Raw genomic sequence first — 288358 nt, 5'->3', positions numbered from 1 at the left:
TTTTACAACGCTGTCGCCGCGGCGTGATGTGGTGTAGTGGTTAGCGTACGCGCTTGCTGATCGAGTGTTCGCGAGTTCGAATCCGCGAGTGTTTGTTGTGAATTTTTCTGTGGTTTACTTCTGAGTGTAATATGTGTATATGGATTATGTATATCATAAAATATGTGTCTAAGCCTCCAAATCCCCGATTAGAGCTTAAAAGGTGGCTAAAATCAATTTTTTGTTTCGCCGCTTCATATACCGCCTATAGCTAGGACGTGCCGTAGTTGGGACACACCGTAGCTAGGCTCACGCGGAACGAGGAGATCTCCATAGCCGGCCTTGTAACTAGCCGGGATTCGAGACGAAAAATCTCCGGCCTATTTGAGTCCCGCCTATGATATGAGCCGCTGAGAAAACTACTACGCCGAGGGACGGCTACGGGCGGCGCCGGCTACAGGTTGTGCCGGCTAAACAAACAGTCTACAGGCGTTAGATTTTTCGTCTCGTTTCCGGGCTATAAACTGCAACTTTAAGCAGGACATGATTAAGAGTGTACCGGAGGACCCGTCGGGCGCTACGTAAGAATACACAGACCTTCTTGTGTATATAAAGTTTCTTCGTCTTCATAGAACAAAACATCACTCTTACGCATCAATTAGGCAACTCGTAAAGGAGATTCTGCACGGATTTTTAGATGCGAAGCAGCTTTTGCGCTGGGCTGTGTCCGTAGTTCCATTGGCGACCGTCCCACCTAGCATAGCCATCTGAGCGCGCGCTCGCGCCAAGGAGAAGTCTCCTTCCTCTTCTTCTTCGACCGCCTTGATGATACGTGTAGAGCACTTTAGGGGCCCGGGCTGCCGTATGCTGTCCTAGCTTGGCGTAACGCAGACAAAACCGTGGGTGCTGGCACGCGCTAGCGCGTTCGGGCCTGTGTAAGGGGCTGGGTAAGACCACGGCCGCTACATAAAAAAACCTGTTTTTTTTTTTATGTAGCGGCCGTGGTAAGACGCTGTGGCCTCTCCCCCCTTACCCTCTCTCAGCAATCACGTGTTGGCGTCGGGGAACGAGATTCTGCAGACGCGCGATGAACCCGCGTGGCGTGCTTCAACAAGAGTTCAGGACGAGTAACAGCAACACCAACTACAGTGAATTCATGGTGTGTTCCACTTGCAAGGACGCGTTAACATCGGGCAAGGTGCCCGTGATGAACGGAACTTTAAGGCAACGAAGGCGCCACTAGAGTACTTATAGTCAAAAGATCTGAGTGACCGCCTGTAGACTGGATGTGCTCCTCCGAGTGCGCGCGTGATTCTGTCCATCCCCGTCTTTCTTCTCGCCCCTTTATGCCTTCCCCCAGTGCAGGGTAGCAAACCGGACGTGCAAACCTCCCTGCCGTTCCTTGCTTCTCTCGGCTGTATGACGCAGGGTACAGATAATTCCGTAAATCAAATAGTCTTCTGTGTGTGCAGGGCTGTTTAAATAAATAAATAAATAAATAAATAAATAAATAAATAAATAAATAAATAAATAAATAAATAAATGAGGATTGTGGCGCTGCTCTGCTAAGTGCGATCAAGGACGCGGGTTCGATTCTAGGCCATGATGGTCGCATTTAGATCGAAGCGAAAGGAAAAAAAAAGAGAAGAAAGAACGCCCATGTACTGATTTGGGTGCTCGTTAAAAAAACTCCAGGTGGTCCGAATTTTTCCGGAGCCGATCCCCACTAAGGCGCGCGCCTGATAGTCGAGTCGCAGTTTTTGCGTGTAGAACCCTTCCAAGTTATTAATGTAGACGGATTTCATTTTTCTTTTTTTTTTGTTTTGCGGCGACTTAACGGGACCAGGTGAGCGTGTTTACCTCTCGAACATGTGAAATGTCGGAGCAGGCACGCGGAGGCGGTGCGTGGAAGCAATACCGCGGGCATACGAGGCGGCGTTCCTCTCAAAGACAGGCAGCGCCCGAAAACTATCTTGTTTCAAGCTGAACGAACAAAGCTTCTACGAAGAGGGCAGCAAACGTGAGTGCTCGGTGTTCCCCGTGCACGCCACGTCCTTCGCATTATGAGAACCTTCACTGCCAGGTGCCCTCAATTTTGAGGCCCCCAGGCACAGAACCCACGCTTTTTCGAGCGAACTCGTCTTTAGAGGAAAAAAGAGAGAAAGAAAGGTGGGAAGGGAATAGGCGGGACGCAAAATAAATTGTTTTTGAAGGGGCGGTTTTGTGGTAAGGAATGGTATAGACGTATATTGCATTCTGGAAGTGATACTAGAATTCGACCTCGAGAGCTAAGCAAACCAGAAAATCGTCAGGTGGGATATCGTTTGAGAAGTATACGCTTGATTTGAGTGAAGTGCTCAGCTTAGAATGAATGGATGTACAGATGTGCGACAGGAACAAAGGGGGCCATAGAGGCTGGATAGTTTCTTAATTATGGCTATGTATTGCAAAACAAATATTACTTCACCATCAACATGATTATGATCATCAGCCTGTCAAGGCCTCTCCCATTAATCACCAACACACCCTGCCCTACGCGAGCTGATTCTATTTGATGCCTCCGTACACATATCGTATATGTACATAGTGCTTCTGATTATTTTTCTCTTTTCTATTTCTTTTATTCATTCTATAGTTGTCCTTGTTTTGATGTGTTTCTTCAATAATACTCAAGTTGATGGGATAGCCGGCTCTAAGGTAGCCTACCTTCCCATGTTATTTTTTGTCATTAAAAATTAAAAAAAAAAATCATTTCGTCGCTCCAGGATGCACATGCAAAATATGAATATATCTGAACCATATGAACGCGTTGTGCTATAGTGTTACAAAAGTAATGTAAAAGTTGAACGCTCTTTACGAAGACTTCGTTGGAATATATAGTGGTGGTGAAATAAAAACCCTCTCCAGGGCAACATGTAAAACTGACATGGAGGATTGTTAGACATCAGAAAAATCCCGACTGTGCGAACATTTATAATGACAAGCACTCGTCTCGGTGGTCGCGTGATGCGCCTTCCATTGGGCCGTTCCAGACGCTGATGAACGCTAAATAATCACCACGCCTGCGCGGAACGTGCCGCACAGTCACAGCGAAAGCTGGAAGAGCAGCCTTTCGAGAGCCCGTTCTAAACTCTCTCGGGGCAACTACTACAAGTAGACTTGCAAGGTACCCACTACGTTTTAATTCATCATAATTTTTGTGAAGTAGGGAAGCACCTACTATGCCGTTATTCGCCATTCTGCGGAGAAGCTTGGTACCCGCTACACATCTGTAAGGCACTATAAGCACATTGTGCTGTGGCTGATTACGATGAAGAATTATGGCTGAGTCCTTTGTAATGGGTTGGAAGCATTCAAAGACCCATTCGTTGTGGAAATCGCATTGTGTGACGCCTGGTTGTTATTTTACTTTTCTACCACGCCACATTACATATGTTATCGCGATTCCTTGCCGGGCATGACGTCTGTATTGGGGTTTTAGCGAAGGAGTTTCAAGCACCGGCGTAGCTCTGCGGTAGAATACTCGACTGCCACGCAAAGCGCTCGCGGGTTCAAATCACGTTCGATGCTAGAAATTTTTTTTCTCATTTGATTTTTTTCTTATTTCGCGAGATAGTGGTTATGGACACAGGCGGCGGCGGCGGACAACAATGGAACCAAAATCGGCTGCTGTTGTGATCTCACAACACATTTCGCCACAAAAGATGAACGACGCCGCGCCGATGCCATCTGAAAGCAACGTTCCTGCTGAGGGGCTGCAACTACGCAAGATTTCTACAATAACAAAGAAAGAACTATATGCTTACGTGTCACTCACACAACTCTAAAAGGAGATTCTGCGTAGAGCTCTAAATGCAGCTTTTATAACTCACAGATTTCAGTGGCGGCGTCGTACGCGCAAAACCGGACGCCGGCGAGCCTACAGAAATGCGGCCCTCGAAGGTACGCCGGTCAAGTGCGTATTTGTATGCCCAGTTTTCCAGTAGTCGTGGGCTTGTCGGCGATCGACCGTTCTGATATGGTGATCTGATCTTCTTATGGAGGTGACTTGTCATTCCATGTTGTCATGTTTCATTGTTGCCCAGATATGAACGCGTGACCGTCGTTGTTGTCTGTAGCAACTGAAGTGTTGCGCTGCTGAGCGCATGGATGAAGGTCCGATTACCGGCATGGAGGAAGGAAACATTTAGGAGGGAACATTCCGCAATGAGAAAGAAAGAAAGAAAGAAAGAAAGAAAGAAAGAAAGAAAGAAAGAAAGAAAGAAAGAAAGAAAGAAAGAAAGAAAGAAGGAAAGAAAGAAATTAGATCACGCACGCACACACCAAGCTTCGGTTGCCGCCATTTCGCTCGCTAGAGCTAGGGCTCCTGAATATTTTTTTCTTACACATGGCGTTGATGTGTATGAATATGCTTCCGAAATCGTGCGTTTTATGTGACAGTTCATTTCATGTCAACCGTGCAGTTACGTTAGTCGCTAGCAGCATGTGTAGGTGACATCCTATGGACTTTATATTTCTGTGAAAATGCGTCATCGATTGCTCATTACTTTGTATGTGTTATTGTTCTTATGGCATTGCGCCATCACTGCGCCTTAATGTTCATAGCCTCTAATATTGTTATGGGGCACTTGCACTAGAATACTGGGGTACAATCGAGGCATCTCGGAGCTACGCCTGCGAACCTACGGATTGTGCAAAGCGTACCTCGTGCACCATCTGCAAGTACCTTGTGCGTTAAGGGCACCAAAGCACTTCCTTACCTTTGCTGAGAAAAGCAAAACGCTTTCAGAAAAGAAGATGGCGGAGGAGAGGGGCTCAGGGAAGTGTTCAGAAAGCAAACAGAATCAGCATCTAAGTTCCGTAGACAGAGCTATAGTCTGTAAACGAGTAAAGTGTATAACAAGGAAGACGCAAAATACAGGAGAAAAAATTCTCTGACAGTGACTCTACAGGAGACCGTTACAAAAGCGGGCAATGGCGAACGGGCGTCCTGTGTAAGGTCGCTATTGTTAAACATCGCGCGCGCGCAGAAAAAAAAAAAGAAAAAGCAGATTCAGCGAAAACAAGACAGTAGCCTGCAATTTACGCCGAATACGTCGGGCCTTTCGGAAGCGCGAAAAAAACAAAGTTGCTGTCAATTTTCGGGGCTTTCTTCGGATAAAAAGGGACGCAGCAGGGGATATTGTGTTCTTTCAAACAATGACAAAAAGGTGCGTACTGACATGGTGTTCAGAGTTTTGAAAACAGAACCGCGACGAAAGGAGCCCGCCCCCTCATCGCGCTGTTCATGTCCCATTTTTCTTTAGCGATCGTACAAGGAATCCTACGTGGCGTTAACTTTTGAGGGAGGCGTGCTCAACTGCAGCTGTTCACTGTCAGAGCACCTATATGCATCGAAACACAATGCACGCGGCAAAGTGCGGGGTCTGCAGTAACCGTGAGAGGGATAGAGAGTGAGAGAGAGAGAGAGAGAGAAATAAACTTTATTTTGTGACCAGGCTTGAGCCATACGGTGGGTGACCTCCTCAGTCCAGGTAGCCATGGATTGCTGGTGCCGCCCGAGCACTGTTCGATAACCATAGTTGGTTTCCAAGGTCTTGCGTCAGCAGCACTGGTCTAATCTTTCCTGTTCTGGTTCTGCCCGTTAGCGCCTGGTCGTGGTAATATCGATGGTACGCACCGTAAATAAACGTAAAACAGAGTACTCAAAATTGCTGGGTGTATACAAACTTTGCGACGGTGGGTTTTAAGTATGAAGTTTTCGTTGCTGAGGCAGGATGGTTTTCATTTACAATTCGTTATGTAAGTTGTGAAAGTACGAGCCAGGTTTCCAAGTTTTTCTATTCTAACGCGAATTGTGTATTGCGTCACGCGCTCGAAATTGTGTTCGTAATATGATCCCGGGGAATTTGGACATCTCCGTATTCGATTAAAGTGGTGTAACGCGACGAAAATACGCAACGTGCTGGAACCCTTGATAAGACGAAAACAAAACAAAACAGAGAAAGACGGGACGTTGAAGCATGGCCATCAGCGTAGCCGCAAGAAAATCGCAATTTCCAGAACTTATATAAGATGGAAAAAGAAAAAAAAAGAATCGAGAATAGCAACCGATTCGAAATCACACTCGGCTCGCCAAAGTTTACAAAAGCAATGGGATCGCGCTCTGGGCGATGTATCAGGCAACATCCCATGGAAAAAAGTTCTCAGCGCAAACGGTTAAACAATCCGCAGAGGCGAGTTCTCGGTCGCTGTAACAGCAAACTAATGACCCTCGGTGATCGAGATGACGGAGAGAGCGAGCAAAGACAGATTGCAGCCCAGGTTTTGCCAGGAGTACCGTTTGCCGTCAGACGAGATTGTAAATTACAGCCCGGGGAATTCCGCGGGATCGCGTGGCGATCGATTTCTCACCGCCACTGCAGAGGCCGGAAAAAAAAAAGAAGAGAATGAGTGGGACAGGTAAACGGTACAGTTATGAAGGCTTGTTACTAACAGTGAAGGTATTGCATTCCGTTTGTTAACGCGAAGGGTGGGTGAAGAAGGAAAAAAAAAAGGGGGGGGGGGGTGCAAATGAGACAGAGAAACGCGGTGAACAGACGTGAATTGGTTACAACACTCAAGGAGGCATGTGACTTTCGTGCTTGACGCTTTTTGTTTCGGTTTGATGCCAGCTCAATACTCTCATGGAGTGCATTCGCAAAAGTTTACAGGTGTAGTGTTGGCAGTACGTTGTCGAAAAAAGCAAAAAAAAAGTAGTGCAGACATACTTTTTTGAATGTCTTACACTCATTATTCAGCTATGATTAGTGCACTCTCTTACAGCTGTAGATGTAAACTCTTTAAACTGCTGACTCACATTTCATCAAGCATCAGAATAGCGTAGTTCTTCGTTTTCCTGATGCTATCGTACCGCATCTTAAATGTGGCATCGTTGTTGAGCGTACCGACCTTTAGAGATAAAAAAAATAACCCGAGGTAATCTCCGTTTTCATTCTAAGTCACTACACAGGCTCAGCTAGTGTCAAGAGCCGGGTGGGGTCGCTTGCACCGCCACCAGTATACTTCTAAAGGTTTACATCCTTTACGTACTACCAGAGTGTCACAATAAGGTCTGTGAGCAGGCTCACGCCTTCACCCATCATCTGACGCCGTGTGACGTAATCCGAAGTCGCCGTGGAACTTAGTCCTCTGTTGTAAGAGTCATCATAATAGCACGGTCGCCAATCTTGCGGACGAGGTGAAAAAAAAAATATGACGGAGCGGTGGCACAGGGGTTATTAAGGCGAAAGCCTTAGATGCCTCATCAAACGCGAAAATTGACCGGCGTCCCGCGTCGGCGGCATCAACACGAGTGATGCAAAATATCATCATCACGTGATGACACGCGACGTCAAAGTGACGTCACGTGACGTAACGTCACATGATGACGTCGTCACATATGACATCGTAGCTAGGTCAAAAGTGGGCCGATCACGGAGGCAGTGCAAAACCACGTTAGGCGCAGAAAGCTTTCGGAGGGTGGCGGGGCAGGATCTTTACCTCGACTGGGAAGAGAAAGAAGATGGCTTTCGCTTTCGTGTCGTCTTAGGTGAGTGTATAAGGGAACCTGTGAGTTTTCTTTTTTTTTGTCCTGACGGTGCGCATTGAATGGATATATTAGATGCACTGTAGATTACTGCACTACGAATCACGAAGGTCGCCCCTCTTGGTACCTTCAATTAGCTGGCTTTTCGGCTGTCGTCAGATTGGGCTATTTGCAGTTGTTGATTGCCAACTTTCAACACACTTTTTGGTAGAAGTTCAGAGGTCAAGGGAACTGCTTTGTGGTGGCGCTTACAGGTCGAGCCCCGTTAAAAATTCTGTGCTTGGTGAGCATTGGTCCATATACCTTGGGTTTCCGAAGAGCGGTCTTCATAATGCTGCCACCGGTAAGTCACTTGATAAAATCGTTATTATTGTCAGATCTCCAGTGACAGCGCGACATGATTGTCTGAATAAGATGCCGTTTCATTCGAACTACATGTATATCAAACAGATGGATTTCACTTCGTTTATCTGCCCTATTTTGTTATTTGCGTAGTTATTAGCGCGAGATAGATTATGAACAGCGATGATGTGGTAACTATTCTAGCATCCCTAAGCTACTGACATCACAAAATGAGGTAAAGAGAAGACAAAGGAAGTAACGAACGAATAAAAAAAAGCTAGAAAAGGCAGTAACTGCTTTCAGGTTTGGCTTGTTCAATTCGACTCGCTTGCACTGGGTCGTATAAAGCGAATAAAACCCTGAAACTTCGAATACTGTCTCTGTACTTAATCCTGTGTCCAGTCTGAAGTACCGGATAACTCTCTCGAGAGTGCGATACTTACTTTCTCGCCGTGAAGTTGCAACTTTTCTGTCTCTTCAGCTGGGCTCTATGCCGGCTAAATGTACAGCTGTTTGCACAAGCTTACGATGTCCGCAGTTCACTTATATTAAAATGATCACCGCATTAAGGACGCAACAAAACGTGCGTTTACGGAGTGGAAGCGACATATATATGTGCCTTTTCGTGTGCAAATATGGTCGTCATGTTTGTTTGGGAGTTAGGTCCTCCTCCTTCCGCCTCCACCCCCTCTCGCTCTCCCTCTCACTTTTTCTTCTGTGACACGGCAATGTCTGCGCCAAAGTGTCTTTAAAAATTGTCCGCTTCACTCTTACTAGCGCAGAAGCCATTCCTGGTTCTCAGTCCGCCTCCATACATCGTTCCCGAACACCTCCGATCGTGCATCTCCAGTGTCGGCTCCGAAACATTAAGGGAGCCGGTAACGACCTCATGAACAGCGACGAGTATCGCCAGTCGTTTGCTCTCAGTGTGAGCCATTCACGTTTACTTCCCGCTCATAAAGAAAAAAAAAAGAGCGCTACGACGCAGGTGCACCGTATGCCGTACATCGTTGTTCCTCGATGTTCCTTTCGCCATTGGAAGCGCCTCATTGTGACATGTTGTTACGCAGCTACGTAGCAATATATATGATCCTACGCGAATGGTGCTGGCAAAATGCGTTTCTCGCACTCCGGTTGAAGCACCGTTCGCCGCCATCTCTTTCCTGTCACTGTAAACCTGACTGTGGGGCTGTTAGAAGTGAGCTATACTTGATCACGACTTCCTATATTGACGCAATCTTTTGTAAGGGCATGAAAGCATTTTTTTTGTAATCGGGACAATACAGCCTCACGATACAGAAACAACAAGCACATTCTTTTTCTAAACATAATCTTCGTAGATGAGCGGGAAAAATTTTTGCCCTCAACACGCAAAGTCCACAGATGAGAAAAGGTAAATCACTCGCGAGGAAAAAAAAAAAACATTACGCGTAAATGTGAAACATCGCAACAATTGCGTATAGCAAAGCAGGATAAAATATTGTGTGATCCATCGCGCACGTTGGATTATATTTGGGGAGACCTTCTTGTGAAATTGTCTTTATTTCTTTCGCGTGCCGTGCGTTATCTCACGTAGTTCAGGCGCTGCGCAGGTCACAATTTAAATGTCACGCATTAGGAATTTACGTGCATTTTACACTCGCAAACAGGGCCGAAATGCAGGCACCAGTTCAGGTGGATGTAGTACTGTGTGAGAAGTCGGCCCTGCGACATGACGCGCGGACGAGGATAATATTTGACGATTGCCGAAGGGCTTTCACATTAGGGCGATAATGAATCGGGGAAATACGAATGGTTTAAGAAAAGTTACTTGCTAGTTTGAACACACCTGGACCTAAAACGGCGGTATACAAGTAATGCCGGCCATAGAGACAACGCTTCCTGTTCTCCGTTAGTCTTAACGCATTGTTGCCACGTGAGTGTGACGTGGCCGACTTGTTTAACTTATCGCTTTGCGCCGCTTTAGCGTCATCCAACTTTTTCTGTCAATATTCACTTGTGGGTTTGAAGAAAATATGAATCGCCTGCTGTGTATTGGCTCCGAACAAAATGCCCGGCGAATGTTTTTACACAACGAGATCTACTGGATTTCACGGCATCCCCCGAATCGAAAATTCTTGGACATTGATCAATTTCGTCGATGTTCGAGAAAAATATTCGAGCGGAGGTACGCATTGTTCGTGTGCGTTCGCTAATCTTATGTCCAGAATCAGGAGTGACTGAGCTGTTATCTTATGAAGTTTGAGCGCGAGACGTTTTTACTGAATATAGACCCAAGTCATTCAAGATCACCGAAGCTGAGAAGAAACCGCGTTCTTGAGAAGATGCCGCGTGCTGATAACATCTTGCAGTGCCGCGCGCTGATGACCTCGCGCTCATAAAAAAAGATGTTATCACCCTTGTGCGAGACAGTTTCCACAACGAAGTATTGTTGACCCGTAACACACTCTCCTGTTCATTCGTCCCTCGGATCATTGCTCGCTGTATCAATTGCATCTATTCAAGACATCGTTCGTTTCCGTGCGGCATTAGCTAACATTGTCTAACTAGGAACCTTCATGTTCACTAAGAATTTAATGTTAAACATCAGCTATTGTATAACAACTAGCACCTGATTTGTATTTTTCCATGTAACCACTCCCCTCTGTAACGCCCTCGGGTTTTGAGGGCATGAATAAATGAAATGAAACACTTCCTATTTCACCCATACATACACGGTACGTATATTGAACCGATCAGTGCTATGTTAACTAACGTAGATAAGGAACCCAAGCATTTGTCAACGTATTGAATGGAAAGGTTAAAGGTTAAAAAGAAATAAAGGTATTTAAAAAAGCACGAGTACAAATAAATGAACATTCCTCAGGCATATCGCACGGTTTCGGCATCAATCCCAGCAGGATAAGAGAATCAGTGAAGGTACGGTCGCGAACGCACTAAGCGAGCCGAAAGGCTGCACAAACAAAGACGAATGCCAAGGGCACCGAGACACACGCTGCTGAGCCGAAGCTTAATAGCGGTTTCTGTGTTCACAAAGAAAGACAGACGCCCGGTCCGGTTTTTGTATACTTTTACTGCGACACCCGGACCTAGAAAGTCACGGCTCAATGGCTCTGTATACTGTGGCCTAGCGAGGTCGGAATGCCGCCGTCGCGTGGAGAAGGAGACGTCCATTCAGATCGACTTTCTATTCGTACGTTTGCGGAACAAAGAGAACGCTGATGGCACCGCTACAAAGGCACAAGACTGATGGGCGTGTCTCTGTTCGCCTTGTTTATAGTTCCGTGCACTGTGGCGAAATCCGAGTATGTGATTAGGTTTAAGGGGGCCATGACACGGTCACCCGAAAAATTCGCGGTTTAGGTGCGGAGGGATTGCAACACTGACACACGTTACATACAGGTGTACCTCGCGTCCTGTTGCGGCAAACTCCGCGCTCATAAAAACACACACATTACCACACTGGTCGTGGGAGGCGCGACTCTCGGATCAGGCCTTGGGAAGCCGACTGGCAACCCTGGACCAAGCCTGGCGAGCTGCAATAGCCAGTGGAGCACTGGACAAAGGGCCCCATCCACTTTAGTTGCTAATAAGAATAGTTAATAAACGTTTATTCTCTCTCTCTCAGCGAAAAATAGAATATTGTGCCTATAAACATATTAAAAATGCACTGTAAATTAATATTTCAGTGCAAAATGAGCCCTAGAAGTCGCCAGCTATTAACCCCGCCCACCGTCAACGACGGCCATTTTTGCCATGACGTGTGACGTCATGTGCTGCATCACGATGAGCCGTCGTTTTCTATTAGTTTCAGTCGTTGGAAATCGACCAATTTAAATGCCAAGGTGAACGAAGATGAAATAGCTCGATTGCGCGCGCAGCTGAGCAAGGAATAAAATCGTTAGCCGCAATGCAGACGCTCGCACAGCAAGCAGCTTGTTACATCACAGCTCCCGAGTGAGCCATTGTTGCCCGACTCTCAGGCCGCTCGCATGTTTATAAAAATGTTCAATCATAAATTAGGTGCTCGACCAAATGCGCTAAAATTTCGTCAGCTTGTTTGTGAACGTACAAGGATTAACCCCTATAACAAAGATTACGATAAAAATTTGGGTGCCATGGCCCCTTTATAAGCTTCTGCGCGAGTTTATTAACTTGAATTAGAATAAAAAGTGGGCGTGCTGGTAATTGTTAAACAGAACGGTGCAGAAAAGTACGGCGCCGACACTAAAGTTAAGATAATATTTTGGGGCTTTACATGCCAACACCGCGATATGATTATGAGGCGCGCCGTAGTTAAGTACTCCTGAATAATTCTCACTGCCCAGGGTTCCTTACCTTGCGTCGCCTGCAGATACAGCTTTATTACATGCAGCTCTCCCATATTATACTACGGCCGCTCGGTAAAAAATAGCCCCGAAAGCGGCGGGAACTGCTGCTATGGCGCCACAAGACGGGTCGCACCAATGTTGTTTAAAGAAAACTCGAGTCTCCTTGTGTTGCGGGCACGATGTAGGAAAAATAATTTAAATAATTCTTACACCAAGGTTGCGGGTTTTCTTGAGAAGCCTCGAACTCTTGAATTATTAGCAATCAGGTCCTCAATAATCTTCTGTATTCATTATTTTCTTCGGGAACAAAGGTCGCTTATTTCATCATTTAGACTTTCAATACCATTCAGTGTCATACGAAAATTCATGGTCGCCGACGTTGACGCCCTTTCTTGTCGTTCAGAGATGCCACTTAACGCAGCGGCTCCTCGGCATCCTCATATAAGGCTGTATACAGCATCTCGCGCAAGCCGCAACCTTTGTTTTTTGTCTCCTTTTTATTCTAAGGACGCCTGGCTGTACGTCTACTAGCGCCAACGCGGACGGAACTTTCAACACAGCGTTCACGTTTGTGCTCGTGTGTTTCTGCGCGATGCAACATGTCGCACTTTTTTTTTTTTCTTTTTTATCCAACGGCCGTGCCTCGCCTGACAGGGAATGTAGCTTGGCTGAGCTTTGTTCAGACGTGTACACTGCTTAGCGCGTCGATCACTATTCATCTGTCCATTAATAAGGTGACCTTGCGACGTCGCCAAAGACACGGTCGCTCGTAATCCTCGACCGGACCTCCCTGAGCCCGCTCTCTGTCTTCATCGGCGTCCTTGCGTCGCTGAATCTAGTTAAATCCCGTGCATGTTTGGACTTGGTCGCGCTCGTCTGTCTTCACTTGGCCTTGGCTCAGACTTGATTCGATGAGAGAGGTGGCCAACACCGTGAGCCAGACGATGCTTTCGTTTTCGTCCTCGCGATACCAAGCGCCGGAAATGAGAAAAAAAAAATCACACCATCTCCCGCTAAAGGGGACCATGAGGCGATGCGAAGCAGCGTTGCGGCTTGTAGAGCCCGCGTTTCAGAGGGGGAGTGGAGAGGGGAGGGGAGAGAGGCAAAGGTGAGAGGGGAAGTGGAGAAGGGGAGTGGAGAGCGGGAGGGAAGAGGGGTGTGGAGAGAGAGAGGGGGGTGTGTGGAGAGGGCTTGCGCATTCGCAGTAAGGGTGGTCACGGCGCACACCACCACCACCGGATTGAACTTCGCTATAAGACGCTTCACATCTAAAAGCTAAGTTGGGCATTATGGGCTCGATAGTGTTTAAGAACATTTAGTGGTTTCACTAAACTGAGCGAAAATTTTCGTCCTGCAGCTGCGCGTAGCCAGCTTGCATTTGCTTGTTCTTTTTATTCCTCGTGCGATGACACCTAAATACCTAAAAGCGTATAAATAAGTAAAGATAGGCGCTCCTTCGCAGAGTTAAGTGTTCTCACCTACATTGCCTGGAATTTTTTTTTTCAATCCTGTGATGCCTTAAATCACAAGCCTCTCCTCTCCTTATCATATCGTATTATGAAAAGGCGCTGCCATGTTAGAGCCACGTTAATTCGTTTACGTGTGACGCGACTTTTGTGCTGACTTGTGAACTACGTTATGCTTAATGGCAACATTCGGAAGAAAAAAAGAAACATTATCACGGTATGTGTTTCCGAACATTTTTTCAAATAATCGAAATTTTCTTGCATACTTCCTGCTCTTCGATTTTTTATATCTCCATATTGGAGCTCTCGAGCAGCAGCCCAGTACAGGCTTCGCAGTGAGCGAGCTGCGAACCGACGCAGATTGGTGGGAAGTTGGGGCAATGAAATGCCATTGAACGAATTTTCGTGCCGTACTATGTGACGTTGAAGGGTCGCGGAGGAATAACTGAGATGCCTGGTTGGGTCAGGTTCGCGATGTCACCCGCTATGAGGGCGTTCTCGCATATGAAGCCTGCAGCGGGTGAGCTTAAGGAGTAAGGAACGAACCACCGCTTTTCCCGACTGGCATTACCATATTCAATATTCGGCTCGGCGTCGGTGACGCGATGTATGTATATAAGGGAAAGAGAGATGAGGGCAGGGTTGAGGACTAGAAAAAGCCACCCGCATAAACGCCCGACCAAAACACGAATGCCGCCCGCGGCAAGTGTTCGTCGCTGCTGCCAGAGTGCACAACACAAGCCTGCCGGAAACGACCCGCGTGCGTGAGGACTAATTATGCCGCTTCAGCGGCTGAGGTTTATGGCGGCGCTTGCAAACCGATGTTTCCTGTAGTCACGTGGTAACCGATGCGGGTGCACAAGTGGCGGCATTATGTTACCGAGTCGCGGTTTCATTTACGGGCGGCTGCGTTCGAAACACCAGCGAAAGCGGAGGACCATCGTGTACTTTAGATGCGGGTGCTCGTCATTCACGAAGACCAAAATTGTATGTAGTTAATTTCATCTCAACAACGCCTTTAACTTGAAACAAGTGTTCAAGTTTAGCCCCAAATTCAATCAGTAATCATTGTCCATATATGTTAGAGCTGAGAAGCACAGCCAGAAATTTTTCTTCGGGAAAGGGGGGGGGGGTATTGGTGTTCAACCACCTAATGTATGTTCGTGCGTGAGTTTGTCTGTGCGCGTACATATTTACATATATACACATGCAAAATTGAAAATATTGAGGGGGGGGGGGGTTGAACTCCGCAACACCCCATGGCTACGCCAGTGGTAGAGCTTTCCACAGAAATTTGAGCGAGTTCTTGTTGTACTGATATCGCTACAATTTCTTTACACTCTTAAGAAAAAAACGTTCTTTGACTTTTCTTTTTATTAGAATGTACTGAAGCCTATAAGAGTGAACTTGAAGACCCTGACAGTTTATCACCTTCATTGACTGACATCTTATAATGGCGTCGTTTATTCGTCAATCACAAATCGAAAATGATTTTTGTGTGGCTGTCAGAGGAGGCTGCCTCCTGAAAAATAGCAGCAACAGCTGTTATTGAGGAATTTGCATTGATCGCGATCCTACATGCCTCGACCGTAGCCGCTGGCCGGTTGGCTTATTGCCGCGGTGCTGTCGTGATTACCATTAAGTTAAGTAACACTAACTTCTCAGCCGATTTGTAGCTTGGGGCGTTCTTTAAGTATACGCGCATCATAACCTGTACAAAACCAGGAGGCTTCGATGTTTGCCCAACGACTGGCATGCTTCATGATCATATCGTGGTTTTGGCTCATGAAACACTAGACTTTAATATTTATTATTTATTTATTGACCTTAAAAGTTGAATAAGATTTATGCTATACGGATAGAACCTTAATAATAGGCGAATTTACTGTTGTACTTTTCCTTACTTGCGGAGGTGGCACGAGCAAGAAAGAAGTGGCTAAAGGGCACGAGATAATTAGGAATGCGCCCATTTGTAGCGCGGTACATTTGATGTTGACCACACCGCCGCTACAATTGTGGGCTCTAACATCCCGATGTTGCATATCGGCCTATGTAGGAAGTCGTGGTGGTTGGTTCTATATTAATTTTTATCATCTGAGATTCTTTAACGGGCATCCAAAGCGTGTTTCGTGAACGTTTTTTTACATTTCACTTGTACAAAAGTACAGCCGCGGCTCCAGAGATCGACCCCGTCAACACTACAGCGCCATAGCCATGCATAGTCCACCACCGAGTCCGCAACGATGCGCGTGCTTCGTGGTCCTATTCGCTTTCGCCCGTGCTGGGAAATCACATCGGGCGTGGAAATTTTCGGTCTTTTCGCAGAATAACAGGCACATCAATGAGGGTGAGATAACAAACAGAAGTTTTCGGAGGAGCGTAACCCTACTTTTGTTTTATCTAATTCATCAAAGCTTCTGATTTCTGACCAGGGACATCACTTTCAAGGCATCGAAGCCAGGAGAGAAAAAAAAAAGGTATACATGGTCGTTCATCTACGAGGAGTGTCCTGCGCCTGACGTTAATGAGCTTGCATTGACTGCAGTCCGGGCGGCACGTTTGCGGTAAATGGGATTAATCGTTTCATTCACTTCGTGGCGGCGCTTGCCTGCATACCGACATTCATTCATTCATTCATTCATTCATTCATTCATTCATTCATTCATTCATTCATTCATTCATTCATTCATTCATTCATTCATTACTCCATTTTTCCAAGAGGCGTGAAGGCGATAGTGAGAGAACTTTTTTACAGGCGAGGCGGCTATATATAAACCATGGATACACGACGTGGCGCTTAAACTGTCCGCGTCATATGGAACCACTACACACACCCGTTCCGGCAAGGTAGTCTATTTCACAATAAAGGCGCTCCTCGGGAGAAGCCCATTTTTTTTTTATTGTTTAGTGACGGCAGTCTCCACATTGCAAATATTGCAGCAGTCGCTGCAATGAGGCGATATAAAAATGCATGCGCACCATCACCGTCACCGCAGTGGCGACCTAGTAGGTCAGTTACATCGTTTGCTATTCCGAGTTTATGAAATGGTTGTTTACATGTATTGTTTCTCTTCACATTCGTAGAGGGAGACTAGAAAATAAACTGACGCAGAATAAACATTTCGTCAGAGGTACGAGTACAGCGCGTGCTTGACATATTTGGACGCTGTTGACGCAACTTTACGCAAGAGGGCTGTTTATTGGCTGGTTAAGTTGTTTACTGAAAAACTGGCGGGAGACCCGTGAATGGTGCTGAAAGAAGCGCCAAACTACGGTTGCCCAAGAAAGCCATTTTCCTCGAACTATCCATCTGAGTGAGGACACGCTCAAAGATTCATAGCGGCATTAAGGCTCCTCGTTCCCACGTGTTCTAACTTGTAAGCAATCTCGGAAATTTCGCCACGGTGTTTCTTAGACAAAAGGCTGTTCTTTGTTTGATCAGAGACGACGCATTTCGGAGGACATGGGGGCTACCGCCACGCGTTTGGGGAATGGTCACCCTATATACGAACAGGTGGAACCAAGAAAAGAAACCGAGTAAAAATTGCGTGATCTTAACAATCACGAGCCAGAGTGAAGCAAACCGTAACATGCTTTACTCTGGGTTTTTTCCTCTTTACGTGCACGAAGTGTCGCACGGCCTAAAAAATGCAGGGAAGCGGTATGGGGTAGCGGAGATATCGTCCCCACCACGCGAGCGTGGCAGGATCTCTTCCATTGTTCATGGAAAATGTGGTCAGACACATGTGAATGGCTTGTTCAAGCGAAGCTTGTTACGAGTTAGAGATTTCTGTGGCGGGGTAGTCGTACGCGAAAAAAAAAAAAAAACGCGGCGCCGGCCGGGTCGAGAAATGCGTCCCTCGAAGGTGCGCTGTTCAGGTGCGTATTTGTATGCGCCGTTTTCCAATAATTGATGCTCTCTCGATCGTGGTCTTGCCGGCGACCAGCCGTTTCTGATATGGCAATCTGGTCTTTTATCGAGTTGACTTGTCATTTCACTTTGCCATCTTTCATTGTTGCCTGAATATGAACGCATGGCCTTACGTTCCGGCGCCGGCGCCGGAACGTTAGTCATCAATAGGCACGATGCTAACTGCGTAGGTGTGCCCCCACGGGAAGCCAGCAACCAAAAAGAGCCATTTCGTTTCCGCCGGGGATAGAAAGAAAGAAAGAAAGAAAGAAAGAAAGAAAGAAAGAAAGAAAGAAAGAAAGAAAGAAAGAAAGAAAGAAAGAAAGAAAGAAAGAAAGAAAGAAAGAAAGAAAGAAAAGGAGCACGTCAGGCACGCAAAGAGTCGTTTGCCCCCATTTTGCCGGTAGGGGAGATGCTCCTGAATCTTTTGTGTTTTAGGAGTGGTGTACAAAATTTTGTTTTTTCTGTGGTCATATGTACATCGGCCAGCCAGGTCGATGTGTTAACGCGCACTTCAAAGAGCATGAAAATTCTTTTAATGGCGCGCCCGTCACCTCATCTCGCCTGACATGGCTAGTCGTGCCAGTGTAATTTCCTCCACCGAAGCACAGTCATTTCGTTCCGTCACCCTGACTAAACCACGCGCGACATCTCGGAAGTCTGTCATATCTCAAAGAGCGTCGCACTTTGCGTAATAGTATCGCACCGACAGAGGATTCAATTTCACGAATCGATGTGGAACACGTGCCTTGGATGTGTGCTTTGATGTACAGTCGCGCTCAATACGACTTGCAACACGGGAGCGCGTGGCCTCACGTCTTCAAAGACTGCCCACGGCTTCCACTAGCCCTTATTTCCATAACTAAACGCTGTTCTCGCACGCGGGAATGATTCCAAATAAGAAAATATAATTTAGTTGCTGAAATGAAAAGAGGTTTAAGCCATGCGCAATCTTTGAACTCATGAGGCCACGCGCTCCCGTGTTGCAGGTCGTATCGAGCGCGACTGTACCTCATACTAGCATGCTCAATCCGCACTTCCTGTATATATGTATTTATTTTTCAATACCTACAGTAAGAATACCTGCAGTAAGACTGGGCGACGTGTGGTGGATATGGGTTCCTTTTCTCGTGCGTCTCTCTCGGCGTTTCCGCACGCTGCGGTGATTCACTGATGTTATAAGTACATTGTATGTGTTGAAACTGACATTTTTCTGCGATGAACTATCTCGAGTTTGCCCTTTCAAACTTGTAAAAAATTATTTGACGATTCATTCCGAGAAAGAAAAAAGAAAGAACGACACACACCCATGAAAACAGATGGTTTCCCGGACACCTAAGTAAATATTCAAGTCGAAATGGCGCGCGAGTTGCAACGTAGAAAAAAAAAAAAGTCTCAATTATATCTCCTTGCTCAATGGAAAGTTGAGAGGCTCAGATGGAGAGTCGGAACAAAAATGGTCAATTCGTAAATATGTTTATCATTCTAATTTTTTTCTCGAAATATTTTTGGAGCATTTTTTTGAAACTTTTCGTCTCTACACACGTCACCTTTTGTAATACTTAAGCTATCAGTCCTCGTAACTAATACAAGCCGAAAGCATTCGCGAAGTTTATGTGTCCTCCGAATGTTCTTCTTAGAACATTCTCAAAACAAAGTTTTCTATTGATAGTCGCGGTACGTACTGACACTCTATCCACCTTTTTTGTAGTTTGTTGATATGACGGAATAACTTTGCATCATACTGTAGAGGAGATCAAATATCTCTCTCAGGTCTTTCAGCTTTTAGCCATGGCTTCTTTCTCTGTAGGAAAATAAAATAAAAACTGTTGGTGATATGAGCAGTTCTCGGCACTTGTGTGGGATTTCTATTTGCTGTCATGGCTGTTTATTCCAACGATTGTTTCTTTTTTGTTTTGTTTTAGTTTCGTACTATACACGAAGGAAACAAGTTCATTAAGACACACTTTGACTGATGATGTCCGTGTAAGGTCATATATTACGAACTTATCTGCGTCGAACGCTCCAACCACGCGCTAGTTCAACGCTCGCCAAAACTTACCACAAAAAAAAAAAAAATGAGGGGAGGGAGTAGAGGCTAACGCAGCTAATTTCATTTCTCATAGTATGGTGTCACTACTGGACAGACTTATTGGCTTAGAAAATAAAAATGAAGAACAAGATGACGTCGGCGATAAAGGTCCCCACTTTAATGAAACCAAACTATGTGGAATGTAGCAGGGTCATTTACCAACACATGTCTAGGTTATTACGAAGCAAAGTTGCTGACTAGGATTTGTGTGCATGCGGGGGAGGCTTTCTATGTGGAAACGTGGTACAAAAATTAAGGAGTGAATAAACACAGTCGTTACTTGAAACGACGAGCCTTATTTAGACTTTATTTTTTTTCTCTCAGTGTTTGCCTCCTGGCTACACTGAAGTTTTCTCGCCCACACATACCTTGTCTCCTCTCGTAGCATTGAGAGTTGCTCGAATGATATTAAAGCTGACAAGAGAGAAAAAATGTTCATCAAAGGCGCCGAGAATTTTCAAAGAAACCGGCGCTGCTCAATACGCAGTGTGGGAATCGATGTAATACGAAGCAGCCAGCAAAGAGCTGCATACATCGTCTTGTTTGTCTTTGAGGCTAATGAAGTCATTTATGTCGTGACATCTAGTTCACCATATATCGCGAGATTGTCATACATGCATGCGTGTACAATCTGGTATATGCCATGCTAATGAAACATATATTCTGCTTCATATATAGGATGCGTGACCTGGTATTTATGTTCGGCACTCATGTCATGCCATACCACTTTAGGTATAGGTCCAGTTAACAGAATGGCCGCGAGTGCACCATGAGCGTGGCGCCTAAATCATACCTACATGACATGCATGTCATGATTTTCGTGTTATGATTTCATGATTTTCATGATTTTCGCCACACAGACGTCGCGCAATACTAATTTTGGTCTATATATCAAGATAGCGAAACGGCCGCCAGCGCACCATGAGCGTGGTACGTAAGTCATGCTGTACATGACATGCGTGTCATGATTTTCATGTTATCTCCTGTTATTTGTGTTCGTCGCACAGTCACGTCGCGAGATACCAATTTTGGTGTATATCAAGCTAGCGAAACGGCCGCCGGCGCACCATGAGCGTGGCACGTAAGTCATGCTGTGCATGACATACGTGTCATGATTTTCATGTTACACCTGTTATTTGTGTTCGTCACACAGTCACGTCGCGCGATACCAATTTTGGTATATATCAAGATAGCGAAACGGCCGCCAGCGCACCATGAGCGTGGCACGTAAGTCATGCTGTACATGACATGCGTGTCGTGATTGTCATGTTAACTCCTGTTATTTGTGTTCGTCACACAGTCACGTCGCGAGATACCAATTTTGGTGTATATCAAGCTAGCGAAACGGCCGCCCGCGCACCATGAGCGTGGCACGTAAGTCATGCTGTGCATGACATGCGTGTCATGATTTTCATGTTACACCTGTTATTTGTGTTCGTCACACAGTCACGTCGCGAGATACCAATTTTGGTGTATATCAAGCTAGCGAAACGGCCGCCGGCGCACCATGAGCGTGGCACGTAAGTCATGCTGTACATGACATGCATGTCGTGATTGTCATGTTAACTCCTGTTATTTGTGTTCGTCACACAGTCACGTCGCGAGATACCAATTTTGGTGTATATCAAGCTAGCGAAACGGCCGCCGGCGCACCATGAGAGTGGCACGTAAGTCATGCTGTGCATGACATGCGTGTCATGATTTTCATGTTACACCTGTTATTTGTGTTCGTCACACAGTCACGTCGCGCGATACCAATTTTGGTATATATCAAGATAGCGAAACGGCCGCCAGCGCACCATGAGCGTGGCACGTAAGTCATGCTGTACATGACATGCATGTCGTGATTGTCATGTTAACTCCTGTTATTTGTGTTCGTCACACAGTCACGTCGCGAGATACCAATTTTGGTGTATATCAAGCTAGCGAAACGGCCGCCGGCGCACCATGAGAGTGGCACGTAAGTCATGCTGTGCATGACATGCGTGTCATGATTTTCATGTTACACCTGTTATTTGTGTTCGTCACACAGTCACGTCGCGCGATACCAATTTTGGTATATATCAAGATAGCGAAACGGCCGCCAGCGCACCATGAGCGTGGCACGTAAGTCATGCTGTACATGACATGCGTGTCGTGATTGTCATGTTAACTCCTGTTATTTGTGTTCGTCACACAGTCACGTCGCGAGATACCAATTTTGGTGTATATCAAGCTAGCGAAACGGCCGCCGGCGCACCATGAGCGTGGCACGTAAGTCATGCTGTGCATGACATGCGTGTCATGATTTTCATGTTACACCTGTTATTTGTGTTCGTCACACAGTCACGTCGCGAGATACCAATTTTGGTGTATATCAAGCTAGCGAAACGGCCGCCGGCGCACCATGAGCGTGGCACGTAAGTCATGCTGTACATAACATGCGTGTCGTGATTGTCATGTTAACTCCTGTTATTTGTGTTCGTCACACAGTCACGTCGCGAGATACCAATTTTGGTGTATATCAAGCTAGCGAAACGGCCGCCGGCGCACCATGAGCGTGGCACGTAAGTCATGCTGTGCATGACATGCGTGTCATGATTTTCATGTTACACCTGTTATTTGTGTTCGTCACACAGTCACGTCGCGAGGTACCAATTTTGGTCTATATCAAGCTAGCGAAACGGCCGCCAGCGCACCATGAGCGTGGCACGTAAGTCATGCTGTGCATGACATGCGTGTCATAATTTGCACGTTAGGACCTGTTATTTAGGTTCGTGACACAGTCACATCGCGAGATACCAATTTTGGTGTATATCAAGCTAGCGAAACGGCCGCCAGCGCACCATGAGCATGGCACATAAGTCATGCTGTGCATGACACGCGTGTCATGATTTTCATGTTACCACCTGTTATTTGTGTTCGTCACAGTCACGTCGCGCGATACCAATTTTGGCATATATCAAGATAGCGAAACGGCCGCCAGGACCTGTCACTTATGTTCGTCATACACTCTTGTCACGCCATACCAATTTTGGTATATAGAAAACTAACGAAACGGCCGCAAGAGCACCAAAACAGTGGCATGTAAATGATGTCGTTCATGACTGGATATCATGATTTTCATGTTATGACCTGTCATTTATGTTCGTCATAAAGTCATGTTTCGCCATACCAATTTTGGTGTAAATCCTATTAACAAAACGGCCAGGAGAGCACAAAGTCGTAGGCGGCTAGATAGATAGATAGATAGATAGATAGATAGATAGATAGATAGATAGATAGATAGATAGATAGATAGATAGATAGATAGATAGATAGATAGATAGATACGCTCAAAGTCGCAGAAGTTCGCTAAGAAATGCTTCGCATTTAAAAAAAATTGCCCGCGTATCTGCGTGCTTCGCTGCAAATGTCGTCGAAAGACGATAGTCTTCTGCCGGCCGTCTTACGTGAGTCCTCCTCCTCTATGTTGAATCGCAACATCTGGCTCCTAGCGTCGCATTTGCAGCGCAGCCCAAAAAAACACTAGCATTTTCAGCGCAGCGCAAGAAACACTAGGGTCTTTAGAATTAAGTATCTATGTATTTTCTAGTAAAGGAACACACCACCTAATACTTGCGTATTGATGTTGCGCCTCAGGTATGCGGAGCATTTGCTTTTTGAACGACATTGTTCACAACTATGAACAGCGATACCAGTGCAAGATGGCTGGGCGTTCAGAAAGTGTTTAAACTTTGGCCGGTTGGCTGAATCGGGTGACAGACGGACAAACAGAAAGACAGACAAACAGACAGACCAAAATTTCTGCGTCTAAGTTCCCCAAGAAAGACTATCGTCTCTAAAAAAAACAGGCTAGACGAAGCATTCACCTTAGGACATATTGCGCTAAATGGATTGCACGCCTGATTTCGGGAACACTACGGTTCTTGCTGGACGATGCATCATGAACCGCTTGCATTGTCGCCGTTGCAATTATCTGCGGCCTCGATTATGGCCTTGATTATCCAGATAAAATGTCTGGGATGAGGAAGCGATATGCGCGTCACTAAAACATATGGTCACGTTTCTAAAAAAGGTAATGACTTTTTATCAGTCGCTATTTACAGTACGCATACTTGATCGACTTATCATTGCGCATACGTCGAGTGCAATTCAAAACTCCCACATAATCAGTGGAATGAGCGTTCTTTTGTGTCATCTGTGACTTCTTTTTGTCGTTCCTTAATACGCACAGCGCTGAGTCAATTTGGCCAATCATTTGCTCTCTACCCGCCAGCGATCTTCTGAACAACTTAGTAATGCCGGCTCCGAATTACTCAGTTGCACGCCAGTGAGTTCCATCTTTTCTTAGCGTGTATGAAGAGGTTGAAGTGACGATCACGAAATCCCTTGATAACGACGACATGAACGACGAGGAGGCATTAAGGCAACAGCGTAACGGAAATCATGGACGGAAGCAGGTAAATCTAGCTATGTGATTCTAACTGTATATAGGCTCAGTAATCTACGTTAAAAAAGCATATCTGGACCGTCTGCACAGTGTTGCTCTGTAGTATAGACATTCGTGTCGCAGTGCCTTTGATACATCGAAGGGTCGCTGACAGTAGACTAGGGGTGGCCACCCTGTGGCGTTTTGTCGGGCCACTCTTCGAGCAGGAGAAGGATGAGGAAAGAAAGGAAACGCAGGGAGGTTAAACAGACGCACGTCCTGTTTGCTACCCAACACTGGGAGAAAGTGATCGTATCCAACGAAGCTAAAAAAATCACAGGGTCCCTTGTGTATTCACCTATCAGGCGACTCGAAGGCGAAAGCCTTCTTATTTTTCTTCTCATTCGATGTAATGGGGAGCCTACATGAACGGCCGGTCATGCAGGCTCCCTAGATCTATTTATCCTGCCCCGCCACCCTCCGAAAGCTCGGCGCACCTAGCGTGGTTTCGCACTGATCCTGAAGGTGAGCCACATAAAGCTTTCGCCTTAATAATACCACTAGTCGCTACATCGACTTACAATTGCCTAAGCAAGAGTTACGCACTTGTTCACTGCCATTATGGTGTTCAACAAGAGCAGTTGTTTTTTCATTGTACAACAACATTTTTAGAACATTCTTCGAGGTCTCTGCATTATGTTATTCTCCGTTTGTCGATAATTTCTGGGATTTTGGTTCCATATTTAAACGTCAATTCATTACACGTGAACAACACTGATACCAACGTGCCACATTATCACAGCGTATAACATTAGGCTAAGCATATGCTGCAGAGAGCTACTTCCACACTTCGGAACTGTTACGATCTGTGGATGATTGGCAGTTGTTATTGTCATGTATATGTCCACTGCAAAACAAAGACAGACAGGAGAAGAGGAAGGAATGGGATATCAGGATGGAGCAATTGTGTCTGTCTCCTGTACGCCTGTTTTTAAAAAAAATTATAAAGCTCTACTTGGTTGTGCAACTGAAATGGAGAACAGAAGTTTGGTAACAGGGCCTTCCCCTGCGATTGCGCCGTTTTGCATTGCACTTTCCTGGAAGACAGCTGTATACGCATAATAACCAAACAAGAAGTATTAAAAAAACGGGAGTTTTGTTTTTCGTGCAGGAAGCCAGGCTAGCGGATCTCTGCCAAGATACTCAGCATAGCGTGAACGGAGCCTGCTATAGTGTTGCTCACGAGGAACTGTTATACTGTTGCTCACCACGTATACGAATAGCAGACAAATCTAATTATTGATCGTTCTTTAGTTTGCAAAATATTTAGAGGACGCTTAAGCTTCGTCTTCAAGAGTAGAACGCGGTAGCGTAATCGGGCCCCGCGCGCATGGCCTTCAACGTGCCGCAAGGAAATGAACGTTTGTGCGCGCAACATTGGCCACTTCAAACTATCCTAGAATGTCTATTGCAAGCACATTTGCGAAGGGCCCACTACGGCATAATTCTTCCTTTTGCGAACTGGCGAAGCATCACACTATGCGTCCGAAAGTTGCAACGCGCACCTGTACACTTTGTAATGGGTGGACACCTTTAAACCACCCAATCGTTGCGCAATTCGCATGTTTTGACGCCTGGTGTGATTCTACGATTCTGCGACGTAATATTACATGCGTTGAGATCTCCCCTACTACATGACATTCTTGTAGCATTTCTTTTAAGAAGCACATTCAAGCACTGGCGTGGCTCCGTGGTAGAGCAGTTGCTTGCCACGCAGAAGGCTTCGGTTCGATTCTCACTCGGACCGAATATATTATTATTTATTTATTCGCCTCTATCTCAAATTTTCGCTCACGGACAACGCCGATCTTTCGCTCACAACCAACGGCGCAAACACTCACACCGACGCCGACACCGGAATTTCTGCGAAACGAGCTCTTTAACGCTATCGCGTTAAAACACGTTTTCTTAAAGCTCACATGATCGAAGAAAATCTCGGCTCATAAAAATTCGGCAGATCCCACATACCGTGGGAATTGATGTCATGCGAAGCATGCGCAGGATGATGACTGTGGCGTAATTTTTCACATTGAGCGAAACGTTACGGAATGATGCTAGAGAAATGTGGAAGTGGCATACGCACACTCATACGTTGAAGAGTCGCATATGTATTATATAACCAGTTGTTTACATGCAGTCGCGCAACGATGCCAACAGCAGAATGAGTGTTACCAACACCAGACGCTGTAGGCTGATATGTAGTGCTTATATGCTTCGATACTGGATAGTGCGAATCCTAACAAGATAAAGAAGGAACACAGATGCATAGGACAGGCGTTACTCGCAACTAAGCTTCATGCAGGAAGGTTTCCCTAGATATATACCCAGCCGAGTGGCGCGCGCAGGTGCACTGCACGTACGTTACAGTGACAGTTGCAGTTGTTGCAGTTGTTATATTTATACTTTTGCGTTATGACGGAGAACGCACGCATGTTTCAGGAACCCGTGTGCATGTGTGAAAGGGGTTCTTGTCAGTTCTTGAAGAAGGTCATTATCACCATGATCAGTGAGCATCAGCAGCTGGACCGGACTTGTTAATCGGATCCGTTCGTGATGGCGGCTTCGAGGGGTCTAAGTGCAGTGAAGTCCGAGGTATAGTACAGCTGGTGGAAATCCTCGATGCATCTTACGATGAAATGATCTATGATACCTCATGTCGTGGATGTGGCAGCGAGGTCTTTTGATGCCCTGTCCACATCCAAGCCGTCTTTCACGCAGTAGAAAAACCAGGCGTTGTTGGGTCTTGATAAAGCAATCTTGAAGTCACCGGTAATGATGAGAGGCCTGGTTCTCTGGGCAGATTTATTATAGGAAGCATCGATCCCGGTTTTTGCGTAATCCACGTGGTCCACGTTGCGGACCACGAGGACGAGTGGATAGTAGTTGAGCGTCTTCCAGGAGTGTTCTGTCATCAGCTTCCTCGCTTTTCTTGCGTCAGCCGCGGTGGTGTAGCGGTTACGGTGCGCGGCTGCTGACTCGAAGGTTGCGGGTTCGATCCCGGCCGTGGCCGGTCGAATTTCGATGGAGGCAAAATGCTAGATGCCCGTGTACTGTGCGATCTCGGTACGCGTTGAAGAATACCAGATGGTCAAGATTTCCGGAGCCCACCACTACGGCGTCTCTCATAATCATATCATGGTTTTGGGGGCTTAAAAACCCCCCATTTATTAATATTGTCACCTTCCCTGCCTGTCACTGTGTTTGTCTTCGCGGTTACTGTGTTGGTTGAGACTCTGATCACCTGTGGCACATACATGCATAACATGAACTTTGGTATGCGGGTATGTGCCACACGTGACTGAGAGAAAGGGTTTCATGACGTACGCGACAGGTATTTTGCGTTATTGATGTCCTCACCAGTGAATCGTGTTCGTCATACACTGGTCCCCTGCTGTGCCAATTTTGGTATATTACAAGTGATGGAGACGACCAGGAGAGCGCCCAGATGTAGGCGGCTAGATAGATAGATAGATATATAGATACGTAGACAGAAACGGCCAAAGTGCCTGAGGTTCGCTAAGAAATGCTTCGCATTTAAAAAGCACCGGGTAGGCTCTGGTTCTTGCGCATGTGTTACATAGAAGATGCAGTTACGTTATTGTATGCATTACAACTTAGAAAGAGCTATCCTCAAAGCAATGAGGAGAGCAATGTTATGTAATACAGCGATATTAGAACACGCACACACACACACGGACGGATGGACGGACGGGCACACACAAACACACACTCACACGCTTGAGCAGCAATGTGCACGTGAACTACAGAAGCGGGGTGAATCAAGGGCTTGTGTCTTTGTTAGACGCAATGTTTGTAGTCTTTAACTGTAGTGTAGTAATTATTACATAACTACCACACTATCACTTAAATATTAGAAATATTGTACCCGTACCTTTCTCGGCTTCATTGTGTGTTTGTTTCATTACGTAATGTGAACCACGGCATCACATGTCATACACAATGACAGTAAAAATAAGAAAAAAAGAAACCTCTTGTAAATAAAACTGATTTTTTTACGTACGCTGACAACGCTTATCAATCTCTGTTTCAAGAATCTTTCCAGTGCTGCTAAAGCGCACTTTTTATGGCCCTTGTCTAGTGGCCTAGCAATTTCTCTGGAATTAGGTTTCTTTTTTTTTATTTATCAAGGAGTATGTGGCTACAGGATCAGGGTGTTCCGAGAGGCAGTGTCGGCAACAACGACGTATTTAGTGCCCTCGGCGACATGCGGACGCGTGTCTGGCGCATGAAAAAAACACAACACCACTCTGATAGGGCTTCGAGTGCGCACAATGCAAGCGGCTCAGCGCTTAATTAGCCGGTGGACCATCTGGGTTTTTCCCACATATCTCGGATAGCAAAAACAAACAGCTGTTCGAGAGCGTACTGTGTCTTTCAAGGACGTGACAAAGCTGAAAACTTCTGTCCAATCAGACCGCGTACAGACCGTGTTATAACGAGCACCTTCTACCTCCTACGTCACCAACTTCGCCCCAATGCCTGACTAGCTAATGAAGAGTGCCCAAGGAGTTAAACAAGACGACGGCGTAGTAAGTAGTATGTGAACATGAGAGGGCGACCGATGAATGTAAAGATAGAAGGAAGGAAGGAAGGAAGGAAACAGAAAAAGGAGAAGGCAGGGAGGTTAACCAGAAACACTTCCGGTTTGCTACCCTACACTGGGGGGTCGGGGAAGGGGAATAGAAAGACGAGAAATAGAGAGGAGGAAAGAGAAAAAAAAGGGAGAGAGAAGAGATGCAGTGCATTCACTACAGCGTGCGGGATTGCACCACAAGTCAGAGGCGTTCGCATAAGCCCGTCGTTCTCAAAAAACACAAGAGTGCTTTCACTGCTTTGTGCGCCGCCGAGAGATGTGGACGGTGCTGTAGCAGCACCTGCACGGAAATTGGCCGATCATCCAGTCGCCGCAGTGCGTTGGACAGTACTTGTCTCTCCGAAGAAAAACGAGGGCAGTGGCACAGCAGGTGTTCGATGTCTTCTTCGGTGCCGCAAACATCACATGCCGCGCTGTCCGTCATTCCGATTAACGTTGTATATGCCTTCGTAAAAGCAACTCCCAACCAAAGGCGATAGAGAAGCGAAGCTTCGCGTCGATGAAGGCCGGATGGAGGTTGGAGTTGCAGTGAAGGGTTCAGTTGATGTAGTCTGGTATGTCTGATGCTTGGTGCGTTCCACTCCGTAAGTGTGAGACAGCAGGCCAGTTGTCGAATCGGCCTTGCAGCGTCTGTCCTTGAAAGCGGAATTGGGACAATGTTTGCTTCCTGATGTGATGCGCGAGCAGCGTGATCGGTATGCTGACATGAAGAATACTTTATTTCTTATGCGCGGGCGAGTTACATCTACCGAGTTACAGAGTTCAATATGTCTTGCTCCCGCAAAGCATCGAAAGAGAGCAAGACCACTACTTAAAAACCAGACTAATAAAAAGACGAACAACAGATTGGTCTGCTTTAAAAAAAAAATTACTGGGAATCGTGGGAGGAAACATATAGAAAAATGCAGAGGAGGCTAAGCCACGCAATGGCCGACTCTTGCGTCTATATGTTCTATTTAAAGAGTCAACTACAACAGGATGGAACATTTTTATTTTTCTTTTAATTTTGTAATCCATGTTAGAATTATTGTTTTAGCTCTTTGAATGTCAAACCTAATGTTAGCTGAAAGTTAAGTAAAAATGTTACGCCTATATAGGCGTTTCCATCATTGCCAGCATGCACAGAGATTTCATAGCAATGACGAAATACCGAAAATAGAGAAATAAATGCTGGCGGGGCAGTGGAGTTACGTAAGAGACTGTCGATCATGCTTCTCAGTGTGGGCCGCTAAAGAACACCAGGTGGTCTAAATTTCGGGAGCCCTCCGCTATATACGGTGTGCCTTGTCATCATATCGTGGTTTTGGCACGTAAGACCCCAGAAATTATTATCAGTATTCTCAGCGTGGCCGTCTGTAGAGGTGGGGAAAGAGGGGTGAAAGAAAAAAAAAGTATAGGACCTAAAAAAAGAAAATATATCCGCACGAGAAAATGAAACCGAGGTATCGATGCTAAAATTGTGAAGCCTATAAGGAATAACCATTCTGGGCTTGTACATCAGTACGTTTTGCGAAAGCCGGCACAATCTAAATACCGTATGTCTGTTCGCCTGGCCAAGGATGAATCTACAGGAAAAAAGAAATCCTCGATGCTCTCAGAAATTTCAGCCAGTCGGCCGCACGAAACACGCAAGTATGAAATACAGCACCCAATGTTGAAATAGTGGGACTTGCATCACGTGCTTCCCTAGTTAATAAAACGAGATATTTGTGCATAGTCGGATATGAGGTTTGCGCGGAAGGCGAGTAAATCATCCGCACGTGTGGCGAAACTTTTGAATTCGAACCAGGAAGGAGGAACAGCTGCATTACTCATTGAGCGGTGTGATGCAATACTGCGATAGTGAAACGGAGTGTCGCAAGCAGTTTCTGTAGCGAATGAGCAGCGCCTCGGATACGAAGTATATTGTTCAACTCAAGAACGAAATTGGAGCGTTGAAGTTAGCCTGCTCTGCCAGATGAAACAAAGCATAGCGATGTAATTGAATCGAAATGTTAGGGGAGTCTTTCGGCGTGGTAGTTCCATAATTAATCGTGTTCGCGTGAGCTGCTTCGCGTGCGGAGGTTGATTTCCAACTTTGGTGCCGAGAAAACTTACACTCGGGAATGCAGCGGCAGAGTTGATAGAAATAATGTATGCTGTGTAACCGGCTGCATTGCCTACTCCATTCATTATCTTGAAATTGTCGCAGAAAACGTCTCGGAGCAAGCCCAGAATAAATAAGTGGATTAAAAATTTCGGAACCAAAAACATTTTTAAAAATTAAGGACGTGCCACTTAATTTCAAATTTAGGATATTGTAGATTATACATTGCAACTAGGAAAAGAAGAAAATTATGGAGCGAGTAGTTCTTTTCAACTCAAACGGATAAAAGCTGGTAGGCTAAAGGTTAAACTCCCGGTATTTTCTTGAAAACCCCGCAATGTGATTATGAGCTAGGCCGTAGTGGGAACTGCGTGTAATTTTGACTACGTGAGGTTCTTTACCGTGCACCTAAATGTGACGACGCGCGCATTTTTGCGTCTCACCCCCAAAAAGAAATGTCGTCACCGAAGCTGGCAAGCGAATCTGCGTCCTAATTGTTAGCAGCTCAACATCATAGGGGCTAAATCATAACCTTATGATCCTAGTAAGGTCAACTTGTTGGCTAGTTGGTAAAGCATGATGACACGGGAAACAGCGCGGTAAACGACGACAAAGAAGGAACACACACACCACACCACACGAAGCGCTGACTGACAACTGAAGTTTATTCGGGCGAAAAGTATATAAATACACTCTTAGGCGCACCACGTCACAAACAAAATGACACAAACAAAGCATGAAAAAGCACAGAGACACAAAAAAGCTCTGAATGCTCTTTTTTTTTTTGTGTCTCTGTGCTTTTTCATGCTTTGTTTGTGTCATTTTGTTTGTGACGTGGTGCGCCTAAGAGTGTATTTATATACTTTTCGCCCGAATAAACTTCAGTTGTCAGTCAGCGCTTCGTGTGGTGTGGTGTGTGTGTTCCTTCTTTGTCGTCGTTTACCGCGCTGTTTCCCGTGTCATCATCTTATGATCCTGCTATTTGGTGTTGGGCCCACAAAGCACGTGAAAAGTTCTGTTGCAAGTTAATTTGCAGTCTACGTCTTGTAATAGCTCGCATGACGTATTAGCACTGTAGAAACAAAAAAAAAAAATTCGGCAGATCCTACGCCTTGTGGGTAGTGGTGATGGTGGTGGATGATTGTGATGATGATGATTGCTTAGATCCTGACGTGGCCGACTGCTGCCAGCAAGAACACCGCTGGTCAACTTGTTACTCAGTCTAAACAGGTATGTTACGCTACGACCTGACTGACCTGACAAGCACGAAGGATGGTCTATAAACAGCACATTTTGTGGTCGACTCAAGTCGAAAATACCTGCGTGACATGTCTGCATTGATTTAGTTGCTTTTTTTCTACTACGTGATGAGCAAAATCACGCAAGAAAGAAAGAAAGAAACAACGGATTCGATAAAGGAGAGACTGATTTCGGAAGCCGTAATCCTTACCTAACTTGACAAATCAAGCGTCTATATGCACATTTTGCACTTCTATCAAAAGTCTATAGCACATTATATGCACGTCTATAAACGGCACATTTTGTGGTCCACTCAAGTCGAAAATACCTGCGTGGCATGTTAGCACTGATTTAATTGCTCTCCTTCTACTACATGCTGAGCAAAATAACGCGAGAAAGAAAGAAACAATGGATCCGATAAAGAAGAAACTGATTTCAGAAGCCGTAATCCTTACCTAACTTGACAAATCAAGCGTACTGCACTATAAGCCGTGCGCAAGAATCACTCTCACCGTTGCACGGTTCTGATGAGACCAGACTTCGCTAAACCTGCCAATCCCTTGGTGGCGATGGACTCTCACAATGAACACGCTCGTTTCTTTCATTATGGTCTAGAATAGGCCATCGGTGCATCGGTGCCCCTTTTCGTGGGTCAGACGTAATCAGCGCGACGCGAGAAACCAGACGCGCGCGAGCTCAATCCAACGGCACCTGTCCTGCTAAGAATGGGCCGAGCGGCGACAACGGGGCTTTTACATTCAGAGCTGAGCAGCAAGAACGACAGCGGGTGAGCACATAGGCTGCTGGGTCTCTGGCAATCGTCTCGAAAAGACGGGGGTAAGTGGAAGTGAATGGGCCTGCGGTACGGGCCGTCCTTTTGTTCCGACCGGAAGCGGAGCTCAGTACTGCGCTCGAAGACAGCCACCTCGCCCTGCGGACGTTGTGTCCGAGAACGTAACTGAAGAATGGCGTACTTTTCAACGAGTAATAAAGAGCTTTTAGATTGCACGTCTTTTGAGTTAAACAAGGGCGCTTTGCTTACCCAAAGCTCCACATCCTGCTCTGTTCGTTCTGTTCAATTTCTGTTGTAAACCAATTGGGGGTTTTTTTGTAGGTCCGACAGTTTGCACTAGAAAACTTCGGGCGCCCGAGACCTCAAACACTCTCACATCAAGACCCATCCACTAGACGTAACATTGTTCGCATAGGATAAAAATAAAAACAGGAGCGCGCGTGAACGCGCATCAAATTTTTTAGTGATCCTTAGAGCCAATTAAAAGATCACGAACTTTCTTATTAAGAAAAACTAAATAATTCGTTTGCATAACATGACTCTTACGGAAGCAAATGCTGCGCGACGGTTTCTCGCCATAATACTGACCAGTGCTTTCTTTTTCTTCCATTGTCTTTAATCGTAATATTTATAGAGTATACCAAAATAGCGTAATTAGTAGTCTAATAACGCCTACATGGATTAATTTTGAGAGCAGTTATTGTCAGACGCGTCTGAATAGTGGACCTGGTTATTATAACCTTTCCTCACCGATACGATTACTTTTTCTGAGCAACCGGTTTAAAAAAAAAACGGAAGCTTTTGCGTGTCATTTTCAAGGCCTCTGGATCAGCGGCAATTTGTTGCCCCGGCGTGTCTCGGTCGCTGAGTAAATACATAGGATCCGGGCTCACGGATGTGCTGTTTGGTCGTTCCTCTTTGTGCTGCTTTTAGAACCGCGCGGTGTAAAGCAAACAGTCCAACACGCAATTTCACCCACGAAGAGCCGTTTGTTAAGACAGTCGAATGTTGATGGCGCGATAACTATTTTTTTTTCTTTCTGGCTCGGTTTCTATTTTCTAGCGCACTGTGAAGTGGGCACAGGAAGAAAGCGGTCCGATTGAATCGGATGCACTCGCGAAAGCAAGCGTCATCTTAGGTTTCCGAACGTTGCTTTTCTTCTGTTTCTAACCTTCCAAGTGGAGCAAAGAAAAACGTTGAGCAATCAGGAGACGGGAGCACCAGGTTTACAGATACGGATTTACTGGGAGGAAATGTTTTCTTAGAGATTGCGACGTCGAGGCGTTGCATCCGGAGTAAGGGTGTTTAGGTTTGACGGTAAAAAAAAATGCTAAGGCGCTCGATGTTTGCGAAAAAAAGATGAAAAGTGAGCAATGCCGAGTGTCTTGGTGTCCCCCCTACTTGAGCACGCAATGTAGGTTTAAGGAGCGAACAAAATCCGACGCGCTTTTAACGCTACTTCCGCGTTGCGTGGGAGGCCGGGGAAAGACGGCTCTGAAACATATTTCGCGGCTTTGAGTTGGGGCGAAAACTTCCAGATATTTTCCCCATTACGCGCGAAAGAGTATGATCCTGATATCGTCATTGGAGGCGTAGCCAGAAATTCTTTTATGCGGAAAGGTGGGGGGGGGGGGGGGAGGGGTCGGTCAACCGCTCTTTATGCACGTTAATGCGTGTGTTATAATGTGTGCGTATGCATACACACATGCAAAATTAAAAAAAAATCACAGCATATCCACGGAGTGAATGATGATGAGTGGGCGAAGCTGCGGAGGTTCATTGGTAAACCGTGAATCTTCCGTGAATTCTGCCCAGTACATCATCACCGACGTGAGATCGGGCGCGTTTATACTAAAGGTTCGATGAGTTATGACGACTTGCAGCTCACTTTAATTTTACATGTACGCTGTGAATTTTCATTGTTTAGAAAACCATTGCTTTAGAAAACATCTGGCGTCTTTCGTTAAGCAGTTGGCGTCTTTTCGTTTTGCTTTTAGAAAACATCTGGCGTCTTTCGTTGGTTTATTTAATCAATCAACGGCGTTTTAAACAAAATTTTTATTGTTTAATCACGCACAGGAGAAATCTCACCAGGCACTACCTTGGTGGTAAACAATGGCTGCTAATGGGAATGAGAGACAGAAGTCGGCTTTTAGCTAACACTTACACTTCTACTTCTGCTAACGTTTCCTACTGGAACATGCCAATGGCTGCTAATGGGGAATGAGAGACAGAAGAATTCGGCTTTTAGTTAACGCGCACGCTGCGAATTTTTTATTGTTCAACAACGCACAGGAAAAATCTCCCACCGACACCACCTTGGAGGTCAAGATCTGGTACTAGCGTTACGACTGGTTACGCACTACTACGACTACCAGGGACGAACGGGTGCCGCCTTAAGGAGCTTCGCCCCTAAAAAAAATTCCGGGGGGGGGGAGGATTTAAACCACTCAACCCGCCACTGACTATAAGCCAGCTATATATGTTTTGTTCTTTCAGTGCGTATAGCCTTCTGTGGTGAGTCAGTGCGAAAAATTTGTCCGTGCTTCAGTGGGGTAAAATATGTATATGTGCGAGCCGATGCCGGAGATAGCGAAGTGCTTGGCTGATCCACGTCTTTGTGTCGATACGTTCTCCAAGAGAGGTGTCGAATACACACTTCAAGCCTGTTGCGTGCACAATTGACAGAGGCCGGCAAGTGGGCTGTGCAAACGACAGAAAACTGGGCATCATACTTGAGCATCCGCAGACCCGTACTCAGCATGCTTAGTTCGCGTAAAATATTCACTGTTTATATATACTGTTGAATATTGTCGAAGATTCAAATTCAACGAACCGAAACGACATGGCGTCAGTGCTTACGCGCTCTTTCAGGAAATTTCTGGTCGATCTGTCCTTGCTATGCATCTTTACTTTATCTATACTTACTTTTTCGCTTATTGTACGCACAGGGTGTCTCTTCTGAAATACGAAGTCGAATTCATATGCGCGCGTTCCTCGGCTGGCCGCCCTAAGTAATAATACCGCCAACATTGAGTTTAGCTCTTACAAATCCGTTATACCGTAAGAAGGTTTTACAAACCATGCGTTATGCTGCTACGGAACTTCTGGAAATCCCGCGGAAATATTTTTGTGTAACATGCTTCTGATACCAATGTGTGCTATTATTCGGAGGTCAAGTATAGCCTACCGGGCTCAGCCCTGGTTAAGCTCCCTGCTATTCTTTTTTATCCAGTTATTCTCCTCTCTCCTCCAATACATGCATAGCGAGTATGTCTCCGTCAAATGTTACAAAAGGATATACGGTTTTTTGCTTCGATTTTTTTTCTCTCTCAGATGACACGATATTCGCCGCCGTGACTGAGCAGATTTGCTACACTAATGCGCTATCCAAGACCGTGACTCAAATTCCGGCAACAGCGGTTACACACAAATATGGGCAGTAGTAAGAAGAGAGGCCCACACCTTCAGATTCCCCTCTTCAAGTGAAGAAAAAGAAAATGGGGAGTATTTATTCAGAGACGAATTTCATGACGCTTGTAAGAGGTTCCGCAATACTTAAACACGTCACAAATAATGATTACGTCAAGTATATACAGACCATTCTACATAACTGTTAGTCATTAAATGCGAGCACCATCTTGCTGAGTTGATCGTTACTGAGGGCCAAATTGAAGGTATGATGGAACAAGGTAAAAAAATCACAGCATATCCACGGAGTGAATGAGGATGAGTGGGCGAAGCTGCGGAGGTTCATCGCTAAACCGTGAATCTTCCGTGAATTCTGCCCAGTACATCATCGCCGACGTGAGATCGGGCGCGTTTATACTAAAGGTTCGATGAGTTATGACGACTTGCAGCTCACTTTAATTTTACATGTACGCTGTGTATTTTCATTGTTTAGAAAATCATTGCTTTAGAAAACATCTGGCGTCTTTCGTTAAGCAGCTGGCGTCTTTTCGTTTTGCTTTAGAAACATCTGGCGTTCTTTCGTTTTGCTTTTAAAAAACATCTGGCGTCTTTCGTTGGTTTATTTCATCAATCAACGGCGTTTTGAACAAAATTTTTATTGTTTAATCACGCACAGGAGAAATCTCACCAGGCACTACCTTGGAGGCAAACAATGGCTGCTAATGGGAATGAGAGACAGAAGAAGTCGGCTTTTAGCTAACACTTACACTTCTACTTCTACTAACGTTTCCTACTGGAACATGCCAATGGCTGCTAATGGGGAATGAGAGACAGAAGAATTCGGCTTTTAGTTAACGCGCACGCTGCGAATTTTTTATTGTTCAACAACGCACAGGAAAAATCTCCCACCGGCACCACCTTGGAGGTCAAGATCTGGTACTAGCGTTACGACTGGTTACGCACTACTACGAGGGACGAACGGGTGCCGCCTTAAGGAGCTTCGCCCCTAAAATTCTCAGTCTTACCAAGGCTACGAAAATTTGCTTGCTTCCCGCACGTATTGCAAACAGGAAAGATCAGAATACGTTAACCAGAACCATTTTCCGTGACACAGCAAGCCAGATGATGAAGTTTTACTCGAAGTGTCGTTTCTTTTAGGGGCACTTATTCACTCAGTTGGATGTAAGACAAGCAAGTGAAAAGACATCACTGACAGTCAGCAATTTTTTTATTGCCTTTGCTTTTACGAGTGGCTATTAAAGTAACGCTTTGAAAGCATATCTGGAAGAAGCACGCACATGTGTGTAACAAAAAATTACGAATGAGGCGACTAGTAATGAATCGACATCTCTTTTATGACGCTGAAGGAAGGCTAGTAGCTGTTTCTACTGGTCTATCTGGCAAGATACTTCAGGATAGTTGAAGTAGCTTCCAGCAGGAACCAACAGTAACACTTACTTTTAGCTATCTCGTTTGTGTATGAGCTACGTTTACAGCGTCCAAATGTTGCAGCGAGACACAAAGCACTTGCAACAAAGTACCTTCCTTTTCATGGTTGGCGTCTCATGCCGGACAGAAGAAAAACCCATAACTGAGCCGTAACGAGAACACACGACGGCCATCGTCAGCTTTCGCTTCCAATATGACTTGTTTGCTCGCCGAGTGCTGCAAAAAGGATGGCGTAACGTTTCTTTCAGGCCTTTTTCTGACCCACTTTCTTTGGACACGTGCATCTAGAGGCTCTGGAAGATGTGTGAAGAAAGGGTACACGAAAGAATAATGAGACGATGCAGGAGTGATCATTTGCGGTCACTGCACCGCTGGCCCGGAGTGATGACAGCGCAAGTCATTCCGAAGGCCCAACCACTCCTTCCCCTCCGGTCTCCGCTTATAACCTATGATACGAAATGGCGTCTCTCGCCTCCCAGGTAAGCTGGGCCACCACTCATCTTTTATGACGTTGTGGCCGAGGCACAAAGCGTCATGAATGGTCACAAAAGCACTCTAGGTGGGTGCGTGTTTTCTTTTGTAAGTTTCACATCGTTTCGCAGGGCTTTCTTGCTTATTTAGGCACTACCAGAAAGCTTCATTTATATCCTCAAGAGCTCCCGAAAAGTGATAGCGGTGTAGATACATCGCTACTTTTCCTAGAAACGTTTGCGCTTGCGATAAATGGGAAGAAGAACCTGGTTTCAGGCTTTGAAAATGTTTGTAATGGTTTAGGTACATTTCGAAATATTTAGATTTTTTCTTCGGTGGCTTACTAGGGACAAACCCGCGAGGGCTCGTAACGTAGATTGCAGCAAAACTATACACAGGACCGACATAGCCTTGCAGTATTCTCTACGATATTGTTTTTGTAAGGGTAGCAAACGAGGGGTCGAATTCGCAAGACTTCTCTTTCTTAGATGTATTTTCGGATTGGTTAGCCGGCTTCGCTAGTGGTATGTCCCGCATCGTGATTGGCTGAAATATTCTTTTACGAACGTTTTTAGCGTAACATGTTTTTGTGAATGCGAGCCCAGATGCTTGAATTCCTTTGGACCTCCCTGCGTCTCCTTCATTTGTATCTCTCTTTTCTACATGCCTGAATACGTTACTATTTGGAAGTGTGCCTAAATACAATGCATTTAATTTGGCAATAAATTACTTAGTTATGTGCTGTTACCTGGCTTAAGCTTGTATTCAGTCCTACCTTGCATGCAGCTGCGCGTGTTATTTGGTCTTTCCAGACGTAAATAAGCAGCACTGTCTCTCGTTCGTGGGCGTTACATTACCCGAATCATCCTAGTTTAATGAAATGACCAACGAAGCAGCTGGTAATGCCTACAGTGGTTCGGAAATGAAAGGATTTCTCTCCAAACCGGTTTAAACCAGTTAGGCTGAATGCCTTCCTGTTTGACAAGTACTTGCCACAATGGCCGCACATGTAGCAGGTATCATCAGGCGGCCACGAAAGCGACGCTACGATTTCTAAATGTAAGCGGACTGAGCGTCCTTCCCTTGTATAGAGCTGAACGTTTTCATTACATCGCCCCACTACAGAGTACATAACCAGTACACTTTTTACGTCTCTGAATATTGTTATTTCCTTTCTCTTTTCTTAACTGCGGAGTACCAGTCAGGCTCAACCTGCCTCATCTCCGCTCACTTTTTCTTTCTTCGGTATATCTCCGTAGTCATTCATTCATTCATTCATTCATTCATTCATTCATTCATTCATTCATTCATTCATTCATTCATTCATTCATTCATTCATTCATTCGATTACAGAACGCTCACAGTGCGGCGGCAGTAGGGCGGAACAAAGACCTCTCCTCGATAGAGGTTTTTATTGTTTTTCGATCACTTCGTACTCTTGCTAATTCAGGCATATTCAGGATTAAAAGAAAGTGAAGATGTGCACAAAGAACGGTACGGTTGCATTGACTGATGGCGTTCGTGCACGATCATTTATTATACGGTGCTATCCGTGCCAGAGGTTCGTGGCAACGGTTAATTTAAAGGCGGGAACGATAAGCGTCGCTGAAGAAAGCAAAAGTTTACACGCTTTACGAGGCAAAGTATTGACCCAGAATATCTCTCGCGACGCTTGAAATCGTGTTCGTTCCAGACGGTTAATTTCGAGCTGAAAACGCGGTATGATCCTCTCGAAAGCTGGTGAATGAGTTGCGCATGATAAAATTGGGGCTTATCGGCTCCTAAAACGCTGCACGCTTCTGTGGACATAAACTGTCTAGACGTATAGCTTAGCGGGAGACACGCTCCTATCTTTGGAGAAAACAAGAAGTTAAATTAACTGAAGTGGCTATGAGTAAATGAATAAAAAAGAATAATTCAAAGTAAACGTACGTACCTGTACCACACGTGTGTTTCGGCTTGAAATCGTTCAATGAACATGTTATCATGTCCCAACAGAGCTTCAACATAAGGAACAGGGCCAGAAATAGAGCGCCTACATTCTACAGATTGCACCGTTTGCATTGCGGTTAGTTGTGCTTCGTGTGAAAAAAGGCGGTGTTAGATACACAGTGAAGTTGTGTGTGCTTCAGAGCAGCGATACAGCTGCCGCATATTTGTAAGACATGTAAAATAGAAAAACAGCTCCACGTACTCGGGCAAGGAACATTTAGAGAACTCAAGCTGCCTTTGAGGCTGCGGTGAACTTGCCACGTGTTATTTCAACAGACTTGGAGACAATCTCGCTGCCTTTAAAGTCGCGTTATGCATTCATTGCACTCGGCTTGCGGGACGATTGAACTTTGAGGCGCTTGTCCCAGTCGCCGGTCGTGCACGAGAAAGTCGACAGTCGGGAATCTTGTAGCTAAGGCCAAGGGAGTAAAATTTCAAGCAGCCCCTCTTTCTTAGGCAGCGATCTGTACCAGACTTTTATGCACTTAAAAAAGCATGTTTACGCATTTAAGAGCAGACAGGCATTGTGCCCCTCTCGGAGGAGACAGCCTCCATATTTCCTTTGTGTCCTGGTATATCTGGGTATGTTTGCGTTTCAAATAATGACAGTAATACAGAGGACCATGCTGATATTTGAAATACGGAGCCAGCAAAGCTTTTCACAGAGCGGAAAGAGCTTCGTCTCGGTGCCGTTGAATATTTCTGGCGAGCGGAGAGTTGTATAGCGCTTCAGCTTTGCCGCGTGCACTTTGTCATTTGTTGGCTGGAACAATTTGGTAGACGTGATATCGGTCACTCGGCGAACCACTTGGTGCGGACATTTGCGAGAAGGGAAGAGTTTCTCGCAAAGCCCAACTTTCGAAGTGAGGCCATCCAAAGCAGCATGAAGGCGTTCGGCAAAATCTCGGTGTCGCTGAGACGGACGTCAGAGCAGGACTTCTGGTTGTCTTGGGATGTTTGCGGAAAGTGCGTGCAGGTTGTCGAGTGAGGTCAGCTCAAGTAACAGCATCGCTGGCATATTCAATTGTCAAGGTCGCGATTTATAGTAAAAGGGTGTCTACCGGTGAAGTGGCTCGTGGCCATGCAAGACGTAGAACGGAGAATAATGCTGCAGTATCTAAAAAATTGTAAAATTGTAATATTGTAAAATTGTAATTAAAAAACTGTAAACGAAAGTAGCACGAACTAGAATAATGTCCCAGTCATGGTGGTTGGCTGAAACGTTGGCTGAAGCATTTATTTCTCTCTGACCTAAAGACAATCAGCTGTATACGAAGTTCACATTGGGGCTTATTAAGAAGTCTGGCAACTTATCTTCTCTAGTGAAAGTCTACTGTTGCATATGTTGTAACATATTTACAACAGACTTGTTGGCTCAGCCGCTAGAGTGTTGCGTTGCTAAGCGCGAGGACGGGAATTCGATTTCAGGCCACGGCGGCCCCATTTTGGTGAGGACGAAATGCAGGAACACCCATGTACATAGATGGACGTCAGAAAAACCCAGGTGGTCAAAATTAATCTGCACTACATCACTAACACGTGCCGCAATCAAATCGTACGTGGCTTTAATTTGGCACGTAAAACCGCGAAATATACCCAAGTAACTGAACCTTCTGACAAGAAATAAAACTCTGCAATTAACGCAATGCTTCTAAACCATCGCCAAATACGCTTGTCCGTCCAGTTTGTGTGGAAGATATGCCGTACGCTTTCGTTGCTTTTCCTGGTCGAAGAGTGACTTCACTGTCTTGTGGGGCCGACGAGAGAAAAGGACGGTGTTCTAGTAGAACCTGCACGAAAAGTGACCGATCGGCCAGTCGCCGCAGTGCGTTGGAAAGTACTTGTATCTCCGAGGTAAACAGAGGACAGTGGCCTAGCAAGTGGTCGATGCTTTTTTGAGGACGACGGGCTTGTGCGAACGCCTCCGACTTGTGGTGCAGTCCCGCACGCTTGAGTGAGCCCACTGCCTTTTTTTACTCTTTCCTCCTGAAATCAAGAGTTCGACGAAAACTCGTCTGGTCGGGAACAATCATGGTCAAAAGTAAGAAGACGCCGACCAAAAACTTAAAAAATAATAACAAAGACGTTTCGGCTCCCGTACGGGGGCCTTGTTTACAATTATTGGTCGGCGTCTTCTTACTTTTGACCACTCTTTCCTCCTCTCTCTCTCACCTTTCTAGTCACCTTCCCCAATCGCCCAGTGTACAGTAGTCAACCGGAAGCCTTCCTGGTTAACCTTCCTGCCTTTCTGTTCCTTCTTTCCTGATCGAAGAACGTCAATCCACCTTTGTTTACGAAGGAACCTCTGGGTGACCGTTAGCGGGATGGTGAACAGGTTTACGTCTGCTGTTCGATGCATGCTACGCCAGTTAACAAGCTCTTGATATTTCTTCGGCCGCTGCCGTCAACGGCAGTTCTTAGCGGGAAGTCAGTTATCCGATAAGGAATGTCGACCTATAGTGCTCGCAGTCACGTGCGGTGAGGCCTCCTCAAAACAGCAAGAACGCCTTTCGCATGAACAGCCGGGGCAGGAACCGCGAACAGGAAGCTTCTTAGACGATGGCACGGCTATAAGCAAAAGATAAAACAAACGTTCCTGCGATAGTTATCTACGTGCTCTCCTAATGAACCCGGACACCAAAAGTAGCAACTTGTATTTGCTTTCACTGTTACGAAGACTTTCCACATTTAAGTATTTTCTTTTCTTTCGTCCTCCTCGGACCTTCGAACCATACAGCAGGAAAGTGAGTGTTTTGCTTTGTTTCTGTTCCTTTACACTGAGGACGTTTAGGAATCGATGCTAGCCAAAAGTGACAAACGAAATGCGGGGCTTTCGTAACTTCTTCGTAATTTGGAATGCCCGAGAAGTGGCACACTCTCGTTGTTTTGTATTGTTGTTTTGTTGTTTTGTATTAATGGCAATAGTAATAACTACAGAAAGACGGACCGAGGAAGATTGAGAGTAAGAAAAAATATCGTAGATAAGTGAACGGGTAAATGCAGAGAGGACGTCCATGACTTGAATCCTGCCTTGGCTTTTCGTTTTCCTTCGGCTGCATGCCGTCATGCTCTCATAGTGCAAAAAAAAATAAATAAAAAGAGACAGCTTATCTTGTCTTTTTCATTCCGGCGTTACAACTTTAAGTTTTTTCCCCCTAAGTTCTGGCGCGACTTCTTCCCTCCCTCTCTTCCTATTCCCATTTTTTCCTTTCTACAGTTATCCAACAAGGCTTATGTAATGTCGGATTGTATTGTGTTTTGCACATCTTGTGTTCTGCTGTATGGCATATTTCGTGCTTTTTCCGTTTTTCTTTTGTTTCCCTTTTCTACGATTTTATATTTAGTTTGCTAAGCGAGAAGCAGTAGCCGGTGCCGCCATAAAGGCACCGATCTCTCTTATACATCAGTTCGATAAAAAAGACGCTTTCATGGGTAATGCGTTTACCGCTAATATTTATTTCCTTGCTCTTTCGCTTACCGCTGTCTGCGTTCTAGTTAACTTAATTAGAATTTAAATGAGCGTCTTCTTAACTCTGTACTCGTTTACGCGTGGAGTAGTTGGGCTTAACTGATAGAGTACACGCTTCCCTGCAGCTTTGCTCTCGGGGGAGAAGCAAAGCTGCGGACAATAAGCTACGCGGCGCGTAAACGCTGAACAAAAACTTCGAAGTGCGAGCCGATAACAGACCGCGGTTCTAACGTCGGGCCGCATGGCCGAGTGCAAAGCGGCGCCTGCGGCCGCCGGGATGAACCGCGCGCAATCACACATGCTCAGCTGCTCGTCTTCTCCGGGGATGAACACCAGGAGGGATGGCTGGGGTTAAGCGTAAGCCTTATTTATCGTGGGCATGGCGCCGAGCTTGTCAGGGCCCAGACCACCTTAACACCATAGTGGTTGCTGCGTCGGTTTTGGTGGCGCGTGGTAAAGAAGCCGATAAGCGGTTTTCCGCGTTATTGTGCATAAGCGCTCGACGAGAAGCGATCGGCTATACAGCCGGCTGATTTTGTTGTTTGTGGTGTTCTCCATGCTTTTTGTAGTTTGTATCTGCGGTGTTATTCGTGCTTTTATTTTTGTAGCGGCATTGTCCGGTTTATCCGCTCTGAAAGCCTTCCCGGTATTGGCTGGGGTGTCTCGGCGCCCACACTATTTCGGTCCTCCGTCGCTGAGCGGTAGTCTAAGAAATAATGAAAACAAAAAGCCCACGCAAGTTTATCCTATGCGCCTTGCAGGGAGGAACATCGGGAAGTTGAGGGGCTAGGATCAGATAAGGTGCGCTGTAAAAGAAATCGCAGTTTGGCCAGTGTCGTATCACAGTATCGTATTCATAGGTCGGCAAAAAAATTTGAGCTCACTCAGACTCACTCAAGAAACATATTTTGCTCTGAGGGCTCACTCAGACTCACATTCACCAAAATTTTCCTCATCTGGACTCACTCGGACTCAGACTCACTAAACTTTTTCTCAACCGGACTCACTCAGACTCGCGACTTGACCTGAGTCTGAGTGAGCCTGAGTGAGCCGACTCATGAGTCCGTTAGCGTAAAATTAGCTTTTTCGATCCTGGTGTGAATTCTCTTTAACACCAATATCGCTCATAATCGGTGCTCTACGATACACCTTTTGGTCTTCTAACACTTAAAATACGGGTTATCAGGGGATTCAATCTAGTAAGGAGATGTTTATGATATAGGCGACTCACTCGAGATATTTTTATCAAGGATTTGTCAAAGAGTTTGCGAGAGGGGGCCATGGCACCCCCCCCCCCCCAACTGCCCCCCAACTCACACCTCTGAGAAAAAATATTGAGGGGCCCGGGCGCATGAGCGCTAATGCGCTGAGATATGTGTGAATAGACTTGATTTAAACGTAAGCCGATATAAGGCTGGTAGTTATGTTGAAGATGAGTGTAGATAGGACCACAGGTCGGCAGTTAAAGGCGGAGCTCACTCAGACCCACCAATATTTTCCTCGGCCGGACTCACTCTGACTCAGACTCACTAAATGTTTCCTCACTGGACTCACTCGGACTCAAAGTAACCAAAATAATACTCACCCGGACTCACTCAGGCTCAGACTCACGGCCCCGCCTGTGTAGGAGTGAGTATGAGTGAGTCGACTCATGAGTGAGTTTGCCGACCTCTCGTATTCGTATACGATGGCAACAAATTGTAATGTTATACGAAGTAAGGGCAGCAGCTAACTCTTTTGGATGCGATCTCGCGTAGCTCTACAATTTATGCGCGGCTTTAACTGACCGAACGTCGTAAAGACCACTGTACAGCGGAGCTGAGGGGAAGCCTCAGCGATGAAATGAAAAGTGATCCAAAGCTAGGCGAAGATAGGTATGGTTTAGCACTGAAGGAACCTCCTCCCCGCTTGACCACCTGCATTTTTGATAGTTCACAGCGCTATCAAAATTGAACTATTACCAACTAGCCCAAGTTTCCCTCCTTGGCCACCTGCATATCTCTAACTTCCAACTCGCCTCCCTCCTCTACTCGCCTTCGCTATGCTGTGCGATACCCTTCCTCTCACCTTGCCCTCCTCCTCACCCTCACATCACTCATCCTCACTTCCCTTTCCCACCCCCTTGCTACACTATACTACACAAGGCTACGCAATGCTCTGCTAGCGTGCTTGGATAGCCGAGTGGTGAGGACACTCGCCTTCGGATCATGGGTACGCGGGTTCGATTCTCGCCTCGCCAAGAAAATTTCTTCGACAAGGATTTCTCTTTCTTTCTATCTCTTTCTTTCTTTCTCTTTCGCTGTACTCGTTCTCTCGCCCATCAGAGTTATTGCATCCCACACTGGGCACGTGTTCCGGGAAGGGGACGAAGATGACAAATATGAAGAGGAGGACGAAGAGAGCGCGTGCCGGTTCATGATGACGATAATTTTCTACCTGAAACACACGGCGTACCTCGACCATATCTGCTCTGCTGTAAAAAAAGACTGAGGATATTAACAATAGAGCATTAAATGCGCTGAAGTAGAAGTATCCGAACTAATTTTATCGAACGGCATCTTCGATGAGCACCCGATGCGCTGTGAACGGGCGTCATTGCACTCCGAAGCTGTGCGCAATGCGGCCACTATGGCCAGCCGGGAATCGAATCGGCGACCTCGCGCTTAGCAGCACACCGCCATAGCCATTGAGCGACAGCAGCGGCGGCTTGCTTACTTCCATCGTTTACCAGGAAGCGCGAGAGCCGACGCGCCGCGTATAATTCCGAATGCTTTCATTTACACTGAGATATACATATATACGTGACGCATATTATGAGAAACGAGCCTTATCCTTCCCGTTCGCTTTTTCTTTTGGAACCCTGAACGAACTGGATGGCAACACAATCACTTCCAAGAGCGGTGTTTAGGTTTGCGACAGGGATATTGATAGCATCGGCTTTCGTATCTGGCGGTATTCATTCATTACGTAATGGTCTTCCGTAACACTCACGACGCACCCTGCTAGCGAGAGATGCATGAATCACGTGGTATCGGCATCCTGCGTAGCTCCGAGCAGCGAACACCGGTTCGCAAGAGAACAACGTTGTTAAGGGGTATGCCGATCAATAAACGCACCTCGGTGGTGGCCTGCGAGTCCTCCGTAACGTCGTATGTGCGTTTAGCGAGCGGCCAAACAAACTAGCAGCCACCGGAAAGTTGTAAAAAAGGGTTGGAGGTGGAAGGCGGCAGATAGAGGGCAATGCAGCCTTTGTTTTTGTTCTTAATTGTCAGAGTGTGCTTTACGTCGGGAAATCGTCCTTTCTCGTTTTTAGCTTGACTCGTATCCCCGGCGATTGAACGATTTGCAGATAAGAGCGACGCTTTCTGTTTTATATTCGCTTAACGTCGGTTGTGCATGTCTGCCGTGACTAACGAACACTCACGCTGATTAAGAAATAGCGGCGGCGAACGGTGCGAGTACGTTGCTTCACGAAGTATGGCCCTGGTTACGCGAACAAAGGAGAAGTGACAGCCGGTGTTGCAGCCAGCCGCGGCTAATGAAGCTGTCCGTGCACCTGAGAGACATTTTGCTGGGTTCCCGTTTCGCAGACCTTTATGCTGAGTGGAGAACCATAAACCGTTCGAAAACAAGGCACAGGGGAATAACTACAACTAAATATGTGGAAACGCAGTCTTGTGTGCGGGCATTAACGAAATCTGAATACGATGAGACCCCACGATGTTAAGTTAAAATGCAGTAAGAAAAGTTCAGATGTGACGGAATGTCCCGTACTGAAACGGTGGGCAATGTAAAAATAGGTTGCGCGATTGATTCAGCGCTAAAACACGGAGACGTAAGAGAGAGTGCATAGGACGAGCGCTCTTTCTGCGCACTCTGTTTTACGTCTTCGTGTGTTAGCGCTGCTTCAACTATGCAAATATTCCAACTGGCCCAACTTTCCATTATAAATACTAGTTCATGTTTTGAATGTGCAACGCAGAAAAATTAAGCACGTACGCCTTGGTAGCTTGGCGGCGACCACACTTCGATGAGGTCGAAATGCGAAAGCACCCGTATGCTAGATTAAGGAGCGCGATAAGGTTTGGTTTGATTTGGTTTTGAAACCAGGTGGTCAAAATTTATCAGAAGTTCCCCAATACGGCGTGCCTCATAATTGTATGGCAGTTTCGGCATGTGAAACATCATAATTACATTACGTTAGTGCAGCAAGGCAATTTTAACCCCTACAGAGTGGTAGCTACAAACAAGTTAAGGCCAACTATTCTTGAAATGCGTTCCAACCATTATGACGCTGGCCAGTGATGAATGTTTTTCAGTACACAGAGACGAGACCAGCGTAAACTATAACCAACTTTTATTAACAGTATTCCAAGCAAGTCTGCACTCTTAATATCTTCACAAGAGTCGCTCGGCATGTAGTTCACGTTTGGTTATTTTATTTTCCCCGTACCTGCTCAAGAGCTTACGCAGAAACCATAATCAAGAGCCAAGCCGCGCTTTCGATGATATGTTCACTTACACAACAAGTGTTTCTCTTTTTCAGTACGTGACAAGTCTGAATTTCCGAAGCAAGCGAAACTTCGTTACCGTACGCAACAGAACACGCTATAACTTCTCAAGTTCGATAGAATTTTTGTGTTAACGTTGTTCAAAACGTATCAAGCACGACACTTGGCCATCCGTTTCAAGAATATTTCGCACACGTTGTCCAGCATGATGGCGTTCCCTTGTGACCTCATTAAATTTTTATGGACTTCGTTTAAGTGTAAGTCTAACTACCCAAGAGAGGTGCCATGTGGTGTACACGTTATTCCCTTCACTCGTCGTTCATGTTCGTCAAACCTTTGCCATGTATGCCAATCAGAACCGTTATTTTCTACAATACATTGAAAACACGTTCAGCTCCATTATGAGAATGCACACACACAGCACGTTAGCGGAATATAAACGTAATATACGCGGTTGTGAAAGTTTAGTTAGCTGATAATTAACCTTCACGTTCCTATTGTCTGCCTTTTCGTGACCTTTAATTAGGCAAGGCATGTCATCTGTGCCAGTTTTAATGATACGAAGACGCCTTGCGTATCGGCACATCTTATGGAGTTCGTTAAGCAAACAGAGCGTCTTGCTGTTTATACACTCAGCGGTAAAGCTTTTTAACAAAAGGTCCATTCACCTCGATGAGGAGGCGTTATTTGCGCATTCATGGTTACCCAAAATCCTTCAGATAGAGCAGTTAGTCATTTCCATTCACAGTGGCAGCATACGTTCTGCTTCTCAGAAGAAGGCGTTCTGTTGTATAATATAGTTAAGAAAGCCATCCAAGAAAGAGCTTAGGATCTCATCAATGGAATGCCCGAACACGTTGTTGGTGCGATCCATTTTAAAGATTAAAAATATATATCTCCGAAATTTCAAGTTTCATATTGCGTGCTTTCATTAAGTAGTCGCTTAGCTTATATACAGTATAGCAATTCCAGCACACCCATTCAATCAAAGAACTTTCACCCCGCGTTTCGCCGACACAACTGAGGAGAAGCAATGCATCATCGCTGCCGTACATAGGAAGCGCGAATGCTACTGGGCTAACGACGAAAACCTCCTAAGAGCCGTTGTCAGCAACGCGGGAGCGCGTCCGTGACCAACTCCAGCCGTCTCTCAACTAACCTATATCGGTACAAAAGGAAAAAGGACAGGTGACGTATTGACAACGAGGGAGATTAAGAGTCCAAGCAAGCACTTTCACATCACGTTCGTTCCGCTCAGCTTTGTACACGCATACGAACACACGCACAGGCACTCGGAATAGCGGAACTCTTGGTGAACCCTACTACCTCGACGACGGGAAAATGGCTCCGCTAAAGAGGCTCCCTTTCGTGATTCGTTGTTTCAGTCTGGGAAAGTGCCAGTTCAGCTGGGGCAGGTTGAAGCGGCCGGAGTCGGCGTGCTGCTTCTCCTTTTCGGCGGCACTAAGTTCAGCATCCTCGAGGTGTCGGAAGGAGTAACAGCTCTGAGTCCTCTTACCCGGAGGCTGCGCTTCCGAGCCTTCGGCCTCACTAAAGTTCACCGTCAGCACCTGGGAGAACATTCGCCTCATGGGACACGCCCCCTTGGCGCCAGCGTTGCCGGAGTCGTCCGTAGCGTAGTCGACGAGTGAATCCGGAGACAGGGAGTCCGAACCCGGTGGCGCGCTGCTGGTCGACGAATGGCGGCCTTTCTTGTCTCCTCTGCGAAGCATGCTGCGTAGTCCCGGGAAGAAACCGTGTGCCTCCTTGGCCGCCTTGACAACCACGGTCGGGACGCCGCACGTGGAGGCGGGGTCCCGCAGATCGCTGAACGAGAAACGAGCCAGCGAAGAGAGGCCGCTGCGAGCGCCCTTGCTGCCTTTTTGGACGAGCGGGCTTCGGAGCCGGTCGACGTCGTCCTCGTCTCCGCCCAGGCGGAACGGACACCTGGGCTTGAACTTGGCGGCGCTCCTAGGTTCGTCGTCTTCGAGGTTCTCGTTCAGGTCCTGGTTTCGCGACCCGAACGGGCAGCACTTGAGCGTCGTCACTCGCTTCGACGCTGGAGCCTTCACTTCCTTCGAAGGAGGTAGCGTGTCGTTAGGTTCGGAGCGCGGTATCTTCGAGGCGGCGTTGAGTTGGCTACTTGTCTGGGATCGCTCTTCCGTCGCTGGAAGACCGCTTGGGAAATCTTTCTGGTCGGTTTGGATTTCTTCCGGCGGAGAGTCCGTTTCGGGAACGGCTGGTGCATGGCAGCCGGCGATGTTCTTGGTCTTGCGCTCGGCGCACGGCGACGCTCCTTGGGACGAAAGAGTGTCGCTACTGAGTGACAGTTCTTGGCTGCTCGCCGACTCTACGTTGATGACGCACATCGGTTCGTCGAAAGGGTCGTCGTCGTCGCTGACGTGGCCGGTGTTTTCGCGAGCTTGTTCGGCATCGTCGAAACTCTGTAGGAACTTGCACTCGGAGCCGCTGTCCGGCGTTGAGTTCTGCCTGGTCGTGGATACCGCGGGGAACTCGAACACACGACCTCGGTGCTTGCGCTTTATGGGTGGCGTGAACTGCCCCGGGCACTCCTGTAATGGTAAACCAGGCAGAAAAGAATCATTGTAGCTGAAGTTACCCTGGATTCTGTGCAGCGGCTTAGCAGGCATGAGAACGTGTGCAAGGTGTGGTAATGCCGACGCTCAGGCGAAGCTTGCGTGAAACAAATAAATATATATGCGCGCACTAAGTGGCATATGTGTCCACGCTTTGTAATGGTATTACGGTTCGGGCGAATAGATGTAGAGTTATAAGCCACGCAGTATTTAGTCATATCGAAAGTGGTTAAATACAGTGGTTGATGCAATACGGCATCGTCCTTTAGCGGTTACACAATGGACGGCGGTGAAATGAGCTATACAAAAAGGCTTGGTCATTATGGAAATGCAGAAAACAGATGAAAGACAGTGTTAATTGTTAACCGGTTTATAATAAGCGGTATGCTAGCTACACAGGAAAAGGGAAAAGGGGAGTCTGAAAGTTATAATTTATACAGTAATTATTAGCTAGCAATTTCATCGTTAATTACTTCTCCCAAAACATATTACTATCACAACTAAATAACGAAAAAAGTTGAGCCGATCTCTGCTGTCGCTTTAGCTGTGGCATATCTCTAGCGCGAACAATTAGCAAAAAAAAAAGGGAAGAAGAGAGACAGGACAAAGTGCTTTGTCTCGTCTATGAGAACGTTCAGCTTGTGACATTGAACTGTAATTTTACATCTAGCATTCTCTCCTTTTGCTGCTACCATGTACAGAAACCACCCACGCCCTCTGACCTCCTCATTTGGTTGCGTACATGCGCAAGTAGCTCTCATGATCTACGACAGTATACAAAAGGGGGAGCAATAACCTAAGTGTTACAGATTCAAACACGCAGGTGAGGATATTATGGGATCTGATCCCTATTCGTCGCAAGTTCCTTACGATCACTTGTTTGCCGTCGATGTCGGAAAAAACGTGGTTACGGCTGTCGATGCTTACCACGTTCTTAACGGCGTCTCCGCCAGTGACGAGTGGAGATCCGCTGGGAGATGGCGTGGATGAGCTACGAGAACCCGTGTTTCTATCCGAGTGTACCGGCGACCCGGTGGGCGACCGGAAGTGACCGCCGCCTCCGTACAGGGCCGGTCCCAGCGTGGCAGGATCCGGCGCCACATTGTCTCCTGGCCGGGACACGCTGTAGCAGCGCACGGGAAGCTCGGGGCAAGGCTTCGTGGCCAGGAACAGATAGCCGTCCTTTTTAAGGTGCCTGTTTATGAAAAAAAAATCACACCATCTCTCGCTAAAGGGGACCATGAGGCGATGCGAAGCAGCGTTTCGGCATGTCGAGCCCGCGTTTCAGAGGGGGAGTGGAGAGGGGGAAAGGGAGAGAGGGGTATAGAGGGGAAATGGAGAAGGGAAAGGGAGGTAGGGGAAGTTGAGAGGGAAGAGGAAAGGGGGAGGGAAAGAGGAGAGGGGGAGGGAGAGGGGGAGTGGAGAGGGCAGAGGGGGAGCGGAGAGGGGGAGTGGGAATGGAGGTGTGTGGAGAGGGTTTGCGCGTGCGCAGTAAGGGTGGTCACGCCGCACACCATCGGTTTGAATTCCGCCTTAAGATGCTTTGCATCTAAGAAAAAACATCTGGTAAGGAAAGCAACAGGGGCCATTCGAATACCTGTTACTGGCGCTTGTTGTCACTAAATGAAAAGCGTCAACGCGTTAAGTGTATATAAGATGTCCCGCTATATAAGTGTATATAAGATGCCCGTATATAAGATGTATCTGTTACGATACAGCAAGAACAGGACCGGGTTGGTTGGCCATGGGAGAGGCCTTTGCCCTGCAGTGGGCATAGTCGGGCTGATGATGATCATGATCTGTTACGAGGCAGGTGTGCACACGCATCAGTTACCTTTAACGACGCTTAAGGGATCAAGCGTAATTAATCCCAGTCTCCTGCAGAGCAAACGTTCCTACGTATTACCATTGACAAATCTTTGTTTGTCTCAATGAAGGTAAACTAATCGGGTATGGTAAGATGAACTTTATTCGGGTCCTGAAGATCAACCCTAAGTTGACGCAAGCGGCTCCCACGTTGGGACAGTAAGGTTTAACCTTACCGCCATATCGTGGGCCTTCTGGACGGCCTGTGCTTGATCTGAGAGAGCTCCACCGTGAAGGACTCTTTGCCCCCAGTCTCTTTCCTTGTCACAGTGTGAGAAAGCCACAGGACACTGCCAAAGCATATGGTCCAGAGTAATGATGCCATTACACTTCTCGCAATTGATTTGTAACTCTCTTTCTGGATATATCTTGCTAATAAAGTTTGGATTCGGGTAAATGCCTGTCTATAACAATCTCAGAGTCACCGCTTGAGCTCTATTGAGCTTAGCGTGTGGCACTGGGAGTTCTCTTCTGTTCATATAATAATACTTCGTCACTTCATTATATGTGAGTAATCGGTCCCTGTTCTCCTCCTGCATATTATCGGGATCCTGGTCGCGTAGTGCACCGTGCGCGTAAGTCCTCGTGCAGCTGCGTTAGCCACCTCGTTTAAATTCTTCCGAGATGGATCGACAGTCCCCATATGTGCAGGAAACCAGCGGATTTCAATCTTTTCGGCATTTAGTAGGAGGCTCCAGAAAATACCCATTAACATCGCCCAACTTTACCGCACCAACAAGAATTGGGCGAGAGCCTTGGCCAGCTCCAACCTCGACGATCAGCTAAGACTGGTCACGAGGGCTCAGGACGCGGCCCAAGCTCAAGGTGTCTTGAACTATGGACGTCTCCCCTGAGCTCTCTTCTCAAATAAAGACGTTTGTTCTCTCTCTAGAAGTCTCAAAGCGCACACGTACAAGAACCAAAAAGTGCTCCCAGCGCCCCCAGTATCGTGCGGCGGAGATTTCTCTATTGCTTGCGTCAGTGTCACAAGTGAAAGCATTCACACGTCACTCGAAAACAATTGTTCCCTTCGGGCGTGCACCATAATGCCACGTTTGTGGAAGAGGGAAGCGCTAAATAAATTGTTTTGCGAAATGCAGTTATTTGCATAATGAAATCAGTGAATCTCACCTTTTCGTCTCCTCAGTGATGGTGACCTGCTTGGGCAGTCCGTGACTCTCCACCTTATTCGCTAGAGTGACCGTGTGCCCGAAGAGGCAGTAGCGAGGCATTTGAGTACCAACGACGCCGGCCATTGCAGGGCCCGAATGAATGCCAATCCGTATCTGCGGGCAAAACCAACGCGAGAATAAGCGTTGATGAAACGCTGTGCAATGCTCTCTAAGTCTTTAAAGAGGTACTGACACAATATTTCGTGGCCGAGATAGACTGCGGGATCGATTCCGGTGAACATGCGTATATCATCTGCCAAATAGCAACAATGAATATAGCTTAGAAGTTATTTTAAATGAATTTTGAAGTTTGCGTGAGCGATCGACATCCTCGCGCTACTGACACCCTCAAAGGGGACCCTTGGGGACCCCCTACTTCCCTCACGTGACCACGCTGCAACAAGTTATGATGACGTCGTAGCCGCCATGTTTTTTTGCCGCGTTTGCTCCAGCAGCTTACTTCTCGGCGGCTGCTCGCGAACCGTGCTGAAGTGCGTCACAGTTCTGTGAGCTGATGTGATCGAGCGCTGCACCCGCTATGTGGTGATAGTTACACCCGGAGGCTTGTCGTTATTGAAACCGAAACTGACACTGGTCGGTAATTAGGAGCCTGTAATTATCTGTCGCGCGCTGCAGCAAATGATGGGCCGTGTTATGACTGACAGGCCCCCAGCAACACATTGCAGCAAAAAATGCGAAGCCAATATTTTTGTGTCAGTACCCCTTTAAACTTGACTTTTAGGGCGAAGCTGTTTATGGGTAGGCGAAACGAATATTCGCCCGTCCCTTGCTTGTGGGACTTGCCCACAGAAAGTGGGCAACCGGTCCACTAAAAATGAAGGGAACACACGGGCGGCAAACACCAATTAAAATTTCTGCTCAGATGTAACCAATTATTGAGAAAGACTTCAGCGAACCGTCTGGATTAACACAGTCATAAACACTTGGGCAGCACGTGTGCATCTATACGGAGTGCTTCGCGGTTTATTTAAGCCAATAGCAGAAATTGTTTGCACGAGAAACATGTGCCTCTTCTAGCATCGACCTAAAGGCAAACTCCGAAACGCTGCTGTTCGCATATAATGTAATCACAGGCTCAATAAAGTGGGATCGGTTCGACTGCACGAATTCTGCGCGCACAGTCGAAACCACATTTAACGAGAAATTATTCTTAAACATAATGTCCACTGTTAAGCATGATGGTCTTGGAGAAAACCGCTCGATTCTTTCACGAAGAACGTCGTACAACTGTCAAAGAAGGTGTCACTTTGCTAGTAGAGTACTAGCGCAACCTATGTTGTCAAATATGTCGCTTGCATTGGTACCCAAATAATTACGCAAGGATGCCATACCACCGGTCCATTTTACTTTAGGCAGTTCATTTCTCATAACATAATGTAAACTTGTGCTGCCCGTACGTGTGAAGCTCGGTGTATGCAACTTTAAAGAAAGTAAGCAAAAAATATCTAAAAGGATCATGGACACAAACCAAATGGAAACTGCCCGTGTATGTGCAATGACAACGCGACTACGGGACAAAGAAGGGACATTCCTATTGAGTGAGTCGTAAAAGTGCCACGCAACAAGATCGGCACAACTCTGCCGGGATAGGGCCAAGTTTCCTACCAGAGTTAGCACGGTCGTCGAACTTTCGTACGAGTAAAAAAAAATACAACGGGGGAACAACTTTCTTTCGGCGTAAGCTTTCGAAGACCAAACCACGAAGTTAACTTCGTAGAGCTGCGCAAACCAACAGTCAAACTAGTACACACCCGTTCTCTACACCCAGGCTTATAAAATTCTTCGTTGTCACGCGGACGTCAAGCCAATCCGACGAGCGTGGCGTGAGTGGAATAATAATGCGGCAATAAGGGAGCGCCTGTCCTACAGTTAAAAAAAAAGAAAAAAAAACTGGAGGCTTGACGCGTTGCCCCTTTTCTCTGCCTTCGTATACGTCATCCTTTTTCATCGCTGCGCGTTTCGATTCATCCCCGAGCAGAGCCATTAATTTCGGAGCAAGAGCCGGATACGCGCATGGCGTGTCACCGGACTTTTCCGCTGGACATACGCTTCGATATTGGACCTACTCGACTGAGGGTCAAGCATGTAGTTTCTAAAGAAAAATAAAGAGAGCAACAGGGATGAGCCCTGTTTTATGGAACGGCCGGTCCTGTTGGCGTTATTTATACCACCGCGCAATTGTGCACGTCGTATAGATCCACACAAAGGACACCCTTGGTTCGGGACCAACAGCCATTCCATAGGGGACGAACTTTGCCTACGTGCAGGCAGCGAACGTTGAACAGTTTGGGAATGTGGAATGAATTCCGTTTTCAGTGTGCCCGATGCACACCTCATTTAATTGCCGAGCTTGGCGAACAACCTTGAATAATCTACGACAGCTTGCTGGTAAGCTAATTTTAACTTCATTAAAATGGGAAGAGAAAACAGCTAGTCTTTTTAAAGCTCTGGTGTTGGCATAGAGGTTCGAGAACTTGGTGGACTGCCAAAACAAACAAATATATCGCTCATAAGTGATAATCATCCCCGAATGTTCTTTCGAAGCAAATGTAATGAACCTAACAATTTTTTTTTTATTTTGGCCATATCCTTCGACGTACCAGATTAACGGAGCGTACATTAATGATGATCCGAGTGGAAGGCAAGGTACAGCCAGGTCGCCCGTTCACGAGGTGATTGCACGGTACGTATTCTTCAGGACATCAAGAAATGTCTCGACGAGCTTAAAAAAGTTGCGCTAAATAGATCTCGCTGTCTGCCATACACTCGTACAGGACCCGAAAGCGACTCCCCCCCCCCTTGCCCACAGGCTTTATGTTACCGTACGTGAAAATAATAAATGACATGGCTATGGCTGTGCATCTCGCAGCTCTGCACATCCCGAAACACACGCTACGGATGTCCGCATTATAAATTTACAAGCATTCCTTGTCATATCTGTTTTCGCCGTTCTCAAGGGCAGATTTAGCACTATTCTAAATGAACTGAAAATTGGGGCTTTGCTAAATTAAGGTCCGCGAACAGTGGTGGTGTACTATACATAGTTTTTTTCGTTGCACTCAACTTAAGTTGTTCGGTGACTGTGGCGCTACTAAAGAGCTTTTGATTTTCGCGCGGGATATAGGTCTCCGAGATTGCCTGTAATTTACACGAGGCTTGTCAGCTAGTTTTTAGGGGCGAAGCTCCTTAAAGCGGCACCCGTTCGTCCCCGTCGTAGTGCGTAACCAGTCTTAACGCTAGTACCAGATGGTTTCCTCCAAGGTGGTGCCGGTGGGAGATTTCTCCTGTGCGTTGTTGAACAATAAAAAATTCGCAGCGTGTGCGTTAACTAAAAGCCGAATTCTTCTGTGTCTCATTCCCCATTAGCAGCCATTGGCATGTTCCAGTAGGAAACGTTAGTAGAAGTAGAAGTGTAAGTGTTAGCTAAAAGCCGACTTCTTCTGTCTCTCATTCCCATTAGCAGCCATTGTTTACCTCCAAGGTAGTGCCTGGTGAGATTTCTCCTGTGCGTGATTAAACAATAAAACTTTTGTTCAAAACGCCGTTGATTGATGAAATAAACCAACGAAAGACGCCAGATGTTTTGTAAAAGCAAAACGAAAATACGCCAGATGTTTCTAAAGCAAAACGAAAAGACGCCAGCTGCTTAACGAAAGACGCCAGATGTTTTCTAAAGCAATGGTTTTCTAAACAATGAAAATTCACAGCGTACATGTAAAATTAAAGTGAGCTGCAAGTCGTCATAACTCTCATCGAACCTTTAGTATAAACGCGCCCGATCTCACGTCGGTGATGATGTACTGGGCAGAATTCACGGAAGATTCACGGTTTACCGATGAACCTCCACAGCTTCGCCCACTCATCATCATTCACTCCGTGGATATGCTGTGATTTTTAAATGTGTGTTTTGGTATATGCGTGTGTTTTACTTCTTGTATCTCACTCTCTTTCATATCTCGTCGTGCATTACGCCTGAAATAGCATACCGATAATATTGCTAGGCTAACATCTTCCACTATCAATCACACTGTTTTTATTTATCTCTATCATTCTTTTTATAAGCCTCGCTTCTTTTTCCTGAACCTCCACAGCTTCGCCCACTCATCATCATTCACTCCGTGGATATGCTGTGATTTTTAAATGTGTGTTTTGGTATATGCGTGTGTTTTACTTCTTGTATCTCACTCTCTTTCATATCTCGTCGTGCATTACGCCTCAAATAGCATACCGATAATATTGCTAGGCTAACATCTTCCACATCAATCACACTGTTTTTATTTATCTCTATCATTCTTTTTATAAGCCTCGCTTCTTTTATTGCGATAGCAATTATATGGACAGTCTCGGCTGGAAAATGTCCGTCCCCGTCGCCGTCACGCACCGTATATGTATAAGTATGTATATATATATAAAAGCCCCAAAGAAAAATAATTCAGAAAAATGCTTCCGAAGCGCGGAATCGAACCAGGGACCTCTTGCTCCGCAGCGAGTGGCGCTATCCACTACGCCACGAAACGCAGATCCTCCACGTAGCTAACGGCGAGCGTTATATACATACCCTTTACCGCTGGACGGACTCAGAGACGGCAGGCGATAATAAGCGTTTCTTCATTACCAGCGAGATGGCGCTAGCAGCACGACGGGCACATTTAAAAGTCGTCGTCGAGCTCGCTCGCTTCTTATATTTGCGCAGCGAGAACATTGCCCTTCCGTTGTCTGCTCGCGCGGTTTTCTCGCGGTGAGGGGAAGAGGGATGTTTCACGCTTTCACCGTGATGTCCGCGCTCATGTTACTGAGCCTACGAAAGTCACTCGAGCTGAAGGGACGCCGCTAAACGAACAAACAGAAGATGAGCGCGAACTATCAAGTGTCACAGCTCGACAGTTGAAGCACGCTAGTTTCCTTCGCTGCTTCGGCCGCCTTTGCAACAGGAACGCTGTTCAAACTGAGAGTATCCATTGGCGAGCCTCACTTCGTATAGCATTAATTTATTGCTATCGCATTCATTGCTTCGCCCTTGCGGCGAAACTGTGACTTTTTCCTTCATTTTTTATCTTCATGAGTGCCTCCTTTCGAAAGCTCGTTCTTCTCCTTGATTTGTTTGTTTGTTTAGTTATTTCCTTGTTTTCTGCCTGGCGTTGACAGCTAAAGGCTATTTTGCGTATGGAGCCATCTGCTCTACTACCGTGGGTCGCAATCTTTCAAGCAACTTTCGCATTCACCTTACGGAAAGTAAAGAAAAGGACGATTTGAAGGAAGTTTACACGTGCCACGAAGGAAACATTCCCGGCGACTTCACGCTTTACGATTTCACTAAATCGGTCAAAAAACAACTGTCGAACGCACCGGTCAAGTTAGAATTGACCGGCCTCTTCCATTTTATAGAGGGGGGGGGGGGGCAGACTCTTATTCGGCCACCACTTTTCCAAGTGGTCTTCCCGCATAGATTTGCATCGCGTCACGGCTGGCCTCTCGCCAAACGTTGAGCCTCGAAGACGGATGGAAAGGCGTGCCTAACCCTTCGTCGGGCGGGCGATTTTCTCCTTCTGCGCGCGCTTACCCACAAGGCGCTCAGCATTACTTGAACCGAAGAAAGTTTTCCCGGCGCCTCCTGCAGAGGTTGAACGTACTCTGCCGCTCTTTCTTGTTGCAAGATTCTGCCTATCGAGGTTGGGTAGAGCCTTGTAGCCGGTGCTGCGGGCGAGACCGCTGTTTGCATACGCCCATTTACACGTATAGGACAGGACCGCTACCGAGAGAAACTTTGATAGTAAAAAAAAAAAAATTATTTGACGGATACGCCCTCCGTTTCGCTTTATCCCGTGCGCACAGCACACGTCCACGCGCTGCGTAGATTCCCGCACTGCAAAGAAACCAGCGTCAGAGAGAGGGAGGAGAGGGTTAGAGGGAATAGCACAAAGAAAGGAAAAAAGAAGGTAGGTGTAAAGTTGATGGGCCTTCTTACTAGAAGAGCAGTTTTCGTCGAAGGAGGCCCTCAGACGAGAGAGACAGTCTGTATTGTAGACGATTTATTCGGAACCAGCGCTAGGTCCTCCCGTACCTCATTCTTTCATTTTTCTGTCTAGTGAGAAACGGTACGCGTTTATACAGAATGTGAGAAGAGCCTGCACCACTAATGCATCGCAGGTACGCGTTTATGCAGCAGATTTATGTTGAATATCCATTAAAAATTTCACTTTGTGTTGTGTTAGCGGTGCTTACAGTTAAGTCCGTCAGCATTGGCGTAGCCAGGGGTGAGGACCCCCCACCCTCCTGATTTTTAAAATTAACGTGTGTGTGTATACATATACACGCACACGTACATGCATAAAAAATGGCTGAAGCCCCCCCCCCCTCCCCCGAAAAAGATTTCTGGTTACGCCCCTGTCTGTCTGCTAATTATTGGCGCCGGTGTCACTCTGTCATCATTTTACTGTTCTTTGACCCGGTCGCCTTGTCGAGCAGCTGTTAGTTCATTCTTGACCACTGGACTTTGCCCGCCAACAACAACAACAACAACAACAACAACAACAACAACAACGTACCTCTATGGCGTGCCCTTCGACAGGTGATTGGACGGTGCGTGTGACTGCCTGCATGGCTAGCCCCATGACAACTACTCGATCAGCGTGGTCTTCTGTGAACTCGGGGATCCCAGATACGACGAGGTATGCATCGCCGATGGTCTCCACCTACGAGGGAAAAACGAACGTCGATAATCTTTTTCTATTTTTGCCACGCGCCAGCATTCGTTGAATCGGGAAAAGATATTTAGCAGGAACCGCTCGCTGCCAACTAATAACGTTTGTTCGTAAGCGCACATCCACATTCAACGCCTCAACAAGTGCATTTGTAAAATTAAAAAAAAAAGAGAGAAATCGGGACACTTGGCAAAGGCGATCGTATCAACCGGGAGCGTAGTTACTCAAGGAAACTCGAGTAACTTGGGCGTCCTTAAAAACGATGTGCATGATGGGCCAACAGCGCGGTGGAATGGTACACAGACCGTTTCCATCGTACCCTGCGTTGCAGCGACAAATTGTTGCCACTCATGAGTAGACACGTTATTCTACACACAAATGTGTGAATGCGCCAGCCAAATACTGTATAATACTATCATGTGTCACATCAGTATCTCTAAAGCGCGCAGACCTTGTTAAGTAGCGTGGGATACTCAACAGATTATTTTAAGTTGTTCTGCTAACTTGTGGGCTTCATACTCCGATAAGCTGGACTCAGCCGCTGGTATGCAAAGGGGAGCCTCTGACTTCGACTCTGACACAACAGCAACATTTTCTGGGGTTGTACGTGCGAGGGGTTGTACGTCTTGTGCTTTCCCCGCGATGTCCGCGCTGAAATCCGCTGAAATCACAGAGCGTACGAAGGTCACTTCGCTCGCTGCAGCGGTCTCGTTTGCGAAAGGAGCACGGTACTCAAAGAGAAATAAGTAACAACTGTGACAGTTCACGCTCGTCCTGTGTGTACCTGTTCGTCCGTTTCGTGCGCCCTGCTTTATGTTTGAACAGTGCGCTTCAAATGTCGAGCTGTGACGCATGATAGTTCGCGCTCGTCCTGTGTGCGTTCTTTTCGTGCGTCCTTTGGGCTCGAGCGACGTGCTGGCAATTTCTAGCTGTTTTCCGTTCTTCGCGTTACATTCCAATTTATTGCTATCGCATTCATTGCTTCGCCGTTGCGGCGAAACTGTGACTTTTTTTCTTAAGTGCGTTTTCCCATTTGTCAGCCCGCTTCGCTAACGATATGTCCCGGATCGTGATTGTCTGAAATATCTTCCGAAAATTTTTAGCGTAAGGCGTTTTTCAAAAGAACACGGGCCGTGATACGTAAAGTCATTTATCGTGTTGTTCCTGTAACACTTTGCTTGTCAACCTCTAAGTGAAGATGAGCAAACATGCGTCGACGTAGTGGTAATTACCAATAGCTTTAGTTCGTTGGCAGCAGGCAACAGTTGCACGGTTACGACCGCAGTAAACCTAGTATGCGTATATTGATTTTGGCACCGCCATGCTTTCTTTCGCTTTCTACGCTTAACCGAGTGGTCGCCGTGAGTGACTGAACAGACAGAGATTCGATGTCAAAGCTCCGCGGGTTGTTCTCTTAGATAGTGACCAGATAAATCTTTTTTATGAATAGGAAGTGTTTCGCACCTGAAATTGAAATTGAAAACCTCTTAATTAGCTTCATTTTTTTGTTTCGCTCTCTTATAATATTTCACTCTCTGTTGGGAACCATAAATCGTAGACTTATTTTGAAAGACTTTATTTTTCACATTTACACGACCGGTAATTTTATGAACACTTTACTGAACACCAGCGTGGTGTCGCTAGGGGCCTACTGAAAATGTCTTTGTCTATAAGTGATACTTTCATTCTCCATGTCAACTTGGTAACATATAGGTTTGGGCCAAATTCACAAAACGTTTTTTCGTAAACGCTCTTTGCCATTTGGCACCCAGCCCCGCCACGGTGGTCTAGTTGTTACGGCGCTCGACTGCTGACCCGAAGGTCGCGGGATCGAATCCCGGCCGCGGCGGCTGCGTTTTCGATGGAGGCGAAAATGTTTGAGGCCCGTGTACTCAGATTTAGGCGCACGTTAAAGAACCCCAGGTGGTCGAAATTTCCGGAGCCCTCCACTACGGCGCCCCTCATAATCATATCGTGGTTTTGGGACGTTAAACCCCAGATATTATTACTATTTGTCATTTGCCAGTCGCCTCTGCTGATGATATGCCTCGCGTCAGGATTGGCCGAAGTTTCGTCTTACGAACAACTGTAGCTCAAGAGCCTTTAGCTAATACAAGCTCTGGAGTCTAAGGTTTGCAGCCGTAAGGGTATGCACCCCACGGCTTTGGCGGAGCGGACATACTGGGCGCAGTGTTCGGACCTAATTCGCATTTCATGTACTCGCGTCTATAGATGCGAGTACATGAAATGCGAATTAGGTCCGAACAATGCATGCACTGCATGCAATGTATGCAAGTATACTTGCATACATCGCATATTTCATTTTACAGAAATTTCGGGCAAACAAAAGCTCCCTCAAAGTCAGAGAACGGGCCACTCGCACGAACCTGCTGCGTATTTCAATATAGTTGCAAATGAACTGCGCAACACTTTGGGAATCGAGGGAAGGGGAACACAAGATCAAGCTTAAGGACCTGTTTCCACGTTGCGCATTTCACGAAACTTCGCACGCTCTGTAACTGCGGATGGTTTTTATTTAATCAGTCCTCCGTCGGGAGCGCATTTTTTCGTCTTACGAAATATCCGACGGGGCTCGTTTTCGTCATAGCCTACTCGCAATTCGCTAGATTGCTCGGGCGCTGCTCCAGGATTTTCCCAGGGAAAACACGGAGCTCTCTAATTTCATTTGTCACGTTGTAAGAAATCTCCTATCCACTTTTCAGTTTCTTTTTCTCGCGACACACTGTTCGCATAAAGTGCACAAATACGAGCAAAGATTGATCTCTTTATTCCGGACTGCGCTCCTCGGATTGAAGCTCTTATGCCGGAGACCCTGACGAGGTCTGGAGTTTCGCGCTTTCTCGTTTTGTGCTCCTGTTAGATTAACTCTCCTACGGTATTGGTGCGCAGCTCTTTAAATTTTTTTTTTCGGCGGTTTTCTTTCGTTTTTGTTCCAAGGTCACCGCTGCTGATCACCCGTGCTCGTGACAGAAGATATTTGACTCCGAAATTAGGCTTCGCTAAGCCGACTACCCGTATGCAAGATCGCGTTTCATCTGGATTAGGTCGTCGAAGGAATTGTTTCATATTTTTTTGTCAGGAAGAATAGCGAGCACGTGGTTATTATAAGCTCCTGTTTTTTATTTCTCTCTCTGAGGCAAGGCCTTGACGTTCCCCCGTGGGTGACCTAAGCCCGGGTCGCGTTAAACCTTGCCGGACAATCAATTAAGTTGTATCCATCTATCTCTGTGTATACTTTTGTCTTTTCTTTTTTTTTTGTGACGCTGAAGCCTTAGAAGTGACCATAGGACCTGAGGAGTGCTGCAGAGCTCTAGATGCAACACCTACAGTTTACTGTCAGCACCGTGACAAATCGAATATTTGTTTTCTTTTCGCACCAAGTGTGGGCTATAGGACATCAGATTCACTGTTCGTACCGAGGAGAGAAGCTTTCTACTCGTAGGAATATTCTTTAGGTATTTACAAATGATGTTCTCTATCTGCGCATTCCGCATGTATATTTCGTACTTTATAAAATCTAGTTTTCCCGCCATTCTTCCATATTTCCTTATCTTCGGAGCCCAGTATGTTCTTACTTGTGTTTACTTAATAACCCTGGCATTTTCCCATTCACACCATACCCTTGTCACACTAGGCTTCACACCCAATGTCAAGCCGTTGATTCTTCTTTGTTACGTGAGCCGTCAGCATAAGTAAACCTCATAATCCCAGTGGCATCATATGAAGTCGCACTTAACTTCATCTGTAATCAAGAAGCTTGGTTTGCTGCCTCTTTTATGAAGAACACAACGACTGCGAGAGCGGCGTATAGCCAGGGAGTGGTTTTGGGGGTTCAAGCGGCCCCTGAGATTTTTACATTTTTTATTAGCGCGGCCTGAAGGACCTCAAGAATTTTTTTTTTCATACCACACCACAAGATATGTGCATATATACGCACGCACGTACAAACGCACACACGAGCATACATAGAAAAAGATCACCCCCCTCCCGCCCCTCTACCTCTCCCCCTTAAAAAAAAATGCTGGCTTCGCTCCTGGCATGCGCACACTTCTATGTTGATGGAACAACCACATCAAGCAATTCTGGCGGTGCTAAATCTATAAAGACAAACGGATTAACCGAACGTTTCAAGGCTTAACATTTTGCAACGTCTAAAGATGCAGAACTCGTGACTCTCCGCAGTGCACTTGAGATGATTAAAACATAGCGTGCGAGAAAGTGAACAGTCTTTTGTGACTCAATGCCGGCGTTACAATGTATATACAGATGATCGGCGAACATAGTCCTTCCAACTCAAGACCAACTGACCTAGAGAAGCTGTGATACTTAATTGCCACTTGACAGGCCACGATATTTCTTTGCAGTGGCAATCTGATTGGAAACGATCATGTGGATAAAGCTGTTTGGTTGTCACGTGAAGAAGACCGCTGCCTCCTGTTGCACTTACTACGACAGACGCTGCGAGGCGGCCGTCGTGGTGGTACAGTGGCATTCGGCTGGTGAACTGAAAGCCGCGGGTTCATTGCCGACAGGGTGGTCACATTTCGATGGAGGCGAAATGCTAGAGGCCCGTGTACTTAGACTTGGTTGCGTGTTAGAGAAGCTCGGGTGGTCGAAACATCCGGAACCCTCCACTACAGCGTTCGTCATAATCATATCGTGGTTTCGGCTCATAAAACCCCAGATAATATTGTTAGACGCTGCGAGGCAACTTCGCCTTCTGGCACCCACAACGTCGTTAGTCGAGCGGAACACCGCACACATATAGTGCACCACACTGCAAGGAATTAGCTCTTCGCGGAAACTCACACCTCAGCTCGGACAGCACCGACGCGAGGAGTCTTTCTTGTTGAAGTCCCTAGTAGCACAAAATAAAACGGTGGTGGTGGTGGTGGTGATGTTGCAGCAGGCGGGGTTAGCCTGGCCTGCATGGCCGGCAATTGTTCCGCCTGAGCATCTCCTGAATTGTAGGGGTATGCCACCAAGTGTCGAACAGCCCAGTGTCTCGCAGGAAGACCAACACAATTCGTTGCACGCTCCTCCTCGTTGCCGCGGGCCCTTCAGGAAAAATGACGTCTTCAAATGTCCGGTGCCTATGACAACCCTTTTGCAATGTGCGGACCATCGCTGCTCTTTCCACATCAAACTGCGGGCAAAGCCAAATAAAATGTTCAATGTCCCCGATGTCACCGTAGAAGGCACAAAACGGGGAAGCGTATCGCCCAGTCTTGAATGACCAAGCCGGGGTGTATGCGGAGCCGGTTCTTATGCGGTACAACAGCGTCGCTTGTTCACGAGAAAGTCCTTTGATTATACATGCTTGGTGTGGAAACTTGTAGATTGCCTTGAAATAATTGCGTATCGCATCTTTGTTGTTCTGGTAAGTTTTAGGAGTTCTTAATTTTGGAACAGATGTCCGCGCTTCGCATGCAAGTGCATCAGCCTTTTCATTGCCTTCATTGCCTTCATTGCCAACGTGGGATGGTATCCACTGAACCTTTATATTAAAGCTCTTGCCAATAAGGTGTTTAATGAGCGCCAGAGATTGACTGGTGATTTTTTCTTGAGGTAGGCCACGAACACGAGGAACAGTGCACCGGAAACCATGGATGCAACATTCCCCATTTTTTCTGGTACTGTTTTCCTGGTGTTCGTTTCACTTGCGCTGAAATGGCCTCATCAAGTATTAACCAGCTAGTCCAAGTACAAGTTATCCCAAATTACCGGGTCTCTTCTGTGTCGGTTGGGATTGGGAGCTGCTTTCAGCAGACCTGAACATTAAGCCCTAATCGGATTTGTTGACCGTCTCTCATGCGTTGTCAGTGACCACAAGTAGAATCTAGACGCTCTACTGTGTCATGGTTCTCGATTGTACCAGCATGTCTCGTACCAGTATGGCAATACGCATGAACAACCTCTAACGAAGACGGTGGGCATAGGGCTTGATTAAAAGAGAAGCGGAAGACTGCGAAGCGCGATCGCTGCCCGCGCCTATAGTTAGCCCTCGTAGTAGGCAAACCCGTGTACAGTTACAGTCCTTTACATTACACCGTTAACCCGTTTCAGTCCTTCCATTAAAACATCCCCGTTTTAAACCAACATAGCTTGATGCAGAACAGTAATTGCAGCAACTTTTAACAGAAGTACTGAGTAGTTATGATAAGAGTTTAAACACAGATGGTAGGTTGTCCGAGTGTTGTCGTGTAGAAGCAGAATAAATGTCGCTGCCAGTTACAGACGCGCGGAAATGCATACAATGAACATGAACAGAGAGGAAGAAGCAGAAATGTTACGCATGGGTGATGCCCTTAGTGATAATATCGAATTATTGCTTTACTACTTACACGTAGCTAAAGCAGAGATAACGTGAATTACGCATATATTCCCTATTATTCACAACATAGGAATACTTGCAACATAAGAAGGATTAATGGCGCATGTTAAAACCGCAGCAGGCTGATCCACGGACTTGCTCGTGAAGAAGCAACGCTTTTACGCCGCATTAGAACTGACTCCCCACACATCCTGGCTGGGTAATTAGACGCATTTAGCTGAGCGTCACTTACGCTCAGCCCCGCGGAGATGTAACGTCCCGAGACAGTGAAGGGAACTGCATAGATTTCGAGTTTTTGATGAGCGCATCTTGCTGAGACGCAGTCAGCTTGGGTGCAAAACGACAGCGAAACTAAGTGGACGCACTTTTACGCTCCGCTCAATCAACTTCACAAGCGGAGCGAGAGATGCGTTCTGCCACGGCCGCTGGATTAAAAAAAAGCCTTTTTTTATCGCGTGGCCGTGGTTCTACGTTCCGCTGTTTGGACGATCGTTCTGCGCACGCGCACTGCAGTTCCTTCTACGCGTTTGTGTATAAATCACTAGCATACGAAGGTCTAACTGGAGCCGTTCGTAAACGCTCAGTTAAAGGTGTCCATTCAAGACTGGGCGATGCACTCCCCCGCTCTGTGCCTTCTGCGGTGTTATCGGTGAGATGGAACATTTGATTTGGCTATGCTCACATATAGACACGGATGGTCCACAGCCTGCAAATGGGTCGTCTCAGGCATCAGACATTTGAAGGCGTCATTTTTCCCGGAGTGCCCGTGGTAATCAGGGGGAAAGTGCAGCGACTGCTGCTTGCCTTCTTGCGAGACACGGGACTGTTAAACATGGTGACACACACACAGCTACTATAAGCGCATGAGAGGCTCAGGCGGAACGATTCCCGTATACGTATGCCAGGCTAGGCTAACCCCGCCTGCTGCGACACCACCTGCATTCAACCCAATAGAGCAACACGGAATGCGCAGCATGCGTGAATGTATCGCGATATAGAACCAATATGAGCTGACCTTGTACACACCGTGCAGGTTGGTGAGGGAGTCGAACTGGACGTAGAGGCGGTTGAGGAGGCGCACGATGTCCATGGGCTGGACGTTCTCGCTGCCGCAGAGCGCCGTGAATCCGACGATGTCTGAGAAGAGGCACGAGACCATCTCGAACTTCTCCGCCTCGACGGGGAGGTCCAAGCACAGGTTGCGAGCCACGCGCGCCGGGAAGATGGAGCACAGAAGGTCCTCCGTGCGCCGCTTGTCCTCACGCAGTTTCGAGTCCAGGATCTGAGTCCAGGACAGAGTGATAGGGCAAACCAAGTAGATATATGGTTTTTTTTTTTTGCTATAGTGTTATTACAATGTGAAAGAAACAACGAAGTAAACGGAAGCATAGGACAAATAGATTGTTACGTTTAACAAAAATGTTGATGTAGTAAGAAGAAAGAAACTTAAATGAAATGGGATGGTTGGACGACTTACCGAAAGTACGCGGGAGACAGTCAAACAACATCCACATCAGGGGCGTAGCAAAGGGGGGGGGGGGAGGTTGGGGGGGTTCGACCCCCCCCCCCAAATTTTTCAGTTTTGCTTGCGTATATATACACCCATACATACAAACGCACGCACGAACATACATAAAGTATGGTTGAACACCCCCCCCCCTCCCGAAAAAAATTTCTGGCTACGCCCCTGTTCCACGTTGACTGCACGCGCTTTACCTTACCACTAGGCTTCCGTCATGTGCTATGTGTAACGCCTGCGATTGAAAGGAAGTTGCACACGCGTATTTAACGTCATAAGTTGACATTTAATAGAGGCTCCCAGCACTATCCTCTTACTCATGCTCGTACACAAATATACCCAAGAAAGCTGACAGAAATAGGGCCGCGAAAATAGCTTATTGGTAAAGTGGTGCGCGCGTGATGCGGAATACCTCTTTAGCCAAGTTATCTTTTCATTTATTTCTCACTTCGCTTTTTCTCTATTTTGAATACATGTTCAAATAATGATAGCGGTGAAATTTCCGTGATTTACCCGCATTATTTGTCTGTTTTCTTCATCAGTTTCATGAGGCTATGCATTTCCAAGTGTTCGCTTTCAGTCCACTCTGCACAGGTATGTACAGCACGTTTGAGTAGTTAGAGACGGTTCAATAGTTAGTTACGCCTGTAGTTGTACCTTCTACGTACACTAACCTATAATGTTCTGAAAAGCTGTGTTTGTCTATCTTGGGCAAATCAAACATTTCCTTTTGTTGTGATAGAAACAAAAACAAAACGACAACGATAATGGTGCATTCAGATGACGGACCGAATCCGGATTTCTCGTGGACGCGGACGGCTAATCCGCGGATAATCCGCCTGCAGGCGCATCCACACGACGGACGGTGTCCTAGGAGAGAACAGCCGGATTACTCTCTACCGCAGACTCTGCGCTCACCTGCGCCCGCTGGCAGCAGACCGGTTTGAGAGTATTCAATAACATGGAAGCCGACAGAACGCGAAGGTCGCCGAGCTTTTTCGATATCGTCGAGGACGGTAATTTGTTTCGGTGAAATCGGTGTTGTTGGCGGAATGGCTGAATAAAAAGAAGAATCTTCTTTACAGAGAGCTGCTGGAGACTGACCTCGCTGCTGTCACGCATGTGTCCCCGCATAAGAAGGGAGGATACACTGATACGCCGATATCGGCAGTTCTTTTTTCTTTTGCGGATAACAGGTACCGACAGTGCACATTGCACTGCTGCACATTATGTTTCCTTCTCTCGGTTCGCATCTTGACCTTAAAATCAGTGTTCAAATATGGCCCGTGTTCTGAGACAACCGCTTTCGGCGACTGCCACTTTGCCTGCCGAAGAATCCTGTGTGTGCAGTGATTAAAGCGACAACTTACCCGCTACTCTCCAACCTGCCAATCAGCGCGCATTAAAAGAGATATATATCTCCAAGGTGATCGTCTTACAATACGGCCCCTGAAATAAACTGAAATACGTGCCAGCTGAGCTGAAATCAACTGCGAGGACCATGGCGAGGACAGCAGTACGACTCGAGCAGAAGAAAAGTGTACTGGTTGCCAGCCTGTTTGTCCGCTAAAGCTGCGGCGTTCCGCCGCCAGAATCCCGATGTGAAAAACAGGTTGGGATCGTCCGTAAGCGACGGCGTCTACGACTGCGCAGTCACATATATTGTCTCCGAGCTCCATGGGCAAGAGAAAACGAGCTAGTTAAAGAGGCGAACAAACCTTGAGGTGGTTGGAGGCCTCGTCTAGCTTCTCGACGAGCTCGCGTTCCCTGCGGCGTTGGTGAGAGATGAGTATGAGGTCGCGGACGGGATCGTGGAGGGCCAGGTCGCTGAAAAACAATCCGACGCGATGCATATCTTCCAGGCTCTTCACTCGCGGCGAGCACAGAAAGAGCAGGCAGTCGGCCTCCGGTAGCGAGACCATCTGGCCCTTGAGTCTCAGCACGCCGTCCGGAGGCGGCTCCACGGTGCTGTTGAGTCGTCGAAGAAGCTTGCGCCGACTGCCTGCGGGCTGCGTGGCGCAGTGCAGAGAACGAGATGATTCCACTTGTTAAACAACGACAGTGTGAAAATTTTGCGGTCACATTTCCGAAGGGGATGTTGTAATAATGCGGGAAGCATTTAATGGAACGGTTCACTGCCATAGTAGTACACGTGCATAATCTTGCTACTTTGTTACAAGAGCGGGCAGTCAATATTTAGCCGGCACTTAGCTAACATTAGCCAGTGCCGGTATTATGCGAGTGAACATACGTAATTGCGAGTGAACTTACGTAATTTCTTTTTGTAGCGTTCTATTGTTCTTCTAGTTTTTCTAATGTTACGTGTTTTAGAGCATATTTTCGCTTGATTACAGCTTCATATGAGGGTTGTGATGTCCTACATTTCACCACTAGAGACTTCTCGCTCTAGCTCGCATAGACCAAAAACCGATGACAGTAGGAACCATTTTAGAATGTCGTCCTGAGGAGTCGTCGTGGATGAGGGCGACGAAGGCATTGCTCTAATTCTTGAAGAACAGAGACTTGCGCCAGCACTTATGTACCAATACCGATATTGTGACTTTGAGTAGTGTGAATCTGTGCTTATGTGCTACTCGTCTCCCTCCTTCTCTCTAACTTTCAAACTCCGCTATCTATTTCACCAGTGTAGGCTAACATACCAGCTCTTTTAGACTGGTAATACCCTTTCTCTCTCTCTCCTGCTTCTTCCTTCATTTCCTGATTTTAGCTCGGAAAACGCTCTTTTTTCTTTAATGCTGACCCGATAAGCGCTTCTGAAACACCAGTTTACGCTCCATGTAATGTAAACATGTACGAACTTGTTACAGTTCCAGGGAACTTCGATACAATAAGTAACGTTGTAACCTTTTCGCTTTCACCCGGTTCCTGTAATTTCTTTTGCGTTTTCTTTCTGTAAGGAGTTTGCGCGGCCACGTCGTAAAGGCCAGAGGCGAGCCATTAAATTCGCGTCATCATCGCGACGACGTCTCTCCTGCGGCGCCTCGCATTCGGTCATCCGTTTTGCATCGGAAGTGCCACTTCCGCCTTCGTAATTCGCATGGCTGCTGAATGCAAATCCGAGTGGGCGTGCTTGCGAACGAGGTGCACGACGGACCCATTGTCGTCGTGATCTCTATGCCGAGCGGCGCGCTGCCGCTCAATGCAAGACAATAAAATGGTGTGACTGTGAGCTGAAGCTACGTAACGCCCACTTACAACAAAGTGCGTCCGATTTAGTATCATTTTCGACGGCGACTATGTAGTCTTCTTTATCTGGCCGGGTAGAAGCATACCTTATGGAATCTCATTATTTCACACAACGCTCTTCTTATCTTTCTATCTCCCCTTGCCCCTGGCCCAGTGATGAGTAGAAGACTGCGTATTTATATCCCGGTTAACATCTCTGCCATTCGCTTATCATTTTCTCTTCTCTCATTAGTCAGAACAGAACATAGCTAATTTATCATTCGTCTTTACATATCGCTTATAGACAGTGATAACCTGCACCATAAAGGCGGCTCTAAGCCAAGGTTCCTGTCACCAGCAGTCAAGCAGTCACAATCATCCAGTACTCAGAGAGTGTGTGTGAGGGTGAGAGACAGAGAGAGACAAAAGGAAGAAGCTGGATAAGGCTGAGCTCCGTTGGCTGTTTTTTACTGGGAAAGAAGAAAAAGGTGCAGAAATGACTATCGAAGTATACTTCAAGAAAAAAAAAAGAGTCATCTGACTCTTTTTTGCGTGTCCTGGCTTGCACGCACATGACTCTCTTTAAAGAGACACGTGAACTCTCTTTGAAGATCACTAGACTCTCGACGGAGAGTCGCGGGTCCCAAAATGGAGTTAACGTCATCTAATAAGAGAGTTCACGTGTCTGTTTAAAGGGAGTCATATAGGTGGCAAGTATGGAATCACCGAAGAAGAGTCACACCTACTCGTTTTTTTTCTTAGACTGCAAAACCACTGACCGAGGCAGCCGGCTTGGCTTGCGGGAACTTGCGGTCCTTCTCGAGCACGCCATCCTTGGCTGTGACCACGTAGACCTGGTTGAGGAATCCCAGGATGCTCTCGAAGCTGCACTCGATGACGGGCCGGCAGATGCTGAACATGTCGGTGAAGCGGACGGGCTTACCGCGCTGCCACATGGATCGCGTCAGCCGCACGAGGCCCTGCGAGCAAGAGGCGCATCGTGTTGCACTCAACGCACCATCGGGCACTCCTGCTCTTGGCGCCTGATGACCATAGACGTGGTCGTCGTGACAATATTCTGCTCTGTTGGTTGCGCTCCCTAACGATTATTTTCATTTTCCTTTTTAATGTAATTGGAATGTTAAAGGGAAAGAAATGTATGTGTGTGATCGCGGTGCACAGGGGCGATGTATAGAAGATTTAAGGAGATACATATAAGTGAAGGTAAATGGTTTCTTTTAAAATAAGAAGAACGTTCTGACTGGCAGTAACCTGACCGGAAGTATGTTAAGACCGCAAGTACGTTAAGGACATACCGGAAAGGAGTCAACTATAACCTAAAGTGGTCAGCCAGAGGTTGTCAATACCAATGCTCGAGTTCGCTAAAAAGCAGTTGACACTAACATACTTCCAATGAGAAAAGTTTGCCCAATGTTAATGCTGGACATATCATCAGCTAGCGCGGTTGTCCAAAACAAAGAGCAGTTGCGAAAAAAAAATTCATGAATTGAGTCGCAGAAGTGGTAACCGGAAGTGTAGACCGCAAGTGAGAATCAGAAGTGGCGGGTGGATAGCTCAAACTATCCCACCCCGAAGTTTTTGCACTGTTTGTGCCAGATACGTGCCCACATACAAACACACTCACGAAGATCCATACAAGGGGGGCAGCGGGTCGAACCCCCCTCCCCTTCCAGAAGGAAATTTCTTGCTAGGCCCCTGCTTGCGTCGTCGTCATGGAGACGGCGTATGACGAGGGCATTCGTGAGGATCTGCAGCCTGACGCTGGCAGTCAGCGATGAATCGTTACCATACCGCCAGCAACGTATGCCCCTATGTCAGGACACTGGAAACGCGTAGACAGATGTCAGCATTGACGCATACAGGTAGCGAAGTGTACAGGAACATGCGATGCATTTAATAGTTATTTTCACTGCAGCAGGTTTTTTTTTTCATGTCATTATATCACTATTTCAATGAGCGGTCATCTGCAAACAACTGATTAGATTTGCAATTTGTGCTCTTGAAACAGGATCTGCACCGTTAACAAGCCATTCATTCTAAAAAGACAGGGCGTGCAAACACGGACACAAGAAAGAAGTCAGGACACCACAAACGCCGACTAGAATGAATACTTACCAACTAGCTCAGCTCTCCATTATTCTAATTAGCAAGCCAATTGGGATACCGTATACATTTAGGATGGTTTTGAAGAAGTATTCTTACTAGCCAGCGGAAAATTAGCGTTAGGAAGACTAAGCGAGTATAACACGTCAGTCACGATATGAAATTGTTGTTGTTTAAAAAAATGTTGTTAAAGAAAGACGGCTGAAGAGCTGCCTATCCAAATAACCAAAAGTACGCCTCAGCGGCTCAGAAAAAAAAAACTGTGGCAGCAACTGCTGGGCGTCTAGAAAGCGTTCTAATACTTGGGATCATTTTAGAACACGCGAAAGTAGCCCTAGAAGTCTGAACAACGCGAACAACATATGAACACATCAACGCGAGTTTAATGCTTCCTCAGTTCCATTCCTCTTTGACAGGGCCCCGACAACTCGGGCAAACGTAATTAAGGCCTGCATCTGCATTTACGCTTCAATTCTTGCGTGTACAAACGCAGGCGATAACGACTAAAAAAAAAGAAGAAAAAAAGCCTCAGATCGCAGCCTTAACGTTGTCCTTGAATCATTAATGCGAAAAATAGTGTTTTGCTTCCGGTGTGCAAGTAGCGCTTAAAATGTTCGAAAACTCTGCGCCAAAAAACTTCGTTCGATTTCTCCCAGTTATCCGTGATGCGAGGCCGCGCGTGTTGCCAGACTCGGCTTTCCATCGAAACAATTTGCCCGCTGTCTCCAGGGGTACAATAAACAGCGCAATTTGTCTTGGTTGCCACCATCCTGAATCTTTTAAACGGCACCTCTGGAAGCATCAGTTGAGTTTTCACGCTTCCACAAGCCCGCCTAAACTGATTTCCAAAGCTTCCACTGCGGCGGTTATATATTCTTAAAAAATCACTTCGTCGCAAAGTACGTCGTAAAACTACTACGACGAAAAAAGGAAAACAAAACAGGAAAACAAGAAAAAAAAAAGGCAGAAAAAACGTTGTTTATACTCAGTTGCAAAGCTTAGTTTTTCGATATCCGGGAACGAAATGTTGTTCGCGTCAACTAAGAAAGATCACACCTCTGGGATTTTAGAAGAGCACGGCACAACTGCTTCGTTGCTGCACTCTTGCTCGCGGCACGAAGCACCACGATAGACGTTGATTAGAAGCCCCTCTGGCGCCCCCGTTAGGCAAGGACAGTTTTGTTATCTCGTATATTAATCTCGCGTGGCTTTAGTGCTTTTCATAGACGGAATACCCTCTAAGAGCCTAACGAAGCGCCTTGTATTTCTTCTTCCCCCCGCAGCGCATTGTTTCTTTCGTTTACATTTTCTTTATCTTCTCAAGTTAGAAATTTTAGAATTTTTTGTTTTTATTTGACGTGATCTGTTGAGGGTGAGTGTGACGTGATCGTACTTTTGGTATCTGCCGTTTCACCTAACGTTCCTCGCTTTGATTATAGTTTCTCGCTGCGTCCCACTGAAATGTCCGAAAACTTCGCGTTGTTTTCTTGCTCGATATTGCAGCACTCCTTATACTGGGATATATTTTTTTTTCTGGGGTTTAACGTCCCGAAACCATGGTATGATTATGAGAGACGGCTCCGGAAATTTCGACCACCTGGGGTTCTTTAACGTGCACCTAAATCTAAGTACACGGACTTCGAACATTTTCACCTCCACCGAAAATGCAGCCGCCGCGGCCGTTATACTGGGATGCAGCATGTTATAACTTGCATGGGAGGTGACGGAGCTGTCAAAGATAAAGCGCTTGAACTCGACCTAAGCGTGAAAGAGATATAGGGCGACGTATTATCAACTCGACACATAATATACTCAGGGATATTTCTTTTTTTGTTTCTTTCGTTCTTGATTCATGGCTAACACACATCTCCCTAAAAGGACATATGTTAAATTGTTGATTAGGAACAAGGGAAGTTTCTTTGTTCAGTTACTTTTTTAGGAAGTAAAAGCTATGATAAGCGTTGCGGATGACGCGAAATCTGCGTTCGGTAAGCTTTATTAGTTACCGGTGTCAAACTATCAAACTCACGTGTCAGACCTTTCATTTCATTCCAGATGGTACATGATATATGACAACTTAACGACAAGCAGGCCAGTGCCCTCAGAGTTGCAAACACTTTTACTGTGTATGCCAAAGTCACTACAGTAGCGACCGACCGATTACTAAGTACGGTTATTTTTTTCCCGGCGTCACATCAAATATGAGAAGTCCGTTGCCCTGGTACAGTGGTCACGGCGCTTGGCTGCTGACCCGGAAAGTCGTGGGTTCGATGCAGGCGAAATGATAGAGGCCCGCGTACTGTGCGATGTGAGTGCACGTTAAATGAAACCGCATGGTCGAAATTTCCAGAGCCCTCCACTATACGGCATGCATTACAATCATGTCGTGGTTTTGGCGCGTAAAACCCTTCAAATTATTATTATGAAATACGAGAGTCACACGTGTCAGCTGGGCTCTGTGTTTAGTGTTTTTAATTTCGCAGTAAAGCTCGAAAGCTGCTGTTTGCTATTTGTTTGCCCGATGGTGAAGAGTCGACATCGGGACATACCCAGAAGTCCATATAAAACTGCGCCTGAGAAACGTAATGGCTTTCGTAAGGGCCCTATCGGTTGAAGCTGTCGAAACCGTCGCCTAAGCCTACGCTGCAGTCACAGCCTGAGTGGCACATTAAGGAGGACGTTAGCAGATAACGGGAAGGAGGAAATATCGGGACAATAAAAGACACCTTTAGGGCTTGATTATGCTCGATAATGCAAATATTCGTTTCCTTCCTCTTACGAATGCATTCTCCGTTTTGATAAGGTACTGCAAAGAGTGATCCAAGCTCGAGTTAGTCGCAAAGCGATGCCGTGTGAGCAGCTCACACCGAGTAAAAAAAAAGAAATTGGATTGCAATGTATTTTATCGTCTATGCTTAGAGTCGATAACGTCCGCGGCGCTTTCGCACTGCTCACATGGCGGAACTTCCGATGCCGCTGTAACGGGAATGGAATTCATCGCTATATTCGCTGGTTGCGTCATGCGTTGCTCGCAACGCACGCTACCTTTTCGTGCTTCTACATCCGTATTGCTAGCGGTAATGTTTGTGGAGGGGTTGTCTGTTGCAAAATAACATCGTAACGCAGGAAGGTTCAGGACCATGAACGACATAAGAAAACATGGCCGAAACACACACAAGCGCGCACACGCACCCACGCGCGCACACACACGCACACACGCACACACGCACACAAACGCACACGCACGTACGTCTATAGCGTCTACTCTGACACACTTATGCGCTAGTAATAGGTAAAGGAAGGCGATACAGTAATTTAACCTTGTAATGAACCAACTTCACCAAATGACTAGAACGAGAGGGTCTTTCCATTCGTTCTTTAATCAACGCATAAAAGGGAAGGTAGTTTGAAACCTTTAAACTTTAAAGTTACGAAATGACCTACCAATGCTGCAGTTTCAAATGCAAAGGTCAATATAAAAATGTACGGGCCTTAATTTTCTCTAGTAATAAATAAACGTTGTCACTATAGTGAATGAATGAATGCCTAATCTTGCGAGACTACCTAAGTTATTTAGCGCCGTTTTTTACCATGTCTTAAAGGGACACTAAAGGCAAATAAAAATTTATGTCAGAGTGAAAGCTCAATGTATGACAACGTCTAAAACGGCAATATTATCAACAGCAGTGCCCTACTTACCGAGAAATTAAGCTAAATGTATCACACGATGACCGCCACGAGCGACACATTTTCAAAGTGATCCCGATGACGTATGAGAGTCTGCCTACAATTAATCACTAGTAACTAAACTAGCAGCAATAAAAAAAGAACCTTCCGTGCATCAAGAGACGTAATAAAATGCTGTTTGTTCGTTTCTGTTTGATCCATGAAAAAAAGAACCTTTTTGGCGTTGCCATGGGGAACAGCGCGCGTGGTTCAAACGTTCCGTTTTCGCCGAACTGCGCTTCGCCCGGCGCCCTGCTTCGCTCACGCGGTCGCGTCTCAGTGGTAGTTTCGATATCGCATACTGCCGCGTGTGTTTTGCGCGCTCGTGAAAGTCGCTCTGACAAAAAGTGCGACAGAATGCCGCATGCATGTGATGTTGCCGGATGACCGAATGGTGCACGCCGCCAGTGCACGCTACCGCGCAGTAAAGGCGGGAAACGTTGGGCACGGCAGCAGTGACGTGTGAGACTGATTTCAGACGGGTAATTTGAAGTGCGCCCACGCGATGCGGATCACTAAAACGTGATTTTATTTCAAAATAAGCACTTTCTTGGCATAAAAGTAGCACTACGAGGTTTCTGGACCGCTATTTAAACACTCAACATCGACTTAATATTTGCTTTTAGTGTCCCTTTAAGTGTACACCGTGCATAAGTTATCCTGTGACTAGCGCTCCGAAGCAAACGCCGTACCTTTCCCGCCTGGTGAATGACAAAGTCTCGGTCGAAGATGACGTGGAAAGGAAAGGCCGAGCAGAAGGTCTTGGTGTCCACGGGCAGGTCTTGCGGACTCTGGCTCAGATGGTCGGTGATGTGGGCCGATGTAAAGGATGATCTCTTTTGCATCAGACCCGGAATTTCGATGGGGGCGAGCTGCGACGTGACAAGAAGAGAAAATGTGATTTTTCTGTTATACAGATTTTTAGGAACCCACAATTTCGCCCCGAGGGCGAAGCATTGAATGCGATAGCAACAGATTTGAATGTTATACGAAATATTGTCACGTGGTCGTGACGTCGATGAAGACAGCAGTCGGCGTTTGCAGGATGAAACTGTTTATTTGGCCGAACTTGTGGCCGGAAAATGAGAACTAGAACTACAGCAATACACGCTGTACAAATATAGCGGCGAACAGGGCGTCGTCCGTCGATCAACTGACAAGCGGTCAATCGCGTCGGCTTTTATACAGGCGGTATCGAACTTTCCAGCAATATCGCTGGTGGCGGCGTTATCTCTAGACAAAGCTGGAACGTTCGCGTGCGGGGCGCAATCTTAACAGAACGATCTACTATAGACGTGAAGCTTCTCGAACAATGCTTCGCGGACAGCGTCGAGCGTTGATAACCGTCCCTGCCGGTCAAACCCGAATACATCAAAACAAGACAAGAAGTGGGCGTGGCATTGCCCCCCTCTGAAAAAGCATCGTCCCGATGCTTGTGAAAGAACATAGAAGAGAGAAAAAAAACAAGTGCATACAAAAATAAATTACAATAACAAAGGAAGAAAAATAGAGTCCCCAGGTTCGCTAACGCGCAAAAAACGGCTTAAGGCGCACGACATGGACGACTTCAGGTCGTGCGCGGCGTCGCTGGGAGTTCGTAATGCCGTCCGGGATCACCTCGTAGTCAAGAGCGCCGAGGCGTCGAAGAACCTTGTATGGCCCGAAGTATCGCCGAAGGAGTTTTTCGCTAAGCCCACGTCGGCGTATCGGCGTCCAGACCCAAACACGGTCGCCGGGCTGGTATTCCGCGAAGCGTCGTCGAAGATTGTAGCGACGGCTGTCGGTGTGCTGCTGGGTCTTGATGCGCAGGCGGGCGAGCTGTCGAGCTTCTTCGGCACGTTGTAAGTAAGCGGCGGCATCGAGGTTTTCTTCGTCGGTGACGTTGGGTAGCATGGCGTCGAGCGTCGTCGCCGGGCTCCTTCCGTAGACCAACTTGTACGGAGTCATCTGCGTCGTTTCTTGGACGGCCGTGTTGTATGCGAAGGTCACATACGGAAGGATGGCATCCCACGTCTTGTGTTCGACGTCGACATACATGGCCAACATGTCGGCGATGGTCTTGTTTAGCCGCTCGGTCAGGCCATTTGTCTGTGGGTGGTACGCTGTGGTCCGGCGGTGGCTTGTTTGGCTGTATCTCAGTATTGCCTGAGTTAGGTCAGCAGTAAACGCCGTACCTCTGTCGGTGATGAGAACTTCTGGGGCGCCATGACGCAGGACGATGTTCTCAACGAAGAACTTCGCTACCTCGGCGGCACTGCCTCTAGGCAGGGCCCTCGTCTCGGCGTAGCGGGTGAGGTAGTCTGTAGCTACGACGATCCATTTGTTTCCGGTATTGGACGTCGGGAACGGACCCAGTAAGTCCATCCCGATTTGCTGGAACGGCCGTCGAGGTGGCTCGATAGGCTGCAGAAGTCCGGCTGGCCTAGTGGGCGGTGTCTTGCGTCGCTGACAGTCCCGGCAGGTCTTCACGTAACGAGTGACGTCGGCGGAAAGGCGCGGCCAGTAGTACTTCTCCTGTATTCTTGCTAGCGTGCGAGAAACACCCAGGTGTCCAGCCGTCGGGTCGTCGTGCAGGGCCTGGAGGACCTCTGGCCGCAATGTCGAGGGTACCACGAGAAGGCTATCGGCTCGAAGCGGTGAGAAGTTCTTCTTTAGGAGAACACCGTTGCGCAAGAAAAATGACGCCAGTCCCCGCGTGAATACCTTCGGAACAACGGTGGTCCTGCCCTCGAGGTATTCCACAAGGCCCCTGAGTTCTGGATCCGTTCGCTGTCGTTCGGCGAAGTCGTCGGCACTTATGATTCCCAAGAAGGAGTCGTCCTCCTTGTCGTCCTGCGGCGGTGGGTCGACGGGGGCGCGAGACAGGCAGTCAGCGTCGGAGTGTTTCCTTCCGGACTTGTAAACGACGGTAATGTCGAATTCTTGAAGTCGTAGGCTCCACCGTGCGAGGCGACCTGAAGGGTCCTTCAAGTTCGCTAGCCAACACAATGCGTGGTGGTCGCTCACAACTTTGAAGGGCCTGCCGTAGAGGTAGGGGCGAAACTTGGATGCAGCCCAGATGATCGCTAGGCACTCCTTTTCTGTTGTGGAATAGTTCGTTTCTGCCTTTGATAGCGACCGGCTAGCATAACTGATGACCCTTTCCTGCCCGTCAGTCTTCTGCACAAGGACGGCGCCGAGTCCTACGCTGCTTGCGTCGGTGTGGATTTCCGTATCGGCGTATTCGTCGAAATGTGCTAGTATAGGAGGCATCTGAAGGCGTCGTTTCAGTTCTTCAAATGCTTCGATTTGCGCCGTTTCCCACTTGAATGGCACGTCGGTCTTCGTGAGGTGAGTTAGCGGTTCGGCGATTCGTGAAAATTCCTTGACAAAGCGCCTGTAGTAGGCCCACAAGCCGAGAAAACGGCGCACGGCTTTCGTGTCGGTGGGGGGCGGGAAGGCAGCGATGGCAGCTGTTTTCCGCGGGTCTGGGCGAACACCACCCTTGCTGATCACGTGACCCAAAAACAGCAGCTCCTCGTATGCAAAGCGGCACTTTTCAGGCTTCAAGGTGAGGCCAGAAGTCTTGATTGCTTGTAGTACAGTGTCAAGGCGCCGGAGGTGTTCGTCGAAGCTTGAGGCAAACACAATGACGTCGTCCAAGTACACAAGGCAAGTCTGCCACTTCAGTCCAGCCAGCGCGGTGTCCATAACGCGCTGGAACGTCGCAGGTGCCGAGCAAAGACCAAAGGGCATAACCTTGAACTCGAAGAGGCCGTCTGGTGTTATAAAGGCAGTCTTCTCTCGGTCTCTCTCGTCGACTTCGATTTGCCAATAGCCGGTCTTGAGGTCCATCGACGAAAAGTACCTCGCGTTGTAGAGTCGATCCAGGGTGTCGTCTATCCGTGGGAGAGGGTAGACGTCCTTCTTCGTGATTTTGTTCAGGCGGCGATAATCGACGCAGAAGCGTAGGGTTCCGTCTTTATTCTTCACTAACACCACGGGTGACGCCCATGGACTCTTCGACGGCTGGATGATGTCGTCGCGTAGCATTTCGTCGACCTGTTTCTTTATGGATTCGCGTTCTCGCGTTGAAACTCTGTACGGGCTCTGCCGGAGTGGCCTGGCATTTTCCTCTGTTATGATGCGATGTTTTGCGACTGGGGTCTGGCGGATTCTTGACGATGACGAAAAGCAGTCCCTGTATTTCAAGAGCAGGGTTTTGAGCTGTTCTTGTTTATGCTTCGGAAGGCTAGGATTAACGTCGAAAACTGGTTGAGAAGCTTGGTTCGTCGGTGTTGGCTCGGAAGAATCGGCGATGGCGAAAGCCATCGACGTAGCCGTGATTTCTTCGATGTAGGCGACTGTCGTGCCTTTGTTTACGTGCTTATACTCGTTGCTAAAATTTGTGAGCATCACTGTTGCTTTGCCTCCCCGCAACTCTGCTATTCCTCTTGCGACGCAAATCTCGCGGTTAATCAACTGGTGCTGGTCGCCTTCAATGACGCCTTCCAGGTCTGCTACTTTCTGAGAGCTGACGGAAATGATGACGCTGGAGCGAGGGGGAATGGTGACTTGGTCTTCCAGCACATTCAAGGCATGCTTCCCTGGCGGCGTGTACCGCGGTAATGCTTTTTCTGTAGATAGTGTTATCGACTTCGATCTGAGGTCGATGACTGCACCATGAAGGCCTAAGAAGTCCATACCAAGGATGACATCTCGGGAGCAATGCTGAAGGACTACAAAGCTTGCGGGATAAATCCGGTTGTTGATGGAGACCCTCGCTGTGCAGATTCCTGCCGGCGTTACTAGGTGACCTCCCGCTGTGCGGATTTCGGGGCCTTCCCAGGCGGTCTTGACTTTCTTCAGCTTCGTCGCGAACGGTCCACTGATGACGGAATAGTCGGCTCCAGTATCGACGAGAGCGGTGACGTTGTGGCCGTCGATGAGAACGTCGAGGTCACTCGTTCGTCGCCTACCGTTTCGATTTGGTCGCGGCGTCGGATCACGGCTACGTCGGTTTGTCCCGCTGCTTCGTCGTTGTGTCGTCAGGTCTTCTTCGGGCCGTGAAGTTTCGACGTCAGGGCTTCGTTCGGCTTGCGGCGTGTTCTTTAGATGTCGTTGCGGCGTTGTCGTCGGCGGCGGAGGATCTTCGGTATTTCGTCGTACAGCAACCGCACCTCCATCGGTTGCTGCCCTTAGTTTTCCGGATACGGGCTAGGTGACCGGCCCCGAGTTGGGCCAGTGTATGGTCGGCGTTGGGGAGAGACGTAGCGGCCTGGCGACGGCGAACGGGAAGGTTGTCGGGGCGTCCATTGCGTTCCCGCGAGGTAGTCGGCGATGTCACGTGGTCTTTCCCCTCGCTGTGGACGCGGCGCGTCGATGGCGAATCCACGCAGTCCCATTTGTCGGTACTGGCAGCGGCGGTAAGTGTGGCCAGCTTCTCCGCAATGGTAACAGAGTGGGCGGTGGTCGGAGGCGCGCCAAACGTCGGTCTTCCTCGGCGTGTATCGTTGGCCGGCTGGCGGGCGGTGTGACGTCGGTGGCGGCGGCGGTGGTGCCTGGCGGCGGAACTGTTGAGGCGGCGCGGCGTCTTGACTTGGGCGAGGAGGGGGGGCGTTGCGTCGGGCTGCAGCAGCATAGGTCACTGCTTGCAGCTGCGGCTGCGCTGACTCGGGGGTGCCCAGAGACTGCTGGATTTCCTCTCGGACGATGTCAGCGATCGACGCAACTTCAGGCTGTGGTGAGGGTAAGAGCTTGCGTAGTTCTTCCCGCACGATCGCTCGGATCGTTTCGCGCAGGTCTTCGGAGCCGACAGCATGAACAACTGGGTTGTCTTGAATCGATCGGCGATTATACTGCCGGTTGCGCATTTCCAACGTCTTCTCAATCGTCGTCGCCTCTGAGACGAACTCTTGGACTGTCGACGGTGGGTTCCGCATTAGCCCAGCGAAGAGCTCTTGCTTTATCCCTCGCATGAGCAAGCGGACTTTCTTGTCCCCGGGCATGGCTGGGTCGGCGTGTCGGAACAGTCTGCTCATCTCTTCCGCGTACAGCACCACGTTCTCGTTTGGAAGCTGCACACGGGTTTCCAGCAGAGCTTCGGCCCTCTCCTTGCGGACGACACTCGTGAATGTGGCAAGGAATCTTGTGCGAAAAATGTCCCACGTCGTGAGGCTTCGCTCTTGGTTCTCGAACCAAGTTCGGGCAGAGTCCTCCAAGGCGAAGTAGACGTGTCTTAACTTGTCTTCATCGGTCCATTCGTTAAAAATGGCGACGCGGTCGTACTTCTCCAGCCAACTTTGCGGGTCTTCAGCAGATGATCCGTGAAAGGTCGGTGGTTCCTTTGGGCGCTGTAGCAGCACGGATGCAAGCGGCATGGTTGCTGTCATTTTCGCTGTTGTGTTGGTCATGGTCGGGGTCTTCCTGGTCTTGTCGGGTAAAGGCTGGTATTCTGGAGGTAGTCCTTGTGTCCTGCGGCTTGCTCGCTGTTCGGGGTAGGTGTCGATGTCCTCGTTGCGGCCCGGACTGGGTTCACGGCCTGACGGGGGCGACCGGAACATGAGCGAAGCAGCACCTCCACCAGATGTCACGTGGTCGTGACGTCGATGAAGACAGCAGTCGGCGTTTGCAGGATGAAACTGTTTATTTGGCCGAACTTGTGGCCGGAAAATGAGAACTAGAACTACAGCAATACACGCTGTACAAATATAGCGGCGAACAGGGCGTCGTCCGTCGATCAACTGACAAGCGGTCAATCGCGTCGGCTTTTATACAGGCGGTATCGAACTTTCCAGCAATATCGCTGGTGGCGGCGTTATCTCTAGACAAAGCTAGAACGTTCGCGTGCGGGGCGCAATCTTAACAGAACGATCTACTATAGACGTGAAGCTTCTCGAACAACGCTTCGCGGACAGCGTCGAGCGTTGATAACCGTCCCTGCCGGTCAAACCCGAATACATCAAAACAAGACAAGAAGTGGGCGTGGCAATATGGTTAGCAGCTTACTCCATTAGCATTACGACCCGGCGGAACTCCACAAAGCCCCGGCGCAAGGAAATGCGGCTGCTGCAGCCGCGTTTGCTGTCTATCGCTTCAACGCTCGGTGCTATCGCTTCAACGCTTGAACGCTCAGTGCTGTATATCGCTTCAACGCAAGCTGAGCGGTGAGAACACAGCACTTACAAAGGTATGAGCCGTCTGCTGAACCCTGTCACGATAAAGCGCGCGCGACCAAGCCTGGCGCTCTAAAAACACAGTTTCCGCCGGGGCCACGCAGCACCCCCTCCACCCCCCACCCCCCGGATACTCCATGGGCCTTTCGCTCGATGGAAGACGGCCGGCGCGTTTTCTCTCCGCTTGAGCTGCGATCATCAGTAGAGGTGTGCACGGGCTCCGGGTAACCCGAAAGCCCGAGCCCGACCCGGCCCGCGGGCCGGGCTCGGGCGGGCCGACGTATTTTCACCTCGGGCCCGGGCCGGGCTCGGGCTACTTGGCGTTTTATCGGGCCGGGCTCGGGCCCGGCGCAAAGCCCGACTCAAGCCCGAAATATAGAGATTGAGCGGGAATTGTTTTCCAGCATGCATACAGCGCCTTTTCCGCGACCGCCCTTTACCGCTTTTCCTATTCATTGCAGTTGTTCGGCGAGTGGAGCGACAGTGGTGAGAATGTAGCAGTTAAAAAAGATGAGCTCTCCGATTATCTCTCTATGGAATCGCCCTCCTGTCCATCTGAAGTTTTAGTCTTCTGGAAAAACAAGCAGCAGAGATATCCCAAGCTTGCCAGGCTGGCAAAAAAGATATTAGCAATTCCGGCGACGAGTGCAAGCAGCGAACGTAACTTCAGTTCGGCGGGCTACATAATGCAAAAGCGCCGCACTTCGTTGAAGCCGGAATCGTTAGACTGCTCTCTGTTTTTGCACGACAGTTTGTAATCTGTGTAATAGAGGCTGTTCGTCGTGTGTCGTTTGATCATATTTGATATGCTCAATAAAATGCCAAGTTACCGGAAAACAATGTTTTGTTTTCGCAGCGAACCTTCAAAAAGCCGGGCCGGGCCGGGCCGGGCCCGGAATTGTGTTTTCGTGCGTCGGGCCGGGCCGGGCGGGCTTGCAGCCCTTTGCCGTCGGGCTCGGGCGGGCCTTCGACAAAGTCAGCGGGCCCGGGCCGGGCTCGGGCTCAGAAATACGGCCCGTGCACAGCTCTAATCATCAGTTGCGCTCGTACGCTTTCACTCGCACATAGAAAACACGACTCGCGGGGCGATGTTATCGCCCTTGGAGTTTTTGCGGAACATCACGGTGACGGCAAAAATGCGCCTGGAGTGCCCATGTAATTGCTATTCCAATCAAACAGCAGAATAATGAAACATGGCGTAAACGGGCACCATTCAAGATTAAGGTGCAAAAATTGGGACAGAAGCAGTGTTGAGACATCACACAAACAAAAAAAGACCGAAAAGCGCGCCCCTGTAGATCCATGAACGCTTGTGTTAAAATATGCCCTACATCCACTGATCTTGGCCGTGAAAATCGTTGGTTGGCAGCGTCATTGGACTGATAAATCTTCGCACGCGCAATGAATTCGGAAGGTGCGGCTTCGGCGCTCATCTACGGCAAGTCGTACGCCTGCCCACTTTCATTTTCTTGTAGGGTATTATCCTTATATCTAAAATGGGTATTACGAGAAATTTCTCCTCTACATTTTGGCCTTCATTATCGTATTCTTCGTATAGTTCTGACTATACAAGTAAAACTCTAGGCCTTCCGATTTCCGAGTTTCCCGGATTTATGCCCTGCGTTTGAACATAACGCGCCCACAACTGCCGGAATACCTTTCAGGTATAACGTATTCAATAAGGGCATTATGTGCTTCTTGATCCATTCAGTTCAATTAGAATCCCCTTTTTTAACGCGCTCAGGAACAGCTAGAAGGCTTATCAATGGTGCGCTTGATCCTCACAAAGAGAAAAGAGAAGCCAAACGACGAATAGTGGAAGAACATCATTACGAAATGGTGCAAAGAACTGTATTACAAATAAAATAGAAAGCAGCCATAGTACACATGGGGAGATAAAGGTTATAAGGTTATCACGCCTCGCGGTTTGTTAGATTGAAATAATGGCGAACAGGAAATGTGATTGTGCACCAATTTATAGAAAAAAAGTTATATCACCATATTTCCTCCATTTTTCTAAGAGCTTAACGTTGAACATGCACTACACACGTTCTTAGTCGTGCTAAACGCATCTTGCGAGATATTACTACTCACACAGGATGCAAACGAAAAAAAAAAAAAAAAAGCCACGGCGAAAACGCATCATTGACGCTACGAAAATGCGCGCCATTTCGTTGCCTCATTTAGTAGGGATATGCTCGCACATTGTGTACAAGTGGGCCCACCTTGAGCATGCACTCGGACACCTCCATGATGACGGTGACGCGGTCCCCTCGGTCCGTGACCTTACACGTGTTCACGTTGACCTCCGTGTCGAAGAACTCTCGTGCCACGGCCTTCACCAGACCCTTGACAATCGGGTGCAGGCCTTTGCGTTCGCTGAAATTGAAATACTTGCGATGAAGAATAGTGTTGAATCATTGATGGCTACTGAAACAAATGCAATCAGGCGCGTCCTGGGCGTGACGCCAACGGAAGGAGAGAGAGAGAGAGAGACGATAGGAATACAGGGAGGCTAACCAGAGGAAATCTGCAGTTGTATACCTCTCATCGTCATTTTCAGGGCTAGGATTAAGACAGTTGTGAAGCACGTACGAGCAGCGCTGATTGTGAATTTATTGTTGATTGCACGAAGCGCCGAAGAACTGATGTAAATGGGTACCGAAAAAAAAAATTCCACCACCTGCAGATCTTCAGTGTGAATTTGAATGTAAGTGCATTTGAATGTAAGCACATTTCACATTTCGCGGCCATATAAATGCGGCCACCGTGGCCAGGAATCGAACTCATGACTTCCTGTTTAGCAGTGCGAAACCTTAACCGTTAACCTACCACGGCGAAAGTGCACGTGAGATAGGTGGCAGAAAACCTGAAACACCGGTTAGTAGAGTAATAACGCTATTGCTCTATATAAACTAGAAAGACGTGTTAATAAAAAAATCAGCAGCCCTTGCCCTATCGGAAAAATGGGTGCAAGCAAAGCTTGACGTGTTCGTGCCTAGTTTACTACTTTCTTTCTTTCGTTATATCCAACTATCGCATTGAGCAATGCTCCCTCCTAACTGTTTCCTTCCTCCATTCCGGGAATTTAACCTTCATCCACGTGCTTAGCGGCGCAACACTTCAGTTGCTACGGGCAACAACGACGGTCATGCGTTCCCATCCAGGCAACAATGAAATGTGCCAACGTGAAATCACGAGTGACTTCGATAAAATATCATATTGCGATGTCAGAATCGGCTGATCGCCGTCAAGCCCACGATCGAGAGAGCATCATTTATGGGAAAACGGCTTATACAAATATGCGTGTCACTAGCGCACCTTCGAGGGTCGCATTTCTGTGCGCTCGCGAGCGCCGGGTTTCCTTTCTTTTTTTTTTTGTTGCGGTCATACCTACAACGCCAACGACACTTGTGAGGCAGTGCAAGCTTCGCTTGAAATAAAAAACAATATTAGTACGCTGATAGCTCACTCGCTCGCATAGATCGGCAAAATCACTCATGAGCCGACTCACTCACACAGACTCAGATCGAGCCGCGAGTCTGAGTCTGAGTGAGTCCGAGCGAGCAATATTTTCGTGAGTCTGAGTCCGAGTGAGTACAGTTGAGAAAAATTTCAGTGACTGAATCCGAGTGAGTCCAAATTTTGGTGAGTCTGAGTCCGAGTGAGCCCTAAAAGTAAAATATATTTCATGAGTGAGTCTGAGTAAGCTCCACATTTTTTGCGGACCTATGCCCGCTCGTATAAGCAGTGCCTCGGCTATCTGGCCAAGTGAACCAGTCATAAGCGTGTTCAGTATTATTGCACGTATGTTCCCACAAATAAAGGATACTCCAAATAGTAGCCCAGCCTGACCTGCAGTAGTGAAGATGTAGGCTACCCATTGGTCCCGGTGAAACCCTGAAAGAAGGCGCACTCATCCCCGGATAAGTGGACGCCAGGTGGTCGTGTAGGTTGTCGAGGTTCGTGAGGAAGTCAGTCAGGTTGGAGCCCAGCACGCGCAGGATGTGGTCGTATCCGTGCTGCTGGCAAAAGTACAGGAAGTGGCAGCCCAGGGCTTCGAGGCAGGCGTCTGGGCTCATCTCTGAAAGTACGAGGACAGAAACACGACAACAGTACGTGGAATTATAATATAATCAACGTGTTATCCACACCGCACTGTGCTGAGTATGTTGGACGAAACTTCTTTAAGTGCGAAAACTAAATACATAGAAAATTACATGTTTTAACTGAAGTAACATTGTCTTGCTATTGTGTAAAAAATATATGATGAATACTAGGTCCTGGACAAACACATGCCTTGCAAAAAACGGGCACTGTTAGCAACAAACAAGTTTCTAGAAGCGAGTGGCATACTTGGAAATTATTGAGAAACCCTTCTAGGCTGATTTTGTGCTCATAATTTGACACTTTCTTTCTTCCAGGCAAGAGAAACAAACCTCCTTTCTAAAAAGGACAATACGTGGGAAGAAATTGATGAATAACAATTTCGTGAATGTCCAGTGCTTTTTCAAAATTACTTTGCTCGCATAAATAAGGTCCAAGTACCCTTACGCCTGCGCGGTTAGGATCGCCTTGCTTTTCATTCTGCGTTTCCGCAATTTGAAATGAGCCATTCAGCGCAGTCCGAATGAACTTGTTACCTGAAAGAGTGGAAGCAACTGCGCTGGCTGACATGGTACTTTTGGAATTGAATCGCGAATATATTCCACTGTTTCCGTTCTTGTGTGAGCATTGTCAGAAGCCTTTCCTTCCGATTTTTTTCTTTTTTAAATGATTAACCGCAGCAGTCGATCGATATCCCGAAGCGCGGACTTCCGACGGAGGGAGAGGGGGAGAAGGAGGGGCGCAATTATGCGGGAATGTTACTTTGATCGCGCGGCCTTTTTGTTACCTCGGTTGAGATTCACACAATTACATTTTGAGAGCCCTTTGTTCTGACTTGCAGTTGCAGTGGTCTTTATGCAGATACCGATGCGTTTGGTGGCAGTTGTCGACCGACAATATATTTTTTTCCTCCTCACTATGATATTTCAACGTTGTTCGCGCGAAAGGCGAGATCGTACGATGCTTCCGGGGTTTTATGTTTTCGCTGTAGCGTTGTTTCGGCACAGAACAGCGTAACCAGACTCGTTTAACGAGGTTCATGAGTGAGTAACGGTAGCAGTAAACGTGCCACGTGTATATATGGCACCGTGTTTTTATCTGTCTGCTTGACCATCCAACCTTCTGCTTAAGGCGCGCTCGTCGCGCGTTATACGCATAATCAGAATTTATTGGCGACATCATGGTGACAGCTGAAAAATTTGAGTGTCACCCATGACGTATCCCCGTCATTCCCAAGACATATCTGAACGCAGTCACAGCACTAGTGCGCTGTCGTAATCTTAGTAGAAAACTATACGCAAGGTTATAAGTAACAAGCATTATAGTATATGCACGCGTGCCTGGTGCGTGTTTCAGTAAGCTAAACCATAGATTTTCCTACAATACTTACTAGAGGGAACTATGGCGCTGAGATGTTCAGCCACCATGGTATAAATTGGTAGTACATGGATTATTTGCCTAGTCTTCGTGCTTGCGGCTTCGAACGCACTTGTGGTTTTGTTTACTGTTGTGTTTTGGCTTTTCTTCCGGATGAAAAAAATCGATTGTAAGCCTCCCGAGCTGATTTGAATAGGTGAGCCTAAAAGGGTGAAGTTGGTAAAGTGGGACTGATGAACTTCGTCTTGCGACAAAGCGGCTGCAAGCCACACGGAGCCACATGGAGCCGAAAGAACAAAGCTTGGCCAATCCATGTACTGCGCATCATTCCCATGCTGGCTGAAGCGCCATGCGTTGTAGCTCCCATAGACACCAGCGCGAGATTTACCTTTAGTTTACTATTATGAAACACTATGCGCTAAATAGCGCAACAACTGAGCTTCCGGTCGCCATCACGTGCAGGAGTGTCACGTGATATGTGTAGAAACGTTCCATAAAGAAAGTGAGAAAGGACTGCTGTTTTGTTTACCGTTACGGCACCTGAGGCAAGGGACGAGTACGCAATCGCCTTGTACATGTATACAATAAAGCGTAATTAAACGCGGAACAAATATTTATCAATTGGCACTCATCTGCGTCAGAGTTACGCCCATCACAAAACGTCGACGAGATTGCGCGCAGTAGACTGGTGCAAGTCTCACACGAGTCACTGGGCGCAAAGACCGCGGTGCCGTCGATTGCTGCGTCGAAACGGGGGTTTCGTAAAACGAGTACTCGGAGGGAGCGGACGCGCACTGCGACGGCAACAAGCCGAGAAAGAACGATGAAAAATAAAGCATGCAGTGTTCATGCGTAGTCAGTTCATGCGCAGAATAAACAGTTCCACCGTATAACAGTGGTCTGAGGCCGAAATACCGATGACCGCAATGCACGAAAATATCAAGAAACCGCTCCATGAACCCTTGCCGCCGAATCAGTCGGTACGTCGGAAGAGTGTTCATTGTAGGTCGCAACCAGCGCTGGGGTTGTCATTTCCGTTGTCCATCGTTTCGCTAACGCCGTGGTTGTCTTTTCTTTTTTTTGTCAGACATGAAGCAAGTACGAAGCAGCTCCGTCGCAGTCTACATGACAGCGCTGAGGATAGCAATGGCTGAACAAACGTATTTTTGGAGCGACGGCAAGCACGAGTGACAGCTTAGTTTTAGGCGTTCCAAACGCAGTGGTAACTATACTGGAATAATTATTGAACGCTACGTTCGCTGTGGCGTTGGACGTGCAGTGACAGCGGAAGCAAGCACACAAAGGCAGCAGCAATCAGTCGGGGCAGGTAACCGTGGCGACGCAAATATCACACGTGGGACGTCCATTCGTGCCACTCACCGGGAGAAGCTGACTTCATCCGAAGGAATTAGGTACTACAAGTACAACGGTAAGTCCGTATCTAGAATTCTTGACAGTAGCATGTTATGGTAGTACGCAGTACATGGTTCCAAGCAGCAGGGGCGTAGCCAAGGGGGGGGTTGGGGGAGTTCAAACCCCCCCCCGAAATTTTTCAGTTTTGCTTGCGTATATAGGCATGCACACATACAAACGCACGCACGAACATACATAAAGTATGGTTGAACCCCCCCCGAAAAAAATTTCTGGCTACGCCCCTGCCAAGCAGGGTAATGCCGCCGAGCAGAAGCGGGTGAACGAAAACTCTAGAGGAGGGCGGAAACTGGAGTTCACTTAATGTTAGGATGGTGATTACCTAACACAGAGTTGAAGGCGAGTGCATTACCTGTAGCTTAATTTCTTTTCTTTTTTTTCATATTTTTCGGTCTTCTGATTTTTATGGTGCTCTGTGGTATTCCTTCGATAGGAACTGTCTATAAATTTTTTGCAATAGCTGTCCTGTGGCATGCCGCTAGCAACGGGGCGTACCAATGAAGCTTCTTCGTTTCAAAAATAAGGGTCGTAGTCAAGTCAAAAGCAAGCTGCCACTCGTGAGCGGAATTGGAAAGAACAAGAAGGAAAAAAAAAAGTCGGAACTAGGTCCGGAAAGCAGACCATTTCCCCGAAATAGAAGAGCTTTATTCTGTATAGGAAGCCTACGAATGACACGCAGGAAAACAAGCGAGCATGGAAAGCAGCTTTAGCGGCATCGCATTCGCGGGTCAATCTCGCAAAAATGTGAACACTACGCAAGCAAATTCACTCTTCAGGCTACCAGAAAGCACAGCTCGAACTTGGATGCAAGAAGTAACGTGAGATATTGGAAATGGACGTCATCTCGCACATACATAGTCTTGTGCGCAAGAAAGTGGGCTTACTATATATATGTGCCTGGCGTTCACGTAAATGAATTCCTAGTGCTGTTCTAACATGATGCTCGGTTTACTCTTAGCTTACAAAATAATTCTCGTCACTATATACGTTACAAGATATTTCCCACGACGCAGCACGCTGGATTACGCAGATATGTATTTTTGAAGTTTGTCAGCTCCACTTCAACAGAAATTGAGAAAACTCAGTTTAACGTGCTACAGGGGTCAACTCGCCAAAAGCGTGACATTGTTGCAATATTTTTTTCAAAAGGCGAAGTAAAACGTAAATATAAAACGCCGCTTTTAAGAGTGACTTCAAATATTATAATAGCTTTGCTATTTTTTAAAATCTTTCTTTAAATACTGAAAAATGCCAGAACATATTGCTTGGACTATCACACCCAACTTTGTTAGTTATGGCATTGATACAATAACCGTGCCAAAAAAAAAAGAATCTAGCCCTCCACAATGAATTAAGTCAGAGTCCCAGTATGGTTCACTCAAGTGCAAGTACTTGAACAAAAAAAAAGCAATTCAATCAATGGCAAATAGGCTGCTCACCCAGCACTTCGGACGCCGACTGCACCAGCTTGAAAGTGACGTCGTCTGCGTACACACGATGCATGAGGAAGGAACCGCCATGCATACGGATCTTGCTTTTGCGCCTGCGCACAAAGAAAGAACACGTTGTGAATTGCACGTTCGCATTGAATCACTGTAGCTAGCCAAGTTAAGACGCCGCTTTGTATGCACAAGGTAGCACAACAAACACAACACCACAATGACGCGTTGAAGCCGAAGCGCCTTAAGCAAAACAGCGCCACGGCATGTATATAGAGGGGATAAAATTTTAAGTATGCGATAAAACGCCGGAGCTCGTCCGGAAATTAAATCTCCTCCAGACGTTCTTTCGGCGAGAGCTCCGTTGCCCGTTTAATCATGGCTGCGAACATTTACCTGCTCTTACTTGAAGGAGGGTGTACACTAAATCTCTCTTGCTGTATTAGTGACTGCACGCCAGATACACGCTTCCCAAAGCGCTAGCGTTTCCTATAAGGAACACGTCTCCCCCTCCATTGCTCCATTTTTTATGTTCCTCTTTTAATTACGGGACCTCTCCGCAACAAACAAAACACCCGAGCTTCTGTGGTTGATGGTGGGCTGCTCACTGGTCTGTCGCCTCGTTGACTCGCTCGTTAATGCGTAGTCAGGCACATTCTGCTATTGGCTCCAGTATTGGCTCCAGTATTCTTTCCTCCACGGAGCTTCTCGGCTCAGTCACAGCCGCGCATAAGAGGCCTAATTAGTTGGCACAGCGGTGAATAGATCACGTCCTGTCGTCGCATGATCAGATTGCAAAAGGATAAGTTGAAGCGTACAGAGCATACTCAGCTTGCTCTTTTTCTGTAGTGCCCGTTGCCGGCATCCCTCATTACGCAATATACGCCTTGAGAGGACTTCAGAAGCACGCATCGCATGTCAAAGCTAATTTGACCTCCGGAAGCTGAGGAGCTGTCGCGTTAATTCGGCGCTTTTGTTTCCAGGAAGTTGTTCATCGGAGCTTAATTAAGGCAGGCCGGAAACAATGTGAGACTGGCTCTTGAAAACCAGAGTCGCTAGACGTATGCTTTCTTTCTTAGGCTGAACGTCTTAAGGACTTTGTATGCACAACGCAGGACATCGCGACTGTCGTTCTTCTTTGGTAAATGTGGCTTTTTTGAAGTGGAAAAGCTCATGATGCATTATATTATTCTTAACCTGTGAAAGCACGGTCTTTTTGTTGTCTTAGTAGAAGAGGAGAATGTTAACACATAAAAATGGCACCGAACCCTTCTTATCTCATGAACAGGTTCTATAGCTCAACGTGTGGCTTAATACACTTCATGTGAAACAGCTACAAAACAATCAACGCACACCCAACGACATTTTAGCGCAACAGTCTCAACAACATAGCAACATTGCAAAGAAACCGTGACAACAAAAACGCGAAGAAATATGACATCACGTAACGTACAAGGTGACAGTTAGAAATGACAAATACTCGAATGAGCGACACGCTTTTTAGATGCAGCGGTAGCGCCTAAGCAGCACTGGTGTTCCGCAGAAATTTTTTTCAGTGCTGTCAAAGTTTACTTCTGCATGTTTCATTGAACTTATTGCTCTACGATCTTGTTCCATCAGTGGCAATTTAAATTGACACCTTAAAGTTTCATTATGATGGTACGCCAGGACGTGATCCATGTCTTCTTTTTCAAGGCCAGCTGGGTTGAAGAAAGTGTCGCTTTAAAGGGACAGTGGTCAAGAATATCTTTAAACATGCATTGGAACTTGTCATCCAGAATCACCATAACAAAAATACGTTTGTTTTCCTAAAGAGTCTCGATAATTCAATCGTAGTGTAACGTAAAAACTGCAAACTCAAAAAGTTCGAAGGTATTCACTGTCGTTTCGTGTGTGTGTGTGTGTGTGTGTGTGTGTGTGTGTGTGTGTGTGTGTGTGTGTGTGTGTGTGTGTGTGTGTGTGTGTGTGTGTGAATAAACAGCATTTCAAGAAGCGTCGTTCCCCTTCGGTTGTCCCCTTGTGTGGGACAGGCGACACCGGACAGTTTTCCAATTTATCCCACTGCCCAAATCTCTTCATTCTTTCTTTCTTTCCTTCTCACCTTTTTACATATCAAGTTCAGTGCGTGCGTTTGTACGTGTGTGTGTAAGAGAAGAGAAGGTGAGAGAGAGAGAGAGAAAAACACGGCTAAGTTGTTAGAGGTACGTTACCGGAAGCGCCCATTATTCATGCCGACGTTTGAGTTGTATAGAGGCCACGCTTCAATTGTCCCGGTGTCATGCGCTCACTCAGCCGAGCATGAGCAGTCGTGTAAACCGGCAGAGCGCCGTAGCGCGAAACATATTTCTCTGCAGCGTTCCAGCGTGACAGCATGACAAGGGTCTCGGGGGAAGCATTTCCCTTTAACTCTCTCGAATGGCGGGCTCTCGCGACACATTTACGGCTGCCCCTACATCTTCGATTCACCGTGTACCTCGATGACGCTGAAGTTCTTCGTCGTGCTTTCTTGGTGTACTGCGGTGTGCTGCACTATACACGCGTGAGGTAACCGTAAATTTTACACTGCCTCGGGGCGTTTCTGGAATGAAAGCATTATCAACGTTTCTTTTTTTTGTTCCCCGTCGTTCCTGCGGTCTATGCCGCGTTTGTTCCGTTGTCTATCATTTCGCAGGAACAACGGAGCAGATAAAAGAGACGCTTTCTGTCGCGGACGCGGTCTCAGTGGCGCGGTTACGTCCTTTAGCTTTTTGCTTCACAGTCACGCGTAGTGGATAATTTATCACAGTATTTCCGAAAGGTTGGTGAACCCAACGTGGCTTTCTTTTAATGTACTACAATATATTATGGACGAATTCAGCGCGACTTAGACTAAGACAGGAGACACAGATCGTCTGTGTCTGTCTGTGGCTACTGTCTTGGTCTAAATCGCGCTGAATTCGTCCAAAGTATGCACCACTCCCAAGTCAAGGTATTCCAAGATAGATTCCAAGAAGTTTCCATGTCAAGGATTCCAAGCAGAGAAGCACACCTATTTGTGGAAAAAAATTTTTTTAAGCAACTTTCACAAAAAGGTCTCGCGCATTAAGCTCCAGTATTTGGAGATGGACAGTGCGCATTGATAGGAAGACAATCACTTATTTGTGTTTAGGTACTCAAGTGGAAAAATTTGGAGAAGATATGTCATACGCAGTAGGAAAAATGATAATGCTGCACTCTAATAAAATAAAATGAGTCGTTTGACTCTTTCTTATGAGTCCTGACTAGCCACGTGTATGACTCTCTTTTTATAGAGTCATATACGTGGCAAGTCAGTACTTCCCGAAAAAAGCAACACGTACACTTTTTTTTTTCTCTTAGAGTGCATACATGGGAGGGTCCAGCAGGCATGGTGCCATATAGACGCGTAATACGCGGGGGGACAGCAAATAAGGGGCAACGATGCGCTCTCGTTTTCAGGCAGCCACAATTCTAGACTTCTCTCTTTACGTACCTCCAACCGTCTGGTTCGACGAGCGTGACAATATACAATTATCACGTGACAATATATAATGTCGAGCAAACCCCGCCTGCTTAACAATCGAAGTAGCATTTCATGCATGCAGTATCCATTCATGCAAGGCACGTACGAAGGCCGTTTTTTTGTTCACTCAGTCACACAAAAATTGATTGTAAAATACGCAATGGTACGCGGGCCTCCGGTTCAGTGACGCGTAGCATTTAATTTCGACGTGCAAAAATAGAAAGGTATAACCTGGTAGAAATGCGGCACTGTAGATGTATCAGAAGCCAATGAAGCAGGCGCGAGGAAACAGTACGTTTGTTTCGCCTGGCAAACTCTTTTAAATGTGCAACCAAGCAGTTAGGGCACATCGAGGACCTATGTTTACGAAGAGAAAACTGCAATTTAGCTAATGTTGGTGTTCGGACTCGCCGTACGCTTTGGTACGTCGAAGACTGAGGCACAGACACCTTAGAACTACGCAGCGAATAAAGCCTTTGTTAGGCAGCGCGTATACAGATATAGCATGTCACGTAAGGTTGCCGTTGCAGCATGGTTTTCATTTTGCACTGACACAGCTTGGTGCGTTTATTACCGCGATGTTATCTCATTTGTTTATTGTACTCATTTATCTATAAATGTTTCGCAGTAGAACACAGAGGAAACGAGCAGCTGAGTAGCTCTTTGGAGTGGCTCTATGTCAGCTCCTCTCAGGCACGTAGCCAGGATTTTTTTTCGGGGGGGGGGGGGGGGGGGCTAAGGCCTAAATATTCGAAAGAAAGTCTTTTCATGGCAAAAAGAAAAAAAATTGCCCGGGAACATAAAAGGCTGGACGAATTTCGGGGGGGGGGGGGGGGGCGGGCCCCCCGGGCCCTCCCCCCTTGCCTACGTGCCTGGCTCCTCTGCAGCAATTGCTTCAGACGATTGTCTCGAAAGTGGCTAGTATTGGCCAGTATCAGCAAGTTCTGGCATCTTCGAGTGAATGCGGTCTTCTTCACACGGCAAGCTTAGGAAAGCTCACACTTGCAATCTTTTACAGTTTGTATTCCGTCTTGATAATAGCGTTAAATGACAGTTCTCATGTTCTGCATTACATCACTAGAGTTTATAAGATTTTGCTCGAAAACTGGTGCTTCTGACGCCGGCCGCAAAATTGTATTCAATAAGTATACCGATTCAGCTCACGAGAAATACGTCGCCTTAACAAAAGTTCAGGAGAGCCAACAAATGTGCTCACTCGCAGGCCATTCAATCTCGGTGTCAATGGGGCAGATCGCGTTTCAATCAAAACTCGAACCGCGACCGCGGTGCTACGAGTACCTCGATCGCAGCTCCGGGGCACGCGTGAGGTCATTAGCGACGGGATTTTCTCCGGGAGGCAGGGAGCTCTGGCGTTGGCGTTTCAGTTACAGCGCTGCAGCGTTTGTCCGCGCGTTCTCCGTGCACGCAGCGGGGCCCGCGAGCGCCGCCTCTCTTCCTACGTCGAGTTATAGCAGCAACTGGGCACATATTGAATATGGTAATGCTGGCGCAGAAAATACGTTAGCCTCGACCTTAGAGCCTTTTCGTAGACGCCTTCATATGTGGCGCCCCAGGAGAATAACCCTCTCTGGCCTCGAATTCCATAAGCGAGCTCTCTCCTTCGCATTAGGACCCCCTTTCTCTTAGGAAAAATTGAAAGTCCTTGCTTTTCACCATACACAATACCCTACTTCACCTACATTTTTTAAATTGAGTTATTATAGGCATTCTTTGAAAAGGTGGTTGCATTTGTACTAACCAGCTTCCACAATACAGGCCGCTATGGTCGGCACGGTAATTTCATGGCAAAAACGTTTTTTTTTCATGGACATGAGAGAAGATGGAGATGTTGGCGCACACATGCAGTGCCGGATGCTCCGTGCCCCATGAGCAATTGCACACCTGCCTGCTATTTTGCGCATATGCACATCGTTTTTAGAGTAGAACGAAAACCGGAACACTGTTGCCTAATGTGTCCGTCTCGGTGGTATACAGTAGCTACGGTGCTCGGCTTCTGACCCGAAAGTCGCGGGTTCGATCCCGGCCGCGGTGGTCGCATTTCGATGGAGGCGAAATACTAGAGGCCCGCGTACTGAGCGATGTGAGTGCACGTTAAAGAACACCAGATGGTCGACATTTCCGGAGCCCTCCACCACGGTCATAGGCGTGCGCACGGGGGGGGGGGGGGCGGCCGCCGCCCCCCCTATTCACTTAAGAGGGGGGCGCAAAGTCAGCCTTACACACTGTCATAATAGGGAGGGGTGCGCTGCGAATCGGGAGGAGGGGCGCAGTGTCAGCGCCATACACTGACATAATAGGGAGGGGGGGGGGCTGCGACGAACGTTCACCGCCCCCCCCCCCCCTGAAGGGGAGCCCTGCGCACGCCTATGACCACGGTGAACCTCATAATCATATCAGGGTTCTGGTGCGTAAAACCCCAGGTACTATTATCATGTTGCCTATATGCGGACTCAGTGGCATTGCAACGAAACAGCTGAAACAACACTCAGTCATTACACACAAGATCTCGAAGCAACAAGGAGAAAAATAAAAGTTCGATGACTCAATATTTGGATTCAGGATGAATGAATATAATTTCGATGTTATAGGAACGGATAACCACGATTAGTTGACAATAGTGATAACTTTACCATACTCAGCTAACATTGCCGGACATTAGCCATAATTTGGTCATAATTTGTCATACAAGAAATGAAAATTAAAATGCCGATAATTTTATTTCGTTGGTAATAATGTTACGCGTAGAGTTGCAGTATTTACAATATATTTACAATACGTAAGAAGTGTAGCGTTGACGCACTATGACAAGTGCAACACCATCGATCCAAGCCCGAGACACTACAACTTCGTCTTCGGCCAGTAGTGTCCTCTAGTCCAATGTGGCACAAGCACCTATGTGACATTAACTCGCGGCGGCAGAAGCACCGTCTCGGTGCATCGGGTCCGTGTACGTGACGTAGGGCTTCAGTCGGGAAACATGCACAGTCTCAGTAGCTGGTGAGGGGGACAAAGGCTAGGGGGTCAGTGGCGAGATCTCGTATGTGACTTCGGTTACTTGGCGAAGAAACCGGTAAGGCTATAATATTTTGACCGAAATATTGGTTATTTTCACTCTCCCTTTGCTGAATACCGAATTTCGCGTTATAATGAAATCTACATACAACTCACTGCGTCGAATTTTGCATGTTTTCGTTTTCTGTTCTAACTGGCTAGCAGAGGAGAAGTTAAGGTTTACATCACATCGGCTATTCCATTTCTATAACTTCTGCAGCGCGAAAAAAAAGAGGTGCTTACCCCCCCCCCCCCACCCCATAAAAAATGAACAAGTAAAAAAAAACCATAGCAAACTGAAACAAATGAATAAGATAACACGGTAACAGACAGTTCGCTTGCAGGAGTTGACTTTGCAAAAAGAACTTTCACACGCACAAATGACACTGACGCAGGCTTGCCGCGAGATGTTCCACAGTTTAAAAAGGGTCTCCATATACTACAGACAGTATCACAAGGATGTTGCGTGCACTCCCATTTAGCGTACGCCAGCGTCACCGCAGCGATACAGTTCGCTAGCCCGATACACAGCTGTCAGAACAAGTCGGCTTCAACGTTCCCGGGTCTCCCTGACAGGGTCATCCTCTGAGGCTTGCGCGAATGTCAGTCAAGTGAATAACCTTCTGCGCATACAGTGTCTGGAGATGCGGATATCGATCAAGATGGGAAAGACAGGGGAGGCAACGCATCTTTATGCCACGCTGTTGTTTTTCAACCTACGACGATGGTTGCAAGACCTGACAACGGCACACCAGGCTGAACTACGCTATGGATGCACCCTTTTTTTCCCCGGCTGTGTTTGGTGAAGTACCATTCGCGTGTGATGTCACTCTCTTACAGTTGTATTTGCTGATATTCTACGCGCCTGCGCATTTTCTTGTCTTATTAGCGCTTAAAAGCTTCGGTTTCTCAATGGGAGCTTGTGGATCGTGATTTCCAGCGCAAAAAAAAGTAAAAGAAAGGTGTAGCCCGGTGTTCAAGGCCCGAAAAATCAGAGTAGCTACAAATGAGGTACAATTAACAGCTAGCCATTAATTCATCTATTTGTTTTTTATAGGTTTCGCATAAATCTAAGCAAGAAAACGATTTTGCATTTCGCCTTCGTAATAGTCTACTGCCGCAACGATCTTCTAAGAGGTAAACAAATGCTCCGCTTTTGTAAATATTTCACTTTCGTCCGTAGTGGTTGCGCTACGGATTTTGCTCTTCGCCACCAGCTAGCTCAAACTAAGATCCAGCTCTAGAAAGGCCTTAAGGTTTATCAGAATATATGGTGTTGCCGCATACTTGTTGCGAGATGGAGACGCAGTTCTAAATGGTGATAGTCCCTGTCATATGTATATCGACAACAAAAGTAACGAGCACATATTGTGTTGGTGTTATTCGCATTATATTTTTGTGCATGTTGTCTTCACAAGCGCACACATGCGTGCGCACACACACAAACGCACGCACACACAAACACGCACTCACTCACTCACTCACTCACTCACTCCAGAGAGCGAAACTACGCATGGTAAAATCGATGAACGATTAATCGATTAAAGGTCCACAATTATTCGAATAATCGATTAATCGTTCATCGATTTCCGCCTTTCGATTAATCGAGTTAATCGATTAAAGCTGTTCGATTAATCGATTACGGCACCCCCCACTCCCGCTGCCAACCTCCCACCTTGGCCGGATCGCATGACTTCGAGGCGCGCTATCATGAGACGCAGATGCCGTGCACGTCGCCTCTATTTCACTGCTTTCACTACAGCGCATATTTCTGCGCTAACAGAACGAGCCCGGAGCTGGCGGCGGCCATACTCCATAGAGAAAGATATGAACTCGCCCTGAACGAACTCCAAGCACTCCCCAATGCTTCAAGCCCGGACAGGAGGCGGCTCCACCCCATCGAGGCAGAAATGAACTTGCCCGCCTCGCTCCGGCTCACAGTCTACCGCTGCTACGCTGCTACTACTTTCACCTCCTCTCCCTTAAGCTGGTTGAGCGTCGCCTGAGTATTGGCGGCGAGGAGTTACGGAGTCGCCCTCTATCGGACGCGCCTCAATTGCGTGCTAGGCAGGATGCCGCCGGCGCGCGCCCCATATGTTTTGCTGTCAGCGCTCTACAAAATCACCTCGCAGAGGCCCTCCGGGACATTTCTGCAGGTACTTTCGAAAAGAAATATGTTCTTTCCTGTCAAAAGAATAATTTTCCACGAACAGAAAGCACAAGATAGTCTACAGTCGCTGTCTGTCTGCAGAAAACCGAGCACTCGCTTCACGCGGTCACCGCGTTGGAGACCCTGAAATGGCTTCTTGCGTGAAAGGTGGTCACTCGCTGAGTGCAAAATATGTGAAATATCTCGTTAGAGTAGACTGCCTGTATAACCAAACGGAGCATAACAGAAAGAAGCCTCAAGCCAGCGATCGCACGGGTTCGCGACGACTGACGGTGCCTCTGCATGTATGAGCGTCTGCATGTATGCTCGTACTGATGGTTTCACTTTTGCTACGAGCGCGTTTTGGCACCGCGCCGTGAACTTTAGGCCGCAAAATATGAGAATTTGTGAGTACACAAACAACTACTGTTGCGCGGACGTTATCAGAGCAGTTCAGAAACAATTTCGTTACAACTACGGCTTCGGTGCGCATGTCAACTTTGTAATGTGCCGTCCCGACAATTCAGTTTTTTTTTTTCGGTCTAAATTCGTGTACGTTTCAATGTCGTTTGACAAGTTGTCTCGCACTGCGTATTGATCGGCCTTTTCAGCGAGCAAATGCCGCTGCTTCTGTTTCTTTATTCAGTGCATTCGTTTCGTTTGGTGCTCACACAAAACGTGAGCAAATGCGACGCCTTTTTTTAATGCTCCTTAACTATCGTTCCATTTGCATTCCAGTGAACTTGCCGCTCTCTGTTATCAACAAATTCATAGACCAAAACTTCACCACTTTGAGATTGCTGGTGGAAGGAGAAGTAGTCTACGAGACTGAGCATGGTAGTAGCATGCAACGTCAAGGAAAAGAAAGAAAATACAGTAACGTTCGCCGGACTTGTTCTGCAAACGTCGGCTGTGAACTAGGACCATAAGCGTGCGCAGGGTTCCCCTTCAGGGGGGGCGAAGGTTCGTCGCAGCGCCCCCCTCCCTATTATGTCAATGTATGCGGCTGCCTTTGCGCCCCTCTTCTCGCCCCACCCTACAATGTATAGGGCTGACTTTGCGCCCCCCCTTCTCGCCCCCTTGGCCCCCCCCCCCCCTGCGCACGCCTATGACTAGGACCCATGTGAACTTGAAATAGCGGTCAATAAAATAGAAGTTATTGCAGCAACCAGCAGCCGCAAAACAAGATAGTAAATATTTGACGAGTACTCCAGCAATTTTGGCAGCAGTGTCGTGTTTAACGCCAACAGGGTGGCATTTTTCCCACGTAAGTAAATGAGGCTCCAAGGAAATACATGGGGTTGGAGAGGGCCAACGTCAGTTTGAGAGTGACACGAATAAATTTGGGACATAGTGTTTGCGTCAGGGGGACGCAAGCTTGACCGAAAAAATGTTATTGCCAACATAAATGCAGCACACAGCCGCAGCATTTGACTCTCTCGCTATTTACGTACATCAGATGCCTCTTCAAACGAGAAGATTGACCGTGGCGGCGTCAAGACGAGTAACGCAAAAAATAATCGTCACGTGATGAGGTCAACATATGACGTCATCATGACGTCACAGACCTCCTAAATTTGTAACTTCATTATGACATCACCATGGCGTGACATAACGTGATGTCACATGATGACGTATTCACACGACATGGTCCCTTTGCATTGCTTCCGTGATCGGCGATGACGTTATCATATGACCTCATCATGACGTCACAGATCGCCAAAATATGTAGCGTCATTATGACGTCACATAACGTGACGTCACGTGATGACGTATTCAACGTCATGGTCGCTTTGCATTGCCTCCGTGATCGGTCACGGAGGCCGTGCGAAACCACGTTAGGTACAGAACGCTTTTGGAGGGGGGCGCGGGAGAATCAATACATCGACTGACAAGAAGAAGATGGCTTTCGCCTTCTAGTCATCTTTGTCGAATGCATAAGGGACCCTTTGAGTTTTTTTAATTCAACGTATATTAAGAATGACTTGCGCATCTGCAGCCGATTTTGTGGATGCCGAGCACGGGGCCGACGATCAAGAGGTCGCAAGGGAGGGTTCTCAGATGGTATCGCACGTGGTAAAAGGTAGTGCCTTTTCCATCCTGTGGCAGATAAGCATCATTTGCCGGCGGGAAGCGCGCGCGAGCCATCGTCTCAGTGCGCGCTGTCTGCTACTCACCGAACATCGCAGGCCCGACGCAGTAACGAAAGTCTTTATCGCGGAAGTGCTTGTTGCACACAAGACTCGTAGGCGATGGCTACTTGCCGGTTCTTAGCTTTACAACCCATGCTTCACGCAGTTTCTTGTCCCGCGGTTACCGGTGCAGGCTGACACTGGACTCCGTTGCGTAAGCCCGGCACTACGGCACCGAGCGGTAGAGACCCATGTTCGTCGCCTTCGGAGGCAGCCACTCTATTAAAATGGTTTCAATTGAGCAGAAAATGCGAGAAAACTTCCGTATTTGAACAGACCGCAGCGCATGTGGTACTTGAAACTCGTTTTCAAAGCACGCGGCAGCGCTCCACAAGCAGCCGACGCGGCCGCTGAGACCACGTGATCCTGCCAAGCACGTCACGCCGACGGTGGCGCCGGCATTTCCAGTGGTGGGCCTCGAGGCCAATACGTGGGGCTTGCGTCTTGCGTTGCTTGCGTGCTGTAATGTATAATTATTACACATTGGTGGTTATACTGCTACCTTTGGGATGTCATAATGCCGGGCAATCGGAAGAGGACCGCAGTGTGGTCGTTGTTCGCTGAAGATGAGAAAGCGAAGACTGCAAGGAGTAATAAACGTGGCAAGCACTTCTCGAAGCCAGCGACGGAGACTAAGATATCACCAGCTGCACGCCCACTCTATTCACGTGCCAAAGAGCCATCTCCCAAAGAAAGGTGGTAACGACGAAGCTGAAAGTGTTGAAAAACCCTATCCTGACGACACCAATCCGCCTCTTCAGGTAAGTTATCAGTATCTTGCTATTTAGCCAACAGCCATCTCCCGACGACAGGCCCCTTGTGTCCAGTGTGTGAAAGTGGGAATTTTCGCACACTGGACACAAGAGGCCCGTCGTCGACACTTTCGAAAGCGGGAATTTTCGATCGTCAGCGCGTCTGATAAAAAGATTTGGGTCCATATCAAGCACGAACGATGCCTATGCCTCTCAAACAAAGAGATATCAGTTTTAAAGCACCCATAAAAAATGTCGATTAATCGATTAATCGAATAAAACTTTCCACAGAAAGCAATTAATCGATTAAGGGCTAAATCGATTAACGCTTAGCGATTAATCGATTAAAAATTTTAATCGACCATCCCTAAGCGAAACATATAAACGTGTTATCAAGTGCCTTTGCTCAAACGACATAGAGTCTGAACGAACGCAGCCAAAATTCGAATTAAGCATCCTTCGCCAATGCGCCTTCGCGCACGATGGTTATGGGCGAGTGTATTCGGTACAGTAGTTTTTTACCCCCACAGGGCCGACAATTCTCGTACGCGTCCCAACGAAGAGCGCAATGATCCCGTGTTCCGTCGACCGGAAAATGGAGACACCAGTGAGCATGCCCACCAGGGCTTCCTGGTCCGATACACACCCGCAAAATGTCGAGTCGCCGTAATCATGCCATTCCTTCGCCAGCCTCACCAGCAAATGGGCTCCGATTTGGGCGGGTGCACGGTTTGTGAACAGAGATAAGCGGCTCTCTGCTCCCCTTCTCCGGGATCTGTGCCGAACCTTTCGAAGAGCGTGCGGGATATTCGTGGGTTTGCCGACACGACGGGCGATCTATCCGACTCGCTCAGCCACGTCTCTTTCTGTATTATCTTTCTTCGCAAGTTTTACCTCCCGAATATTCAGGACCCCGAGCCCTATCGGGAAAACGACGGCAAGCGAAGCTAGGCGAGTGCGTGGCAGACGTACTTCCTTCCTTCCTTATTTATTTATTTATTTATTTATTTATTTCACATTGCGCGAAGCTCCCTCCTCAACATTTCCTTCCTCCATGCCGGGAACTGGGCATTCATCCACGTGCTTAGCAGCGCAACGCTTCATTTGCTACAGGCAACAACGACGGTCATCCGTTCATATATCCAGGCAACAATGAAATATGGCAACGTGAAATGACAAATCACCTCGATAACAGATCATATTGGCATTTCAGAAACTTGCTGATCGCCGATAAGACCACGTTTGCGAGAGATGAATTATTGAAAAACGGCGCATACAAATACGCGTGTCACCGGTGAATCTTCGAGGGCCGCATTTCTGAGCGCTCGCCGGCGCCTGGTTTTTACAGCGAAAGCTGTTATGAGATCATTTCACCGGCCGTTTTTGGTGCCGTAGTTGTCCGCCGCCGCCGCCGCCGCCGCCGCCGCCGCTGCCGCTGCCGCCGCCGCCGCCGCCGCCGCCGCCGCCGCTGCCGCCGCCGCCGGTGTCCGTAACCAGTATCGCTCGAAATAAGAAAAAAACTAAATAAGAAAAAAGTTCCAGGATGGAACGAGGTTCGAACCTGGGCCCTCTGCGTGGGAGCCCAGTATTCAACCTCTGAGCCATGCCGGTGCTTGAAACTGCTTTGCAAAAAGGTGCTATACAGCCTTCATGTCGGGAAGGAACCACATTAGCATATGCAATATGGCGTGGTAGAAGAGTAAAATAAGCACCAAGCGTCGCACAACGCGATTTCTGTAACCAGGCGTCAAACAATGCGAATTGCGCAACGAGTAGGTTGTTGAATGCTTCTAACCCATTACAAAGAGCTCTGCCATAATTCTTCATCGTCATCAGGCACAGCATCAACAAAGTGCGCATAATGCCTTACATGCGTTTAGCAGGTACCACGGCTCTCTGTAGAATGACGAAAAATGGCACAGTGCCTGGTGCCCTACTTCTAAAAAATTACAATGATTTATAGCGTAGTGGGTTCCTCGCAAGTGCACTTGTATTGGTTGCCAAGGAAGCCCATAAGCGCATGATCCATTTCCTCGGGGTCTCAGTAAAATTGCAATGATTTATAGCGTAGTGGGTTCTTCGCAAGTGCACTTGTATTGGTTGCCAAGGAAGCCCATAAGCGCATGATCCATTTCCTCGGGGTCTCAGTAAAGTTCTTCCCCCCCCTCCGTCTCTCTTCCACGTCAACGTATGTTATACAGCATGACGGGCGAGGGAAATAGCGACCGGGCGTCACCGAATGCAAATTACATAACTGGTGGGCCGTTTAAACCTTCCAACCCATTACACAGGGCTGAGCCATAATTCTTCATCGTCGTCAGTCGTCGCGTCAACAAAGTGCACATAATGCCTTACAGACCTGTAGCTGGTGCCTCGCTGCTCCGCCGGATGACGAATAATGGCTTAGTAGGTGCTTCCCATCTTCACAAAAATTGTGATTTATGGCGTAGTGGGTACCGTTCTAGTGTACTTGTATTGTAGCCCCAAGAGAGCCTACAACGGGCACTAGAAACGCCGCTCTTCCAGCTTTCGCTGTGACTGTGCTGCGGTATTTTTGCGTGCGACGCCACCACAGAAATCTTAAACTCATAACAAACTTCGATTCGAAATATTCGGTATCTCATAGAGCCAAGGAAAGTTTGGAGCTTTCGTCAGGACAGGTGCGGTTTAGAGAAAAATGTTTTTTTTTTTCTCTCGGGGACGATAGAAGAACGCAAAAATTACACATCTTGAGAATGTTCCGTGGAACTCAAGTGCTCGTTCGGAGATGTAGCTGCTAACAGTTACGCTGCTCTTACTGACCGAAATACTTCTGTGTAAAGCGTTCTCTTTTTGTCGTTGCATGAATGACGTGGTTATACTATCAAATAAAATGAAAAACTGGCTCCGCTGTCAATTGCCCCTTTTTCATGGCATCACTATGGCTATCTGATGATTACACAAAAAAACAAGACCGCTGGTATTCTCATCGGAGGAGGAGGAGGAGGAGGAGGAGAAGTAGGAAGAGTGAAGAAAGGCAGGAAGGTTAACCAAACGCGTGCCCGGTTTGCTATCCTACGCTGGGTGAAGGGGATTGAGGGATGAAAAGATAGGGAGATAGAAAGAAGTGAGCTTACGAAAATTCGTGTGAGCTTAACACTACTGCGTTCCACAGTCATAGAGTTAATATACTGACTCTAGAGGAAAAGCTCCCCATAGGGCCCATGCATTGAAACCTATAACCGCATGGGTTCCGCCATGATGGAACAAAACAATCGTTGCCAGCGTTGCCAGACCCTGAGACGCTCGCTATATTTGACGTTAGTAATCAGTTTTAATCTACCAACCTAAGCCAGCTACGCGCTGTTCAGAGAACATCAGCTGTGTTTTCATGCGTGGAGCCGTGTGTTAGTGTACCGTTGTATGTACAGCTGGTCCGGTTGCTAACAGTTAAAATTTCCACCTGTTTGTGCTTGGTTTTTACTAGGCACTCCCTACCAAAGTTTCTCCGTTCGCTGGCACAAAGGTCACTCGACAGATTCGCAGCTCGAAGCAAAGTCCGTAAGCCGTGGTCGCGCGCTGATTCGACTTGCAATGGCGAGACACCTTTATCCACGTTCTTTTTCAGCTCATTGCTGCCGTACTTCAGCGCAGAGAGCCGTAAAGAAGAAAAATGTCGATTGCAGCATGCAGCGGCGAATGTGAGTGAGACATCTCCCGAAAGCTTCAATCGAATTTAAAGTTACACGGCCCGCGAAGCTTTATCGCCGTTAAAAAGTCTAAAAAAATCGGTTGCGACTAGTTCGTACATAACTTTAAGGGCTTGTCTCATCTCTTCTTTGCCGTCCGTCCTGGTTTGCACTGAAGTTTTCAGCTTGAAAGAAAAAAGGGCTGTCACATGAAGTCGAGTGGTATGCGGCGACAGAAAACGCACACAACGGGACACTATGACAACTACGAGATACACGACGCGAACGAAGTTTCAGGGGCTTTAACATGACGCGCAAACCGGCGCAATCGGCCGCAAGCACGCACTCGCGTACTCGCGAGTGTTGATATGGTGGTGCCATCTAGTTAACCAGCCTGCAAACGCTCCTTTCCGCGCGCAGTAAATTGCATAAATAGCCGTCGTATCATTTCGTAGAAGTATTCAAAATAAACACAAAACAATATCTGCAAGTTTTTAATTGTGCAGATGCTTCTTTAGGATTGATATGTGATGGCAAGAATGACAACGTTCCAAGATGTCAGCGTTCTTGTGGTTATAGGTCTCGCGGCCCAGCTTTTCCTCTAGAGTCAGTATATTAACTCTATGTCCACAGTACTGGACGCAGGGTCTCAGGCGTATCACGTTCCACTGTAGATAGTCGAGTCATGGTCCCTGCTGAAGGCTTGCAAGTACTGCACGTAGAACATCCGGTACCTGTTGTACGGACTGAGCGTATGATGATTTCAGCTTGCCGACGAACACGCGAAGTGTGTCTAACAGTGACTGAAGCACTATGATGATTGGTTTGTCTTCTTCAGGCAAGTGGTTAGTCGGAGATTCAGTGTTCACTGTTGGCGATGTGCACTGTGAATCTGCATGTCGCTTCGACTTCGGCAACGTAAGGCCAAGCTGCGTCAGCTGTGTCCATGCCTTCCTTTCTGTTCTGGAATGTATACAATGATTATATACGTGGGACTCCATATAGCCTGAAGAACAGCGTACATATACGTGTTACTGCGCCGCATAAACCGTCGTTATGACTTCTCAAGTTTATTAATCGTAACTGTATGGGTACGTGTATCTTTGTAAGATTCGATAAGGGGATATATGAGCAGTTCGTCTACATGAAAAATATCACTTGTTGATGTAAACTTTACGAATCGCAACCCAAGTGAGAAACTTTTCTAACGTTATGCATATTTTTAAATACATCTTTGGACATAAATTTTAGACCGTTGCTTGTTAAAATCAAGGTGACTATTGTGCATTTCGTACTTGAAGAAAGAAGTTTTTCAAATGTTACGCGACATGAAAAGGCGAGACAAGGATGGTACCGGCCGCGCGTTTGAACTCTTCAAAACAACGCTTGTGTCATACCTTGCATTGCCTTCTCAATCATTATACATCAACTAATCTTGATCTGTTTTCTTGTGCATCAAGAAAATTACGCTTGCAATTCGTAAACGCGAGAGACAAAGTTACTAATGAGTACATATTCCTTCTTTTTTTTTCTGTTGCTTGTTGCTCTTCTATTGTCAAGATCTACTTATGTTTACAAGTGATGTACATTTTACAATGATGTCCCTGTTTTCAATTTGCATGTAAAAAGTAACTGTCTTTGTGCTGCCGTGAATCCTTGCAATGGGGGCGGCGGGCTCGTCAAGCTGTCGAAAGACAGCTTTTATTCGCCGCTCCTCTATCTGTTTTTGAAATAGACAAAATACAGCTGATTGATTGATTGATAGTAATTTTGACCGCCTGACTGCGGTTTCAGAAGTACGAGAAGAAACTGTCGAAATACGTCATATTTTGATGTCGCCTTGAGGTGCTGTCGTTATTGGCGACCGTGGCTTTCGCAAGATGTAGTGTCCTGATGAGGTCCATTATCGCCGTGACGCTGTTTATTGACGAATCGGCCATCCAACCCTCGAGGAGCCGGGGTTGCATCATGATCTCAGGCGCAAAGTGCTCTCGCCTTATAGTTGCTATCCCGTAAAAGACTAAGTGCTGCGACCCCCCCCCCCCTGCCTCCGCTATTGTTGCGGAGGTGGCGGCCCATAGTGCACGTGCACATATACCGGTGTTTCACAATTTTGTGTCGCGCGTAACTCTTCGACGTTACGCGCGGTGTAAAACGTACACGACATCACTCATTGAGGTGTTGCAAGATTGTCTGAGCAGTGAATACAAAAAAGAACGAAACAAAAGAAAGAAAGGTTCAATGCAAAGTCGACGCCCAAGTTTTATAATCTACTCATATGTTGTCATATTATCGGCGTGGTTTTATAAATCATATTCGGTGAATGACGGCGAGAAATCATATGGAAATAACGGCGAACTTGACGCTGTTTTCCCGTCCTTAAAAGACCACAAAGAAGAAAAGAGCATTTCTAGCTTGCAATAATAATCTGACAGTAATCAACATATAATAAAACTATATAGACGTTCTTACTTTCCTGTCTTACTAGATGTGTGATTGGCTTGATTTTTTTGTTTTCGGTTACAAGAAACTTCAAACATGACATGACAAGAACTTAGAGTCCTGAAAAAAAAAAACAGATTTTTTTTCTCCTGCATAATGTTCAAATAGCCAGCTCTCCACTATTCACATTTCCCATGCTGTCGTGTAGGTAGCTGATAACTAGAGGCCGGATTTTTAGGCACTGAAAAAGCTGCTTTTAGGCGCCAAAAATAGGCCGGTAAAACAATGTTTTAGGCTTCCAAAATCGTATATATAGGCACAATAAATTTTCACAAAAATGCAGATAATTTCAAACGAATACGTGCGCGACCTCTATCTACGACAGGAAAACAAAAATGTTATTGCTCAAGATGGCACAAAGGCGCCAACATTTGAAAATAGCCTGCTTTGTCCCGCACGGTTCGCACTCCCGTGTTCTGCAGAGTGAGTCAAGTGTCCACTGTCGAATCAACACACTGCTGAGTGTCTTTCCGGCATGACTGAGAAGTGCAGAGCAGGGGCAGACAGCGAGATTGCTAAAAGACCAGAAGGGAGAGATTCCTCCTATTGACCGGGTCGAATTGCGTAGAGCCAATTTCTCCCCTGGCTGTGAACCACTGGCGTAGACAGGCGGAGGGGGGGGGGGGGGGGGAGGAGGCTCATCCTTCCCCCTCCCCTAAACTATTCAGTTTTGCGTGTGTGTAATACACGCACAAAAACAAACGCATGCACGAATATATATAAAGTATGGTTGTCGCCCAGTCCCCCCCCCCCCTGCAAAAGATATCTGTCTACGCTACTGCAGTGAACACCTTAAAAGTACATTACAAACAAAACAAAAGCTGCGTGCACATCAGATTTTTCTTTCTTTTTTTGCTCTTCACTCTTCTTTCCGCTGAAGGCTCTCCGCGGTTTCGCATTCGCCAACCGCTCGGGCCATGTCAGCGCGGCGGCGAATGCTGGCCGGCGTGTCCCGCTTCACTGCTGCTAGCTGTTGTTGGTTGGTTGAACTAGATGACTAGGTTGAACCCCATAATTCTCAACAGTCAATCTTACGCGGTAACATGAATAAGTCTCAAACAGCACCCGGGAGCGAAACTTGAGGCTAAATAGCGTTTATATAAGCGCCAATTTTGAAAATAGGCATTTGTAAGCATTTGTAAGCATTTATGCACGAACGCCAAAAATAGGCATTTATAGGCACTATAAGAACACTATAAAAGCCCTTCTTAACCTCTAATTCATGCTCATATATCAAAACGGCGCGATAGGAGCGCAAGGAACAAAATAGGCATTTGCCTAAAATCCGGTCTCTACTGATAACAACATGAAGAGCAAATATTTTGTTTGCCTATGAGCGAAGGTTCCGCCGACATTAATTATGGTGCAGTTTCAAATGCTTACATTCACTAAAAAAAAAAGAACATGTTTTTACTTCACTTCGGGGGTCTATTAAACTTCGTGCCGGTTAAACCCAGGTGACTCGGATTAGTCCGCGATACAAGGTAACACCTCTCAAGTGATTGTCGTGCTTCTGTGCGCTGAACTGGCTCACTCAAGCAATAGTGTGTTGGCAACTTGGAACTTCAATGGTAAGTAAACATCTTACGCAACTACGCATTTTATTGCGGTGACAATTATTACGGACACTTTAGGCGGGTTTTCGCCGACGGCGTCGCCGTCACGTTCTGTATAAAGTACAAATCGATAATATGGCCCCCGCCCTTCCCTCGCATCTCGACAGACACGAGTAGACGGCATCATTGTACATGCTGTGCTCTCACCGCTTACTTCGCGTTGAGACGATCAGACAGCACGAAAACCGCTTCGCTCCCTTGAGCAGTCGTATTCCCTTACACCAGCGTTTTGTAGAGTTACGGGAGATCGGATCCAAAAAAGTTAGCTGCTGGCCTTACTTCGTATACCATTACAATTTGTTCCTATCGCATTCGTTGGTTCGCTCGTGAGGCGAAACTAATTTTTTATGAAGAACGTTTACACGCCATTGACTTTGCACTCCGAGTACAATCGCATGCATTGCCTTTTTTATGCAGTCGCAGGGAAAAGAACCAGTTTAGCTAGAACACTTTATATATACAGTGTAACCATACTCATTTGTCTCACTCTGTATACGCTACGTGGAAGCGGTCAGTTATACTGCATACAAGCTCTATATGCAGTCGGCGGCAGTTATAAGTATTTTGAATTGAGAAGCTACATTCATGCCAGAACCAATGTATAGTATTTTGGCGCAAGCTAATTCGCACGCACGCATACGCACGCGCGCACGCACACGCACGCGCGCGCGCACACACACACATACATACACACACACGCAAAAAAAAAGGAAGACAGATAGCTAGACAACAGCACCGGCGGCTGCGTGTCTTCTGTTTGTGAGCCCGTTGACTTGCGGTAAATAGAAGACCAAAAGACAGTTCCGCTGAAATCTATTAGTGGTATGTTTAAAAAAGCGCACGTGCAGGTCTCAAACTTACATATTTATATAGCTCCTTAATCCTTAATTACGCTTCTACGGCCAATTTATGTTCAAAGCTCGGAGTGTCTTGCCTCGTGCTACATTGCCTGGCACGTCGATATCTGTCAGCGCTTCACGAACATCAATATATAGATACTCGAGTATGATGTGGGTATCCGTCATCTACATTATTACGCAAACGCACGTGCATGCGGTTGGTGCCACCGTCATGCATCCCTCCCGCGCTTGTGTCGCAGCGATAACAGGCCGAGCTTTCCATTGTCACACGACATGCGAACAAAGCTCCCGCGCATTCATTTGCATCGATCGCCTATGTGTTGCAAGGCTGGGACGGACAGCCGCAGAAAGTCTATAGGGCCATTGCGAGCCGAGCCGATCACAGCAAGCTGTATGCACACGGCCTTGGTCCTTCAGCGAGATATGCAGTTCGGACCGCGCCACTATACATAACAATGTCGCGAAGACCTTGAGATGCATAAACTAGAGCTTACGCCACGTCATGGTTAGGTTATCTAAATCAGAAAGATGAGTTCACGTCACCTATATTTCCACTGCTAGAATTACGGCTCAGTATTTCAGCTGTCGTGTGGTTACAACAGGTCCCGGTGAGCTAGGAAATCGGCGCGGCTCAAATGTTTTTTAGTTAATCACGATCAAAGAATACTCTGCGTCCGCGATTCTGCCTAACCATCACTCCATGACGCTGCGGTTATGTTTTAGGTCATTACTGATTGAGACAGACGGAAAGCGAATCTGTCGGTACAGCCAAAACGTGGTTGTTTGGGCGAGATATTGGGATATGGTGTGTATTTCAAATATTTTACTTTCGCATTACCGGTGTATGATTTTGTTGTTCTTACACTGTAATTACATGCAACTAAAGTGAATGCTTGGGCGTTTTGGTACTGCATAGCGGAAAGAAAACAGCGTGAAAAAACGCAGCACCAGAAGAAGGAAGACACAAACAATAGCCCCAACTTAAAACTTTTCGCACTGTTTTCTTTCCGCTATGTAATGACGTGTGTGCCGGAATGTATGAGACCTACCGAGTTTCTTTGCGAGTGTATTTTTTTTTTCATTCTGTTATGCAAGTTTGCCAGTCTCCTATGGGTTCGTTCCCATGTACGTGTTATTGTTATTTTTAGTATGTAATTTTGGTATAGCCTGCCCCGGTTGTGAACAAACACCCAGCTTTTTGTTTCACTTATAACGAAGAATTTAGTATAATCTACCAGTGTGCATAGAGAAGACGAAAGAACAGCAAAGAGAGAGAGAGAGAAATAGATGAAAAGGAAGAGGCAGGGAGGTTAACCTGGTGCGAGCGACCGGTTTGCTACCCTGCACAGGGGTGGGGATATAGGGGTCGGAAAGAGGACAGAGAGAAAGGGAGATAAAATAAAAACAAAACAAAACATGCACACATGCACATACATGCAGGATGTCCTATCACAGCCGTTCTGATAGCCCAGTTGAACGCAGAAAGCGCATTAGCGCCTGCACAGCCTTCTTCTGAGACGTAAAGTCCTGTCGGTGGCGCAGGATTCTTTCTTCTGAAAGAGTTCGGTTGTCCAATTTGTCAAGCGCGTTGCAAAGTGACTGTCTCTGCGAACAGTACTGTGGACAGTCGCACAGAATATGCTTAATTGTTTCATCACTTCCGCAGTGGTCACAAGCTGCGGTGTCGGCCATTCCTATGCGGAACGCGTACGCACAGGTAAATGCGACACCCAACCATAACCTGCACAGAAGGGTAGCGTCACCTCGACGAAGTCCTGGGGGAATTCGAAGGCTGAGTGTTGGGTCTAGGCCATATAGTCGTGCGTGCTGGAAGTGTGGCTCGTTCCACTGCGACATGGTGAGTTGGCGAGCAAGCACGCTGAGCTTCCGTGCAGCGTCAGTTCTGGAGAGCGGTATTAAGAGTTGATTGTTTTCAGTATGGGCGGAACGGGCAGCTTGATCGGCCCGTTCATTGCCGATAATTCCACAGTGACTTGGAAGCCACTGAAAAGTTATTTCGTGCCCTTTCTCAGTTAAATGGTGCGTCTCTTCTGCAATCTCAAATACAAGTTGTTCGTGCGGGCCGCGTCGTAAAGGTGACAGAAGAGACTGCAGTGCCGCCTTGGAGTCGCTGAACATAGTCCATTTTTGTGCCCGTTCATCACTTATGAAATGTAATGCGACACGAAGCGCTGCGAGCTCTGCTGCCGTCGATGTCGTAAGGTGGGCGGTCTTGAATTTGAGTGTTGTGGCTTTGATCGGTATCACAACTGCTGCAGTTGAGCTGTTTGGCAAAACGGAGCCGTCAGTGTATACGTGTACATAGCCTTGGTACTTCTCATATAGCAGAAGTAAAGCGAGCTGTTTAAGGGCAGGTGACGACATATCCGCTTTTTTCCGGATGCCAGGTATTGTTAGGCTGATGTTGGGCTGAGTCAGGCACCACGGAGGAATCGAAGGTCTCGCGGCGGGCATGAAACATGTTGGTAAAGACTCGCGGTAAGCGGTTACCGTTTGGCAAAAAGATGCGCATGGTCTGTCTGCTGGTAAGGAGGCTAGGTGGTGGCGGGGAGTCCGAGCCAGATGCCTTATATGTGTCCTGAGTGTTTCAACGTCAATGTGTGTCTTGATGAGATGGTCTCCGGCGATCGCTATAGAAGCCGCCGTCGATGCACTAAGAGGCAAGCCTAGACAAATCCGGAGTGCCTGGGCCTGAACACTTTGTAACGTTCGTAGGCTTGTTTTGCTTGCGTTGGTTAATGCAGGCAAGCTGTACCGCAGGAAGCCGAGAAAAAGTACCCTGTACAGCTGTAGCATGGCACTTGGGGACATTCCCCAAGTCTTCCCAGCGAAAAACTTCAACAGATGACAGACGCCAATCAACCGCTTTTTTAGGTACGATACGTGATGGCTCCATGACATGTCTCTGTCAATTATAACACCCAGAAACTTGTGTGATCGAATATACGGTATAGCTTGACCGTTGATTATTACGCTGTAGTTATTCATAGGCTTGCGCGTAAACGCCACGAGAGCGCACTTCTCGGAAGAAATTTCCAAGCCTCTGTTACGGAGGTAATGGGCAGTTTGAGTGGCAGCTCTTTGAATTCTCGCTCGCAACTGTAGGCGTGTTACGGCGGACGTCCAAATGCAGAGATCATCCGCGTACATTGATAGCCTAACTGTGCTTGGCAGGTGCTCAAGGAGGGCAATCAGCGTAAGATTGAACAGCACAGGACTGAGTACGCCGCCCTGAGGGACGCCACGGTAGCTATAATGTGGAGATGTTTGGCCGTCCTCGGTGCTCACAAAAAAGGATCGCATTGAGAGATAGCTACGTATCCAACGTAACATCCGACCGCCTATTCCTACCTCTTCGAGAGCGGTGAGGATGGCTTCATGCGTAACGTTGTCATACGCCCCTTTGACGTCGAGGAACAAAGAAGCGCAGAGACGCTTTCGGCCTTTCTCGTGTTGAACGTAGGTGACCAGGTCGACTACGTTGTCAATTGATGATCGACCACGTCGAAATCCTGCCATGGCATCTGGGTAGGTATTGTTGCACTCCAAGTACCACTCCAGGCGTCCGAGGATCATCCTCTCCATAACTTTGCCTACACAACTGGCCAATGCGATGGGGCGGTAGGATGAGAGCTCCAACGGTGACTTGCCCGGCTTCAGCAGTGGAACCAGGCGACTAGTCTTCCAGCTTGTCGGGAGCGTGCCATCCTGCCAGGATTTGTTGTACAACTCCAGGAGACAAGTTCTCGCGCGTTCGCCCAGATGACACAGGGCTCTGTACGAAATTCAAAAGAACAGCAAATAACACACGAGCCAATGCGCCTACTCCAAACGTCGTTTTGATCGGCTAGCGTCGTTTTGGTGGGCTTTCTACAAGAAGTATTCCTCCCACTTCCTCGGTGTGTATAGATTCAGAAAGATATAACACTTCATTCGCGTTTATTTGTCTTCTTTGCTATCCGCTCTACCTATCTTTCGGTACGCCTGTTGGGCACTTCCCCTCACAACGACGCCCTTGAAATTACCATATATATCCAATTAAAGTTCGCAGTATGAAACCTTCCGGGTATGCATGGTGAACGCTGGTATGCCTGCGAGCGTTTTAGTTGTACCTATCTTTCCTTCTTTCTTTCTCCATCCTTCTCGCCCTTCTCCCCGTACAGGGTAGCAAACCGGGCGACCTGGTCTTTTCTTTGCCGTTCTCTCTCTCTCTCTCTCTCTCGCTTCTTTGCTTGCTTGCTTGCTTCTTGCTTGCTTGCTCCTAAGTAAATTGCGCCTACCCACTGCGGAGGATTGGCCATGAAGCCGAAGGTTAATATAACGCGGAAATTTTTTGAAAGAAAGGCAGGGTGTTAAAAAAAATAAAATAAAATTAATAATAAAGTTTTAGAAGACACAACATACGACTTTCCTACAGCTGCGTTCGCGCATCGCTCACCCTTTTTTCTTTTCCTCCTTCTATTTACATTTTTCTTTACCCCGTGTGTTGCGTAGAAAAGTGGACGTTCGTCAGGTTGATCTTCTCACGTATCCTCTTGATTCTTTCTCTCTCTCTTCGCACGCATTGTGGAGACACCAAGTTTGCGACCACTTTTAATCGAAGCAATCACGATCCCCGCATTAAGCCGTCGTGTTTCGCCGTCCCACCGTCGTGAATAGTTTAGCTCGCTATGTAGGTCCACCGCACCGGCGTGCACAAGCCTTCGCGTTGCGGAATGTGGTTCAGCGGGATCTCTGCTTGGCGTGACTTCATTAGCGCCTTGCCTGATCGAATCGTGTCGGCGCTGACACCGAGCGAAGACAGATGGCGGCGCTCTGCGGACACGATTATATTGACCCTGGCACGCGAGGGATTATGAGAGTCTCTATAGACGCCAATGAAGAAAGCAGATAGGAGATGGGACAAGTGGTCCCGCTTGCGGGTTACGATCGGCTGTCCCGTTCCCGACAGCGGGAGAACGGCTGCCCAACGGACAGATCAATAACGGTTTATGGAAGCGAGGCACCATTGTGCAGCCGCGCTTATCCGTCACGCGGCGAAGTGGCTTATGCCGCGGGCTTCGGTGATGAGGCGCGTGTGCATCGACGGTTGTCTATATCGCTGTGAGCACAGCGTTGGCTGCCGTGATATGCCGATGTCTTAGCAATCTGAGGGCCTTCTTAGTTCTAATATGACTCGCACTGCGCGTCAAGTAACCGCTGCGAAGTTTGGGTGGTTCGACAAGCGTCAAATGTGAAGTGAAAGGTAATTTTAAGCGCAGTAATTGCAAGATTACAAAGAGTTCGTCTGATGACCTTATTCGAGCTACTCTGGCGGTTGAATTGCGGAAGGAGGGTTACCTTTAGCTGGAGCAAAACCTTGTTTTTTTTATATCGCGTAATGTTCTTGTTTGAACCGGTGTACGGGACAACGTACGACTTTGAATGAATTAAGCGAGAACCGAAAAAAAAAAAGCATTACAGGTAACTGAAAAAAAGGGAAAGGAGGGGGGTGAAGGCAGGTGCGCAAAGTCGAAAATTTTTTGCCTGAGCTTCTTGCCAAGTATAAAAATTCATGTAAGCTGCTTCCAATACTTGTCAGTGAATGAATGCCGTGCTCCTCTTAGCACATTCGAGGTACGAGAATCGTTAGTATCCAGACATAACCAAACCTTCACCTAAGGATGCTTGGTAACTGGCCAGAACACTTAAGAATGTTTCCTAGCCGAAACCATTTAGGAACACCGCCATGCCTGATTTGAACGCATGTTGCCACCGTTTCCGTTATCAGTGGTAATCCTGGTAAAATTATTATCTCCGAGGCGGATAGTCGAGGTGAATGTACTCGATAGTTGAATGTAATAGATTGTCGTATGAAATGCAACAGTATGTCAATAGAAGCGTGAGAGTATTTCCACAGCTACTACTGTGAATTTTGCATGCGTAACGAGCAGAAATAGCTCAATTTTCTCATGCGTATCCACCTGCGACGAACATCCCCCTCCTTCTCAAGAAAGGAAAAAAAAAAAATTCGCGCGACGGCGGTGCGCCTTCGTGATGCGCTGACTTTGTATTGCTCTCTTTCGGAAATCGCGGGGATGGAAAATTTCTTTTTCCTACGCCTTTTTCTAAATTTTCATTCACTTTTTGAGGTCGTCGAACTGCTTGGCGCGAACGTCTATTAACACCCACGCGAGCTCTCGGTCGAAACCTATTATTTTCTGCCGGCGCCGTCATTCGCTTGGATCAATGAGAGCGACGGCAACGACTCTTGGTTCTCAAGACTAGAGATAAGGCCACGCAAAAAGAAAAAAAAGAGAGAGAAAAAGAAAACAAAGGAAGAAAGTTGTGACGCGCTGTCTCCTGGTCTTCCCGGCAAGAGCGTCCATGTGCCTACTCTTTATTTTTTTCACATACCTTTCTTGACATTCGCTTACTTTGAGAAAAAGACCTGTTCAACGGAGATTGTGAAGCGTGTTTCTCGCGTTCCGTAGGCTTTAATGACATGAGATCAATAGCGAAGCATCACGATTCTTTCTTTCTTTCTTTCTTTCTTTCTTTCTTTCTTTCTTTCTTTCTTTCTTTCTTTCTTTCTTTCTTTCTTTCTTTCTTTCTTTCTTTCTTTCTTTCTTTCTTTCTTTCTTTCGTTCTTTCGCATTGCGCCACGCTCTCTCCTAAACTTTTCCTTCCTCCATGCCGGGAACTGGACCTTCACCCACGTGCTTAGCAACGCAACACTTCGGTTGCTACAGGCAACAACGACGGTCATGCGTTCATGTCCTGGCAACAATGAAGTGTGACAACGTGAAATGACAAGTCACCTCGATAAAATATCTGATTACAATATCAGAAACAGCTGATCGATGACAAGCCCTCGATCGAGAGAGCACCAATTATTGCAAAAAAAAAAGCCACATACAAATACGAATGCGATCGGCGCAACTTCGAAGGCCACATTTCTGCACGCTCGCAGGCATCGGCTTTTTCGCGTACGACGACGCCACCGAAATGTATGAGTTATAACAAGATTCGTTTGAAAAAAAAATCAAGTGACGCTTGCCTTGCACTAAGCCGCGCAAGGCTTGAAGCAGCTAAACTAGACGATTCCAAAGATTGATCTGGCTGCTTCTGGGTTGTTTCTAGGCCTTAGCTAGGTGATGCACGTTGTTTCTAGGTTGCTTCCAGGTTGTAGCTAGGCTTTAGCTAGGGGATACTACGTTGTTTCTACGTTGATTCTTAGCGCAGAGAGGTTAGAGTTAAACCACCGACAGTCACAGGCACGACACGGATGTCGAATCTCCAGAGACAGAACCTCGTGATGAAGCCAGGCGTTCACACCTCTCATAAATATACGGGAACGTCGCCGTTGGCGTAGGCCTTCCATCGCTTCGGGGGTCTTCTCGCAGCCGCGTTTCCTTTCCCGTTCCCTAATATTCTCTCCTTGTACACACTCGGGGTCTTCGGCTCGCCGCCGTCGCTTCGCGGCCATTTGTTGAGCTGTTGCCTTTTCCTTCTTAGTGGAAGTTGTGTGCAGTGGGATTTACCCAATTTCAGTGCAAATACCCGTTTATGATAATCATAGTTTTCTGATAGGCCGCACAGTGGCACGTACCTGTTTGATGACGATAGTTTTCTTCGTTTTTAGTGGACCAGTGGTGAGTAGTGGGATTTACCCAATTTGTGTGGCGCATACCCGTTTATGATGATGATAGTTTTTTGGTACGGGGTGAACAAGGAACGATTTGCTGAACAGCTTGGCCGTTAAAAGTGCATCATAACCAGATTATAGTCCTAGCACAAAAGCTGGAAAATATTTCCGGGTGACATGGCATGACGAGCACTTTATTTGAGTCCTGAGGCCCCCCAAATCAAGTAGGTGGCTCCGCCCACGATGGGACCGGAAGTTAAAGTCCTGCCGCGGTGTCGTGGGCCCTCTGTACGGCCTGGAGTTTAGTGTGAAGATTGCTGCTCTTAAGGGATACCTTCCATCGCTGCTTCATGATGGGTGCAGAGGCGTTTTGGGGCGGGTATCTACAATATTTACGCTATATGTTGTACGTGGGGCTGCTGTTGTTGGCATTTATTTTTGTAGTGCATAGAACACTACTCGAAGAAGTCGTGGCTGGGATTGTTTCCCTACTGCTATAAACGATAGCGGAAGCGAGACGCAGGGAAACCAATAAACGGCGCTTGCGCACTTTCTGTCTATCGTGTGCGCATAATTTATACTGCGCCTGTTTTGTTGGCTCTGTGTACCACGTTAGAGGCACTAATAAAGGACCGGCCATCTCGCGAACAAGGGATGCTGTGGGATAATGGCCTCAGCGGACAAAGTCCGCTAGAGGTTGCCAGAGTGCTAGTTTGCGTCATGCGGACTGCAGGCTTGCGATACAATGCACTGGAAAGTATATTCTAGTACAATGTGCCTGCGATATAAATGGTCATGGTTGCGTCTGCTACATCTGCTGTTCTTAGCTGAAAGCCCAATAAGTGATGTGGCGTCTGCCGCCTTAGGATTTCGGGACCCGGTTTCGTTCCGCGAACTACGTTGCCCATTCCTCTTCTTAAAAACAAATTTTCTTGCCGTGTAATGCAGACTGCCGGAATTCTTTGCATGACTAACCATCCAGCTTCCGTTTACATCCGAAACCTCGTTCTTGATGGTGCTTGCAACAATATCATTTTCAGTACTCATTTGCATCTCGCGCATGTTTGTAGAGAACGCGCCCAATATGCGCACGAATTCACCTAAATGTAGAGACTTCGCTGGTAGTAGTTCAAACTGAACTTTTGTTAGCGTAGCTGCGTTGGTCTCGTACATGGCCCTCCCGTGTGTGTTCAATCATTTGCATATTCTTTACCATATATGGCAATGTAGCCAAAAGAAGGAAAAATGTGCATCTTACAAAATACGCAATCCTGTACCTTTACATAAACAAAACGAAACCAAGAATGAATAAACGTCAATAAAGTCCAGCTACTATGCGAGAAAGGGGGGATCGACACTCCACGTATTCACTCTTTCCCTCCAGTTTTCGGAGCACACAAAAGCTGTATACTGTGCACACAGTCTTACTAACCCAGGCACCCATTTCAATGAACCTCACTACGCGACAGAACAAAGCACCCTATTTGTTTCTTCCATCGCAGCCAGTTTTCGTTCACAGTAACGCTCCTCGGCTCGTCGTTCACCGTCCTGTCTCGCCGACTGTATACGCTGTATGCAGCAAACGCTCGGCGCACCAGAACAATGGCTCTCGTCCCCGCTGTCGCCGAAACCGAACTGCATTTCCAGCAGCTGCAACACCGGCCGGCTCCTACGTTCGCGCGAACCCAAGCTCAGTGTTTTAGGCAACGAGTTTCCATGTCGAGCCTTAGAACCCAATTCCGCTTCGGTTCCTCCTTTTTTTTGTTTTTTGTATCTTTCTATAGCCGCTGCATGGTGTTCGCGATCTTCTGTACGGCAGAGACTACTGTTGGCAGTATAGGCCATGACAGTCCACGGTCTTTTTGCCGTGGCCATCGCTCCGCCAGTTTGCGTCGCTCATTTATATTCCTCCAAGCGTGGTGTCTCTGTCTCTCTTTTTTTTTTGTGCCGATGCTTTCGTTTGCTGTTTCTGTCTGTCACTCGTTGCCAGAATGCTGTCGTTCCCCTCGTCGGCTTATTTTTTTTAGACCTGAATCTCTAGCCGTCTTTTTTTTTTCTTTTTGCAAGAACTTCTTCGGAGAAATCCGGCACGCAGCTTTTCTTGTTGTTGTTGTCTCGCCGCAGTGGCATTCTGTAGTATAGCAGAGTGCGATGCCGATTCGTTTGCCTGTTCTTCGAGACGAATGCAAAACGATGTGGAGTTCGCACGTACTGCCTCTTCTTTTTTTCCGCGACACCCTGTGCGCGTTGGCTATCCGCTGTAACAGAACATCCACCCAGGGCATCTTTATTTCGTTCCACACTGACGAGTGCCCGGTATCTTGCCCTATCCTTCTACGTCGGGCGGCGTTTCCATTGATTCCATTCGCTTCTTTTTCTGTTCTCAGTGAGCGTCCATCCGCGCGCCTGCGTGTCGTTCTACGTTAATCTCGAGAAAAGGTTGTGTGGTCGGTCGAACGCCTCGGCACGCTATACCAGTTGCCGCGGCAATGTACGAATAGCAGCGCCGACGCATGTGTCACGGGTAATGCACCCTCGCGAAGCGTAGACGTATATGCGCGGGTGTCAGCCATTCGGGGGGAAGGCACCACAACACCACGGCCGCTACATAGCGGCCGTGACAAAACGAACCCCGTCGCTCCGCGAGAGGCACAGAGCGACGATAATGGGCTGCGGTTAACCAGCGTCTTGTCTTCGGGGTTATACGCTGATTTCTTGCCCTGGTTGCGACAGGGTCGATGCCTGCCTTCGTAACCTTCGAGCGAGGCTGCCATGCCGCTGCTTGTGTACTGCTGCTAGTCTTTCGTACGGCTCTGCGATATCGAATGTTTCTCAATATCTCGTCCATGTCTGAGGACGATCGTTATTGTAGCGTCGCACTTTAGTCATCTTCTGACCGATTGTGCTGAGGTGTCGGTGCCCTCCGTTCCCCCCTCTCTTTCCCCACTTTAGTATCTTTAAACCTTCCCCTCCCCTTTATAGTGTGGTATAGCGTACTAGAATTCCTTTTTTAGAGCGGAAGCTCTACTACGCCATGTCTTGCAAGGTCATTCATCGCGTCGCAATGACATTACGCCGGCGGAGCGCAAGCGACGCCACACCACGCGATCCACTGCGGAGAGGCGTCGCAGCTTCGGCAACACGTGACTAGGCGAAGGTTTGGCGGCTGCTTCGCCGGCGCTTGGTCACTCAGTCTCGCCATGGATGTCGCAGCCGCTGGGTAGTCTGTGCTTGCGCTTCAGCGCAAGCGACAGGCGGAATCCAACTATCCAGTTGATACAGCTACACGGCACGCTGCGAAACCTCAAGCAAAGGCAAAGTTGCCTGCTGAAACACCGGGGCCAAGGAAGGCCACAGCGCGTTATAGAAAAGCCGAAGTTGCCGCCATTGCTAAAGAGACACACACAAGGTTTGAAATAAGGCCTAACTTTAATGAAACACTGAGTGCATATTATTTGCAAAAACAAGCCAAACGTACCACTTTTCGCTCGTGATAACTATGTTTGCAAATGTTAAATCTCAGCCACTTCTCTTTTCTGCGCATTAACCTCCGTGCATTTTTCCCTCATCTCTGATTTTCGCTTTAGTCAGGCCCTTAGCGCGAGGTTTTTCTGCATGGGAGGGATAACCGAGGCTATAGCCTCCACTATTGACCTCCACTTTGGGTAATCATTCATGTCGACGTACACTGTCGGTGGGACAAAAACAACGTTCGGCCCGCGGCACTCTTCGAATTATTTCGTTTGGCTTCTCGTAATAGAATCATAATATTGATTCAGGGCCATAAGTTCGCACGAAATGCATCAACTTTGAAGAAATAATGATTATTATTTTTTTTGCGTTTATCTTTTTGTTGCGTGTATATTACGCTATGTTTGTGGCCGTTTGTTATGTTGCTACTAGAAAGTGAATGCTCCTGCAGGTCACTCTTTATAAGGAAACTTCTATCTCTATGAATGATTCTGAGGATTATTTCGCGTTAGTGTTTCTACACAATTTTCTTCCTTTCTTGCTTTTTTTTGCTGATTTCATATAGAATGCCACATTCTACACATGGCAAAGCACGTCACTTCCGTAGATGGCCTAACACCTCGAGCTAACATCAAACACTTCACCGTTCTCCGATAGCGAATGGTGCACCAGGGCCCTTCGGCAGGCATCTCCCCAAACGACGGGAACCGCTTCAGGAAGATGCGGGAGACAGTGTTCCCAAAATAGTTCCTACAGTGCGACGCCCAGTTTCCCATTTCACTGGCTCGGCGACAAGAACTAGCACTCAAACCTCTCCGCCGCCTTTTGGCAATTTTCGATAAAAGACCACTCGGTTTGCGTTGCGTAATACACATTTTTCTCTTTGCGGTACTGGTAAAGTCGAGACTGTCGGTAGCGCCGAAAATCTCTCTGCTTCTCCCCTTTCTCCTTATCGCCTCTCCTCGACCCCTCTTCCGGCCGTATTAGTTTTCCCGCCGAACTCAGCCGAGCAGAGCGATTCGCCGCTGCAGTTTTGTGTACTTGCTTTATGTTGGGGTTCTGAGCCAGCTGTTTTTCTCTGCGCCAGTCCGTTCTGTTTAGCTCGGTATTCGTTTTTCGTTTCTTCAGTTTAAGTATGTGCCTTTGAGTTCTGCTAGCTCTTTCCTTTGTCCTCGTTGCCAGCCCTTTTCGTAAGTGTCTATCGCACGCACCTTTAGCGCGAAGAGAGATCAGTAGTACGCTAACGCACTACGTCGTATTGCGAAATAGCGAAGTGCTCTGCCGTTAGCAACTCGTTCCGGTGCTCCTTTTCCGTTGTTGTCATGGCGCAGTCACGTAGGAAGTCGTGCTTTACGAAGTGGCCGCGCCGAATAACGTAGCTACGGCGTTAGGTTTCCGGAGTTTATTAACACAACAGTGTGCTATAGGAAATCCGCACGCGTAACAATAACGAAGTATATTGCGCAGCCTGCGCGGATTTAAATGAACACACTGGTTTACTTGTTTGGAACGGTCCACAAATCGAATATCGTAAGAGTTTCTTACACTCGAGTGACATTAAGAAAACTCGCTGTCTTTCTGCATGTCGAAAGGCTTGTAGGATATTCTTAAACCGAACAATGTAAGGACGCCCACACATTCAACTTGTATATCCCGGACTCCCTACCTAAGGTTCTCTATATGTGTATGGCTCCATTACCAATAAATAAATAATCCCTCACCATGAGAAAGCCGTCCGAACATGTTCCCAAATGTTACAATCTTTGACTCCGTGTCTCCCTTGCTTGCTAGCAAAGAAAGCAGCGGCTAATGTATAACCTTTTTAGTTAACTTCGTTTGTTGAAGCGCGCTAACCTGTATGTCACTTTGTATAGTCTGGTTGACTAATACGATGCTTCTAGTGGCTTCAGCCGCAATAAAGATTCTGTACTGCAGACATCTTGCTTCGTCTAAAGTAAGTTAGCATGGCTGGATCATAATATATATGTTCAGTTACACTTCACACTAATAACTGAAAGGCATAAGAATAATCAAATCCTTTGGATCAAGGCACACATTTTACAATGCAGTGTTAGATCGCCCTTATTATTTTAGCACGTAGCGTAATCTTGTCGTGCTTGTTCAAAGAAAATTGCTCACGACGAGCTGATTACTTGCCCTCGTATACGAGCGGCTTGTCTTTCAAGAAACCTCTTTCCAATTACTGTTCAATTTAAACTCGAGCCTATCTCTTTCATCACGTCCATCTTCTTCTTCGTGTCTCTAAGCCAGTTAAAAAAGAAGCTGTAGCAATATCTACTTCTCTAGTATCTGGTATTTACGTGGTTTCAGGACGTGTCGACATCGAGTGGAAAAAAAAGGAAAACGTTTTGATCGCCTCGCTACGAAGAATGATTAGGTCCCCATTCGCGCGCCTGTCCCAAACACTGCTTCCTTATAATATGCCGAATGATCTTGTCTTCAGCGGAAGCCTTGTTTCTCGTTTCTTATTTTTGAGAACGAAAACAACTTTAGTGCTAATTGTCTTCGTTCGTGCCCACGTTTCAATTACGCGGAGAAAAGCAAGCGACACCAGGAAGCTTCCGTCTCTAGGAGAATAGAATTATAGTGCCCGGTACTTTAAAAAGCCAATAAAAACGCACGACTGTAATGTGCCTGCGTTCGCTTTAGTATTAGTAATACGGAGCAGGGATGTTTAGTTAACGCTTATAATACCAATGGTTTGGAATAACAATGGTTCGCTGGTGTCATAAATCTGGAAAAATTTAGCTGTAGAAAATACGAAACGTTAGGAATGTTAATCAAAATTGCAGCTAACACACGTTAATTGCATTTATGTTGTATCACATTCATTTGCCCGCTCCTGCAGATTTGGCCGCTTAAGTGCGGCTTATCTACCTGCGCACAAGTCGGCGTAGCAAGCTGTCATTCGCAGGTGGACATAGCGTGTGCGGGCGCATCTTTCCGAAATTCTGAACGTGGCGCTCTTGTACGTTTGCTTGTTTTTTTAATTTAATGTGTTTAAAGAGAGTCTATTGCCTCGGTGTGGCTCCGGCTATTCATAGTCTATTACATGATAGTTTGCATGTGACGTCGTCAGTAACCGTAAAACAGTACAAAATTTAAACATGAACGAACATGCACACGTAGTACTAGAATGTAACTGTCAGCGCAACAGCATTTCTCGCACGTCATAAATGTTCACACACCCAAAACGTCCACGCTTTGCAGAAAAGTTCATCAAGGGGATCGCACAACTGTCACTGGACACTTGCTCGCACTTTGAAGGCAACTGTCATGAAAGAAATTCTGATAGAAGAGAAAAAAAAAAACGAGAAACACACGAAAACACGGGAAACATGTGACCGGAAGTATCTGTTAATAATTAACAACGGGAACAATAATTCTGCAGCGAACCCACGCACCGTAAGTACAGTGCAAATATGCAGTAAAAAAAAAAAAACTTATTACAAGCTCATCGGGAGCACCTCACATGTACACGCGAAGCCGATACACGGTCATTGCATTGCCTCCGGTGCAGATTACCAGGATATTCTATTTATAGATCGCATCCAATCAGCAGCTCTTTGCAAATTTACCAGCTTGTCCGTGCGTATCAAGTGTTTGGCTTCAAGAGAGTGCGTTTGCGAAGTCGGAATATTTATAGAAGTAATCGAGTGTTTATCTCGGATGGAAGCTTGTATTCGTTTATAGTTAATTCTGATAGCGAAAACTTTGTAAGTGCACCATGACAAAGCTTGAGGGCACAATCACAACATACTTTTGCGGTCGCGAAGCAGCAAGATAGCATACAGCAACACTGCTTCAAGCTGAATACAAAACGAGTAGGTACCTTCATTTCCTTTATTGAAATACATAACAATAATGTAACAGTTGTCACCACTTCTTGGTATTGGCTACTCCTTTTCACTTAGCATAAAAATAAAAAGTAAAAAAACAAAGAGATAAAGTCTCGCGCTCGGTTAATTGCAAAAGTTCTCTTTCTAAAAGCGCTCGCTGATGTTTGGCAAACACAAGCACCATGCACGCATGCAGTGTAGTTTTGTCAGTATTTTCCCTAAATAGAAATGTCTTCGAAGAAGCGTTGAAGGACTTTCATTACTTCGTGATTTACCTTTGTTGGCCAAGGACATAATATGCGAGAAAAAAAAAAGTTGCTGGGAATCAGACGGAGCTCCTTTTCAGTAGCTGTCTATGTGTGATGGTGCTTGGTACGTTCGATCGACAAATGACACAAATACATTCTGCTTCTATCGCTATGAATAGCATTGGCCCAAAAGTTCAGCGAATGTCTGTGAGGCGCAGAAAGGTTCGTGAAAGAGAATACTTGTCCTTCACCCATTTGTCCAGCACGAAACTACAGAAAATATCCTTACTGATTTCACAAAAACAAGGCTTGCTAGTACACGAAGAAATTCGTCAAAATAATGCAAGAGGAAAGGCAAGAATATCCGTAGACTTACATCTATGGTGCACGTTAAGGAAGTTCAGGGGGGTCAGAATTAATTCGGAGACCCGCACTATGACGCGCCAAATGCACCATATCCGGGCTTTGGCAAGCAACGAGTTAAGTGGTTAATTCTTTAAACCGATTTTTCATGTTCATTACGTAAGTGCACAGCTACTGCAAGATATGCGTTGAACGTTTCTCTGCAATGTTATCAATATTGTCAATAGGTGACTCAACAGTTTTTCATTATTTCGGTGATTTCAGAAAATCTGTACTCACAATATCTTTTCCCAGGCGTCTATTCCATGCTTCGTGCGTACCATGTCTTCCAGGGCACAGTGAACGAATCCATACTGAAACGAGAGAATACGGACATTTATTGTTGTTGCTTTGCATTGGGGCGAACAGTTAATTGTAGACTGACAAAGCTACCTATCAAATAGATACTCACTAAACGTACAGGTAGACTGAAAGCATCTAGCGCTACTATAATCAAAACACGTACACGCTGAAATTCACTCAACAAGAACAGACAGCCTAGCGGACAGAAGAAGCAAAATCGAGCTGTGTCTAGACAAGATGCCAACGTGGCGCGAGCGTCTTCTCCCCTCTCTTCCTCCTCCCCATGAACGGGTGGACTATAGTCGCATAGCCGTTCTCCGAAGAGGACACGTGTGGGCGTCTTATTTTGTTCTAGCCAGTAGTTAGCCACCACTACCAAGCTCTAGCCAAGACTAGCCGACATTATTAGCCACCAGTTTGCCACTACTAGTCAGTATTAGCGCACACAACAGAGGTTCTAAGAGCATGCTGCAGACTACTATGGCAGGACGGTGAGCTGTCAGTAAAAAAAAAATTATAATGAAGAAGCTACGGCTCCGAAGCAAGGTATTTGAAAAAAAATCTGGACACAATCACCTTAATCTTTGACTTAGGTGTCCGTTAGTGGCACTCGCACCTAGGCGTTCATGTGCCCTGGTCTACTCCTTGGGTGTATTCCTTCAGTGTATTCCTTCGATGTATTGCTTGGGTGTATTCCTAGTGTATTTCGTCGCGCGCTGCCAAAGCGGATCTCGGAGGCCACGTAGAAAGAAGCACGTGGTTGAGATCTGTGCCACTAGGTGGCACAACTCCAGATACCATAACGATCTCAGCTGCTCGCGAGAAAAGCGCGTGCTTTCTTCATTGAAACCTTTAATTATTTTCATTAATTATCCTGACAGTTAATTGACCCTTAGCTTAAGCAGCCTTATGCTTTGATATGATATGTATCCAATATAATTCTTGAACCAGGACTATCGATTTTGTACCATTTTATATTGTTATAAAACCATATTTCTGAATATTCGGAAAAACGGAAGTGAGTGCTCGATCGGAAGTGCTCGGAAGAGAAACAAGAGTGCCACTCGTCGCACAGGCCACTAAAAATGGGTACGTTTTAAGAGTACTATGCACTCTCCATTGGGACGGTGGCAAAGGTTGCGGCTCCGAAGCAGAGTACTTAATAAAGGGAGGGTGATAATGGCTGTTCATCAAGGGGCGCTCATTTCTGCAGCCCATGACCGAGCACGGCGCAGCGGGCGATGTTTCGAGTGTACTGCGCGCTCTACTATGGACTCTACTATGCTATTCAGAAAGGTGTGTTTACGTGTGTTTCGAAGAAATAGAGACAATAAAGAGCACTAGTTGCTGCACTATGGGAGAGCGGTAAGCTGTCTCTAAAGTGTTTTAGGAGGATCTGACCTATTTTGGCTGATGTAAAAGGTGTTTAGAATGGATGACAATTAAGGTAATTTGTACTATACTGTGGGAGTGGTGCGCTGTCGCTCGGACTTTTAAATTTGTTCACAAAAAAACGATTGACAATTTACAGTGCCGGAGAGGTTGCTTGAAGATAGCATTATTAAAGTGGCCCAACCTCTGCACGCAAGCCGCATATGCTACTTAGTAAGTGAACTTCGCTGTATTCTCAGTAAACTGTGAGACTATTTACTAAATATTTACTCCAGTTTGAAAATTGATGTGGCGTAAGGGAAGATACTCGAGAAGTTCTTTTCATGAAACGTTTATCCTTTACTCCATTAATTTGCAATCAACTGATCTGCGGAGATGAGCAGAGGGAAAGAACGGAGAATAGCTATGACACTAGCGCGGAAATGTCTTAAGGGGAATCAGTTGAGTGTAGTAGACACCGCGCACGCTGTTGGTAAACTTTATTATCTACGAATTTTATGTAAACTCAAAACTTGTTCCTTTATAAAAAATTATTTTTTGCCTCTTTCATCTGCATTGTGTTAACGGCTACGATGTGCAAGTCTGATTTCTGACCAAAATCGCGAACTGAACGAAAAAAAAAATTCAAAAAAGTAAAGGCTAAGCTAGGTCTTATGTTTACATTCAGTGTCTACTCCCGGTCTCCTAACTTACTTTCAGTTTCGGCTTCCGGTCTCTTAGTTGACATTGCTTCCACTTCCGGCGTCATAGTTCGAAATAAGACGCGACTGCTTCAAAAAGACTATAAAAATGTTAAATGTCCTCATTTCCTCATAGTCTAATGATTGAGTTTTATGACAATTTTTCTATGCTTCCTCCACTCTATGGAAGCAAGTCTGACTCGCGTCTGGTTAAGCCCCCTGCCTTTCCTTCTTCCCGATTCTTAGTATGACTCTCAATTTTATCGTTAAACGTTTTGTGCAGAAGGTGTAGGCAAGGGTGATGTAAGAGCATTAAACTTAAAGCGTTATGCTTAGTTCTTCTCTCTTCACTCATCACTACTTGCAGTTACACTGTGTCCATAAAGACAACAGCGTTCCATGTATTGAATGTGGTACAGCAGCATGAAGCTTTTAAAAGAATCTTTATCCTCGCATAGAAGCCACCTAGAAGCTTTGTGTCGACCGATTTTAACACTCTATGATAAGAATATTTTCGCTCTCTTTAATTCTCTTCGTTTCATTGTTTGCCTTCCTTTTCTTGGGGGGGGGGGGGGGTAAGGCGGTTGCGTTCTATGCGATATTCAACAGGGCTGTTGCCAGAGAAGCGTGACATAATATAGGTTAACCCAGCTACAACCACATCGCTCACTTTCGTACGCGGGCACGTTTTCGGAAAGTGTGTTTGCGAAATGTGAATGGGCTATCGGCTTATGCTTATACCGATTGTCACACATAAAAGCTGTGTGACCTCGGCGTAATATCACTTGTTTACGTATTACGATTGTTGACGAAGTTACTCTGGAGTCGAAAAGCAACGGCTTTCAGCTATTCCTTCTGCTATGAACACCGTAACATACAGCAGACTTCCCTCCCTGTCGACGCTGCCATCTTTTTTTTGCAGGCTTGCTTTTTTTATTGCAATATAAACTTGCCCTTAAGGCTTAATACTTTGTGTGTATAAAATGGCGTTAGATGTATTCTGTAAGAACAGCGTTTCATATGCATTGACGCAGTGTCTTGTGGAATCAGTTATCGCGTATCCAGCGGTCATAGCTTGTCGTTTGCTCATTGGATTTCTCTCAACGCGGCATTAGTAGAGATTCCAGCGGTTAAGAGCTCGCTCGTGAGGTGGGGGCTAAGTTTACGGCGCAAAATAAGATTTTTTTTGATGAATTATACTGTGGCTTCCACTAAAAATTTATGATAATGAAATTGTTAATGTTTGAACAAGAAACTTCGCGCTACCTCCGGCAGCTCTTAAGGGAGAGCGGCTCTGTTACACAAACTGCGCCGTAGGGGAATAAATGAATACAATTAGAATGCAATACAATTAAATTCTATTTACCGGCATAGAATAGAAAAATATTCTGGATGGGCTCCTAGACTAAAAGCGGCGAGAAGCAGCTTGACCGGGCCCTGCAGGAGACCATTTACATGGTAACATGTGACAGCATATAAATGTTTATAAAAAGAGTCATATTTAAACACACGTTCGTAAAGATATACACGTCATTACACAGGTAGAATAAAACATTCGTTACATTGGTAACCAACGACAATGGCATTCGTAATTTCATCTAACGTGCGGAGCGGACATCCGTTCAGAAGCGACGAAGGCCGCGAAGGCCGCGTCCGCTCGTGATGGCTACGATGGAGGGATTGCCGAACGTCACGTTCGCACACGCACGGTCTAAGCCTTACGATAGGCAGTGATGAAAAGACAGCCAAGCCGACCAAATAAAGGTTGTCTCTTCTTTTTCCTCGTTGCTGTGTATCAGTGTAAGAATGAGAGACTAACTTGCCCAATCCTCAACACTTACGATACGCGCTTCATTGTCAATCATCGTCAGTGATTTCTGTACAAGTCTCTCATCTCGCTATGGCTGTGCTGATTGTAAAGAGGCGATATGATGACCGCACAATATCGTCGATAATAACGATGGTCTCTGTCAGCGCAACGCAACAGATGGACTGACCTAAACAAAACAAAAAAATCAGGAGCTCTTTCCTTATCAGGAAAGGGGCGGCGTGTGCATGCCAAGCTTACCGATTACTTTTCTTTCTTTCTGTCGCCTTACGCAATGCTCCCTCCTAACTGTTTCCTTTCTCCATGCCGGGAATTAGACCTTCATCCACGTGCTTGGCAGCGCAACACTTCAGTTGCTACAGACAACAAAGGCGGTGATGCGTTCATATCCGGGCAACAATGAAGTGTGGCAACGTGAAATGACGAGTAACCTCGATAAAAGACCAGATTGCCGTATCATAAACGGTTGATCACCGACAAGCCCGCGATCGTGAGAGCACCAATTGTAGGAAAACGGCGCACTCGCAGATGCACACGCGACTGGCGCGCCTTCGAGGGCCGCATCTGTACGCTCGCCGGCGCCATGTTTTTTGTTCTTCGCGAACGACACCGCCACCGAAATCCGCGAGTCTTAACAAGCTTCGCTTTACAAAGGAAACCCAATGGCGAGCTTTCAATCTCCATCGAAGTAATGCACACCATCGTGCGCGCTTTCTCGCGGCAGTCACCCGCGTCCCCCGTAAAAACGCGCACGAGCTAGACGCGCGTCCGGTATTAGCGGACTTGCCGAGAGGTGGACACGCGATGTCTCTTCCGCAGCGCACGTGCATCGTACATCACTGGCAATGACAGATGCGGTGACCTATTTTGCTGGCGCTGGTGACCGGTACCCTTACAAAAATATGTTTAGATAGTCCATATAAAGTTTGTAGACATCTGTCTATAAAATCAATCGACGTTCTATAGCTGAGTTCTTTAGACTGGTCTATAGACAGTCTATGGAATAGTGGCCGCACTCGTTTTTATAGACCAGTCTACAAGAAAGTCTAAGTCTATAGACTGGCTATAGAAGGTCTGTAGATTGATAAAAATTCATGCGTTTAAACCAATGTCTGCAGAATGTCTATAAACAAAAGTCTATAGGCTCATATAAATCTACTTTGGTTTACTTTTGTCTATAATATATCCACAGACAAATGTCTGTAGATTATCCATAGGCTATTCCTATGACCCAGTATATAGAGTGTCTACGGACTTATTACCTCACAAATATACTGTGGTATACAGATTGCCTAGAGGCAGTTCCTGTAGATTAGTGATGTATAAATTTATCCCAATAAATTCTGGAAAAGAAAACGAGGCAAAGCACACAGAAAAGAATGACAAGCACAAGCGCTGACTTACAACAGAGCTTTAATCAGAAAAAGATACAAAAATATAAAAACTTACGACAAAGCATGCGCGAAAAACAAATGCAGACCCATTTTTGCATACAATGTAACGAAGCTACTTCTCCGTTAATAGAACTTTTACTAGACAGACAATTTATGGTTCATCAAACAAAGAAAATATGGAGTGGCAGGACCAATATTTGCCCCAATTTTTCTCACACAGATACAGCAACAAGGAGAGCGTGCACTCGCTTAACAAGTTTAATTGAACTGAAGCTCACATCGACCAACGATAATTTACATATACGTGGTGTGCTAGTTTGAGTGAATTAAGTTTGTAGTTGTATGTGTGTACTTACTGTTACTACCAGTTCGAAACGTGTTTCAGACAAATGAATTGCCTTACAGTGAGCCTCGTGTGCAAACCTAATGAACGAGCGAATGGGAATTTTTTCGAGGGCCTCGTTTCTTTGTTAGACACAACCAAATTAATCGAACAGACAATTAAGCCAGGGAAAGCACAGCGGACATTAATTGTCGTCTTTAAAGGGGCACTGAAGAGCAAAACGATTTTTCTCATATTAGTAAATTACTCTTTCACGATACCAAAACCACCACGCTTGCTGCGAGAAGATGCTTAGTAAGCACGAAAATACGCAAAAACAAAATGTGGGTGGCGACGCCACCTTGAAGTTTCCACACCATTGGCCGTGACGTTACATGTTTTGACGGCGCCTACTAGGGACTAGGTAGTTGCTAATCGGTAAAAATGAAGTACAATGTCCTCTGAGGGGGCCAGAGACTTGACATACCAAGTTTGGGGTAATATTATTGAGCAAATGGCGCCAAAATAAGATAAATACACTTTGAAATCAGCGACGTCACGCGGGAAGATTTCGGCGCGAAATTTAAAAATGAAACTTTGACGTTGGTTTTCTCCTCTATTAATAAACCTATGGTGGCGAAATCAACGACATTAGAGTACTCAGAGCCCAATTTATCGATCTAAACCGATTCATTGTTTGTCTTTAGTGTCCCTTTAATTGTAGTGTAGTAATAATGGCGTACGTTGAAATTGATTACAGTGGACGAAAACTCACCCTTTCCGTCCGTGGGATCTGAATCCACAACCTTCTAGTTACACGTCTGGCGCTTCCCCGTTTACTTCGTTGGGTACTTATGTATTTGTTATCCCTAGGAGTATCAGCCAGCACCGCACGTAGCCCAGGTGGCGAGTTTGGAACATTCATTTATGACAGAGGGCATCACGTGGCACTTGATCTTAGCACCACGTAATAATAATAATAATAATATCTGGGGTTTAACGTCCCAAAACCACGATATGATTATGAGAGGCGCCGTACTGGAGGGCTCCGGAAATTGGGCCACCTGGGATTCTTTAACGTGCACCTAAATCTAAGTACACGGGCCTCAAACATTTTCGCCTCCATGGAAAATGCAGCCGCCGCGGCCGAGATTCGATCCCGCGACCTTCGGATCAGCAGTCGAGCGCCATAACCACTAGACCACCGCGGCGGGGTCTTAGCACCACATACAGCTGACCAATAAACCCTCGCATGCTAACTTGATGCTTTAAGTCTACTGGGGCGACGCCCTCGCTGAATCTACGAAAGAAGGGGATCTTTTCGATCGTTTTGGTTGTGTATAAAAAAGAAACGAGGCCCTCCAAAAATCCCCTTTTTTTCTTTCATTCACCGCGAAGTCCTTGCCCCGGCTGACTTATGCCTCAAGTTCGCATGCGACGTTTTATCGGTCAGCTGCCGCCTCATGGAAAGATCGCGTGCCACATGACAAACTCTGGCAAAGAAAAGTGTTCCACACTCACCGCCTTGAGTACGAGTGGCACTGGCTAACACTCCAAGGGACTACACGTACATAAATGCCCAGCAAAGCGTACGGCGAAGCCCTTTCCGTCGTAGCTCAATCGGCTGAGCATCGGGCGTTTAGATACCATCAACGCAAAGGGCGATTTTCCGTTCACTTTATTCCATTTCAATTTAGGCCATTATTACTACACTACAGTTAAAGCCAACAATTAAACTCCGCTATGCTTTCCCTTGGCTAATCGATTCATTTGGTTGTGTCTGTACACACCCAAGAGCTACGATCCGTGACAGACAGACTAAAATCTTTAATATAGAACAACTACGTCCATTCTTTGCAAAAACGAGCGCGGCACCGTAGACGGCGACGCAGCAGCATGGCGTATGCATGACCGCGCCGTGTGTGTACATGTGTCTCTCTATCTGCACACCCGTCTACTTTTATAAAGTTGATTTGCACGTTAGTTAACTATAACCATGCTTATAACAATAATTGATGGGGTTTAACATCCAAAAACCACGATTATGAGCGACGCCGTAGTGGAGGGCTCCAGAAATTTTGACCACCCGGGGTTCTTTATACGTGCACCTAAATCTAAGAACACGGGCCTCAAGCACTTCGCGAGCCCTCAAGCAAAGCGACCGCCGCGGCCGGGATCCGATCTCCGCGACCTGTGGGTCAGCAGTCGAGCACCTTAACAACTATATATTTAGACCACCGTGGCGGGTAACTATGCTTACTGAACGATAACGTCTGTTGCATTTCCACCACAGAAAGGGTACGGGGCGACCAGTAATGTTTAAAAGCAGACTCAATTTTATAGTGACAAGGCATGTGCACGTCATTTCATGCAAGGATGCCGCATTGCATACAGTCAAGGAAGAAGGGCGAAACAACACAAGGCCTGCATAACGCAAGCATAGCATCGCGCAATGCAACGCGTATTCTTCAGGCTGTTTTTAGCTCTAATCGACGCACACGGCAACGGCTCCGCGGAAGCGTATAACGAACACCACAGAAGGCAGAGACACTAGTACAAGGCATACTTTCGTATCAAACACTTCCTCTTGCACACCATCTCTGTTATGGCAGCTCGCCGCTCGGACAATCTTACCTACACAAAGTCGTCATGCTCAGTCACGCGATTTGGCAACGTTCTTGAACTCACCGAAGAGCGATATTCGCTGTGGCGACAGTCTCGTCAAAAGACGCGCGCTTGTGATCTTGTTCAAAGCTTTGCGCTCGTTGGGGCTACGACAACACATGGCCGTCAACGATTCCATGTCAAACAACGATGCGTCCGTCCCGACACGCGGTGTAAGTACGTGTCCATTCCACGACTTCCAGCGACGATACCGGCACGTAATATTAATCAACGTGGTAAAAATACATGCGCGCAACAAACTTATTTCGGTATTACACAATGCGCTGCAAGAACTTCTTTTACAGCGACCCTCAAATGCGTCAACTGCCTGAACCAGCCTGAACGGCTTAAACGTCAGTGCGCCTGCGCGCCCCCTGCTTTGAACTGATTGGCTCTCGCTCAGCGAGCGATTTGAAACTGAGTTGCAGCTGCGCGCCCTCTTCCGTTCGTTTGCCGCACCGGTTCTCGCTTTTCTCCCCTTCCTTATCGTGTTCGCTCGCGCGCCTTCACGATTCAAGGCGAAACCCCATATGCGCAAAAATTCACGCGACAGCGACGAGCGATGCTATGAGCGACGAAACGAGCCGTTCGCGCGACGTGTTGCGTGGTCAATTTCGCGCGATCGCTCGGTTTTTCAGATTTGGAATCCGTCGCATGTCCGTCGCTCGTCGCCCGGAAGTGCTGTGCTCAAGCAGCCAATAGCAAAACACCGGAATAAGATGCATCAGTGACGTATTGCTGATTGCCGCCACTTTCTTATCGACGCACATCAACAACAACGTTCATCAACATGACCAACGGCGACGAGCGCAATGTTGACGTTGTTGAACGCGAACGCTGGGACCCGCGCCGTCTGTGACGCGGCTTGGCAGCACGTAGCAGCAGTGATGGGATCGAAAAAAATGCTGCAAGACAATGATAAACATTGTATGTACCATTATGCAACAAAACATCGTATTTTACATTGCATACCGCTGAGAACGGGCCACTTTTGGTACGAGTGAACGCCCTCATGCCAGCAACAGTGGAGATCGCTCGCCGAGGGCGTCGCGTGAATGGGGTTTGCACATCCAAGCGACCGCTTGCGCGAAGACGATCTACGTCGCGTCGCTCGTCGCTGTCGCGTGCATTTTCGCGTATATGGGGTTTGGCCTTCACGGCAGTGCCTCAACGAAAAAGCAACTTCTTAGTGGGGAGGCCGCTTCTGAGCGATTCTTCAATTGTATTTCCAGTGCTTGCTGTTTAAACATACCGTTCGTGGACCATTCGTGTACAGGATATGTAACGAACGGTCCGTTTTTGCTACTATCTGTAACAGCTGTTGCCCTCACGGCCGTGTCTGTGTGTATGATCACAAGCATGTGGAAAACTTGAGCCTTTGACAGCAAGTGTCCGCAGTGCCGAGTGATATCTCTGAAATTTGCACCGAGCCAGTGTCACCATCGATGCCTCGCCCTTAGGGCGATTCAGTTGCAAGTTCTTTCTTATTGATGTTCCCTGTTAATTTAAATTAATATATTCTAAGCGGGAGATGTAAGCAAGTGCATACACACATTATCAATTTGAAATCGCTTACTGAAACACGATTTAATATTACATTGCACGTCGTCGTAATGAAAACAGAAAAATGCATATTTGTTGAAGAACATCTTAATTAACATATTACCTTCTGAAAATGTCGTGAAAATGAACAAATATAATGAGCTAACGAAAGGGCCACAGCTAATTCGCAAAATAGTTTTAACAAAATTGGTTTCTGGGCACAGTGCTTCGTATATGAAAAGAATGGCGAAATAATGTATATTGAATAGTAACAAAAATGAAAGCACTGCAGTGGGCCCTGCTATTTGTGTCTTGAAAAAGAGCTGTTGTACTCTGTTCACTGTTTGCCCATCGTCCCGCTTCAAAGCTGCGATTTCCAGTGTTCCACGAAATACATTGCCCTTTGCATTGTAGCAGCGAAGGCGGAAAGAACCACACAGTCCTTGCAGTACATCCAGTCGGTGAGCCATAGAGTGAGACATACTTACTGGAAATTACATCTTTAGTTCTAATGTGAGCATGCGAGTTACGAGGGGAAAGATATATGTGCCATGTGCGCCAGAATGTGTTAATGAGATATACAAAAACGCATTCCCGCTCAATTTCACATTGCGGTTCAATTAATTAATGAGCCCCCTTAGTTCTTTTTAACATACCTTACAGCTAATTAGGCCCAATGGGGCAATAAGGAGTGCATGCTTAGATGTTATATAAACAAAAAGGTAGAAAAATTGCATAAAGTACACACGTCTGATAAAATTTCAATGAAAAACCTTATTTTCAGCAAAAAATTAAATAACTCCACTTTAGCTTCTGTCTTTAGACAGTCTATAGACTGGGATTTGACAATAGGAAATAACACCAATTTATCAACCTTTGTATATAGACAATCTATACACTGGGATTAGACAAAACACAAACTTCATCAACTTAACTTTTGTCTTTAGATTGTATATAGACTAACAATAGAAAAAAAAGAACCATACGCTTTTTAAAACTTTTGTTTATAGAAAATCTATAGAACGCAATTAGACAAAAGATGACACGCATTTATAAACTTTTGTCTATAGATTGTCAAAAGATTTTCTTTAGGCAAAATACTAAATCTACATAAAGGCGAACTCGACTACAAGAAGTCTACAGACACTCTATAGACTGTCTAAATCCATTTTTGTAAGGGTAGTGCGATGACGTGCTACGTATAGCGTGCCCTTCGGAGTGAACGGCCGGCAAGCGAGGAAAACAAAACAATGTAAGCCGCTTATACCTGGAGGCGTTGGAGGAGACGGCGAGTTGTAACGGACGCCGCTTTCCATAAGCTCATAGTGTATCGTAGCGAGCTTGGAGGTTTTGTATAAAAGGATCAGTGCAGCTATTCAACTGTGCGGTCCTTCCTTAGACAGCCCTTACACTGACAAAAAAAGTCTGATGGTCCGTCTGCCCTCAAATCCTTTTCGCTGCTGGCATGAGCGTTTTGTTCACTCCCTACTATGAACACACTATAATCCCTCTTGAGCTGCTATGTGTTTGCACTTCTCTGAGCGAAGTGCCCTGTAAATATGTAGCTAACATTTCCTATAAAATTGCGCTGCGCGCTTACTTACGCCGCTTAAAACTACTTGTGGGCTAGTTGGTTGGTCATATTCACGATAAACGGCAGCGCACGCTGGGTTAAGACAGAAACACAAAACACGAAAAAAAGGACGACACAAGCGCTGAACTTCAACTGATCTTTATTGACCACTACAGTTGCTTAAATAGCATCTTGTTGCGCATGCGTGTAGCATCTGGCAGAGCAAGTTCAATAGACAATCCCATGAGCAACAAAACCCAGAAGCCGCGATCAAATCACAAAGCAAAAGCGAAAGATTACAAAAAAACCGATAAACCCAACACCAAAAACCAAACCACATCACGTGTTAATACCTAAAAGCTTCCGCTCTTTTGAAGATAGAGCAACCGATGGGCAGCTAATGCAGTCTTCCCTCCTTTCCAAAATTTCTGCCGCTTCTAAAATTTCACGTGCAATTTTGCCTTTTTCCCTACACACCACCTTCGTGTTGCCCAACATGGGTGCGCAACATGGGTGCCATTCACTGCAGGGACTGCGGCTGCGCACCCATGTTGGGCAACACGAGGGTGGTGTGTAGGGAAAAAGGCAAAATTGCACGTGAAATTTTAGAAGCGGCAGAAATTTTGGAAAGGAGGGAAGACTGCATTAGCTGCCCATCGGTTGCTCTATCTTCAAAAGAGCGGAAGTTTTTAGGTATTAACACGTGATGTGGTTTGGTTTTTGGTGTTGGTTTTATCGGTTTTTTTGTAATCTTTCGCTTTTGCTTTGTGATTTGATCGCGGCTTCTGGGTTTTGTTGCTCATGGGATTGTCTATTGAACTTGCTCTGCCAGATGCTACACGCATGCGCAACAAGATGCTATTTAAGCAACTGTGGTGGTCAATAAAGATCAGTTGAAGTTCAGCGCTTGTGTCGTCCTTTTTTTCGTGTTTTGTGTTTCTGTCTTAACCCAGCGTGCGCTGCCGTTTATCGTGAATACTTACGCCGACCGTTTCGCGTCGATCTCATCTTGTTCACCAATCGAGGCGAGACGCGGTCGTTCTCGCCAGATTTGTAACACGCCTGGTGGCTGCCAGAGCGCTGTTCCAACGCCTCCTGGCTGTTCCTTTTGGCCAGCGAAGTATCGTAATGGCGATGCTGCGTCGTGCGTCTATCAACACTGTTCGAGGAGCCCAAGCGCCAAGCTAAGCCTCGTTCCTGCTGCTAATAATACAACTTTGAAATGTTTACGGCATGTGTAATAGATTTCTGCCACAGCCCTTGTAGAGCACATCAACAATGTGGAATGAATGAATGAATGAATGAATGAATGAATGAATGAATGAATGAATGAATGAATGTTTCGCACATGCTTATTCAAGCTAATGACATGCTTACGCACTTCGTCACAGCGCTACGTTGGGTCTCATGGACCTTAGTTTTACCTAATTCGCCTGCGCCGTTGCTTCCTTGTTCTTCGCTTCAAAGCTGGGCCACTGGTGCGCATTTGTTTCGTGCGTTCGCATAGCAACGACCATTTGCCGTGGGTCACCAACGCACCCTTTCTTCCTCCTCGTGGTCGATTAGGATCCGACCTGCAGCGGTCGCTGTGTTCTCCAAGGGAAGCGGTCAACAAATCGAGCAGCACTCACTGGTTCATATCGACCAAGATTAAAATAATAAGATAATGGAACGCCAACGGTAATTGCAGCTGGTATTTGATGTGCATCTCTCAAGTGATGAGATCAGCTAAATGCATGGCAATGCTTTTTGCAGAATTTGTAGCGTAGCGCATCGCCGGATAACTGCATTCTATTTATACGGCTCATCAGCTCGAGTGTAAACTTGACATCTTTCGGCAAAAATACTTTTTTTCCCCGCATGGCTGTGTATTTTCGGGACGCCATAGGCAGACCGAGCGTTTCGATCTTCAGGGAACAACTTCAACAAGAAAAACAACGACAACAACAGCAAAATAAACAACAAAACAGCGGCGAAACAACGACGGCGACTAGAAGCAGCTTATGTGCGTATATTCACGTAACAGCAGATAAAATACAATATTTTCGTGGTTTCATATTCACTATGCCTTTGCGATCATACAAGGCGAACGGACGCAGATCATGCTTACAGGAAAAGCGACCCCCGAAGCGCAGCGACGTCAGTTCCATGTACTTAATAAAGATGTACGGTCGTTATATGAAAAAAGTGGCCATTGTCACTCCTTCTGAATGCAGGTTAGGGTTTCGTCGCTCTAACGGGCACTACATATAAAATCACTTAGATGCGTCGGCATCTATACACCTCATGTTTGAAAGTGTTATATGATCACACAACCGAGGTATCGAATACTGCTTTGTAAAGTGGCCAAGCCTACACAGACAAAGAATTCTACTCCGGTGACACGCAATGACCATAGTAACCAACGCGCTCCTGACATATTATGGCTCCAGCAGTAACATTGTTATTATGTGACATCGTAACGCCTTGGTTGTCCAGACGCTGGAAGTATCGCTGAGAAGGAATCCATAGGACGAACAAAGCCGTATAATGGTTTGGCGATATGATTACGAGACTACGCGAGCTTGCATGAGCAGTCTTTTCGTCATCAGCCTCGAGGTTGCCCTGTGAGCACGCAGTTTCGACGACATATAGACCTCGCAAGGGTAAAAGAAATATGACGGCAGCCTGTAAGCGCACTGCTGCCTGTGTGAGCAAAGTTCTTTTTAGTAACGCTCAACAAAGAAGACATGTTTGGGTTGCGGCAGAAAAGACCGCAGTAAACGAAGTACGCCTAAGCCACCTGAATCCGAACATCACATTGTATTAAAGTACATGATTATGAGAAACATAATACGCGTAGCTCAGCCCACCGTGGTGGAGTTTCGATTATATAAAAGTTCCACCCACGCTCCCGTGAACCTTGAGGTTGACAAGAAAGTAAGAAGAAAATAATAAAGCGGAGTTGAAACACATTGCTGTCACAAAAAAAAACAAGGGAAACTGGTAGGAAACGGTACAAAATAGTGCGCGTCTGCTTGGTGATGGCGTGCAACGTAAAGGGGTGAAGAGTAGAAAGATGTGGTTTGGTTGCAGGGGATTCTAGGAAGGCCACGATGCATTGTTACTATAGTATAGGCGGTTGACAAAAACAAAAAAAAAAACGCTTTAATAAATATGATAGAGCCGCCGATGACGTCTACGTCGCCTGCAGGTGGCTGACTTAGTGCGGGATGCCATATGCCATGGTAAGCAGGCTTTCCTGCAGGTTAGAGTATTCCAAGTTATGTAAGGTCTTTGTTGAATTATTAATGGCTACCCGACAGGTTAAACCAAATGTGATACTGATTATGTATGAGGCGACGCGCGATGTCCATATTAACTGAGCTTGCGGGCGAAGGAACCACACAACACTCACTAGATTAATTTTAAGCATTCCACGCGCTGTGGGAATCGATGGAAATGGGCTATCTATGGTCGTCTATAGGATTCTTCCAAGCGGTGCCAACTTGTTTGCGTAAATCGTGTTTAGTTGAGTGCACGGCGCAAACGCGATAGTTTGCACTGTGGCAGTTCGGCGCAAATCGATACGTCATGGAGATTGTTACCTATCGTGAAGACATTTAACGGGTTTGAGTGAGAGGAACGTGAGTTACGAGGTGATCTGCGAATAAGTTTCATGCAATATCCCGCACTCAGACTTGCATGATATCGCAAGTATTGTAGAATCGTATGCTTTCATCATGCGGTTGTATGTTAAGGTAATGATTGTATTTAAACTCTGGCGAAGCAACGGTGCAGCGGGATCAAGCTGGTGCAACGACGATTTTGCGTAGCGTCAGCTGTGCTAGAAATGCACTGAACAAATACAGATTTCTCCCAAAGATGATGCAGTATATACGCAATGCACAAGCTTAATGCGCACGCTGCAACGAGGGAAGAGTGCTGGAGTCTTACACGTAATGCCTACTACACATCTCAAGCGCGACCTCGATACAATATGACATGCACGTGGTAGTGGCTTAATCTGTACAACGCTACGTTTTGAGCCACGATTCGCACGCATACTCCGCTCATTAACAATAGTTTGCTGCCAGTTGAAAATGAAATGAGTGCACTGTTTGATATAATCTAGGCCACTGGGCCTGCACACTATATGGGCGTCTAGGATAACATTTTGGTATTCTGATACTGAAGCACACCTGGTTCGAGAGTATTTATTTTAATGCTTACGTCCGTTCGCACAAGCACACAGGGTCCAATAAGATGTACCTAAATGGCTGCACAAGCGCACCACATCCACCTCAATACAAGAGAGGTCAAGCTTTACCGAATAGCAAAACAAAGCGTTTCAGTTTTCGTCTAGATCGTCAATGATGTTCCAGACGCATCACACACTGAGGCTTATGTGACGCAAGCCCCAGTATGCGACGCTCTTTATCACCGTAAATTGAGACTGCGCCACTGCACTGCATTATAATGGCCCGAGAATCGCGTAAAGTTACGACGGGAGCGTTCCTGCGGCATCGTTACAAAATCACAAGGAAGAAAAGCACCTTGGGTCGTGTAGGATTAAAAGAAAAAGATTCCGGTTACCTGTAAAGAAAAAGAGCTATAGAGAGAGAGAGAGAGACAGAGACTTGTTTTAAAGTACACGACACTCTCCAAAGGGTGAAAGCTTGCGAGCGTCCTGGGCCATTCAGAGGGACGCCTTATGGCGTAGCTGCAAAAGGTCGTGAAAGGTGAGCGGTGGCCCTGTTTACCTGGGACATGAGAACGGCCATCGTATCCTCGTGTGTTTGGAGGAAATGCATCAGCAAGAAACTGAAAGGCTGAGGCGAGCCTGTACGGACATGTCGTCCGGCTTTCACTTAATGACACGAAGAAAGACAGAAGGAAACAAAGAAAGAAAGAGGGAAAAAAGAGTCTGTGCAAGTCAAGAGCTGACGACAACCTTCCTCGTTTCCCTTTAACGCACCATTACGGGCTCTTCTTTTTCCTTTTTTATTTTGTCTGACAAGGAAGATAAATGGTATAACGTATGTGGAAAGGAGCTTCGGCGACGTGGGGAACTGACTATGCTGTGCTCTCTCATGAGCCCTTCTGGAAGTCGTAAAAAATACCCCTGTAAAAAATGTGAATCTTTCCTTGCTTGTCAACCTGTCTATCTCTTTACTTTATCATTATAATATTTTGGGCCAGGTAATTTCTTCATGCAGTCCTCAAGTTACTGCGCCGTATTTTAGACCACCGACGTGGCTGCAACGATTTTCTTTAAAAGCTCAGGAAGGCGGGTGCTTTTGGCTTACAAGTCTATTTCCCTCGTGTCCTTTCTTCTTTTTTTTATATGACGCATACAGTCATGCGTGCTTCGACACGAGGTATTACTGAAGATACCCTTTTGACGACTCGCCGGTAAGTACACGTACTTAAGTCAAAGATGGCCATAATTCATGCCCCGCAATTTCTATTGCCCCACTCGTTAAGGAAATGGCTGCACATATTGACTGTGCTTTGTGCGCCAAACTACATGACAAGCCTTGCGCGGCGTGAGACATGCGGCATGCGAAAGTGATAGCCTAGCCATATGGCCCCTTATTCACAAAGATTATGGGTAGGCAGCAGTTTTTAACGATATCCCCGTAGATGTTAGCCTAGCTTATCGCCTGGCTTACGACCCAGGTGTCGGGTGATGACTATGGTATATACAATGGCAACATGTACACACAAATAATAAGTACAGGCACCACAGGCGTATGCACACGAAAGAGTAAGTCATGTTTCGTTCAGGTGCGTACTCCTTGAAAACACCAGCAACGCTTTAGCGCTGCGTATCGCAGAGGCGGTGCTTAGCCATGGGCCGAGGAGGTACGTACCGCAGCTCCAAGCTTAAGCCGCGCGGAAAATTTGTGGCTGTCCGCAGAATCTTTCGCTCTGAGTTATACTGGGAACATTCCCTCGGGGCGTGTTTTTAGTCCTGCCGAGTATTAAAGGTAATGTGTCGAAGTTTGTCTCTGTTACTCTGTTGGTTGTTGAGTGGACAGTGCAATGGAACAGAAACAGAACCAGGTATTATTGTTAAATACTGGTGGTAGTGTCTATACCCCACCGTTCAGGTTGCCAAGCTACAAAAGAAACTTTTATATGGAGCATGTTGAATACTCACAGGGTCCCCAATACATTCGCCTAAGACGACTCGAATGCGCAAGCCATCTTCTTTTCCTTCTCAGTGGATGTATTGATCTTCCCCCGCCCCCCTCCGAAAGCTATCTGCACCTAAAGTGGTTTTAATTGCCGCCAGGATCGGAGGCGTTGCAAGCTTTCCGCATCTCACTTGGTTTTGCACGACCTCCGCGATCGGCCCACCTTTGACCAAGCGACAATGTCACGTGACTTAATGACGACGTCACAAATTTTAGCGATCCGTGACGTGATGGTGACGTCGTACGGTGACGTCATTACGTGGTGATAATTTTTCACATCACTTGTGTTGAAGCCGACGCCGTGGGACGCCGACGGCCAATTTTCGCGTTTGATGGGACATTTAAGGCTTTCGCCTTAAAACATCAACGAAACGAGAATTCTTTCAAGCATAGCGCCATTATGGGCTTATTAGCGCGCTTTCGCGCTTGAAGCTATGAGTCTGTTAGACGTATTTCACATTTATCTCAGTTTGTTCGATCACCATGCACGCCACAACTACAAAATTCGCCGTTTTCTCGTACAGCATGACTGCTTTGTAAAATGCTGATAAGCTACGACTAACGTTCTTAAATGAGTTAGTTTCAGCAGACACGTACCTAGTGACAAAAAAAATGCCTTCATTGTTAGCTATATCTCAATAATATGTAGCTTCGCATTCGGTTGTAGCGTTGATTGTAAACAAGCATTTTGATTACGGCAGTTAATTGGAACATCCACAGTTTAGCGGGTGTAACACTTAGTGTATTCGGTGCTCGATTATAGAGAATCGCTCATGGCGGACGTGCGCCTCTGTAGGTGGCAGTTTTCAGCTTGCTTACTCCCTATTGTCCTCTTTTTTAATATACTTGTTTTTATAACAAATTATCGCAGCGCTAAACACACACTGGAATGGCGTTACTGGGAAATGCGCTTGGCTATGGAATGTAAGTTGTTGCTCCAAGTTCCTTCCTTCTCAACTATTTTGGTCCATGCTACCAGTGTACCACACACCTGCAAATAGATCGCCACCCTGATAAGCCGCCTCAAGCCTGTTCGTTTTACAAGCGAAGCTTGTTTGAGTTTCAGATTTCGGAGGCAGCGGCGGCGTTGTACGTCATTGAAGGTGCGCCTGTCCCATGCGTATTTGCATGCGCCGTTTTCCAATAATTGTTGCTCTCTCAATCGTGTGCTTATCGGCGAGCAGCCGTCTCTGATACGGGAATCTGAGTTTTTATCGCGGTGACTTCTCGTTCCATGTTGCCACATTTCATTGTTGCGTTGACGTGAACGCATGATCGTCGTTGTTGGCGATGGAGCCTCGAGCAATGCGAAAGAAAGAAAGAAGGAAAGAAGGAAAGAAGGGGAAAAGGAAAGAAGGAAAGAAAGAGAATACGCTGTGATTGTATGCTGTCGTCGTATATATATATATATATATATAGCTTGGCGCAACGCAGGCGAAACCACATATAGCATAGCCATCTGAGCGCGCGCTCGCGCCAAAAAGAAGTCTTTTTCCTCTTGTTCTTCGAGCGGCTTGATGATGATATTAATGCAGAAAAAAACCACATATATGTCACAAACGAGCGCATTGTAAAGCGCGCGCGCGTCCGCTTTCAAACGGCAGCGGGAAAAAAACGGCGCGAGCCGTTCGCCCAAGAAGCGCGAACGACGAAGAAGAAGAAGAAGAAGAAACATTTATTTATGTCATGCCTTGCAGTGGTTAGGGTGGGTGGTGCCCCTCTTCCAGGGCCCCACTGGCTACAGCGGCTCGCCGGGCCTGGTCAAGGGTCGCCAGTTGGCTTCCCATTTCCAGTTCCGCGAGCCGCGCCTCCCACGACCAATTCAGGGAATCGTTACACAGAGGCGAGATGGCAACCTCCGGACGTTGTGTACACTGATATGTTATGTGTTCCAATGTCGGTGTTGCATCGCACCACGGGCATTTGTTGCTGTATCTGTGAGGGTACATTCTGTGTAATCTGTGTAAATGTGGGTACGTGTGTGTTTGGAGGCGACGCCAGTCCCGTGCTTGTCTCCTGTTTAGGTTAGGATGAGGTGGAGCTTTAGTTCGCCTACCTAGTCTTTGAAATTCGAGGATTTCTCTTGGTGCGCCAGGTGTCGAAGTGTCCTCCCGGGTGATGTGGTCCGCGGCTCGGCCTGTCATGCCTCGAGCCAAACGGTCCACCCGTTCGTTCCCCTCAACTCCTGAGTGCGCCGGGCACCAAGTCACACCATGATCCATTGTGAGAGCCGTCCCCAGTATGCGTAATACGCAGTCCGGTAAGACCCCGCCAAGGAAAAGACGGCAGGCGTCCTGTGAGTCCGTCAGAACAAATGCCGATTCGCCCCTGGCCTCCGCTGCGCGTATGGCCAAAGCTATGGCCGCGGCTTCGGCCGTTGCAATTGATCTCGTGCGAATGGACACTGCAGTGGTTGTTCGCCCTTGGTTAGTCACAACTGCAGCGAAAGCAGGGACCATATTTGCGCTTCGATGGTAAGGACTCGTGTCTGTAAAGTACGTATTAGGATCGTCCCGCCGCTTTTGTAAGGTGACCGCCCGGGCGCGTCTCCTTGTAGCGTGATGGATTGGGTGCATGTGACGGGGGATCGGGGCCACGTGGATCCTCTCTCGGAGTTCAGATGGCAGTAGCGTGGTTTCATCACCGCAGAACTGTGGCGAGAGTGGGTAGTGTAATTTATGTAAGAGCGAACGGCCCTGAGGTGTCCTGTTAAGTCGTTCACGCTGAGCCATTAGCGTGGCCGCTGCATATTCCTCGTACGTATTTGCCATGCCCAATTCATGCAGTCGGGCCGTGCTTGTGTTCTCAGGCAGGTCGAGTGCCGCTTTACAGGCGATCCTGATTAGTTTGTCTACTTGTTCGATTTCGTGACGCCGCGTAGTTTGGAAAGGCAGGGCATATGTAATGCGACTAATAACAAATGCGTGTACTAATTGCATAGTGTCTGCTTCAGTCATACCCTCTCGGCTACGGGCAACTCTGCGAATAAGTCCCGTTACGCTCCAGACCGTGCGTCTGAGATTAGAGAGCGCTATGCTTACGCTGCCTGTTTCTTGTATGCGCATTCCAAGTACGCGTAGGTGGGATACCCGCTTGAACGGCTCTCCCTCCAAGATGAGCTGCAGCTCAGGAGCCCTGGTTGCGCGAGTATGCCTTGGTCTTATGTGGATGTACGCCGATTTGGCTGGAGCGCACTTCATGCCAGCACGGCTCATGTAAGTTTCAATGGTGTTGATGGCCCGTTGAAGTTTATCTTCTCGGTTGCCGTATGAGCCTTTGGATGCCCAGAGCGTAATATCGTCCGCATAGATGGCGCAGCCAAGGTCTTGGTCTTTCTGCAAGTCTAGGGCCATTTTGCGTAGTCCGATGTTGAAGAGCATTGGTGACAATATGGATCCCTGAGGTGTGCCTTTATCCGGTAGGCGATACGGTGCAGAGCGTGGTGAGCCGAGTCCTATTTGCGCCGTGCGGTTGGTCAGGAAATCTTGAACATAGTGAAAGACCCTCTCCCCACAACCAACGTCGCGTAATCCCTCTAGTATTGTGGTGTGGGAGATGTTATCAAAGGCCTTTTGGACGTCGAGTGCAAGTACGATTCTATCCAAAGTGCCTGGCGGAGGGTCGAGAACCTCGTCTCTCAGCAGAAGGAATACGTCCTGTGCAGAGATTCCCCTGCGGAAGCCGAACATAGAGTCAGGAAGGCGGTTGTTTTCTTCTAAGTAAGCTTCAAGACGGGTTAGAATAACGCGCTCGAATAGCTTGCCCATGCACGACGTGAGCGATATGGGCCTCAGATGATTGAGCTCACGCGTCTTTCCTGGTTTTGGTATGAGCACAATATTCGCCGCCTTCCATTCAGATGGTAGTTTCCCACCAGCTTTCCATACCGTATCATTGAAAAAGTCGACTAACTGTTTCAGGGCTGCGTCACTGAGGTTGCGTAGCATAGCGTTCGTGACTTGGTCCGGTCCGGCTGCCGTGTTTCTCTTGAAAGTCTGGGCTGTTGCGTAGAGTTCGGAGAATGTGATCGGGGTATCCAAGCGCGAGTTCTCCTCTCCTTGATATTCTCTCGCAACGGGCGGGGTTGCCTGTTCCTCCCCGGTGTACATGTTTTTGATGTGTTCGATGAGTTCCTCCTCCGAGCCTTGGTATTCCCCGATTATTCGTCGCATGACATTTGCTGTCTCGGTGCGTGTGCTAGTTGGATCTAACATGCAGCGAAGAATGGCCCAAGTTTTCTTTGTACTTAGGTTTCCTCTGAGGGAGTCGCAGAAACTGCGCCAGTTGTGGTTATTTAGCTCTTTCGCATATGTGTTAGCCTTTTCTGCCAGCAGGGCTATTCGGTGTCTAAGTTTGCGATTGTGCCGCTGCCGTTTCCAGCGCTTGGTGAGGCTTCTGCGAGCTTCCCAGAAGTGAGAAAGATGACTGTCTATTGCCGGTGTTTTCGGTGTGGTCTGGATCTCCCTTGTGGTGGCAGCGTAGATTTCCCGGAGGAACGTTATCCAACACTGTGCGGTGGCTGGTGGTGAGAAGGCACCTAGTTGTTGGCGCTCTCTGTACTTCTGCCAATCTGTGAGCCTGGCTACCCCTAGAGGTTGTCGAACCTTGGCAGTGTTTATAGAGATACATAAGAGGTAGTGATCACTGCCTAGTGTCTCCTCCAGGTTACACCAAGTTACACCCCTCTCATTGTTGACAAAAGTAAGGTCAGGCGTGGTGTCCCGCGCAACGCTGTTTCCCATTCTAGTAGGGATGCCTGGCTGTGTGATCAGCAAGAGTTCATGGGACTGAGTCGCGTTGAGTAGATTAGACCCCTTGGTCGTGTCTCGTTTATATCCCCATTGAGAGTGCCAGGCGTTGAAGTCCCCGAGGAATATTAGACGATCTTTCGTTGAGATCAAGGCGGATATTTGACTTAGAATTGCAGAGAAATCGGCCGTACGATCTCTAGGGGGGCTATATACATTAGTTATTAGGCATTTAGGGCGCCCCTTTTTGACTGGCCAGATTGTAACTATTTGATGGTGGATTTCTACCCCAGGTGCTTCGGTGACAGTGATAGCCAGGTCTTTGCGCGCCAATGTTGCGACTTCTGGGCAGTCCGGATCGCTGTAAAAGCGGTAACCCTGAATAGGCATTCTATATTTCCCCACCTCCTGAAGACAAATAAGGTCAGGCGGGACAAGCGCCGCCTTGATGCATTGTGTTAGTGCAGCATGTTTGTTGTGCAGTGATCGACAGTTCCACTGCCAAACTATGAGATTCTCTTGCGAACGACGAAAAAACGAGTATCAAAAGACGCCGACGCGCCGCATCCTCCTCGCCCACTCGAGCCAGACGCAGACAACGCGATCAAACGTCCGGCAAAGCCTCGATGTTTCTAGAGGGAGGGGGTGACGCATCGCCGATGACGCCGCCGCGATTCGAACCTACGAGAAAGCTCTCGCCCTTTCCGTAGCCTTAGCTGTGCTGCTGTGCCTGGCTGTGCTACGCGCCGGAGAACGCTCCCGACGCTTCTAGGAACCGGGAGAAATAGAGTGCGACGACGACCAGTCAGTCAGTGAAGGAGACAGTGAAGGAGTGAGTGAGTCAGTCGGCCCGGTGACGGTGAAGCTATGCTAAGTGTGGCTCCGTTAGCCAAAGAAGACGTGTTTATGATGGTGTGCGGCCAGTCGATCGTCGATCTGGAAGAATTGGATGACGACGCCGTGTGGGCCGTGACAAGTTACGACGACGGCTGAGCTACGACGATCAACGCTGGAGCTGGCATGAGTGTTTCCTAGAAGGGAATTATTCGATTACCGTCCAAGAATTGTGGACTGGATACGTCATTGTATATTCGGGACTTTAACTGTCGGTGAATAGTTGTAATGCATGCGATTGCATTTGTAGCGTGCGATCTGTTTGTTTAGCTCCCGTTGTGTAAACACCATCTGAGTTATACCGTGAAGTTGCAACTGGTACCAGCCGAGTGTGCATGTGTTTGTGATATTTGTATTTCCTTAACTGAGAATATATTTCGTTTTCGTTTGTGTTATCGACTCTCGGCTCTGACTTGGTCTTTGGACCACAACCGGCGTTCGCTGGCGCACTAAAAGGACCAACTCTAAATTGTCCGCGCATTTGTGGTGCGTTTTCGGGGGGCCGAGACGCCAGCCCTTGGAATCCGCCCGGCGATTGCGATCCCCATTAACGGGATCAGTGACAATATAGCATAGCCAACTGCAGCATATTGAGCGCGCGCTCGCGCCAGAGAGAAGTCTTCTTCTTCGAGCACAGGCAAAGCCACGCATAAAAATTGAACAAGAGGAAGCGAGCGAGAAAGAGAAGCAAAGAGAAAGAAATGAAAAAAAAAGAAAGAAAATAGAAATAAATAGAAATAAAGAAAAAAGCAACAGTTTCGCCGCAAGGGCGAAGCAACGAATGCGATAGCAAGAAACTAATGCTATGCGAAGTGAGGCTCGCCAATGGATACTCTCAGTTTGAACAGCGCTCCTGTTGCAAAGGCGGCCGAAGCAGCGAAGGAAACTAGCGTGCTTCAAGTGTCGATCTGTGACATTTGATAGTTCGTGCTCATCTTCTGTTTGTTCGTTTAGCGGCGTCCCTTGAGCTCGAGTGACTTTCGTACGCTCCGTAACATGAGCGCGGACATCACGGCGAAAGCTCGAAACATCTCTCTTCCCCTCACCACGAGAAAACCGCGCGAGCCGACAGCGGAAGGGCAAGGTTCTCCCTGCGTAAATACAAGAAGCGAGCGAGCTCGCCGACGACTTTTAAGTCCGCCCGTCTACGCCCGTCGCGCTCCTCGCGCCATCTCGCTGGTAATGAAGAAACGCTTATAAGGGCCGTCCGTCTCCAAGTCCTGCCAGCGGTAAAGGGTGTATATATAACGCTCGCCGTTAGCTACCTGAGGATCTGCGCTTTCTGGCGTAGTGGTTAGCGCAACGCGCTGCGGAACGAAAGGTCGCTGGTTCGATTCCGCACTTCGGAAGCATTTTTCTCAATTATTGTTCTTTGAGACTTTGATATATATATATATATATATATATATATATATATATATATATATATATATATATATGTATATATATATATATATATATATATATATATGTATATAATATATATATATATATATATATATATATATATATATATATATATATACGTACTTATACATACACGGTTCATGACGGCGGCGACGGCAAAATCCAGCCGAGACTGTCCATATACACCAAAGCACGCCTGTCTCGCACCCAGGCTGCTGGCGAGCCGAGCAGATACTCTCGCACGCAGACGTCGGGCTGCCAAGGCGCGCGCGGCGCGCGCGGGCTGCATCAAGTAAACAGGGCAAGCTGCAGTTGTGAGGCTTGAAAGTGCGAAAAAGTACCCGTTCACGCCGCTTCAGCGTATAAGAGCTCGTCTGGGCACTACTGCGTCGTCTTTGGATGCCAAAACAAGCAGCGCGCAACAAGAGGATATTAGCGTTGTCTGCGACGTTTACGACGCGCCACGGAAATAGTGCCGGTGCGGTGTTTTCAGCTTCGCCGCAAGTGGATAACTGTGATTCAAGCAAAAAAACTAAGAGCCGAGTAAAAATGCGCGAGTAAGTACACTAACTGCGTGTATTCTGCAGTGTGATGCCCACCTATTTCATTTTGCGAACCTAATTTGCGTGACAGACACGCAGCTGGGTTGAAGGCAGGCGCGAGCTTTGTGTGGGGGTGCACTTCATACCTTTGAGCGTTTCCTTTGACGAAAATCTAGTGCAAGGTAGCGCTTTCAAGCACAAGCAATCAGCACGATTTGCCACTTTCAACGTAGTATTAAGCTTTAGTGCTTTTGATGGCATCCACGCCTTCGAGATTTCGTCTTCAGGAGTTAATAAATGGCACGGTGCTCCTCAACAGCTGGCCAGAATTTGGTGCTTTCATTTCAGTGTTTGATGTCCCCAAATTTATTTGGACACGAGGCCTCCAGCTGCACATAATACATATATTGGCACGTAAGTAAACAGTACTCGCACCAGTGTCCTTTACGTCGCAGGCGTAGCTAACCGGCTTAACTAAGAGTAGCACAGTTTTGCTTGTAAAGCACCATCGTTACAAGAATAAAATCGCGAAGGTAGCTTCCAAAAGGGATCGCTGAACGATACTGCAGGCTATACTCTCTGATAACACGCTTTTGTGAGCACGACGCATTATTGTAAGAGCGCTCGTGAAAAAAAATTACGTTCCGCGAAACTACCCGTAAAGCGTACTCTAATTATTACGCGATGAATGCTGAAATATGGTGTAATATGGCTTGTAATATGGCGCAACAAAACATCGTTTCACTTTTTCGCGAGCTGCACTGCAATTACGATTCACGCGTACTACAGCGAGAACGTTTTTTTTTTACAAATGTAACACCGTACGGATTTGACGAGGTTGCTTCCGCAGCCCACTCAGCACGTACTGTATACATTGTGGACCTGCACGAACAAGATGTTCTTGACGTTCCAATAAAATCAGCGAAAATCTCCAGGCTAGAAAAGACGCGAAACACGCTCTACGACGGGCTGAGTTTCGGGAGTTTCACGTTTGCTCTGTGTAGAGTCTGCTGGCGTGGGAGCCCGCGCATGTTGTTTCGTCGCGTGTGCGATAGATGGCGCGACGCGCGATGCAAATATGGCGATGCGCATGGAATTCGCTGTGTTCTGGTCTATAATTGCTATCGCAATAAAACAAGGCAGAAAAAAAAACTGGAAGGGGAACAAGAAAGAAAGAGAGGAGAAAACCAAAGAGAAAGAAAGAAGGCTGCCCAGCTCCGCACTTCCTTCAGGCTTTGCCCCTCTAGTGCAAATCTGCCTTAATTATTTTAATAATAAACTTCGTTACATCGTCACGGAATCTGCTTTTTCTTGTAAACTCACCAGCGACGTTTAATTTTGAAAAGGAAGTGCGCTCACCGAGTGACTGATGGGAACAGACGGCGAGAAACAGCGTACACTGTACCTATTACATTTGCTGCGAAAAGAGAGTGCTCGTCGGGAGCGCTTTCTGGCTGAAAAAAAGAAAAGAAAGCAAGCAAGCCTGTCCGCGATCGATTGCGTGGAAGCTCTTCAATTCCCCTGGTCGTAATTTGTAATCTTGCTTGACAGGCGTCATCGTTCCCACGAGATGGCGCCAAATTTTTGACAGCTCCACCTCTGACGAGCGTCTCGCTCACGTCGGGTCATTAGTTGGCCGATAAGCTCTATAAAAGTGAAGCGCAGATTTCGCGCGCGAACTTTTTGCTGCAAAATTTTACGTGAGGTGTCGGCGACGCGGCGTGACGTATATCTTAAAAAACTCCGGGGTATATGTTCGCGAGCACGGACAGTTTTTCAGTGTGTCATGCTTTTGTTTCCACACATCGTGTTTCCTAGCTTTGCAGACAGACGGACGGACGGATGAATAGATAAAGATAGATATAGATAGATCTAGATAGATATAGATAGATGTTACTGAGAAGACAACCTTCTGATTTGCTAGCCTATATAGGTCGACTTTTCTGGTTGTTAATGCACTTCCTTACGATCGTTGCGTACCTCTAAAGCCCCCTCTTGTTTTCTGATGTAATCTCTTCTGCCGCGACACACTCTGTAGAGCCCCTGCTTTATCAATCCATAGTTGCGGAATATTTCGCGCGTTTTGCTGTCGTTAGGTCAGAGCGTGTATACGATGTACAATATTCTAGGGAAGCGCACACTGAGTCCCTGGCAGGAGCCCACCCTAAGAAGACTTAGCATAAAGTAAAACTATGTGCTTATGCTTTTACAGGCATCAAAAGCATCGCACCGGCTTACTCTGCCCCTCAAACTGCCGCTTTTGTGAAGCAACTTTTTTCGCATTTTTTTGTTAGGGTTCTGTTAACCACGTGCATACATACGCAGGTTAATGCGGTAGTGCCACTTGTACTTGACGCAGGCGTTATCACGAGTAATGATCGACGGCTTGCTATTAAGACGTCGACGCCTTTTTGGGTTTTTTGAGTCTCAAGCGCTACATTCAAAGCACTGTAGCGTTGCGAAATGAACGCCGCAGCTTTCACCTTCACAAAGCGGTGCAGTGAAATTCCGTACCAGGCGCACTCCAGTGCACCCTAACCCTGCCTTACATTACGCCATTAAGCAGGCTGTAATAGAAATCAGAAATGCTTCATTTTAGCTCTCGCTGGCTGTCAGCAAAGTTAATTTGCTCTCTTGCGGCACCTGAATGTTGAATTCTTAGAGCGCTCTGAATCCACTTGTGACGTCGCACCCGTATCCTACCTTACAGATGCATACAGGCGATAGATATGTGCGCGAATTGCTGATCGTCAAAGCAATCTGAAAGATGTGCCACAATTGTTTCACGGTAGTATGTTAAGATTAAGTTTCATACTCTTCCCCAAGATGGTCCATATACTGCCTTTTAAAGAGTATATCTATAGACCAGATTATTTACACTCTCGCACTCACGTTTAGAGCAAGCACACATAATCATGACCCCAGCTATCATCAGTCGGCGCGGCCAGCGCTAGGGGCTGCTGGCTTCGTTACGTCATAACTGATGGCGAACCAACACTCGCGACCAGCACATCCAGCATGCGATAAGGACTGGCCGGGCATTATCGTGGTCGTCCGTTCCTTGTTATATGGTGTGCTAGAAGAGGGAGGTGCCCGGAACGGCCGCAGCACCAATGTACAGAAAGTAAAGCCCAAAAAAGGTCAATCCGCTTGTGGCGCTGCGGTCAGTAGTCTGCATGGTGTCGTCGTTTAAGAGTTGAGCGCGGCTCCGCCGAAGTGGTGCAGGGGTAGAAAGGTCGTTTCCCACTCAAAAGGCGCGGGTTCGAATCGCAGCTATAGATGGTGGGCTTTCATTCTTAGTGTCACCTTTTATAGCTGTACTGGTTTTCCTTTGTTTCTTAAAACTAGCTTCAGTTGCTACGTTTTGTTACAAAAAGTAACGTAAAATGGGAAATCTTGTTTCAAGTCTGGTATTCGCAAAAATATCGGAGGCTATACTTTACGTTTTTGCTATATCCTGGGTAGTGGCGCTGCAAATAACTACGCTCATTCTCAAATTTCTTCCATTTTACTTCATATTTTGCGTTACTTTTTGAAGCACTACGTAGCAACTGAAGCTAGTTTTAAGAAACAAAGGAAAACAAATGCAGCTATAAAACGTGACACTAACAAAAAAAAAACCCACCATCTACAGCTGCGATTCGAACCCGGGCCTTTTGAGTGGGAAACGTCCTTTCTACCACTGCACCACTTCGGCGGAGCCGCGCGCAACACTTAAACGACGACACATTGCAGACTACCAACCGCAACGCCACAAGCGGATTGGCCTTTTTTGGGCTTCACTTTTCAAAGCTCGTTCCGAGCACTCCCCTGTTCTAGTGCACTCTACTTGTGATCAGCAGCCCCCCAGCAAAGATGGCTGCCCCCTGCAAGCGATTAAAATTGTGGTCTCTAGGCGTAATAGAAACCGCGCGGGTTGGAAACCAGTATAGCTAAACACGTTTAGCCAAAGGCGTGCCACTTCCAAATTCTTCAGTTTTGGCAAGTCAACACCGCACTTTTCTACGCAAGGTATAGGTAGTCGTAACTCTCAGCCGGTGCCCACCGCAGGGCGTTGGCTTTATCCGTTTCAGAGGCTCGTAAATATTTAATAAACATCCATATAACATTGACCTTGAGCGGCCACATTATGAAAGTCGGATGTGGAAAGACATTCGCCAGACGTGTGATTCATTGCTTTCCCTATTGCTCACATTATTAAGGTACAGGCATGGAAACCAGTGCACGAAATTAGACCTGGCCGGTGCCTTCAAGGAACTTCGCAGCATGGCCATCCAAGGACGCATAGCCAATCGCGCTCGGCGCGCTTCCGAAGACAAGCGAAAACATGCAAAAAGAGCAGGGAAGAACGGCATATCCATTTACTTAATGAGCACCATGGCTGGCCCATACGCGCAGATAACTTTAATCTCCCCAAACGACATTTCTTCTCGCTAGCCGCTTTCACCTTTCGGGGGCCTCCAGTTTGTCTGCATTTTCTAAAATGTTCATGCAACACGCACAAGTTATAAAGAAACATCGTGCGTTTCTTTTACGCGAAGTGCGGCTTGTATCTGTCCCGACGCCGTTCGTAAACGCCAACGTAACGAAACCGAGGATAAAAAAAAGTGCCGCGAAGTTCACAACTGATTAGAATTTCAAATGTTTTTCTAAGAGCACGCGCACTACGCAAAATGTGTGAGCTACGGAGAGTATAAAACTCTGCCCAGGCCTGTTTCCCGCTTTCACGAACGACTTTTACTGAGTGCTACATTAAGGTTCGCCCGCCTTGTCCGTTGCGTCACGAACTCTTTCTTTCGAGAAAAAAAAAATGCTCTCATCTCCTCGCAGACGCGGGATCGTAAAAGCTGGAATAAAAGAGAACATAGCCCGACATTCGCCGGCGCTTCCTCGCGATGGTTGTTCTCTTTGGACGGCTTTAATGTGTGACGGTACACCACTTCGAGCCCCGAAGATCAGTATTCGACACTGCAAGTGCATCTGTGCCTGCGCTAGGAATGTGCGTCATGTGTACTCTTCCTGATGCAGAATGCATTACACCAGAGGAATCACTAAAACGAAATGGCCGTAAACAGAAGATGACGACAGTTCCCTTCCTATTGTCTGATGTAAAATAGCACCGTACCAACAAAATGCACTCCGGATGGGCTTCAGCGAGTTTCGTTGAAAAGAGCAAGATGGCTGACGAAGAACGCAAAGAAAAAAAATAAACACGTGGGGAAATGGAAAAAAAGGGAACGAATGTTACAATAGTGTACTTAAACTAACGTTGTAGCGCAGTACAGGACCGGAAGAAACGTAACCAAGTAAAGGCTGATAATAAAAAAAACCAAAAAAAAAAAACCAGCGTGGTTCTTGATAATGGAAACGCGCACGCTTCCAAGTTAGGATAGTAGAGAGACTTCTCGTTGTGCGTTTTCGTTAGTTTTTTTTTAATTCTTTTCCTTGTAGGAACTATGCATTCGCATCTGCCCTTTGTCAGGAATTCGCCTCAAGTCTTCCTAAATGTTATCCTTCTTTTTTTCTTCTGCACGCTCTTGAGCGGATCGCGTCAACGATGCGGGTGTACGCACAGTATCTCAAAAGCATTCTGCAGGACAGGGGCTGTTGCAGTTTGGTACCGTAAAAATCAGGCATCCTAGTCAGCTGCTCGCTGAGCACTTTAAAGATGGTACGCGCAGCGTACTGGGGTGACCGCACAAAAGTAGGGAAGATGCAGTGCCCGATGACCGGGTGAAAGCATGTTGAAGAAGTTCAAATTCAGCTATACAAGAACATAAAATATCGAGACAAAGAGGAGCAAAACATACACTCAGCAGGAGAAGAAAGCTAAAGAACAGTATATAGAACTACAAGGATGACATCTTAACATCATATCTAGGCAAATAATCACCGTGGTGCTGTCGTGCAAGTCTTATCGAAATTTCTGTCTTCTATTCGCCATTTCTCTTTGCCTATTTGTTTAGCAGATTCGCGTTTCTCAGCTGTATAGCTAATGGTGTTTCGATGTGAGAGCGAACTGTCGTTACGGTGCTCACTTATTCACTACAGCAGCGGGCACTTTCGAAGTCATAGCTGGTGGCCTGCACGAAAAGTCGTTCTTGGAAAGACGTGAATTCATAGAACGTGCAGACTTCTTCCAGTGGCAATGCTTGTATAGGGACCTCCCACTCAAGTTTGCGCGCCGACGCCAGCGCTTGCCATTCCCCTGCCAGAAAAAGCGTACAACTGTAGAGCGGTACAACCCTTCCGCTCCCTTTGGCTCCTACGCATTTGCGAAGAGCGCGCTGCACGTGAAACGCCCCTCGTACCGCGATGTCACCCCGACGGAAAGGGGGTAACTATTGCTGCGTCTTCAACTGTCACAATGGCCATGCAAACACGAAGGGGTCGGCTCCACCAGTGAAATTCTACCGATTCCCAAACAGATGGCACGAAAAAAGCAGACGACAGGCATGGATGCGAAGCTCACGCTTGAGTGGGCACGACCACAACTACGAAAAAAGAAAAAGAAAGCATTAGCCATTGTTGCACGTCCATTGGTTTTTTTTTTTTTTTTTGGCAGAGACAGTGAACTAGTTGTTACTGAGTGTGCAGGTACAGTCCGTACAACACGGTGTACTTTGTATAGTGACCAAGATAAAATGCCTTGACAGTAATTGGCTCTTCTCCCGTAGATTGCACAAAAAAGTTTTTCTGAAAGCGCGGCGCTCGTCATGTTCCTATTAACAATGCTATGTCAAGTTGATAGTACGCACGCTGTTCGTGAACTCGGAGTACCGGCTATGAGAACGGCGATAATGCAAGGAAGAACACGCGAGGTAGATGTCAATTTTTGTTCCGGGAAAGACAGGAGCCCAAAATAGACCATTTATTTTTGGACTGTTGCGTACCGCACGATAACTCGAATGGTTGCTAGTAAATTAAGGTATCCCAACTAATAGCAGTCACAGCGCCAGGGCCGCTTAACATAAAGCACGAGAAGCGGCCTTACCCATGCATCGAGTAACAAACATAGGGAGTGCGTAGTACACACAACAAACCAAATAAAACGGGTATATAATACAGCGTCGTCCTTTACTTGCGAAATGCACTTCGCTCTGACGAGGACGGCGTCGTCTGCTATCACTTGCTCCGCATTTGCTACACGGCTGAGCAGACGCTGACCTTGCACCAAATTGCTGCCACGTGGACAGAAGGGTGTACATAGGAGGCTTTGGTACATCCTAACCACGCGCGACGCGAAATTCTCAAAAACACGTGCAGAACGCGTGCAGCGTGCGAGCAAAGCAACGCGTTTTCAAGGCAGCTTGAAGGGGACAGCGGAGGGGTCAACACTCGAGTAACCCGTTCTCTCCCTACATTGACTGACAGCGCCCGGCGCCGCAGCGCCTCCCACGGCGTGGGTCTCCCCTATGCTCAGCATTCGCGTGGTGTCCTCACGGACAAATGGAAGAGGCAATGCTCACAGCGAAACATAACGTTTTTAACGTCTCAGGATTATTTTGAAAGCATTTCTCTTTGTGTAGTAAACCAAAACAAAATGAAAGCGAGATTAGATAGATAGATAGATAGATAGATAGATAGATAGATAGATAGATAGATAGATAGATAGATAGATAGATAGATAGATAGATAGATAGATAGATAGATAGATAGATAGATAGATAGATAGATAGATAGATAGATAGATAGATAGATAGATAGATAAGTCGAATGGCGAAAATGTCGATTATACGACCGCCCGGTTTTGCTACCACACACTATGGGCAAGCAATGTGAAATAGGCGAAAACAGGGAAGTAGTGAGCATTGGGCGCTCACAGTAGAATCCATAGCAGGGCTACTATTGCTGACTGAAAGTGGTGGTCCACAATATCTGCAGTAGCTCAAAGGCAGATTTCTGTGCCATAGACGGATGCGGCCAGGGTCCACGAATTTTCGTTTCTGAGCAAGCCGTACTCTCCTACATTGCATTAACCTTTCTCGCTCTCCTACCTGCGTTGTCCCCGCATCCGAACGATTAAAAAAAAAAAAAAGAGGAGTGACAGAAAAAATGCTTGACTGTGATTTCAGCGCGCGTTTTAACATGACGGCGCTATTCCAGGCAAGCCGGCTGCTAGCAAGACCTCGCCGTGATTCTCCTTTCGCTGTTTCGTATTATGGTGAAGTCGCACCGACCGCAGTTTCTTAATTGTAGCTTAATATGGCACTGTCACAAGCTGCGGATATGTGCGTCACTCCGCCTTTCTTGGAGACGGTTCAGGCATTTCGCATTTGCCCCTGTATCGCCCTCGGGATATTGAGCTGGACGAGCCAGCGTACACGTGACTGTGCCTGCCGAAAGGCAAGGGTCGTGTTTTTAGGACAAGCCTCTCTTGAGCTTTTTTCAGCACGTTTTCGGTAACGGCGTATGATGATGTGCTATAATGATCATTAATGGCCGAATCCAGCTATCGTATTTAATGCATACAGCAATGGCTAATCTTGTGGGACTGCTGGCTAGTGAAATATAATCGCGGCTGTTGTTGGCTAGCACTGACTTAAACTAGTTAGTGTTGACTATATGCTGGATCATCATCATCATCGTCGTCATCAGCCTGACTACGCCCACTGCAAGGCGATGCAGTGATGATTAGCGTTGGCTAATGCTGGCTGGTATAGGCAAGTTCTGGTGGCCTGCTGTTATAGCAGCAACAATATCTTCACTCAATTTTAATGTAATGATTGCGTTGTCTACCAAAAGCTTGTGTTTAAGAAAAGCTATACACCGGATTTTTTTAGCAGCGAAGCTGTTTAAGCCGGCCATAAAAACTTTGATGTGTACAAGTGTGTACAGAAAATTATCATTATCATGAACGAGTATGTGCCACAGATATTGGGCAAATCCCACTACTCACCGCTGGTCCACTAATAATGAAGAGGGCAACACAGGGTGGCAAACGTCAATTAAGATTTCTAGACAGATGTAACCAGTAATTGAGAAAAGCTTTAATAAACCGTCGGGATTAACCCAGTGATGAGCACCCGCTTCAGCTTCGCTGAAGCATCTATCTGTACGGGTCGATTGTTTCAGCGGTACGTACAACGAGAGAATACTAGGGAACGGGAAAGGCTGCGATAAGACCCCGTAGCGATGGAAGACCTACGCGAACGACGACGTGCCCGTAGATCTACGGGAGGTGCGAACGCTCGGTTTCAGCGCGAGTTCATGCCTCTGGAGTTTGGACATCCGTGTCGTGTCTGTGACTGTCTGTGGTTTAACTCGAACCTCTCTGTGCTGAAAAGCAACCTAGAAAAAGCTAGCAACACCAGGGCTGGGCAGTATCGCGATACAAGAGTATCGCGATAGTATTTCAAAGATACTTTTGAGTATCTGTATTTCTGTATCGAGATACATTTGAAAAATGTATTTGTATCTCAGTAGTGAAATACTTTTACGATGTATCGCTTGTATCGCGATACAATGCAGGACACGGGTATCTCGTTACATTTTCGTTTTGTCGGAATGAGTTTACGCGTGTTTCCAAGGGGGTATGACGTTTTTTTTAGATGCGAAGTATCTTAAGGCGGACCTCAATCCGGTGCTGGTGGTGGTGGTGGTGTGCGGCGTGACCACCCTTACTGCGCATGCGCATACCCTCTCCACACACCTCCTCTCCACTCACCCTCTGAGCGGTCAGAACAACCCACGTGAGAAAGGAAGTGTTTTGGTATCTAGATGGCCCGAGAAGAGATGTCGCCGCGCTCCAGGGCTATTCGGCTATGAAGGCGGTATTTATAGACGGTTTCGCTGTTTGTAAACAAACTGGCGTGCACCGAACGGCCTGCCCAAGAAGACTTCCGGTGCGCCACTTCCGGTAATACTTTTCCAATGGTCCCGGCCGTATTTCCTGGTGTGTTTGAGTTTGTTGCTCTATTATTTCTGGCGCATTCCTTCAGATGTGTTTAGAGCGATGTCTAGCGTCTCCATGAAGGGGCTCGACGACGTCGCACGGGAGAGGTACAAGCAGAAACTGCAGCCGCGAGGAGAATTGCCTGATCCGCTGGATAGAGAAGTCGTGCAATTCGGCTTTTCGACAGGAGCCAAAAACCTGCCTTTTATCACAGCCGCGGACACATTTATGTATATTCGTCTAGGCACACAACCTCATGATGGATGGATGGATGGATGAACAACTTTATTTTAGTCCTTCCGTACGCGCGATTAGCGCGCAGCGGGCCGCTCCCAACGCTTATTACTGCGCCTGTGTCACACCGGGCACCCTTGATAGAGATCGGCGCCGATCGGAATCGCACGCAATCCGACGTTTTCGGTGTGACTGAGATAATATAGATGAATGTACTCATGCGATGATGTCAGGTGCGGCTGAGTCACGCGAACTACTATGGTTTATTCACGAGTACAGTATTCATGAATCCAACTTTCAAGTTAACCCGCCTACATCACTGCCCACACTCACACCGGAAGATGATTTAGATAGAGTGGGGCGATGTCCATTGGCGGCAACAAGACAGGTGATGAGTCATTTGCTCATTTGCTCTCACTGATGCGAACCCATTCGCAGGCGTCGCTCTCATAAAATGCAAACTCAACGGCAACAAAACACGGGCACCGCGACTTACACTGTGCGGGAATTCATGTTGAGCGCGGCTGCTTTGGTGCTCCGCGTGTTGCTTCGAACAGTACACATCACTGATGAGGTTCCAACTACAGGAAACACCTTTACGGTGAATTTTCTGCGTTGGCCAGCTTTCACCTCTTGCTATCCACTTCAGGCGTCAGCGTACTTATCTGCCACGGGTGGAAGACGACGGCGTCCGACGTGTTCTTTTTCATTGGGGACCTTCGACTAACGTCTCAGCATCGCCTCTGTGCAATTAGAGTATGCTTTGAACTTTACTTGCCTTTGATAAAGTGAGCAGAACAAATCTACGCGCTTTTCATGGGAATCCAGTTTTCTCGCCTGATCGCTGCAATCCAGGCGCTCTTTCTGCCTTCACCTCTCGGGAAACAGAAAGTTTTGACTTGCGATAGCAAATTAGCTCCGTATCGCAGACTGCATCCTGGCACTACAGGACAGTGCCCGAGTCGCGCGCGCTTCATCGGGATAATTCTATCAGCAGAAAACATCGAAACACAAGCAGCCGCGGCCAGCAACGCAGGCTAAAACCACGCTAAAACAAGGTAAACAGGAAGTTTTCTAGGGCCAGTTTCCGGTCAACGCACAATGTTGCCAGAGAACGGCAAGCGCTGGCGAAACCGTCTATTCACTCTAACACGAATTTGTGCCCGTCTGCAGCGCTAGATAGACTTTTTTCTTTCGCGAGTCTTATGCTGAGGTCGAATCGACGCTGTCTAGAAGACAGCCTGCTTGAGAAGCTCACACAGCAACCTACTCAGTAAAGCAGATCTTATGTGCAAAGTAAATCATACTTTTTCTCAATTCACTGGTGTTCATTAGTGATTAGAGTGATTTGTTTAAACTATGCTATTTCTAGCATAGCTCATTTAGTTGTCACCAAGCATGTCGATTTCGGTGCCCAATGCTTGTTACTGTTGCTGTGAAATAGTGTACTTTTTTATTGCGATTGATATGTATAATTATGTCATTATTACTAATTATGTACTTGGTAAGCCGCCCCCCCCCCCTCTGTGATATCTTAATGGCGCTGAGGGTACTGTAATAAATAAATAAACCGAAAGTTTCAATGCACTGAAACTTTATTTACACCATTATGCTGCACTTATAAATGTCCTTTGCGGAGTACGAGCATCCGTGAAATAAAAAAATAAGTATTATAGTATCTGTATTGCTGTATCTGTATTCCGGAATACTTTTTTCGTCATATTGCGAAAGTATCTCCGAAATATCCCGTTACGCTGAAGGCAAATGTATCTCAGTATCTGTATTTTAGTCTTCCGGTCCACGTATTTCAATATCTGTATTCCGGAATACTTTGCCGAGTATCTCTGCCCAGCCCTGAGCAACACCTAGCCAAAGCCTAGCAACAACCTAGAAGCAACCTAAAAACACCCTAGCGCCAGGCCCGTAGCCAGGGGGGGGAGGAGGGGGGGCCGGGCCCCTCCTCGAAATTTTTATGATACATGGTGTTTTACCGAAAATAAATAATGAAAATAGATGTTTTTCTCAAATAGTCGAAGCTTTCAGCAAGTGCCCCCCCCCCGAAAAAAAATTCCTGGCTACGGGCCTGCCTAGCGCGACCTAGCGAAAGCCTAGAAACAACCTAAAAGCAACCAGATTAGACTTGAGAATCGTCCAGCTTCGATGTTTAGAGCTTTTCGCGACTTAGTGCAAGCTTCGCCGCATTTTTTTTTTTTTGATAAAATTGGTCTTCCTCGCTGGGCGGAACACCATTCTGAAAGGTTAGGCGAGAATTGCTTCTCTAATTGAAAGTATGCGGTTCAACGGGTTATAGGTCCTCCGTCTTAATTGTTTTTCTTTCTGCTAAGTCTCGATTCCTGAGCCAACGGACAAAAAGTAAAAATAGAAAAATGAAAGCAGGAGCTATTGATGAGTCAGGCGGCCGGGCTCTTCCGGGCGCCACCGATTCGGTAATACGTGTACATCGGATGTCCTTCCCACACGTCGTGAAAGGAGACAAGCTCGCGAAGAAGATTCGCCGCCGGCCATGCGGAATCTCTATCAGCGTCGACAAAAGAAGAAACTCTACGCTGCCTTTATTGGTTGTCACCAAATTACCCGCAAACGGGTGCGTAAGGGAATGGGGTGGGGAAGCAAAGCCAGCCGCGTTTTTTCTATACACACACCACTACCACGACGCGCCAAACAATAAATTCCGTCATCAGTCACAGACTCGCTAAGCACTTCAACTGTATTTAGCTGTCGCGACATATTTCAATCGCAACTCTTTGGTTGTTATTACAAAAACCGTGGTAGCGAGGAGACATTCCTGACATTACGTAACCGGTAATTCTTAGCTAAAGTGGGCCACTGGCGCGGGCGAAATCAGTGGTGTTTGTTTTAGACCGCATTAAAGCTTTACCATGTTAACCTTCAATTGTCCTCGAAACAGGTATTCCCTCTCTCTATGCTCCTTTCCTTCTCTCTTTTAGACCGTTTGTGTCCTCCTCACAGTGAAGGGTCGAAAACCTGATGTCTGTCTGGTTAGCCTATACCTGCCTTCACGTGCATCTGTTTTAGGGGCGAAGCTCCTTAAGGCGGCACCCGTTCGTCCCTCGTAGTCGTAGTAGTAGTCGTAGTGCGTAACCAGTCTTACGCTTTGACCTCCACGGTGGTGCCGGTGGAAGGCTTTTCCTGTGCGTTGTTGAACAATAAAAAATTCGCAGCGTGCGCGTTAACTAAAAGCCGAATTCTTCTGTCTCTCATTCCCCATTAGCAGCCATTGGCATGTGCCAGTAGGAAACGTTAGTAGAAGTAGAAGTGTAAGTGTTAGCTAAAAGCCGACTTCTTCTGTCTCTCATTCCCATTAGCAGCCATTGTTTACCTCCAAGGTAGTGCCTGGTGAGCTTTCTCCTGTGCGTGATTAAACAATAAAAATTTTGTTCAAAACGCCGTTGATTGATGAAATAAACCAACGAAAGACGCCAGATGTTTTGCAAAACAAAAGAACGCCAGATGTTTCTAAAGCAAAACGAAAAGACGCCAGCTGCTTAACGAAAGACGCCAGATGTTTTCTAAAGCAATGGTTTTCTAAACAATGAAAATTCACAGCGTACATGTAATATTAAAGTGAGCTGCAAGTCGTCATGACTCATCGAACCTTTAGTATAAACGCGCCCGATTTCACGTCGGTGATGATGTACTGGGCAGAATTCACGGAAGATTCACGGTTTACCGATGAACCTCCGCAGCTTCGCCCACTCGTCATCATTCACTCCGTGGATATGCTGTGATTTTTTGCACTACATTGCCATTCCCGAGACAAATGCCTAACTGACAGTGATGACGTCAGTTGCGCCACGATACGCTCATGTAAAGTTGTCTCTAGACAACTTTACATTACCATGTAGCAGAGAAAAATGAATGTCGCCGATGTTAGAGTTAGGGAATTTAAGGGGAAACTGGTGTTCCTCGTTTTAAGGTGTTACGTAGAAAAGACAATTTATGGTAAAAGAAGACGGAAATGGAATAAACTGAAAAAAAAGATATCTCGTTGTATTTTGTCTCATGTTTTGCCTGTTACAGTCGCACTGCGTGCATTTATACGCAGACTCCACGAGTAACAAAATTGGTTAATGCCTAGTTTCTGTTCTCCTTTTTAAAGCCAGTTTGGTCGCAACGATTTCAAATCGACTACATATTAAGAGAGAGTTCGCACAAAAATAAATTAAAACACTTTTATTAAGTCGCAGGAATGGTTATCAAAATCAAAAGACAACGTGGGCTTCAACGCATCTACTGCCGCTGCGGTAGCGAATACCGCATTGCAGTGTGTAATTACAAACTGCTATGTGTCGTATGAACTATTCACGTTCTGTGTTGCTCGTACGGGCCTAATAAATATGCGAGAGCCACCTGATTTTATCATTGCCTCAAGTACCAAATCTTGTGCCCTCGTTAACGTTCGGTGTCTTAGGCTTCGACTAGTCCTAATACAAGTATAACATTTAAAAGAGCCCCCGTACTACGAGCAACGCGAAAAGTAGTAGGATATTCTAGACGCTTAATTAATGTAAAGCTAATAGGCTGTTTCTAAAGAAAAGAAGAAGAATACGCTAACGTTTTCTTACCATCACAGGACGCTGTTTTCAATTGCTTAATAAGGGGTTAGTAAACGGCGCTCTACTTTAAAGAGATTGTTTGAATGTTAACTTTGGCCACGATTCTCTCCAGGAAGACGCATGCGAAGCAGATTTCTGACAGTTAATTATGCCTTACAGATACTTGCGTTTTTCGAACCGAAGCACGGTAACAAGCCCTGTCGTACACCTAAGCCGATCCTTAAGTGGATTTCTGCTCCGACGCCGCTACTTGTACGTAGGCGAATATTCTGAGAATTGAAGTACTGTTTATCGCGTCGTCAATTTTACAGAAAAGGTTAGTGCTTCATGCATACTTTCTTCTTTCGCGGCATGCGGTTACTGGTTTTTAAAGTTGGTTATTAATAAAGCGGTTGTCCTCGACTCACATCTACTGTTCTTTAGACAGCGCTGAGTAGCAGATATAGTTGCAGCAAAGAAAGTAACCATAACAAAAAAAATTGGGGGACGCTTAAGGTTGGCCCTCAAGAGTTGAACGCGATAGCGATATCCGGCCCCATCCTCATCGTGCTCCGTTTCGCTTGTCATTATGGTCAGTCGCCCGGTCTCACAAACACGCTCACATGCACAAACACTCGACATACCTATAGTAAAGGTAAATGTTTCCGACCTCTTCAAAAGCACTTTTATGACAACAGTGTACCCACTACGTGTGTGTAAGAAAATGCTCGCACTAATGTGTATGCCTTTTACAATGGGTGGCGTGCTTTAAACCAGCAGCAATTACGCGCGTGATACTTTTTCGAAGTTGCTGTGCACCCACTACGTGTTCGTAAGGGAATACGCGCCGTAATGTGTGTGCCTTTGTAATGGGTGGCCGGCTTTAAACCACCAACTCGTTATGCAATTCGCATGGTGTGACGTCCTATGGCAATGTGCGCTTATGCCACGTTTTACTGCGATATTACATGCCGTAATGCGACGCCTGTACACAGGACGCGTACGTTTGTGAGGCATCAAAGTTAATTTCAGTGCAGTTCCGAGCAATGACGTAGCTCTGTGGTAGACCACCTGCTTGTCACGCAGACGGCCTGGGCTCATTCTCACTCGAACCGAAGATTATTTTATTTGATTTGCATCTTTCTCGATTTTTGGTCACGGACAAGATGATGATTTTTCGCTCACAACCAACGACACCGACGCCGACGCCGACACCAGGATTTCTGTGAAACGAGTTCTTCAAAAAAAAAAAGAGTGGAAAGGTGAACTCGAGCTTTGCGATCTAACCTATTCTCTAAGATTGGTTGGGGCAAAAGTAAAACGTATAAAAGGTTGATAGACTTATAATAATAATAATAATAATAATAATAATAATAATAATAATAATAATAATAATAATAATAATAATAATAATAATAATAATAATAATAATAATAATAATTATTATTATTATTATTATTGTTGTTGTTGCTATTATTGTTGTGGGAATAGCGGTGCGGCGATGCTATTTGCCATCAAGGCCACACATCTAACGTTTGACCACGCATTTTTGCGTCGTGTAAATATCGTAGCATGTGGAGTATTGTAGCATACCTTCGAAGAGTAATGCTCAATATGAGATTTTCATTACAGCTACGAATGTCGCCGTAGCACGGTACTGGTCGGTGGTTTACTTTCGCGCAGCATTTGGGAATCCTTCTTAACGACGCGACGTCTTGCCCTTTTTCTCGCAAGTTAAAAAGAAAAGGCGACGCGAGCGTTCGTTTCGTCTTCTCACCAGTTTCATCGTCAAGCATGAAGCAAAAAAAAAAAAAAGCAGTCCAGCAGCTGTCGTTCATAGCTGTTGCAAGATGGTGCAAGATGGCCATAAAAACGGTACCGGGGGATGCGGAAACGACACTGGGACATAAGTAGTTATCTTGTTTTTTTTTCTCTGTGTTTTCTTCGGTACAGAAGAAGATAACGCGCTGGTTAGTTTTCATTACGACCTGCTCAACACTCGTCACAGCACAAGAAAGAGCAACGGAAGCGCAGTTGGAAGAGAGATGGGTGAAACGTAATAAAATGAGACGTTAGCTACGCAACCAATCGCTACCGCTACCATGCCAACTTTTATTGGTGATAGGACCCAGGTAATTCTGCAAACGTCTGACGTGTAAACAACGGGAAGTGGAAGGTGAACCGAAGGAGGAAAGCCTTAGTAAGGATAATATGAAGTAATCTCCATGCTTCACGAGCCCCTCTAGATATGGAAAAAAAACTGGCTGCGGATATGGCTGGGTATGCCGATATTTTAGCTGAGAAATATACTGATAACGGGAAATACGAGTAAAATTAGCTCTACGATGATATAACACTTGGAAACCGTTCGCGGTTTCGACCTCGGCCGTGGCGGTTGCTTTTTGATGGAGGTGAAATGCTAGAGACCTACGTTAGCTGGCCCTTTGTTCAATCTACCTACCGCTTCCACCCCTTCTCTATCCTTCTTCAGTGTACCGGCCCTTGCGGGATTATATTCCGTGGCTGCGGCCCGCTAACTGAGGTGAGTTTGAGACCTCTGATGTAAAGGAGTCGAAATGATTATGATAAAAACCGACAAAGGCATGGAAGATAATAAGAATATAATATAACGTGAGCTGTGCGTACCACTAAACGTCTCTGCTATTGTCGCGTCTTTTAACTACGTCCCTGTTAATGTTTTTTGTTCGTGTGTTTGAGAATCACAGCAAGTTCAAAGTCAGTGCATTTCCTTTTCCATCCTCCTACTGTGAGCGCTGCGCGAAAATTTCAACGTGTAGACGAATAAGTTGTTTGAGCAGCATGAATTCGTTCGGTTGACTAAGAGGAAAATATATTGCAATAAAGAAAAAGGGAAGCTCAGTGAATCAGACTGAAGGCACGAAATATTTCTGAGCTGTTCTCGAGTGAGGAACACGATCGCTCAAGCTTCTGTTCTTTATAACATGCGCATCTCTCGGTGCCGGCTTAGTAGGAGGAACAGTCAGAATTCGCAGCACTTTCTTCCTAGTATACCATTACGAGAGGAAACTTGCTATGCTGCACAAGTCTAAACTCCAGCATTTATAGTTTTTGAACGAACGAACCTTTTTCCATGCACCACGAAGCGTTCAGGTCGTTTTTTAAAGATATGACTTTCAATCTGCCTGAAGGAATGCTGCTCTTCGCCGCTTATGAAAATTTATAAAAAAATGTAAGGAAAGCACATCTAGGTCACTTTTTCAGGTATGGTTTTCAACTGACCTTAGAGAACGCGAGCCAGCGTTGTTTTCTAAAAATTACAAAAAGAGTAAATATGATTAAGAAATAGAGTCACAGATATAACCCAAATTCTCGATAGCGGTGTATGGCCATTTTCCTAATCACATCAGAGCATGGGTCTCTCAGAACAGGCAGAAGACCACAACAACAGCAACAACGTCAAACAAAGAACAAAGAAACATTGAAATAAAGAGGAAGCAGCCCATAAAGGCAAGGCGCAGAAACTTCATATCGAAAGCTTCGGTTGCTATGAGAAAGTGAGACAAAAGAGGACTCTTGCTGCCTGTAAGTGATACGTGCCTGCAGAAAAGGTAACTGCTGCGACCGCCATCCAATAAAACATACATTAACCCCGCACTGCGAGAGAAGTAAATAAACGAACCAACGAACGCAGTAAAGTTTGATTGCAAAAAGATCGGGGGAAAGAAGAGATGAACGCAGTTTATTTGTCTGCCTGAAAGCAACCTCCATCAGCGCAGCTGCATGACCAGTCAGCATTGACAAAAGAAAGGTCACCTCTCTCTAGACAGTACATATAAAGCTATTCAATAAAATGTAAAAAAAAAGAAGCGTTCATGCCCTTACAAAAGGGACAATTGTCCTTTACCCGAATGGTACAATGTTGCTAGAGCAGACAGTACGGAAGAAAATCTCTAGGAACACGAACCCGCATTCACAAAGAAATGTTCTTACACAACAATTAGCAGTTCCTCATAGCATATGACAGCCACTCATGATGTTGGACATTTTATTAACGATGGCGGCCCGCGAATGATTAATGGCATTTACGAACAAAAACACGCGAGGAATGTGGCCTTCGTTCTGATTTATCTTGTCACTCCATGCCACATTCAGTCATGCGGACAATTTCCTCTCTCGTATCAACCACATGAGGAAACTAAAGTAAAAAGATCTCATTTGTTTGAGGATGCGGAGAAAAAGAGCATTGTTTGAGCTTACGGCAAGATTGCCACATATAAAGCTGTCAGTGTGGTTGATGTTGTTGGGTCACACGCTGCCTTCGCTTATATTCGAATCCCGCAGAAAAGAATGGAGGCATTCCGTAGATCTTAAAAGCTTCTCTTAACGGGCGAAACGCTTGACGTTGATTCGCAGGAGGCGACGTGATGAGGTAATATAAATTCAAGAAGTGCTCGCGGCATCACGTTCGCTATATCGTGGTGCAACGCACTTTTCTCTAACGACCTCCGGAAGGCTTGATGTGCTGGTCAGTGTGGGTTTCACAGCAGTGATGACTATTCTACTCAACTGTACTAAAGGAAGCATCATTAGTGAAGTGGCTGTTGCGAACAATCTTTGCGAATGGCGTGCAACTTTCGTTAAATTATCGTGAAGTACCGTTACTTTAGGAGTCGTCGGGAGACACCACAGAAAGGCTTCGCGGACCCTGTGAATTTGGACGACGACGCCATCTCCGGAGCAGAGTTCGTGTCCGCCGAGAAGCCTGGCTGAATGAACAATGAGAACAAGGTGTGGTTATCTCCGTGGCATGAACGGTACGGGTCACGTTCAAGTGAGCAGCCCGAAGACCTAACTATAATACAGTTTTTTGTTGTCTTTGTAAATTAATCTGGCTTTGTCTAACCGCACAACTACGAGCTACAGCTTGCAAGGAAGTTGGGTGACTCGGAAAAACGAAGCAATCGTTCTAGAAAGATGTCCATTCCCCTGATGACTACACCGAAACTGGCGCTTGGTTTAGACGAGCACTAAACTATACAGCCTGAGAGAAGCCCTTACGAAACGCTTTTGGTGGAGAAAAAAGGCTCACTGCATGTCCCACGTTAGTTGGATTGACTGCTAAATCTACAGTGCTGCAGAGGGGAAGCAGTTCTCGCCCAGTGGTACCTGTGCATTTATTCTTCGAATATTGTCTTACCTATGAGCGAAGTTCTTGTGCGTGTTATATATTTAAAGAAACAAGAAAAACGTTCTCTAATCTGCCCATGACGGCCATGTGGGTTTCTCTGAACGATTGCAATGATCATTTCTTAAAAAAAAAGTCACAGTTTCGCCGCAAAGGCGAAGCAAGGAATGCGATAGGAGAAAAGCGGCCCGTGATGGACGCGCTGCTACACTGCAGAAACATCTACCCCCGGCAGCAACTACCGCGCGAGCAGTCAGCGGAAGGGCAAGGTTATTCCTGCGCAAATATTAGAAGACGCGAGCGAGCGAGCGAGCTGGCCGACGACTATTAAATGCGCCCGTTGCGCTCCTCGCGCCATCGCGCTGGTAATGAAGAAATGCTTATAAGCGCCTGCCGTCTCAGAGTCCTGCCAGCGGTAAATGTGTGTATATAACGCTCGCCGTTAGCTACCTGAAGGATCTGCGCTTTGTGGCGTAGTGGTTAGAGCCACGCGCTGCGGAGCGAGTGGTCGCTGGTTCGATTCTGCGCTTCGGAAGCATTTTTCTGAATTATTTTTTCTTCGAGACGTTTATATATATATATATATATATATATATATATATATATATATATATATATATATATATATATATAAACATACTTATACATATGCGGTGCATGACGGCGCCGACGGCGACGGCAAAAACCAGCCGAGACTGTCCATATAATTGCTCTCGCAATAAAATGAAACGAACACACTCTGTATGTAAACGCTAAATGTTGGGTGGTACAAGAAAATGGTAAATCAAAACATTATTTATGTGTTTATGTATTTATTTGATATGGAAATACACTGACGAGAGCCATAATAAATTGTCGGGTAAAAAAAGATTTTTTTACATCGCCTCACCTTCCCGTTCTGCCATATCTCAGTCGATCTCTGATACCTTATTCTATATGTTACTGGATATGCTGGGACCGGTGGCCCGGTGGTTAGAGGGCTCGACTGCTATCCCGAAAAACGCGGATTCGATCCAGGCCTTTGCGGTCGAATTTCGATAGAGGCGAAGTGATAGAGCCCCGTGTACTGTGCGATGTCAGCGCTCGTCAGTGAACACCACGTGGCCGAAATTACCGGAAGCCCTGCACTATACGGCTTCTCTCATAGCCTGAGTGGCTCTGGGGACGTTAAGCCCCATAAACCAAGCAACACCAAACAATTATTAATGCGGATAGTTCAACACTTCTAAATTTGCAGTGAACGTCTGCGTCAGTTTAATCATTTGACTACCATTTTATTTTAGAATCAAGCAAATAGATGGTTCCGCCGTGTCTTTCTAGCCGCTGCTAGCTCAGGTTCTTTAGCGGCGAACATTAGCCTCGAGTGATCAAATTCAAAGAATGATAAAAGAATGACTGGTGTGCTGTGGAAGTAGCAATACTTCCTTCGACCTGAGCTTTTCATTCTTGCTGCGGTGTACGCGAATCGACCGGGAGCAATGAAAATCAATGCCTTGCTGTGGGGTCCTGCTTCCACCCCCCCTTTTTTCAGTATGTTTCGTATGTTTGTTGTTCACCTCCGTATGTCACTGAAGCTGTCACGCGAGCTCAAATCTGCTTTAATTATTTATGGGTTCTCCTATAGACGACCTCCTCTCTTACACACTAGTGAATGACAGCATTTTCCATTCACCAAGAATGCCACACCAACTCTTCCACGCAATCTTCAACGTCTGCCGTTCGACGATGGAAGACCAATAAAAAGAGCGACAGATAAGTCAGACGGTTGGACAGGGTAAGCTTTTCGCGTGACATCACGCAGTAACGCATAAAGAGCTAAATGCAGAGTACATGCGGCCTATAAAAAAAGGTCGCATTGCTGTGAGACGGATCGAGAAAGGCTGAATCGTCGAGTCTCTATTGCTTTGCCGAAGTTCTCAGCTCTTGGAAAAAGACACGCGTACCTGTAGTCCGCACGCAATATCGTTTCCCAAATAAATGTACTGAAAGTATTACTTCATTCTTTTTTCTTTCTTTGAAACTGCCGTCTCATGGGTAGTGCGATGGCGGGGAAAATAGAAACGTCTACAAAAAAAAAAGAGAGAAAGAAATACAGGTGTCGAAAAAAATGTGAAATTTACCGCGAGGAACGCGGCTCAAGGATGGGAAATCTCGAGGTATGTGATATTAGTGCGCGATATTTCTCTGTAACCATGGTGAGTTTCTTTAGTTGTAGGCCGCGGCTTGAAGTATGCAAAATAGATCACCGCCTTTACCTACAGTTTGTTGAGATGGTTTTCACCAGCGAGGTTCATTACACTTTGTGAAGGCGAATGACCAAGCGAAGCTGTTAGCCCACGGCCCCGAGGTGACACTGAATTTTGGTGAAGGGCACGTAATTTTCACGGAAGGTAAAGAAAGTTCCTTTTCAATGTAGCGTACGCTGCTTTAAAGTTCTACATTGAGCAGCAAACGTCTTTTTCACGCGACATGCGTTTTCTTCACTGGCTTGCCGCGTGCGCTTAGCGTTCCTGCATTTAAGCAGCACGGGCATTTTTGCCGCATTCACCGTTTCGCGCCACTTTAGCGGACCACAGGTGGGGTTCGCCCAATTTCTGTAGCACGAACGTCTTTGCCAGCGGACACTTCTCCATTTTTAGTGGAGAAGAGGTTTCTGTGGCACATGGCTACGCTAGGAACAGCCTGACCTACGCACATTCGTTACGCTTCAGCATGTACAGCTTTGGTGTCAAACTCCGGGCGAACAACGTTAAACTGTTTTCTGTTTTCAGCGTATATATACGCTCACTTAAGTGACCTACCGTTTGTCTCGCCACAAATTATAGATGCTCTGCCGAGCGGCGCGTGCCGCTCGCGTCGAGCCATTTGCACCACGAATGGCTCCCTGGTGACTATCGTCTGGGACTCGCTTCTTCTTGTAAAAAAGCGTTATGAATATTCACCGACTAGCTCGTCATTGCGTTTTGCTGAACCTTGTACTCCCATCGCCGTGGAATATTTTCGCGTCTTGAAAAGCAGAAGTAAATTTCCACGATTTCACTGAATTTTCCGAGGAAATTCTTTCCGCTCCCATTTTGGTGACGTCGCCAATGGAATTCAGTTTTTATTAAATATTGCTACCTTATGCTTACAACATTTCTTCATATTTTCAAGAACACCATCAATGCCTATTTGCCTCTTTTATGTGCGAATGCTTCACTGACCTAGGTATATCCGCTGCATATTTCAAACAGTGCTATACCTTCTATTTACACCGTTTCTTCATGTTTCAAGAAACCATCAATACCTATTTGCCTCGTTTATGTGCAAACACTTCACTTACCTGCGTATAACAGCTTCATAATTCAAACATTACTATGGTCTATGTACTACGTTTGCACTCGGGGAGTCAGGAACGAGAATTCAATGTTGATGCGTCCGTGCAGGTAAAGCACGTTTATGCTGACGACCTGCACAGGCTTTGCTTCATTTATGTTACTTCCATTTCACGAACCACCAATATTCACGTGGGGGATATATGCAATAAAGAAAAAGTTGGGCCAGGGAGCGTTACGATGTGTGCCGCCTATATTCGTTGTCAGCGTGCACGACGCAGCCGTGACATGTGTCGTCGACCTTGTACGGTCGATGTGAGCCGTCTAACGGCAGCCGCAAGTCATCAACGAAAGAACACGCATGGCGTACGAGACTGACTTCTTTGGTTTCTTCATCAGTACATGCTTCGCAGTGGTACGCCGGCATTCCATTAGAGAGATTGTTCAGGCAAACGATGCCACTTTTCGTTGCCGTCACCGATAATCGCACAACGCGTTTTTTTTTATAGGTTGATGTCCTTCATGCCGCCTCTTGATGCTCCTGACACCTAATTAAGCGATTGCCCTGCAATTCGTTCACAACGTACGCAGCGCAGTCTGGCATTCTTTCTTACTTCTTAGAACCGTTTCAGATTAGAAATACAGAAGTTAGAAGGTCCATGCGAAGAAAATGAATAAAGAAATCAAATAAAATGTTATTTCCTGCGTAGCAGTGCCCACAAGGGCTGGAACAATAACTGGCTTGAAACATCAGGCACATGGTCATGTCAGTATTTTTGAATAGTGAACATTAATTTCTTGTTCATAATATCCTTTATTTATTTATTTATTTATTTATTTATTTATTTATTTATTTATTTATTTATTTTGCTGTCCAAGCTTCTTGCGCGACCACTTTGTGGCATTTATATATTGGTCAATCTTATTTTCATGACTACAAAACCCCTGTCACAAACACATATTTTTCAGAGGCAGTTCTCGGCGCCCTTCGATGCTTAACAAGGTGGTCATCACAGTGATACGTATAAAACTAGGAAACATTGTTCAGAACGAAATTTTTGTACCACAGAAAAAAATAAGCTTAGTTAACTTTGAAATACAGCTCGTGTTTTCTGTTCTTTTTTTCCCTTTTAGGGACGGGTGTCCGAGATTACAAACTTTAGCTCAATAAATTCGGCAATAACAACGGCGCGGCACACTTTCTTTCCTTCACAGCTTTTATGACACTGAGATACTTTTCACTACCACCATCTTTCTTGGGAGAACATTTTTGGGATCCGGCTTCCATAAATAAGTTATATGGAACTTTATATACCAGGGATATCATTTTCCGGGCACCAGGCGGGCGCACGTCGCTGTAAAGTTTTACCACCCTTTGCCGTCGCGGAGCAAATCTCAGTCATGCGTGCCGCTCGTCTCTACTTGTCGCACTTTATACCTTCCTAAGTCTCGCCTGATTGGCTCCGTGAAACGAGGTTACAACCTCGACAAAGTCTCCACCGTCGTTCCAAGGAACCGGGCTGCTAGTCGGCTTGCTAACAAGACTGCGGCGCTGCCGGAAACCCCGGACGCCAAAGTGCTTCGTTACTGGCAACGCCGCGGTGTTATTACCACGGGCAATATTGGGGAAAGGTTTCGGGATATTGTCTCCCGCGCCTGTTTTCATTTTTCTATTCCCGAGAGACGTTGGGAAACGGAACTGCTCAGTATGATCGACGCGCCGGGGATTCACAAGCATACGGCGTCGCCGTTGCGTTTTATACGGAGCTGCTCGGCCGGGGCACGTGACTGGAGTTTTCGCGCAGCGCTGGCGTTGCGGGAGTCGAGAAATTTGCACGAGGAATACCGTGGGGAGGCATGTAATATAAAGGCATGTGTGGCAATATAGAAAAAATACACGTGGGAGCGGTGTGCGTTGTGACTGGATTTGTCTATAGTGTCCCTGCCCTGTTCTGAGGATGTGTTTGCGGCTAATATAATTGGCCTGACAACTTTGATTATAATGTATCATTTCGTTGTTGTATGACAATCATTATTACTCTTCAACTTCTGAGTACTGCATGCGAACTCTACCGAAATAATTTAGGAAAACGATGCTAGGGTATGAGGGGAACGTAAGCAAGAACGAGTGTCTATTGCTTCTTGAGAGCATTGCACTGATGTCCCCTAGAATTTCATAAACTTTGGCGACATCGACATGGGTGTGACGCACCGAAGTAAAGCGAATCATACGGGAACATTAAATACATAAATGATGCAACGAAATGCTATATGATGAACGTACGAAACGGCAATAGCTCTAACAAAGATGACGAATGTTGCGTATAGCACACAATTCGAAGCTTAGTCGAGTGACGTAGCACCAGGCAGTGTTCCAGCAACTCTACATAAATCTGCAGGTGTTACAATTACCTGTCTGGAATGTCACATCAGCGAGCACAGACATGGAACCGGTCGCTGTTCATGCAAAATTCATTCTCTTTCAGAAAGCTCAAAAGCCCGCAATATGCTTTACTACGAAAAAGTTTCGAACTTCGCAGAGAAGGTGGCCTCTCATTGCTGTAGCACTTCAAGACGTCACAGAGAGTGAGTACAATATTGGTGTGCTCTCTTCATGACCGTAAATAGTCAGAAACGTCCATTTTAATCGTCCATCAAAAGCTTACCAAAGGGAGATACTTGACCTCATTTCTATGAGACCGAATGATAGGGTCGCCGCCGCTCTACAGTGCCTTGGGATGGCAATAAAAAAATACTGCTCTTTGTCACTGGCAGGATACCGATCGCCGGCTCATCTAGACGAACAATGTCTATAGAATATCTATAGAGCATCGTTTATAGTAGTATAGTATAGTGAGTATGCAAAATGCATGCTTCTTGAACACCGGTCATAGTCCGCGCACTGCGCTATAAGCATGAACACCATTCTCCACTCCTAGTCGACATATAGTAGAAGGCAGCAGACATTCTCCACTGAAACCGCCCAGCCCTTACCACACCAATGAGCTTTGGGATAGAGTCGTGGCCAACTCCAAGCTCGAGGATCAGCTATGGCATGTCGCGAGGGCTCAGAACGCGGCCTGAGCTCAAGTCATTCTGGACTGTGAACGCCTCTCCGAAGGTACAGCACATTCTCTAAATGCATATGTTTACTCTCTCTGTCTCGCTATCGCTATCTCTCCGCTATAGACCCCAGATACGAGAGTGGAAGGATGCGCTGTGAAACATGATGCGTAAGGGTTATCCCAGCTAAAACATCAGAAAGAGGCTAGCGCTGACAGCTACGAGCAAGTAGCAGCAACCATCATTATCATAGCGGGGGAGGTGGAAATGCTATTTCATTGCGTACACACACGGAATGCCAATGAACAACGAAAACCGCGTTATCGCGGTCGACGTGTTGATCTCCAAGTCACGGAAACCACCACACTCATTTGGTCTGGCGACGAGGTGGTGGGGCCCTAACCTAACGAGCCACAAGTCTCGATATGACAACCCCACCGATCGCTGCTGGCAGTCTTAAATCATGCCCTGCTATGGACGCGCATGGTGATCTGCTTTGTGCTGACGGGCGAATATCCGTGACTCAAAGCTCCATCTGGGACTGGGGCTGTTTTCATGCACGACGACGATGCTCGTGTTGATATTGTTATACAGTAGGCGCGTAGCTCGCCCCGCATGTGGCCTTTGAAAGTGTTGTTTGCCTATTTACTAGAGTGATTACGCACTACGAACCGATTTATATTTGCTGGCAGAATTACCATTGGATGAGTTGGTTAGCTTGAATGGCCGAGTGACCGACACCTGACGTTAAATGGCTGCATCTAGCTACGGGAAACGCCGTAGTGTGAATCAGTTTGTGTTGTTTATCGTGTTCCTAACTTATTGAGCAGAGGAACAGCGAGAGAGAGTGAGAGAAAAAAGAAGATATGTAGTTCAGACAAGCGCACTCGGGGTGATGAAAAGGAGTAGGCGACTTAATGAAGACTTAATAATGACTCGTCGCGCTTCGCAGTCAACTTTGCCGGGCCTTTCATTGTCAATAATGTTGCGGTGTACGGGTAGGCAACCAAGCACAACGCACTCAAGCATTGAAGATATGCGGGTATGTTTTCTTGTACGTTCGGCTTTTTCGCCGATCCCCGCGGTTCATAAACTTTCGTACTTGACTTCGCTACGGTGACACCACCAGATATAACCTCTGAACACACGATAACAGATTCTGCAAGGCACTGCTTCACTTCATACACAACACCGGTCTTACGGCACACATCTAATACACATATACATGCAAGTATCATGCCTTAAGGGTAAGTCTATATCGCCATAGAAAAAAACTCGTGTATGCGTGATTTTGTACTTCAGCTGCACTGTGGTAAAGGCTGCCACGCTCAGATATCGAACCCGTAACCTCGCGCTCCATAAGCGAATGTCGGAGCCGGTAAGATACGATGGTAGATACCCGACCATTTGGAAAGACTGGTGTTAAACGTATCAGTGTTGTAGAACACGTGCGTGGTTATGTCTTTTTATTTCGGGTATGAAATAACTGCGAGCACTACTAAGAAAAGAAAGTTGCTAAAGCAGGGTTATGCGAAGTGGTGCTGAACTTGCGCGTGCTTCTCTCACTCTATGTCTCTCTCTCTCTCCCTTTATCTCCCTTTCTCTTTTTCGTTTCAACGCGCCACGTTTTGCGTTATTGCCATAAAAGCCCGCCACGTCGTTTTGTTAAAGCACTCTTTACGCTATTCCAAAACCTGTTGCGGTCATAACGCTACTCTCGTATGTGGTTGCACGTATGCCTCCTCCTTTTAACGCGATGGGGTGTTTCCGTTGCGAAACCCTGGCCGCATGCTGCGCCTACTAAACGCAGTCGCTTTTCTATACCAGCACCGCGTAAAAAAAGAAAAGAAAAAAAAAATGAGAGAGAAAGCGCGCAAAGCGGCACATTACGCCTGACTGCGGCCGCGACACGCGCTTGTGCACGATTTTTCAAATGACACTCGCGAATTATACTTTAATCTCATCTTCCCGTGTGTTTAACCTTTTCGCGAGCCTGGCATGAGGCGCACACAAAGGGTTTTATTCAGTGCTCGAACTCCGGCAAAGCGAACCGCGCGAGGAAAAATAAAAGAAGAAAGGGCAGCGGGAGTGTCAAGAACCTTATTCGTTTTCGTGTTTTGTTTTGCGGCCGAGAATGGCGATATTTGCGGCGTTCTGTCTGCCGCTACGTTCCCTTTCATTGTGTAGCTTGCGTCGAAAGCCACGTATACGAGCGGGCACGCCGCGGCTGTCGTACGTGATTTCGTGAGGCGGTAAACACGTCGCTTCCACTCGCCTGTTTCGCACGGCGGCACTCAATTGGCCACATTCAGGGGATGCGCCGCAACAGAGAGGCTCAGCACAATGTTGTTCCCTTTCCTTTTCGCAATTTTGTAAAGCGGCTCGAGAAAATAAAGCAATGAGATTGAAAAATAATAGTGAAAACCAGGGTGTCGGAACGGAACGAAAACCGAAAACGAAAAACGAAAAAAAAAACCCCGATATTTTTGACCGGAACGAAAACGTAACCGAAACTTTATCTATTATTTCGTTCCGGAGTGAAACCGAAATTTTTTCAATCGTTTTTCGGTTCACGAGAAAACTTCGCAAACCGGAACAACTGAGTTCATGCAATGTGAGCAGCTATGCATATCTCAGGGTACAGCAATACCGCGTACCTCAGGAAGGAATTCCAAAGCAAAGATATGTTGAAATTGTGCGAAAAAGGAAAACAGTGGCAGCCAGAGATGTTTATATTAACACAAGTGGACTTTCGCGCGCCTGTCACGCAGGCCAAAGTAGAGAGGGCATTGTCGGCGCTGAAGTTTGTTACAGCGAAAGCTGTTCTGAGATCACAACAGCTGACTTTGGCACCATAGTTGGCCGCCGCCGCCGGTGTCCGTGACCGCTATCGCGTGATATAAGAAAAAAATTAAATGAGAAAGAAATTTCTAGGATCGGATGGGATTTTAACCCGCGCCCTCTGTGTGGCGGTCGGGTCTTCCACCAGAGTGCCACGCTGGTGCTTGTAACTTCTTCACAAAAACACAATTTACCGGCGTCATGTCGGGCAAGGAATTGCGTTAACATATGTAACATATGTAACATATGTAACATATGCGTGGCAGAAGAGGAAAATAACATCCAGTCATGATACAATGCTAATAGCGCAAAGAGTGTATGCTTTAATGCTTCCCACCAGCGTTGCGGAGTTGCCACTCCTGAATTGGAATGACTACGGAATCATTCCACATTTTCGCGACCCCGAAATGGAATGGGGACAACGCTTGGAGGAATGGAATAAGAATGGAATTAAGCGCCTTTTGCAAGGAATGGAATGGGAATAGAATTACGTCTTTTTTTGAAAATAGAGCACGTTTTCGTCTACGTCCTGTTTTTGAAACTTCAAACATTAGTAAGTCAGAGCCTCGAAATTAACAATAAAGCAGTATTTTTAAAATGGCTTGGCTAATTACAAGCATGGTACATTTTTAAGCAACGCGCCACTACAAAGCGAGACATAAGCTAGTGTACAAACAAATGCATTATCCCAGCAGATACAGGGGGCAGAAAACTAATTATTTCTGCACGTTGGTTCCCGTTGATACCCCTACACGAAAGTGACGAATACTCTATGCACAGCCTGATCTTTATCTCACGGGCAGTTTAGTACCTGACACACGTAAATAACCTTTGCGGCAAGGAAGACATTGCATACCTGCGCACAGGCGAACACAGAAAATTCTCCTCACCCCATCCATGCTTGCGAGGAGCGCTTGACAAGCGTGAGTGAGCAGTGCGGCCCAGCGTTCCGTATTCGATGCAAAGGCACAAGGCGCCCGAGCGGTGCACTGTTACAACTAATACCAGCAGATCTAGAGGGTCTAATTCCCCATTAACCGAATCTTAGTTTTCTCCATATTCCCGACCGCTCGAGACGCGTGGCAAAACTGCTTAGACTTTTTGAATACTACTTTTGTCAGCAAAAAAATACGCTATGTCGTCATTTTAGCATTAACACATTTAAGCTTAAACAATATTAAAACACCGTAAGTCGTTCAATCACGCTGTCCATGCAAATACTATAGGTAGCGGGAGAACTGCCCGTATGGGAATTAGTAGGCAGGTCGTACTGCACGAGATACGTGACCAAGCTACTATCCCTCGACCTTGGTAACGTGTTTTGCGTACTTTTACAGTTCTTAATGGATCTGATGACATCAGATTTATGGGGCGTTTATTCTTATCTCGATAAAACTATCAAGATGCCTTTCCTACGCTGAGGAATTACAGGAATAGAGTCGAACTGCCAGGCCATTCCGAGAGTGCGAATGGGCTAAGTTTTTTTTGATTCCGAGGAATTAAAAGAAATGGAACTGCGGCAAGTTCTAATTCCCCGGAATGGAAGTGGAATGGAATAGAGGCGCCCATTCCGCAACACTGCTTCCCACTGACTGCAAAGTGCTAAGCCATAATACTTCATCATCATCAGCCACAGCACAAAGTACACATAATGCCTTATAGATGTGTAGCGGGTACCACGATTCTCCGAAGAATGACGAAAAATGGCATAGTGGGAACTTCGCTACTTCAGAAAAATTGCGATGATTTATGGCGCAGTGGGTACCTTGCATGTGTACTTGTATTACTTGCCCAAAGAGACTCTACAATGGGCTCTACAAAGTCCGCTCTTCCAGCTTTCGCTGTGACTGTGCCGCGTATTCGGCGCAGGCCTGGCTATCTTTCTATCAGAACAGCGGTCTCACACTTCAGAGAGTACACTCAATGACGTGCTTCTTCTGAGATCGTGCTCATTCCCTTGACACAAAGCATTGAGCCCACTAAAAAAATTCGTATTTGTCTTTTGAGAAAATAAATACTATGACTTTGAAATTAATACTGGTTTGAGCTAGTTGGTAGGAACTCGTGGTACAGTTACTTTCACTCCTCTGAAGAATGTGTTTTACCCTTGTCCCACTTTCTTAAGAGGAGGGCACGTAGCTACATCACAAATCCAATGCGTTTTATGATTACCTTTACTTCAAATTATTGCATAAAAAAAAACGTTACGTTACGAACCGTTACGGAACATTTTTTTTTCGATCCGGAACAGAAACGGAACGGAACTTTTTGCGGTGGAACGAAACTAAAACCGAAACGAAAAACATTTTGTTCCGACACCCTGGTGAAAACAGAAGACTCGAAAGGCAATGTGAGCGTTAGGAGCGCTAGCTTGCTACTCCGCGCATTTAGTGCAACTTTCAAAACAAAACGAATCGAATTATCAGCAGGCACCCAAATTTTTTTTACATACTCTGCACAAAAAACCTTAAAGGGTCTCTTAGGCGTTCGCCTAGGAGGATTCGAAGGCGAAAGCCACCTTCTTCTTTTTCTTGTCAGTCGATGTATTGATCATCCCCTCTGTGACGTCATGATGACATCGTATGGTGGCGCCATCACGTGATGATGATTTTTTGCATCACTCGATCATGTTGACGCCGCCGACGCAGGACGCCAACGCCGACGGTCAATTTTCGCGCTTGATAAGACATCTAAAGCTTTCGCTTTAAAAGAAGCGAAAAGAAAGAAAACCATCGAATTTTGCGTGCAAGAACCGCAACCTGATTCGCACTAATTTTTTACTTGGGTCTGCTATTTTAGCCGACACCTAAATTCAAGTACGCGAGCGTTCTTGCATTCCGTCGCCATCGGAATGTGGCCACCAAGGTTGAGATCTAACTCACTACCTCGTGCTAAAAAACATTGAGCTGCCATTGTAGCATTCCAGCTTTTCTGTAAGTACAGTAGACGAAACCCGAGTCTGGTTTCACAGTTATTTGTGTGGAAGCGGACGCTAAGTGACGGATACCGTCTGCACCACGTTGTGCTGCGTTTGTTTTTGTAGCAGTGCTTTCATCGTTACTCAGTGAGCGAGAGAGAGAGAGAGAGAGAGAGAGAGAGAGAGAGAGAGAGAGAGAGAGAGAGAGAGAGAGAGAGAGGTTTGTTATGAGAGAAAAGCTGGAAAGTCGGCCTGAATCAATTTTCTGACCTGCTACTCAGCGTTAGGAAATGGAGAAGAGAAGAAAAAAGGTGTTGATCATGAGGATGAAGGTGGTGATGAAAGGAAACCTGGAGTGTGCAGAAACTATTTACAGTCTTTTGTCAGGTACTGTCTCGCGCAAAAACGTGTTCAGAGCTTTGAAAATATTGCGTTGATGACGACGTGTAGGTACCAAAAGAACTTTTTCCCGACACTTGTTGCTTGACAGAATACAACAAAAAGGCGGCCATCGATTTTTCTTTGTATGCTATGTCGCGGCCAGACGCACAAGATGTGTTCAGTAGTCTCTGGAGTGCCACATACCTCGCAATTGGGACAGTCTGCACGGCCGAGCGTTCCTATACGCAACTGATGCCATTAGCCCTTATTACCTACTAACAATATTGTGGTTCTCACTGTTTTTTTAGTCTATCTTCTTTTTTGTAAAGTCAGAATAAGGACATTGCGTTTATCATAGGTCTTCCTTCCATTGTTTAATAGGGCACTATGGCTGGCTAGCCCGACAAAATCTTATCTGTTAAAAGACCGTGAGCAGCAGAGTGAATATAAGTACTCAGTTTAGCCATGCATATCGTGAAGGCTGATTCAGTTAAAGAAAAAGTGTCAAGTAGACATGATGTCAGATTACGTCATCATGACGAAGATGCGGCGGCGCGGTCACGGATTCCATGCAATGCAAGAAATGAGAGGTTATACGTGGAAAAACTAGTATTCTCGCAAACGTTCCCGATAGCAATTCGCAAAAAAGTTTTGTTCGTTCCGATGAAGAGTAAAACAAAAGAACCCGAAATAACTATATACATAATCATCTGCCTTTGTTTTTTGGCCCGCCCCCTTTCTTTATCGCTTCTTTATACGTGCTTACGTGCTTGTTTTGCGAACATGCAGCTTTCTTATTCAACCTCCAGGTGAACAGTGAGCCTCCAAAAGGCAGCGAAACTGAACACAATGGGGTACATTAGGGATAAAGACCTACTCTGACGGCCTTTTCACATGCAAGAAACGTGGAAGCTCGTAGAAAAAGGCCCCTTTTTTTCCTTCCAGGAGTGGAAGATATTTCGGTTTCTGGCGTGCTCAAGTATGCCTCCGCTGTTCAAAAAAAAAAAAAAGAAAGAAAACTTTGTTGCGGTTGCTTTCAGTAAGCTCGTTTCGGAACACGGAATGACAGGCCTATTCTTCGATCCCGCGTGCAGCGAGTGGGTAGGCTGTTTATAGTGTTTTCAAACTAGTTCGTTCTAACGTCTTTCTTCCGCTATAAAAGCAGCGTATTGATGGGTGAGGGTCACGTCAGCTGAGCTTCATCTAAACAGGGGCCCACTGAGAGCACTTTCGAATACGCATGCGGCGAAGGCAGACCACGCCGTAAATACGGCGACATGCTCTCGGATCGTATCTCAACTGCCGTGTTTCTAGTCTTGGTTTTAGGCTGAAATGGGTGGGTAGCACTATTTGTACTCATTCTGTACATACGCTGTGACGTTTAAAAACCACAAGAGTTTTTGAAGTTACGGCAGTATTACGGGAACACACGCCAGGAAGAAATCAGGAAAAGAAAGGAACAGAGTAGAATAGCACAACCCCCCCCCCCCCCCCAGTTAACAATTTATGTAGAGATACTTTCCTTTTGAACGATATCGTGAATCCGATGACCAAATATATCGGTTAATGATCGAGGCCTGGGCTCTCAAAAGGACTCATCGCGAAAAAGGCTGTACTTCCTGATGTCTTTGGGCCCTGCATGATGCACGTCGAGAACGCTGCTTTCTACATCTTCATATTGCAATGCTTGTTTTACTTTATTCGAGCTCTTTGCTCTTTCTCTCCAACTAGGTTCTTTTATCTTTGCGCAGATGCGTGGAACAAGGTTCGAATTTAATTTCATTTTCCTTTTCTGTACTATCCTCCAAAATATCTTAACCCACCTCTCACAGCCTACGCAGAGTCTTCGGTTGTATGCATGCCGGTACAACACTTCTGCCTTACAACAGGTCCTCTCGCTCTCCCCTCTAGGCTAAAAGCATTTCTACGTTCATTTCTGCGTTTCTACGTTCCACAATTCTTTCTACGTTTGATCGCGTCTAAAAGAGTATGCCCTTCAATGTCCTTTCGGCGTCCTGTTCTGGCTGCTGCGTATGCGCTGCCCCGAAAAAGTGGATTACCGCTATAACTGCCGCCATCGCAGAAAACACGCCCAACACAAATCGTGCACGCACGCCCCCGCGAGCCCGTGTGACCTTGGCACTACTGCCGACCGCAACGAAGGGAAAGTAAGGAACCCGGCGCCCGCCAACTTCTTTTCTCTGTTCCCCGAATTTCGTCTTTCGAGGTTCCCAGCGCTCGGGGTCCCTCGGCGCCACGCTACGGGTTCTGAACGCTCTCTGAATGGCGAGTGAATTACGCCGCATTCACAGCCGGGAGCGCATCACACGGACCAGGTGGCTCTGCATGCTGTCGTCAGCGTCTGGTCTCCCGCGGGAGGCGATGATTGCGTGCGAGGCGCGAACGTGAGGCCCGAGGACGCCGCTCCCTCGATAAATATGGCATAGAAACCACGCTGGTGTATAGTTGGCTCGCTCACGGACGAAGCCCGCCCATGCGAGAGAATTGTCGCATTATATTACGCGCAATCCCGGTAAGCAGAGTTTCGCTGGTAGATACAACTGGCACGAAATCTTTTGAAACTTGTTACGAAAGGTGTTCTCACGGAGGCCTCGTAAAGACCAATCAGTGCAGAAACCCAGAAGAGTCGCTGTATGGCCGGGTGTCGAAAGCGTTATCACTGCAGCGATTGGTCTTAAAGGCATGAACCATAAAGAGATCGGAGAAGGCCTATTTAGGGTGACATATAGACACGCTAGAAACATTACGTAAGATTACAATATAAATTACACAGTGTCCTACCTTGTTGATGCCCTTATAATGAAAGAAAAGATAGTGATTGTTTAACTTAAAATTAGGGCTTTTACCTCGAAGCAACATATGGGCTTTGGGAGACGTCATACCATAGGGTCTCAGGCTTAACGTCTGAAACCTCTGCTTTTAGATGCGAAGCATTTATGACGGAGTTCAAACCGGTGGTGTTGGTGGGGGTGGCGTGCGGCGTGACCATCCTTACTGCGCATGCGTGAACCCTTTCCACACACCTCCTCTCCACACAAACTCTCTCCACTTTCCCTATCCCCTTCTCCACTCGCCCTCTGTCCTTCCCCCTCTCCCCTCCCCTCTCCACTTCTCCTCTCCCCCTCACCATCTTCCCCTCTCCATTTCTGCTCTCCGCTCACCCTTTGAAACGCGGGCTCGACATGCCGAAACGCTGCTTCGCATCGCCTCATGGTCCCCTTTACCGGGAGAAGGTGTGATTTTTACTCTTGTGCGCCTGCATATATTGAATACACGAGCATTTCTTCAGACTACATCACTGAAGTTAGTCTGCAGCTGCCGGCAATTGAACCTGCAACCTCGAGCTTCCAAGTAGAACTCCTCACCCACCTTGGTGGCTTAGCGGCTACAACGTTACGCTACTCTGCAGGAGGGCGTGGGTTCGATTTTCAGCCAAGGCGGTAAACTTGTATTACGTCTAAATTTAAGAACGCAGTGTACAGTACACTGAGTGCACGTTAAAGAAGCCCAGATGCTAAACATATTAATTCTTTGTTTCCCACTACATGGCGCGCCTCAATGTGAGATCGTTGTTTAGGCGCATAGAAGCCTATAATCACGTTACATTGTAGTGCTTGAAACAAAACTTATTCCTGTAGAATCTCAGAAGAACAAAGAAAACTGAAAAATGTGAGGCCCTTGTCGCGCATTTTAAGTTTTATTTTTCAGTTCTGTTTTGTCTGACCGTAGGAGGCTGGAAATGCAGGACGCACGCGTACTATTTCTGTTCTCGTATACTTAATCTGACATTAACTTCTCCACAGCAGTCCAGTTATAACAGAACAGAATAGAACGGAACTTCTAGTTAACACTCTACAAATTCCGCAACTATGAACAAACGTTACTGAAACATTGCGGAAAAGTTGGCGTGAAAGCAACAACGGGTCATATAGTAGGTTTCTTGGGTAATCTCGCCCATCTGCGTCTTCTCAGCAGTTTGCAGAAACCCGGCTGCAATGAAACAGTGAACTTCCAGATGCACGCGGCCCTAACGGAGTTCTCACATCAGGCGTTATTCTATCTCAACATGCGAGTGGTGCTTCGTTCCCGTGTTGCATATATCAATTCGTTTTGCTTACGAACTTCAAGCATCAGCACTCGGGTGGCGAACACTTTCATTACCGCTGAGTCAACTGAACTTCTCCGGCTTTCCCGTCCGCTCGTACTACAAGCATAAATTCAAGCGATTCACAAGACTGCGAAGAAATGGAACGCGTTTCTCGGTTTGCAAGTTCGCCGGTATGTTGAAGATCTGTTGCCATGAGGCTCCAAAACTGCACTTCGAGTCTTAAGCTTGCTTAGAAACCAGCAGATGTGCTCGCGCAGTAGCGAACAAAAGCTTAGATACCAACTGCGTCCAGAAATGATTTTTTCTCCGCAGCCCGAGTATGTTGGTTCACATCGAATGGTTCAGCCTACAAGTAAACACGTTTTGCCAATGCAACACATTAAAAGCAGTCCTATAGCTAAATACCACCATTCTAATTGGGACCACGCTAATTAATATTTCACTAATCAGGACCATGCTAACAAATACCTCGCTAATTAACATCTTGCGTCAGCCACAGGCTCCGCTGTTACGCTGTGGAGAAATGCTAGGAGTATTTTTTATTCTTTGCTGATGCCATGGTCTCGAAACTTTCTAGAAAAGGAAATAGACAACTGCCCGTTTGTAGCCCGAAGGCACAAGAAAGTCTATGCGGATTTTTCAAAAAGAAAGGGAAATGCTCACGGATTTCCTGGTGGCTTTGTGCTACGCGGGTGGCTGTCGTTTTCTCTTTCTCGACTCTTCCGCCGACTTGCGGGATTTCTGAGATCCGATTTGCAGTATTCCCTAAAGTTTTGCTCACGACTGTCCGTAATTACGCGTACGATAGGTACTGACTGGTCGCCTCCTGTGAATGCTCCCGCTTATTCATGTAGCACGCCGACACGATCCGCCGATCAATACGCGTTAGCATAGTTATTGCATTCATTCCTTCTCACCTCCGTCATCTGCACGTGTTATTAAATAATTTCATTCTGAAAGCGCGATTAGGCATATTACGTAACTCGTATAACGATGGCAGGAAACCGCTGAATGCACTTGCAACTATATGGGAATGGAACTGAGCGCTGTAAGTGCCTTCACATAATTCGAGTGCGAGAATCGTGTACGGTTTTATAGGCGGCAGTGAGTGTTATAGCGGTATTGAGCAACCGTACTGCGTTGCGTAGCTGTTGCTTTTTACACGATATAGAGATCGCTGCTCTTTACTCTCGCATTTCACATTTTGCAGCGTCTGCAGAATATCTCCATTCCATATAAAGATTGCAGCACCACGTATTTAAACCGCATAAACGCAGCGGTTTCGACCTCTCAATTCAACGCGACGCTATATTGCAATGTCAGTTTGTAGTAGGCGTCGAGTTGTGTTCTTTTTTTGTCCTTTTTTTTTGAAGTCGTCAAATAAAGTCTGAACACGATCAGCGTTATCCAAATAGCCGGCTATTTCAGCATCAGCGTATCGTCGAAGTCGTTCCCTCTGTCTTCTCCTTCCCCTGTGCCTCATTTCCCCATACTTTCACCGACCCCATGTTACCTAAAGGCTCCCCCAAAAACAGGTGAACAGTCGGGGGGGGGGGGGGGTATTGAGAAGTGAGGAATAGCGCAAATATCGCTGTTCTACTGCCTTAAAGGAAGAGAGAGAGAGAGAGAGAAATAAAGAGGCAAGGAAATGCATGGAGGTCAACCAGACGCCCGACCTGTTTGCTACCCTGCAATGGGGGGAAGAGATGAAGGGGCGAAAAGAGAGACAGAATAACAGAAATGGACAGAATCACGCGAATAGTTGGGGGAGCAAAACAAGTGTACTGGCGGTAGCACAGACCTGTTGAATTTAAGTACACCTGTAGCGTTTTCATTGCCTTCTCTGCTTTGGAGACACATGTCCGTCGTCCTAAAATCTTGGCTGCAGAAAGCGGTCTTGAGCTTTAGAAGCAAACAAAACCTATGATGACGTTAATGCCTAGGTAAACAAAATAGCTGCATCAAGTCAGAAATTGCCTAGTGCTTGAGCGAAGTCTCTTCGGGAAATGATTTCAATAAATATAAAAGCTTTCGCACTTGCAACGCAAGCAAGCAACCTATGATTGCACGTTCTTATTTCAAAATTTTCATTGTATAATGCGAACACATCAGCTAAGAATCCAAAATGTCATCCTGTTTTTCTTGTCTTCCAGTAACCAAAATTTTTAATGAAGTTTCGGCTCCGACAGTAGTTACACCCAATTTTTACACGCACTAAATGTGGGCTACGCAACCTTTCGTTTGCGGTGGTTCTTACGCGTCCCGACACGCAAACGCGAAACGAACCGGGGGCTTGAGCAGTAATTCGTATTCGCCTACTTTTGTCATACACATATACGTTGAATAATTGCAAATAATCGCATGTATGAAGATAACGTAAAATGCGATAGCAATCAACTGTTGAGAAACTGAGCTAGATCCTGCTGATTAAATAATATCATTGTCACTAAAAAAATTCAGTTAAAGCGTTTTCAGGAGAACTCTTTATTCTGTCGATATATGCAAGAGAGAGAGAATGAAAAAAGGAAGGCCGGGAGGTTAACCAGATATTAGCATCTGGTTTGCTACCCAGCACTGGGGAGGGGAAATAGGGGCAAGAAAGAGGGTTTTAGAGAGAGAGAGGGGAAAAAAGAGGAGGAAAAAAAAAAACGCACGTACACACACAAGATAAAAAACAACACACACAGGGACGAAGTTCTTCTTACAATCGTTCAAAAAGGCCGGTCGATCGCCTGTGACCACTGTGGAAACGCAGAAACAATTAGACATATTTTTTGCGACTGCCCACTGTACAGTGCACGGCGACAATCTCTTTGCAACGCGCTGAACAAGTTGGACGACCGACCTTTGTCGGAGGAAAGAATTCTATGCCGTCGACAAGACGCAACGTCACAGAAGAAGGCCATGCAAGCGCTACTGCGCTTCTTGCGATCGATATATGCAAAAGTGAATCTTAGTGTTGAAGGTCTCGCTTACAAAATTTCTGCGCTACGTAAGGCATAGCAGCCCTTCTTCAAATGCTGCAGCTCTCAGTATGGTGTTTTTGCAGTTACCTGTAGGACCGAGGGTTGCCTTTGGGTGGACCTAAAAAGGGGCCAGAACTCAAGCCAAAAGTAGCCAAAGTAGCCATGCCATTTAATATTATCGCCAAATTTGTAGCCAAATAGAACAGATGCGGTATTATGAGTACAGTATTCAGTATTGATCAATAAATAATACCATTTTGAAGAAACAATGCCATAGAAATAAGAGCACAATTTTACCCCTTGTCTTCGAGCCGCAGATTCATAAAAAAAGAAGCTGGCGAACAAAGAGTTAAATTCTGTCTCCGAGTGAAATATTCGCGATGAAAAGTCGCAAACAAATGAACAAATTGCAATAAATTCATTGCGCGTCCGTATAGTTTATGTAGAAAGATAGAGTTCTTGGCGGATCAACCATAATATTAAAACATTCCAGCCAGCAAGTCAGTAAGAACATTAAATTTTGAAACAGTTCTTCCTTGAAGCTGCAGACCGAATTTGATTAGTAGAGCTTACATAATACATGTCCAGCTTCAGATAGTGAAATCTATTTAAAGATGAACACACCAAGTTAATTTTGTTGCGGATCTCTGTTTTTGTCGAGTTGCCGCGAGAACACGCGCTGCGCATCAGAATTGAAACGTGGGCTTAGCATCGGCATAGATGGCGGGCAGCATGAGCTACGTTGCTAGCCACGCGTTTGCCAACATGCACGAAACTTCTTCACTCAACGAAACTTCGTACTTGCAAGCGCGTCGAGCATTGAGCAAGGGTGCCTCGATGCGTACCAGTCTGCTAGTGGGTGAAAGACGCGCGCGTATGGGCTGAAATGACAGAAAACCTTAAAAACGGTGTATTTTATCTGCAAATAATGAGAAAAATGGCTACTTAATGCACCAAATCAGAAGTTTAAGAGTAGCCAGAAAGTAGTCATGAAGCCAACGGGAAATTTTCACCCTCAAACGGGGTCGAAAAGTAGCCTCCAACGACAGGCCAGATAGGACCTGTCCATTCATCTTTGCGTGACGACGAGACCCACGATTTGGTGTAAAAATATCCCGCGCGAAGCACTCAAGTGCGAATAGAAATGTAAGAAGGGATTGACTTATAGAATTATAGACAAGAGAATGACAAACACGAGTCTTTCCTCCGTCCTTCCATACCTTTATTTTCACACTTCACGCAGCGCAGTTTAAAGCACTAACTTAAACCGAATCGCCCACATCGCTATTTCTACCCTCGACTCGTCCCAATTGTTTTTGAATTACGATATCTGGAAGCTAACATTGAAAGCAACCGACACGTGTTTCACCGGTCAAAGAAAAAAAATGGTGTTTCGGAATTCATTACCGCGGAATTTAACGAGTCTCTCATTCGTCTGTCTTGGAATTTCTGTGTTTTCACTGCACAGTGCCATTAGGCGTCGCGTTGTTTTATGATTTCTTTTTTTCGGTTCCAGTTTCAGATTTCAGGCGATGATAATGTGACACATGACTCACTCGGACATGTATGTAGAAAGAGTGCGTTTGTGAACGATGTGCTAGGAACCTACCAGAGCACGCGCGCGCCTTTTCGTTAATATTAAGAGCGTGTCGTTAAACTGTCAGTCTGGCTACTGAAACTTCGCTGAAACTTCGCTACTGAAAGTGTCATGTATTGAAAGACGAGTCAAATTAAACGCCATCCTTGGTTCAACTCGGTTCTCGCACCTTTTTTTTTCTACAACCTAACATTCGATTTTACCGGCGTGATGTATTTTAAGCTGGTTGATTGTTTTAAACCATTGCATATTACGTGAATTCGTCTGCGATTTAAAGGAGCGCCGTTGGAATTTCGAAAGGAATCTTCGCGTATAATATCACTGCTTTTTTTTTCTTTTACAACCCGTTCTCGAGGTATTTGCACCTGATGTACTTGTGCTTCAAAGCTTTGTGGATCGGCAGAGATAGGAATTCGGATAATAACAGTCGCAGGAGGGCTGAGATTGTAGACATCGCCTTATGAACTTCTGTGTTGGACGCGTTCATGGGAAACTCGTTCTCCTTACAAACTACACAAAACAGCGGAGAGAAAACTGGCCGGCTGTCTTCCGCAGTGTGAACGGCTCCTACACCTCCCCCCCCCCATTTCCTTCCTCCCCGTGGGCCTTTCATGGTAAGGAAGATGGCCGACGCGCTTCCTCTCCGCTTGAGCCACGATCGTCGGCTGCCGTCGCACACTTTCACTCGCACAACGAACACACGGCGCGCGGAGCGATCTCATTGCTCTTAAACTTTATACGGAACATCACGGCGACGGCAGAAATGTGCCTGGAGTGTCCGTATAATTGCTATTGCGATGAAAATAACTACTTTCGATATGAAAAGGGAGACAAGTTGACCTTTTGTAGCGCTATTGGTATTGGGAATGCCGGCTTACCTAAGTAAGAAAAGCAAGTGACGTAACCAAGCTTTATACACTTCACTTCCCCAGCTCGAGTATTTTAAGCCATTTCCAAGATCTGTTAGTCAGCACAATCAGGCCGATGTTCTTTGCAACACCCGTGAATTCACTGCCTCTCTCCTTTTTTCCTTCTTCTTTTTCTGGTTAACCTCCCTGCCTTCTCCCTTTCTGTGTCTCTCCCCCCCCCCCCCACCCGTGCTATCATCCTGTTAATAATACATTCAGTAATACTTCCTGTATTAATAGGAGGTATGAAAGCTACGAAATTTGTTGGAGAGTGTTCTTGTTGAAAACTTGTTAATACGACTGCACAAATGATTTGAACGCCTAGTCTATAACGTTAAAGCGGCGTCTTTAGAAGAGAACAGCGCGTTGAAAATAGTCTCCGAAGCTCCTTGGAAGCTTCGTTTTGTCTTGCAGAGCAGACTTGTTTATACTGGAAGTTCGCGAAGTGTTTGCAACTGGCTTCTGAGAACGCTTTCGATGACGACACAACAGTAGAGAACGAGCGTAAACTGACCCGAGCGAAACATTTAAATAAGGGTGCATTGCTCGCTACCTGATTGATGCATTGGTCTGTCTCTTGTTAAGTTTTTTTTTCACTATTGTCGAGCCGCTTTCTTCGTCCGGCTAATTGAAGCAGATCGAGCTCGCACGGAAGCACTACAAAAAGCAACACACCTCGGCTCTTATCTCAATTCTTTTCTGCAGCACTCTATCTCGCATGACCGAGTTTTTAAGTGCCGTGCGAGCGCATTTATCCACCGCGAGCTCTTGTAACATGTCTAGTGCTGAAGCCCGTTTGACATTTGGCGCGGCGTGATTTTTATTTAGTCGAGCACGTATTGGTGTTTCCGGGCACGTACTCCGATCCACCCATGCGCCTCGGCGGTCGAGTGCTTATTTAATGGATCACGACTACGTCATTAAGGCAAGCCGTTCGAAGGCACCGACCCTTTTTTGTTTGCTGTGTTGGCGATTGACCCTTTAAAGGCGCATGGATAGCAATGTGACTGGCGCTTTACCAATAAAAGTCTGCCATCTTTTTGCCTTGAATCTAACAAATGGTGCTACATGGTTTTCAAGCGCTATCTCCGGTGTGTGAGATTGGTAACGCAGATTTATGTGGTTTCTTTCGCGGTGGGGTCCGAGTGTAACCTTCCGTTTCCGTTTTACATTGGTAACAATGATAATAACACCTCCTGATGACCCTGGAGTAAAGCCTTATTGTGCAACAGACGATCACGCGTTGTAAGCCTCATCAAGGAGTGAAATTTTATTCCAGGGCGTCTTGTGACACTTGAACACACTGATGTTGCGTGTCACTGTGATTGATGAACAAAATGAAATACCGAAAGTGAATCGTGGAGTGCTCTGTTGGCTGAAATTCATCCTGAGAAAGAAGATAAAATGACAGATATAAATAGAAAGTAGCCTGTGTAACATTAATTAGCCGCAGAAGTTACCCTCTGAGTGAGAAGTTACGTCTCGCGTGCTCATTACCCAAAATTTAGCTAAACACTTCGCACTATTAATAAAATGCTTTTATTCCGGTATCTTTCCCGCCATTGTTAGTTTCTTCACTCCATATTGCTTTTTGAGCACATTGTTGCACGCACAGCCAACTCTCTAAGTGTTTGAATTTCTGTGTGTGTGTGTGTGTGTGTGTGTGTGGTGTGTGTGTGTGTGTGTGTGTGTGTGTGTGTGTGTGTGTGTGTGTGTGTGTGCGTGTTTTGCTTCGCACATGCATGATCATAAATGTTAGTTGCACTGATTGCTCACCGGGTTTGGCGTTCTTGCACACATACATAACTTAGGAGTACTAGCAGTGTTTTATAACAAGCACTGCATACTGATAAAGAGTGCTATGTTTGTAGACGTTAGCAAAAATTATTCCAACGTTACACAAGAGCAAGTCGGCGCGCACTAGGCGTATAACGCCTAGTGCGCGCCGACGGAAGCGCCATAGGCGGCGAACTCGGTCATTACTCTTGGGAAAGCAACCAGACGGCCGCCGTGGTTTCCTACGTCGTTGTACGTGTGTTTCCGCTTTGTTCGCGTTTGCGTAGTGAAATAAGCAACGTTCGTCGTATGTGTGGTGGCCGAAACTTCAAGGGATGTCGAATAACAATTGCTGTGGAGTGGAGTGCTCAAACACCCACAAAAACGCGCCCGGAACACGGTTTTACTCACTTACCGCAAGGCCTCCTGAGCAAGAGCGACAGAAGCAATGGATCGCCGCTCTTCGATGGCAAAGGCGAGCCGCTTCGTCACTGTGGGAGTTAACACGTCGCTTCTTGTTCTAATGCTTTCGTTCTGCCATATCGGTGCTCGCTGGATGCACTCGATCATGTTGACACTGGTAGACGACCAAAGTTGTCAGCCTGAGCATGTGTTGGTTCGGTTGGACCGCCGTGCCCCCCAAGGGCACTTCGCTCAAACGTTCTATATTTCAGTAGTGTTGTAGTTCGGGCGAGTTGGTCATCCATGAACTTAGCTTGTACTAGCGCGGTACATGTACCGCGCTATTACAAGCTAAGTTCTGTATTTATTATTTACAGAAACGGAAATGCAGCAATGGTTGACTTCAGAAAGAACAAGAAGTAGAAGTGATTGAGACGTCACCTTTGTAAACAAAACAAAGCGGATGTTCACCACGAGCTCATAGTTCACCTCATAGCTGGGTCTTGTTACGCTGGTCTGCGCGACGCATCTTTCATATTCACCGACATGACGATTCACTCCCGCGGACGTTCGTTCTCCTCCGCAGTAGATCATCACACGTCTCCTCGGCGACCCTCTTCAAAACTTGTCACTGCTCCCGCGGCGTCATCTCTTGATACTTTACTCACAGCACTAGATCACCAAATAACACGTCTTCTGCGGTCGAGCGAACGATGCTATCACTAGAACGACATAACTTCTTCGCTGACTGACTCTCCGTCGCCGCGCGCTTGCATTGTATCGGCTCGCGCCTGGGTTCGGGAAAGTACGTATGATTCGTCTGTGCATAGCACAGCGAAAGCTAGGGAAAGGGCTAGATCCTCTCACCGATTCGTCTGCGGAATCAGACGGCACCGCTGGCGCTGCTTTGCTTTCTCGAATATCCCGATCTTTCGCGTGCGTTGGCTGTGCCGGTGGCGTCTTCTGCGGAGAGGGTAAGGAGCGGGCTTTCGGCGCCTTTTTATACTTGTTTTTTTTTATGCGCGAACCGGCGCATGAACCGTCGGCGTCAGGCTTTCATGACGTCGTTCGAAATCGGCGACGTGCGCTTAGTGACAAACATCGTGCACAAGTCCACTTTCGTAGAGGGCCGCACCTTTCCTGCAGCTGCCAGCGCAGAATTAGTCTGGCATCCGCACGAATCGCGAACTTCATCCATCTCCTCACAGCAAAGCTGTGCAAAGCGCTGTCGTCTGCTCGGCTTCCCGCACGTACTGTCGGCGGCGCCCGCTAGGTGGCTATCAGTGGCGCCTCTCTAGGCGGTGCACAAGGCGTATATGCTGGCTACCGCGCGCTGATAGATTGGCGTACTTTAACTTCGCCATTTATCCGGTATTACCGAAATATAACTTAGGATTGTTCGTGAGCGGTTATAGGACTCCCGATTTCCACTCGCCTTTCTCAGATCTCTAGCCTTCCAGAGGAGTACAAGCCATCACTTTGAATTCCTCGTTTGAATAACGACATTTTTCGGCAACGGTACAGTTTCAATTGTTTATCTTTCTTTCTTGTTGTGAGTGATGTTATATCGATTTCATATCTTGTGTCATGCTTTGCTATGCGAATAACTTTTGGAGAGATACGGGTCGCTGGAAAATACGAGGGAATAGCTGTCTCGAACATTCATCCATCTTTCTAACATGTCCTTTGCATATGTCTCATTGGTGAACGTGAGTGGCATGGTCATTCTCGTCGAACGATGCGGCAGTTGGTGTAAACGGGAGACCTTGGAGAACGCGCAGTGAAAAAAAAAAGGGAATGGATAAGCGCGCACGTTAGACAAGGTCGTTTGCATGCAACAATCTCGAGCGAAGGAAAACTATCACAGTGAGGGCATCGATTCGCTTCCATTGTAGCTCGTTTCCCGATTTCAAATACGGCATGCAGAAACGATTCCGGAGCGCTTTTGTGCAAAACGCGAACTGCGTGAGAGTGACTCCTGAGAAACATGACCCGGGCATTGCAACATCGACGCCTGCGAAACCATGGAATTGAGCGATACGAGATTATATTTTATTCTCGTAGCTGCACTGTTTGCTGAGATGAAGGTGTGTAGAAAAAGGAAGCGAAAAACAAACAATACATCATCTGTTGGAATTACACCCGTCGACTCAGCCTCGTCTCATCACCGTGTTTGATAGCTGTTAGTCGAAGTCCCTTACCGTCCACAACCTGCAATGGTTTGTTAGTAGCGAGTGTGCGCACAGGGGGGCATCGGGGAGAACCCCCCCCCCCTATTCACCTAATGGGGGGGGGGGGGGCGCAAGGTCAGCCCCACACATTGACATAATAGGGGGGGGGGCGTGGAGCGCAATGTCAGCGCCATACATTGACATAATTGGGAGGCGGGCGCTGCGACGTACCTTCGCCCCCCCTGAAGGGGAACCCTGCGCACGCCTATGGTTATACCGCCATCAAAGCGCGGTAAATCTCGTTATCTAACTATCAGCAGTATGTAGATTGCTGTGACTATGAGTTCGTGCGAGGACAGGGAGAAAAATTTGCGAGTTTATGCAACCTAAACAACAACAAAAATTGGCGAAGCTTGCACTAAGCCGCGCAAGCCTTGAAAAAGCGAAACTGTACGATTCTGAAGAATAATCTGGTTGCTTCTAGGTTGTTTCTAGGCCTTAGCTAGTTGATGCAGGCTGTTTTTCGGTTGCTTGTAGGCCGTTGCTAGGCTTTAGCTAGGTGATTCTATTGTTTCTACGTTGATTCTCAGCGCAGAGAGGTTCGAGTTAAAGCACACATAGTCACAGACACGACATGGATGTCGAAACTGCAGACAGGAACACGCGCTGAAACTAAGCGTTCGCACCTGTCAAATATCTACGGGCAGGTCGTCGTTGGCGTAAGCCTTCCATCGCTTCGGGGTCTTCTCGCAGCCGCCGTTGCCTTTCCCGTTCCCTCGTTTTGGGCTAACTGTTCCCTTCTTCCTTTTTTAGTGGAGCAGTGGTGAGAAGTGAGATTTACCCAATTTCTGTGGCACATCACATATCCGTTTACGATGGTGATAGTTTTCCGATAGGCCGCAGAAATTTTTGTGGCACACACCAGTTTGTTGGGATAATTGTTGTCTTCTTCATTTTTAGCAGACCGCTGGTGAATAGTGAGATTTACCCAATTGCCGTTGTACACACCTGATAGGCCACACACGATAGGCCACACAGGATAGGCTGTACAAATTACAGCTTCCTTACACAGCTTCGCTGTTAAGGCAGACTCACGTATGCTGCATTCTTGAAATAATAAAAAGAAATATGTAAAGGAGATAAGTGTAATCGAGAGCGGAATGAATTCACTTCACGGCTACGGCCACCAACAGAAAAGTTTAGCGGCTTCAAAGGAGTTCTTCAACCGGCATCGCTGCTTCGCAGCGCCACCGGTGTTTGAACTGCGTACCGGTTGTGACGTCACTGTGTACAGTGCCGCCGCTTGTGAAACCTTAACTGGGCTATCATACATCTTACAGCATCGTTATTGCTGTACCAGCCCCCATCGAAGCGCTTCTGATTAGTCATTCCCTATGTACACAATAGCGCATACTGACGCCGCGACATACCGCGCACCGACGTAAGAAGCTTGCCTTTCTATAACAGGACATGGCACGGTCCGTTTACTTCGGCCGAGACCGCGTGGGAAAACTGCAGGTGGCCCTGTCGCGTTATTACGCACATCGCTTCCCTCGTGAACTCGCCGCGACGGATCGTGTTCGCGCTCGGTACACGCTGGGCGCGTCTCGTCTGGCGAAGATGCGGTGGCGCCTCGCTATGCCGCAGCGTGAAGTGTGTCGCCACTTCTCGTGGAAGACCTGTCTTTCCTGATAGAAGCTAGCAGCCGGTACGACTGGGCCATCAAGCTTCTTCGAGTGGGCCTATCTGATGCAGCCGGGAACTTGACAGGAAACTAATTATAGCTATATTAATATCTGGGGTTTGACGTGCCAAAACCACGCTATGATTATGAGTCACACACTCCGAAAATTTCGACCATCTGCCAATATTTAACGTGCTCTGAGATTGCCTTCTAGCATTTCGCCTCCATCGAATGCGACCACCGCTGCCGGGATCGAACCTGCGACCTTCGGGTTAAAAGCCGAGCACCCAACCACCCTACCTAGAATAAACATGGTTGCCTGACCATTGCTTGAGCTGATCGGTTGTCTTTCATCAAAGTTACCTCAATTCGGAATAACGTTTCTTGGGCTGATGAGTCGGTGTATTCGCTGAACGATAATGCATCGTACATTATCGTCCGGATAACTTTTCCATGTGACTGCATTTGTCAAACCAATTTTTATGTGTTACAGTATTTGCAATAGAGGAATTTTTCACGGGAAGCCGGTGGGAGATTTATGAAGCGAAATGCGGTTCAAAAGCAGCAGCTGGTAGAACCCAGAGCTGGCGGAACGCAACCATGTGTTCAGCTCCATGCTATGCCACTCTTATGAGCCACGTTTGAGACCGACGGCTTTCTGATCACTTTACAACGCGGGGAGTGAACAGACCTTAAGAGTAACAAAGCATGACAAGGAATGGAATCGCAACAGAATTGTAACACTTCCTAACTCCCGATTCCTCGTATCGTGGAGCCAGGCTGCGTTTGTACGGACTTCCTTGTGTTTTTCTTGCATATCAAGTTACCAGCAGCGACTGCTCTACAGAGCGTAAAACGTTAGCCTGCCCATAGAACTCTGCTGACTTCCATGAATATAACAGATCTGGCCGCTCGTTTATAGACGTTTTTCCGCGTGTTTACTCATTGCTGTCCGAGTCTCCATCATTTTTGTTTACTTTCCTAGTTCCTTTCCTCTTTCTTTCCTTTTATCCTCATATTTTCTATCTATTCGCTGCCCAGCTTGAGAGTAGGCAGGATTTGTGCCCCTCTAGGTGTCAGGGATCAGCCTCCTCTCTCCTTATTTCTTCTTTTTGGTTGTGTGTTTGTATAAACATATCAAATAACAACAATGACAACGTTCGCATTTGCATAGTTTAGTTTACATACCAACGAAGAAAAATATCTTTATTCTCACTAACTGCTTAAGATGGCGCGACCCCTCTGGCAGGTATTTCAAAAATGTAAATGACTTAAAATCCAGAGCCTTGCAGATGATGTTTGGATTACAATGCTAAAGACAAATCTGCGAATAAGAAATACACATGATCCAATATTCTTCTGTCACGTGACGCTTTAGAGAGATCACGTCTGAATGACTGGCACTCATCTTGCCTCGTTATAAGCTCGAGAGCCCAAGGCATACCACGATTAGTTGTCGTTCAATTTATGAAGTTAGCGAAGAAGCGCTGTTCTTTTAAAATTTCTCGTCGATGCAAGAAAAGTGTAACTGGCGCAAATGTGCTAAGCAAATATTTTTTCCCGTCTGTGCAAAGCTAAGCTACGTTGCAGTGCCTCGTATGAAAACGATACTCGTTATAATAAATAAGGCTTTATTAAACCGTGGATTATTCATCGATATAGAACAGTTGATGCTTTTCAAACGCGCGTTCCTCTTGGAACTCTCACCTTACGTCAAGACAAAGTAGGGAACGCATCCGTGCGTGCGTGAGCCAAACTGAATGAATCCCCTCGAAGAAACGCAGCGCTTTTATCAACAAACCATAGATTTATCAACATATATCTCGTTGGCCCTCTATACTATTGGATAGAAGCGCGATGTCTTTTGCGTCTGTAGACGTCAGTGTTTGCAGGAACGTGGCCATTGATGCGCAAGTGTGGCTCGTACGAACAAGCGGCTGTCAATCACGGTAGGGAACGTGTTTTTAGTGAAGGTGGACGGCTAATGAAAAACTTTTCTATTAACTGAAGTTTTGCTTTTCTGTACTCGTTCTCACAATACGGCCGCCGCTTTCTGCGAAGGGATTTCTTTCCCAGGAGTACAATTTTCGGGTCCATCACTCGCACCCTCAATATTTTTTTTTGTTTGGCTTCTATATAACCCTTGACTTTCCGCGAGGCAGGTGGGTGAGCTGTTTCTTGATTCAGGGCAGCGGCCACGTCCGTGTACCGAGAGTCCGGCGTCGAAAGCCGGTATTGTGCGACGCTGGCTAGCGGACGAGACGTGAGCCGGCGCTCGGGGGGGGGGGGGGCGAGGTGCTACGCCGCGGCGGGCCCCATTAGCGGAATGGCGTTTCCCAATTCCCCCAGAGCCGAACGGAAAGAAAGGTGCCGCCGGCAGAGAGTGGAAGGGTGGGCGTGAACGGACGTGATTCTGCCCCCTCAGCGTTGTGTCTGCAGGCACACGCGTGGGCTTTCGTGTACCCGCAGTGCCATGCTTGCTTTTTTTTTGTCCGCTGCAATGGCCTCGCAGAGTGTACCGTTAATGTCCATACTTCTGTTTTTTTATGACACGGTACGGACAGACCCACCCTTTTGGCCCGGTGTACTCACTTCGTCATGAAGCGTGCAGTGCGAGGACCGTCTCTGCCTATCTCGGTTGTGGAGTCGCCCGCAGCAGCACTATACCTTAATGCACTCGACTTCCCGGTACAGTTCGACACTCGCGAATTCCGACGTATGCGGCTAAAGTTCCGGAGCTTTGTATTGGTTTGTGGGGTTTACTTCGACGCGGTAGTATTCGAGAGAACGTTGAAGCGATAATTTTAAATCCAGCGTGTTTTTCTACTATTGATGGGAGTTTGTGCGCGAGGCCCGTTTGACCGGTGGATTACGAACGTTTTGACTTCTTTTATAGTTGTTTGTTTATTTATTTATTTTATGTTTTGCACAGTTGACCCTTACCCCTGCTTAGGCCACTGAGCCATCCCTTTAATTAAATCTCATGTTCTCTATATTAGAAAAAGGACTGTGAAATAAGATATCTAGTACCTAGTACCGAAGAGTGGACGAAAAAATGAATCGCACAAAAGATAGCGTCAGAGGAGAAACCTCTGTCGTTACATTTTGATATCACGCACTTCAAGGTGTACCTTGACGTGAAAAAAAATGCATTACCCCTCACACTCGTGCACAAGCATCAAAACTCTTGATCTGTCATGACAAATGCAATTTCTACCGCGTATCTGCACAGCGATTTTCGTAAGTCTTCCGGTTGATGTCAGTGGGAACAGTAAACGGGCTCACGAATGACGACCGTAACTGCCGAGTGCGTGAGAGAGATCTGCTCGTGGAACGCTTCGTGCCTTAGTGCGCGTGCTTTTCTATGAACATTGTCTTTCGCTCCTTATATGTTCCTGTCTTGTTTCTCTCTTCCCCATAGCAGTATAGCCAACTTGTGTCAGCCTGATTCAACTCACTACCTCTCTTTAATCTCTTCCCTTCCTGCCTCTGCATTCACTTACATAGTCAATTCTAACAGTTCAGCGACCCTATCTTGGAGACACACGCATAGACACGCACACAAAAAACCCGTTGAGAACGAATAGAGGAGGACACATTAACACTCTAACGCTGTACGACATCAGGCGAGAGTGCAAGCGACTAGCACTTTTTCTAGCCCAAAGCATCATACGCTGAACGAGGGCAGGGGCAAACACGTGGCGTGCATCAACAGCGCAAATCCTGCGGCTTTCATCTCCTTTCATCGCGAGTACACTTGTTGTCATGAGGAGCCTCTATTGTTTTTTCTCGCGCGGAGACAATCCGCACTAATCTCCGAAGCGGCAGCTCGCTGCGACTGCTCTGCGAACAACAGTGAAGGTTGTTATTAAAGGCGCTTTATCTAATGCTTTGATAACTTACCGCTCGCCCACGGAAATTTTTTAAACGGCAACGCTTCGGAACAGTGCGGATTAAAAATATTTTCTGCGCCTTTAAAGGGCCCCTAACTACCCCGCGTTCAAAGACGAGGGAGTTGCTTCTTTCTGGCATTCGCTACCCTTCGTACAGGCGATGTCGCCACTTATTTCTTAAAAGCACGTGTCCGATGTAAGCACTAAGTATTGAGCCTATCATAATTTCGCGCTTGTCGGCTACACGCTCTTATCTCAGCTTGCGCAGTCGAAAATGCACGAAATGAAGTGAAATCAGTTGATCGCGCACGATAGTCATGCGAGACAAGGAAGAATTAGCAGGTGGGCGGCTGCATGGCAAAGCAGTGCAGGAGACAATTCATAGCTGATATTTCGCGTGTACAGACCAATCGAGAGTGTGTACCGTAATGACGTAACGTGAATCACCGTTGTTGCGTCACGAAGTGCGCCTGAAAGACAAGAAACGCCAGCAGAGAATAACAAGCTCGTGTTTTGTATGTTCAGAGGCTGGTTGGGGCCCTTTAAGGTATAGGTCGTGTTACGTGTAATGTTTATGTGCATCGGTGTATATGTCACGTGGTTGTGGCGGTGAAGAAGCAAAGCTCAAGCCGGTCAAGTCGGAACCGTTTATTGGGCGAACTTGCGCCCAGAAAATTATCACTCGCTGCACAAGAAACAAAGCTGATATAGGTGCGACCTCAAGCGACGAGAAGAGAGCAGATTGGAGGATGGAACACACGGGAGTTAGGGACATCTTGGTCGTAATCAAGGAGAAGAAATGGGCATGGTCAGGGCATGTAGCGCGAACGCGATGTAACCGCTGGTCATTAAGAGCAGCGGACTGGATTCCAAGAGAAGGCAAGTGCGCGAGGGGAGGCGGAAAGTTAGGTGGTCAGATGAGATTCAGACGCTTGCGGGTACAGCATGGCCGCAGCAAGCACTGGACCGGGTTGATTGGCGGAACATAGGAGAGGTCTTTGCCCAGTAATGGGTGTAGTAAGAATGATGAAGAAGAAGACGGTGATGATGATGTACAAGCGAGAAGCACTCACAACATAACGATAGCGGCGATACAGGGTCGTTGATCGTCGATAATGTGATCGTTGGTGCAACTCATCGGCTTTTCTACGAGCAGGATCAAAGATTCCAGCGTTATGCTTGGTGGCCGCGTTGTGCGCGCAATCTTATCAGCAGAGTCTAAAACACTCAGAAAGGTTCCCAGACATTCCGGTGCGGCCTACGCCGTGTGGTGCTTACGCGGGTAACAGGCAGGGTACATATAAATACGAAAATGAGCGCGCGTGGCAATATTTAGAAAAAATAAGAACAACAAAAAGAGCGATATTCTTGAAGAACACATTTCATCACAATACTTTCTAGAAACCATATTAATTGCATGCGATACGAAATAAATTAGAAAATCGCATTTCGAACGTCGTAATATCTAGGGATGACAACAGAATTAAAACCTTCGTAGCATGAAGGTTTATATTTGTAGCAGCAAGAAGCCGACTTATATGCTGTCGCTGTCGGGAACATCACCTGTGGCGACCACCATTTGGCTAAACGAATGCACAGAATGGCAGTCTTTCGAATGATCTACTGCGGCAGAGTGCAAGGCACGCTCAAGTGCAAGGAGTATATTCCCGGAAGTAACCGCTTGAGAGCACGGCCGTGAGCTACTGTCGTGTTCGCTGTAGTTGCAGGTAACATGAATTATTCTGGAATGAACACGAGAGACACACCTTGAATGATCGCTCTGAACGTTCACTTTAAAGTGAGGCACGTCGCACACGTCCTGTTTCTAGCGACTATCCATATCTATTTCTTTTTTTTTTAAAGCAGCGTGCATAAAAGAGGTCAGAGGAGAGCTGAAAGCGGTCACGTATTTCCAAACAATGCTCCCATTTGGGTCAGGCCAAGGACGTGATGGACGAACCTCCGACGGGCGTGTGCCGCTAGACTGTTGCTTATAGGCGGCTTATTCGGTTATTGTAGGCGGATGTATGACATTCGCCGGACTGTGTGGCTAAGCTCTGCGGCGTTAAAACGGTTGCGTCCAGAATTCGTCAGGATTTACGACGTGAAATTAGGATTCAAGTATTTCGGTTTAATAGAAAAAGAGCTGCCGTTGATAAGGAAGCAGTCGATTTATTGTGTTTAGCGAAATTAATTTTTTTTTGTTACGAATAAGAAGGTGGGTTGTTACTGCTTTATTCTCAATCGCGGGAACTTAATTGTGAACAGTATGTACGGTGGACGCTGCGTTTTTGTTCAATGGTAAATTCAGTATATATATCGAAAGATCTTGAGTCTACGTTTGCACTTGTATCTTCATCGAAACTGACTTATTGTCAGTGTTTTCTCGGATGACGTCATATTATCCTCCATTGCTGAGAAGGAGCTAGTAACGAAAATGATTGGCAACTCATCGAAGAATGAATGAATGAATGAATGAATGAATGAATGAATGAATGAATGAATGAATGAATGAATATTTCATCAGTTAGCGCAAGAACAAGTTTCATGTCACTTTCGGACCCACAACGATATTTCATTATAACGGCTTTGATGCAACGTCGAGTATAGTGGTTTTCAGGCACGCTTACGAAACGTGCACCCAGTTGCCATGCCAGTTTTTCATGTTATCCTGCTCTGATCACTAACCAGTCTTTCTCAGGTTCCTGTAAATTTTCCCTCTAAAAACGCGTGCGGGGGACAAAGTTTCCTATTTCCTTTGTTTCTTAGGAATATGTAATTGATTTAGGGTTCGTATAAAAGCATTTTGTTTAGAGTGATGTTCCCTTCCCTTGATAAACATTCTGCTTTGTTTATTTCTGCAAGAAAAAAAACAACAACACATTTTTGTAAAAACAGTCGTCTTTCTCTCGACATTTTAATCAATTACAGAGGCTTTCCTTCTAGAAACTGAGGCACGTGCACCGAGCAGCGCTGAGTAGATTGTCAAGCTCCAGAAAACCCTGACGCGTGGCGGGTATTTAAATTGCTTTTTTTTAGTTTAAGCTAAACTTTTGCGCGTGGAACATTTGAAGTGAGGCCGTCCCAAACATAACCTTAAGACGGCTTAGACGCCTTCCTGTTCTTTTTTTTGTTTGTTTACATTTCACATGTTTAGGCACGAGCAAATTTAGCTCAGATTAGAATGTGTTTAGTTGTTTATATATGGTCGCGTGAAATTAAACTGAACCTGCAGCTTCGTCTATTCTTATATATGGGCATATTAAATCACCGTGTACGGGCCAACCGCCATCAACTAGAGATCATGGAAACAAGCACGTTTAATTTGTCACGAAAAGAAATTAGGCAGTGTGGCAGCCGTGTTCTTGGCGTGCCAGCGAATGCTGCGTAAAGCGCGTCGTGGAGCTACGGCAGACGGTACGTTAGGACTAGTTACTTCAGACACGTGCTTTCAAACTTGTATTTCTTAACTCTTGTTGTACACGCGTTATCTTTTATTCCTTGCTCTGCTTTGGTTATTCGCATGTTATTTCCCTATTTTATATTGAAATAAAAATAAGCGGAGCAGCCTCTTTGAGGATGGAGCGAACAGCTCGCGCTAACCGCATGGCGGTGTTAGATCTTCGTTAAGTAGTGTAAGCGCACGTACTCATATGTTTCTTTTATTCCTTTAATATGTTCCTCTGCTTGTTTTTGAACAATGTTATCCTCGACGAATGGAGAAGTTAAGCCACCGTAAAGGCTAGGTATCCAAGAAATACAAGATAACGATCTCCGCCGGCTTATACTTAAAAGAAAAAAAAAACAAATAGTTAGAGAGAAACCTAGGCAAGAAAATAAATCAGGTGGAGGATTAAAGCGCGAGCGCTTGTGCGTGTGTGGGTGTGTGCGCGCGCGCGCGTGTGTATATCTATGTGTGTGTTTCTTGGCTACTGCTCGCGCCCTTTTGTATAGGAAGGTTCTCAACGTTTTGGTTCGAAAACTGTCGTAATAGTTCTGTTTGTTTTATAAATTTCGTATCGTATTTCTTGGTATGCGTTGCTGTCACGAATCAGACAAGGCAAGGATTGAAGCACAACAAAGTTTGCCCTTCAAGCAGGGTTGAAATTAAATAAGGGTTAAAAACTGCGAAGGACGAAGAGAAGCTTTGTGAACGCCGCAGGTACTTTGCGGAATCGGCGATCGATTGACGATGCAATTTCTGGACAAAAGCCACAGATGGAACTCCAGCAGCAGGGAGCGTTGCGCAGGATAACGTGTACGAAGCTATTTGTGACGTTATCCAGCTCTTTTTTTTTTTTTACTGAAACAGTTTTAGGCTACTTGTTTCGCGGTTGAAGCAGTGACATTGCGTAACGAAATGCGCGCGTGCTTTCTTCTGCGTTTCAGATTTTTAGTCTGAATCCTTTTTGTTCTCATGGTCTTTCCTTCTTCAGCACTTGAGTTTGCCCCCCCCCCCTTTTTTTTTCAGTTCCACTCGGCAGTCTTTCGGAACAAAACTCTTGGAAATCACCTTTTCGTTTCTCTCGAAAACAGCTGCTTCTCACGTTTCTTTTCTCCATTCTTTGTCAACTCTACGACACTGAAGCACTACTCTCTTTGTAAGCTTGAGTATTGTTCTGCGCTTAAAATGCCGGCTGTTGCGTTGTCTCGCTGTGCACCCCCGATATTGAGGGTTGAATTAGCCGTTACTTCATAGCTGTACTGGATTCCTACAATTCCGAAATGCTCGTCGAGTAGGTAGTGTGCTTTCTATTGTTATTTTTTCTCTCTCGATCGACAGGCTTCCAAGAATATTGGTATTCCTGTCGCAATACTGAAAATTGATAGCTCCTTTATGGTTTGTGCTGATTCTCTCGTCCTTTAGCGTATTTTTTCTCTTCATTTTTCCTTTAAGGATATTTTCTTTCGCGAACTTGACAAAACTGTAAACAAAACTAGAAGACAGAGATAGTATAAACCAGTTACGATTTCAGGCTGCGTTATTGGATGTACCTTTGAAAAAGATTCTCCTAAACGTGCCATCCATTTTTGTTTTTGTGTGCGCCCACCTGCTTCTTCCCCTTTCCCTTAGTGTAGGGTAGCAAACCAGTTGTTTAAATTCCGGTTAACCTTCCTCTGTTTTCCTTTTGTATCTCTCTCTCTCTCTGTCGAAAAAAAATATGAAAACAAAACACAGAAAACTCCTTTGGAGACGTATCGTGTGCTCGCGATACGTCTCCAAACGTTTAGTTTGTCACGCTTCTGCTTGAAATAACTTCTATTACCAGTTCACCTGTCGCGGTGTTCAAGTAGTTATGGTGCTTGATTGTTGATTCGAAGGCCGCGGAATCGAATCCCAGCCGCGGCGGCCGCATTTCGATGGAGGCAAAATGCCAGACGTCCGTGTGCTTATATTTAGGTGCATGTTAAAGAACCCCAGGTGGTCGAAATTCCCAGAGCCCTCCACTACGGTGTCTCTCATAATCATATTGTGATCTTCAGTCGTAAGACCCCCAACATTTTTTATTATTATTGTCATCACTTCCGGACCATACCACGTAGCCAGATTATTAATCAAATCTCAAGTTCTTTTTTCTTTCATAGCCTGTTGAATGGCAGCTCGAGATCAGGAAGCTTCAGAGGCCAGGTTCGAATACAATACAAGGAACAGGCACATTGCCACGATGGGCTTCGCAACGAAAGATGTCAAGACGGCAGCAGGGAGAAAATGCGTCCGACCGAAGAAGCTCCCCACCATGGAAAGACCGAACAATGGTCATTCGAAGGGTATTGTGAACGGACGACTCGAAATAGAAAGTGCGATGAGCGAGTGGTGGCTGCCTGTGATGTCGAGGCATGTGGTTTGGCCGCGATCCGTTCACCAATTTGCCTCTGCAAATTGCCTTGCCGAAAGGAGGGGTCTCCAACCTATATATAACCAAGCTATCCTATGATGGTGAAGCGTAGAAGATTGCTTCAGGGTTCTATGATGTAGCTGAACGTGGAGCTGCACTTAGGCGCCCTTGCAGCAAACCCCCACTTAGGCGCATTTGCTGACACTGCGTGAAAGTGCAGTTCTGTCACTAACGCAGTGCTCGAGATAGCTAACACCGTACACCACTTTAAACAGCGTTCAGCGCCCAAAATATTTGCCGCACACAGCACTAGTACAATATGTAACCTTAAAAATATACACAAATTTCTAACCTAACAAAATTTTTATAACCCACGAAAAGCCGGGAAAACAAAAAAAACGTATTGAACAAGAAAAAAGAACAAGGAAGAGAGAAATAAACAGAGAACATAGTATATACAGTGAAAATACGCAATAAATACAAAGTGAACGTTCATAACGTCTCAACAATCTGCACACACTGTTCTTTACAGACAAATCCCATTAATCGTGCTTACCTTCATAATACATTTACGGTTTGCCAGTGGCCTTCGGCATAGCAGCAAGCCTGTACCGAACTGTGCTTCTGACGTCTTACAACGAGTGACATTGGGACATTAGACGGGCACGCTAAGATCACCTCTAACCTTTCAAGGACTTGACACATGGTCGTTACACAAAGAAATATTTAACAAATTGAGATTTATATATTTGCGAGCAGCAGTTTCTCTCCAAGGCTGCACTATCAGTTCACCGTTCTTATAACGCTAGAGTGACTTCAACCACGGTAAAAAACTGTCCTTATTTTGTTGTCTCACTGGATACGTGAAAATGATGGCTACCAGAGCTTTGAACCACGTTCTCTTAAAGTGATCACGCAGCGCGATTGGTCTCAAAGAATAGCCACGAACGTGCGAAATATCCGAGTGGTGGAAAAGGCGAAAAGGAATGGGCAATGGCAGAGAAACGCCCGCGAGAACGCTGGCCTCGGCGTGCAACCACGGCAGGAAATGGTCTCCTCAAATAGCTCAATTTCGAACGGGCTTGCGCTGGCGATCAATGTGGTTTACTCGTCCAAGAGTAGAGAATGTAGTGGTGCCCGCGCTGTGCCGTTATCGCCGGCGACTTTTTCTTGGGTGCGCGTAATCGACACGAGAAATGACCGGCACCGGAAACGGAAGAGTGCTGGCTCCTGCGCGCTTGTCACGGTCACTGTAGGAACACCTCGCACAGAATTCAGTGGTGCTTTTCGAACACTTTGAAAGAACTCTCTTCCGAGAGTGAATTTCTTGCGACACATTTTTTTTTCTAATCTACTTCGTGATAGACCATCTGTCACGTTGAGTTGTACAGCTCCTTTCTTTATTGGTGAAGTGCAAGTGGGTGTGGTTTATTGTGCTGCGCCCTACGTACACTACTCAGGGATTGAAACGCGACATTGTCTTCGTTAGTATAACGACTGCTATGAGCAACTGCTCGTGATAATTGCGTCGTATCGCTGCAGATCTGGCCGCTTAAGGTAATGTTGGCTGTAGTGTAAGTAAGTGTTAGTCAAAATGAAACTGATATGACACAAGCTGTAGACGCTGGAATCGAAAGTGCGAGCATTACTTAGCCGTAAATTTTCGCATTTTAAGCCATAACTACATACATACATACATACATACATACATACATACATACATACATACATACATACATACATACATACATACATACATACATACATACATACATACATACATACATACATATATACATACATACATACATACATACATACATACATACATACATACATACAGACAGACAGACAGACAGACAGACAGACAGACAGACAGACAGACAGACAGACAGATAGATAGATAGATAGATAGATAGATAGATAGATAGATAGATAGATAGATAGATAGATAGATAGATAGATAGATAGATAGATAGATAGATAGATAGATAGATAGATAGATAGATAGATAGATAGATCAGTAACCCGCCGAGGCAGCGTGAAGCAAAAAATTATTTATCTCTCTATGGTACACAAACATGGCCTCACAGAAGATCCCAGAAGACCATGTGTCTGGGCAGACAGTAATTGCTGAACCACCTCATGTCTTTTACCTACAGCTTGTGCTGAGTTTCCGGACTTTCGAACAGGCGTGCGAGATTAGGAACGCGACTTGACTTCAGAAGGAGCGTAAAAATTGGAGGACACTTGAGCTTCGCCTTCAAGAGTATGGAACGCGATAGCGTAATCGGGCCCCGTGCGCATCGCCTTCTCAATTGCTAGCTTGGCTTCGCTTCTCGGTGGACACCTGAACCGTGTGGTAAGGAGAGGGACGTCTGCGGGCCTGTAAATAGCCCTTTAAAACTATCCTGTAATGCCTACTGTAAGTACAGTTTTTAAGTGCCCACTACGCCATAATTCTTCCCTTTGCGAATTAGCGAAGGGCCCACTACGCGGCCGTAAGGCAACACGCGGACCTACGCAGCTTCTGACATTGTTGATGCTTTTGCAGCTGATGATGATTAAATATGTGTGAGCGCCTTGTAATGGGTGGGCTTTTAAAACACCCACTCTCTGTGCAATTCACATGGTTTGGCGCCTGGCGTGATTCTGCGCTTCTACTATGCAATATTACATGCGTTAAGAAGGCTCCTTCCACTACATGACATTCGCATAGTGTTTTCTTTCTGAAGCAATTACAAGCAATAGCGTGGTTCTGTGGTAGATCACCTACTTGGCACGCAGACAACCTAGGTTCGCTTCTCACTCGAACCGAAGATTTTAGAGCAGAGCTCTTAGGCGCCCGTTCCTGCTTTGAGCGGCGTCGCCGTTGCCGTGGCCGTTGCAGCCGCCGTCGGCGGCGTAACCTATAGACATGAAAATGTAACCGATAGATACGAAAGGAAATTAGAAAAAAATATGCCCAGGATCGAATGGGATTCGAACACGCTGGTGGCAGTTGCTGCGCTTGGCTACGCTTGTGCTTGTAACTCATTTGCAACAAGACCCTATAGAGGCGTCACGTCGGGCAAGTAATCGCGTTAACCTGTGTAAGATAGCGGGTAACCAGTAAAATAACAATCACTCATCACACAATGCTAATTGCGCAACGAGTGTGTGGTTTAATGCCTTCCACTCACTGCGAAGTGCTCAACCATAACACTTCATCGTCATCAGCCACATGCAGTATCAACAAAGTGCACATAATACCTTAAAGATGTGTAGCGTGTACCTCGCATATCCGCAGAAAGACGAATAACGGCGTTGTGGGTGCTGTCCTACTTCGCAAAAATTATGATTTATGGCGTAGTGGATGCCTTGCATGCGTACCTGTATTAGTTGACCCAAGAGAGTTTAGAACGGGCTCTAGAACGGCCACTCTTCCAGATTTCGATGGCACTGGGCGGAGCGAAGCGCAGGCCTGGCGTCCTTTGCTGCGTTGAGCGGCGTCGCCGTTGGCATTGGCGCAACCGATAGAGCCAACGAGGTCGAAAGAGAGCGAACACGTAGCCCTCGAGCGCTGGCACGTTCTCTGGCAATATGTAACGAATGTTACATTGATACGACTGCGGAAAGCCAAAACTTCAAACACAGTTGGCGTTGCCCCAACACGAAGCTGCGCTCAGAATTCGCATTGGGCAGTATCGTAATTGTCGGTGAAACTTTTATTATTTGTTTTGTTTGCAACTTTCTCGATTTCATTGTCACGGGCAAGATGGTGATGATGAAATTCTGGTGTCGGCGTCGTTGGCTCACAGCCAACGACGCCGACACCAGAATTTTTGCGAAACGAGCTCTTTAACGCAGTCGCATTAAAATAGAATTTATGAGAAGCGTGACACGTTCCCGAGCCGCAGTCTGGCTCTAAATTAACGAATGAAGGAAATAATTCAACCGCGATCTGTCTTGGATTAACAAAGGAGACCATTAGTTTCTCCTCGTTCAGCTTACACCTGAGCACTTAAGCATCTTTCAAGCTACACACAATAGCTGAAACTTGAGCTGAATAAACGTGGACAGCAGGCAAACGCGCTCAGAAAGAGACGGATGGAGAAACAATGGAGAATAAATTTCCTCGGTTGTCGCAAAGAATAAAAAAAAAACAAAAAAGGGCCTCACCCTTAACGGAGTACACTCTATTCTCCGCCAGACGAGATCCCGATGAGGCGTGGTGGTGACATCATGAACGTCTTCGCTTGAGAAGAACCTCGTCTCTAAAGGGATCGCCCCGCGTGGCCTTCGTAGTCCGCAGAGACGATCACTCACTCGACGCAAGCTCGCGTAACAGTAAGAAAAATAAAGCATTTCCTTTGAAAAACAATAAAGTAATGAAAGAAAGGAAAGGAAGGTCTGGTACAGAATGCTAGCTGACTGCTGCGATTTCACCGAGATGGGGAACATAGGTTGTCGTTTGTTGCTGACGATGCAAGGACGGGGGACTTGTTACGAAAAAGACCATGTGACACTGTCGATAACGGAAGCCCCTTTCAGCCTGAAGCTGTCGCGTTTTTACCCGTCCTCGCCTCGTGTTTCTTGGTTCTTCTCTGTAATGCGGCTTTTATGCGGATCGGCTGTGTTTGTAGTTTTATCATCAGTTTATGGGGACCTTCGTTTTTTGGCAAGCTTTTTGACGATGAGCAGAATGCACGCTGCCCTCCTTATTTTTATTCGTCTAGTAGGAAGCAGGGAGTTCTGGGCTACCCCGATAGAGCAAGGATTCGCGAAAGACAGGAGGGTGGTCTTCATCTTTGCTTTGCTCACTAGAAGAAACTGGATTGCCAGAGGAACACTTCATGGTTCCTCGTTTTCTCTTGAACTTGCGGCTACAATTGGTAGCTTCTGTCTTTGTTTAACGTTACGCTTTCAGCTTTATCGGAGACAAATCGCAGTATTCTGGTTGGCCGGTGCCTGGCTCTCCTTGTCGCTATGACATCAGAACACAGTGTTCAAGGTGGGTTGATTCGCGGCCGAGAGTTGCATTGACCAGATTGTCATACATTTTCATGTGGGGGGGGGGGGGGTTCTTGACAATGTTTTGATCTGTGGGGTAAGGAGCGCCACTAGCGAGCGTTTTGGGCATCTATTTTCAGGTTGGTTACGTTATTTACTGAATGGAAAGCTGATGGGCCCAGCTACAAGCTTCCCGGTAAGTTCACCTGTCTCATTTAAATGCTGCCACACTTTGTGTTCATTGAAACTAACTCATGCAGCGTGAGTGTAGGCTGACAGTTTCTTTTTTTTTCTTACACAATAGGACGATAAGTATGAAAGCTTCTAAATGCGCAAATTCATCATCGAACGATGGGGTTGTGTACCGTAACATTTCTATTGCAATAATATTACATGTCTGCATTGGAAAGTTGTCAGTAGTCAGCGAGCTGCTACCGTTATCGCCGTGATCGGCTTTCCGTGAGCGGTGTATGATTGAAAAAAAAAATCAACTTAGCGCTAAGAATCCTCAATACCCCGGTTGGGATATTTCTCTCTTATGTCACACTTTGCTTGGAAAGAACGCTGGCCCTTCATACTCGTGCCTTGTAAACGTAGACGCTTGCCTAAAAATTGGTAAGGGAAGCGATTAGGGTGTGTGGCGGTAGGCTTTCGGAACGAATCCATACAATATGTGGCTTGAGTCGAAAGAAGTCCTTACCTAAACAGCTTCTTGAAGGTAAAGGTTATGAGTTCTTTGAGGGTCACAATACATCGAGGGTCACCAGTTTACGAGAGCTGCTGAACAGTCGCGAACACAGAATACTATGGCGGAACAAGTTCTATTCGTTTAGAGAAAGTTATTTCAATACGAATAACAGTGTAGTGTTCTCGAAAAATAGAGATTAAAAAAATCAGAAGAAAAAAAGTTCTTTATTTTAGTTCCTATACTCGTACGTAAAACTAAAGCTGTCTATTTAATTTGCTGAATCTCTACACCTTCTTTTCATTCTAACAGCTGCGGCAGAGCCCTAAATTCTTCTCACACGCATACCACAAAGTCTGCAAGGATCGTAACATCCCACCACGCGATGCGTGATTTGCGATTTCATTTTGTTCGAACCTAGGCTAACATTTCAAGTTCGAGAACAAGGTAATATGTGTAAGCCGCGTTCGTTCAGCCGTAAACCCAAATTAAGCACAACTGATGCTGCGACTTCAATTTAGTACCAGTGCAATTATTGAATTGAAAGTTATATGGACAACAGACTTGTACGAACGGCCGTAGGCTGATGGTGATACCATATATCGCACAAGACTGACGGACTGTGAAGTTGCGTGTGTGTTCCTCCTCTTTCTCATTTTATCTGCTCTTCTGACTTCCAATTTCCTCCATCCCTTTCCCCTGCGCGGGGTAGCATACCGATTATTCTAAACCGGTTAACGTCCCAGCCTTTCCTCTCTCTCCTGTTTTCCATGCTTTTTTTCGGTACACATCATATTTTACTGTAAGTGAGTTTGATTATAAGCCTCCAGAAAGAGCGCAGTGGAGAGTAATGACACTATTCACGAAGCCTTGTTATGAAAAGGCGTGCTGCACTGGTAACCTTCTAGTTCTGGTTAGAAGTCTGGTCGAATGTTCCCGTGCTTCGAAGACGTGACAAACGCGTTTCAGCATAAAGATCGCGCTGCGCCCTCGCCCATTTCTCGTTTTTCTCGAGGCTGATGTTGTGCATGGCTGCAGATAGTGCATAGCGCGAGAATTCCCGGTTGGGACTTCGTTCAAGTCCTTGAATCGTTCTAGGTAACTGCTTTTTTTTGTTATTTCTTATGCGAGATGGGCTTCGGGACAAACGTCGAGCAACCGACTCGCCTTTTTGTGTCTCATGCATCATGCATGAGCGTCGAAGCCAGCGAACCATTTACCTTTGGAATAGGTCTCTATTCACCAAAGGAAAACGTCGCCAGAACAATTTCCTTTGCTTTCACGAAAGCAATAGCAATCCCCTGTGAACGAGTGAACACAAGGTAAAGTACAAAAAAAAATGTTTTCACTTTTTTTTTCTCAGCTCGGTACCCGTCTTCTAATTTAGTTTTACTTGAACTCCGAAGCAACAGAACATTAAGGGAAAAAAAGGATCTAATCCACTTTCTTTTGTTCTTGCAAACTCAACGGTAGAGTAGTGCAAACAATTTCCGGAGCGTTCCTGTCTAAAATTCACATGCATCCGACCGCCACTTTTTTTTTCTTCCCGTTAATTTATTCACTATCGTCGTTGTCGTCATCAACCCACTTTACGTTCGGACCAGCACGAAAGCCTAGAACAGTGATACCCACCTGCCTTCGTTTCGCGAAGTTACGGACGCCAGCCTACGTCAGCAACTCCGTAATATCACCACTTCATGTACTGCACTACCATACTCTCGCTGCCTTTTTATTAGCACCCATGCTGCAACTCAGGCAAATAACGGGCTATTTCCCATTCTTTGAACCCGTCTGTATATTATAGAGATCTGACCAGTTGCATGTGGCTCTTTTGCTATACATAGTTCTCTAACAGAAAAGCAAGCTTTACAGGAACTAATGGTTAGGAGAAAAATGGGGCATATATCAAGAGAGAGGAACCGCGACAGAGTACGCAAGTTGAGTAGAACGTCGAAATTGAGCAATTAGGAGGCATAAAATTGAATCCTCTCACGCAGGACAGGGTGGGTTTAAGGTCATTGATAGAGGCCTTCGCTCTTCAGCGGACCCAAGGCAGGCCGACGATGATGATGACGGCTGAACAACAATAATCATCATTTGATTGCCGTCAACTGTTACTGAATTGGGACCGGTAAACTTACTGACGCTTTCATTAAACGAGAAGGGAGTGCACTTTGTCGCATTGTGTATAACTTAGGCGGCGCTCGGCTGGTGTTTATCGAAAATAAGCAAGCACATTAAGTTTTGTGATTTTAGCGAGTATTTGCAAGTATACACAAACAGGATCCATTGTCACGTTCAAAGAGTACACGGAACTTTACTCAACACCCAAGAGACCTGCGACGAGTTTGGAAGTTCTCATAGTGGCGAAGTGTCGGCGCCTAAAAGTTGTCAAGGATTGCATTCGGTGGCAAGGAATTGCTTTATATTTTTTTACTGCATTGGTTGAAATTCCTTATGTTGCGACAAAACGAGAATTATAGTTAGCGGCAATGCGCAGATGAATACTTCTTTAAATTTAATAGAAGCGCGGCCATTGAGACTGCCCATACAGTCTCAACGGACTACGACGATGACGCTTGAGGACAAGTACGTTCTTCAACGTCTGTCTTTAAAAATTTTCACGTTAAAGTCTGCAAATTATACTAGTTGATAATCGCACACTCTCAGTGCGATACAACAGCAGTATAAAGTAATAAAGTAGAGTAAAATATAACAAAAAGAAAACTACAAAAAAATGTGCGTGTTTGAGTTGGCTCTGTTGTTGCACAGAACTGTCGTACAGAAAAGCACGCTTTACAAACACCGTCATTGGAGGGCGAATATATGGTTGTGAATATTAGAAAGACTCTCCTTTAAAAACACCAAAAAACAGCCTGCATTTGTTTGATTGAATGATCCTCGTCTTTTCACGTTAAAAAGGAAATGGTATAATAAAAGAATTGGTGGACAGCCCCTTCAGTGAATGGAGTTTGAACGTAGACAGTGCTGCATTTTTTAGTCTCTAATATTGGTTGTCTTGTCGTACTCTTATTACTTTATTGTTGCGTCTGCTATTTTTTTTTTTTATTTTCAGACGTTCTTTTGCTAAGCTGGAGTTCCTTATTCTTTCGTTTTTTTTACGGCTGTTTATATCGGTGAGGTGTAACCTTCTTTTTATTATTTGTAAAGCCGACATCTCGTCTTTTAACATAATGTGAGTAGAAGAGGGCTCAAGAGGCATTATCTTCAAAATTGATTGCGCTGAATCTTATAAATGAGTGAATACCAGGCTCAAATAGGCTGTAACGGTTCTGCCGGCGTATTAATTGGATCCACTCATATTAGTTACCGCATTAGTTACCGTTCTCATGCTCGCTTTCTTTATTGCCCCGCATTTTTTTTTGTACAGTTTGATTCTTCATCGTGAATCCACAAAAGTCACGTATCGCGCGTTCTTATTAACAAGTCTGACTTAGAAACTTCAAGAAAACACGAGCGGTCGATATTTCACCACGTGACTACGAGAAGTAATCCGGTTGTGAAGGATCAAGTAACACCTGCTGCCTAATGTGTTAAGCCTTTGTTCTTGTCTTCCTCATTTCTTCAGTTGAGTGACTACCACCTAAGTATTCCTTGAACGCCGTACCAGAGCTGCGATCATCAAGAAACTGCCTCTTGATAGTGCCGTTAACGTACAATTGTACGTATGACTGGTAGGCTGATTGTATCTCCACGATAACGTAACGGACCTCACTAACAGCACATCTCACCACGCATAAAGTGACGCCAATTATTCGCTTGCGTGGCGATTCACTTCAGTCGCGTAACTCGGCTCTTATACTACAACCAAGGCAGCGAACTTGTCCACTGTATGAACGCAGATGAAGCGGCTTTGGTACGGAACGGGCAGTTTCCGAATGGCGCGCCCAATACTGAGCGCACGCATAATCGACGAGTAAGCGACGAAGTCGGCTGGTGCTTCAGCGACTCTCGATATTTCGTCAATGCGCATTAGGGAGACCCGAGCGGCAGCTGCGCTTTCGATCTCGCGCGCAGTTTTCGTAAAACGCGTGATTTTTGTCTTTCCGAATGTTCTGTGCGAGCTTCCCAGGAGCGCGTCATTAGTCAGTGGACACGCGTTACTTGGCTGTGCCGGTTTTTAGTCTAGTTCTTCGAATGACTGCTTCATTAGTGCCTCTCTTGAGCACCGCTCTGAGAAGATACGCGGCGACAGCTGGAGGCTCGGTCTTCGGCTCTCGGGAACAGTTTTTTTTATTGCCTTCTTTTTTTATGGTTCCCGCTTCGAGTGCACGTAATTAGGGCAGGGAATAAGTACGTCACTTTGATCCCACGCGAATTAGTGTTATTCTTTATGACAACGAAACACAACTTTCTCCGACATTTACTAAAATGAATTCTGGAAGCAGCGATTAAAAACAAACTAATGAAGATAAGCCTGGAACTCTGAAGAGGCAAATGAACTCTGTGCATCATCAAGAGTGGTCATTATTTCACTCAAAGTATAATTTTATTGTATTTATTATAGTTTGTGTAAGATGATAGTAAAAGAAAACGTTGTCAGTTTACGAGAGACGGAGAGAGATAAACATTTTAATCAAAAACTGGAGATGTTTGCTTGGCTGTTCGCCTGACATGCTACTCCAGGTGCTGGGTGACCATTATGTCAGTTTACGAGGCACCTGCTGAAGTAATTAAGCTTGTATTACTGATGTACATTGATGTCCATCGTTTTGATGTTCATAAAAAAACGATTATTTTCTATGTGAGTGACAGTGTGTGATAATCTGCACCAAAGTTATTGGGATTTTGGGTGGGCTTTTGCGGTTAGTAAAACAAGCAGTCAGATTACGCTGGCTCGCCAAAACTACTACGTATGACATTATGAAGGTGCGGCTGCGTTATCGTGATATTTTGTGCCCCTAAAACGAAATTGTAGACAAGCGTTAGCGATATATAATTTGACGGGAAGTGAGATTGTTTGAAATGGCCAGACGAAATCTTAGAATGTGAAAATTTTATAAAAATATTTTTTTTGTTTAATGAGACGAACATTGAGCCACTAAAGAAAATCTGAGCGTCTTCCTTTGCTTCATGCGCGTACCATGGTGATTTGCTTAGAAACATAGAGCGAATGTGCGTAGACTGAAACACAATGATGTCAGCGTTGAACGATCAAGGAAGGTGCTTCCGATGATATTGGCCTTTAATATCTCCGACGCCGCAAGCGCTCAGCCGTGATGACTACGTTTAGGTGTCCCACATGAGAAGAGGTGACATGCAGAAGCTCATGTTCTCAATGAATGGAGAATTTGCTCGGATCATCGGGCAAGCAAGTGTTTCTCTAGAGGGATACCGTTCGTCCATGGTTCTGTTACGTCGAATGGCGTAACAGAACGTCTTAATACGTCTTAATACTACTTAGCGTCTTCGTGCTTAGCGCCCTGCTAAGCCCGAAGGTGCGGCATTGGATCGCGGCTACGGCGGGCGCATTTTGATAGGAGTGGGAGGGGGGGAGGTGTAATGGAGCAACGTATATGTAGGTTAAATGCCCGGTAAAGAACCTCGGGCGGTCAAATTTAATCCGGAATCCGACAAAGTGGCGTGCCTCATGATTTTTGTTGGGTTTTTGACACGTATATCCTCACAGTTGGCTATTTTTTATGGTTATGTTTTTGAAGGTTTGTTCGAAGAGCAATATTTTCGATTCAAACAGAACACGAATGATCTGCAGTAACTAGAATCATATATCAAACAGAGTGCAGAATATTACCAACTTCTAAGCTAAGTGACGTGTAAAAGTACGGTACAGACACGCACAAGAAAACACCTCGCCTTTGGTTGTCTCTAACATGTCATGTAACAGAAATGTAAACTACATACATTACAAGTGTGAATCTATCAGATGCACCATTGGCAGTAAGAATAACAACTTCGTTGCGACACACAGCACTCTTTTTTTGCTGTCGACTCTAAAATTGATTGTTCTCTTGCAGCGTATTCGATGTATAAACGAATATGTGAAAACTAGGGATAGCCAGTTTCAGAAACCAGCATAAATTGCTTTGCGAAGGCTATTCCAAAATCCTTAACTCATATTGTCTCTTGCAATCCATGGAAAACAAAACAAAACAGAACTGTTTGCATCGTACTCGAAGTGAATGTACGCCCACATCCCTCTGTTCCTGAAGACTTCCACATTATTCTCGTGCACTTCCTTTACTCTTTGTTTTCTTGCGTGACAAGCATTGCATTTGACAAGCGGTAATAATTACGTTCCGTTGTGTACTTGACGCCTAGTTAACTCTGCGTTATTATTCTAGCAAGCACGTCGCAAGGACGTTGCTGAGAGCAGTAAGCAGCTTGATCCGAAAGCAGCTTACGCTAATCCTATTCAAACAGCGATGGCCTTGGGTCTTGCTTTGTACAGCGTCTGCCCAGGCTTCGCCCCGGTGGGTTCAAAACAAGTAGGATAAGAAGTGTTCCTGAACGTAACGCCTGAATGATTAAATGTCCAGAAGAATTACACTAGCGAACTCATCACATTAACCATTCACTGGTTTGCGTAGCGCTTACTAGTGAAAAGAAATCTAGGTAGGCAGCATTTTGCTTTGCCTGCCTTCATAGCTGCCCGAACTTTCTTAATTAACGTTCAGTAAACGCCATCACATGGACAAGACCGTTAATCCATTGGACAATGTGGCACGCTTCTGCCGTTTCTTTTTTTTGCCTGGGTAAGTGCACGCGTGCGTAGGCGTGTGGTTGTGTTTTTGTCAGTGTGCTAATCAGCAAGCGATCATTTCCGAAACTACGTTTACTTGGGTATGTGAAATATATATAAATGTCTTCTCATTTTATTGGATAACAATGTAGTTCTAATCAATCTTAACGAGAAGTTGAAAGCCTATAGAATTACCTGGAGGATTATTTTATATTTTGCTGCTTTATTTCCTTGTGGCTTCGTGCTACACGCGGGTGGTTGTCAATCATCCCTTTTATCTTTACTTCTTTATGTTCTTTAGTTCAGTACACTGAGGAGCAATACCACAGAAAAACCTAGTCGCTGTGATGTTCCGCGTTCAATAATCTTCCCGTTTCTGAGCTTACTTAAATAAGTACGTTTCATACGTTGATAAGAATTTTTTTTCTGTATGTGTGAACACGTTCAATTATAAAACAAGGGAAACGAGAGCTTCTCGCGTCTTCCCGGAAGGAAGTCAAACTGATGTACAGGGTCGGCAACATCTAAGGTGAACACATCATTAGTATTCGAGACCTCCTAGAAGCTGATGTTTGATACATAATTCGCAGAATTATGATTGTGCTTCTCGACACACCATGATTAGACGTCATGTAAGGGACATTTTCCGCGTGAAGTAGAATAAACTTTAAAGTTTTAGCGGCTTGAATACTAATGAGGTGTTCAACATAGATGTGGTCGACTCTGTACATTGATAAATTGTTTGTACATTGGGGTTTTCACCACAAACAATACACGTCAGGCTAGTGGTGGTGGTGGTGGTGGTGGTGGTGGTGGTGGAGTTGGTGTTACAGCAGTTTGGGCTAGCCTGTCTTACAAAGCCGGCAATTGTTCCTCTCATGAATTGGTAGTATAGTTGTCACCAGCTGTCAATCCTCTTTAGGCAGGCAGCTGTTCATTCGGGGCGTTACATAGAAGCGTACCGATACTCAGTTTCCCTATCTAGCGTTTATGCGACAAAGTCCATTGAGCTGGTGGGGGTAAAGGGTTTCGGTGTTAATCATTCCGGGGACGTTCCTTTTCCGCACATGCAATAACATCTATTGACCACCGCTGTCTGCTCTGTTTAGCAATAATCGATTATCCTATAAACAGTGAAAAGGAAACGTGAACGGTACAATATTTGTTTTTAGTCGTGAGGTTATATTTGAGAAAGGAGTGCGCCTTAGCATCGTTGCCATGGTTGTGTAAAGCTAATCGAAACATTCGTACTCGTGAGTCATCGCAGACAAAGTGACACACTGCAGGCGATGCACTCCGATTCGGTGTACATCGATACACCCACTGCATCAGCTGGGCCTGAAGCTCGGATGGACGGGGCACAGTGGTACGCTTTGGGCGTATCCTGTTATGGCGCTGGCGTCGCGTGCATGCGTGATATTCGATCGCATCGTGGAAATTGAGCACCGTGTTCCCTGCGAAAACATTGCGGTCCCGGTAACTTTTTTTTATTGATGGGCACAGGAGGTCTATCTGCTGATGTCGCTGCGGTGGTTGAGAGTCACAAGCCGTTGTCATCATCGCTATGTCGCTGCAGTGTGGTCTGTACTATGCTGCAGAAATGATGGGACACGTGGTTTCTGCATAATTAAGGCGTGGCGATAACGGGAACCCATCACTGCATTTGTTCATCTACCTACAAGCAAGCGCGCGATTGATTGGCCAACAATTCACGCATGCACTTTCACGAGATGACCAGCCTACATGGACTGATATATTGTTGCCTATATTATTCTTTGTTATCATATGTACTTAAGATGATTGCGCTGCAGCTCCAGTTCCACAATTGCTCTCAGGATAATGCTTGATAGCAAACAAGAATAATGTTCCGGAAGAAGCATCGTTTTATTTTGGTACATGGCGAAAAATGCATACCAAGAAACTATGCGCTACTAAAACGCTGCTGGTGTTTCGAAAATCCACAGGTCTCAACAAAAGTACGTTAATTGCTTTATTGTGTGCGAGCGCGCGTGTAAATGTACGTCCAATTTTATTTGTTTTGTGGTCGCTGCGCATACCACAGTTATCTCTCCAAACCTGGAGTAATATATGCTATGTCATTAACAAAGCTATTATAAAAAGACAGAGAGAGAAGTCAAAGACAATGCAGGGAGCTTAATATGGTTGTATACGGTTCGCTACTCTACACAGAGATTCCTCTATGTAGTGGGAAGTGTAATGTAATGGAAAGTGAGCACGATAAGAACTGAAGTGCAAGAGTGCGCGCGCATTATTTTTTTTCTTCTCTACTGTATTAATTTCACCATTAAATCCTAAGCAGCTCTCGTTATGCTTACGAGTGGTACGACTTCAGAAATGGACTGATTACGCTTTTTAGTTCTGCACGATTTGTGGCAAGGACAGCACAGCTCAAGCTGGAAGTTAACTCGGGATTTATACTGGGTCTTAAACTCGACTATTCTAACCATTACGGTATAAAAGACAATTTGCAGTATCTGAGATTTAATGTAGGAATAGGAACCCGCCACGGTGGTCTAGTGGTTATGACGCTCCACTGCTGACCCTAAGGTCGCGGGATCGAATCCCGGTGGCGGCGGCGGCCGCATCCTCGATGGAGGCGAAAATGCTTGAGGCCCCTGTACTTAGATTTAGGTGCGCCTCAAAGAACCCCAGGGGGCCGAAACTTCCGGAGCCCTCCACTACGGCGTCCCTCGTAATCATATCGTGGTTTTGGGACGTTAAACCCCAACAATTATTAGTAATGTACGAAAAGGAAACTGACAAAAGACGATTGTTCTTTTTGTAGGGATTGTCTAGTGTACCGCTGGGGCCAAAGAAGAAAAGAAGCCTCTGCTTAACATAACTAAGGGGCATGTTGAAGAGGCACGTTTAGTCAAAATGTATCCGGTGTGTTCCCCTGGGCTAGTACATATCTTACCTGGTTATTAATTTTCAATACTGCCAGTCTATATATCGACACCTAATTGTTATAGTGTGGATGTGGGATGGTGTCAAACAATTAGGTCAACCGCGATGTTATTTCGTTGGAAAGCAAAGTCACTCTTGCATGCAGAGGCACGTGCTTTGGGAAAACAAGTTACAATGAGGCGGATTGCATGTACCGTCAAGAATTTTAATCAAACAGTTACGCCAGCGAGACGTTAACAATATTGAATGTAGTGAGCCCGTTTTTATCGCGTATATATCCTTTCTTTATTGGTTTATTTAGGACAATATTGAAATTTTGCTAGCTGACACGGCTAAAGGCAAATATTCTCATAAAAAATTTGAATTTCCAGGCTAATTGGGTCTATAGCGCTCAAGTGACATGGACAAGGACGACTACACGGACAGAGAAGGTAGCGCCCCGTTTCTGTCGTCTCTTTTTGTTCATGTCACTTGGCCGATACAGTTGTCTTGTACAGGCCGCGCTTTCAGTGGACGCGTGCGTACTGAAAATGGTTGCAAGTTTCAAGTGCGATTTGTAACGCCAGAAAGTGAACGTCAGTAGAAACAATGGCAATTAAGCGAATTCATACAAGTCTCAACTTTCTATTGCGGGTCTCAAAGTTTGGTTGAGGTGTCAGTAGAAGTGCACGCGTCCTTAGTGGATGCAAGGTGAACGCCACGCCCTCCCGCCGCGGCGGCTAATTGGCTACGACATGCCCGAAGTCGCGTGCTCGATTGCCAGCTTCGGTAGCTGCATTCCGATGGAAACCACGTGCAAATGCTTGGATTTAGGAACTCGGTATAGAAGCAGATCCTAAATAATCCGCAGCCGTCTACTTAGGGCATCTTTTTTAGCCACACTCCAAACTGATTTAGCATGCGAGTAGCGTAAATGTACTAAGTACGAACATACTTTTTGAATGAGAATACAGTGCGTGTTCCGTCCTAGAAAGCAATGTGCAGCTGTTCACGTTTTCCACGATGTTTTCAATGACGGTTTCACTCTCAATACAGTTTTCACTACTTGAAGGCAATGCAACTTGTTAATTGAAGAATGTAATCACGGAGTTGATATTTTGGCATAAATTTTTTTAGTGAAAAAGACTTGTACCACCATTTCACCACTAAGGGCTGGACGTGGCAACAGGATACGTGTGAAAATTCGTTCACAAGCACGTAGTAATAATGATACGGAGGCTACAATCGTTTACGTTCCTGGTAAGGGTGAATATCGGTTAGAATTTAGTGAAAAAGTTCGCATTTTTTCGCAAGAACAATATTTGCTTATGGGTTAAACGAAAAAAACAGAAAAAGAAAACACAAGAAGCACTTTTCGTGGGAGAACATGCACATACCTGGCCAAAGTATTTATAGCCTCCGGCATATGTATACGACGCCGGTTCCAATTTTGTTTCGACAATAAAAGAATCGCATTCAGCTCGAATATTCGTCACCCATTCGTCACGTGAAACCAGATGAGAAATTTGTGTGCGTCGCTTTTTCTGAATACCTCAATGGATTGGGCTGTCATCTTACAGATAAATTAGCTGACAAAGAGCGATGCTTTCAATTACCTGTCTGAATTATTTAACAAAATAGCTTTTTAAATAAATATATGTCATGAGCACAGATTACCTGTCTGAATTATATAACAAAATAGCTTTTTAAATAGATATATGTCTTGAGCACAGATTACCTGTCTGAATTATTTAACAAAATAGCTTTTTAAATAACTATATGTCTTGAGCACAGATTACCTGTCTGAATTATTTAACAAAATAGCTTTTTAAATAAATACATGTATTGAGCACAGATTACCTGTCTGAATTATTTAACAAAATAGCTTTTTAAATAAATATATGTCTTGAGCACAGATTACCTGTCTGAAATATTTAACAAAATAGCTTTTGAAATAAATAGATGTCTTGAGCACAGATTACCTGTCTGAATTATATAATAAAATAGCTTTTTAAATAAATATATGTCTTGAGCACAGATTAACTGTCTGAATTATTTAACAAAATAGCTTTTTAAATAAATATATGTCTTGAGCACAGATTACCTGTCTGAATTATTTAACAAAATAGCTTTTTACATAAATATATGTCTTGAGCACAGATTACCTGTCTGAATTATTTACCAAAATAGCTTTTTAAATAAATATATGTCTTGAGCACAGATTACCTGTCTGAATTATTTAACAAAATAGCTTTTTAAATAAATATCTGTCTTGAGCACAGATTACCTGTCTGAATTATTTAACAAAATAGCTTTTTAAATAAATATACCTATGTATTGAGCACAAATTCGAAAAGGCAGACCAGCAACCGCGCCGCTTTAAAAATTTCCGAGTTTCTTCAAAGCCGACTACTTGCCTGGCGTGAACGCATTCTCTTACATCTTCCTAAATCTGTGGTGTAATTAAGGTTGAGGTGGGTATAAAGGCGTAATTTGTAGTCGCAGTGAGATTTTTTTCATTCGGATATCACCATTTCGAAAGAGAACGTGACCATCCACACAAATCGTGCACTTGGAGTGACAGTAAGAACTTTAATCCCTTCTCGGACATGTCTTTAGTTCCGCGATGACACTGGAAAATTGACATCAGGCTTTAATAACGTTCGTGGCGCATTTCGTTCTAAGCGTATAAGACGGACACTTATAACGCGATCATGTGGCAAGGGCTTGCGTCGATAAGAGTCCGTACTAACGAATCAATTCTTTCGGTGTAGTGGTTCACGAACGCCTGCCATTCGCAAAAAAACGCGCATAACATTATTGGAGACGACCTGCCAACGGCTGACTATTCTTATGCAGGAAAAAGTTTTTGAATTTATCATTCGCGCCTCTCCTTGGTTAGCTGTAAACACAAATGGAGCTTCGTCGATGTCTCCTGTTCTCGCTCGCCATTCCACACGTAGAAATTGACGCAAACTGATCGCTACAGCGCATACTACAACACCAAGACCTTAAGAATAAAGAGCCGTATCCATAAAAAAAAGCTCTTTTGATAAAACTTTGAAAATTATGGCTAATCTCCAGGCTGGATAAGCTAAAGGGGGCGAGAGAAAACAGAACTTGAGAACCAAAATATTTGTGAATGTGCCCTCAAATGTTTTGTGAATTATAAAATTGCATCTTCCGTCCCGCTTAACATAAAACCTAGAGTAGCGTCATCTATCCTTTCTTTTTCTGTTTCGCCCACCGGACCAAAACAAAGTCACGTTAGGGCACACTGTCACGGCGTGTCATAAGCATTCACCCGCTGGGATGTTGCCTAAGTAACCCCCGTGGAGCAAGGTTTCAGGAAGAGCATCGACACGATAGCGTGGCACTTACCATGCTGAAGCGGTGTCGGGCCGATAAGCGGACGCCCTATTCCTCCCCTGCGAAGGCGTGCGGCGGTGACTGAAACAACGGCAAAGGCTGTCTCGGCGTCGTCAGCGGCAGCGGCGTCACGAGCGGCGCGGCGAGTGGACCACCAGTCCTCCATGCGGCCGCTGTCAGCGCAGCCGGGACACACTGTGCGCGCGACCGCGTAAAGCCCGCCGCCGCGCCTCTCCCCAAGCGGGAGACGGAAAGAAGGGCGCGTGAGGAAGAATCGCGGGAAGATAGGGAGAGAGAGAGAAAGAAAGGTGGGGGCGCGGCCGGCGCGCCCGGTGCACGGGCCGCTCTCCCGCCGCGGGACGATCAGTGTTTGCGCGCTAGCGGCTCGAAAGGAATGCGCGCTCAAACTATGGGAGCGCGCCCGTGCGCGCTTCTCCCGACGCCTACTCGAGTGAGCGGTTCTCGGCCGACGGGGAAACGTTTACCGCGGTCGACCAGTTTGCGTGCCGCGGTGTATCGCTATGAAATCTATTTTTAGAAACAAAAGAAAATGAAAAATAAAACGCCATAGATCTGGTTGTCCCATGCCGCCAATCTCGTACAGGATGGTTTATCCTCTCAAGCGACTAGGAACTCCGTTTTCCGAGCACAGGGCCGGAAGCGTGCTAGTATCTATTTTACCAATATGTCCCCGGTGGAAGCAATTATGTGCCTCCCACAGCAGCCGTGGAGTTTGCCATTCTTCCAACCGGCTTAACTGGAGACACATGGAAGAGCCCTCTGTCATGCAGTGGGCGTAATCAGGATGATGATGACGATAATATTGAGGTAATTTTAGACAGTTATTTCTTACATCGGATTGAGCTGTCTTCTGAAACAAAGCTATCTGCACCTAGATCACAATGTGGGTTGGAAAGATAGAGAGAAAAAATAAATAACGAGAAGAAAACACATCCACACGCACACACATACACGACAGCGTTACACTCAGAGTCGTTCAGACGGGCCAGTAGATCGCAGGAAGCCTAGTAGCTTTTTTGGAAACATTTCGGCGCGCACACAAAAGACGAAAACGAAAGGCGAGTAGACAAACGGGCGCGAACTCACAACTAAGTTTATTGAAGGAAGTACACGAAATATATATAACCCAGGGTAGCTCAAGAGCGCATGTGCGTAGCTAGTAGCTCTTGCACGGCCTTCTTCTGCGACGTTAAGTCTGAACGATCGCGTGGTATTCTTTCCTCTGACAGAGGCTGGTCTTCTAATGTGTTGAGAGCATTACAAAGAGACTGCCTCTGTGCGCTGTACACGAGACAGTCGCACACAATATGCCGAATCGTTTCTTGAACGCCGCAGTGTTCACAGGCGGCGGTGTCGGCCATCCCTGTGCGGAACGCATACGCATGGGTAAACGCGACGCCCAACCATAGTCTGCCCATAACGGTAGCGTCACCCTCGGCAGAGTCTTGATGGAAATCGAAGGCTTAACGTTGGATCACGGGAGTGTAGTCGTGCATGTGTGAAACGCGGCTCATTCCAACGTGACATTCCGCATGCTCGCTCGCCATTGTAACGATGCGATAATTCCTCCTTATGTTGCTAAGCGTGCTGAAGGATAGGGCCAAAATAATTTGCCTGTAGCCGCATTCATCTTACCTAACATTGGTCATTCATCGTACCTAACACTGCATAAAGCAAACGTTTAGATTATCCCAAATGGAAACCTTTGACGCATCTGAATCGATAGCGTCCGCAGAGACTACACAATAGATGGTTATTTTCAGCCCTTAGTCAGGCGCATCTCAGGTAACTATTTATAGAGCGCAGATCAAAGTGCCTGAGATACATGATTAGTTTTGAATATCTCCAAGAACATATAAAATTAGATCGGAAAAGTTCTATTGTATAGAGTTTTCGTTTCTGGAACAGTTGGAGTGGATATTTGTAGAACAGACGAGAGAAAATGAAAATACGATCAATATCTCTCTCCAGGGGCGTAGCCAGAAATTCTTTTTCAGGGGGGGGGGGGTTCAATCATACTTTATGTATGTTCGTGAGGGTGTTTGTATGTGTGTGTGCATATGTGCACAAGCAAAATTGAAAATTTTCGGGGGAATTTGAACCCCCCTACCCCCCCCCCCCCTCTTGGCTACGCCCCTGTCCCTCTCTCCCGCAACAAAGTCCGGCTGTTGCTGAGACGAAAATCCAGTAATGTTAAACAAATGCCCTGTTTAATTTGAAATTAAAGCTCTGGAATTATTTTTACGGGCCCTTAGGTCAAGGTTTACATTCCGGAAAAGTTGAAAGACGGTAGAAAATTTTAAAACCTCTATTGCATCGCCTGCGGCTTCGCGAGACAGTATACACGTCGCTTTTCGCGCGGAATTCAAGGATTCACTCGAGCGCAGTGAACATGTGAACAGAAGACATTGACCTCGCGAAAAAAATAAAAATAAACGAAGGCCGAATAGTGGGGACACAGACAAGCGCTTGCCTGTGCACCTTCGCTTTGTCCTTCGTTTAAATGTTTTCGCGCTGTTAATGTCTTGTGCAGTGGAGTACAAGCTGGCCCAAACCTTCACGTTATCATATTAACGTGAAGGTTTGGGCTAGTTGGTAATAAGTTACACCACTTGTGAACACGTTGATGATGATCTGCGACTCCTCTTACTATAAAGAACACTTCAATTCGAGAACGTTACGTTGCCCCATTCCGAACACTGAAATAAGAAATCATTTCTTTATGAGAATACAAGAAATATTCAGTGATATTAATTGTTCAAGCTTTACGTACTAAAACCACGATATGATTATGAGCGGCGCCTTAGTGGAGGGCTCCAGAAATTTTGACCATCGGGTGTTTTTTAACGTGGACCTAAATCTAAGTACACGGGCGCCTGGCATTTCGCCTGTATCGAAATGCGGCCGCTGCGGCCAGGATTTGATCCCGCGACCTTCGGGTCAGCACTCCAGCACCATAAGCACTACACCACCGCGGCGGGTAAAATATTCAGGGAAGCAAAAAGGAAGTCCCGATTCAGCCTTATTTTCTCCTTGTATGCTTTGAAACATGATTTAAACCTACCCGTTATTATCATGCCATATCTTACAAAAAATGCCTGCAAAAGCGGTATGTGGAAGATAAAAGCATAAGAAAATAAAAACGTCGCTGTATCGAATTCTGCGTCGAAAAAAACTACGAAAAAAAATGCCAGTTTTAGACGTATAAGGGGAAAAAACTAATGAATTCTCCAACGCCTAGTAAATATTCAGCGCTCAAACATGGAACAAGACGAGCAGTAAAAATCAATCGCATTTGCGATTCGACCGAGTGGAAGGTTACTCAATGTACTGCAATGCGGCAGTAATGTTTGTCTCCAAGTCACGTACTGATGATAGGACATGCAAGAGTGAACACATCTTTTTGAACAAGAAACAGTCGAAAGTCTCGGGCGGTGTTGAAGTATGCTCCCACCCACGCTCGTTATCGCTTGCGCTCTTGGTAGAAAAAAACTTTTTGAGGGTGGTGTTCAGTCCGAAACAACTGGCACTATCGGAAGGAAGCGTGCAGCACGATTCTCCCGGAGAAAATCGACGCGCTTGGAGGAAACTCAGCGATGGCTGGATCGAAAGATATGTGACGCAGGAGCCAGCACTACTGCTCACGTGTAGGTAGGTTGTGTGTGGGCGGGAGTGGAGGGTGTGAACGGGAGAACGGCGCTGTACACGCTAGCATAGGCAACGCGTGCGCGAACTCAAGCGCCTGTTGTACACTCCGCAGGGTTCCATGGTTATGTGCCGACGCTGTGTGAGACGGTGCCCATTAACTATCCATTTGCGAGACGCCAGAAACAGGTCGCCAGCCAATTAGCGACGCGCGTTAACCGGGCGGTGGCAGCGGCCCTCTTGGTTACGGTATATACGGGAGCCGGTTTATTTTTCGCACCGTCTTCGATCGCGCTCGGCCGCCTTGGCAGGGCTCGCATGCTTGCTTACCCTCCTATAAGCACAAAGCAGTGGAGTACGAAAAGGTGCGGCAGCAGATCGGCGCATAGCTTTTGGCGCCGCCGAAGAACACGATCGAAAGGGCTGTTAAATGAGGCGTTATCCGCATGTGCATGCCGTATTTGCATTGGGCGTTTCGACCATCCGTATATACGGATGGTCGAAATAAATAAATAAATATATACTGCAAGGATATGCGGTGACCTTTCTATATGGTGTGTTTTCTTGACAAGAGTAAAAAAAAATCTGGCAGATCTCGGTACTGTGGGACTCGATGTAATGCGAGGCAGTGAGCGAGGAGCTGCATGAACCAAGCATGAGGGCGGATGAGGTAGAATAAAATCAATCAAGAATGTGTTAAGACGCAGGGAAATGGTCAATAACGTTAAACTATTCAACTCTCCTAACGTGAATGTTGCGTAATCGTCGACGCAAACACGAACGAGTACAGGTAACCTTTTTGAAACAGACCGATCAGACGTGTAAAGGACGACCCGTCTGAAATAACTTAGACGCAGCAAACAGGTCCATAACACAAAATCGTTTATTCCCGAGTCAGTGCGTTCGATCTTTGTAACCACTAGCCACAGTGACATCGCGAAGTATCGTGTGCATATCAACAGCTGGTCGGAGTTGTGCTCTTTATGGTTGCGCTACAACGCCTTCTGTTTCGTTTACCTGGAAATGGTACCGCAACAAGCAATAGGATTGCTCGCACTTATACATTTTTCTTTTCTCGTCAGCTGACGAGAATTGATGAGCGCAGAGATGTGGTGAAGAGATGTGGTGAAGCTTTTAGCACGGTCAAGCTTGCGCAGCGATAACTGCTCACCAGAAGAGGCGGGTTGAGACGTCATCTCCGATTGGTCCGCTTCATCTCGCTTATCTTCCCCGGTGCCTCGTCAATCATCGTAACGGCTTTGAAGCGAGCGTTAAAGATAACAGGTTCTCTGTGAAAAGGTGTTGGCGCAGGGATATGCCGAAATGATTGGACAGCCTTATACAGGCACGCAAAACTTTTTAGTGACAAGAATATCGTGTGGCACCAGTGCTGGGCAGTATCGAAGATACATGTATCTTAGATACTATCTTAGATGCTCTTCGGGTATCTTGTATCTGTATCGCGATACGTCTCGCAAAGCCAGTATCTGTATCTGTATTTACGATATATTCAGCAATGTATCGTGTATCTTAAGATACAAGATACTGCTATACAAACACCACCGTTCGAAACAGCAGTAAACATTGGCTGAATTGCGCTTCTTAAGCTCATACTGCTGCCAGTTAGCCACCAGAATAAAACAAAACAACTGCCACATTCTTTTATCCTTCCGCCAGAGGCCTCCAGCGAGTACATGCGATTAGGTATACGCGTCCCTATTGGTGGAGCAGAGCCACGTGAAGGCTCTCGAGCCATCTCGACAAAGGCAGGCGCATGAACGTCTACGCGCAGGCAACCTTTTGTTTTAGATGCGTAGCAGCTCTTTGACTAGCCTGTGTAACGCTGTCCGTCCGCACAAACGCGAGGCAACGCGCTTCCCTCGGCGCAGGTGTTGGAGAGGAGCCAAGTGGGCCACGCCGCAGCTGGGCGTTGACGTCACGCACCCCTCGCACGCTTCCCTCGCAGGTGCGCGCGTACGTCACTCTCTCCCTCACCCGCCGGAGCGCCGCAGCTGCCGGCTCCAACGCCCGCTCGCCTCCCGTGTCTGCGTTTCAAACAAACGTTTACACCAGTAAACGCTACACCGGGTTTCGCTTCAAACGAATCTTCCAGCGCTCACCGCAGCACCCGCGTTAGCGCCGTTCAAACCGTGACGCCACCCGTGCGCAACGCTGCTGCTAAAGCCCCTCCATCGCGTCTGCTGCCGCTTTTTTAAGTACCGCCATCTATTGTTTCGATGGCGACGCCCACTTCCGGTTCCGGAGCTTCCGGAAGGAAGTTCTTGAGCCACTTCCTTCCGCTTTTTCCTTCCATCTTTTTTCTTCGCACGCATGTGCACACGCGAGAAAGCAAATATTTCACTCTCCGTTTCGCAAGTGTTGTCGTTTTGAGGTTCGTCGTAAACTGCCTGCCGCCGAGCGAGTTTTCGCTCGGTGTTTCTGCGTCGCGAGGGCATGGGCGGGCATGGGGCGGGTGCATCAACCGGAAGAGCAGCAGAAACATCATGGCGGCATTTCGGCTTCCGCTAGGCGGGGAGCCGGTGTAAAGGGAGTGGGGGAGGACAAGTTGGCGCTACTTAACCTAGCCGGCGGAAAACGCATGGAGGGGCTTTAGCTGCTGCTTCGCATCCCATCAGCGTTCCCTTCGGGGAGATGGTCCAATTCTTTTTTTCGATGTGTTTTTTTTTTCAGTTGTGTCGGTGTGATGACATTTGTTCGTAGCGACGGCACTTTGTTGCGTACTCCGATGAGTGCAACGTCTTCCGCTCAAATTCTGATGCCGTTATAGTGCCGTTGTCGTAGTTTGTCTCGCGTGGTGCTTCGTTGCAGTTTCAAGAATGCAAGAATGGGGTTGCTTTGCGTCTCGTTACTTTCATGCATCAGCGATTTGAAAGATCTCGTGCATGTAAGCTTCACTTATGTTCGATGAGATTCACTTATATGCAAATGAGATTCTCAGAACCGCCGCACTACCGATGCCGATGCTAGATGCAACAGAAGAAGCATTTACGTAATTGAAGATATTTTGGCATACTGTATCTTAGTTCTTCCTGCTAAATTCTTGAAGAAGTTATTTTAATGATAATTTGGTTGTTAGCACAAGTGCTCTCTATCCTGTCCTCCGTCTGCAACCCACGCATTACCTGGGAATTTGTATAGGTTTTGCGCGTCTGTTTACTTTCATATGTCTTTTGTAACCTGCTCCTAAATTCCTTCTCTGCTTCTTATTTTTTGAACTGCCGGCGTCATTGGTACTATTTACATACCTACATTCGGTGTGAGTTTACTGTTATGTCAAGGAGGTGTTGAGGGCAAAAGTAAAATATTCTGAGCGTGCTTAGAGTATACCGTAACAAAAATTCTGCTTACGATTTAGTAAAATAGCAAAATTGAGTTTGCATTATAAAAATGGAAATTATAAGAAAAAGTATTAAAGATGTTAGGAAGGGGATTTGAGAAACGTAATACCAACTACTCCGTTTTTCTCATGAGCGTCCCCACGAGCCCTATTATACTATTTTTCATAGGCGCTGAGTTTTCTATTGTCTAACCTTAACATCTAAGTTGACGATACATCGTGCTATTGTCATAGCTGTTAGGGGTGCCACCTGTATCGCGTTTAGAGAGGGTGTTTCACGTAACTGGAACCAAATATTCACAAAGAAGTGGTTAACCTTAATTTAAAAAAAAAAAACAGCGACATGGTTTGCCGTCATATGAATCTCGTTACGGTATTTTTATATATGGCTTAATTTGTCAATTAGCTAAGATTAATGATGCAACATTTCTGATATTCAATTTAGGACCAAATGCATTTCGTTATGTTGTAGAAGGCATTAAAAAAAGACCAATTCCGTTTTTTGTGGAAACGTATATGCCGTTACTGCCCTCGTGCGCTACCGTCCTGCCGCGCTCTCCGCAACAACCGGCGCATGGACCGTGGCGAAATGGCGGCCGCTGCTCTAGGCATTGTCTCCACTGTGCGTCCACATGCCTTGCTGCCGCACACGGCGAATACACGCCATCGTCCCTGAGAGGCGATGGGATGACGGTCCGCATGCCGGTTGTTTCGCTCGAAGAACGTTTCTGAGCGCTGCAGTAAGGTAGCGCACGAGCGCCGTCACGTGGTTTGGTTTCATATTTCACGGCCGTCCTATATTCACCACGGGGCATGTACGTCGCCAAAAAAAAAAGAAACAAAAGAAAACTGGATCAGTCGTCTTTAAATGCGCTCTATGACGTGACGAAGCGCACTTGGCACTAATGTGAATATTAAATACGTCGCATAATTGGCCTTAGTTAATTAACCAATAAAAACACTATAACGAGCGCCACATGGCGGTAAACCATATGCCGTAGGTTTCATTCAGTCGCGGCTAACCACTTGTTTTTAAAACTATTCGGTTCTACTTACGTGACACAACCTGTATACTTTTTTCCTGTGATTGTTTAATACGAAACCGCCCTGCTGTTTCACCTAGATATAACTGTATTCCTTTTTTAGGTCACCATAAAGTTTTTTTATTGCTACAAATCAGCAGTTAAAGCAGAGCTAGAAGTGGCAATAGCGTGAATAGCAGTGATATGCGGCGACGCTTTGTGTCACTAGGATACGTCTGAGACGTTTCTGGGCGGCACAACTCGATCCTCTCGGAGAGGAAATGTGAAAAGATTGCACGTTAATGAATATGTTGCGAACGAACGCTTTACGCTATCAGATAAGTAGAGTATGAAAAATCAATGCAGTTTCATGTCCTCAATGAATTGTGAGCGCTGACTCTGTAGTTATCGTCTTCACACGATAATCACAAAAATGATTGCTACAGCATTGTTGCTGCTGTGCACCTGTCGGATGATGCCGTACCACGAAAACGGTTATACGCTTACGGACAAGGCAAGACTGCAGCGCGGCATTTGAGCCACTGTGCGGAGGCTTCTTGCAAGTAGATGACGACTTGACGACCCGCTAGTTCGTCGTCAAGTAGAGCAGCGACACCTATCAATTACAAAAGTGTCAAGTAAAAACCACTGATAGAGCAGCGTACAAAGAGCTGTCATGGCTCAGCAGCCAAACAAATCCCAATAGGTTGTTTCTGACTAGTATGATTTGAGCAAGAAAGACAGGACTTTCGGGATACAAACATATTTCATTAAAATATATTTGATTAATGTAAACGAAGTTGGTCCCAGTTAAGAAATTTTGAAGTAAACACTTTTGTACATAGGTCCTTGCTGCTTCATTATATGGATCTATAATAGCAAATTTGCCAATGTATCGAAGTATCTTAAGATACAATTGGGAAGTATCGTATCGGATACAATAATTTCAGAAGTATCTTGTATCTGTATCTCAAATATTTCTTGCCCGGGTATCTTGTATCGTATCGCGATACAATTTCAAAGTATCTTTGCCCAGCTCTTTGTGGCACTATTTGCTATCTTTAAGACCATTCTGTCAGGCGCTGGTGCGACTTGTCCGAAAACCATGAAATAAATAAATAAATAAATAAATAAATAAATAAATAAATAAATAAATAAAAGATATAAGATAAGGGTCGTATATGATAGAGTGAACATTATGGTATGTCATAAATTAAAATTGGAAGTCATATATTGAAGTTAGTATGAAGAGCGATTAACACAAATGCTTCAGCAAACTGGCATGAAAGTGATGCTTGTGGTTCAAGTGAAAAGTTATATTTTAACGCGTTAAGTGCCTCATCACACGAGAAAAGTGACCGTCGGCGTCAATCCGAACGATGCAAAAAAATCGTGTGATCTGAGATTAAGGCTTGATGGCGTCACATGATGATGCCATCATGACGTCGCACATCACCGAAATTTGTGACGTTATGACGTCATCGTGACGTCCCTCTGACGTCTTCACAGGAAGTAATTGCACGGTCAGAAGTGTGCCGATCCCCGAGGTAGGGCCATACCAGGCGAGGTGCAAAGAGCTTGCAATGCTTCCCATGCTGGAGGCATGCAACACCACGTTAGGTGGAGAACGCTTTCTGTGGGGTTAGGGGCAAGGATCAATTCATCGATTGAGAGGAAAAAGAAGATGAATCCTCAGTAAATCACAACTTTCAGTAATCACAACGTTCGTGAAGTACTTGTGTCGAACAGATCTGTGCACCCAATTAGAATACAATTCGACGACATATTTCCTAAGAAATGCAAAGACTTACCTAATAGATACATAAAGGCCATTTTGGAAGACCATTTGTCAAACTTAGATACAAACATAGTAATAGCTACTGATGCTTCAGTTTGTGAAGAAAAGGCAGGAGTGGGAATTACATCATTATCTTTGGATTGGTCTTTCTCAATTCGTTTGCCTGATTTTACACCTATTTATCAAGCGGAATTACTTGCAATCATCCTAGCTTTACGTAAATTACCCTTATCTATAACAGAAGTAGTCATTTTAACAGACTGTCTGTCTGTTTGTTCTTCATTGACGGCACCTAACATGTCATGTACCTTAGAAATATTTTATTCTCTTGTCCCAAGACATTTACGTTTTATTCGCTTGGTGTGGGTACCAGGTCACAAAGGTTTAACCCTCAATGAATGTGCGGACGCGCTTGCAGTTGCATCACGCGATGGTCCCATAATTTCTATTTTACCGACGTTGGCCTTTGTCTCTTCGGCGCGATTTGAAAAGTTTGCCACGTCGGTTGACATTGGTAAATCTCCTTTGTCAACATCCGAATTCCTTCACCTTGACCTTTCGTGGAAAAATCGATGGTGCTCCAGCAGAAGGGCAGAAATATCTATCACCAGACTACGATGCCGAGTTCCCCCACTGAACTTTTACCTGCACAGGTCTGGTCTGTCTCAGTCACATTTATGCCACCACTGCAACGAGAGTGAATCTCTGCACCACTTCTTTATAGCATGCAGATTGTACAAAAATCAAAGGAAAAGACTGCTAGAGGAACCCCTCCGAAGGATGGGATTAAATTTATCCCTTCCGATGGTTCTTTCCTTTGGGTCAATTGAATTGGGCCACAGCCACAGGAACGTTTTCGAAGCCGTATGCGATTTTCTACGGGAGACAAAGCGAATTGCTTATTAGGTTATTTAATTTCATTTTATTTTTCATTCATACTGGCTTCAAAAATATATATATATATATATATATATATATATATATATATATATATATATATATATATATATATATATATATATATATATATATATATATATATATATTTTAATGTTTTTCTAGCCTTGAATATTAGTGTGAGTTCTTCCTTACATATCCTTACTATAAACATATTTGAAATGTAAAACAAGTTTATCTCAAAAATAAGGTGCCGCCCGTTTCATGGCCGATCCCCTACAGTGGGTTGCGCCAGGTTGACAAGGTCCAACCAACCAACCAACTTTACCAACACAATAAGTGCGAGGGCCGCTCTCAAGACCCCTGAGTCTTGCATTAGGGTCGCTTTGCTTTTTCTTATGCGGAAGTAAGTCCATTATTACCGGCGGCTACGAATAGCCAACGCCAAAGTGACGAGCGGGCAGCCATCTTCTATTGTCGTATCAGGGCGCTGCACGGCCATGCAGAAAAAGAAAGATTTCTGTTTTGCACGGCGTAGCAATGCACACTGTAATGCGTACACACCACTCTGACGTGGTGAGCCATCACGGATTTGTGGCATTGCTCAGCAACCAAGCGCTCTTGGCGTCGCCAGAGAAAAAAAATTGTTTTTATCAATAGCGAAGGAATAATGGCGAAAAACGCATAATGGAAGATAATTTTTTAGTTGAGAGTGCATATGCAGTATATGATTGTCATATTGAGATCGGACGTTCTCTGGGTATTCCTTGCTTCACAAGAGTTACAGACAAGTGTGCGTGGTTCAAAATATTTTGACAGTTCACGTACGGCAAGTGGCGAACTTGAAATAGAAAATATTGAAAAAGTCAAGTAATAGCGACCCGACGTGGTATTTACATATAAAAAGATGTTCATTGTGTTACATCCAAAATGAAGTTTGGTCACCCTAACGTATGTGCCCATGCAGCATATCCTAACACGCGTGGAACGCTATACGTGCACATGCTCGCAAGTCCTGATATATCCTGGCGGTCATCGACACGGAGGGTACGTAACTCTGCCTGCAAATCACTGTCAGCCTCGGCAGCAACACCGGCTGCCCAGGACGTGAATGCGCTATTGATAACCATGCTTTAAGAGCATATGTATTGCGCAAGTGCCACGAAGCAGGCGTGAGTAAATGAAACTCATTGACTGAAGTGCATTATCTGAGAGGTGACGTATCACGCACAATACGAGCATTACAGACGAGATCCTGCTCCCATGGCCGACAAGCAATTTCATTATTTTTTTGGCCACTTCTTGTCGTTCTCTCTGATTACTGATAGTATAGTCAGGTTCACAGTTATGACTACAAACGAGAACGCAGTGTGAACCACGTGCATGAAGAAACCGTGGCGGACTTCTGAGCCCCGTATCAAGTTTAACCAAGAAGATTGGCTGAGGTTTAACGCTTGTAAACCTAATTATCACGAGCGGAGGGACGGTTTATGGGTCCTTTAAACCTTCGCCTGATCACGTGGTAAAGCAGCGGGGAAGCTCCAAAAGAGCGCAGCTGCGATGCCTCTCTGTAGCGGATCAAGTGACGTGACGTCACGCCTGCCGCACTCGCGCTACGGCGACTCAAGGTCATTGCGATGCGATGAATGACCTTGTGTGACATGGAGTAGTAGAGCTTTCGCTCTGAAACAGCAAACCAGTATGATTAGCTGCAGTGTAAGCAAGGTTAAGTTGCTGGAGCATCTGTCTTCAAGACGGTGGTCCTCATGGTTTTGGTAGGCAGGTACTGGCCCACTTCTTTTTATAATTTTATGGTGGTTACGCAAGTTTCAATGGTTAATAAATGTTGAATAGTGATGCTAAGTTGCGAGAATTGTTCGAAACTGATAAGTAAGTGTGATGAGTTTGGTATGTGAATGTTTTGAGGCATTTGGCGAAACGCGCCACTGCAAAAAAAAAAAGGCCCGCATAGCGTGCTACCCACGTGGTTTCAAAGCACACCTCCTTTCGTTCTGCCCGCTAGGCCCCCAACAATGTTTTGATGCGCCACTTTTCTTTCATTTCTTTTTTGACATAAGCTTTAAATCTGTTTTCACTGGTTCATTCTAAGAAAATAAATAGTCTTACTCATTTTGAGTACCGACTTTTCACGTATGTGACTCTCTTTAAAGAGACGCTTTAACTCTCTCTTGGGTCCGACAACTCTCTGGTGAGATTATAATGATGTCCTAAGAGACCTCACGTGCCTCTTTAAACAAAGTCACATACGTGAGAAATCAGAACTCAGAAAAACAAAGTCATTGAACTCATTTTTTCCCCTTAGAGTGTAGGAAAACAACGCCCTTTCGTAAACTTTAGTTGAGCTAAGTCATTAGTTTTTCCCTGCAGCGCCCTCGGGGCGAATACACCTACGCGCACCTTCCGAGAGAGATATAAAGGCGCATCCAGGTGTTACTACTTTTCGACCTACGCACTTCGCTAGCGCGGGCGTGTGGTGAAAGGCAATAGGGCTGCCCTCCATTTGCGGCCTTCGCATTTCTACGTCTGCGTTCCCTCGCTGGCGAAATAACAACTGTAAACGAAAAAAGGAGCATTTCCGGCCACTCCCACATGCCCACGTGGTTACAATAGAGATAGAAGAGAGTCTTCTAAAGCGGGAACACCAAAGGAAGCTGTGACCGGGTGCCCCCAACGGTCCGGAAATTGTATCTGCACCGTTGTGTTTCTGCAGGGCCACTTCGCTGTAATACTAAAGGCTGCTGCGAGCACTTCGTCTTCGCACCTCCTACAGAACTCTATACCTCATGTGCTGCAGGAGCGTGCGGGAAAGTAACGTGGTACCCGCGGCACTTCACTCGCCTCGACGTTAACTACAAAAGAATGACGTACTTCCTGCGGACTTCATTCGCAATGAAGCAGATCACTGATCCGTTGCTTTTTTCGCTGCACAGGATACATTCGCTTAATTCGTAGCTTAACAGAGTCTCCCCGCAGCTGTCGAAAATGCTCGCGCTTTTCTAGAACGACTGCATTAACGCAAATGAGGCTAATAAGCTCGAACGGCGCCGTCGTCACGTCTCACCGCCGTCGCACCTGAATGAGACGTCGCGAACACAAAAGCAAACAAAAGAGGCCCGCACACCGTCTGCGCTTCCCTGTGAAGCCGCTGAATGCGCTTCCATCCGTGCCTCGCCTTGAAATCGATTCTCAGCCGCGAGTTCTTCTATGCGACACGTTCGGAACAAGACGACGAGCGTCGCATATCAAATGCAATTTTCGGCCGCTCGCTGTCGCGCCGCACGAAGCGTTTCCGCTTCGAATTGCACCAGGAAGCACCGTCGGTTTATGCTTCGGCGAAACAGCGCAAGAAGCGCGTGTGGAGAGGGGCATTGATTCTGGCATGACGTGAGCTTATCGACCGCTGCGCCGTGAGGAAGTCGACTTGAGCAAAGCGCGAATCAGAATAACGGCAAAATATAAAATTGGGGCAGATGGCAACATTGTGAGGAGCGGGAAGAAAACAATTCGATAAAATGGCAGGAAGGACAGAAAATTAGGAGCGACAGCGTGGGAGTGTCAGGCGACACCTGCCGAAAGCGAAGTGCAGAAATCAGGAAAATAGTACAAAAAAAATTAAAATGTTCTATTCTGTTGTAACTGGTTTGCTGGGGAAAAGATTAGGTTTATACTTTCCTCCCACCCCCTGCTAATCCATTTCTGCAAGTTCTGCAGCGCGGAATAAATAAATAAATAAATAAATAAATAAATAAATAAATAAATAAATAAATAAATAAATAAATAAATAAATAAATACAAATGTTACACAAAAAGAGAAACAAACAAGTAATGAAAGAAAAACATGTAGCAAACTGAAGCAAATGATGATAGTAATGGGCCAAAGAACATTTCTCTTGCGGTAGTTCAATTTGAAATGGAACGTTCACACGTACACACTTCTGCCCAAGGTCTTACGACAGTTCTACCCACAGTATTAACACATCCCTTACAAAAATGGATTTAGACAGTCTATATGTATAAACCCATTTTAGACAGCCTATAGACTGTCTAAGCACATTTTTCTAAGGGCTGGCTGTTCATCACAAGTCTTTATCTTTCACTGATGCAAAAGGTTTATTACCTGGGCCAGATGATTCTGACCATGAAATAAAACTTAGCAACAAAGTCAATGTCCATTCAGGATTAAATGCAGCAGAAATTCGTTAGCATATCACGTTAGCACATCGCAAACACCGTCGTGATCGAGCAACACTGCCCACATAGAGGTGTGATCCCCAGTGTCACCAGTAGGAGTTCAAGCATCTGGATGTATCTGGACGCATGCACGAGCTGATACCGACAGCGAACAGTCAACGTTGCACGAACGCGCCAAAAATTTCTGCGGGATGCTTGCACCGGAGACAATTTTAAGACATTTTCTTACACCTGCTGAGGCATGTTATACTGTGGTACGAGAGGTGCGAAGCTTTAATCCAGCCGTCACAGCATCTTCATTTACGTTTATTTTCATATTTACAAACACCATTTTGCCTCCACCACCCTTTACGTCTAGGCTCCATCCGTAGCCGTGCACATGCCGCCTACTTCAACAAACGATTCTGCCCAGATGACGGTCCTATTTATAACGTAAAAAAAAGAAAGAAAAAAATGGGCCGCACTCGCACCTCGGCGTTCATATGCTCTGGTGTATTCCTTTGGTTAAATTTCTGTTTCGTCGCACTGCCGAAGCGGATGCCAGAGGCCACGTAAGCGTAAGCGCGTAGTTGTGGCCTTCCCCGCCAGGTGCCGCAGCGATCCCAGTTACTAACTAGAAGACCGTGTGCTCTTTCAGTGAACTCATTCATTTAATTTTTATTAATTATCCTGGCAGTCAGTTGGGCCTTACTTTAAGTAAACTCTGCTTTGATATCATATGCATCAAATATAACTCCTAAAGGGACTGTCTACCGCTCGGAAAAATTTTCCTGATTGTGGTGAAAGTGAGAAGATCATTCGTCACATCGGTGGCAACGAGTATGCTTTTGCCCCATAAAAAAAGAAATTATATTTTAATTTGATGTTGAAAATCATGAAAGAATGACCGCTAGCGTCACCCAACGGCGATGTGGTTCAATCTTCTGGCAGGACAAGAAATCCTCGCAGGTAGACTCATTTTGCTTAAAAACAAGCATGTATAATTTGAAATTGTATTTTACGCACTTGAGGCAGCTTTCGGTTGCGTCAGAGAGTAATTTTGTGCTTTTTCTTTTCCTCACGCATGTGAAAAGGCGCCTGGTGGCGCTGCTTGCCCCGCCGTCTTCGATTTCGTCTGCTTCAACTCATGCGCTATGCCATGCGGCTTTCCGCGCTGGTCTTACCTAGGATGTCTCACAAACGCTGCGTTGTGAAGGCGTGCATTTATCGTCTCTTCTTGATGAATCAACTTGGCTTGGATTGCGGCAGCAGTACTAAAATAAACGCATACACTGCAATTACAGTAAAACAGGTGTTCTGTAATCGTGAATAAGGCTTCATTTAACCGCTAGCGCGCTGAAAACGACTGTTACATTCATTACAGTGGTGTTCAGCGAAAATAAAGTAATCCTACAGAAATCCCATGTGCTTTCGGTTTTAATGTTTACCGGCGCTACGATCACCATCGCATCCACCAACCAGTGTTGTGGCCATGTTTCACGCCAATGGAAGAAGACCGAACGTAGATCTAAAAATTCTGTTTTAAAAATTTCTACTCACTTTACAGACAAACCGGTGCAAGGTTGGACAGTTCAGACGGTACGCGTTCTATTGCGGTGAGTGAGTGAAGAAACTTTATTTCCCTTTTTAAGAAAGGGGAGGAGCCGGAGGGGAGAGAGGGAGGTCTGTGATCCAGTCCCAGTAAGCGTCCGTCACCACTTCGTGTGGCATAACGTCAGACTACCAGTCGTGGTAGGCCTCCGCTATCTCCTCAGCCCACCTCAGGACTCTGTCCTGGAGAGTGGGATCGGAGCTGCGCAGGGCAGTCTCCCACAGCTCCTCACTACTAATTAATGGTTTGAGAGTGTGGGCGGGAGATTTCATGGGACACTGCCACATGATATGCGAGAGATCTGCTATCTGGACAGGGCAGAAGCGACATTTGGGTGACTGGTATGTGGCAGGAAAAAATAAGTGCAGAGTTCGCGGTGTAAGAAATGTGCGAGTTTGTAGTTGCCGCCACAATATTTCTCTCTGGCGCGTGCTAGGCAGGGAAAGAGGTGGATATGTTAAGCGTTGGTGTCTGTAATGTGTGCAAATTTCGTGAAATGTGATCAGCGAGTCTTTATGGGGGTCTTGTGAGGAGTTATTGGGCCCTAGAGGTTGGCGCACATTTGCGGCCACTCGGTCTGTGAATCCTCGAGCAGCTGCATGAGCCATTTCGTTTCCTCGGAGTCCTTGATGTGCTGGAGTCCAGGCTAGGGCGATGTTGTTTTGTGGTAGGTGAGCGACGAGTAAGGAATGTGCGGTATTGGTAATATAACCACTACTGAAGTTCCGGATAGCTGTCTTAGAGTCGTTAATTATGACATCGCAATCAGGTAGCCCCGATGCGAGTGCGATGGCGGCTTCTTCCGCGTCGCCTGCCGAGGTGGTCTTGATTGACGCTGAACGAACAATGTTGCCCTGGTTGTCCACGACCGCTAGGACATAGCGGTGTTTAGTGGTGTAGGCGGCGGCGTCCACATAGTATACTCCTTCTGCTTGGCCGTAACTGCGTTCTAGCTTCTTGGCTCGAAGTTTCCGGCGTTCGATATGAAATTCGGGGTGCATGTTTCTCGGTAGTGGTGGGATGTTGTACTGATCGTGCATGTTCGGAGGAATTTGATGTCGTTTGTTCTCGTTGAATGGCGGAGCGTAGCGGAGCTGTCTGAGGATGTCACGGCCAGCTTCAGTGGTGGTAAGTCTGTGATATTGGGATGATAAATGAGCCTCAGTTAATTCTTCAAGGGTATTGATTGTGCCTGTGGCCATAATTCTTTGTGTGGACGCTCTAATTGGAACACCAAGAGTGACTTTGTATATCTTGCGGATCAAACAGTTTACAGTTTCCTCTTCCTTCCTAGAGAGCGACAGATATGGTAGCGTAAAGGTGATTTTGCTTAAGACAAAAGCCTGGATGAGCTGAATCAGCTCCTTCTCTCGAAGCCCTCCGTGTTTGTTGGAGATTTGCCCTATGAGGCGGAGCGTATTATCCACTGTTGTTTGTAGTGTTTGTAGGGTATGGTGATTTGCTCGGTTGCGTTGAAGGTACAGCCCTAGGACCCTAATTATATCTACCTGGGGTATAGGGTGCCCTTCAACTGTGAGTTGAACATTCGGGGGCGACGTCTTGAAGCGTCTAGTAGGAGGTAGAAGGAGAAGCTCTGATTTCGTAGGGGAGCACCTGAGATTCAACTCGTGGCCTACTTGCTCGATCTCGTGAATTGCCGTTTGCAAGGTGTCTTGAATGTGCCCATCAGACCCACCAGTCATCCACAGCGTAATATCATCCGCGTACAATGCAAATCTGAGGTCCGGGATCTTCTTTAATGTAAGAACTAAAGGGCGCATAGCCAAATTGAAGAGGATAGGCGACAGCACTGCACCCTGGGGTGTATCAGTGTTTCCTAAGCTTATTTGGGCAGACTGTTCGCTGCCTAACTGGAGCGTCGCAGTGCGATTCGTGAGGAAGCTGCGTATATAGCGGTAGAATTTCTCTCCGCAGTTTATACTGTTAAGTTCGCGCAGAATGGCTAAGTGGGACACATTGTTGAAAGCTCCCTTGAGGTCTAGGCCGAGCAATGCTTGTGTGTCACGTGCGTCGCTCGGGTCTATAATATCTTGTTTGATTCTTAGCATGACATCCTGACACGAAAGAGAATTGCGAAAGCCAGTCATCTCCGAAGGAAAGAAGTGATTATATTCGATGTATTTGGTGAGGCGTAAGTGGATGACGTGCTCCATGATCTTCCCTATGCATGAAGTGAGCGAAATCGGACGGAAGTTATCGATATGAATAGGTTTATTTGGCTTGGGAATGAAGATTACCTTGGCTACTTTCCATTGTTGGGGTATCTCGCCCTTCTCGAGACAGTGGTTGTAATATTCAGTGAGTTTGCTGATTGACTAGTCATCGAGATTACGAAGCGTCTTGTTCGTCACCGAGTCTGGACCGGGCGCTGTGGTAGTTCGCACTTTGTTGAGGGCATGTCGAACCTCCGCTTCTGTGATGGGCCTGCCAAGTTCTTCGTTTGGTGCACCAACATGATCGGGCATGGGGATTTGCGTAGGAGGGGGCATGTGTTTGGAGGCCAGGTTGCTGAACATGCTCGAGAGGTCCGCTGCGTGGTCATGTAGTAGCTTATTGATGTGGTTGTTGCTATGGGTCCTAGTCGTAGTGGGGTCGAGTAGATGCCGAAGCAATTGCCAGGTTTTCTTAGTGCTAAGATGACCATGTGTCCCCTCACATACCTGCGTCCATTGTTGTGCCGCCAATTTGGTAGCGTATTGCTGGATATGACAGTCCAATTTAGCGATTCTGATTCTGAGTTTGTAGTTGTAACGGGCTGTTAACCATTTCTTGAGCAATGCTTGCTTCGCTTCCCACATGTGTAGCAGCTTCGAATCAATTTGAGCTAAAGCGGTGTCTTGCGGCAGAGTGGTGGTATAGGCCTCTACGTCTGCTTGTAAGGTGTTTGCCCATTGCTCTATGTCAGTGATGTCTTCTTCGTTAAGGCTGCTGCGAGATTTCCTAAATTCCGTCCAATTAGTCAGACGTAATGGTTTCGTGGCTAGCGGTCGGTGCATGAAATCTAGGCTGAGTTCCAGGATGTAATGGTCGCTTCCCAAGTTGTTTTGTAAGTTGCGCCATGTCGCCTGAGTGATGCGGAGAGTTAAGGTGAGGTCGGGGGATGTATCCCTACTGACGCTATTTCCTAGCCGGGTATGGAGGGTAAAATCGTTATGGATGGTCAAACCCTGATTCTGTATGTGCTGCCACAGCGCTCTTCCTTTAGGAGTGGATGTGGAGTGGCCCCACATTTGGTGGGGGGCATTGAAGTCGCCCATGAGGACTAGCGGTTGTTTGTTGGCGTTAGCTTTGGCTTGTGCTAACATCTGCTCAAAGCGGTGTTGTCGAGCATTGGGGGAGCTATAAACATTCAACACGTATAGGGTGGGTTGTTTGAGCTTTTGAGGAATAATTTCTATAAAATCGTGGGGAATGTCAGTACTACTAAACGTATCCCATTTAACTGTGAGATGTCGTACGAGTATGGCAGTGTTGGGCTTTTCTATGTGAGGGTCTTGAAAAGTGCTGTATACAGGTAGAGTGGCCTTCCCGTGTGTTTCCTGCAAGACTATATGTCAGGGAGTTCGTTAAGACTCTGTAGAAAAAGTAGTAGACTGGCTCGCTTGTTGCGGAACCCCCTGCAGTTCCACTGCCAGATTTTCAGGCTACGTGCTGGCTTCATTATTATTGTCGTTGTGGGAGAGGGGGGCTTGTGACGTCGCGTGCGGTCGACCACGAGTGTCAGTTGGCTCTTGTAACCTCGAGAACTGCGTAGATACCTCACAGATAAAGGCATCAATCTTGCTTTCTAGCCGGTTTTCAAGGGCAGCAAATCTGTTTTCTAGGGCGTTCATGCGGTCATTGAGGACAAACAGGGTGTTTTCAATGGTGCTATCGGTGTCTGTTATTTCGGTATTCTTCCTTTTAGCCGGTGGAGGATGCATGGTTGCGGAACGTGGTCTTGGTGTCGCTGCTTCAGTCGTAGCAGAGGGTGCAGGTGCAGCAGTGTCCATTTGTTCTGTCGGAGGATATGTAGGTGTGGGAGCAAGTTGTTGTGGCAGAGGGTTGGCAGGGGCGGCAGGAGTTTCACTGACATCAACGCGGGGTTGGAGCATTGCCTTGAGCTGCTTAATTTCGTTTTTAAGCGTTTCATTCTGATTAAGCAAGTATTTAATGAGAGAGGTATTAACGTCTTGTGAGGAGCTACAATTCTGGGAGACTGCCCCTGCCCAGCTCACCGTTGTTGGGTCGACGGGTGGTCTCTCCTGGTTGCGTGGAGTCAGCGGAGGCCCAGCTTGCTTTGATGAGGGAGGCTGGGCTGCTGTTGCAGGGTTCTTGTGACCAGGGCTGCTCTGCGGCATCTCGTGTCCAGGGCGTTGGCCGGTGGCTTGGGTAGTGCTCTTGGCCGGAAGTGCCAGTTTAGTTTCTGGGGGTGTCGGGGGTGGTGTCCGTGGTGGTTTGTAACGAAGTCTGCACTCGGAGGAGCCAGTTTCATGCGCTCCGTTACAGATGATGCAGGTGGGGGTGCAGCTGTGGTCCTCGGGAGGATCTGGTGTTCCGCATTTGGGGCAGAGAGCTGTGGTCGCGTTGGGACACACGTCTTGACGGTGGCCAAGCTGTCGGCACTTAGTACACGCTTCCACTTTTTGCCGATATGGCCGGCAGCGGAGATCTGTGCGGAGGTATTCAATGTAGAAGGGGACCCTCAATCCCTCGAAAGTGACCAGGATGAAATCAGTGGTGCCCATTCGCCGAGCAGTTAAGATGTTGATTGCTGGATTGGACTCTCGAAGGTTAGCCAGCACGTTCCCTTCGACAAGAGAGGCCGGAAGCTTGATGATGCCCTTGCACGAATTTTTGGGGTCTGCCACGTGCGTGGAGACCTCGTAGCTCTTGCCCATGATAGTGAGGGTGGCAATCTTCAAATAGCGATCAGCTCTGTCCATGCAGGGGGTGCTGATGATGATTGTGTTGTTAATCTCATTGGCCCGGAGTCCATCTAGCGATGCTGCAGCCGCGGAGAGGCCAGTGGACTTGATCACGATGTCTTGGAGAGAGACTGGATGTATGCTGGCACAGTTGACGCCGCCACGCACACGAAGAATGACCTTGTATTCAGCGGCCGGGAGTGGAGGAGGACGAGGTAGAATGTGGCTTACTTGCGGACGCGATGTCAGGGTGCTTGGTGAGGTGGGCAAAGGCTTCTTGGCACCGGAGTGAACAAACTTCTCGCGCCAATCGATGATTTCTTCTGGAGTCATATCGACGCTGTCGGCGACGCCGATTTGGCTCATGGCTGCAGCCGCTACAACCACCGACGCACACTGCCGGCGTGGCGCGGCAGAGACGCGGAGGTTCGAATGTTGCGAAAGTCGATGATAAATTGAGATGGCGAGTCCAATTTCCGCTGAAAAGGTGTCCGTCGAGAGCAGAGTAGCCTGCAGTAGCAGTGGTCCAAAAACTACGGATGTCGAGGCGATCTCTATTGCGGTACAAAACAGAAAAGCGAACTTGAACCAAAACCATATATTTCGTAATAGTTTTTGTTTTAGAACACATTTTCTGAGTATTCGAAAAACCGGAAGTAAGTCCGTGACCGGAAGTGCTTGGAAGAGAAACGAGAGTGTCACTCGTTTCTCGTGCCACTATTAAATAAATAAAAACGGTAATAAAACTGACCTAAGGATACCGCTTCTTGCAACGATGTAACGGATTATCGAATAAATAACTTTAAGGCGTTACCCGACGATCTGTTATAAACATAAGGCGTTTTACATTTCTTAGAAAAAGATTTGCCAACAAAACAAATGATTTTATCCAAACTTGTTCACTCTGATGGCATTATGGCATACCCAACAGCCAGGCAAACTCGCGAGCAGCTCGTAAACGCGAGCATAGACTTCAAACACCGTGGTCATTTCCCGCAGGCGCTTCTCTGGCGTGAACTAAAGGCTCGCATTGAACGCGCGCTTGCGTCTACGAGTAAAAATGGCAGAAGGATAACGGAATCCCCGTCTTCCCTTTCTGACAGCTCTTCACCCTCCTTTCCCGGGGATGACAGCGACGCCGGCAGGCTATGTTGAATATGGTAATGTCAGCCCGTACAGTCACGGCGCACGCCTCGCGATAAGCTGGTTCGCCCGTCGAAGGCTTGAAGCGAGATGACGCTTTAGAACGGGTGACGTCCTAGCCGCATCGCGTCAGACACACCATACAGCGGCTTCGCTGCCTCCCTATTTCTACGTCAAGTTCGAGCGTTTTATCACTTATAGCAAAGCATCCTTCTTGAGCCGATGCATGCTGCTGACTACAGTAAAATTCTAGTTTTCCACGAACGGCGATTAGCAACTCAGACAACATCCGAAGCCTGCAAAGGCTAGAGCGTACTAGCTCAGGCCGACCTCTCTGCATTCTAGTAAGTTCTCTCTCTCTCTGAAAACTCTTGAAAGATTAACAGAATAAAAGAAACTGGGAAAGGATGATTGGGAAGTACTTTATTTGTATGGAGATTATAGGGGACGACGAGTCATTATACATTTACTCGTTACGGTTAAGTCCAATGAAAATATTTAGATTCCCCTGTCTTGCGTCGAGCGGCGCGCTGCGTGCCTGCCAATTTGCTCCCTAATTTCATACTGACCTTCCTTTTCTTATTATCCCGACACCTATCTAGGTTGTATTACTTACTGTGGGCCTTGTGATTCGTCAGCTTTCTTCGTTATTCTGTAATTTGCGGTTCCATATGTAACTTAATGCTGGCAGAACGCAGTATTTAGGTAAGATTAAGTCATGGCATTTCTATGTGGCTGGCTATTCACAACAGCAGTACAGACAAAACATAGGAATCTACGGGTTGAATATAACAGATATAGATTAATACTGACGGCCACTGGCGTAGTGGTCGGGTTGGCGTATTCAAACCACCCCCACCCCCACCACCCGAAAATTGTCAATTTTGCATGTGTACACACACACACATACAAACACGTACGAACATGCGTAAAGTATTGTTAAACATCCAAAACGATCACGCCAGCGTTTTTCAAGCCTTCTAGTGTTCACTCCCTTTATCTCTCTCCCTCTCTCGCCTTGTATTTATTTTCCGTATCTTACTTAATAGATGTATTTAAATGCATTGAATACATTAGTTAATAAATGCATTGAATACATGGTTGGTGCCCATTTGTGGCTCCGTCTATTCCTCCTCTCGTTCATGGTAATATTCGTCGTAAAATTCCTGTTCCCCCATTTCCGTATGGCCATTGCAGAGTAACAAACCGGGCTTTCGACTCGATAATCTCGCTCTATTTACTGTCCTTGCTTACTCCCGCTCTCTCCCCCCCCCTCTCTCTCTCTCTCTCTTAACCACAGCGTTTGTAGAAGGACGGACCCAAGAATAATTTCCTCCATAGGCGCTCCAATATGTGGCAACCAAAGATACAAAAGCGGCAGAACAGCAACGAAAGCTATCACATTTCCTCCGTCGCGTCGCTTCTCACAATGTCCCTAACTGTGGCGGATCACGCGGCGGAACAGCGACGGCGTGACCAAATGCTCGTCTTAATCTCTACGTGCGTGTCACCTTGGTCTGTCTATGCGCTTCGCGAATCCCCATTCTTCCACCCGTCGGCTCTCGTTCCAGCCAACGCAATGCACACGAAACAGTGCTGCTGCGGCCACCAACCGGAAAATAGGGGATCTGGAACCTCTGGAATGAGAGGAACGGGAAGAGGGCGGGTGGGGTGAAGAGAGAATGGATCGCCTAGCAGCTTTGGGTGCTCGTGAGTTTGGACGACATTATGTCGCAACCTCTATCCATCCATGTGCCGCTACTTTCCAGAGATAAAGAGCCGACTCTAGAATGTTGGTGGTTTGGTTTTTCCTCGCCGCTGTATATGTATATGTATATGTATATGTATATGTATATGTATATGTATATGTATATGTATATGTATATGTAGGACGCCGACCGAGATATGTTGTTGCAATTGCTGGCAGGAATTCACCGTCTTACTTCAAACGTGGTCGTTTCGGAGCCCTCGCTTGCTTATACTACTTGCCAATAGCCAGAGCTCTAAATTATGGCTTGAAAAATCTTTCGGGGTCGCGGGGACGGTGTTACTTTCGGTGTAACGGTGTTACATGTTTGACGCTACCTGGGTCGACCAAGAAAGAAAAAAAGAACGTTTTTCCGCGCAAGGGAGCAAGTTGGGAGAAAATAATCCGTTGGAGCGTGGGAGTTTGGCACGACTTCTGCACCGTCTGAGCCAACGGCGATGCGCTCATTTTTCCCGATGATGCTATAGCTCGAAGTTGGGGTAGAAAAACACCGGCTGGGATTGCGCGATACGGGCTGAAATTTGCAGCAGGTTATTTGATTGTGAATCATGACCGGTATGGGTGGAAATTCGAGATGAAGGAAGTTGGGGTTTAAAGGAGCACGCATCCACGTGCGACAGAGTCCTTTCAGAGAGTCTTTAGTAAACTTCGCTGCGGTATACTTAACTCTGACGTTGTTGTCACGTACTTTTTAATGTTTAGTGAGGTGGTACTTCGTTTAAAAAATAACGCAACTCGGTAATGCACCGAACGACCAAGGTTCGCTCTTTCGTACGTCTTTCGCAAAAGCCATTTTTATGTTATAGTTTTCTGTCATAGCAATGTATTGGTGCGTAATAGAACATTAACTACTGATGAAAGCAAAGCCGAACGATATATCGCATACTAGAGTGTACACTACAGAGGTAGGAGAAGCAGATGATGATGTTTTTCGCTGGCGGAATTTTCGTGAGAGCAAACGTGAGGAAAATTAACGTACCCAAAAGACAATCAGCGAAGTATAGAATCGAGTCGGCGTCAACTAATGTCAAATTTATCTGTTCCATGTCAGCTTACTGGGGATCGAACTTGTTCCACGCGAACACACTGTGTCATATTGCTCTTAAGTTTAAACGTCACTTGCCAAAGTGTCCCGTTGATGAGCGTACACCAGGGGCGTAGCCAAGGGGGGGGGGGGGGTTGTTCCACCCCCCGAAATTTTTCAATTTTGTTTGCGTATATAGGCACGCACACATACAAACACACGCACGAACATACATAAAGTATGGCTGACCCCCCCCCCCCCGAAAAAAATTTCTGGCTACACCCCTGGCGTACACGCATATTGGGCACAAGTCTCGGGCAGCCAGCTTCTATAAATGCAACCTCGCTGGTACAGTGGTTACGGTGCTCCGCTTCTCAGCCGAAGGTTGTGGGTTCGATCCCGGCCGCGGCGGTCGCATTTTGATGGAGGCAAAATGCTAAAGGCCCGTGTACTGTGCGATGTCAGTGCACTTAAAGAACACCATACGGTCTGGTCTTAATTTTCGGAGCCCCTTTACCACTGAGTGCCTCATAATCATATTGTGGTTTTCGCACATAAAAACCCAGATATTATAACACTGTGGTGGAGATAAATACAGCCGTGTTACGTGTAGTGTATATTTCTGGCATGCTGCAGATATGGCATTTGAGCAGATGCTGCGGTCTTATTCTGACATGTTTTTACTGGTCATCGCCCGACTCAAATTGCGTTTTAGTCTATATATATAGAAGATAGATCGACCCAACCAACCCGTAATCGCAAGGGCTTTGGCGGAGGAGGCACATTGATGAAGACAGAAGGTATATGTTATAGGCCTAATCGGGGATTATCAGTTCTCGTTTCGTCCGTGACTTCCTTGGGATAGCTGTTAAGTAAACACACGCTTAGCAGAAGCTGGCTCGTCGTAAACTAATGACCCGAGGGTCAGCGAGCTCAACCGCACATTGCCCGCGTGAGCCAAGGACACTCCGCAGCAAATCACAAGCATGGACGAAGCAAAGGACGTCGCTATATATATCAATCTGGCTCAGGACTACAGCTTGCAGTGTATATATTGCAGGATTACCTAAGAATCAAAGAAACAAATAAACGCGGTAGAAATCTCAGAAATACTACATCTGAACCCGATTTTCACTGTAATTCGCCGCTGCTGTGTTGAAACTTCTTTCTTCAATATTCTCGTAATGACAGAAACGCTGGATGCTTCCTCATGGCACTCAGTTAAAGCCCCGTATTAAGAGCTTACATCCTGCAGTGACGCACCTCAATACACGGCGGAGCAGCATGAAGGCCGGTCTATCCGCGGTTAATTGTGATTTTTTTTGGCTGAACGCTCAGATGGGATGCGAAAGCATCACACATTTCCACTATTCAAGCTCCCGCTTGCCTTGGCGTTGGCACGAGATGGGAGGTTTGAATATAACTCCAAATCGTCATTTTGCCGCTTATCGAGTAACCGCCATAAACTACTATAGTTGATCGAGCGCTGTGCTTGGGTGTATTTAGAATAATTTGGAAACACACTGGTTTACGCCTGTGGTCGACGACATATGCAGTTTCAGGAGAAAGTTTTGCTGATCTCTCTTAACCTCATAAAGACGGAAAGGCAGGCTAGTTGGTTTGCTGCATTGGGGAAAATTTGCGCACACCACACGTAGCCACAACGAAAAAAGGTTCATGAGGACAAGCACTGGTCCTTGTGAACTTTTTTCGTTGTGTCTTCATGTGGTGTGCACAAATTTTCCACAATCTCTTAACCTGTTAAGGCTTCCAGATGAACACCTCATTACATTCCATAGGGCAAATACACATCACGCCTATCTATAAGCCAGGAAGCGTTGAAGGCCCTGTGCAAGTTTTTCTTGAAGATTGGACTGAAATGTGGTATTACTTATTTAGTGCGATCACATCCAAAACGCACGCAGTATCTATTGTGGAAGCTGCAACTTTCTATATTACGAAACCGTATAGCTATGAAGAGTCTACGTTAATTTTTTTTGCCCGAATTTGAATAACTGGAGCCCAATTTCCATTATGCAAACATGTTTCCTCTCCGCCTGAATGGTAACAACGATTCCGTTGTCGAAATTAAACCGCCAACATGTGCGCCAAGCTACCTCCGGCTTGCTATATATGAGCCACGAAGCTCGTTGGCTACAGCGGCGGGAACAAATATCTCTGTGCGGTCATCGAGCACTTCGTATGTTCCTTTTAATTTGAGAAAAGTTGAATAATGCCATTACTGAGTTAGCACCAATGTTTACATTTTACAGCGACAGAATCAATTGCGTATGTACATGGAAGCAACTGGCAGCGCCCGTATCTCAGATACGCTTTCAAACAATGTAACTCTCCTGTCTGAACTGTTTGCTTCGAGTACAGTCGGCATGGAATTGAGTTTCATGCAGTTTTAAGCGCGTTACTTAGCCATTCTCAGGACGCCGAACTCATACTACTCGACCCACCGGCCCACATTGTCATATGTTCGATCGCGAAATCCTGATTCTGCAAATATGTACGAGTCCCTCTATGACGCATTTGCTTTCGCAGCTTAACGTCAGCTATGTGTTCAGATTCGACGAACAGTTTACGCTAGAAGTGGGCGGGAAGAGTTTTGCAATAACAAGATTGCCTCAACTCGTGCTCAGCGCTCGTTTCTTCGCAAAATAGGCGCCTGCAAATGTCAACGTCGTTTTCATGCTGACGTTTTTTGCTGCTTCGAAAACATACGTCCTTCGATTACCCATTGTTCAGCACAGGCAGCAGCAGGGGGAATCCGTGGGCATGGCTCAAGTGAAGCGGAGATGCAACAATGATTTAAAAAATATGTACAGCAGTTTAGTGTTTCAACCTTTCTATTTGAGGAATCTGCTTTGTCCGCTGAACCAGCGTCGATGAAGTATTCCCCGAAAGAGCGGAGAGAGACTACGTAACGCTTTGCTGCCACGATTGGTTTCGTAACATTCGCTTGCGAGTGTGTACAGGTTAAGTGCGCTAGCTGTATACGGATTCGGTGATGTAACACTTAAAGAGATTGATTCAGACCGAATTCTTCTTATTGAACGAGTTCTACGAGACGCACACGCTTGCTTGCTTGCTTGCTTCCTTGCTTGCTCGCTCACTCACTCACTCACTCACTCACTCACTCACTCACTCACTCACTCACTCACTCACTCACTCACTCACTCACTCACTCACTCACTCACTCACTCACTCACTCACTCACTCACTCACTCACTCACTCACTCACTCACTCACTCACTCACTCACTCACTCACTCACTCACTCACTCACTCACTCACTCACTCACGAACACCTCTACCAGCGGATGCCCTCCGGCATCAGATACTAGGTCTGGAAGCTCTGTTAAGGCAATAGGCGCAACTTTAGCGCCACGTTCAACATCATGAATCTTTCATTTTGTGACAGCGTAATTGCGAACGAAGCATTGGACGTGACAGAGTAGGCATAGAATCGCATTGCTATTTTAAATGCGAAGTATCTTAAGGCGGAGCTCAATCCGGTGGTGGTGGTGGTGGTGTGCGGCGTGACCACCCTTACTGCGCATGCGCATACCCTCTCCACACACCTCCTCTCCACTCACCCTCTCTACTTTCCATCTCCCCTCACCCCTCTTCCATCCCCTCTCCCCTCCCTCCCCTCTCCACTTTCCCTCTCCCATACCCCTCTCCCCTCCCCCTTTCCACTCTTCCTCTGAAACGCGGGCTAGACATGCCGAAATTCTCTCCTGCGCAACGCCGCGATGAGCTCGAGCGCATGCGCGTCCCCTCCCATTCTCTCTCCTCTCCTAGCTACCCCCCTCTCGCCCGCCTGTCGACCGCGTTCCCCGCTCGCCCTGTGAGAATTAACGGCCAGGCTAGATGGAAGATACGACGCGCGTAGCGTCCCTCTTCGCGTTCCACGACGCGAGGTCGGTAACATGCCCAACGAACGCCAAGGAACGCGATCGTGCAAGTGCTCCGGCTTCGCATCGCCTCATGGTCCCCTTTAGCGGGAGATGGTGTAATTTTTTATGTTGTATCATTAGGCCTAAATACCAAATCCTTGCTAAATACCGAGTATACCAAAAGTCAAACGTACAAGGGTCTGAACATCCATGACTCATTGCCAACTTTCTAAACTAAGATATGTTGACCGTTCTATTCATGACTACCGTTGCAGTTTGAGCCGTGTGCGACTAAATATACCCGATCGCATGCAACCGCAATCCTCTAGTTGAGTTAGGTTGCCTGGCTAGTGTGCTAATGTGCACTCTGCCTTCCCGCATGACATTATTGTATATTCGGCGATGAAAGGACAGAACACGCTGCGGTGAATCGGCGTGATGTCTGCTGTCGCCTACTGTTGTGCATGTTCGTGGTGGGAATCGTTGCGCATTCAATCGGACGAACACAGGAAGGAAGGACAGAGTAAACGGAAAGAGCGCAAACTATCAACTGGCTTTATTCATTTGGTCGCTGCATATATATGCACTTCTAGGGGCGAAGCTCCTTAAGGCGGCACCCGTTCGCCCCTCGTAGTCGTAGTCGTAGTAGTCGTAGTGCGTAACCAGTCTTACGCTTTGACCTCCAAGGTGGTGCCGGTGGGAGATTTTTCCTGTGTGTTGTTGAACAATAAAAAATTCGCAGCGTGCGCGTTAACTAAAAGCCGAATTCTTCTTTCTCTCATTCCCCATTAGCAGCCATTGGCATGTTCCAGTAGGAAACGTTAGTAGGAGTAGAAGTGTAAGTGTTAGCTAAAAGCCGACTTCTTCTGTCTCTCATTCCCATTAGCAGCCATTGTTTACCTCCAAGGTAGTGCCTGGTGAGATTTCTCCTGTGCTTGATTAAACAATAAAAATTTTGTTCAAAACGCCGTTGATTGATGAAATAAACCAACGAAAGACGCCAGATGTTTTGTAAAAGCAAAACGAAAGAACGACAGATGTTTCTAAAGCAAAACGAAAAGACGCCAGCTGCTTAACGAAAGACGCCAGATGTTTTCTAAAGCAATGGTTTTCTAAACAAAGAAAATTCACAGCGTACATTTAAAATTAAAGTGAGCTGCAAGTCGTCATAACTCATCGAACCTTTAGTATAAACGCGCCCGATCTCACGTCGGTGATGATGTACTGGGCAGAATTCACGGAAGATTCACGGTTTACCGATGAACCTCCGCAGCTTCGCCCACTCATCATCATTCACTCCGTGGATATGCTGTGATTTTTTTTTTTTCACACGTCCCAAATAAAACGAAAGAAGGGGGAAGAAAAGAGGAGGAAACACATGTCAAGGATACCTCACGTCAAAAACAAAAGCTGCGCAGAAAATTGCTTTCTGCGCTATACAGAGCAACAGAAGTGTCACTCACGCAGTTGTCGCCTAATTCCTTAATATAAAAAGCTTCTAACAGTTCACAACCCACTCTCTTCTTGCTCCTTCCTAGAATTTTGACCTTTTTGAAGTCTGCCTCACACCCCATGCATGAGCTGCAATGCGCGGGCAAGTTCGCTCCTTCTCTTCTCGTAATCGACGCAGCATGCTCCCCAACGCGCTCATTCACGCAGCGCTCTGTTTGGCCCACGTACGAACGTCCGCACGTGAGAGGAATTTGGTACACCACTCCTGTGGCACATTTCAAGAATGTTTCGGCATGCTTTTTACCGCAGCCGCTTCGCCGTTGTCCGTTCCCGCCAATCCTTGGGCATAAGCCGGCGAGCTTTTTTGGCGCAGAAAAAACCACTTGGACGCCATGCCTGTCTGCCACTTTTTTCATGTGATGCGCAACTTTGTGCATATATGGCACGACTGTGATATTCCTCCCATGCAGGCGCTCTGTGTTGCTGCCAAGATATTCTTTTTTTATCTTTATGAGAAGATTCTCAGCCACAGCCGTGATGATCGCGGTGGGGAAGCCTGCTGAAAGCAGCCTATTGATTTGATTATGGAAGCTCTCATGCATGGCATGCGGGCATGACTTGGTAAGAGCTGATTCCAGGCAGGAGTTTGCAATTGCTCTCTTGACTATCTTGGAATGCGCAGATTCAAAAGGCAAGAGCTCTTTCTGCGCCCTTGGTGCATATCACCAGCAGATGTGATGTGCACTAAAATTCAAGTTAATATCTAAAAACTGCAGTGATCCGTTAGACGGGACTTCATGCGTGAACACTAAACCTTTACCACATTGTCTAAAGTTGGTTAAAATTCTGCCCACTGAATCAGCGTGGGTCATGATTATTTGCTCTGAGATAACAATTAAAAAATCATCTACATATCGGAAGGCCTTAAGGACTCCTTGATCAGCAAGCTCACGACTAAGGGAGCGGTCCGCGGAGGCTAAAAATATATTACAGAGGACCGGGGCAACACATGATCCTATACATATGCCTTGCCGCTGAATGTAAAAGTCATCGTTAAAAGATATAAATGTGGCTTGTAAATAAAATTCTAACAAGGACATGAAACTGTCGACCGTCACTCCGGTAGAATTATGAAAGCTTATCTTTTCTTCCCCCCTCTTTCGTTTTATTTGGGACGTGTGAAAAAAAAAGTGTATATATATGCAGCGACCAAATGAATAAAGCCAGTTGATAGCTTGCGCTCTTTCCGTTTACTATGTCCTTCCTTCCTGTGTTCGTCCGATTGAATGCGCAACGACTCCCACCACGAACATGCACCAACTCGCCCAGCAAGAAGTTCTTCTAAAATAGTGTTGTGCAAGTTGTGCGCTATTCCTGCTCTTTTTTCATAGGCACTTTTTTTAAATGCGGAGCATTTCTTAGTCGCACCTGCGCCGTCGGCGCCGCCGTCCACACCCCCACTGCGCATGCTCGGCTTGTCTCGTGCCGACAGCAAGCCTCCCTCCCTCCCTCCCTCCCTCCCTCCCTCCCTCCCTCCCTCCCTCGAACGCGGGCGGTGTGTATATAAGCGGCGGAGCGCGCGTTCGGAATTCAGTCAAGGGCGTCTTTACTTGGCTTTCGCTTGACTTGACGCTTTGCTTGACTCGCGTAGATGCGATGGAAGCAACAGTACCTTCAATCAGCGTCCCACCACTCGTTGAAGGCAACGTTACCCCACCCTCACCGTCGTCGGCGTCAACAACAGTAAGCAACGCAGAAGACAAGGCTGCGAAGAGACGAGCATACGACGCTGAACGCAAGTGTTTGAAGCGAGCTGCGGACCCGGAACTTCGTGCACGCTGGAGCCGTTCAAGTCGTACTTGGTGTGCGCATCGTGTAACAATTAAGCATTCCCAAACTATACCCAATTACGCAACATTCACGCGATACCCCCACCACTCTACGACGCATTTACTCGAGTTCCCCCCGTGGGCAGATGCGCGCGACTTTTTTTCTTTCGCTATTCCTACAGAGTCCTGATGAAAACGACAGATCTGCTACTTGTCGTTAGCTGCAGGGGTGCCTATTGTTCCCGGAAGTTATCGGCCTTTCTTCATTTCCACTAGATATGAGATTTCGCATTAAATACTGGAAAAGAGATGTTCTGGACCCTATTCCTTTTTGGTGTTCGCAACGTCCTATTAGTATAGGCTGGAAAATCACTTATGTCCCTAACCAGTCTTCTGTTCTGGTTAGGTGACATGGTTGGGGCAGAAATATTAACACAGATTTAGCCTGCCTTCAAGTTGAGCATAATTTTGAATAGTTGATTCATCTGAATTCCTAGAAGACTAGCGGTTTATTCATTTATTATTTGTGAAATAATTATTTAAATATTCATTGTTAACTAAAGACTAGTGCTGCGTAATAACCCATGAATTGAGTGGTTGGTTAAAATGGCGTTCCTCACCGGTCGACATAGTCGCAAGCGATGGAGCGTGATGGATAACAGGAGCTCAGAAGCTGCTAGCTCAGCGCACACTCAGAAGCTGCTAGCAAAAGAGACGACACGTGTCCATCGTGTGAAGCGGCGCGTTTCGTAAGCACTGAAGAAGCCCACGTGGCTGATGCAAGCTGAAAAGGTACGTACGTCGTGGACGCATCTCGACAAGTGAAGGCTTGTACCGTGAGTGCTGGAAAGCACGTATGTAGTGTCTGCGATGAGTGCGGTAACTGCCAGCCCCGTTGTTGTCACTAAACTAAAGCGCGTAATAAATGATTACGTGTATATACGTACTGTAATAACACGAATGAGTACATAAGAGTGTGAGGAAGCGAAACATAAGGTAATAATGGAAGACGTTAAGTGCCTAAGCTCGACGCACTTCTCACAGTCGTCCCCCAAACCTATGCGCGCGTATGTGCAGGAGAATATGAGTGGGATTTTGAGACCCATAGGAAGGGAGCCAGTGAGTGGAAGGGGTGCGTGCGCTCGTGTGAAGTATTTCCGATCGAGTGCTACGTACATATTTGGTCAGGCATTGGGCAAACTCTTCCTGAATCCCTATTTCACCGGGCATATAGGTATGAGGCTATCACATCACACCGCCAGCCCGCATATGGTGTCTCTGTCCCTAATTACTTAATCAAATAAGCGCCAGCCGCGGCAGTCTTCCGCATTTACACTCGTCTTATGTTGTATCGTTTCCGGTACTTGTGCGTGCGCCGTATGTGTCTACTGGACCAGAACGGTATTTTATCATAAATAGCTAATATACCACATTCTCTGGTACGGCGAAGATGAGAAACGCACATAGGATGCTGCCGTAGCCAGTATGTACACACTCACACACACACACACACACACACACACACACACACACACACACACACACACACACACACACACACACACACACACACACACACACACACACACACACACACACACACACACACACACACACACACACACACACACACACACGCACACACACACACACACACAGACAGACAGACAGACAGACAGACAGACAGACAGACAGACAGACACACACACACACACACACACACACACTACACACACACACACACACACACAGCAGGCTATTAATTGCCTGGAACTAGAAGGCTGCTCCAAGTCATAACGTCTTAGCAAGTTGGTTCTTGTTGATGATCGGTACGTCACAAACGAAAAAGTAAACTTCCTCGACTTACGGCAGAAACTGCTCCCGTTTCCATAAAAACAAAGATGAAGTTGAGCTATCATATGGCGAGTTGTCATGCTTCCATGGTGTCGTGTACTTTCATGTCATTTCGCGGATTTTAAAACGCACTTCGTGGTTTTTGTGCGTCGTTTGTGACGACCCGCGACAGCCTACGTCCAATTACTGTCATCTGTCTCTAAAAGCTGGGTGGCTGTAAGAATGCAACTAAACCACTTGCGTAAACGTTGTGAGGCAGTGACTTCGAAATCAGTATTAATCTGCCGTTGCAGACTCCTACAGGGATGATCGACTTCAGCTTATGTATTGAAACAGCGGCAAAATATTTGTTGACGTCTTCAATTCTTTCACCAGAACAAAGGAAAGTACCGCAAGTTTTAGTTTTCGCACACACTTTACGCATCGTTCTTACGTGTGACATCAACACTTCAATTGCGTTTAGGTTTTTTACTGAAAAAACTGTACTACGCCGTCTCGTTGTTCTGCATATTCTATACGTTACAACGTCGATGAGCGGCCGCTTTGCTGAACACAGCTTCAAGACACCAGTGCAGATACACACGTCAGTACATCCTCCATTGTTCGGGCCCTTGCTTCTTTCGAGCAATACAGAGAAAACAGCCTTCACAGTGATGTAGGCTACCACTACTGTCGTTTTCGACGCTATTCAGGTCTCGTCAGACCCGCAATTCGGAACCAGTGAGCCGGACGCTGCCTTGTCTGGCGCAGGGTAATAAGTCGCGAACAAAGAAAGATGTTTTCTGGTGTCGAGTGTGCTGAAAGCGCTAATCGGGCTCCGGTTCACCGGAGCGCATCTTTGTATACTTTGAATTCTTCTTTTTCGGTCACTGCGGCTTCCCAATTCCTCGAAGCGTTTCTTTTATGTAGGACAGTTTCACTGTCAAGCTTCGATTCCCGTATTGTCATGACGTCTCAATTGCTGCTTGTCGTACGTCCGAAAGGAGAAGTGATATGCGCATTTTAACGTTGCTCTCGAACTTTAATTCTTGCTTCCGCTCGGGAGTAAATCGGTGGTATTGTTAAAGGGAAGTGACAAGTTCAGAGAAAAAAATGTAGGCGCTCTCGTGCGTTAGTTCATTCATGCGGCGCAGCGTAGAGACATCCGATCTTCCAGGACACATGTTATGGGGGTAAAATAAGGGAGCGCTGGATGTTCTTCTGTAACGAGGGCATTAAGACGTTTTGACGTATTTGACGTATCTGTATTTGTATTGCAGATGTCACAGAAAATGGTTATATGTGATGACTTTTCTTGTGTTGCAGTAACGGCGCATGACGAGATGCTTGGCTACACTCTTAATCAGGTCCTGGCTAAATGCTGGTTATATCCAGGAAATTAGACAAAAAATGTCCGGTTCCCTGGCTATATCTAGCACTTTAAGCGGGACCTAATAAAGGGTGTACCCGAAGAGGCCGGCTAAATGACTTTGCTATCTTTTAAACAAGTTTAAGAATAAGATGTGTAACTTGTGGAATTATGAGCCACCTGTTGACATCTTTTTATAGAGAACTTAAAGAGTTTTTATTTCATTCTGAAACTGCATGGCTTTACAGATTTTTACAGAAGTTCGCACGTGTTCTAATACTATTTTTGAAAAACGGCAGGAAGTGAAGATGGAAGCTTCCGATGAAAAAATTTGTAAACAGGGGGTGGGTGCTCGAGCCGAAGTTTCGACAAGTTCCAGCCTTGAAGAAGACAAGTCCACTTGGTCGAAACGTCGGCTCGAGCACCCACACCCTGTTTACGGATTTTTTCAATACTATTTTTGGTGGTTCTTGACCTGTTGTGTATAAATGTTGCGCATTTTCATGGTCACGACTGCATCCAGTGTTTCTCGATGCTTTTTGTGATGTTTACTTGTACATGCAGAAAAAAAGTCACAGTTTCGCCGCAAGGCCGAGGCATTCCAACAAATTGGAATGTCACGCGAAGAACGGCAAGCAGCTCGAAACTTGCAGCGTGCTGCTCAAGCACAACAGACGCATGAAAAGAACACGCACAGGACAAGCGCTAACTAACAATTGTCACTGCTCAACACTTAAAGCACGCTGCTCAAACAGCAAAGAAGGACGCATGATACGAACGCACAGGTATACAGTAGACGAGCGCGAACAACTGTCCCAGTAGTTACTTTTTTGTGTTCGAGCAGGGCGCTCCTTTCGCAAACGCGGCCGCTTCAGCGAGCGAAGTGACGTTCGTGCACTCTGTAATTTCAGCACAAGCTTTCCAGTGAAAGCAAAAGACGAAGAAACTGCATCCATCACTAGATAAGCGCGCGCGCGAGAGTGATCACGCCCTTTATAGGGCAAAATACAGCGGAGCGCGCGAATCGCAACGAGCGGGGCGACGACCTTTAAAGCGCGCGCGCCCTTCGCCCTCTTGCTGGTAATGCAGAGAACACGCTGAAATGCCCTCGAGATCTGCGTACTGCCAGCGGTAAGTGGTGTATATAATTAGCTTGCCGTTAGTATGCTGAGGAACGAACGCATCGTGCCCTAGCCGTCTAACGCCGCGCGCTGCGGAGCGAGAGGTCGCCCGCTCTAATCCGCGCATAGGAAAGTATTTTTTTAGTTATTTTTATTTGTGGCTTCTCTCTCTCTCTCTCTCTCTCTCTCTCTCTCTCTATATATATATATATATATATATATATATATATATATATATATATATATATATATATATATATATATATATATATATATATATATATATATATACGTACACGGGACATGACGGCGACACCGACGGCAAAAACGAGCGGAGAGTGTCCATATAATTGCTATATGATTGTCTATATAATTGTCCATATAATCGCAATAAAATTAGTCAGTGCCTTCTGCAGGCGCGAACCTTTTTTATGCCACATAGTTCTTTTAAAAAATGTGGGCAGCTTGCACTGGCGGTGCAGGGCTGAACTAACAGCGGAGCTTGTGGCCGACCTCGATTATTAGCAAGTTCTTAATTAGCTTGATATTAACTAGCATGATCTTAATTGTGAAGGTCTAAATTTAAGTGGCATTAATCAGCATGACCCTAATTAGCATTGCCTTAATTAGCAAGGTCCTCACTCTGTTCCTGTCCGTTTCTTTCTCTCTGTTTCTTTCCTTTCTCTTCGGTTTATCTGTTTTGTGCTTCGCGTTTATTTTCATCAGAAGGCACACACATTGATGAAACGCCTACATTGCTCATCCATCGTGGCAACATCAATATGTGTGCTGGCCACAGGCCTTATCTGCCAATTTACTAGGCGATACAGAAAAGTGTACTATAACTATCCTCATTTCTCGAATGTACGTCGCCAAGAGCAAACTGTCTTCATTTATAGCCAATCCTACGATGAGCCCCGCCCGAGTCGTCTAGTGGTTATGGCACTCGACTGCTGACCCGAAGGTCGCGGAATCGAATCCCGGCCGCGGCGGCTGCATTTTCTATAGAGGCGAAACTGTTTGACGCCCGTGCACTTAGATTTCGGTGCACGTTAAGGATCCCCCAGGTGGTCGAAATTTCTGTGGCCCTCCACTACGGCGTCCCTCATAAGCATATCGTAGTTTCGGGGCGTTAAACCCAGATATTAATATTATTAATCCTAAGATGAAGAAGGGGCCGAGTTATTGCGTTTAACGCGCTAGACGGACCTTATAGTTTTCTGGTCACGCGAAACAGCGGAATGAAAGGCTTAAACAGCTCCTCTTTTAAAAGCTTGGGAGAAAAATTAACAATAACAAAAATGCTACTGCTAGAAAAACCAGCAGGGGTAGACGTTTTTATTTTAAAAATTCCCGGGATCGTTATCTTACGTGGCAATTGCTAAGTTCGCTGGAAAAAAAAGCCGGCAGATCCCACGCATTGTGGGAATCGATGTGATGCGAAGCAGCGAGCAAAGAGCTGCATACATCGTCTTGTATGTCATTGAGGAAAATGCGTGTCATGGTTTTCATCAAGGTCGACAGTTGGGCTAGTTGATAAGGTTCCATAATATATTAGAGCAGCGCAAAAGACGGGACAAAGGACAAGAAGTTCACAGACGAGTTGCGAGTAAGCGCTCGTCTGTGAACTTCTTGTCCTTTGTCCCGTCTTTTGCGCTGCTCTAATATATTATGGTTTTCATGTTAACTCCTATTATTTATGTTCGTCACACAGTAACGTCGCGCAATACCAACTTCGGGGTCGATCAAGCTAGAGAAACGGCCGCCAGCGCCCCATGAGCGTGGCACGTAAGTCATGCTGTACATAACATACGTGTCATGACTTTCATGTTAACTCGTGTTATTTATGTTCCTCACACGGTCACATCGCAAGATACCAATTTTGGTGCATATCAAGCTAGCGAAACGGCCGCCAGCACCCCATGAGCGTGGCACGTAAGTCATGCTGTACATGACATGCCTGTCATTATTTTCATGTTAACTCGTGTTATTATGTTCGTCACACAGTCACGTCGCAAAATACCATTCTAAAAAGAGACAGGGCGTGCAAACACGGACACAAGAAAGACTAGCTCAGCTCTCTGTTATTCTAAGCAAAATACCAATTTCGGGGTAGATCAAGCTAGAGAAACGGCCGCCAGCGCTCCATGAGCGTGGCACGGAAGTCATGCTGTACATGACATGCGTGTCATGATTTTCATGTTATAACTTGTCATTTATGTTCGTCACATAGCCACGTCGCGCAATACCAATTTCGGGGTAGAGCAAGCTAGCGAAATGGCCGCCAGCGCTCCATGAGCGTGGCACGTAAGTCATGCTGTACATGACATGCGAGTCATGATTGTCATGTTAACTGGTGTTTTTATGTTCGTGACACAGTCACGTCACAAGATACCAATTTTGGTGTATATAAATCTAGCGAAACCGCCGCCAGCGCCCCATGAGCGTGGCACGTAAGTCATGCTGTACATGACATGCGTGTGATGATTTTCATGTTAACTCGTGTTAATTGTGTTCGTTACACAGTCACGTCACGCAATACCAATTTCGGGGTAGATCAAGCTAGCGAAACCGCCGCCAGCGCCCCATGAGCGTGGCACGTAAGTCATGCTGTACATGACATGCGTGTCATGATTGTCATGTTAACTCGTGTTATTTATGTTCCTCACACGGTCACATCGCAAGATACCAATTTTGGTGTATATCAAGCTAGCGAAACGGCCGCCAGCACACCATGAGCGTGGCACGTAAGTCATGCTGTACATGACATGCCTGTCATTATTTTCATGTTAACTCGTGTTATTATGTTCGTCACACAGTCACGTCGCACAATACCAATTTCGGGGTAGATCAAGCTAGAGAAACGGCCGCCAGCGCTCCATGAGCGTGGCACGGAAGTCATGCTGTACATGATATGCGTGTCATGATTTTCATGTTATAACTTGTCATTTATGTTCGTCACATAGCCACGTCGCGCAATACCAATTTCGGGGTAGAGCAAGCTAGCGAAATGGCCGCCAGCGCTCCATGAGCGTGGCACGTAAGTCATGCTGTAGATGACATGCGGGTCATGATTGTCATGTTAACTGGTGTTTTTATGTTCGTGACACAGTCACGTCTCAAGATACCAATTTTGGTGTATATAAATCTAGCGAAACCGCCGCCAGCGCCCCATGAGCGTGGCACGTAAGTCATGCTGTACATGACATGCGTGTCATGATTTTCATGTTAACTCGTGTTAATTGTGTTCGTTACACAGTCACGTCACGCAATACCAATTTCGGGGTAGATCAAGCTAGCGAAACCGCCGCCAGCGCCCCATGAGCGTGGCACGTAAGTCATGCTGTACATGACATGCGTGTCATGATTGTCATGTTAACTCGTGTTTTTATGTTCGTCACACGGTCACGTCGCACAATACCAATTTCGGGGTAGATCAAGCTAGAGAAACGGCCGCCAGCGCTCCATGAGCGTGGCACGGAAGTCATGCTGTACATGACATGCGTGTCATTATTTTCATGTTAACTCGTGTTATTTATGTTCGTTACACAGTCACCTCACAAGATACCAATTTTGATGTATATAAATCTAGCGAAACCGCCGCCAGCGCCCCATGAGCGTGGCACGTAAGTCATGCTGTACATGACATGCGTGTCATGATTGTCATGTTAACTCGTGTTTTTATGTTCGTCACACAGTCACGTCGCACAATACCAATTTCGGGGTAGATCAAGCTAGCGAAACGGCCGCCAGCGCTCCATGAGCGTAGCATGTAAATCATGCTGTACATGATATGCGTGTCATGATTTTCATGTTATAACTTGTCATTTATGTTCGTCATACAGTCATGTTACGCCATACCAATTTTGGTGCACATTCGATGAACCAAGCGACCAGGAGAGCACAAAGTCGTAGGCGGCTAGATAGATAGATAGATAGATAGATAGATAGATAGATAGATAGATAGATAGATAGATAGATAGATAGATAGATAGATAGATAGATAGATAGATAGATAGATAGATAGATAGATAGATAGATAGATAGATAGATAGATAGATAGATACGCTCAAAGTCGCAGAAGTTCGCTAAGAAATGCTTCGCATTTAAAAATCTGGGAAACATGTATTCACGTATACATTTTCGAGCCAGTTTTCTTTCTTACAGGAGGTATTTTTTTTTCATTCAAATTATTGCAAATACAATTATACGCCTGAGCCCAACATGATGCATCGGAGAGAACCGTTGTTTACATTTTCCCCAAAATAGAAGCACACAAAACTGCTGGTCCGGGAATGAGCTGGGATAAACATCTTATCCGGGACGGCATTTGTTCCATCAGTGCTAATCAAAAGTGTAGCGCGTTGTCTAGAGACTTCTAAGCGTGTACCGACGTGGAACCTTTGCGCAGTCTGCACCGCCATTGTCGTGCAGTCCCGTTGACGTGCTGTCCCGCAGTTACCACACTGTTCCACTGACGGAGGGTACGATGCCAGCATGCCTTGATTTTGTTGATGCGTCACTGCCACACTCATGCATCTGATGCGCTTGATTACTGACGTCTCCCACTCTGCAAGAAGCCGTTACCGGCATCCGACTTCAAGCATTTTTGGGTTTGTTGCTTGCGTTGTGCTTAGGCCATAGCTGCTCGATGTTCCAACTAATGTGAACGGCTCTTAAGTCACTGCTGGCACGGGCCTTACGACTAATTTGATGGCGTTTCGCTGCGTCCATTCGTTGCAGCCGTTTGACCTCGGTAGCTACGGCGTGATGGCGTTGCGTCGGCCTGTCACTAACGACAGGTCACCACACGCCTTATCAAACTCTCATGCCTTCCCTCTGCCTATGCAGACTCTAAGCTATTCTGTGTGTGCAGTAGGTTCGAAGATTTTGTCTGTGATGAGGTTTTGCTGTGAAATATTTTCGGTTTTATCGTGCGTGAAGATTTACCTAGAAACTTTTGATAGTTAGAGTTGTTAGCTTACGCGCATACTGTACTGTTGCTTGCTCCTTGGAGACGCAAGACTTAAAACATAGGTAGAGCTAGGGATACGACAATGATGTATGTGTGTCCTTTGTGGATAGGCGTAGTCAGCTTAAGAGTGCGATTTTTTGGCTGGGTTGGTTGTTCATGTCGAAATAGTTACAACACAGAAACAACGTAGACATAACATGGACACGACAGAGGAAACTCTTTATTGGGCGAACTTGTGCCCAGAAAATCAAGCAACACTCATTGTACAAGCGAGTAACAATCGCAATACAGGGATAACGGCGAGCACAATCGTCGATCGTCGAATAATCTCATCGTCTGTGAAGCATGTTGGCTTTAATAATTGCGCGGTAGAAGATTCCAGCGTTATCGCAGGTGACCGTGTTAGTTCCCGATTAAACTCAGTTACTCGTGTCGTGCGCGCAATCATACCTGAACATTCTAAAACAGTCGTGAAAGTTCCCATATATCTAGCTTGGCCTGCGCCAAACGACAACACTTAGTTTTAGTCGCAGAGGTTCCTACAATATTTACTTGAGGAATTGTGGCGCGGCGATCGTTCAGCCACCATGGGAATGATTGCACGGATTTGTCTAGTCTTCATGCTTGCGTGTTCAAACGCACTTGTGGCTCTGTTTATTGTCGTGTTTTGACTTTGCTTTCGAAGAAAATAATAGCTCGTCGTGAACCTCGTCAGCTGATTTGAATTAGTCAGCCTAAAAGTGTCAAGGTGCTGAAGTTGGTTTACTGAACGTTTGCTGAACTTCGTCTTGCGACAAAGTGACTGCAGGTCACACGAAACGAAAATGAGTCGACTGAACGAGGCTTTGGCAAACCCGTGCACTCCCCATTATTCCCATGCTGGCTGAAGCGCCATGTGTCGCAGCTCCCATAGACACTAGCGCCAGATTTTCTCCTGGTGTGCAATTATGAAAGTCTATGGTTTGAGCAAGTGGCACGTTGTCACGACGAAAAGAAAAGAAGTACTCGTAACACTATACTGCTGTATACTTGCCCAGCGAGACGAGTACAATAAAGCAGCGCCGCGAGAAAGCGATGAGGCAAGCATGCTCCAGCGTTCAGTGTAGATGTCCCGGTAAGAAAAGCAGCTGTTCTTGGCATTAGTCGCGCTGTTTGCACGGCGCAGAAGGGACGAAGACGGATGTGAGCGGGGCTATCGACCGACGGCGAGATGCCCAAATGTCCGTAATGGGACCCGCATCATTTCTGACGATCGTGGCATTAGCGTGCACCTTGTAAATGACGACGCGCTCCGGATGGCACGGCGGTGTGTGTGTGGTCAAGGTCTCCATCAATCAGCTGCAGCGTGATGGACGAAGCAGTCGTGCAGCAAAGCGAAAATAATATAAGCCCGAAAGAATAAAATTCGATGTTGTTCGACGCAATACTGACAGTAGAGTGTGTAGAAGGCAGCACTTTGTCTACGATCACGGTGTGGATACTTGTTGCAAAAAGTCGTTAGACTAAATGCTTCTACATTGTGCAATACTCTCTCCGCGAATCTTTTTCAATCTGAGATTGCTTTCCAATGCTGAATCTCTTTCGCTACATCACATGGCCTTCGAGTCTTGGGTTCAAGGAACTGACTCTTTTTGCATCGATTAGGAGCAGCTGCATTCAGAACCCCTGGTATCCCCAACTGCTAGCCTCTTTTTCTTGTACGAAGTACAAGAAAATCTTGGCTCTTTGGTTGGCATATCTTGGCTCAACGCATCTAACTGGTTTAGTGTCCTGATTGGCAGGCGCTTGTGAGTGAATATTTTATGCTGTGTACGTTTAGGTGTGCATGTCTGCGTATGCGTGTGCGCCTAGAGATAATATGACAGATAGCGCAAGACCTACGGTCTACTGCGCTTTTTTAACACCATGGCGTTAACGAGCTCTTTTCGCTGAAATTCCGGTGTAGGCGTCGGCGTTTTTGTTTGTGAGCGAAAAATCAGCGTTCCCCGTGGATGAAAATTCGAGGTAGATGCAAATAAATAAAAAAAGGCTGATCCCTCTGTCATAAGAATCGGTATAACAGGAAAGTGAAACGTGTATTCACAGACGTAGTTGCGCGTTTGTTATGCATTGTTTCGGCACAAGGGTAAATGAATGAATGCTATAGCAACATATTGTAATGTCACGCGAAGAACCGCAAGCAGCTCGAAACTCGCAACGCGCTGCTCGAGCAGAAAGGACGTACGGAAAGAACATACACAGGATGAGCGCGAACTAGCAACTTTCACAGCTCGACAGTTAAAGCGCGCTGCTCAAACACAAAGGGGGACACACGAAATGAACGCACAAGTATACACAGAATGAGCGCGAACTGTCACAGTTGTAACTTAGGCCCGTATTCACAAACTAAACTTATGCTTAACTTATGACTTAAGTAACAGATGGGCGCTTAACGCGTTTCACAGAGCAATCTTGCACTTAAGGTGAACGTAAATCGGCAGTTAACTACTGGAAAGTAAAGTACAGCTACTGGCTACCTTAAGCGCGACTTTCGCTGTTTTCTCGTCAAACAAAATGGCCGACTAATGCGGCAGTCTCACCGACTTTGCGGATATTGCTGGCCGTATGGAAGAAATTACACAGCATGAAGGATATCCTTATGCGCCGCCGTTACGCCCAGTACTCAGGGATCGGCAGAATCCCATAGAGGCGTATAACGATGCGTGATTCCTGTCGCGGTGCCGCTTTTCCAAGCGAGCGGTGCTATGCGGAAATGGTGCCGCCGGGTCCAAAGGACAGCAAACGTGACACCCTTCTCTCCAATGCATGCCGATGACATGTGTGAAATATATTTGAGAGGTTAGGTTCTTTCGCTTGCTTCATTAAAAGGCATTCGCAGCAGCTCGGCAGACGCAGGTTTTCATTCGAAATTGCTGGCAGCGCGCGCCCGTAGAGTAGTGCGCCTTGATGTCTGCGCCCCCCTAAAAACGCGCATCAGGGCACCCTACCGTAGGGCTGCTGCGGACGCCCAACCACATCTGCTGGCAGCCTGCGTTAGAGCACTGCACGGGCCGTGATTTTCGGCCCGGGCCCGACCGGGCCCGGAACTCGTTCTAGTTTACCCTCCCGAACCCGACCCGGTGACTCAAAGCGAGACCCGGGCCCGGCCTGAACCTGATAAAAAATTTCGCCTACCCGAGCCGGCCCTGCCCGACCACAGATCAGGCCCGACTGCGGCCCGACCCAGTAATCTAGCTGGTGTTGCCCGAACATAGAATCGACAGCAAGGTGTTTTAACTGGCAAATATCTACGCTTTGTTGGCGCATGTTTCGCTAACAATTATACTTTAACCTGCTGTAATTTCTTGTAAAGAGGGCACCACAGTGAAAACAGTTGAGCGGACATACTGGGTGCAATGAATATTTGTTCGGCAGCGGTCTACTGTACCAATTTTTTCTGAAAATACAATGGGGATCATCAAGAGCGTTTTGTATTAGGCATTGTAGCAATGAAATTGATTTGCAGCATAAGTTCAACTTCGATAGGGATCCTAATGAAAAATTACAGCATATCCACGGGTGAATGATGAAGAGCCTGGGCGAAGCTCCTGAAGCAATCATGGTTACACCGGGAAATGTTCAGTGGTTTCGCCCAGCAGTAATCAAAGCGGTACGCCGCTTTGATTACTGCTGCGCTCGCTTGGCGGCAGCCTCTCGAGCTCGCACCTTGGGATCCTGCCGACGAGCACGAGACGCAGCGGCCTTCCGCACCCGGCGCTCCTCGTCGTCCATGGTCCGCCAAGCAGCACGATCCGGCAAGCGCACTCCTCCACGTAAGGCGACTATCAAGGAGAATGAGAGATAACGGGCACAGCAGCCAATCTGAGAGCAGCGGTACCTATAACGCCATCTAGCGTGCATTCACCCAACCGCCATATTGCACACATCTCTATGGGACAGCGCCATCTAATATATCGTCACCCAACTTCAGTTTGCGTGCATCTCTATGGGACAGCGTCATCTATTGAATGATACGGGAGACGCGACGGTGGGGTAACGCCGGATGGAGCGACGACCGACCAGGTGATGCTATAAGGAGCTTCGCCCCTGAAACAGAGAAGACACAGACAGAACGCTCTCGTCACTTTGTTTTTATTGAGCTCTATTGAAATTTAAAGCATACCCTAACGAAAAAGCCAATCGTGCACCCTCCCGGATATGTAGCATAGTGGCACTGTCATGAATTTGGTGACTTCTGGCAGAAGAGGGAGAAGTAGAGGAAGAAGAAATGAGAGAAAAGTCAGATGTCAAACGAAGAAATATAGAGTAAAGAGAAAGAAGAAGACCATACATTGAAGGAGAATTGAATAAAGAACGCAAAGAAGAGGGAGAAGAGGAGGCACGAGAGGCGACGTGGCCGGCGAGGAGAAGGAGGAAGGCAGAGCGCGCTTGGAACGGGCAGAGGCACGGACGAGCGGTGGTCGTGGCAAGGCGTTCGCCTGAGGTCCGCCAGCACAGCTCCTGGAAATGTGCCCCAGCCTTCGCAGCAACGTACTGTGACCTGGGAGGCGTGACCAGGAGGGCTACCAGCGCGCATCAGCGAGACCCTTCTCCTGAGGACGCGCAGATGTTCTGCGGCTATGCTCCGTGGGTCGCGCACCGGACGACGAGCGGTACAGCCAAAGCAAGTACCTGACGTGGCTTTGACCGGCAACTGCAGCTACCCGACGGTGCAACAGACGGTCGTGCTCCGGTGAAGCAACGCACTTCGCGGACACGACAATTCGTCGCCTCAGCACCGGAGCCGCCACGTCAACGCCAGTAACCCGTGATGAAACTGTAAATATTTTTATTAGTTTTTGGGATAGTGTGCACAAGGGATGTTTGTTTATATAGTCGGGCTTTCTTCACTAATTCTTATGTAAATAGTTCAGTGGTTTTTTCGCATAAAGCAATTTTTCATTATCCTCGGTGTTCCTGTGTTGTGCTTAACCATCTAGAGACCATGACAAAATATTGGCGAGCCTGCCAGGATTGATTATCCCACCCAATTGGTCTCTCACTTCACAGGAACATGGATTACGAGCAATTGTTGGGAATCGCGACCGCGCTGGGACTCAGCCGAGAGGAGTCGCTAAGCTTGTTTGAACGCGCGGAAAAGGAAGCTCGCGAGGCACGTGAAGCTGAGAAAGAGATTCTTCTCTTAAAGTTGCGTTTGGCAGACGCATCTATTCCCAGAGATGATGACAGTAGATCGTCGGTTTCTAGCGAAAGGGAGTTGCCGAGAGCTAAGAGCATTTGTCCGCGGAAGTTAATGGCTCCATTTGATGAGAAGAGAGATGATTTAGATGCCTATTTACACCGGTTCGAAAGAATTGCTATGGGACAAGGTTGGGATAGAAGCGAGTGGGCGACGGCACTTAGTCTCTGTTTAGTAGGCGAAGCCTTGAGTGTGTTTGGAAGAATGCCCGCCTCCGAGTCAATGGACTATGAAAAAGTCAAGAAAGCACTGCTTCAACGGTTCAGGCTGACTGCTGAAGGCTTCCGCGAAAGATTTCGGAAATGTAAGCCCGAAGACGGTGAAACGGGAAAGCAGTTTGTGGGCCGCTTGTCTAACTACTTTGACAGATGGATGGAGATGGCAGATACTCCCAAAACGTATGAGGGTGTGCGTGACTGCATGGTTAGAGAACAATTCCTTGCTTGTTGTCACCCAAAGCTGTGCATTTTTCTAAAGGAAAGGAAGCTAGCATCACTCGATGAGGTAGCCGAATATTCCGACCAATACATGGAAGCTCAGGCGGTTGGTAATTTAGGACATATGGTTAAAGACGGGATCAGAGGAGAGGAAGAGGAGACAAAGTTTGAGCCCCGAAACAATGAGCATAGAAAGCAGCAGATGCAGCAACGGTGCTTCCTCTGTAATCGCCTTGGTCATCAAGCCCGTAACTGTCTAGTGGAATGCGGTGTTCAACGGGAAAGAAGTTATTGCCAGGTGTGCAATATGAGAGGCCATAAGACTGAGGAATGTCGAAGGAAACCGCGAGATCAAGTATCAGCGGTGATAGCTCATAGAGAAGGACAGAAAGATGACAGAAAGGAAACTGAGATACCGAACGTAGTGAGTGCAGCTGTGTCCGCAGCTGGCCTGAAAAATACTAATATGCCAGTTGTCAAAGGGACAGTGAACAACAAACATGTGTGGGTACTTCGAGACTCTGGTGCTAGTACGGTGCTAGTTAGACGAAGTTTGGTCAACGACAGGGAGCTCACAGGAAAAACGTCACGAGTAGTGCTGGCAGATGGGTCAACGAGATATTTCCCGGAGGCCAGAATATGGTTAGACACCTCATATTTCACAGGGCGTGTAACTGCACTGTGTCTAGAAGAGCCCTTGTATGACGTGGTGTTAGGCAATGTGAAAGGCGTAAGAGCCGTTTACGACCCAGTGGCACAATGGAAAATGCCTAGTACATGCATACGTGGTCGCGTAGGAAAGGCGAAAGATGCAACAAGAGGCGCAACGGTGCCAAAGGAGACTTTAGTTAAAAAAGAGGTAGGACAGGAGGTGAACCCGTCTGCAACACTGGATGAGTTGGGCATACCCACAGCTGGGCTAGGTAAGCAGCAAAGAAATGACGAGACACTGAAAAATGCGGTACGTAGGATCGGAGAGAAGCCAATGAGTGAAGGAACGAGAAGAGATGTGACGTACGTACTGAATAATGGCGTGGTGTACAGGAAGTTCGTGCGCAAAGGTAGAGAGTGTAAGCAATTGATGGTGCCGGCAAGGTATAGACTATCTGTATTGGAGCAGTGCCATGCCAAGGGGCATAAAGGAGTGAGGCGAACTGTAATGGCATTAACTAAAGTAGTGTTCTGGCCGGGTTTGCGGAGAGATGTTAAAAAGTTTCTAGAGGGATGTTGCAAGTAGATGGGCAAGCGAAAAAGAACTATTGTGATAATGGTCACAGTGTGACATTTAAGGGTACCCTGCTTGTATGTTCGAGTACTTTCTTCATGCAGTTTAGCAACACGAGAGTTTTCGAGACAGCCTACTGTCGAATATGTTGAGTAGTCGGCATAGTGACTTCTCTACTGTAAGCGAGTGGGTTTAGGACGTCACTTTACAGTTATGGTGAACATTTGGTGGAATTGTTGCAGTAGACACAGTGACATGGTGCTTTTATGTCACCTATGAACTGTCCACGACACATGTGATGTGACGTTTAGTGAAATAGCCGTGATGTGTGGTGAAGTGAGTGGTGATAGTGATGTGAGTGTGTGCGGGTAGTGAAGTGAAGTGCATAGGTAGGACGCGTATAACGTGCTTATGATACACATTGACGACGGAAGGCCCTGGGACGTCAGGAGCAGTTTTTCATGCCGAAAAACTCTTCAAAAGGAGGGCGTATCATTGTCATGAATTTGGTGACTTCTGGCAGAAGAGGGAGAAGTAGAGGAAGAAGAAATGAGAGAAAAGTCAGATGTCAAACGAAGAAATATAGAGTAAAGAGAAAGAAGAAGACCATACATTGAAGGAGAATTGAATAAAGAACGCAAAGAAGAGGGAGAAGAGGAGGCACGAGAGGCGACGTGGCCGGCGAGGAGAAGGAGGAAGGCAGAGCGCGCTTGGAACGGGCAGAGGCACGGACGAGCGGTGGTCGTGGCAAGGCGTTCGCCTGAGGTCCGCCAGCACAGCTCCTGGAAATGTGCCCCAGCCTTCGCAGCAACGTACTGTGACCTGGGAGGCGTGACCAGGAGGGCTACCAGCGCGCATCAGCGAGACCCTTCTCCTGAGGACGCGCAGATGTTCTGCGGCTATGCTCCGTGGGTCGCGCACCGGACGACGAGCGGTACAGCCAAAGCAAGTACCTGACGTGGCTTTGACCGGCAACTGCAGCTACCCGACGGTGCAACAGACGGTCGTGCTCCGGTGAAGCAACGCACTTCGCGGACACGACAATTCGTCGCCTCAGCACCGGAGCCGCCACGTCAACGCCAGTAACCCGTGATGAAACTGTAAATATTTTTATTAGTTTTTGGGATAGTGTGCACAAGGGATGTTTGTTTATATAGTCGGGCTTTCTTCACTAATTCTTATGTAAATAGTTCAGTGGTTTTTTCGCATAAAGCAATTTTTCATTATCCTCGGTGTTCCTGTGTTGTGCTTAACCATCTAGAGACCATGACAGGCACATTGCCACAGCAAGAGAAATAGAGGAAGAAAGCCTAATTTAGTACCTTGTTGTAAGTGCACCAATCTAGATAAAAGGTTTAACGAACGGCGTGCACCACGTGTACTCTTAGAAATACGTATAAGCATGCCGAAAGGAAGCAAAAATGTTTGTCATAGCATTCTTTTCATATATCACACCACCGCTGGTACATACAGCTTATGAGTTCTTTGCTGCATATTTTATAGTTTTATTTCTTCACATGTTATTGTGAAAAAAAATCAAATTATTCAGAGATACCGGCTTGAAGCACGCCATGCGCTGTTGCATCACATATCCTGCTGCGCTGAAATTTATTGCACTGCTTGCGCTAGCCGCAGGGGCACACATCTGCGTTGCGAATTGTGAAGGCGCCGGCAGTCATTGTTCTAAACTTCCACCACTGGAGCAAATGCAGGATGCCATTGTGGACCTTTGTAGAATGCATATAGCTGTCCAGGTCATCCCTTCATTTCTCTAGTTCCCGAACGTCAGGCCACTTTTCAATGTCATCTATAAAACTCCTTTTTGAGGGCTTCTCCTTGCAGCTTTCAGAAGTTTATGTTATGCATGCTTTGCACCGTACTCTTTTTTTCCTGTGTACATGCCTGCCTATGTACATGGTACTCGTACATGCCTTCCTAACGATGTTGTACTGGTAGAAGGTGGTCATTGGACTACGCGGGTAAGACTGGCAGGAGGTGGACGAAGCGATATCGATCTATTTTCGGGGTTCATTCCAGTGTGGTAATAAAGGCACCAATAAGCTTGTCGACGCTTAAGCCCTAACCAGAAGTACGCGTTACAACGCGTTAGCGCGTGGCCTGTAGACTCAGCGGCGCGCCCTCTCCCAATGGAGAAAAAAGGGGCACATAGAAAGAAGGCACGCCACGCGCTGACGCGTTGTAACGCGTACGTGTAGTTAGGGCTTTACTCATTGGATGCATATTGTTCGAGATAAAGGGACATCACCCGACACGGAATTCGTAATTGTCTTTTTCAAGCGAGATATTTCGTCAAGCGGATATATATTTGCCCCACGGCTTGTTTAATGGACCAATTATTCCCGCACAATCCAACGCTGTTGCAGCAGTATCATGTAGCTTTCGCACCCTATAAGCGCAGCGGTCTCAAACATGCGGCCCGCACATGACTGTGTTCGTCCCATTTCTTTCTTCTTTTAAGTACGTTCATGGGATACGCAGGCATGGCAGGTTTAAAGCATCCCCTTTTTTCCCGTGAGGTACCCCTTGCGGCCACCATGAGTTGCTACATAGCCGTGGAACAAAACTCTATATTTCAGAATCGGTGTCCAGATTTTAGTCATTTCGGAGGTAGGTATCGGTATGTTGCTGGAATCCTGCCGCCAAATACCCTTCAGAAATGACCCATATATGAGATATGGAAAATGTCTTTCAAGTGGCAACGTTAGCTGACATTTGGTACAACCTCTCCCCCCCCCCCCCCCTCTGTCAAGCTACTGCCTTCGTCACTGTTCTGGCCCTTGCTGCAGTAAATTTTCGTGAATGCGGCCCGTTATCTGAGGAAAGTTTGAGGCCCCTGATATAGCGGAACAAGACGAAAGCTCAGACGTCAACAATGTGGGCACACAAAGCAGTCTGTTCATGTCCCTCTCGCGTCACATGACCACTGGGAGCCGTGAAGGAGCCACGGAAAAAGAATGTGTTTTTATAGGGATTATATGTAACGAGTATCCGTACAGTCGTTTCGTTTTAGTGAAGGGCTGCAACTTTCAGGAACGTTTTCCCGCTTTGGATCTCTGTGTTTGCTCTTTCGATGATAAGTTATAGGTATAAATTTATTATATCACATTTATTACTGCGATTACAGAATAACATTTCGGATGTAATATAATAACATATGAAAATAAAGCACAGAACTGCGAGGTGTTAACTATATAGGCGTCTGGAGTATTTGCCTTTAACTCGCCCGTTTTAGATAAATCAAGTAGTGCCATATGCAAGCAGCAGAAGTTCAGTACTTGTCTCTCAAACTTCTCCAAACAGCTTTCCCGCCATAAAAAAGGCGTTTTCTTTTTCACGATAAAATGTGAAACATATATGTATGCACAGCGTATGTAGAACAAACTTAAAAGGACACGAAAGAGACATTTTTTTTTCTTATTATCAGTAAAATACTCTTTCACAATTCCAAGATCACCACGCTCGCCGCGACAAGACTCTTGGTAAACGCGAAAACGCGCAAAAAGAAAACGCGGGTCCACCTTGAAATTCGCGCAGCAGACGCCGTGACGTCATAGAGTCTGACGACGTCTACTGGGGTCTACTAGTTCCTAATCGGTAAAAAGGAGGTATATTGACGTCCGAAGGGGCCATAGACAACATACAAGGTTACAGGAAATTTTCTTGAGCCAATGTCTCGAAAATACGACATATACTATTTGAAATCCGTGACGTCACGCGCGTATATTTCAGTGCCGAATTTAAAAATGGAACTTTCACCTTGATTTTCCCTTCTATTCATAAACTTATGGTGGTTCTCAGAGTACACTTTATCAGTTTAAACGATTCAGTCTTTCACTTTAGTGTCCCTTTAAGAACTGAACTAAGTCCAAGCCCGGCCCGACCCGAGCCCGTTACCTCAAACCCGGGCCCGACCCTAAGCCCGGAGCTTCAGGCCCGAGCCCGGCCCGGGCCCGCCATGAAAAGCACTTTACCCGGCCCGGCGAAATAAAAAAAAATTTAACAGGTGAGCTTCTTTTACTTGCTCCGTTGCACAGCTTATTCGGGCGTGCACAGCTGTTCTGCAGATGCAGGCTAGAGCACTGCACGGGCTCGGGCCTACTCGAAAACACGGGCCCGGCTCGGCAACTTTCTTGGTCGAGGTTGTTGCGGCATGTCTAAGCTGCACTGCTTAATCGCGATTAAATCGGGTGACTCGGCACGACGGGGTAGAAGGGGCCCTTGCCGGCATTTTAAGCCAATGGTATTTGGGAACGTTCGCATGCATCAATCTGTCTGTCTTGATGTCACTTAGTTACCTTTCATTAGGCATGTTATCTATTTAGCGGATTTTTTTCTCCTTTTCTCGGAATATAGATCATGTTTTCTTCCCGAGGCACGTGCACAATAAATTCGAAAACTCTTACTGACAAATCAGCACCCGCGGCTACATTGTAGCCGTAAATTGTCTTATCCTACAATTTCATGCAATTATATGGCTGCTCCAAAGAGAATTGTCTCACCTTGAATGTAAATAGAGCAAACGAGTCGTTGGAAGACGAAAATGAAAAGACAGAAAGGCAAATCAGAAGAATAAGTCGCTTTCGTTACCCGAAACAGATCGATAAGGTAAGAGGGAATGTAAGAGAAGGACACGGTGTGCGAAGACTATAAGTACATTGATGATTAGCCCCACTGGCGTAGTCACGGGGTGTTAGCGTGGGTTAGCATGGTTCACGGCGCCGAAAAATAAATAAAAGAGATCACACAGTGCTCGTGTCATCCCTCCTTTCATCTCTCCCCATCTTTTCTTCTTTTTTTTTGCTGTCTGAACAACGAACTATATATATACGTTGGCCGTTTAACTTGTGAAAGTATTCGTAAACCCCTGGCGAACAATATTGGGTAAGGAATGCTCAAGAACGTTAGGCTCGTCAATTTCAGTGAGTGCGAATACGGGAAGTTACTCTAGATGTATCGCAGTAGATAGTATGTATAGTTTTGTGTTCTTGCTCTTAGTTATACCTTTGATTTTTTTTCCAGCAGTGCACCAAATTCTTCCGTACCATCCAGGAAAAGTGACAACAAGGTTAAGCTGGAAGACAAACGTAGAGTGACCGATAAAAGAAGTGAATAACGAAGCCTAAATTGCGCAAGGCCTCGTCAGCTCGTGCTGCTGTTCACTTCCAGCGTGATTGGCGTCTACCTCGGCAACAACACCGCCAACGAGAAGTAAGTTCCCGTTATGACTCTACTTGATGGGCTGAAGAGGGGCCGCTGAAGCAGCTTTCCGAACGTAAGGAACGAATAAGTACACTATAAGTGTAACCGTGGCGCTTCTCTTCTTTGTATAAGAGCGCGAGTAACAAGTCGTGCTAAGGTTGAGACGGCTGACAGCCCACTATGCTTGTCACTGCTTACAGCAGGTCGTTACGGGCTCCCTTTATTTCCCTTCGCTGACACGGGAGATGCGCGAGCGGTGGACGCTGCGCGAGAAAACGCGCGACCCGCGCAAAGGCTTAGGTGGGCGAGGAGGTTGGAGGAAGGGGTGAACAAACTGCTTTTCCCGCCGGCTGTGCTTACACGTCGCTCGCGAGGTTGTAAATGTTGGCCATAAACAAACGAGACGGCCTTCTAACGGTGACAATGGCGCGGTGCTGCTGTTATAGACGTTCTTGTTGTTGTTCTTTCCTAGTTTGTTTCTTTTTTTTCGCGCGGGCCGGTCTGCGCGTTATACCGATCCGCGAAGGTAACGCTGATGGAGCACTTGTGTCGGACAACGCGGCGGTGTGAACGCCGGCACTTGGAGGTCTGATTTTCCTCTTCTTTTTTGTTTTAAAACTTCGTTTTCGTAGTATCCGAACCGCAGCGTCTCGTCGGTGGTCGTATACGAGCCGGTCAATCTCTGGCCGGACGCGATGAGATCGTGAAAATGTTACTGATGCCGTGATTATCGCGACACTATACGTGACCGAGCCTATACAGCTCGTGTGTCATTTTTCTATGTAAACAAAACAGAAGTTGGGGAGAAGAAGCAGGCGTGAAGGGATGAAAAATCCTTGAACAGGAGGGGTCGCTAGAGTCAACGTTTGAACAAGTTGTCTCTTGTTCTTCAAGACAGCAACTGAATCCAAGACAGCAACTGATTCAGTTGCTGCCTTGAAGACGACAATCACCACTTGTCGAAACGTCGGTTTCAGCGATACCCCCTGTTTAAGGATTTTGAATCTTTTCCTATGTATGCTTAAACGTGGCTTTGTGCGAGTTTGTAGACATCCTTACAAAAGTTAAAAAGCATGCGGATAGCAAGAGACAACACTGATGTTGTGCATATAGTGGTATAAACGATTGCTATCTGTGCGATAAACAATCAGCTCTGTTTATTCCCCCTCATTCGTGCGTAACAAAGGGTATAGTGTAAACTTTAACCTGACACAGCTAATAGGCGAAACCGTATTATGCGATTTACTGATTTCGGAAGTTTGAATGTCAGTGCAATGAGGTTATAGGCGCTAAACGGTTATTTGTACGCTATCAGTGAAACGATTACATTCCACCTCCCCACCCATACCGCATGGCATACCGATGCCACAAGGATTTCCTTACTGACACATGATCGCGAGACTTAGACCGCAGGGCAACTACGCTCATCTTCAGATTGATCATTTATCTAACAGTTTGAAAGACTTGTAGAAACATTACGCAAAGTGCCGTTGACTGTCCGCTAATGTCACATTGCGTCCAATGTGAACCAGAACGATTCTTAATTATCTCGACTTTGCCATTTCGCTTTACTGCTGCGTACACGTATCAGTCTCATCGTATAGACTGTGCAAGATCACGACACCATCTGATCGTTGTGTGGGAGTGTGCAAGATGTTTGCGTATGTACTTCAAGCGCGTCTCTAAGCGCTTTCCTTCATGCTTCCCATCTGTATTTCTGCGCTCATCGTCATATGAAGTATTTATATAGGAAAACAAAATTATCTGATGTTTACCTCGTAATTGGCAAACCTTTCTGCGAAGAACAAAAACGCCAAGGTAAGTACTGAAATCAACATTCATGATCACTTTCAGTCTATGTAAGTCTGCTCCAAGACTAAGGTCTCTCCCTATGATCTAGTAACCTAACCCAGTAACCTAACCTAGCCTAGCCCACAAGAAACGCCGATTCTCGTAATGCCAGCTGCTCGAGTGAAACACGGGTTCTTTTGTTATTTCTGCAGTATGTTGTTCCCATGCACTTTTCATACTCTAAGCCTTGTGATTGAATAAGAAAACTAGGAAAAATGATTTTGCATTTCTCAATAATCAGCCGCAATTTCCTGCCGACGCAATTCGATTAGGAGAAACCGCAAGAATAAGAACAATGATTGCATGTTGTTGCTTTTTTTTGTTTTCCTCTAAGTTTCGCGAAGCAACGTTCTTCGCTACGTTGAGCGGCTCCAGCTCACTGCGTTGCGAAATCGATTGCGATCAATTTACGGGATAGCCTCGGCTGTAATTTATGATCTCGTCTGACAATGAAAGCCTGCTAGACGCAATGCAATGATGCAAATCTGTTTGTGCCGCTCGTCTTGGTATCCCATTCTCTGGGAGACAGGAGTTCGACGTTCTTACAGGATCTCCCAGAATTTGCTGGACTATTGGTTTTTTGATGGATACTGTTTGCGAGAACCGCTCTCGTCATGTTGCTGGTCGGTATTTCCTTTGTTGTTGGCAACTGTTGCAAAAGAGAGACAGGGCGTGCAAACTTCTACCGGACATGCCAGGAGGATATGTGCCATATTGCCCGCGGAATCATGGCGCCAAGTGAGATTTGACCAGGAATGCCTCAAGGTCCGTTGCTCGACTTCGCGTGACGAGCGCCGCCAGAAGCAGATGTACGCCGACTGGATGAGGGTAGCTAACCAGCATGCGGAATTCATATGGAGGGTAAAACTTCGAGGACTTCAACCATGTAAGAGGAAGATTATTTCTACTGTTTCACCTCAAAATAACTTGCTAGTCCTTGGAGGAGCTGCCGTAGATGATAGTCACTGCAACACCCTAGCCTTAGGTCCTAAATACTGTTTTAAGCCGAACCTGAAACCAATAGACGTTTTAAGTTTGCCGCGTACTATCACCAGACTTGTTCCTGAAGAAGAGCGTTCCCACTGCATTTCAGACTGCGTTGCTAGCATCAAGGGTTCTAATATGCATCTCAAGTGTTCTGATCCTATCCGGCCTTTGGTTAATTACTGTGTAGAGAAGAAACTCAGGCCAGTAATTTCATATAAGGAAGGGTATTTTGTAATTATGCCGGACAGCTTGTTCTCAGAAAAAGCATTAACAGCCATAGAAAAGAATTTTAGGACGGTAAAACCTAAGCCATCGGTAGTTAGGCAACGTGCTGTCGACCTTTTCTTAAGACATAATCTTGAGAGAATAGCTTGTAATGTCAAGAAGGCTAAATCACTTACTTTAGAATTGTTTTTTTCAGCCAAAACACATAAGAACGAGATTCCGTTTCGAGCAATCGTTTCAGAGCAAGGCACCTGGCAAGTCGCGGTATCTAGTTATTTGCAGAACTGCTTAACCTCTTTGAGTTTTTCAAGCCCTTTTCGTATGCGTAATTCCCAGGCACTAGTTCAGTTCCTCTCAGAGGAGAACCCCGGCTGTTGTAAAGCTTTTAGTATGGATATTGAAGACCTGTATTATTATTTGCCGCATAAGGACTTGTT

General features: G+C 46.4%; 1 protein-coding gene across 1 annotated transcript; it reads right to left on the bottom strand.

Annotated features, from left to right (window-relative positions):
* Positions 1–48083: 48083 nt before the first annotated feature.
* Positions 48084–230968, bottom strand: LOC119383259 (guanylate cyclase soluble subunit beta-1). The gene is made up of 13 exons (XM_037651321.2): positions 230857–230968; positions 129188–129261; positions 92988–93091; positions 88489–88717; positions 86859–87012; positions 78172–78351; positions 72409–72609; positions 70162–70452; positions 67940–68206; positions 60414–60560; positions 53807–53961; positions 51737–52004; positions 48084–50785 (listed from the first exon to the last, which is right to left on the bottom strand). Exons 1-13 carry the CDS (start codon positions 230857–230859, stop codon positions 49538–49540), a joined length of 3321 nt encoding a protein of 1106 aa, XP_037507249.1. The 5' UTR covers positions 230860–230968; the 3' UTR covers positions 48084–49537.
* Positions 230969–288358: the final 57390 nt, after the last annotated feature.

This window comes from Rhipicephalus sanguineus, chromosome 2, assembly GCF_013339695.2.
Source record: "Rhipicephalus sanguineus isolate Rsan-2018 chromosome 2, BIME_Rsan_1.4, whole genome shotgun sequence".
NCBI classification, from domain to species: domain Eukaryota; kingdom Metazoa; phylum Arthropoda; class Arachnida; order Ixodida; family Ixodidae; genus Rhipicephalus; species Rhipicephalus sanguineus.
Note: the sequence above shows the minus strand (reverse complement) of the source record. Positions and strands in the feature narration are given on the sequence as shown.

Bases quoted from the DNA above. Each gene is read 5' to 3' on its own strand.
- LOC119383259 (XM_037651321.2), bottom strand. The intron at 93,092-129,187 runs GTGAGTACAGAT...CTTTGTGCGCAG, and splicing joins GACGCCTGGGAAAAGATATT to GCGCAAAAGCAAGATCCGTA. The intron at 50,786-51,736 runs GTAAGCATCGAC...TTACCATTACAG, and splicing joins GAGACGCCGTTAAGAACGTG to GAGTGCCCGGGGCAGTTCAC.